The 221184-nt window shown below is 40.9% G+C and overlaps 2 protein-coding genes and 1 pseudogene across 7 annotated transcripts; 2 read left to right on the plus strand and 1 right to left on the minus strand.

The window, feature by feature from the left end:
- Positions 1 to 1735: 1735 nt before the first annotated feature.
- Positions 1736 to 123665, minus strand: DROSHA (drosha ribonuclease III). Of its 5 annotated transcripts, XM_055422232.2 has the most exons (35): positions 123519 to 123659; positions 122323 to 122450; positions 118679 to 118744; positions 116602 to 117438; positions 112576 to 112668; positions 106990 to 107100; positions 106531 to 106762; positions 103333 to 103474; positions 101071 to 101225; positions 97665 to 97745; positions 89692 to 89778; positions 86462 to 86548; positions 79355 to 79426; positions 77672 to 77753; positions 76633 to 76707; positions 66699 to 66868; positions 61614 to 61738; positions 59908 to 60007; positions 58016 to 58123; positions 51356 to 51463; positions 50670 to 50808; positions 50263 to 50323; positions 38382 to 38441; positions 37000 to 37099; positions 33154 to 33256; positions 31123 to 31193; positions 25384 to 25428; positions 23625 to 23782; positions 22147 to 22252; positions 10236 to 10377; positions 8713 to 8795; positions 8515 to 8618; positions 6320 to 6412; positions 5465 to 5511; positions 1736 to 2139 (listed from the first exon to the last, which is right to left on the minus strand). In XM_055422232.2, the coding sequence occupies exons 3-35, from the start codon at positions 118693 to 118695 to the stop codon at positions 2009 to 2011; spliced, it is 4125 nt and encodes a 1374-aa protein (XP_055278207.2). In that variant the 5' UTR covers positions 118696 to 118744; positions 122323 to 122450; positions 123519 to 123659; the 3' UTR covers positions 1736 to 2008. The 5 variants fall into 5 exon arrangements, with proteins under 5 accessions (XP_055278207.2, XP_088683767.1, XP_055278206.2 ...); XM_088827641.1 differs by lacking the exon at positions 122323 to 122450 and having other exon boundaries at positions 61638 to 61738; positions 123519 to 123665; XM_055422231.2 differs by lacking the exon at positions 122323 to 122450 and having other exon boundaries at positions 123519 to 123665.
- A 159-nt stretch (positions 123666 to 123824) lies between these two features.
- C18H5orf22 (chromosome 18 C5orf22 homolog) lies at positions 123825 to 147619 on the plus strand. 2 transcript variants are annotated; one of them, XR_016035230.1, is made up of 10 exons: positions 123825 to 123992; positions 126322 to 126467; positions 129207 to 129356; positions 132066 to 132495; positions 134592 to 134654; positions 135106 to 135227; positions 136587 to 136653; positions 138597 to 138736; positions 142522 to 142948; positions 143069 to 147619. XR_016035230.1 is itself a non-coding variant. In XM_055422230.2 (9 exons), the coding sequence occupies exons 1-9, from the start codon at positions 123912 to 123914 to the stop codon at positions 142652 to 142654; spliced, it is 1332 nt and encodes a 443-aa protein (XP_055278205.1). In that variant the 5' UTR covers positions 123825 to 123911; the 3' UTR covers positions 142655 to 147617. The 2 variants fall into 2 exon arrangements, 1 of the variants encoding a protein (XP_055278205.1); XM_055422230.2 differs by having other exon boundaries at positions 142522 to 147617.
- A 34719-nt stretch (positions 147620 to 182338) lies between these two features.
- Positions 182339 to 182739, plus strand: LOC129553102 (Golgi phosphoprotein 3 pseudogene; annotated as a pseudogene).
- Positions 182740 to 221184: the final 38445 nt, after the last annotated feature.

Below are 221184 nucleotides of genomic sequence, written 5' to 3' on the forward strand. Positions count from 1 at the left end.
GTGTGACAGTAGTGTGTATGCATGCGTGTGACAGTAGTATGTGCGTGTGACAGTACTCTGTATGTGCGTGTCACAGTAGTATGTGTGTGACAGTAGTGTGTATGCATGCGTGTGACAGTAGTGTATGTGCATGTGACAGTAGTGTGTATGTGCGTGTGTGATAGCAGTGTATGTGCGTGTGACAGTAGTGTGTATGTCCATGTGTGACAGTAGTATTTATGTGTGTATGTGACAGTAGTTTGACAGCAACAAATTACCCACAACCTACACATTTTTTTTCAATAGATTAGCCAATAAATGTATAACCTGGCATACAATATCCACATTAATACGTAGCCATGAATATAAATGTGTATTCAGCACTGAGAGATGATTTATTAGTTAATAAAAAAGGAAGGATGTGGAAATCACATACAGGGTATCCTATCGTGAAGGTGCACTTGAGCACATGTGCATGCATGTGTGTATACATAGAAGATCTGACAATATAAAAATCTCTGGATGACAGATTCATACATGACTTATTTTTTCAGCTTATGATTTCTACTTTCTCCACAATATTTCCAAAGTAACCTTTGTTTCTTTCTCCTGCTAGTAAAAGAAACACATAATCTATTCTCCAAATTTTCAACAACGAATATGTACCATTTGATAGTTACATAAAAAGAAACCCTCCATCCCTTCTCAGCCTTTTGGCTAAGATCAAGTGTCAAAAGAAACCCTCCAGATAGCTAATGGGTCCCTGTCCTTCCCATCTTAATTCATATGATGCCCTTCTGGGGAGCTTCCCCAACCACCTGATTGAAAGCGGCACCATGTTACTCCCTACTTTATCCTGGCCATCATCTATGTCACCTTGTGACATAACACATTTTGTTTCCTGTCATTGTGTGTCTTCCTTCACTAGCATACTCCCCCAAGGGCAGGGAATTTTATTTTTTTCACTGCTATAGCCTCAGGGCCTATAACAATGCCGGACACATAGCAGACACTCACTAGGTATCTGTTAAGAGTAATGAATAAAAACACATTTGTTAAAAAAAAAAAAGTTTTGTGTTTATTAATAAGAAGCCAGTGAGGTTCAGTTTAAAATTAACATTAAAAAGATGGTACATCTTTTAATGCAATGCCCTTTATTACAGGGACCTAATGGCGTGCTGTGATTCATGGGGTCGCGGAGAGTCGGACACGACTGAGCTACTGAACTGAACTGAACTGAACTGAATAAAGGAGCTGCTTGGAGCTGCCAAAAGCTGTGAACCCTCCTCTTCCTTCTGCCCACTCCCTCCCCAAATCCAACATAATTTCAAGATATTCTGAGACATTCCTGAAGTCTGTCTATAAATTTCTAAAAGGGTCCACTGACCCCAGGGTAAGAGCACCTGATTTAAAGTGTCATCTGGCTTGGAATCATGATTTCTCCTGATTCTAGTGATTCAAGGAACATATGTGACTCAAATATCAGTCTTTCCCCCTGCCATTAGCCAGTTAAATGTTAAAGGGATTCCTTCTACAAAGGACTCACTGGTTAGTGAGGGTAAGCATAATGTTTGCAGCTGAGAACCTGATAAACACCAAGATGAAAGCTGAAAATGGAGATTAATCCAGAGATTTCAGGCAGTATGGGTGTTTAGAGAGTATAACCTAAATACCTGGGAAAGTGATTTTTTTGCTAATCCACTGAAAGTCTGGAGTCACAATCTCAGAAAGATAGAAAGAATAGGATCTATTCCGCACAGAATACACATTTTTAATTTTATTGTTTAAAAGCAAAATAAACGGGAATACACACATTTACCCAAGTGAAGTTTTACATTAAATAGAAAGCAAATACTTTGTAATAAAAACAAATATGAGATCAGTAAAAGGAGAATGATGTGACTTTGTGTTTTATTTCAATGGGCAGCCTTCATTCAGTCTCTCCACAAAAACTAGGCGAGGTCTCAACGGGCAGCAGTCACGGTTACGAGGCAAGCAGATACACCACCACTTCCGTCCGTGCCGTCCTTTATTTCTTTATGTCCTCGGTCTCGTCTGGCTCTTTCTCTTGATGCTCTCTTTCCCACCTCATTTCTTTTAACTCTTGTCTGTATTTCCGCTCAATGAACCGCTTCTGATGGGCCATCTGGGGAAAGTTATCTGACACAAGGAGATATATTTTACACTTAATAAAGGAGAGCCACCAGTGTACAGAATGATGCAAACTAAACGCAACACACAAGCAAACGTGTATTTCACAGAAATATAGAGTTGCATTTTGTAAGGCAAGAGAAAAAAAAAATTGCTCATTTTCCTCTCTTTTTCTTTTATCATTCAGGAACACAGTGGAAGTCTAAATCGGCACCTGGTTCTGGATTTCAATATCGGATGTGAACTCAAGCATAAAAGGCACCGGAATACACAGTTGTTAAAACATAGCGTGTGACTTCAGCAAGTTTCCAGCTAGGTGTTTTAACAGTTCTCCTAGCAACAAGTGATTTTTAGGGAGAGATTAAAGGCTGTAGCAAAAATGAGTTGTATATTTTTACAAAGCTTAAACCCAAAACTTCAAACAAATAACAATATTATCACATCATTATTTACAAACAATTTTCCTCTTTCGGAAAAGAGGAAAAAGATCAGATGGCCAAAAGGAAGGCGGTCACATCTTAAGTCACCATTTCTGATAATTCAATTTGTGAAGTTTACTCAAGAGACCCAAGCTAATGAGTAATAGCAGCCCAAGTACAGCACTTTCATTTGGTGAAAGGGAAACATGTCACTCAGTAGCACAGTTGAAGCTATATTTAGTTTGATATTTGACCCTGTTCAAATATCAAAGGGTAGAAATCTTGATTAAGATGTAAAAATTTTACAATTCAGTTGTTATTTGTGGTATGTGATGAGTGTAGCAATGGAGTAAGAAACCAAATATGGAACACAAAAGAGTCATCTTACACACTTATTCGGCACACACACACTTCAACAACACACATCACAGAGGGATGCGTGAACAAATGAGGGTGACACGCGCTATCTGGTAACTGGGTACAGGTCTGTTAAACACAAGAGGTACTACTTCATATTTAAAAATAAGGAGGGGGCACATGTATTCCCATGGCTGATTCATGTTGAGTATGCCAGAAACCAACACAAGATTGTAAAGCAACTGTTCTCCAATTAAAAACAGATAAATTTTTAAGAAAAGTGAAACAGGGAGAATCAGAAAGCAGGGCATATTTGAGAGAGTGCTTGATTTTGTTACGGATGAAGCCTAATAAACATACACAGTATATTCCCAAACCCTCCTTCCTTTTAACACTGTGTCCCATCTTCGCTCCTGTTGGGAGGAAGACAGGAAGCGACAGGGTGGTGGGAAAATAATATGAAGGGCGAGTAAGTCACTTAAAATCAGTGACTGACTTTAAGCAAAAAAGAAACATAATGGCATCTGAATTTTAGAAATAAAATAGCAGTCAGATCCTGTTCTCCAAGTACATTAAATTGATTCCTTACGTACTGTATGAAACACAGGTTTCAGGTATTAAGAGCATAACCCCAACAACTCAGATATAACCATAGATAAGCTTTTAGAATACATCCTTATACTAAGCCCTTTTCCTATGAAGTAAATTTATACCTGACACACATATACACAATGTAAATGTGTACATATATGAATTAGACACACAAACAGTTAAAAATTCCCTGAGCCCAACTTACACTGGGAGAGTAGAGCTATAAGCACACTTTGATGGATACACTTTTTTCACTTATTCTAGTAGTATAAGCATTTTCCCGTATCATTACTCTTCAAAGATATTTTTATATTACAACATTTGGACAAAGCTAAGGTTGGCAAACTACTGTCTATAGGACAAATCTAATCCTCTACCTGTTTTGGTAAACACGGTTTTACTGGAACACAGACACTAGCCATCTGTATTCTACCTGAGTCTATGGCCACAAAATCAGAGCTGTGTAATTGTGATAAGAGTATTTACTATCTGCTCCTTAACAGAAAATGTTCATCAACCTCTGGGATAATTTATCTATGTTCAAACACACAGCTTGAAGGACTGATTGATTTTTTTAATTATTATAAATCAACTTGTCACAATCATCATGGTTTTGGAAACTTTCACTCATAATGCCAATTGTTTTCTTAGATTTGACTTCTAGAAAGGAAATCTCTAGATCAAAGGGTACAGACATCGTTCAGGAGCTGATGCATACTGTCAAACGGCTTTCCAGCACTTTAAACTTTTCTCTCCCACCAGTTCAGAAGTGCAGGCCAGTCTTAGGATCAGCCATCTCTCCAAATACTGTTTTATGGCTGAAAGCAAACAAATGAAAACTCCAAAGATCACCTTTAACAATCTTACAGGTGGAAAAATGGAGTCTCATTTTTAATACAATATGTGACTGTAATAAAATAAATAATAAAATCCATATATATAATGGATTTTTAAAAGCTCCTCAACAGAGTCAACAAAACTCTCAGTGAAGATTCCATGGACTTGGGAGCTTGGGAACACCAGCTTCTATCCCCAGGACTCCCCTCCCCTTGGCCCCCAAGCTCTCATCTGCAGTTTTCCGCATGGCTACTTGGCCCTCCTGCCTGTCTTGGAATTTCTCCCAGGCTGAGCATCCAGGGCCTGTTCACTTTCTGCTTTCCACACTTTGCTCTCGCCCACGCTGAGCTGGCAGTTGAAGCCTGATGGAATTGCACTGTCAGGTTCTGCCCACAGGTTTTGCTGGGCAGCACGATATACCTCAGAAGAAAACTTCCTTGCGCTTAAGCCTTCAATTTACAGAAGACTCTGCAGTTCCCTACAGGGTCAATTATGTAATTTAAGTGTCTTCAACCCAGCTATCCTACCCTTGGGAATCCATCCCCCAGAACTAAAAGCACCAATATAGAGACTTTTAGTATCAACAGTGATAAAAACACAAAAACAATATCCACCAAAAATTTTAAAAGCTGAACAAAGGCATATCCACAGCATGAAATATGATGCAGCCCTTAAGAAAGAATGCATTGGACCCACGATGACCTGGAGGGCTGCCCATGATGTATTATCTAGCAAGAAAAGATGGATGCAGAGAAGTACATAAATATCCCACTTTAATTAAACAGCGGCCAAACGCCAAAAAGAAAAAACCTTCACAGGTTTTAGAACTATAGAGAAATATATAGAATGAAATATACTAAGTCACTCACATGGGTTACCTGTGCTGAGAGTGGGACTCTATGCAAAATAGGAAAATGAAAATCAAAAAGCATTTGGGAATACTTTTTTAAAAATTATAAGCCTATTTTATACATATCTTACATTACACTACACTCTGTGCAGAGAATAATTATGAAGAAAAGATGATCACATTTTATCAGTACTTACCATTTTTCTACTTTCCCATTTTCTATCCATAAAATACTCATTACATTATGAACATATAATTATAGAAAAAGAGATAGGCTTACATTTTTCAAGTGCATCCATTGCTGCTCCCATTTCTGCTTGCTGAATACTATTAAAGAAAATGAAGACAAGGTACACTTTAAAGATTTTTTTTCCCAAAAACACAAAATATGGCTCCAATTTATTCAGGCTAGTTTTCATGTTTGGTGCATACAATTTTATCTGATTACTTCTACTGTCACATACTGAATTGCACAGATAGGAATATACACAAGGGCATGGAGAAATGTCATTTATCTGTACAAAGCCTGTTTAAGTTATTCGTTCCACACTTTCAACAGTGCAATAAAACGCCTTCCACTTATATTAGGTCTGAAGTATTTCTTACTTAAATTTGAACATCCTCAGTGTAAAGTTTAAGAGGCAAAGAGTAAAAAAATACACATATAGACAGACTTCAAATCACTTCTCAGTTTAAGATCTAAATTGGAAGGTTCAAAGAAAGGTGATAACATATGAAATTCTTTTTACCTGAAGATGTGAGCATTCCCACAAAGCTCAAGTGAATAGTAATAAGAGATCAAGTGTCTAACGGCTGTGTCACGCACGGCATGTTTCATAAAATGCTTGCAACAGAGAACAGACCTTACCTGTGTGTGCACCTGCTGATGTGCTTTCTCAAGGCAGCCAAAGCCCTTATGCAATGGCATTTCCACTGCTCAAGGCCGACTCTCGAGCCTGGGGCTGAGTTTGGTGGGGATATTAAGCCTTGAGATTCACTTTGCTACTACCCTTGAACACTCTATACTCTAAGTTCAAAAAGACAGGCTGCAGAGTTTGGAAATACCAAGCAGGTATTAATTCTCGGACACACAGGATGTTCATTTGAAGAAACCTAAAGTATCGTCCTCTCATACCTTGGTCCTTTCCCACAGCCAATCCTTTCTCCCTTGAAGTAGACAGCCACAGTGTAGGTCCTCGCATGGGATGGCCCCACTGTCTGCAGAGTCCTGAAAGGAAAAGGAAAGAGCAGTAATTATGTAAAGTGCTACTTAATTGTTACTGCTCATACATAACTCCACGAAAAACCATGTGACTTACTGCTGAGAGAGAGGAAGGCAAAAATAACAAGAAAACTAAAGGAGTACAGTTTTGATTTGCTAATATGACAAATATAGACAGCTTTGAAGTAGGAAATTTTTCAAATTCTATAGTGAATTTTGTGTGTGTGTGTGTGTATATATCCTTAAACCATTATGAACAGTATCTGAAGGCAAACAGTAAAGTATAAAATATTTTTAAACAATTTCAAAGTGTTATTCCAAGTATTATAAAATTTAAGTTAGCCATTTCAGTCTGTTCATTGTATTTCAATGCTAATCACAGCTAAAAATCACAAATATTTGGGTAATACACTGCAAGCCCCGTCTGAAGAGCATCACATCCTTTATGGATTCTTTCTAATGAAAAATCAGAGATCATTTCAAAGGTATGTTATAATCGGAGTACACAACTCAACTGCCAAAAAACAAAACACAGGGTACTCTGGATATTAATGACAGGGTGCAGATTTCAAGTGTGATAAAACTGATAACTTCATGGAAAAGGGAAATTAAAAGTAGCTAGCAAAGATAATGGGATGAACACAGTAATCTTGAAAAAAAAACTATGTAAAACAACCCCATCATCTTGATAAAAAAGAACAAGCTCGTCACACGCTTTCATGGGGGGATTTATGAGAAGGGGGCAGTCATTTCCTTTGTCTGTACTCACTGGGATGAAAGTACACGGATGGCTTCTTAAAGGTAGCACTTATTATAGTAATCATGCCTGCACTATGAGAAGTTTATCACCCTCATTTTATTTATTGAACTTTAATTATCACTTTGATGAGGAGATACTTTGAGCCTTTCACGTAATACAGTCTGGATGTTCATTATGCTTATTAGACACATATTAAAGTGCTATTTCTAAACATTTGGGTTTTTCTCCCAATAAATAAAGCAAACATTGTTCAGCAGTGACAGCTTCTTGGGACAATTTATAGCAGCCTGCTGTGGGGTGACTCAACCTTTTCTTGGCCTCAGTTTTTCTTTTAGTGAAAAAGCCTATAACGTGTTGTGACTATTAAATAAAAACATAAAAAAGGATTTAAAATTCCCGGCTGCCACTCTGGGGTTTTCCCTTGAGTACTGTGAAGTCTGAGAAAGTCCACAGGAGTGGGGGGGCGGGGGGTGAGGCTTTTGTTTCATATGAGACAAACAAATGTGTATACTTGTACGCATGTGTGAACAGAGACGGGGGAACCGTCTAAAGCTAGATATTTAAACATCCTTAAAAACACATATCCAGACCATACCTTGGGAGGCAACCCACTTATTTTGATAATCCCTCCCTTTTATAATTCCTCTTTGAAACCAGCTTCTGAAACCACCTTCTGAGTGTCTCGAGCTAATTACTCAACTTCAGAGTCAAGCCTCCCGTTTTCATCAAAACCGGTGTTATGTGTGTAGCAACCTGCGTTTCCTTTGAATGACTTCTGGCTACTCCTCAAAGGATAAAGATGTGTCACTAAAGATATTCAAATGTTCACACAGCTTTTGGGACACATCCTGGAAAGAAAAGTTCCAAATATTTGAATAACACAGCCGTGGTGATGAACGGCCTGGCTTCCCACAGTGACTGCCTGTCAGGCGATCGGGACAGATGCCAGCAGGGCTTCAGAAAGAGAGACACCCAAGTACACTTACAAATAAACAAGCACAGGCCGTCTAGTCTAGGTGTGCAGGTATCAGGGGTTGTGAGAAATAAGAAGACAAACAGAAGAATGTATATGAAAACAATTTAACCCAAATTTCTCTTGTCTTGATCTCCTCATCATTCTCCCAGGGAGCAGTTCACCATATTTTAGAGATGGAGAAAGCATAGATAATCAAATGTGACCTACTTATTTAGCACAAAAAGACTGACAGGCCCAGAGAGTGACAGTGCTGGCATCTCCCCCCAGGGCTATCATCACCACTGCGGCACAGCAATTAGCTCTTCCTCCTGGCACACGGAGGGTTATTCGAGGCTTCCCGGGTCCGACAGCCTGCGGGCAGCACGTACTTACTTGTACAGGGGAATGTCTGGTTCTTTTCCTTCTGTCCTAAGAGTCAGGCAACACTGCTGAAGCTGGGACTTGGGGTCGTTCCAATCCTGATTCAGAATGAATTCCTGTAGCAAGTCCCCCAAACAGTACTTTTAGTAAAGGATTCTAGAATCACCAAGCATAGAGCAAACAACTAATTTAAATTTTACATGAACTTACTTTTAATCGTGGAAAGAAACAAACATTCATGAAGGTATGAACATATTCCAAGTCTTTATCAATGTACAGCGCTGCAATAAATGCTAAAAAAGAGAAAGGGTAACATAAGCCCCGATGCACTGCCATTTACCAGAAAGAGTATGAGACTGAGCCTTTTAAGAAACATTTTAATAAGGTTTTCAACTTCCAAGCCCTCTTTATTTTTTAGCATTACCATTTCATCTTGCTTCAAACAAGAACTACTCTTTATCACTAACATTAGAAACAGCAAAAGAGATGTCTGATTAAGATGCAAAAACCACAAAGACCAAATTACATTTGTCTGAGGGCTAAATGAACAATTAGTTAAAACGATACACAAAATGCTGCTGTATATAGAAGGGAAAGAATGACATCAGGGAATGCAACCATGTTAACATCAAATAAATCAAAATAAAACTTGAAGATCAGATACAAGGCCAGAACAAGCACATCCGAAGGCCTGCTATTCTTAACACCAACCTTGAGATCACCCATTGACAGGGTCTGTGTCACATTTCATGAACAGAAATGGGACCATCTATGGATTCAATCTGCCGCAAGGGAGGAAAAATAAATACTGGGCTTAATGACAACATAACCAAATGTGCATTAACAAATGGTGACCCCAAAGACAACTTCATTATAAAGGTTATCTTAACCATGTAAACAAATGGCACAGGCCACCTAGTCTGAGTTTTTTAAAGAAGGCGTTAAAAATAGCTTCTGTTGAGCAAAAACAAAGGCCACTGAGACTGATCACTCAACTTAATTTTTTTGTACTTTTCATGTTAAGTTACTTTTCTTTAATTGAAAAAGAGATTCTTTTAAGTTCCTTAGTAGACTGCCTTTACACTTTGTAAATCAGCTGATTTTCATGGCAGACTTTAATATCTGTGTATAACTGCAGTTGTCAAAAATACCATAATATTAAATTTTAAAAAAAGGTTCCAAGGCCCAGGGAATGGCCCACTTACTTTAAAGTAGTATCAGAAACAATAAAATCGTGCCTATAATCCTTTAATTAGCTTAACAGGATTACTTATAATGCTACAAGACCATATCAGAAACTGTAAAAGATGACAACGTTGTCCATAGAGCTTTGAGTTCATTCACGGAAATAGATAATAATTCTAGTATTCAGTGAATAAATCACCTTCTTTCCTCTATGCCCATATCTAAAGGTTGCTGGTGGCAAAAAAACAGCTATGATTCACTATTACCGGTCTTCACATTCTGCTACTGTTTCACACAAAGAGATTTGATAGCTAAGCTTCAGGACGGAGGGGTGTGGGGGCAGGGGCACCAGTGAACACAGATGGAACATAAATCCATTATTCACATGTTTTAATTCCAAATTATTCTCTTTCAAACAAGCTTTGGAGAGAAGCATAAATAACAATTAAAATAGAAAAGATGTTTATTTAGCCAGAATATCATAATAATGAGAAGTGGCAAACTTTGAATCTGCAGGTTAAGAGAAAAGCTTTCTCTGTAGGACTCACATTCCAAAAGGTCGGCCAAGGTCTTGGTTCTCAGGGCGACAGGTCTTTTGGTCTTGTCATTGGTGATGGCGTATTCCTGCATGCCCAGTTCCTCCGCCACCTTGGCCTGAGTTCTGTTATTCACCAAAGAGCTTCGCAACAGCTGGCCAAACAGAATTGAGATACACTTAGAAACCATTTCACTTCTGGTCTCTCTCTTGTTCCTGTGTCGGGTCCAATCAGCCTAGACCATCTCACTGACAGGGACATCTAGGCAAGCAATGGCTTATGTTTTCAACCACCACCCTCAGGCAGCAGTGACAAACTCGACAGGCTTCCAGCTTCTTAATAACTTCCTCTGCTCCTGAATTTTACCTAACTGACCTTTAAATAGTTCATTTAGTTGTTTAGTAGCAGTGAGCAGTCTTAAGGGAGAGGCTGTACTATGGTAAAGGTCAAAGATTCCATTAAGTTTAATGTTACTAAAAGAAGAAACATTAAAACTAGTAAAAATCAACTTATTGAAGTATAATTTACATCCAGCAAAATACACCCATTTTCAGTTCAGTTCAGTTCAGTCGCTCAGTCGTGTCCAACTCTCCACAACCCCATGAATCACAGCACGCCAGGCCTCCCTGTCCATCACCAACTCCCGGAGTTCACTCAAACTCATGTCCACAGAGTCGGTGACGCCATCCAGCCATCTCATTCTCTGTCGTCCCCTTCTCCTCCCGCCCCCAACCTTTCCCAGTATCAGAGTGTTTTCCAGTGAGTCAACTCGTCGCATGAGGTGGCCAAAGTATTGCAGTTTCAGCTTTAGCATCAGTCCTTCCAATGAACACCCAGGATTGATCTCCTTCAGAATGGACTGGTTGGATCTCCTTGCAGTACAAGGGACTCTCAAGAGTCTTCTCCCACACCACAGTTCAAAAGCATCAATTCTTCGGTGCTCAGCTTTCTTCACAGTGCAACTCTCACATCTATACACGACCACGGGAAAAACCATAGCCTTGACTAGACGGACCTTTGTTGGCAAAGTAATGTCTCTGCTTTTTAATATACTGTCAAGGTTGGTCATAACTTTCCTTCCAAGGAGTAAGTATAGTTAAATGAGTTCTGACAAGCTTCTACATTTCCATTACCCAAACAAGTACCCTGGCCCCTTGGTGATCAATCAATCCAATCCATCTACCACCAGGCAAACTTGACCAGCTTTCTGTCACTGCACACTAGTTTTAAAGGAACACTCTTTAAAAGTCAAAAATAAACTTCATGTTGTACGGCACTGATGCTAATTTTGATAATACAGGATTTGTGGAAGTGATGCTTTGGTATTAATTAAAATATTTAAATTATTAATTTACATTGTTACTTTTGTTCTTTTAAAGATTTATACCATATATCCTGACTCACAGTTTTTCAAGCTGAGATCCTTTATTTTTAATCAAATTAATATATAATTTTCATATTTCAACTTCAGGAATGCCATACGAAAATTTCTACTAGGAATTTCATTCAGCTAGGAATCCTCTAAGGACTGTCTAAGCAGTAGCATTAAACAGTGCGTGAAAACTGTACAACCAGTCCATAGTAGAGATGCCCATAAAACAAGCATGCCGTAGGAATTTAACAGTCACTGATCACTCACTAGGGGAAGGTGGGGAGGGATGCCGGGGAAAGTAGATAGACACAGAGATGAGAACTCACCAAACAAAAGCTGAAAGTAACTATCCCCAGTCTGTACGATCTGGGGAAATAATGGACCTAAAACTTGAAATTTTTCTTACAAAGATAAAACAAACCCTTGGTCTAGTACAATTCCTGCTAAGGAATCCCTGATGCCAGGGCCAAGGCGCAGGAAACAGCTGCAAGTGATGCTGGTATTATACCCCCTGCTGTTCCACATCGCACTTTGCTTATTAGATGCAAGTTTTATGCTCTGTGGCTCCAGAGTGTCAACTGAGCTTATGAAAATCAAGATTTATTCTCAATGCCTGAGATTGCATCTTTGACAACAGATAAATAAGAAACAATATGTTCTTAATTTGTCTGACAATGATTCATGAAGCAGAAACACAACTTGATCTTCATAAGCCATGCTTGCTGTTGAGTTACAGACTATTATTATTCTTTGCTTGTCTCTGCTCCTTTCCTCCAATCTCCCCCTAACTCTACCTTTTCTTCAACACAGTGTTTCATTAAAATTAATACCCACAGAGAAGTTCAAAATTAAAAAGGCCTAGCAATATAACATTCAAAGAAGACAGGATCAGGGAATTCCCTGGTGGTCCAGTAGTTAAGACTCAGCGCGTTCACTGTGGTGGCCCCAAGTTCAATCCCTGGTCAGGGAACTAAGAAACCACAAGGTGCACGGTGCGGCCAAAAACAAAAACACAACCAACAGGGTTATGTGCCCACTAGTCTAAAACCTGAGCTGGAAAGGAGACATCTTTTTTAGTTTGGATTTATAGTGGGGGGAAGTTCACACTGTATAGGCTGTTGGAGAACAGGAGGGTTATTTTGAGAATATAGCTATGCTCAGCGAGCTGGGTTCTCAGTATATGCTTTTGGTGAGAGGAGAAAACTCTAATATGGGCTGTGTGTATGGAGACTTCATGCCTTAGAATCAACAAGCCTGATGTTCACACATATGAGCACACAAACCGTAACACATCACTGGTTACTGGGCCCCAGCTGCTGCCTTCCAGGGTCAGGGCTCCCTGTTCAGTGCTGCGCAGTGATGCTGTCCGACAGGGACAGAGGACAGCAGTGAGGATGGAAACAGAAATGCTACCGGTTAGAAACACTACCTTTTATTTAAGATACGCCCGATGGGTCTTAAAGCACCAACCGGTGGCCAGCAGAAAGTGAGATCTTTCAGTTCTTGCCAAAACGTAAAGCTGGAACCAAAAGTCAGGGGTGGGGAGAAGGAAGATATAAATCATCCACACTTTTAGAGTCAGTTTATATTTAGAAGAAGAGATGAAAAGAGGTAAGGTCTTGCTCTTTACTCAAACACGAAAGTCTGAAGAAAGGCAGTTCTTTAAATGACAACCTCCATTCCTGGCATTTGCTGAACTGTATTTCAGAATAAATCACGCTGTTTGCCAATAGCTACTGAAATATGGTAGTTCAGAGCAACAGTTGTGGAGGCTGATGCTAGGCTAGGCCCCGCACTGCCAGCTGAAGATCCTGAGATGACCAGCATCCCGTGGCTGCCCTCTGAGAGCTGCCCGTCTCCAAGGGAAGCTGCACACAAGGTGGCCAAGGTGACAGCACAGGCCACAGCACACACACGCACTCCTCTCCAACCAGGTCTTCCAAAGGAGGGGACCTGACCTGGAGCAACATTTCAGAGGCTTGTTGATCTGGTTGTTATATCAGAACTATTAGGTAGTTCTGACACACTGGTACTTAGGCCTCTTTCCAAGAACCAAGGAATTAGAATTTCAGTACATGTACATTTTTTAAAAATTCAGGTAAGTGGACTCTGATGATTATAGACTCAGAACTGAAAAGAATGAATCTGCCAGTGGCAGAAGAATGGGTGCTATGGTCTGAATGTTTGAGTTGCCCTGAAATTCAAATGCTAAAATCCTAAAGATGATGATATCAGGAGGTGATTAAGTCATGAGGGTGGACCCCTCATTAATGGAATCTGTGACCTTATAAAAGAAGCCCCATACTGATCTCTAGCCCCTTCCCCACTGTGAGGAGGGTACAGTGAGAAGTCTGTGAGCCAGAAGAGAGCTTTCACCTGACCATGCTGACACTCTGACCTCAGATTCTAGATCTCCAGAACTGTGAGCAATAAATTTCTGCTGTTCATAAGCCATCCTGTCTGTGGTACTTTGCTATAGCAGCCAGAACCGACTAAGACAGTATGAAAGGGTTTTCCAGGAAGAGGAAACAGCTCTGTCAAGAGCAAGGAGCCATGACAAAGAAAGATGATTACTGAGTGGAACTGGAAGAGAAATCTCAGCCTGGTGGGGAGAAGCTGATGCAGGTGAGTGAGGCTGGCTAACCTCTGGGCAGAGAAAGCTGGCTGACCTCTGGGCAGAGAGAGTCTTGTAGATGATGTAAAGACGTCTGTCTTTCCTGTAAGGGAAGAGGAATCCCAAAAGGTGTCAAATGGGAGCAGTGGCAAGGTAGTCTTCTGATTTTAGAAAGAATATTTTGGTAGATGGGTTTGGATGGGCTAAGATACAAGGTTTACAGATGCTGATGCTATAAACTATTATTTTACAAAGAAGAAAAATTTTTAGTAGAAATCTAGAAAACCAACATTAAGCACCCAAGTGAGCATGAGATACTTATTAGGATGTTTTGCAAACAGTGCCTTGAGTTAGATGTACTGGGTTGGCCAAAGAATTTGTTCAGGCTTTTCTGTAACATCTTACAGAAAAATACAAAAGAACTTTTTAGCCAACCCAGTACTTGTAAAAAAGCAAATGATTTGGCGCCAAGCTGCCTAGGTGCAAACTATGGCTCTACCACTTCTTTGCTAAGTGATCCTGTATAAGTTACTAAATCTCTCTGAGGCTCAGTTTCACATCCATTAAACAGAGAAAACAGTACCTACCTCACAGGGATGTAAGGAGAATTAAAGTGAATGTGTTACAGTCTAAGCACAATGACTGACACATAACAAACACACTGAAACATTAGCTCCTGTTGTTCGGCACTGCCATTATCAGCTAAGACATGCTTAATATGGAGAGAAGACTAGAAAGTTCCAGGAACTCCTCTGGATTTGTTTTCAATGCAAATATTCTGGATACCTGTTCACTGTCTTCAAAGCTCTCAATTTTACTAAGTCTAACCTGCCCTTACCAACATTTTTTTTAAAACACCACACTATCCCCACTCACAAAAAAAAAAAATGTAAAATTTAATTTTCAATCACCGGAAAAAGCAAGGAAAGCTGTACTAAGGGCTCACTATAAAGCTGAGAGGAAGACTGCTGAGTTCCTGAAGCAATGGCAAGGATCGACAAATTGCAAATTGTGATTTTGAGGATCCAGGATGTTTCCTATTATCTCAACAAGGCAGTCTTTCCAAATTCAAATTTTACTAAGAAAAAGGTTTACTAGTTTGAAAGAAGCCAAGAAACACTCTGGCACTCTTCCTTCAACTTCTACTTACTCTTGATTCTAAAGAGAAAAACCACAGCTGTTGGACATGAGCTACCGAAGAGGGCCCCCTAGTGTAAACAGGAGAGTCTCACTAATTTTCCTGAGGACTTTAATGTAAGAGCATGGGGTGAAAGACAAACGTATTATTAAAAACGTCAGTGATGTGCCTCACAGGTCTCTCATACCAAGAGTGGTGGCCAGATGGCCTCCACTTCCCGAGAGAACTGAAGCAAAGGTAGGCAAATGCTAGCAGCCAGAGTGCAAGTCAGGGCCACACAGCCAGTTTACGACAGTGATGGAGAAGTTCTCAAATAGGAGCTGTGGAATCTGCCCTCTCAGAGATCTGTCAGCTCAGGCACCTGTTAATCTGATTCATGCTTTGCGCTGTCTGGAGGCAGCAGGGAAGGATTAGATCAAGGCTTCCCAAAGTTTATCTGTAACCCTCACTTTCTCATTGTCCCAATCATTCCTCTGTTCGTTTTGTTTTTCTTCTTTTTCTTTCTTTAATCTTTTGGCCACACCACAAGGCACGGGGGAGAATCTTAGTTACCCGACCAGGGATCGAACCTGTACGCCCCTACTCTGGAAGCACGGAGTCTTAACCACTGGGCTACCGGAGTGGTTCCCTCCAAATCATTCCTCTAAAAATAAAAATTTCAAGATACAAATTAACTTACCTACAAAACAGAAAACGACTCACAGACTTAGAGAATGAACTTATGAGTGCTGGGGAGCAGGATGGGAGAAGGAATAGTTAGGGAGTTTGGGATGGACATGTACACAATGCTGTATTTAAAATGGGTAACCGATGGACCTACTGTAAGACCTACTGTACAGCCCAGGGAACTCTGCTCAATGTTACGTGGCAGCCTGGATGGGAGGGGAGTTTGAGGGAGAATGGATACATGTTTAGGTATGCCTGAGTCCCCTCAGTGTTCACCTGAAATTACCACAACATTGTTAGTCAGTTATACCTTAATACAAAATAAAAAGTTAAAAAAAATTTAAAAATAAATAAAAACAAAAATGTCTGCAAGTTCATCTTGCTTGTGGATACCAACACTGGGCACAGTGCACACTGGAGGCACGAGACCGACAAGTATCTTTAGCTCTGTAGTTTGTAGTAAAGGCCAAGACAAAAGAATGAGATAGACACAAAAACTCATATGCAAGTGTTAAAAAGCTGAAAGTGTGACAAGACAGGCGTTCTTGTCTGAGTAAGTGCTCTTTGAGACCTCCTCACTATTTACCTCTTTACTATTTACCCTAACTCTTCTGAGAAGGTTCTACCCTCAAAAGCCAAAAGTTCTATGAAATCGAACTCCATCATCCCCAGACAACTGCATAAGCCTGACATTCCTTCCCAAACAGGCCTGCTTGAACACCCAACTTACAGAACACTCTGTTTTCCCCCATCAGCATTCAAAATTTGAAAACCGCAATTTCATTTGCTCAACTGTCCTTAGTCTCTATGAAATAAGTGTGCAAGGGAATAGCTCTGGGCTAACTAACGCCTCCCTGAGTTGTGTGCTCTTTAATCACAATAACGATTTTTAGCCATCCTTTCCCGGCTTCCCACCCAGCCAAATGCAACTGCAATAAGCAATCCTTCACAAATTTTAAATTACTTTTAACCCTTAGACATTCATAAATTAAGTTTTCGGCTTCTTTCCTTACACATAAAACATGCTATTTCTCTCCAATGCCACTTCCACTTCCCTCTCTATATGAGTTATCCATCCATAAACCTCTCATTCTTCTACTTATCAAATATGTATTGAGAGCTCACATATGCCAGACACTGTCAGGCATACAGTGATGAATAAAAATATGCTCTCACATAACTTTCAGGCTTGTGGGACAGGCAAACTCAAAAAATAAGTGTCAAGAAGGAGAAGAGCATGGAGATTTGACTAGAGGGTTCCCCTTGCACGCAGCAGTCACGCTGGAACTGACATCTCATGCAGAGGAGGAGCTAGCAGGCAGCTGAGAGGGAGGGCTTGAAGTAGAATGGTCTCCAGGTAGGACAAACCCCATGGCAAGAGGGGCCTGGAGGAACACGAAGCAGGTCAGGTGAAAAGGTGCAGAGTGAGAAGACAAAAATGCAACATGAGGTCAGGCAGGTGGACAGGCTTGTTCTTTAGTTCCTCTCCAAAGAGCAAATGAAGAGCGTTAGAGTGGACTATGGTGATCATTCACTCAGCCTATTTGCTGAGCATAGACACGCCAGGAGTGTTCAAACACCCAGGGAATCAGGGATGAAGAAGAGAGACAAAATACCTACCCTCATGGAATTTACACTCTCATGAGAGAGCACAGACGGTGAGCAAGTAAACTATATAGTCTGTACTAAGGCATCACCAATTTGATGGACGTGAGTTTGAGTGAACTCGGGAGTTGGTGATGGACAGGGAGGCCTGGCGTGCTGTGATTCATGGGGTCGCAAGAAGTCAGACACGACTGAGCGACTGAACTGAACTGAAGGAGGAGAAGGAAGGAGAAAATGGGAGGTGAGATTCTAGACAGGAGGAGGGGAGCTAGGGATGAGGAAGAGGTCACTATTCAAGCAGAGTGAGGGAAAGAAGGCCTCACTGGTGAGGACATGTGAGCAGAGGGGAGGGATCTGGCCATAGCATGTGCAAAGACCCCGAGGCAAAGGCCGGCTCAGTGTCCTGCAGGAATCTCACAGAGGCTAAAGTCAAGTGTCTAGGAGAAAAAGTTAGAGAGGGTAACGGGAAGGTTGGTCATGCAGGGTCTTGTAGGTAACAACACTATCTTGTACCGCTGAGATGAGGTATCTTCAAAAAGTTTTGCCCAGAGGAGATTGTAATCTGACATCTCTTTAAAAACGATCCCTTGAGATGATGTGCTGAACACAGACAGAGGGGTGGGGAAAGATGGACCAGTTGGGAGGCTATGGCTGTAATTTAAGGTAAAGATAATCATGGTCCAAACCAAGGTGGTTTCACAGTGAAGCTGGTGAAAAGTAGTCATGTTTGAGACAAACTTTTAAGGTAAAATCAACAAGCTATGCTAATGGGTAGGAGGTGTCAGCATGAAACAGAGAAGAGTTAAGGACAACTCCACGGTTTCTAACCTGAGCAAGTAGAATCCTTACTGATAGGGAAAACACCAAGGTTTGGGGGTAGAAATCAGTTTTGTTTTGGCCATGATAGGTTTGAGCTGCCTGATAGAAACTGACCTAGAGATCGCTGTGGATCTATATAACCAAGTACATCTACAGATATGTAGACATATGAGTTTGGAGTTAGAGGGACAAGTAAGGGCTCAAGACATGAAACAGGAAGTAATGTATAGACATACTCAGAGGAAGTCAACAGAAAAGAGATGAGGCCTGAGAACGGGGGCACTCCAATAGTGAGAGGTCAGGGAAGTAAAGAGGAACAACTAAAATGGACTAAAGATGAACGGCCACTGTGGACACAACAGATGTATTGTGAAGATGCCACAGGCCGCAGCAGGTAACCTGGCCTGTGTGGAGAAAGAGCTGATTCAGCAAAGTCAGTGCAGGAAGCCATAACCTGTGATGCAGTCCAACAGGCCTGAAACCTGAGACAATGTCCCCCATGGGAGAGTACAAAAATGCCCAGAGGAATGGCGAGGCCAGCTTTTCCAATAGTAACACACATCTCAGGAAGAAATCTGAACCGGCTGCCTTGCCTACTGCTTTGGATAAGCACAACCCTAAGATTCCTTTCCTTTGCAATGTACAGTAAATGCCACCCTCTCTCACTGGATCTCTCTGTCAATCATATTCCTGTAACACTGTGACAGCTGTGCAGAAACTACTGCCATGGTCCAGGTGATGGTAGAAGATCTGGGTGATGAAGATGAGGCGGCTACTCCAGCAGTAATGTGGTCAAATATGTGAATGGTCTATGCTGGAGGGAAGGGAGGAAGCAGAGATGACTCCTACGCTGCTGACTTGCCACACTGGATGGGTGATGGTGCCCTTCAGTTACTCAAGGAATGCTGGAAGAGGACCCAGATTTCAAGTTCAGCCTTGGGATACACGGAGATGATGAACAGGCAGCTGGCGCTGAAGCTCAGAAACGAGATGGGGTCGAAGAAATCCATTCAGAAGTCTGCCTACAGCGTGAAACTAATGTTATTTTTATAAAGAATGCCTATAATAGACTTGAGTAAGAAAAGGAAATGCCTAGGAGCGAGCTTTGTGCATCCTGGAATATTCACCAGCTCTACAGAATAGGATGAGCCTGCAAAGGAGCTGAGAAAGAGTAGCTCAAGAGCTGAGAGGGAAACCAGGAATCTGAAGCACCACAGAAGCCCACGGGAGACAGTGGCTCAAGAAGGAGGGAGGGACCACCTGCGTCAGTGAGACGTTAATGAGACGCAGTATCTTTTAAAATCTGTATTTCACTGATTTTAGATCATCTTTGTTTTGCCAGTAGATTTGTTGGTCCTGATGATTTCTACCAAAGCCTTCTGTGAATACAGTTCAAAAAGCTCTCCATAACAGAATTTTGTCATTTGTTAACATCTTTCTAATAAGGTATCCAAAAACTCTCTAATTTCAAGAGAGCAAGGTCGATGATAAACATATTTTGGATCAAATTAGTTATGGCACTGAAGTCACTTAGGAAAGAACACAAAACTAGAGTCTCCAACATAGTTGTGCTTTTACCCTTACCCAGACCTGGGCAGGGCTCATGCCTTTCTGAGTCCTGGTTTCAGTATCTGTTCAGTGTTGGGGAAGGGGTTAGGACATGTGTGCAGTGCCAAGAAGGGAAGCAGTACATCTGTCAATCCATACCTTCCACTTCCACAAACTTCTGGAGTTCACAATTAATTTGTGGGAATACAGGGGTAAATGGGTATATCGAAGTCACATATTTTCAGCAGTGGCCTCTATATGCCCATAAAATGAATGACTGCTTCAAGCCATTTGCTTTAGTCTGGCCATTTCTCAGACCAACCAGATACTCTGACAGCTATGAAGTTATTCCCTAATGGCAGATACAGAACCGAGCATTTATTGATTCTTGGATGCAGAGAAAGACACTAGATACTAGTTTATTTCTGGCAAACCCTCATATGTTCTTAAGAATTTAATACTAATTCAAAAGGAATTTCTTGTCAATCCAAAAGCAGTTAATTATAAATGGTCATTAAACTGCTAATTTTAAACTAATTTTAAAAGTAAGAGTACTCCTGATTTCCCACAAAATGATACATGGGGCTTAGTAGAAACATAATAAATACTCATTTAATGAATGAATGAAATGACCATATTTTGTTGGGTTTAGAAATTCTGCTGAAAAATTACATCTCAACATAGTCAAATAATCATATTCTCCCTAAATTCAATATCTGTGTCTCTCACATAAACTATTTCCAGGGTTCAGAGTTGCAAAGATAATATCAAATTCTATTCAAAGCAAAACATGCACAGAACTTGTAAAGATGCAAAGTATGAAAGACTTACTATTTACCTCAAGCATAATGAAGAATGTCTGTACTCACAAGATGTCTTATGGTGTCTATTATTTTCTTTGCCCAATAAAGTATTTGCTTTCTCAATGCCCAGTCCTAGAGGGACTTCTCAAAGGTTATTCCTTGTGCCGGGAGATCATCATCACTGACTTCCAGATAGGTTTTGTTCTCCATTCCAGTTTTATTATTGATTGGTTTCACAGAGTAAAAACCGTAGGCAGCAAATAAAAAAACTCGATAAAGTTTTATAAAATGAAACAAAAGTGAGAGGAATGGGAACCATTTCACTTTGTTCATAAATCAAACATTTTCTCTCAATGTCCCTTTCAACTCCACATGGTCCAGCCAAACTATGCTTCTGATCTTTCATGCTGTGCCCTGTTTCAGCAGTCCTGATGCGTGTAATGTCTTTGCATAGAAATTTCTTCCCATTAATTCCCAACGGCCAAATCCTACTCATCCTTTAAGGCTCAAACATCATAATAACCATGAAGCCTTCTAGAAACTCCACAGCTAGAAGAAATCTTACTTTTCCTAAACAGCACACTTTCCTTGTATAATATTTAACGTAGTTCTCCCTTGTATTTATAGCTACTTTTTTATACTTTTTATAGTGTACATGTATGTGCATATACACACACCTTAAACTATACATATATATACACACACATATACATCTGTGTATATATACAGAAAGAGAATTCGTCATTGTTAACTTGCATTTTTAATTTCTTCTAGTAGTTTTTAAACTTCTAATGGACAGCTGCTGCTGCTGCTGCTGCTAAGTCACTTCAGTCGTGTCCGACTCTGTGTGACCCCATAGACGGAAGCCCACCAGGCTCCCCCATCCCTGGGATTCTCCAGGCAAGAACACTGGAGTGGGTTGCCATTTCCTTCTCCAATGTGTGAAAGTGAAAAGGGAAACTGAAGTCGCTCAGTCGTGTCTGACCCTTAGCGACCCCACGGACTGCAGCCTACCAGGCTCCTCCATCCATGGGATTTTTTAGGCAAGAGTACTAGAGTGGCTTGCCATTGCCTTCTCCGTCTAATGGACAGACTAGGCATCAAGTAATATTTGCTCCCCCCATGAAGCCTAACTCAGTATCTTGCACTGAGTAGGCAATCACTAAATAAAGGAGTATAAAATAAGCTCTCATCATATATTGTTTTTGCATACAATTTACATAATGAAACAAAACCATATATGCTAAATCACCAAGAACTAAGTCACCAGTTACATTAAGTATGTATCTAGTTCTTCAAATCTTCACTTTCTATTACGCAGCAAACTTGTTGGAGGAAACGGTTTTACACAAACTCACAGTTAAGTGTCCTTCATGATGATCTGGAAAATGAATGAATAAATACTCCGTGGCTACCAGCTGCATTATGGAGTCACCGAGGAATTCCATCCTCTGATTGTGGCCTCTGGGGGAAAAACACATCAATGTAAAGAGATCAATAAGCATTTGTAGATTCAAAAAATTTTTTAAAAATTTTAAGGTATGACTTTAAAAGGCAATGTGTTCATCTTGCTTAAAGCACAAAACTAAATACAACTCCCCAAAGCCCCTCAACTGAGAAGAGATCTGAGTCAATATAGGTTCGGTTTCAAAGGAGAGTAAAGTGAGTACTATCTAAGGATTAAACAACTGCTGAAAGAAAGACTGATAAATAGCACCTGGGCAGAAGCTGGGGAGAATCAATAGAAAAATAAAATACAGTTGAATCCTTGAACAACCTGGGGGTTAGGGGCAGTGACCTCCCAGGCAGTCAAAAATCCAGTTTAACTTTACAGCCAGCCCTCTGTACCATGGTTTGCACCTGCAGATTCAACCAAATGACACCACGCAGCACTGTGGCACATACTTACTGAAAAATATCCACGTGTAAGGGGACCCGTGTGGTTCAGATCGACGTGATTTAAGGGTCAGCTGTATAGTACAGACAACAACCCTGCACAATCTACACAGACAAAATACAGCAAAAAGATCCAAGAATTTTCTATGCTAAATCTTTACCTTTTCATTGAAAAATAGACTCCAGTTTTCAAATTCCAGGATAAGGACTAAAAAAAAAATCTATGACAAGATTCTTTCATTTTTACAGTGTAAAGACAACTGTGAATATCTAATTTGGGGGAAGAAAACCTGATGAGTGTGTGTTAGTTGCTCAGTCATGTCCTACTCTTTGTGACCCTACGGACTGTAGCCTGCCAGGTTCCTCTGTCTACAGGATTCTCTAGACAAGAATACTGGAGTGGACTGTTGGGGAAGAAACCCAAAACCTGAATTAAAAACGTAAAAAAAAAACAATTTTGGTTATTTTATCAGTTATTTCATTAGGTCAAGTTCAAATCACTCACTTACAGCAGGAACTGGAGGGTCAAATTCATGCTATGGCCTGTTTCAGTAAATCAGGTTTAATTGGGACACGTTCATTCATTTATACTTTTCCTGTGGCTGCTTGTATATTACTTTTGTGTTACTTATGTTGCTTTTATGACAGAGTTGAATTATCATGACTGTGACCACCTGGCCTGTCTCTTCATAGGAAAAAACTTTACTTCCTTCATGCTTATAATTTATAAAGAAATAAGATTCATGACAATGAGACCAAAAATACTGAATTAGAGCATATGCCCTGGTCTACATCAGTGTCTGGCTGCTCATCCATCTGATGATGTGACTTCCATGGAAATATGTTTGAAACCCCAATTCCTTGAAAGGGCACCCGGCAAAGGTTTGGGACTGTGTATCCAAATGGTCATGTTAGAACTACAAGAGTATTTCTAACTCACAGGGTCAGATGGTTAAATCCCACAGTTCTCAATGTGAATGCTCTTGCCAAAAGTCGAACATGCGTAAAAATTACTCCAATTGCATCTTCAAATTCAGTAAGTTTCTGTAGAACTGGAGAAGTCTCAATAAGTTGTCGATCAGTATTTGGCTCTTGAAGCTACAAGAACGAACAAATAAATATCACAGGCAGTTTTTGGTTACAAATGTAATTATCAATTCTAAGTGTTTTGTAAACTTCTTGTTCCCACAGGCAGAAATTTCTGAAATGCCAATAAAACATGAAAGCTTCTTTCTCATCCCTTAGAATGGCAAACAAACCTAATATTTAAAGAAGGCTCAAATAATATTTTCCAACCTTCTATCAGATTTCAAGGCCAAATACTATACACAGATAGTTCAAAATCCTAAGTATTATACTAGCTCTCCAAGGAAGAGGCAAGCTGAAGAACCCCTCCTAGGGAATATATCTATCTACCTGGTAACTCAGCAGTTTTCAAACTTTAGCACTCTTCAAACTCTTGCAGTACTTGTTAAAAGCAGACCGCAAGGCCCTGCACCCAGAGTTTCTCACTCAGCGTGACTGGAACAAGGACCAGGAATCTGCCTTTCTGGTAAGTTCCCAAGTAACACAGATGCTGCAGGTATGGTGATCAGCTTTTAAGAATCACTGCATTGAATAACTTGACCGCTGTGTATCTTCAAGGGGCTAACCTATTTTGGCAAATGATCATCATTACACTGGATTCAGCTTACACTGGAGATTATTATATTAATACCACTAGGCAGGTGCTCCGCGTAACAATGAGCCTTTAACCACTAGCAGAGAGCAAGTATAAAACATGTGAAATGAATACTTTCAGGAACTTTGGGCTAGTTCATGTTCATAAAATACTTCTAAAATACTCTGAATTAATGTCACGTGTTATTGTGAAGCCTCTCATAAGAGAGTTCAGCTACTAGTGATGATTATTATATACACATAATATATATATACAAAAATGTATGAGTATACATTTACATGTATGTATGTATAGATGTCTCCAAGGTAAAATGGTAATAAAAGCAGAGTGAGAATTTTTAAAACAATTGGGAAAGAGTGTCACCATATATAGATCTTTTAAATTTCAAAATCCTGAATAAAGTCATTGTTTACAATGTTTTATCCAACTGAAGTCAAATCTCTGAATTTCTAAGATACAAATTAGGTTACAATTTAGCAATGTTAATTTAGTATTTGTTCTACTTTGTAATAAGCCCAGACCTGCTTCCATATTATTTGCCCTATAATAGCAGGCATGTAATGGCAACCCACTCCAGTGTTCTTGCCTGGAGAATCCCAGGGATGGGGGAGCCTGGTGGGCTGCCGTCTATGGGGTCGCACAGAGTCGGACACGACTGAAGTGACTTAGCAGCAGCAGCAGGCATGTAGACACACTGGAGACAACACACTATGTCTTGAGTATCACTATTCTGGGGAAGAGAGGGGACCAAACCACAGCCACACAAGTAGCTCTTCCTGCCTTCCGAGCAATGGCAACTCCCAGTGTTTCGCCCACCTCACCCCAGACCACAAAAACACAATGCATGGCCTCATTTTAGTATTTGTTCCAAAGTTCTCCACTCTGATACCCCAGCTTAAAGTCATAATGCCACTGAAGGGAATCAAAGGATAAAAGTAGAAGGGGACAAAAGGCAAACTGAAGCATCGTGAGTACCTGGAGTTACAAAGCTCACTGCAGACAGGAAGGTCACACTTACCTGGAGTGGGTGGAGAGGATAATTGAGCCAGACTTCGCGCAGGTCCTAGAAAATGGAGCGATGCCTTTAATGCTCGAGGGAGTCACTTAACACACTCTAGAGTACTAAATAAAATGCCATTATGTGAAATACTGAACTATTTCAGATGCTGACTCCACTTATTGCAAATTCGATAGTGCTGGCAAACGAATTTTTTAAAAGTGTTTTCACCACTCCAACTGCCTGTAGTGACTCTAATTAGCCTATTAAGCTGGGGAGGAAAAGAGCCACCCCCGCCCCCAGGAGTCAACGACACCTTTTAAAACTGAGTTACACATTCGTTTAACCTAATACAGTGGATTAAGCTCCTGTTTTAATTATATTTTTTAGTTTACCATTCCTCAGAAATGTTCATCGGCTGTGCCTTTTGGAATTAAAACTCATCTCGAATGATCCTTCACTTGAGCACTAATTCATTATCATTGAGTAATACGGAAGTGGAAAACACCCATATCTAGTTCCTAAACTCTTAGATTTGTGAGACCACACTTTTACTGTGGGTCACTACAAATGTATACTTGAAATAAGAGAATAAATAAAAGCATTAACTTTGTAGAAAATCCTAATATGCTATTTTATCCACTGAGTTAAATCCAGAGGCATTTATAATAGACTTTCCTCAGGATTAAAGTGTTTTTCCTTCAGTTTTAGACTCTAGGGAGCCTCTAACTGAATCTCCTTTCGGGCCTCGACAACTGGTTTTTGAGATAAATGACAAAATTTTTTAAAGAAAAGAAAATTTTTTTTAATTTTTGGAGAAGAAAAGTATAGTAAAATGTATTATGATGTGATACAGATGATGACAAAGGGAAATAAAAATACCTGATAATTTTGTACATCTTGCATATTAAACTACGTCTAGCTTTTGTTTCTGATATTTTATTTTTGTGATTTTTTTTTAAGTTTAAATATCAAACTGTTCTTTCAAAGCTTTTAAAGAACTTCTCTTAACCAATTCAATAACCTTTCCCTAGAATTCTCTGTAGCATAAATTACACGGAATGTCACTCCCTTCCTGTGACTTTCTCAAGTTCTCTCACTGCTTTTTCTCCCCCAGCTATACCTGAAACGGACATGTACTCAGCTTCCACCAAGAGCCACTACCCGTTCCTCTGGAGTGCCCGCCGCCCCACTGCTTTAGCTGCTGCCTGTTTAAACCATTTGTTCACCTCTGCTGCAGTTCTGACCTCTCATCCAAGCTGCTGCTGCTGCTAAGTCACTTCAGTTGTGTCTGACTCTGTGTGACCCCATAGATGGCAGCCCACCAGGCTCCACTGTCCCTGGGATTCTCCAGGCAAGAACACTGGAGTGGGTTGCCATTTCCTTCTTCAATGCATGAAAGTGAAACGTGAAAGTGAAGTCGCTCAGTTGTATCTGACCCTCAGCGACCCCATGGACTGCAGCCCACCCGGCTCCTCCGCCCGTGGGATTTTCCAGGCAAGAGTACTGGGGTGGGGTGCCAGTGCCTTCTCCACTCATCCAAGCTACGCATCCGTAACTCTAAGCACCTTAATTGGCGTCTTTTACCTCATTTCCCGGAGAAGGCAATGGCACGCCACTCCAGTACTCTTGCCTAGAAAATCCCATGGATGGAGGAGCCTGGTGGGCTGCAGTCCGTGGGGTTGCTAAGGGTCAGACACGACTGAGCGACTTCAGTTTCCCTTTTCACTTTCACACATTGGAGAAGGAAATGGCAACCCACTCCAGTGTTCTTGCCTGGAGAATCCCAGGGATGGGGGAGCCTGGTGGGCTTCCGTCTATGGGGTCACACAGAGTCGGACACGACTGAAGTGACTTAGCAGCAGCAGCAGCAGCAGCAGCAGCACCTCATATCCAAATGACCAAATCATCACTTTTTACCTTCAGCTAGGGCTGATGGAGAAGGAAATGGCAACCCACTCCAGTGTTCTTGCCTGGAGAATCCCAGGAATGGGGGAGCCTGGTGGGCTGCCGTCTATGGGGTCGCACAGAGTCGGACACGACTGGAGCGACTTAGCAGCAGCAGCAGGGATGATGGTGTTAGGAAAAGCTGTAGGCTGAGGAGACAGGCTGCCTGATTCAACCCTGATTCCCTGTTGGCCAGTTTCTTCACCTCCCTTAAGCCGACCTTTCCTCAAGCGTTCGACAAAGATAATCACAGTACCTACTTCAGAGTGTTCCCTGATGCCTCAGTGAGCGACGTACTGAAAGCACTGAACCCAGTGTGGCACACAGGGAATGCCAATATTAACAACAAGGACATCAACAATGACGATAAACAAGTATCTCTTTGGACCAACTCCAGTCTCCAAAGCAGAAGATTCTCAAGGACTTCGAGAGTCATCTTTCTCCTTTCTCCTATGTCTTTTTCACTCAAAAACACTGATTTGTCCTTTGATGTCTGCTGCCACCCATCTTGTTGTAATAGCTTTAAAACCTCACAACTAGCCAGTTTCAATGGCATCCTTTTCCCTGATTGCACCCTGTACTGAGATACAGCTCTGCTGCACCCTGGTGTCAGAGAAACGGAACAGACCTTGTTGGGTTCCCAGCTCTGCTTTCTGTTAGCCCAGGGACCTCGGAGAAAGCCTCTACCTTCAGTTTGCTCTTCTGGAAAATGTTCATCGACTGTTGGGACATTAGTTCATGCAGCATGTTTTTACTGAACATCTCTTAGGTATCAGCTAAGTAAGACACTGAATAAGACACTAGCTCTGTCCTCAGAGGAGTCTACTACGGAAGAATAAGGGTAAATGAGTACAATTTAATAAACTATGACAAGTTCTATACTGGTGATGTATATGTTGACTCTGCCTAGGGTGTCAGATCAAGTTTCCAAGAGGAGGGGACTCTTCAGCTAAATTCTGAAGAACACAAGGAATTCCGTACAGCAGAGGGAAATGATCAAAAGCAGGGCATGGGACATACTCAAATAAAAGGTCTCAAAGTGCACACACACAAAAGCATAGTTCTTAATAAGCAGAACATCGAGAATCTTAGGGCAGCAAAAAACATGACGCCGTAATAATGGCTATCTGTCATTATATACATATATATGTCTGAACCCGCAGCACGTACAAAACCAAGAGTAAACCCTCATGTAAACTATGAACTTGGGGTGACTACGATGTGTCAATGTAGATTCATCTATTGTACCAAATGTATCACTCTGGTTGGGGCTATTGATAGTGGAGGAGGCTGGGCATGTGTTGGGGGAGGGAATATATGGGAAATTTCAGGACCTTCCTCTCAATTTTTCCATAAATCTAAAAAAGCTTTTTAACTTAAAAAAAATTTTAAAGTGATTTCTAGAATGGCACACAGAGGGAGTGGAAAGAAAGGAGACTGGAAAAGTAGGTGGGAGTCAGATTATGGGAACTATGAAATGCTCCGTTGTGTAATACAGGCTGTGGCAGGCAATAAAGAAACCAAAGATTTTAAGCCACAAAGACCATAATCGAATCTGTGCATGAAGAAGAAGACACTGCATGAACGATGCACTAGAGCAGTGGGGAACGACAACAGCTTGATTATCTCAGGCGAGAGACGAGGAGGACAGTGTTCAAGCAGCAGGACGGTCAAGACTAGGGGCCGGAATGCCAGGGGTCTGTGACTGAACGAAAAGAAGACCCTGAGGTTTCCAGTTTACACCATAAACTGAGAGAAGGAGAAGTGTACTGGGGGCTTAGGTGACAAATTCAAACACTAAACCTGTTGTGATGAGGTGTCTGTGGAACATCCACATGAAGCTGCCCGAAGTCAGTCTGAAAAGACACTTTTTCCAGCTTCCGGCGCTCTGAAGAAAGGCCAGGGTCAGAGAAACTGGGACCCACATGCAAAGACCAAAGGGGGTGTGCGAGGGGCAGTGGAAGACTAGGAAAGTTTATATAGGAATCGCTGTCTAAGAGGGTCATTGGATAGCTGAATGGAAATGACAGCTCTGAATGTACCAGGTAAGCTGGGTCACACAGACCTGAAACCAGAACTGGCAGAATCCGCCTGGGGCTGAAGGAGTAAAAAGCAGTCCAGGCTGATAAAGAAAGACGACAAAGAGAAAGCCAGCTTCCAAATCAACAGGACACAGTGCTTCCTCAAGGTCTTACAGAATCGGGAAAACCGTGGACGACCCTCTCTAGGAGGGAGGACCTCTTTCCCACCAGGGCTGCCCTCTGACCTGCTTTGCTTTGGTGTGTCTGAGCCCTGTTCAATTTCACAAAAGAAAAGACAGGCTAAAACTAAGCTGACTGTCAGCTGTCCCACCGGTAAGGTAATGTTCAGACTCTGCTTTTTCATTTGGTCATTTATTCAATTCATCCCTTTAACAAATATTTATTAAACACTGCACATGCCAGCATTGAACCTGGTACTAGAAATTTAAGATAAGCCTGCTAAGTAGACAAGTGGGAGAGAAGCGGTTTAAAGAGAGAAAAGAATCTAAACAAAACTGAGGCTGTTAAGAACACCGGGTGAAAGCTGCGTACACATACAGGAACACAGAGTGGATGGGGGATAGGGGCAGGAGTAGCTGGAGGTGGGACAGGCTGAAGGGAGTAGGGGCTCACAGGGGCAAGACTGGAAGAGGAAATAAGGAAACGAGGTTGCTGAAACTGCCCACAAAAGATAAAAGGCCAGAACAAAGTTATTTTAAGATTTGAGAAAAAGACTTGAAATACATCTCTTACAGGTATAAATCAACATGCAGACTTGTTTATAGGTTGTAAGACAAAAATGGGGGACATGGAACACCTGTGGATAATGTTCCCATCAGGAGGAAATTTACACATATAAAATCATCACCTATCTCTATAAAAACAGGTAGAAGAAAATCAAATCCTCAGATATGAACATCATCCAGGTCCCATTTTTCAAAACTATTGATTCTTTTTTTTTTTAACTATCCTAAGGAATACAGTAATAACATCGGACAGCCACTTAAGTTGAAGGTTTCACAAACGCTTAAAACACTGGCTTGCCATGTTCTTTATTGCTCCGTGAGGGCTATTTCATTCAATTATAATGACATTTCAATTTGGAATACAGAGTTGCCTCTCCCTTTAAATGTTAAATTGACTTGTTTTGGTACAAAAAGAATTTATTACATGCAGGATTAAAAAGGTAGCCCTGGCAATATTAATAGCTTAATACTTTAGTAACAACAGAAACTATTTTAGAATCTATCATTTTTTCTTAAACTATAATTTGCTTTTAAAAGAAGTACTTCCATACTCTTATTCATAGCTCTATCAGAAACTCCCTATGAACTGACTTTCTAAAATTAATATACATTGATCTAGTCTACATAATTTACATAAAAACAAATCATAAACAGAAAAGTCAAAAGACTATAGCTTCAACTAAGCCTGCATGGGGTAGGTACCCAATGATTATAAAATATAAAATCATAATTAATTTTAACATACTTTAAAATAAAGCAAGGTCCTACCATATTTGTATTCACATTTAACTTACAAGTGATCATGACAAAAGATGGGGTTTTGGATAGGGGATAAAGTCCTAGTGTAAATGTCCACAGATCCCACAGATCTTAACCATCTGTACAGAGTTGAATAAGCTATTTTTGAAATGCTTGAAATCTTACCATCTAGGGTAGATTTGGGGTTTTTGTTTCTCTTACATGCTCTTTAAAATACAAAGACTAATTGATATAAAATCCTCTAATGATATATAACTGAGAAAAATCAAATGAGTCGAAATAAATACCGGATCATTAAAGAGTAAGCGTCCAAATAACTGCTTGGCTTCCTCCAGGCTTCCCTCCAAGTAAACAGCTCCTAGATAAAAGAAGAGGACGCCGAAAGGAAGGCTGCATTAATATTCAGAGAAAATTACATATAGCTATAAAAAGCAAAAAGGCAAACCAAAACCCACTCATGGAAAAAATCAACCAGATCAGAAGCAATTGTTTTAAAGGTAGTATTTTCCCTCTTTTAACCATGCTTTGTGTTATAAGTTAGAATGAAATACAAAATTCAATTTACCAAAATATAAACCTAATTTTGTAAGAAAAACAGGCCAACTATGATCTATCATAAAGGATATGGGTATGAACCATTACTGAGGGAACTATATACAAATACTTGACTTTATGAAAATAGTGTTTCATTTTCTATATCTATAGTTTATATTTCAGGCCACAGACAAAATATGAGTACAGATAAATTAAGGCTTCTGCCAAAAAAATAGTAGGATAACCTTTACCTTTAATTTAAAATATTCTTAAAAATTTTTTGAAATAATTTTGCACTGTACACATATTTACCACTAATCATAACCAGTAAGTACTATAGTAACGTTTTAACTGGGAATCAAATAACTCTGGAGTAGGGTGGTTCTTAAAATCATACCTTTTACATCTGTCTTCAGAAAGGCTATCTTCCATGTAAAACAGAAACTTAGTCACCTGGGCTTTTGATGACTAAATACATTTATTATTTATCAATAGCGGTAATAATAATAACAGTGATGATGAAGATGATAATATTAGTAATAGCAGGGGTTTGAGGGACCACTTATGCCCTAGGCCCTATGCAAAGCATTTTCACATTTTTATCTTCACCTTTAAGGACACCTCAGTAAGAGGATATTAGAAAAGATTTATAGGTTTGGGGCTCACAGTAGGTGAACTGGGGGAGGGGTAATGGAAATGGAAATTGGCCCTGGATTTGCTGCATTTAGGATCAAATATTAAGGTTGTTACAACTCTGTGAGGTAAGTGATACTATCTCCATGTCATAGATGGGGAAACTGGGGTTCAAAGAGATTCAGTAACCTGGCAAAGACACAGAACTGATAAATAATGTGAGAGGGAACTGAACCATGTGTGCCGGGCTATGGGGCTAACTGTAACATTAACTGTCAAAAATATTATGTGAAAAAAAATTACAGAGCAGTCATTCCACATGACAAACCCTCTGAAAATAGACATATTTGTACAAAACAGACATAGCTGTGAAAAGACTGTGGATAATTATTAAACATTCTCTTGCTACCATCATCAGCATAAAACTATAATGGGAAGCTTTTATATTCATTTTCAAAGGAAGAGGGCAAAATTGATAAGAAAGTACAGAGGCCTTTGAAAAATAAAATGTACTAAATCATCTACCTAAAAAAATCAAGGAATTGTCAATCTATTGTAACATTTCACTGTAAAGCATCCTTGCAATCACCTGCTAATTAACTCTTCATAACTTTCCTGTACAAACAGCTAATTATACTCTGGTTATAGTAAGAAAGAAACTGAAGAAGAAAAGAGCCTGCATGTTTGCACTAGTCATGCTTCAAATGAATAAACAATAGTTGTAGAGACTCAAGCCCTAGGATTTTTAATATGCAGTGTCTTCAAGAAATTTAAAGCAGAAAATCCTGTAAAATAGCTTCAAATTTTATTAAAAAAAAAAAAAAAAGTGTTAGGGCCTAACCAGCAACTTATTTATGTATGTGATCCTGAATCAAATCTGGCAAGTAATCCATCCTCATATTAACTCACTTCAATTCAGTTCAGTATATACTAAGCATGTACATGACATGATACAAGAAATTCAAGAAAAGAAAGCACGACTGCTGCTCTGGAAGAACCACAATAACTACAATACAAGGAGGCGGGTATCATACTGGGGACCCCACATGCTTTGGGAACAAGTAATTTTGTCCCAAGGCTTCACACTGAATTTTATGTGCTCTCCAGACATTTCAGACATGCAAGATACTAGACTATAAAAGAGAAATTACCTATTAATGCTTCAAAACAATTAGCCATTGCATGCCGAAGGTCTGATTCTCTACAAAGGTCAGGTCCATGAGCATAAAGCATAAACCGATCCAGTTCAAGTTTCTACAAAATTCAGAATGACAAAAGTAAGAGCATATCAGCAAAATCATAACTGTTATAACTCAGCATCTCCTAGAGGGTACAGTTACAAATTAACTGGCCTTAGGTGAAAGTTTAATCTACCATTCTTTACAAGTCCATACGGTCGCGGAGAGTCAGACACGACTGAGTGACTGAACTGAACTGAACTGAACACACAGTTCAGCGCTGACCAACCTCGCCTTTCCCCCAAGCAAGCTTCTATGAACTTTGATGATTCAAGTAGGTTCAGAACGGACCAGATCTGATATGCACAACTCCAAGTTCAGAAAAAGCACTAGCCTAAGTTTGGAATAAGACTCTATTACAAGGCCATGCCTTTGAGTTTACCCAATATGTCTAGAGATACAAACTCAACCCGAAGTTAACCTCTTGGATTCCAAAGTTATATGGTACTGATGGTCTTTGTACTGTATGAAAAATCAAGAGATTTTTATGTGGTGGAGTAGATGGGGACTCTCAGAAGACTTAAAAATGCCTTATTTCTCTAAATCTTTTTTTTCTTATTTAATAAGGGTTTGGATTTGGGGAGCCATATATTTTTGTGCTTGTGTCCCTTTGTGAGGTTTCCACACTCATCCTTCTGAAGGCTCAGTGAAAATCTGAGTAATGGGTCAGAAGTACCTTAAGGGCTCTGGGAATATTGTTTGTAATGAATTATATACTCTTTTTCTATTTGACCTCAGACAAGCTTAGAGACAGAGTTATGGCTCCATTCTGGAAATTGTATAGGACTGATGAACATATCTGAGCACAATAACTTTACCTCTGGCTTTATTTTACTGTCACCCATATTTTCTCTTTGTTTTGAGTTCAGTCCCTGCTTATTTCTTTTCCTATTGTCTCATAAAGGACAAATCAAGTCCTTTTAGAACCAGACACAGTATAAATGGTTTTTACAAAACTCTTGAGATTGAATAAATGGAAATCATAATTCGTTCCATAAAAGGAAAAGGATATAAACATTGCTTAAGCACACAATAAATCTGTTTCTATTACCATATATTCGATCCATAACATGCCACATAATATGGAACAAGTCACAAGTCAATGAACAGCCTAGGACAACATGAATCTCATCAGCTCTCAGATAAAAGAGACTCAGATGTTGTGTGTCTTGGTATGTATGTTAAAAATAACCATATTCATTTACATTGAAAAAGAGACAATAAAATAAAAATAGGGTATACATGCTATCAGTATTTTGGATTGCTAGGAATTCATGAGTGTATTATAAACTCAAATGAGAGTTTTGACTACCACAAATACAAGAGCAGAAAGCACCTTTTTTCAAAAACTGATCCCCAAGTGCAAGAGTTTATACTAGAATATGTAAATTTTACTTGTTTCACAACTTCACTGGGAAAATCCAATTGTTTGCTATCTCTGGAGCCCTGCTTTGAGAGTAGACTGCAAGCCATTTTTCTATTACAAACAACTATTCTGGAATGTTATGAATTTTCTAACTTCTCATAATCCCGGCTCTATATCCTTATTTTTTTCATGAAGGCATTAGTGGAACTTTTGAAAAGGAGAGTGATGTTCCACTGTGCATGTGTTAAATGTTCACTATCTGGAGTGCTGACCTAAAGCTTTTATTACCTTCTCAGAGTCAGCATTCTTCCCCCATCAAGTCTCTCCTCTCAAATGGTTAAGAACCACTGGTCTAGAGAGCAGGGCAAGGTTTACCACTGCCTTCTGCTGGAGCAGATGGGTGCTGAGTGCTATGGGTACATCAGGGTTTGGCATGGAGGAGTATTGCATAGACATCCCTGAAGGGAAGAAATGGCCAATGGCCACCCCCATTGTAACTCATGGCGCTATACAGCACCCACTGTGTCATGGAACAGCTTCTATTTTCATTTCCCACATTTTGAAAATATCCTTCCTACAACTGTTTGAAAAATAATCATGAAATTCCATTATAAAACAATGGCAGGGAGAGGTGGGGGAGAGTGTGCCGACAATCTGCTTATTAAAGGTATTTCCAACAGACATTTACGTGAGCTCTCAGGAAGCATCTTGACAATTAAGTCAACGAACATTGAAGCACTTGTTGAATTTCATTCATTATCAGCCTAAAAACCAAGTTGGTTTTTCCTGAACATCACTATTTAAATTCTCAAATGCCACTGAAGCTGGGTCAAAGCCTACCACCACAGTTAACGATGAGGATGTTCTATAAAATACAGCAATACACTCCTGCTAACACAAAACCACGGAATAAAATTAACCACATATTAAATGTAATTAATGCCTTGGCAAGATCAAATTAAGAAGTCAGTTGTAAAACTAGAAGGGGTTTTATCTAGTCTTTTCTACCAAATTCCAATGTTTATATCAAAAATGAAGAAAAACTAGAAATTACTTAAAAACCAAGGAAAACTCACAAAAGCTTTTACAACAGATCACTAGTGTTCGGGAATTTAACAGCCACCATTGTCCCTGCTGCTGCTGCTGCTGCTGCTAAGTCACTTCAGTCGTGTCCGACTCTGTGTGACCCCATAGACAGAAGCCCACCAGGCTCCCCCGTCCCTGGGATTCTCCAGGCAAGAACACTGGAGTGGGTTGCCATTTCCTTCTCCAATGTGTGAAAGTGAAGTCGCTCAGTCGTGTCTGACCCTTAGCGACCCCATGAACTGCAGCCTACCAGGCTCCTCCATCCATGGGATTTTCTAGGCAATAGTACTGGAGTGGCTTGCCATTGCCTTCTCCGACCGTTGTCCCTACTGAATAAACCCACAGGCCTGTAAAATGTAATTGATTGATAAACGTAATTTATAAGTGGCAGCAGAAATAAAAACAACTAACTCCTACTAATTTATTCAAATGTTTATGTGATTACTATGAACAGGCACTGCACCAAGCACTTTATAAACGAATCATTAAAACTCAAATGGTAATCTTAAATTCTCACAACCCCCCTATGTGGTAGATGCTAACAGATCTCCATTCTACAGATGAGAAAGCTATGGCTTGGCAAAGAGAATATCAATTTGTCCATGGTCCCCCTGCTAGTATCCTGAATTCCCAAACAAGCGCCAGGGTCCTATCCGTTAGGATTTATGATAACAAGACACTGCAGAGAGACAGGAAGATCAAATAAGACAACATAAGCAACATGCCTAATACGAATCTAAATCAAGGAAAGGTTCTGTCAGTCACTCGGCAAAGTCAACGTGGCTGGCTAAACAGCCTAAAAGCAAAATCCTAATTAATAGGATTTGTGATTTGGGGGGATTCTCAACGATCTGTAAAGTATCCCCCATGGATAAAAATGGCCTGGAGTATTCTATTCAAAGCTATAATTCTGTCTGTTAAAGTAAATTAAAAACAAATGTAATTCAGAAATATTACACAAAGGGAAAATATGAAATCTTTCATTTCTTTTGCTCTGTTCTCATGTTCCTTTTCCCCAAATGTTTAACTCTGTTCATGCACGTCTGTCAATTTTTTCCTCTTCTGTTACTGAGACACCTTGCTGTGGAGTTCATTAGCTGCTGGTGAAACTCACTAAGGTAACAGGACTGATAAGGCTGAGTCCTTAAAACCCAAACAAACAAACAAACAAAAAATCCTTCCTCGTCAATAAAATATTAAGCCCTTAATACACCCTAAAGGGTTACTGATTCAAATGCAAAGTTATGCACAGACTGATGAAGAGAATGTAGACTTCACTGCAAATAAAGTGCAGACACTTCACATACCTTTGCTAGCATGGCAAGGTGCTGGTTCTGAACGATGGCAGTCCGATAGGTTGCTAATCCCCCCTCTTCCAGACTGGGAAACAAATAGTACAAATGGACACTGCCAAAAAAAAGCACATAGATAAGTATGTATCACAATATTCTGTATGTGGTTCTGGGTCTAAAACAACAGGCCTGACACATAATATCTGCACAGTGTACACCAACTGGGTTGAACTACACTGAAAGGCCTCTGAAGGGTTAAACAATAAACATAGTATATCTGAACGTGCTAAAACCCAAACACCATCCACTCATCTCTTCACAATGACTTCTGTAAAAAGAGCTCTCTGAAATACGATGACAATGAAGACCTGAACAATCATTCATCCTGCCGAGAACAGTCCTATCTAACACTTGAAGAGTGAGCCTGGAGACAGAGAGCTCTGCCTGGGTTGGGTTATAAGGGCCCCTGAGGAAAGCCCTGAGCAGGGCAGCCAGGTGGCACATTCGTCACAAGTACAGATGGGGACAGGAACAGAACTAGGAGTGGCAAACAGAGCCAGGGCTGTTGATCAGGGAAGTACAGGAATTAGGAAGAAGGCTGATAGAAAACCAGGCCGGACCACAAGGGTAACTGCACTCCTAACTCTCAAACTAGTTCCGAAGACCCACTGTTGACTGAGGCAGCTAAGCTAGTTTGGTCCTATTGTGTCCAGTGAGAACACACTGAGAAAACTGTTCTTTTGCCTCACTTTGCCCTTCGTGGGAAAAGAAATGATTGAAAGAGAATAAAAATTGCTTGAGACAGTTCCAAAAGCAACATGTGTTATCTCCCTTTAAGAGAGAAATTTTATGAGTATTGAAAAACCAAAATGTACTTTCCTACCTCTACCTCCAAACGAAGGATCTAAAAACATTTCCGGGGAGAAAACACACAAACACACAGACACACATACACTAGACACACCCAAAAAAATCTAGTTATTGAAATTCTCGTGAGCTTTCCTTCCTTTGAGTTCAGAAAGAGTGAGAAAGGGATCAAAGACAAATCCCAGAAAATGAAATGACATTTTAAAATATCATCCCTTTCTTTACAAATTGAATATAAGCTCTGAAGCATCTAGACCAAGACAAGCTGATCTCTCGTGGCTGTAGCAACTTGAACATAAACTTGACAGGACAGAGATGCTAGCCTTTCATCTTGTAATCCTGCTCATTACGGCATCAGTGAGCGCAAGTTATCAGGGCAAGAGCCACAGACATGGAGCTTTTAAGCTCTACAGGAGAGACCAAAACCACTGTGTTTCAAGGCTTTATTGGGCTAATTACAAAGAAGGTAATGTATTAAGTATGTTGCCTGTAAAATGCAATTACTGGGGACAGCAGAAAAGCCTACTTACCTGGTCAGAAATTCAACGACAGCATCACCCAGGAACTCCAACCGTTCGTTATGATTAATCCTACAGGAGAATTAAAAAGATCTCTTAAAATAGCCCACATTTACATTTCCTCCCTCTCTTCTCAAAGGAAAGGATGCTGAGGGTTAACTCCTTTAGTAATCAAAGCACCCTAACTGACTCCTCATAATCAAGGGCTCTGATGGCCATCCCGCCAGGGGGCTGCCTAGTAGGGAAGGGAGGAGGGAGAACTGCCCCCTACTAAGGGGTTCAGGCTTTCTACCCTGGTGCCTCCATCCCCTGGGAATCAGACTTAAGGCAATGAGACATCAGCCTAACAACTGTGAATCTTTCTACATTGCTCTCAGGTAGACGAGAGAAGGGAGAATGCATTCTCAGAGTAAGAGTAGTGGAAAATCAGCACTGGTACCACATTCTAGCTTCCCAAGGTCCAAACTCTGAATTTGACCTCATGTCTAAAGTCTCTTAAAATGGGCCTAACCTACCTTTTCAGTCTGCTATCCTCTTCCACCAATGCTGCTGCTGCTGCTGCTGCTAAGTCACTTCAGTCGTGTCCGACTCTGTGTGACCCCATAGACGGAAGCCCACCAGGCTCCCCCTTCCCTGGGATTCTCCAGGCAAGAACACTGGAGTGGGTTGCCATTTCCTTCTCCAATGTGTGAAAGTGAAAAGTGAAAGTGAAGTCGCTCAGTCGTGTCCGACCCTTAGCAACCCCACGGACTGCAGCCTACCAGGCTCCTCCATCCATGGGATTTTCCAGGCAAGGGTACTGGAGTGGCTTGCCATTGCCTTCTCCGTCCACTGGGTCCTTTTCCAAAACCGCCCGGTCCTCTCTGAAAAGTGCGTGTGTGTATGCTAAGTTGCTTCAGTCGTGTGTGACTCTTTGCCGCCCTATGGACTGTAGCCTGCCAGGCTCCTCTGTCCATGGGACTCTCTAGGCAAGAATACTGGAGTGGACTGCTGTGTCCTCCTCCAGGGAATCTTCCCAACCCAGGGATGAACTACTATCTCTTAGGTCTCCTGCATTGGCAGGTGGGTTCTTTACCACTGCTATTCTCTCCCATCAATGCACTGGATCCTTTTCCAGAATGCCTGATCCTCTCTGAAGAGAGCATCCCCTAAAATACTCAGTGCCTCTGTGCAGGCCAAGCTCTGTGCTGCCCTGGAGCTTTCAGGTCTCCCCTGTACAGCAAGATTCCCTGAAAACCGACTCATCCCTCGCGGTCTAGCATAATGTGAGCTCCAGATGAATCCCCACCTGAATCCCTAATCAAAATGAGTACACTCCCTCGGTGCAGAGACTGCATTTTATTTATATGTCAATTATTTTGAGGAAGGTGCATCTTACAAGCTGAGTTTCTCATGTCGGAGTACAAGGCTGAACCGAGCAGGAAGGTGGCTCACGGAAGCCTCCTTCCACCTGCGAGTCTCTCAGTGCAAGCAGGTCACCATCTCCCCGTTTAGCAGAGATGTGACCTGATCTAACTGAAGCTTTTAAAGGCCGCTCTGGCTGCCTTTAGCAGAGATTGAGCGCAGGAAAGACAAGCACTGCGGCGGATACTGCTGTGGTCCTGATGTGACACGATGGAGGCTCAGGCCGAAGAGGTGACAGAGGAGGGGCAGAGATGCCGTCAGATTTGGGAGACATTTGAAAGATGGAGCAGAAAAGAGGCGCTGATAGTTGGGACTAGGAAGCTAACCTACAAGAAAAGGATGAAGGGCAGTGCCAGACTCTGGCTCACGTGGCTGGGTGAAAAGTGCTGCCATTTACTGCAACGGGAAGACCAAGATGGGGAACAGGTTTGGGAAGAAGCAAGAGTTGCCTTGTAGATATGCTAACTTTGAAATGTGCGTAAAATATCCAAATGGAGAGATCCAGCAAAATGCTAGACATATTAACCTACTGTTCACAGGCAAGAACAAAGTTAGTAATAAATCTATGTGTGTGTGTTAGTCACTCAGTCATTTCCAACTCTTCAGGACTGTAGCCTGCCAAGCTCCTCTGTCCAGGGAATTCTCCAGGCAAGAATACTATAGGAGTGGTCTATACGTCAACAGGATTTCAGATGCTGAAACTGGATGGCACTAGTGAGGCAGAGAAGGCAGCCAGGCAAGGGGTCCCAGGACTGAGCCTAGGAAAGGGTCATGGCTGTGGCCCAGCAGAAAGGAAGCCAGCTAGGGCAACCGGCAAGGTGGTGGGAGGAAGAGGAGGCCAGTGTTATCCTCCAGCCAAACAGAAGAGCATGTTTCAATAAAGAAACAGACTCAGCAAGACGAGAAGAGAGCACTGACTCATACCAGGAGATGGCTGAAGCCACGGAAGGGCAAGCTCTGTGAAGTGGTGGAGACAAGCCAGCCTGCGACTCGAGCAGGCTGGGAACTCGCGTGTTGTCTGAATCCATGCAGAAGATCCTAAAATAAGCTACTGCCTGAGAGATGATAGGAACTAAGAAAGAATAAATTTTTTAAAAAGACAGACATTAACATTACCCTATTTTTTCCTACAAGCCAGTAAAATAAACATGCATTTTCTGTGCTAAAGACTATCATCTTCCCAACAGTTCAAAGTACAATATAGGAAAATCTAGTTAAGGTGGAAAGCAAGAAACCCTGGCCAGGGTCCAGAGTGAAGACGAACCATACTTTGGACTGTCTCATGCTTAATTGAAGAATAACAAGACAACCAGTCAGAGAATAATAGCGGCTTTGAGTCATATACTATTTTGAATTAAGTCATATTGGTATAAATTTTATTTAATTTCATTTATAAACTTTCAGGGAGACAGAAACTACATTGAGAATTTTAATAACCTTGAAGGTAGACTATTATTCAGTGTGTTAAAATACAAGGTCACAGTGCTAAACAAGTTTATTCAATAGTAAGTCTGCCATCCATTAAATAATTTGTCCCCTATCCAGCATATGTTTTTTTGTATCCTCACTGTGACTAAACTCTGGCAGTAGGCCACAAACGAAAATGGGGGTTAAATACCACTTTAGTTTATTATTATATCGGACAATTTCTAACCCAGTGGTTTATCTGCAAAAATGGACAGAGTGAGTTGCTGGTCCTTGCTGTCTACAGCGGCAAGTCTTTTGTTCCTTCTTCCGTTGTTTATACTTCCTTTAATCACCCCTGTTTAAATACTAGCAAGCTCCAAGATGAGATGTTTACAGAGCAGTAAACATTCCATTTGCTTTTGAGAACTGAATCAACAGAGGCATTATGAAATTTAGATTAACTGTAACAGTTAGATAGCACATTTGGTCTGTGGAAATCAAAACACTTCATAAAACAGAACAGTCTCCCTGTAATAGTAATTACTCTAAGGTGTCATCTACTCCATAGAAAACCATCCTGGGATGGGCCAAGTCCAAGGGTAACTGCTGGAGGGAGGGGACGAACGACATTTTCTTACCTTTGCATTCCAAGCCTCAAGGGGCAACTGGTAGGGCAGAGCTAGAATGGGCCTTGCAGGTTGACTGAAACTTCCACCCAACCCAGGAATTCCTTCTGTCCATTACATCTATTTGTGGCTCAGCTGGTAAAGAATCCGCCTGCAATGTGGGAGTCCTGGGTTCCTGGGTAGGCAAGATTCCCCTGGAGAAGGGAAAAGCTACCCACTCCAGTATTCTGGCCTGCAGAATTCCACGGACTGTATAGACCATGGAGTCGCAAAGAGTCGGACACGACAGAGAGTCAGATATGACTGAGCGATTTTCACACTATGGTAATTATATAAAAATATTATTATAGAGACTACAGGCATACCTCATTTGGGGCTTTCCTCATAGCTCAGTTGGTAAAGAATCTGCCTGCAATGCAGGAGACCTCAGTTCGATTCCTGGGTTGGGAAGATCCACTAGAGAAGGGAAAGGCTACAAAATCCAGTATTCTGGCTTGGAGAAGACCATGGACTGTACAGTCCATGAGGCTGCAAAGAGTTAGACACGACTGAGTGACTTTCACTATTACATCTAACTGAACACTTGCGGGGAGAAGCCCTACTAGATCTCAGATCCAACTGGACCCATGGATCCCAGATTAAGCATCTATTCACGTATATTCAATGCACTGTTACTGTTTTTAATGATAAATACTTAATATAACTGATTGGAGAAGAAAATGGCAACCCACTTCAGTATTCTTGCCTGGAGAATCCCATGGACAAAGGAGCCTGGCAGCTATAGTCCAAAGGGTTGCAAGGAGTCGAACATGACTGAAGCAACTTAGCATGATTGAAACGGTACTCTGCAACTACCATTTCCTTAAATAGACCTTAATAAACAGTCTATACATGTTTCCCCATTGATCCCATATATCCTCACACATTATGTCCAGCAGTGACTCTACCAAGCAAAACAAAACACAACAAAGGAAGGCTGCTTGAGTTTCTTACTTTTCCATTACAGTCTTCTGGCCCCTCATCCCCAAAGGTCCTACTGATAACATGGATCCCCTGAATGCGACCAAATGCCTTCAGAGACCTTTGCTGTGGTAACATTTCGCTATGATTTGCATTAGTTAAATATAACTGTACAGCTGAGATTTTTGTGGTTCAACAGTGACACTTCAAAAAATGACAGGTTAACATGTAACCATAAAAGTTAATTATTTTGTAGTTTTGATAGGCAGGCAGATTTTTACCTGTTAACTTTAATAAGTCTTTGTGTCTTTTGTAAATGCTCAGTCAGTTCAGTTCAGTTCAGTCGCTCAGTCGTGTCCAACTCTTTGCGACCCCATGAATGACAGCACACCAGGCCTCCCTGTCCATCACCAACTCCCGGAGTTCACTCAAACTCACGTCCATCGAGTCAGTGATGCCATCCAGCCATCTCATTCTCTGTCATCCCCGTCTCCTCCCACCCCCAATCCTTCCCAGCATCAGTCTTTTCCAGTGAGTCAACTCGTCGCATGAGGTGGCCAAAGTATTGGAATTTCAGCTTCAACATCAGTCCTTCCAATGAACACCCAGGATTGATCTCCTTTAGAATGGACTAGTTGGATCTCCTTGCAGTACAAGGGCTGCTGCTGCTGCTGCGTCACTTCAGTCGAGTCCAACTCTGTGCGACCCCAAGACTCACCAGCCGTTAAACTTCTGAAGGCTCTGACCATGACCTTTCCTAACACTCCCATTTCCCTGTTTTTAATCAACAAGTAAAAAACCTGGAATAAAAGTAATATCATGAATGGCCTTCTTTCCTTTAAGACTTATTTACTGAGCCCCTGCTTTTTGAAAGGCACTAATTGGAAAAGAAAAAGAATTTGAAAAAAAGAAAAGAGAGTAGGATCAAAGACCTTCCAAATGCTCACAGTATTAAAAAAAAATCAAACTATGACACAAAATATTAATAATACCTGGGAGAACTGAAACTTGCACCATAAAAGAAATGCTGGCAAAATGTGAGCATGGCTACAATGACTGCTGGCATTCAGGGAAGGGAGAGGGCATGCTCGACTGCACAGGAATTATTTCAGTCTTCAGTTCAGTTCAGTTCAGTTCAGTCGCTCAGTCGTGTCCGACTCTCTGCAACCCCATGAATCACAGTATGCCAGGCCTCCCTGTCCATCACCAACTCCCGGAGTTCACTCAAACTCATGTCCATAGAGTCGGTGATGCCATCCAGCCATCTCATTCCCTGTCGTCCCCTTCTCCCACCCCCAACCTTTCCCAGCATCAGAGTCTTTTCCAGTGAGTCAACTCGTCGCATGAGGTGGCCAAAGTATTGCAGTTTCAGCTTTAGCATCAGTCCTTCCAATGAACACCCAGGACTGATCTTTAGAATGGACTGGAATCTCCTTGCAGTACAAGGGACTCTCAAGAGTCTTCTCCAACACCACAGTTCAAAAGCATCAATTCTTTGGCGATCAGCTTTCTTCACAGTCCAACTCTCACATCCATACATGACCACGGGAAAAACCATAGCCTTGACTAGACGGACCTTGGTTGACAAAGTAATGTCTCTGCTTTTTAATATACTATCTAGGTTGGTCATAACTTTCCTTCCAAGGAGTAAGCGTCTTTTAATTTCATGGATGTAATCAGCATAAGCATTTCAGTCTTCAGTTCAGTTCAGTTCAGTTGCTCAGTGGTGTCCGACTCTCTGTGACCCCATGAATCACAGCACGCCAGGCCTCCCTGTCCATCACCAACTCCCGGAGTTCACTCAAACTCATGTCCACAGAGTCGGTGATGCCATCCAGCCATCTCATTCTCTGTCGTCCCCTTCTCCTCCCGCCCCCAACCAAAGGCCACGGGGAAGACAGCAATGTGCCTGGAAGAGTAGCCTGAGTCACCGGGTGCTGGGATTGTCAGGCGAGGAGGTTCAGACTTATTCAGCAGGTGATGCGATGTCAGAAAAAGCCTTCAAGCAGTTTACAGCTACAAACTAGAATGGAGGCTCTAGAAATAGCAAGATGACACCTAGAGAGGCTGTCTGGAGGGAGACCTGGCAGAAGGTGGCACTAACTGCATGGCAGGATGGGCAGGGGTGGGAGGAGTGGCTTTCAGTGGGGCGGGGGAAGCTCCCCAACCAAGCTCCACCAAGCTCCCCAAACTGCCCTGTTCTTCCACCTGCAGTGCTGGACAGGGATGCCCAAATAACCTACTAGCCTACTGGCTGTCTTGTTCCTTTCTCAAGTCTAAAATTCTGAGTAGGCTTGCTTGGGAGGAAATAAAACCACTGATGCTTAAAACGAAGTAGTGTGTGTTTTAAACATGTACAAATGCTTCCAAAGAGCAGACTACCGCACCCACTTTATAAAAGCAACCTAAGAAACAAACAGGGAAGAGGGCACATTGTTTCAAGTGAACTCAATTATTCAAGTGCCTGGTATATAACGGAGCCATAATCCCTGAACAACCACCAGAGCTCTCCTTGGCCCCACAGCAGTCTGGTAAGGCTGTTGGGTTTTTGACCTCCACTGAAGCGCTTAGCAGAGTCTTCCTTTTATTATGCATGTTTATCGAACTCTTACCCCACCCCAGGTAGTCACACCTCCTGGTGAGTGGGGGCTATGTCTTACTTGCCTTTGAAAGAAGTGAAAATGTTAGCTGCACAGTCGTGTCCAAGTCTTTGCGACCCCATGGACCGTAGCACGCTAGACTCCTCCGTCCACGGAATTCTCTAGGCAAGAATACTGGAGTGGGTTGCCGCTCCCTTCTCCAGGGGATCTTCCTGGCCCAGGGATCGAACCCAGGTCTCCTGCATTGCAGGCAGATTTTTTACCAGCTGAGCCACGACCACTAAGGGTATGGTCGTGCTGAGGAGGTTGGTAGGTGGCAAGCAGAGAGGAAGAAGACAGGCTTCCCTGACCAGGAACTGAACCTGGGGCCCGGCAGTGATGGTGCCAAATCCTAACCGAAATCACCTGTGAGCTGCCTCAAACTCAAAAGGCACTGGACAAATGTCTGTTGGATTAAATCTGTCTGTGTATCTTCAGTACAGCTCCCAGGGCCACGCACAGCTGGGGCTACTACACAGCCACAGTCAAGCAGCCGCCAGACTGGCTGCCGAGGCAAGGAGGCTCTTTCTCAATAGAAAGCTGGGGTCAATTCTGCATCAGCAAAAAGATCGGACAGAAGGCAAGAGAGTCTCAGCACAAGAGCCACAAAGGCCAGAACAGAAGTCAAAGGACAAGAGAGAGCATGTCTATTTTCTATCAATGGTATAATTTCCAAAATGTAAATTCAGAAAGAACATAGTCTCTCCGCCATCATTCCCTTTGCCAGGGTAAGAAAACATAAACCATGAGGTTTAAACAGTGCTATCAAAAGACATAATTTATATGCCAACAGCTGTGGGTGGGGTGGATGAGACAAAGATCACTTAAACCTGTGCTTTCATCACTGTAAAACAATGGGTCGATGGCATGTGCAGCCCTGCTGAAGGGGGCTGCAGGGGACCCAGGGTTCTACTTATTAAACTACAGAACTGGCCATCTGGAGACTTCACAGTATAGCAGGGTAAAGGGAAACCAGGACCACGCTATCCCTGAGGGTGTGATTAAGGGCTCCTCTAATTAGACGGTTCTTTTCTGATCTTAGACTCGCACCAAACACAGTAGTGAGACGTGTGATCATCTTCAAACTGGAATTTTAAAGTTTCGGCCTGCCTTTCTTTTTACCTCTTGATTGAAGAGGAAAAGACGGTTTGGTTCATGATAACCTCAAAAGAGAGCAACCTCAAGGCAAGCCTATTTGAAAAGAAAAGGTATACATGGAGAAAAAGGTAGAGGAGGAAGCTGAGCCAGCGCGACTGGGCACTCACCTGGCTGAAGAGGCCATTACCGGCCGCAGCAGTGTCTCACTTCTAACCCTGCTCTCTCCAACTTTCATCCATCTAAGTCTGCTTCCTAAGAGGGACAGGCCTGACTAGTCAAATTTTCAGTGCCCTAGGTTAAAAAGCAAGCCTCTCTCAAACAGTCTCCTGTACTGGCTTTCAAAATAGAACCTGCTGTGCTTCACACACAAAGATAAGCCTCCTGAGAGCAACATTAGAGCCTCAGCAGCCATCAGGCATTTGCTTCCATTCCGTTTTCCAGGATGTTAATGAGTTTATTTGGACCCCGCCTACTTCCTTCCCAGATTCTTCAGGGGCTCAAAGCCACACAAAAGTGAAAATATTAATGTATGAAGGTAGCTTTTAAAATCAAGAAGATAGGGAAAATTAACACATAAAACTTCCCAACCCATTATATGAGGCCAGTATTATCCTAATAATGAAATCAGACAAAAACATCAAAGGAAAGGAAAACTACAGGACTGAAATCCTCAGCACAATACCAACAGACTAAACTCTACCTAAATACACCGTATAAGGACTATATACCATGACCAAGTGTAATGTATCCCAGGAAGGCAAGGTTGGTTTAACACCCCCAAATCAATTAATATAAGACACAATGTGAATAAAATAAAAATTTAAAAAGCCTGGTTATCTTAATAGATGCAGAAAAAGCATTTGACAAAACTCAACATGCTCTCATGACAAAAATATTACTCAAAGTAGGAACAGAAGGGAACTTCCTCAATATGATAAAAGGCACCTATGAAAAACCCATACACAATGGTAAAGAATGTTTTCCTTTTAAGATTAAGAAGAAGGCAAGAAGCCTTTCTCACCACTTCTACAGGATATTGTACTAGAGGCGCTAGCTAGGGCAACCAGGTTAAGAAAATGAAATAAAAGGCATCCAGTCTGAAAAGGATGGATGTGAGTTGGCTAGATGGATGTGAAAAGGATGTGAAAAGGATGGATGTGAGACCATAAAGAAAGAATTGATGCTTTTAAACTGTGGTGCTGGAGAAGACTCTTGAGAGTCCCTTGGACTGCAAGGAGATCAAATCAGTCAATCCTAAAGAAAATCAGTCCTGAATATTCACTGGGAGGACTGATGCTGAAGCTACAACACTTTGGAAACCTGATGCGAAGAACTGACTCACTGGAAAAGACCCTGATGCTGGGAAAGATTGAAAGCAAAAGGAGAAGGAGACAACAGAGAATGAGATGGTTGGATAGTGTCACCTACTCAATGGACATCAGTTTGAACAAGCTTCTGGAGTTAGTGATGGACGGGGAAGCCTGAGTTATTGCAGTCCAATACAATACAAAGGGGTTGTAAAGAGTCGGACATGACTGAGCAACTGAACTGAACTGAACTGAGTCTGGAAAGGAAAAAGTAAAACTATCTCTATTTACAGGTGAAATGATCATCTACATAGAAAATGTTAAAGTGAAGTGAAAGTCGCTCAGTCATTCTGACTCTTTGCGACCCTATGGACTGTACAGTCCATGCAATTCTCCAGGCCAGAATACTGGAGTGGGCAGCTTTTCCCTTCTCCAGGGGATCTTCCCAACCCAGGGATCAAACCTGTCTCTCACACTGCCGGCAGATTCTTTACCAATTGAGCTATCAGGTAATCCCAGAAAATCTTAAGGAATCAACTAAAAAACTATTGGAGCTAACAAATGAGCTCATCAAGGATGCAAGATCAAAATAAAAAATTAACTGTATTCCTATATGCTTGCAATGAACAATCCCAAAATAAAAATTATAAAAATAATTTCATTTAGAATAGCACTGTAAAGAATAAAATCCTTAGGAATAAATTCAACAAAAGACATACAAAATGTGTACTCTGGAACCTAAAAAACATTACTAAGAAATTGAAGACAACAAATGAGAAACAAAGACATTTAATATTCAGGGAACAGATGAGGTATTAAGCAGGAGACTTAAGATAGTAATCATTCACAAACTCACCCATAGATTCACCACAATCCCTATTAAAATTCCAGCTAACTTCTTTGCAAAAGTTAATAAGCTAGTTAAAAAATTCATGTGGAAAGTTAATAGGCCTAGAATAGCCAAAATAATCTTAAAAAGAAAGCTAGAAAAGGGACCTTGCATTTCTAGGTTGCAAAACTTATTACAAAGCTACAGTAATCAAGACAATGCAGTACTGGCTTAAGGTCAGGCATACAGATCAATGGAATGAACGAAGAATCAAAAATACACCCTCATATATACCATCAATTGATTTTCAACAAGGGTGATTTCAACCAAGCTGATTTAGTGGGGAAAGATTAGCCTTTTCAAGAGTGGTGGTGCTGGGATAAGTGGATATCTTCAAGCCAAAGAAAGTAGCTGGACCTCTACGTCACACCAGTTCTAACTCAGAACAGACCAAAAATCTAAATGTGAGCAAAAAAGCCATAAAGCTCTTAGAAGAAAAAGATGTATATCTCTGTGACTTTAGATTAGGCAATGGTTTCTTAGACACGACACCAAAAGCAAAAGGAACGAAAGTAACACAATTTATCTATTATTTGGAATTAATCAAAACTTCTGTACTTCATTAAAACAGTAAAAAGATGATCCACAGAATGAGAAAAAATTTTTTTACAAATCATGTATCTGTTAAAGGATTTGTATCTGGAATACATTAAAAAAAATGATTGTAACTCAATAACAAAAAGTAACTTGATTAAAAAATAGAAAAAGGATCCAAATAGATATTTCTCCAGGGGAGATAGATGATGGCCCCAAAGCACATGAAAAGATGCTCAACATCATTAGTTATCAGAGAAATACAACAAAAATCACAATGAGATAATATTTCATATCCGCTAGGAAGCCCAGGTTCAAAAAGACAGATAATAACACGGGTTGGGAAAGATGCAAAGAAACCAGAACCTTCATATATTGCTACTAGGAATATAAAATGGTACAGACTCTTTGGAAACAGTCTGGCAGTTCCTTAAGGGAAAGGTGAAACAGAGTTACTATATAATCCAGAAATTCCACTTCAGTTATACACCCAAGAAAAATCAAAACATGTCCACACAAAAACCTGCACACAAATATTCATAGCAACATCATTCAAAATAACCAAAAAGGAAAAAGAAGAAATGACCATCAATCTGATGACCAGATAAACAAAATGTGGTCTACCTATACCATGGAATATTACTTGGCAATAAAAAGAAATGAAGAATATATACTACAACATGGATAAACCTTCTAAGCACTACATAAAGTAAAATAAACCAGTCACAAAAGACCACATATTGTATGCTACCATTTATACAAAATGTTCAGAATAGGCAAATTCATAAAAATTAAAAGTGGATTAAAAGAAGATTGCCGGTTGCCTAGGGCTGGGCAACCTGAGGGAAATATGGAGTATGGGGTTTCCTTTGGGCATGACAAAAATGCCCTAAAATTAAACAATGATCACAGGTACACCATTTTGTGATGATACCAAAAACCACTGAATTGTATGCACTTTACATGGATGAACTGTATGGTATGTGAATTCTATCTCAATAAAACTATTATTAAAAAAGTCTACTTTACCTTGAGGGAGTTGGGTCATCTTGGCCAAGGCGTGACATAATATTTATTAAGGTGTTAATTCCTATTTAAAAAAAAAAAATCACAGGTCAATATTGTTAGAAGCATTCTAGAACCCTCACATGACATCCAGAAAGAAAATTATTCATCTCACTCCAATGTGACTTGCATGTGGACAAGTGTGATCAACTTAGTTACTTTAAACACTATTTGATAGGAGAAATTAAATCTTCTCAAAAACGCATTGACTCTTATTATAATGCTGTGCTCAAAGTAAATGTCATTACATATGAGACAAGAAGCAGTAAAGAATGACAGAATGAAACGGTTACCAGGGAACCATTTCTGGTGGGGATTTCTCTTACAACAGGGGACACAGAACAAAAGAGGAGAGTGCAATCCAAACGGACCTTTTTTTCGCATGTGCATGTGATGAACTTTTCTATCTCCATATTTGGGCTGCCGAATTCCACAGTTAGACAGAGAATTCCTGGCATGATCAGGATTCATTCCAAAATTTAAGTGATGACTTGGGTGGGTCATGGCCAGCTAAAATTCCAAAGACATAAGTTCAGTTTTAAAAACTCAGCATGAAAAATATGTAATAAAAACCAAACAACAACAACAAAAAAGCATAGAAGCACCATCACAAATGAAACCAGAAAGAGACTTATTTATCCAATTAAATTTTAAGCCCCAAACTTTCCATTTTCTCCAGTGTCAAATTTCCAGAGTTTTGGTCCAAGCCCTCTTCTGCAAACAAACCTAAAAATCCACATCTTTCAGAGAAGAACTAGAATACACAGTGCCTGGAAAGAAGAGTCACAAAAGAGGAAAAGATGAAAGAAGAGGTCAGGTTTGAAGGTTTGACAGGCAAATCTGGAAGCTTTGGTCTATTTCTTTACGGACAGTCTAAAAAAAAAAAGTGAGAAAAGGGGTTTGAAAGTGGCAATCAGAGTAGAGTAATGGAGAAGGCTATGTTTCTAGACATCCTCATCCTCTCCAGAATAGAGATTCTCCATACTCCTCTTGTAACCTGCAAGATGAATTACTCCTATCTTGTTATTATATAAACGTACAAGAGAGTAACTCTCACCTGTAACAGACAACGATCTTGGAAAGTATATCCTATCAACTTGTCCAGATGCATTAGGCACTGGTGGTAGCGAATATGATGGGTCAGAACCGGCAGCATCATGGCATGCTAGGAAAAAGCACATTTCAATATGTTTAATTCTCTAAAAATGTATTTTATAACATTTTGTTTATTTTACAGCAAACAAAAAGCATTTTTACATCCCAAATCCCATCTCCCAAAGTCTTAAAACAGTGTACTGGCAGCATGGCACCCTGGCATACCCTCTATGAGGGGCAGTGGACTAAGTCATTAGAGATACAGTCTCTGGAACCAGAGTGCCTGGGTCCAAATTCTGCTCTGTCATTCATTCATCCTGGGACTTATGGTAAGTTACTTAACCTCTCTGTTTCTGTTTCCTCACCTGTCAACTAGGACAACTGGTATAGCTACCTTTTGAGGACAACTGGTATAGCTACCTTTAAGGACAGTTAAAAGGATCAAATGAGTAAATACAAAAGGCTGCTTAGAACAGGGCTTGTGTGGCCCTCACTGAAGTAGGAAGAGCCCAGGTTCATCAGCAGCCAACAGTGTAGCCTTGAGGAAGCCATGGGAATTTCTGTACCTCCTCGTTTCTTTAATTCTAAGGGAATGGATTAAGACTCACAAATTCAGAAACTTTGTCAGGGTCAAGGCACTGCTGAGATCTAAGGAAAATGAGTCTTTCCCCAGAAAAAGGCCTGTGTGCACAAACACGCAAAAATTTTATGGAATTTTAATGAGTTCACAGATCTCTAAAGCCCATCATTAGCCTCTGGGTAAGAACTTCTCAGCCAGATGATCTCGAAGGGCCATTCCAGGTTTAACACTCAATCTAACACTATGAGGATAACTTTTATAAAAACCATCAATATAGTTAAATCACCTGAGGACACAGAACTTTTATTTCAATCACTTTTCATTTGGCTACAGACTCCTTATTGGGAGACAATTTCATGGAAAGAGTATCTTTTTCCTTTTTTTTAATAACGTTTCCCTAGAAATCAAGAGAATGAAGAAGTCATTCTTATTCATCAGAACCTGGAGGATGGGCACAGCCCACAGAATGACTGACATGTGCTTTCTATCATTTTAGTCTTTGAAGTATTTTAAGCTGACATTATTTAAAAATACATGATAATGGACTTGCTTGATATTACAGAAATCAGTTCCCGGTATTAACTTATAAAGAAAGATTAGTTCTCCCAAAAAGGATCTTTAATCAACAGAAAGTCTTTCTTTCCAGTTTAATTCAGTAAATATGTATTGAGCACCTCCACGCTTATAATAGTTGTGGAAAAGAAAAAAGATGAAGACACTCTTTTCGCCCCCAGGGGCTTCCCAGAGATATGCCATTCTGATTCGAATTACTGGCATTTTGTCCACTATGTTTTGATCCATGCTGTATTAAAAAACATAGCAATAAGGAAACAAAGTATGTGGTCAAAGTATAATACAGTTTCCCAGGCATTTCAACTGCATGGGACTCATGGGTATTGAGGCTGAGCACTCAAGGAGGATGGGTCGTGAAGACTATGCAGTGTAACTATCCTTCTGAAGTATGAATTCAAACTGGTGAGTTGTTTTCATACCCCCAGCAAGAGAAGAATCATTACCTGTTAAGAAAATAGCTATCTTCAGAGTATGCTGATTATTAGAAAATAGTCTACCCCAGAAAAGAACAAAATACATTAAATGACAACGTTCCCACATCTTCTCTTCACCAAACTCTTATTTTCTTTACCCTTTACTCACATGAAACAGCTGTCAGTCCCTTCATCACTTCCTCTAAACTTGCTCCAAATAGAGCCAGGTTCTCTTTCCAAGTAAGTATGGTTCTTGTGAACACCACGGAAAGGCAGGTATGACCAACGTCCATTTTGTATCCCTGACAAATAAGTCTCGAGGTTCTCTGTAAGACTCTGGCTCAGTTTGTTAAATGATCAGTCTTAGGAATGTTGAGACCACACACAATCACTAAGCATCTCCCCTCATTCTATGCATTTCTAGAAACTGCTTTCACTTTATTTATTTTTATTTGGCTGTGCTGGGTCTCAGTTGTGGCACGTGGGATCTTTGATCTTCAATGTGGCATGCGGGATCATTTTTTTTAGTTGCAGCAGGTAAGATCTAGTTTCCTGACCAGGGATCAAGCCCGGGGCTCCCTGCTGACCCTGCATCCACACCCTGTGCAGTTTCTCCATCTCCTCCGTCACTTGTCCAGGCTCATCCAATGTCACCATCGACAGCACTGGCAGCAGCGGAACATCATCGTCGCATGTTCCATCATCTTCTCCTTGTACTCTAGAATCGTCTGCTGGCTGAACAATTCATGTTGTAAGAACGAGTGACGGCTGCCACCTTTTCGCCTCACTCCACCCTCTCAGTCATTTTCACTTTTGTTTCCATCATGATTGCATGGCGCTTCTTAGCAGTACCAGCTACATCGCTGCTACTTTTATGCTGCTCCCAGATATCCTGGGCTTGAAATAAAGATACTATACCACTGTACTCTCTACAATACTATATAGTAAAGTACACAAAGGGCTTCCCTGGTGGCTCAGAGGTTAAAGCGTCTGCCTCCAATGCGGGAGACCTGGGTTCGATCCCTGGGTCGGGAAGATCCCCTGGAGAAGGAAATGGTAACCCACTCCAGTATTCTTGCCTGGAGAATCCCATGGACGGAGAAGCCTGGTGGGCTACAGTCCATGGGGTCGCAAGAGTCGGACACAACTGAGCGACTGAACGGAATGGAAAGTACACAAAACACAACTACCCATAGAGGATGCATACATGTGACGATGTACATCAGACACAGGAACTAACTTACCTGGATGAACATTCAAACACATGTTTGCATCTTTCAAAGTTCACAACTTGAAGGTTCATATGTAGTGGACTCACTGGAGCCCAAACGCAACTCCCTGTCTCCTCAGCACTCACCAGCACTCTGATCTTCTTTTCAATTTTCTTCAGGCACCCTGCCTTCCAGTTTTCTCCAGTTTTACATGGGCCTCATACCGGTTATCTGTTAAGCTGACATAGTTTCTTTGCTCCTTTTCTGACGTCTCTGTGTGTCACATTTAGTCATCCTCCATTCCCAGGATTCAGTTTGTTGATTTCCACAGACCTCCCGCTTGGTAGCACAGAGCACAGGTACCTACTCTTCTAAGTCACCAAGTCAACTTTGGTGTGCAAAACCCTGTTCTTAAAGTACAGACACCATAGGGAGATGATACTTCTCCTCTTCTGAGTCATAATGATGAATTTCTCAGCCTCAGGATCAGGTTCTGATTCCTGCTTTTTCTTCTGCATTACCCGGAATTCATTCTAACAAGCAGTTACACTGAGAAAATCTTTCAACAGTTTCTCTCTAAACATGGTTCAAGTCTGCGTTTAGTTGACATGTAATTCCAGGTTACAGGACCACCTCTACGTTTTCATTCCTCCTAACACTGGTTGGGGTATATCAGGTAGAATTTTCTAATTTCGTAACAACCCTTGGTAACTGCTCTGGTTGGGAAATTATGCTTCCAGAATGAGAAGGTGGGACTCAGGTTGCTCTGCCTTAGATTCAACACAATAGTTTTATTGCCAGTAGCAGCCAGACAGCATCACAAGGCTTTTGCCAGCAACCCACCAGCAATTATTATTACCCCGCCTGGCCCCCACCCCAGGACTTCAGAGATGCACTCGGCCATTTTCTCTTAAAACTAAGTATGAGTCCATTTTTCCATAGGCTTCAAGGTTACTCAGAATATTCCATGTATAAATTTCATTTAATTGTTATTTCGCAGTCAGATTCTTATTCTTCATTACCAACAATACTAGCCACATTTACTTTGCATTACATGCCACCTGAGCAAACTCCGGGAGGTGGTGAAGGACAGGAAAGCACGGTGTGCTGCAGTCCACAGGGTCACAAAAAGAGTCGGACACAACTGAGCAACCGAACAGCAACACATGTCTCCTGCCATCTTATTTGATGAACACACATGAAAATGAAAACATTTATTCTGAGGTAAGAAACGACAGTTAAGAGGCAATACAACTTGTAAAAAAAATAGGACTGGAGGATGGAAGCCTGGTTTCCACCAGTTGGTTATCTTTGGAACAGCAGGAGTCCTCCACGTGGAGGAACCATCATTACACAAGAAGTATTCACCTTTGCCGAAGTCCTACTCAGGAACCTTGTCTCCAACCAGTTAAACACAGGAACCGACTGTTCTCGGCTATGTGCATGCTCAGTCACTCAGTCGTGTCCAATTCTTTGAGACCCCATGGACTGCAGCCCGCCAGGCTCCTCTGTCCATGGGATTTTCCTATCAACCTCAAAACAGAATGTAAAATGTAATACATGCAGAGAGCGAGAGAAGATAACCTAGTCGTCCGGCTGCTCCCAATCCAGCTGGGAAGCCAGAGTGAGATTCTTGTGACACAGCTGAAGGACATAAAACTACAGGGTTCATTCAGGACCCCTAATTGTTTTACCAAAAGAAAGGGTAGAAAGAGCTCAATGTTTCTAAAAAAATTGTGTTCAGTGGAACTAAACTGATCTAGAAATTGCCCCACGGACAATGGGACACTCCCTCCACACCCACTAGTCACCAATCAGTTTTTTTTTTTTTTATCTTTTTACAAATTAGGGTTTCACAGGGTTTTGTTTAATTAAAAAAAAAAAAAACTTCACAGTTAAATCTAAAACATAAGTTTAAAAACTACTGAACTAGAAGAACTCTAAGATCCTTTCCAGTTCTCAAAGTTCCATAATTTCAGGATCTCTTAAACAATCAACTTTGACATCACTGAGATCAGCAGATGGCTGGACATTCCACTCACTGTTACTAAAATGTCTTAAGCAGCTATGTTGGGGTTACGGTGCTGTGCTGGTTTTGGAGAAACACTAGCAAGCTGAAAAACTGGGTGATATTACAGCTCCAAGTGGCCCTAAGAAACAATCAATGGAAGTAAGATATCCACTTCTGAAAGCATTTACAATTGAAACAATTGGTCAATGGGTAATATAACTGAGGACTTTTTAGACAGACTGGCATCCACTACAGATGATTATTTTCAAACTACTTAGTAATATTGCATCAATAGCAGTTCATCTCAGCAAAAAAACATTTAGCTTCACATGGTAAATGAATTACATAGCAATTCCTTTAATGATAGGATTAAATTCCACTGTTCAATACAATAATTAAATGCCAGCATTGATTTAAAAAAAAAAACAAACCCTCATTACAATGAAATGAATACCTAAGAGTGTCTGGACTCTTTACAATCCGTGCTACCATCACAAGAGATAAGTGGCAGCTTGGTATAGTCTTCCAAAAGGCTAAACACAGCAAACCGCACTGACCCCAGTCTGTGTAATCATTTCCTTTACTTAATTCCCAGGGAGTGCAACCAATATCAATCATAACAAAAGAATCAAGTGAAGAGTCAAAGAATATGCTGGATTTGAAGGATGTCTAATTTGGTAAAAATTCACATTCAAGGAGATCCAACCAGTCCATTCTAAAGGAGATCAATTCTGGGTGTTCATTGAAGGACTGATGCTAAAGCTGGAACTCCAATACTTTGGCCACCTCATGCGAAGAGTTGACTCACTGGAAAAGAGTCTGATGCTGGGAAGGATTGGGGGGGGGAGGAGAAGGGGACGACAGAGAATGAGATGGCTGGATGGCATCACCAACTCTATGGACATGAGTTTGAGTGAACTCCAGGAGTTGGTGATGGACAGGGAGGCCTGGAGTGCTGTGATTCATGGGGTCACAAAGAGTCGGACACGACTGAGCAACTGAACTGAACTGAACTAAAGGAAAAATATGCCTCTCAGTGAGCCAGTTATATACTGCTGAAAAGTTCCTCTATTAAGTCTATCCCCCATCCCCGCAAAAATGGGCTGGGCTTCCTTGGTGGCTCAGTTGGTAAAGAATCTGCTTGCAGTGCAGGAGACTCAGGTTCAGTCCTTGGGTTGGGAAGGTCCCCTGGAGAAGGGAATGACAACTCCCTCCAGCATTCTTGCCTGGAGAATTATATGGATAGAGGAATCACGAAGATACAGCAAAGACTGTAGACTGGCGGGCTACAGTCCATGAGCTCACAGAGTCAGACACAACTGAGCGACTAACACGTCACAAAGAAAAAATACTACCCTTTGGCTCAAACATGTATACTGTTTCTGCTCATTTAATACTTTCAGCCCTCTGCAGTACAAGTCTGGGTTCTCAGTCTGGATTGTTTGTACACACCACCTTCAGGAATCTGCCTGTAGAGCTGCCGGAGTATCTCTTTTGACAGGCACTTAGCCACATGCTCAAACAGGCAGACACGTCTGAAGAACAGACCTGCCTTCCGTCAATGTGCAGACAGAATTGAGCAATACTAAGTCAGCGCCTCCCACGCCCCCGCCATGCACATGAGCGTGCACCGCACACAACTAAACAAGACAACATGAAAACTGACACAAAAACAGAACCCAAATGATAGAAAACAGTGTACTGTTGATGTTCCATTTAGCTACAAGGTAATACATTCTGCAGAAACTTCTCAGAATTAGGAAGACTTCAGTGCCAGATGCCTTTTAAAGGAAGAGATGTTTGGGTATAATTGTGTTCTCAGAAGCATCATCACCTGACAGACATCAGAACGGATGCCAGTTTTCCAGAAGCCTTGGCTACTCAGCTCCACTGTTACTTCTCGCCTCATGGTATTCTTCTGGCGTATTTTTTGGAGTGCTTCCTAGAAAAGAACTCATTATGATGAGTAACCTGACAGTTCTAAAGCAATATTAAGCCAAACATCAAGCATTAGTAAATTAGCTGGATTCATTCACCCTTACACTCAGGTAGTCAAAATTCTTCATGCCAAATTATATTTTAAAAAAATAAAGAAAGGCCTTGGGAATAAGCCAGCTTTAATGGAGAAGGAAAAAACTAAACTAAAGAAGCTAGTCTGGCAAGTTCAAATAAAAAATGTCCTTTTGGGGACTTTTTGGTGGTCCAGTAGCCTCCCAATGTGGGGGTTCAAGTTCAATCCCTGGTTGGGGAGATAGGACTCTACATGCCTCACAGCCAAAAAATCAAAACATAAAACAGAAGAAAAATTGTAACAAATTCAATAAAGACTTTAAAAATGATCCTTGTCAAAAAAGAAGAAAAATCGTGAAAAAAAAATGCCCTTTAACTGAAAAAGAAACAAAATGTGGTATTTGGAATCTGAAATCTGCATGTAAAAAATTATATTTAAATCAAGCCTTATGTTAAGCATTTACATATAAGAAAGACAATCAGTAAATTAACCAGAAACCCATGTAATTCTCAAAGACGCCTTCTAATTTGCAAACCCTGCAGCAAGGGTATATTTTATTACAACAAGACAATGATTCAAAACTGCTGCAAGACGTAAACAGGAATTGACTCTTCCCTTTTACCGCCACCCTTCAAATAATTAAAGATAAAAAATAATTTTATACTTGTATGTTTATTCAATTAAAAAAAAATCTCATAGGAATTCATAATAACAACAGGAACCACCACCACCTCCATCACTGATTAAGTTCCTAATACAGGCCAGGTAGCTCAGACAGTAAAGTTGCCTGCAATGCAGAGACCAGGGTCCTATCCCTGGGTTGGGAAGATACCCTGGAGAGGAGAATGACAACCCACTCCAGTATTCTTGCCTGGAGAATTCCATGAACAAAGGAGCCTGGCAGGTTACAGTCCATGGGGTCGCAAAGAGTCTGATATGACTGAATGACTAACACTTTAACAGGCCAAACACCACTGGAAGAAAGTTAAATGGAGTGTCTCCAAGTCCACACCATCACCCTTTTCCTTGGGTGCACTGACAGAAGGACATTTCAGTCAGCCTCTTTCGGCCTTGGTTCCATCTTTCATAATGAAGCTGATGGGCTCAAGTCACAAAAAGCGATGATATCAGAATTCAAACACTTTTCTCAGCTTCAAAACCTTGCTTTTACACTGTGGCAGCAGAATAAACCCTCAATGAGACAAAATCTATGTTGATATTAAATCCATTTATTTTTTATTCTTAAATATAAAACACAAGGGATCCTGGAATATAGATAATACTACCCCATTAGTAAAGAAATATGGAATTTGGGATATAAAGTCTCACAAAATCAGTTCACCATACTAAACTAACAGATATATAGAAGATAATCTTTTACAAACTAAGACCAAAAAACTTGAATATGTGGTCCTATGTACAGTTTAATTAATGATAAAAGGCTAATCTGGGAAGTTTAAAAATTAACTTCTTAAAGAAGCTATATTCATTCCCAACATCTATTAAAAAACTGGCCTTTTTAAGGAGAAAACATGGTCCCTAGCTACTAAAAGATGAATCAATCAGCATACTAACATGAGGAGGGGAGTGAAGTGTGATTTTTTTTTTTTTAAGGTATCTTTCCATCTTATTCTAAAAGTGTGGTGTAACAACAATCTCAGATAAACCGGAAGTACATCATCATTAGTCATAGTTGAAGAGGGTCCAATACCAACCTCCCTCTGTGCCAGCTTCTGCTTGTCAGTCTGTTTGACTTTTGGACTATTTGCTAGGAGGTGGCGAAGCTTAACATAACTCTTCCACAGTTTCTGGTACCTGAGGAAAAGGACAGATGGACAACTCAGACGAAAAGAAGGCAAATCTAAAGTGCCATAAAGCCAGGTGTTCTCATAGGCCTGCTCGATCATAAATGCATTCCTGTGAACATCCTTAATGGCTGCAGACCTTCATTCTAAGGAAGGATGTGGTCTGGAGGAATGAAGCAGCTGGATGACCAAGAGTCATCCAGAATCTATGAATAAAGCTGATAATTGCCTACGTAGGTTGAAAATGCGCTGTCACTATACAGATGAATCTCTCTGGAGGCAATTCCAAGAGAGACGCACAAAATCTGATAGAAACATGTATGACTTCTCATTGTTACCTCTTTGAAACTAACACATTTAAATACATGCTTTCTGATGTTTGTTGAAAGAAAGACCCCTTACTCAGCAGACACTGTCAGTGTCTGAAACGCTTTCACTGAAAGTAAAAGTTGGAGAATATGAGATAAGAGAACCCTCCTCATAATAATACCCAAGATACATAGCTACTCACATCCATTGTTCCACTGGGAAGGGAAAGATAAATGGTGTATAGCAATTTGTATATACCATGGCAAAAATAACCATCTTTGAGGCCAAACATGTTATAACCTGGATCAGCCTAATGAATAAGTTAAAGTATCCTGAGAAGGAAGAGAATATACAGTTTTTTATCAATTCACACTCCTGCCAGCTGAGAGTCCACATGAGCCTAATCACATTCTACTAACACTTTTCTGGCAAGAAGGGACTTTCCAAAGATTTTCTGTTATATTGAAACTGCTCCTTTCTTGGCCTTTGCTGGGTCTCTCCTTTCTGATAACATTTTTATAGACAATGGAGGAAAGAAAGAAGTACTTACACAGTGCCTGGTTCATTGCTTCATACTTTTATCCAAAGGGAGGGAAAAAAAGAACAAAACCCTTTAGCCTCTTCTAATATATCAGCCAGAATTGGATTTATGAATTGAAAATCTCCCATGCCCTTTTCTCCCATTATGAATCCTTTAAAAAAATTAAATCAGGAAATGGTTTGTTTGACAAAGTAGGGAATCTAAACACTCCTGAAGACTCTAATGGTGCTATTTCCCTTCCCACACATCCTCATTTTCTCCCAGCAAAACACTAATGTGCCAGTTGGAAAGTAACATCAATTCTAAGAGCCAGAAGTCATGGCTTGTCCTTCCAATACAATGCCTGACTTTGCATGGGGATTTTGAGCTCTTACTAAGATGCCTCCCCAAAATCAGAACTCTACATCAATGCAGCAGTGCTAGGAACCAACATGGTGCTACTTTCCTCCACAGTGCACCGAAAAAAATAAATAAAAATAGTAAGTTCTATAATGATGGATAAAGGAAAATTCCTTAAAGGTTAAAAACATACAGGACTCATACTGACCAAGACTGCCAAGGATAATCTATCGAATAATATGTAGAGAAAATAATTCTTCAGGAGCTACCATAACTTGTTTCATTTGGTAACCTAAATTTGGAAACATGGCTCGTTTCAGATCTTAATTTTTAAAAAGAAAAAAATCCACTAAAGGGGATTCCCTGCTAATTTCAGCTGTTAGTAGAAGGTGAAATTGGCTAAGACAAACACCGAGAAATATCTTACTGTGGGTCTCCAGCATAACTCAACTGTGCAGGGCGTATCCCAAAGTGAACGATAATCGGAAAAGTAATCACATCAGGGTTGAACTGTTCACGATCCAGTTGATCAATGCGGACAGAGCTTGGTTTCTAGAGAGAGAGAAATCAAAGCCATTTATTCCCTTAAGAAGTCTTTAAGTATTGACTTTAATCTAAATAGGGAAGAAATTAATCGGATTTTTCCCTAGGAAAGCCTCATCCCCAAAGGGAAAAAAATGTCATTAAAAACCTTTAATCATAGCAACTACACTATATAAAAACTATAATGTCATCCCTGTAAATGAGTCTGTGCCATTCGGCATAATGAACGATGATTCTGTCCTTTTCTGCCATCCACGTAGAAACCTTTAAAAATTAAACTTTTGAAAGGACACCTGGTCAGATATAACTTTTCCTTAACCTCTCCAGAGGCACAGAGGGAGTATTCCACATGACCAAAAGAGACACGCTGGCTTATTCTGCTTTAACTGCACATTTCAAATGGAAAGCTTATTTCTATTCAGCAGGCACAGACAGATGCCTCTATATAATTTTTTTCCCCATTAGCTCTCTGTGTACCTTGTGTATTCCTTTAATTCTGTACCTTTAAATGAAAAGGTATGGTGGTACAAAGACCAAATAGTTAAGCTTCTCTTATTATGTCCACAGAGGCCATTCTTAAATTTTAATAGAGAAGACTCAATTTTCATAAGTTTCTTTTCCAAGTCTAATTAAAGAAAAAGAAAAAAAAAGAAGTGAACAGCTTGGTTCCTTCTTAAGTTACTAAAGTATGAGGATCCATTTGTAAAACAGCTTTCATCCTGAATGCTTAAGTTTGTGAAAAAATGGTAAAATCGTGGAGAGTATGTTTTAGCAACTCCTTGCTTATACTGAACACTCAGGGCAGTCCCTAATTAGAAGCTAAATTCTGACTAGAAGATTGTGGGGGTGTTTGGCCCAATTGCTTTAGAGCTAGAGGCTACAGAATTGATCCCCATGGAGGCTAATAAGCTTCACTGTATTGCCCAGTAATGCCCAACAACTGTGACTCAACAGTCTGGCCTGGTTTGTCCAAGACACAGGGGTTTCAATGCTAAAACTGGGAAAGCCCTCAGCAAGTGGGACAAGCTGGCTGACCTACCCACAACTGTAGTCCAAGTAGGTGACAAACTATTCAATAAAAAGATTTATGCAAATTCATCCACATTAGTGGAAAAAAAAACAACACCTTAGACTTCAAAGAATATTTCAATGTCATTTAACAATCAAAATTTTACTAGCATCTTGAAAAGTTGAACTTTGCTCTCAAAATTAATAACTAGGTCAAAAAAGCCAGGTTCTCTCCTCTGACTCAAAACCCTTTGATGTTCTTTAATGCTCTTCTGCCTACCAGGACCACAATTAAAGTTCCTTCCTGCCTCTGCAGTCACCACAGACCAGATTATGCTGGGCTTCTCTTTGGCTCCATGCTATAGTATCAGGGTTTCCCAGGTGGCACTAGTGGTAAAGAACTCGCCTGTCAATGCAGGAGATGCAAGAGACACAGGTTTGATCCCTGTGTCGGGAAAATCCCCTGAAGGAAGGCACAGCAATCCACGCCAGTACTCTTGCCTGGAGAATCTCATGGATAGAGGAGCCTGGTGGGCTGCAGTTCAGAGGGTCACAAAGAATCGTACACACCTGAAGTGACTTAGCATGCATAGTATCAACAGAGGAAATAGTGATTTATTTAAAATATTTGTGTGTGTGTGTATGTGTGCGTGTGTGCATGCAGTGCACTCAAGTCACTCAGTCATGTCCAACTCTTTCCAACCTCATGGGCTGTAGCCTGCCAGGCTCCTCTGCCCATGGAATTCTCCAGGAAAGAATACTGGAGTGAGTAGCCATTCCCTTCTCCAGGGGATCCTCCCGACCCCAGGATCTGCATTGCAGGAAGATTCTTAACCATCTGAGTCACCAGGGAAGCCCTTTAAAATATCTGTACTATTTCTTATTTATAGGGGGACAGGGGATGAAATAAGTTCTAGACTTGGCCACACCCTACAGTATCCATCATACCATTTTTATATTAGAATAAAATACATTCTCGCCAATCACCAAAGTGTTCCCTAGCAGAGGCAAAGTACCTGGGGAGGGAGATTAATTTTAAATTCTGCAGCAATAAAGTACTTAATGGGACCATAATGATTTGAAATTTTTAATAAATTCCCCAATATCCTTTTCACTGGGCAATCTTTCAAAGCAAGTACTTCATAGGACAAAATATAGTGCCATGTCTATTCTGTCCTGTTCTCAACAGGATATAATGAAAGAATGTTTCATGATACTGAGTTTTCAGGACACTAATCTCCTCTGCACTAAGACTAAATAGCAAATACTAAAAACAAACAAACAAAAGCTACCTTAAACATATCCCAAAGCTTGGCACCCAAACCTAACTTTCTTATTTCCAGTTACTTTCCAGCATAAACCTTTCACCCTGACTAACCTGTGCTTTCCTCATTATCTTCAAAACTGGCCATACACCAACTCAAGAATGTTCATTCAAATGTGCCAATGATTTATACAATTCCTTGATTCTTTAAAGACCACAGTAGTGTTTATGAAGCATCCCTGGGAGCCTGGCCCAGTGATCTCACCAAACACTACAAGCTTTCCTGACTGGCTTTTTCAGAGATTGGTCCATTGAGTCAATAATTCATCACAGACTCCTTTCATATGGATATGCTGTAAGTCTGCAGCTGGACAAGCATCATATATAATCTATATACTTCAGTAGCACCTGGCTCACGTAGTGGTTCCTCAACAACTGAGTTGAATGATGATCATGGCAATGGAGTAAATATTCTCTATGCCACTGGCTCGAAAATGAGCAAGGAGCGAACCAGAAGCAACTGGGGAATTTTCTGACTACAGGTCATTGAGCCCCGTTACCTGCAGTACATGGGATCGGGTCCATCAGGGCATTCTTGTATTTTCCAAAGCTCTCCTAGGAGTTCAGGAAATTTTAACCAGGCCATAGAAGGGAGTCCCAGGGTAAAAGTGCTTCCACAGTAAATCATGAGATTCTTCAAGCCGACCCACCAAGGTAAAAAGGATGTCTCCCACCACCATCACCCCACTCATCCTCTGACCCAACTATAAAACTAACAGAGAAATGTAAATTCATGCAACTGTTTAAAAGAAGAAAGATTAAATCCACAGTCACACTCTCATAGTGCTATGATTTTGTATATTTCTTTTACTCTAACAATTATCTGTGAGGCTTAGCAATATAATAGTAGAAATTGTATAACGTTTTTAGTGTTAAACAAGTTTCACGTTTAAAGACATTTTTATTAAACACGTTCACTTTCTAGATCTGTTTAAAATAATCAGCATTAGCTGGGATGTTTGATTTGCAAATAGCAATATTTTGTTTGTGCAGATGTTACTGTCATGCTACAAAAAGTTGATTTAGAGTTTTTATTTTTATGAATCAAGGCTATTAAGCAATTTGGCAGCCTTTCTAAAACAACAGCTTTGTTTAAATAGATTACTATGTTTTTTTACATAGCAGTATTTTAATTCTCCACTTTTGGAAAACTTTATACAGATAAGATACAAATATATAACTATTTTATGAAACGATAACATATTTTAGAGGAAAAAATTTAATAATAGAACAGCATGCTCTTTTTCAGAAAAAAAAAAAAACAAGCTATCTATTAATTCTCTGCTTTTGATTTTTATATTTTAACTTTAAAAATGGACATTAGAAGCAAAATTTAAAGCAATAACTTTCAAAAACATTAATAAAAATTAGACAAATGATGTTGATAAGCCATTATCAGAAGAAAAACTTTAAAGGTCGATCAACATTTAAAATATCAAGTTTTGCTAGAAACCAAAATAAAAAGAAAACTTAGCTAAATAGTATCTATTTTTTCCCTACCAAATTGAAAAATTTTTGTTAAACTAGTATAAGCAGTATGAAGGAAAGGTCAGAGTGTGAATTTTACAACCCTCTGGAAGGTAATTTATAAAGTATCAAAAGCCTTAAAAATGTGCAGACTTCAAGGAATTAAATGGACACATTCAAACAGAAATACATACATACGGAAAACATGTTTAGTCACACATATCCAAATTCAATACAGCATTATTTGCTATAGCAAAAATCTGGAAGCAACTTAGGTGCCTGATAATAGGGGGTTAATTAAGTAACAGTGGCTTTTTTTTAAATTACATGCCTAAAGAAATGTAAAACAAAGGAAAAATAATAACTTTGTGCTTGTTGTTTCTGGAAGAAGATAAGAAGGAAAAAGTCTGAATATTAATATTTAATAGTATGATGCCAATTTTGTTTAAAAACAATATGAAATATGTCTTACTAGAAAAGTGAATAGTATCATCTCTGAAGAATGGAATTATGGGCAATTTTTCTCTTCTTTGGGCTGTTTTTCTCTTTTTGTAGTTATCTATAGAGAAGATCTATTACTTTTATACTCAGAATAAAATTAGAGCTGAACATAATCTAAAAGCTTAAAAATTCTCCATAATAAGCAGAATAAATCTACTAAGCAGATGAATGGGGCTTCCCTGGTGGCTCAGAGGTTAAAGCATCTGCCTGCAATGCGGGAGACCTGGGTTCGATCCCTGGGTCGGGAAGATCCCCTGGAGAAGGAAATGGCAACCCACTCCAGTATTCTTGCCTGGAGAATCCCATGGATGGAGGAGCCTGGTGGGCTACAGTTCACGGGGTCACAAAGAGTCGGACACGACTTGAGCGACTTCACTTTCACGCCTTCAATTAAGTTCAGTTGCTCAGTCATGTCCGACTCTGAGACCCAATGGACTGCAGCACGCCAGGCTTCCCTGCCCATCACCAACTCTTATGGCTATATATACGCCTATAAATATGCCTAGAATATTTTTCTTATTTACTAAATATTTAAAGGAAAAAAATTACTCAAAGCACAAGAAGCAATAAGTACTTAAATCTTTAAAAACATTCTGTTAGCATTTTTACGAAACACTCAAACCTGAAAGGAAGGTGACTCAGTCTCTGACCGTCAACACCAGCACATACCGCTCCAGGGTTGGTGACGATCATGCCTTTGCATTCTTCTGCGTATTTCTGCCACTCAAGTTCTTCCCACTGAAGCATGTTGGCAATCTCCTCTTCGGGAACAAGGGCTTTGCTACACCGTAGTAAGTAGAGGAGGATCTGGTGCATGGACAGCACTTCTTTTCCTCCATCTTAATTGACAGCGGAGAGAAAGGGAAAAATAAGAGTACTCAATTAACAGCCAGTCATCTACCCAATCAGGAAAAACAAGACAATGAGAGAAGAGCATTTGTAAAAAGGTAGCTTACAATTTACATCGTTAAACCATTGTTTAACCAGGTGCCAAATAATAGGCAAGCCATTTGTTTCACTGATGAACAGGGCTCATAAACCATCTCATTTACAAAAATGGCAACAACAACATTATAAATGATAAAAGGCTCCATTTCTGAGGTAGGAATACAAAAAAGGTGCCTACCTAAATAAATTTTAAACTACCTAGTGTAAAGGACCACCGTTTAGAACATACAGAACCATGTTATATTTTAAATATTTTGTCTGTCTTTATAGAGTAACAGGTGAAAGTGATGTTACTGATTTAAAGAAATTCTAGGCTTTCATGAGATACTTATGGATGTTTTCAATAAGCTATTGTTGCATTATGGTCTAATTTTTTGGTGCTAATGTGCTGTACCTGCCATGAGGAACAGAACTAAACAGCTTATACCAATATCATGAAGATCATTATGGAGTTAGTACATGGAAAAAATACCAAGTATTCTGAGACTTACAGAAGCATATATTACCAAGTACAGAGGCTAAAAACAACAAAGAACATAAAAAAAGTACCTTGGAAAAACTCAATTAATCTGGTACTTCGTGAAGCAAAGCCATTTATCTAATATGCACATTAATTTCAAGTTCACAGGCTTCTGCCTTCTCTTTAGGTTTAGCTTTTGTTTTTTTTTTTGGCCACACTGCATAACACACGGGCTCTTAGTCCCCCAACCAGGGACTGAACTCACACCCTCCTCACTGGAATCACAGAGTTTTAACTACTAGACTGCCAAGGAAGTCCCTGGGTTTATTAGCTTCTTGACCAGTATGTACAACCAACTTTTCTCTGCCTAGTCCCACCTAAAGGAAGGACAAGAGCCCTGATGGTTTAGAGAACAATAACTACTCTCCCCAAGGTCTTAAGACATGCAAGAAACAGTAGTATAGGGCCAAACACTTCATGGAGAAACAAGGGGACCAAGATGCTGGAGACAGGCAGCAGGAATAAATGAGAGGGTCCTATTTGTGCTGGAAGAGTTTATGACACCCAAGGAATCTAGGATACTAGAAAATGGAAGAAGATTTTAATTTGAGTTGCTATGGGCTAAGATCTTAGGCCTACACTTCTAAGACAGAAGACAGTAAGGATCAAAATTTCTTTTTGATTTGTGTTTTTCTATCTCAGATGCTGCTCTGGAATTAAATGGCATTGCTGCTATAGGGCGACTATATATGTAGGAATGCATTCATTTATTAATCTAAATATACATTCATTCATTCAATAATTACCAGCACCTATTATGTAGCTGGCCCAGGAAACACAGTGCTAAACAGCTGAAACTCTTACATTCCAGAGGGGAGAAAGAGACAATAAAAAACAACTACTTAATAACAGATCAGAGATGAGGGCTCTGAAAATGGACCAAACTGGGCAACTACACATAAAAGGGTGGTCAGGAAAGATGTCTTTGAAAAGCTGCCATCTGACAGACTTGAAAGAAGCAGAGGAGCTCCATGTGGCTACCTGGGAGAGGAGTGTCTCTGGTAGAAAAAAATAGCCAAAACCCGAAGGGACTGATGCGTTCCAAGAACTGCAAAGAGGCCAGCATGGATAGAGCAAATCGAGGAGGAGAATGTGAGAGAGGCAGCAGGGAAATCAGATCTTGCAAAGCTTTACAGAGCACAGTAAGATCTCTGGAAGTGGCTCTCAGATGGGAGCATGGTTTTCACCATTATGTGCCTGGCACTGTGAGTGGTCCCATGTAACAATTATGGAAAAAAACAAATAAACAAAAACATAAGCTCCAGGCCTTCAAGAAGCAAGTTGGCTAATGATGATTAATCACAACATTTCATAGAGGAATCTTTGCAGGTAACATTCTGAAAAGAGTTCTCTTAACTAAAGACACTGAGTCTCTTAAAAAAAAAAAAAAGAAGTAACTAAAGAAGAAAATACAATCAACTTACATGAGGACATGTTCTGTCTACTCTTCTTACCGTTATTCACAGCAGTAAAAAAAAAAAAAAATGGTATGCCTCATTGCAAAACATCTGCCTTAAAACTACAAGTCACCTTTGATTAACAAACTTCTATGGTTAAGGACATATTTCTCAGACTCTGTCTCAACAGACATTTTAATCTGCCTGCATGTGACATGACTTTCTCAATCAATGATGTTTCCCCCTTTGTTAAGGAGCCCAGCAAATCATAATGCCTCTCGATCAGTCTGAGTCCATGGTAATCTCTGCTTCTGAGGGGGGGCCTGAAGTGAGCAGGTGGACAAGAGACCTCTGAAGCCAGAGCAAGTTGACTGACACTTGCATGTGTTAACGTAAAGAGCAGCAGGGATAAAAGAAACCGAGCCCTCAGAAGAACTGCCATACTGAGCAGATTCTAGGAATCAAGGAAAGGGTAAAACACAGTAAGATTACTAAAGAGCACTGTGAGCTTATAAGGATACATCAGAGGAGCAGAGTGTTGTTTTGCTATAAGGATTAGAGAAGTACATTCAGATTTTATTTGGGAAGGTTGGAAGGAGAAAAGATATGCAACTCTAGCTATACACATTGGTGCTGGAAGGCACCCCACGGTTACAAGTGGCCAACTTCAGGACACTTCAAATAAATGGGAAAAGGACTAGGGGCACTGAATTTAAAAGGAAAAGAATCAAAGAGCTATTGAGAGGGAGGAACAGTTAATCCTGCAAACCAAGGGTACTGCCCAATTTAGGAGAGGAATACCTGCAAGATAAAGAAGGAAGGCCACCAAGTGCTCTGAGAACGCTTCTACCTAGTTTGGGTGCAAAGGTGCTGATGAGGGAGGAGAGTTTTATAGCTGCATGGAACTAGAAAGAGTTTTTTAAAAACATACACACATCAGGCACAAGGTAATGCTAAAGGAGAAACTATAAACCCATGCTGAAAACTGCTAAATATTTTAAAAAACAGCTAAACTCTAAAAAGATAGATATTTACCGGTGTGAAAAAGTAGAAACTCAGGACAGATAACATAAGGTGAAACCCTTACAGGAATATAAGGAAAGATAGACAGAACTAGAGAGTCCCACGGAGCCCATGGGGCAAGAGCTCCATCCCTCACACTCAGCCTGGCAAAAAGGACACTGCAGAAATATTTGTGGGATGACTTTCTGAAGCAGATAAATCATGTGGCCACTAGCTCGCAGACTGCCGTGAATTTACTAATGTTAATGAATTGGCTCTTTTGGTTTGTCTGCTTTGCTACATGTTTATGTTGGGGATTTATGGAACTATGTCACTGAGGGCTAGGAAGTAATCTTTATCTCGTTGGCTAAGATAAATAGGACCCGATATAAATGAGAAATTAGAGCGGGTAAGCTAAGGTTAGCAGGAATTCTGCCAGCGCTGGGACTGGAACCGTGACAACGGCTCATTATTCGGGAAGAACTGGAGTTTGTGTTTCAGGGAATGAATCTGGACAGTCATTAATGAACTGACAGACTTTATAAACTGTTTCTTAGAGACTTAATTCTCTCAGTTTATATTGCTTGATTATTTATATGGCTATTGGGAGGACGGGCAATTTGCTAGGGAATTTGTGTTAAGAATATACTGGTTAAATGAGTAGTTCTCCAGAGTATAATACTCAGCTTTAAGAAACATACAATACTGTCTTTCCCTACACTGAGAATAACTATATAACTGCATTACCTATAGGCAGACATATAATTATGTCTCCCAAATATTCCTACAGGACACCTTTATAGAATCTTAAGTTTTGCAAACTTTTATTAACGGAATTTTCTCAACTCTCCAAAAACAAAGCTACATTACGACACTGTATCAGTTTCTTTCTGTTTCCAGACGACACTGCCCTCCTGGGAATTCTGATAGGCTCCCTTCCTCTCTGGCCCCCTGTGAGCCACAGCTAAAGAACTACATCTCCAAAATGAGACAATTTCCAAAAATCAATCTGCTGGATAGTTGATTCGCAAAATTGATTTGGGATTCTCAAAGTTTTACTACAGCAATGATATAAGCAATCAACAGGCTTTCCCGTAAGTGCAGCCCTTCTATCTTGAATTATGCCCTGCCCTAGCCCTGGCTACAGTCAAGATAAAACCTTAAACTGGCTCTAGGAGAGCTCATATCAACTGTCTGACTACTAAAGGTGGAGGCAGGGATAAGGAAAGAAACAAAACTTTGAGAAAACTCTTATGATATCAATAAACTGGTTGTTCTGTGATTTGACTTCTGATAAACTGACCTGCACTGAAGAATCCTTGGTATAATCTAAGACTGAACTGAACTGAACTGAAACTTTGGGTAAATTTGTATAAAGCAACTGAGACAGCTGACTTCAAAGCAGGTCCACTGAGGAACTAGAGAAAAATTGTGATGACTGATAAACTTTCAATCTATGTCTTATAATAAACTGTTACGAACAAAAAGCCGATGAAAATAAGAGGACCATGAAATACCTGAAACACTATATAAAAGCTGTTCATTCTCACAGGAGTTCAAGAGGCAAATATTAATAATAACAATGAGATAACTCTTTATGTATCAGATGCTAGTAAAACCCAGTGTTGGCAGATGTATCGGAAAAGGGTGGTGTCAAAAATGCTGGTTAGAACTACAAAATATGTCCTTTCTAGAGAAAACCTGGCCAGCTCTTTCCAAATTTAAAATGTGCATACTGACTTAACAAATAATTACTTCTAGAACTCCACCTTATAAAAACACACATATGCATAAAAGAATAGGTGCATAAGACTATACCTGAAGTATTTACATGTAATGGGGCGGGTGGGGGGGAACTGAGGAATAGACTTCCAAAATACTCCTGACTACAGGAACTGTAAAAAAAGACACCCAATGTCTGTTCATCTGTAGAATGCCACACAGGTGTTAAAAATTAAGGCAATGTATTTATATGTGTGTGTGTATGTTAGTCACGCAGTCGTGTCCAACTCTCTGTGACCCCATGGACTGCAGCCCACCAGGCTCCTCTGCCCATGGAATTTTCCAGACAAGAATACTGGAGTGGGTTGCCGTTTCCTTCTCCAATGCGAATTTTAGTAGTAGTAGTTTAGTCGCTAAGTCATGTCCAAGTCTTGTGACCCCACAGACTGTCAGGTTCTTCTGTCCATGGGATTTTACAGGCAAGAATACTGGAGTGGGTGGGTTGCCATTTCCTTCTCCAATGTATTTATATAGAGGATGTCTGAAACAGCTGGGTAAAAAGGTCAAGTTGTGTAACGTGTTTAGTGTTATCTCACTTAAAGAAAAAAGTATAATCCTCTATATATAGGTTAAAACAAACACAAATCAAACCACTTATAGCACCTATGTATCCTCACACATCTAGAAGCTGCTGCTGCTGCTGCTACTAAGTCACTTCAGTCGTGTCCGACTCTGTGTGACCCCATAGATGGCAGCCCACCAGGCTCCCCCATCCCTGGGATTCTCTAGGCAATAACACTGGAGTGGGTTACCATTTCCTTCTCTAATGCATGAAAGTGAAAAGTGAAAATGAAGTCGCTCAGTCATGTCCAACTCCTAGCGACCCCATGGACTGCAGCCTACCAGGCTCCTCCGTCCATGGGATTTTCCAGGCAAGAGTCCTGGAGTGGGGTGCCATTGCCTTCTCCGGTCTAGAAGCTGGTGTTCACTTTTTTACTTCATACACTTTTGTACTGTTTATATGTGTGTGCAAACACACACATACAGTGGACACAATTAAGGGCAAAGGTAACACTTCAATTTTGTGAAGAAAGAATGGTCTTTTCAATAAATGGTGCTAGTCAACTGGATGTCACATTGAAAATAATGAATCTTGACCCATATCTTATGTTATTTATAAAAACAAATTTAAGACAGATTATAGGACTAAATTTGTAGAAAACATAGGAGAGTATCTTGATGACCTAGAGGTAGGCAAAGTTTTCACAAACAAGATACAAAAAGCTCTAAGCAAAAAAGGAAAAATAAGAGTTAAAATTAAGAATTTCTGTTAATAAAAAAAAAAAATCACCATTAAGATGGTGAAAAAGCAATCACAGAGAAGGTATTGGCAAAACATATATTGGCCAAAAGACTCATATAATAAGTATATATAAAAATACCTACAAATAAATAAGAAAAAGGCAAATAAAGCAACAGAAAAATAAACTAAAGGCTTGAATAGGCACTTCAAAAGTCAACAAGGAAAAAACAAAAGTCAACAAGGAAATGGTCTATGCATGAAATGGTGTTCCATTTCATTAGTCATTAGGGAAATGAAAATTAAAACCATACTGTGATACCTCTGATGCTCATCAGACTAGCTAACTTGAAAAAGAAAGAAAAACGCCAAGTGTTGGTGCAAATGTGGAATAACTTGAACTCTTATCTATACTGCACATGGGACAGTGAAAAGGTACCATCATTTTGGAAAACTGTTTGAAAGTATCTACAAAGCAAAATTTTAAAACATCGAGAATTTCCACTCCTAGGTATATATCCACTACAGGAAAGCATAAATATGATCATCAAAAGGCACGTACAAGAGTTTGGTGAACATATGTGTGATATCTGAAAGAGTCAAGAACTAAAAATACACAAATGTCCATTGATCACAGAAAGGTTAAATACATTTTAATTTAGTCACACTGTGTAATACTATACAGCAATGAGAATGTGCCAACTGCAGATAACTATAACAGGTATTCCAAAAACAAAATAAAGAAGATAGAAACAAAAAGTATATACAATTCTGATTTTTATAATTCAAAAACAGGTAAAACTAATACATGGCATTTTCAAGACAGAATAGAGGTTGCCTTAAGGAGTCAGGTGGTGACCAGAAAGGGGCTCTTAGATGCTGGTCACCTTGAGTGAGGGGCTGAGTACACAGTCATATTCACTTGGTGAAAATTCACTGAGTCCTATGACATGTGCACTTTTCGGTGTTTGTGTTCTACTTCGATCAAAGGTTTGTTTTTCAAAAATGAGAGACAATACCAAAGAATGAGTGAAAACCACATTCACTCTCATTAATAACAAAATACATGAATATTTAACTAAGGTACTCTTATGACCGATTAAATAAAGTCTGTAAACAAGTATTTACTGAGCCCCTGCTATGTGCCAAGGAATATGTTAGTACTGATACAAGACAGACAGTTAATGCCTCCTAATGTAATGGAGCTACAGTTGGAAGGAAGGAAGCAAAGAACAAAGTCCAAAATGTGAAGAAGACTAATAATTCATTTTTTACAGCAGCATAAACTGATGGGATTCTTCTGATAAGAAATTTGGTACTATATATCATGATCTTTAAAAAATATCCATCTACTGGATGAATTACTAAAACTTAGGATGCAAAACATGTATCAGTATGATGACTAGCATGTAAAAAAGTTATGAAGGGAAAAAAATGAAAATATACATCAAAATGGACACACCATTTTGAACTCACCATTTTCTAAAGATTTTTAGTGAAGTCATATTGTGAAAAACGAATCAACCATCATTTGCCATCCAATAACAAACTGCATTTTATACAGAAAAAGGCATTTTTCTGTATCCTTCTGAGTTTTTAAGTAAGTATATTTTCAAAAGACAGTCTAACGAAAAAGTCAATTCTGTTTAAAAATAAGCCAAGAGATCTTTTTCTTTACAACAACCAGAGTGTCATCCCTGCATAGTTACGAGAAACATTTTGTGAGAGCTGAAATCCCACAAAGTAAATACCTGACACAGGATTTTTCTTTAAGATGATTTTAAAATAAGTGTCCACATTCTCTTAGAGATTTGTTTGGTCATAAAATTCCTACAGGCAGATAGACACAGAAAGGGAAGGCTTTTCAACAAACTCACTCTAATACCATTTTCTCATAAGTTTACCATTAAAGGTCCATTACAAAATCATAGATTCATTCACTTGAAAAGAAAAAGGACCTCTCAATAAAATGAAACCAGGGGACTTCCCTGGCGGTACAGCAGTTAAGACTCCATACTTCCACTACAAGGGGTTGGGGGAGTGGTGGTGGCAAGGGGGCCATAGGTTCCATTCCTGGTCAGGGAACTAGGATCCCACATGCTATGTGGCACGGCCATAAAACAAAATAAAAAAATAAAGACAAAAAGAAATAAAATATGCAGATATACAAAAGAAAATGTTTTGAATGCATTTTCCAAACAAATTAAATATTAACAGTAATACTAAAAGTATGATTAATGCTATGTTAAAATAAGCCACCTTGACTGACTGGACTGAGGAGAGGGTACCAAGGACAAAAGCTGGAGGAAAATCTACACGAGAATGAATAGATGTGATAAAAGCCACAAAGGACGAATCAGAGAGCCAGAAGGCGAGTAAGCAGCGCGCAGTAGGCAGAACACACTAAAAGCCCAGGTATCGTATCAGGGAGGAGATGCAACTGAAGAGCGTCCACTGGATTTGGTCTGACAGCAGCAGCTACAGCGGGGTGAGGACATGTAAGGGGGAGTGGGATGCCACACTAAAGCCAGGCTGTGAACAGCCCAGAATCCAACAGGCTCCGGGATGGCTCTGAGGCATGCAGGAGGCAAGCACTTCCCCATGTTCATGAGGAGGAGAGCAAGGAAATGAGGCTGAACTTGTGAACTACTGATATGTAAATGTGGGCAGAAAGCTGACACGCTGAAAAGCTCCCCAGCTGAAATCATAAACCACAGATTTATTGCAGCAGTCATTTTTTTTTTTCTCCTGTATCACCGAGAGGCCCAAATATCAGAGAAGAAAAGGCAAATGGTTGAACTGACATTTCCACAGAAGGTGGTGGTTATTAGCACAAGGGGCTGAGGCCACTAGAGCTGAGACAAAAGTCAGAGGATAGGACTGAAGCAGGAAAGCAAAGAAAGGTGGCTGCACACATTGAGAAAAAAGAAGATCCAAGCAGAAGCAAAGGGAACAAGAAGAAGAGAAACTGGAAGTATAAGTGGATGTCACCAGAAAGTGAGACACGAGAAAGATTCCAGGGAGGAATTCACTTAGGATGGTGAAGATTTTACAAACAAAAAGGCATCCAAATACCTCATTAAAAGCCCAACCATTAAAAAAGAATTCTAAATACAATGCCATATCTCACAGCTAGCCTCTTGACAAAAATTTTAAAAAGTTAAAATATTGCTTTAAAAAACATAGCAGTCATATATTTACTTGTATATATGTAATATATTATATTAATTAAATATATATTTAATTTCATGAGAATAAATTGTTCTTCACTATAAAATGAATAAAAGTATATGTCAAAAAAGAAAAAAACTCCCATAATACCACCATCTTACTAGAATTATTACTGCAGTTATTTTTAGTATAGTTATAATCATATTGTTTATAAAATTTCATAAATTGTTTTCTAATTAACTATATGCATTTTTTAAAGCCACACACATTTTTCCACTTTAATTTTAATACTTGCATGATATTTTATCAAGTAGACTCTCAAAATTTTGAAATCAATTCTCCCACTGCTTATCTAATTTGGGGTTATCATAAATTATGCAGGGGTACAAATCAGCATGTATAATATTACATTTTCATGCCTCACCTGAGAAGTAGACAATTAAGTGTCTGAGGTGGGAAAGCTGTCCCTAAAGATTGAAAGAAGAATGGCTTATTTTCAGATGTACTATCTCACCAGGTCACTGACAAGCCAAAAAGATTTACCTGGGAGAAATCTTACAAAACGTGGCATGAAATGAAATCTTGGACAGCAGGGAGGACTGTCTTCAAACAAAGGACCTAGGGCAAACAAGTGAAAGGGAGAGAAAAAATAAATAAAACTGCCTTGAGAAACAAACACTGAAACTTAATTCCCAAGATTTATGATAACTAAAAAACAAAACCACCAACACCAACAGGAGTAGGGACAAAACAAACACTGCCCCCGCTTTCACTCAACAGCTAAATCAATCATGTGGTTACTGCCACAAACGTCCCAGGAAGACTGCAATGAAGAGACCCCCAAAGAAAGGGAAGAATGAAAGTCCCAAGGATGTATGCAGTACATGGCAAATACAGTTAAAACTAGTTTTAGAAATTCGAAGATGCAAAGATTTTTGTTATAACTGAACTATTGCGTGATACAATATGCTTGTGTTTTCACTGTGTCCCATTTTAATTAATACAACTGGGGAAAAAAACAGAGAAATATTATTCAAAATTTGTTTTGAAAAGCCGTTCATCAACACACTGTTTTAAATAAATAAATGTCTGATGGAATAAAGGCATTTCCAAGAGTGAATTATTATCCAAGAACCAAGTATCAAGTTTTGAACTGATGTAGCAGACAAGTGTGTGTGTGTTTTAAGAGTTAACTAAAGTTCTGTTTTAATGAACTGTCATTTTGGAAGAAGTTTATTACAGTAAAGTCCAAGAGACTTAAGATATTAACTAATGAGATTTCCCTAATGCAGATAAATCAAGGTAGTTACTCAACATAACTGATACCATCTTCCTAGGTACCAGTTACTTAACAATTAATGGTAATCCTCCATAATGGACATGGTCCATCCGTAGTTAAATGAGACCCATAACAACTCATTTATGTCAAATGATAAGAAGCATGCCAATCATAATAAACTTTTCCCTGCAGTTCAAAAGTGAGAGGAATTTCAACTATGTACCCCCACTTTTTTATAAAAGTTTTCACATAAACCACAACATTCTCCCACAAGCACTACACTTTTCTTTAAATCCTATTTACCTTTGAGATTCCAGTCATACAATTCCAAAATATCTCTGAACAGGAATAATGAAAAGAGTTCAAGTCCTTTCACACAAAAATTCTGAAAAATAAACCAGAAACCCAAATTACTGTAGTACTGCAACTACATATTAACTGATGCTTCAGCTTGTTTTAGTCAAGTGTTTTAAAAAGTGTCTACTGCGACTGTACTAAAACAGTTTAATTTCCTAAAAAACTTGGCCACTGTCCTATAGTAGCTCAGTCTCTTAAAACATTAATGAAGTAAGCAATAATGTCATTAGAATTCCTAAGAAGATGTGGGCTTGGCCCTTCTCAATGTACAAATAAAGTGATGTGAAATTTAAAAATCAAAGTCTCTTTTTTGTCATATTTTTCTAACCCAATTATAAAACATACCAGAATCTCTTAGGGACTTTCTGTTAATTCAAATTATACACTGAGCAGCCAGTTCTGTTAAAATTTGTCCCCAGCACCACCCGCCTCCCCACCTCTGCTCACCTCCACCCCTCAAACACACCCAGAATCACTATTGCCAAGTGACCATAAATTAGAGGTCTCTATGCCAAAAAAGTTCCAGCTCTTAATGAAGGCAAATAAAGGGCTACGAAAAATGACAGAACTTTGTACCAAAATTTCTGCTGTAAACAAGCTTAACAGATGATATATCTGCGAGTGAGACTTGTCTCATAATTCTTCCTCCTACTTGTTTTGCTCGGGGTTCATAAATCACCCTGCATGAGATCACGCCAGAAGTCATCAACTTTTACAATAGCAAATGAAGGCTTATGACCTTAAAAATCAAAAGGAAGCAAAAAATCCCTTCCAAGCTGAAGAATGAAGGGGCGGCCCTTTCTCCTTAATTCTTTTTGAAAGACAGGACTTGCCCAGAATGAAATAGGTGCAAACTAAGCATGCGTGTCATGCTCATCAATCCCCATGGGTGCTCCACTGCCCTCGACAGAGCCGCACTGTTAAACAAGGTTTGCAAGAGGAGCCAGGGGCTCAGGAAATCGACCCCGACTCCAACACAATGTTAAGTGCACAAGCTTGTTTGCTGTCTAGTTGTTATTTCTTAGTGTGATTTGTTGACACCACTAAAGTCAAGATCAGGCAATGAATCATTCTGAGATTCACATTAATCTTGCTTTGGAATTTTAAACCTCTTGCATATATTTAGATAAATCTGTTGCTGAGCATCCGCAGTGAAAAACAATTAGGAAAAATATGCAAATATATGGGAAGAAAAATGAACCAAGCATTGATCTTGTCACTGGAGATAATGAATAAGATTATTCCAACAGCTATCAGATTCAGTTTCACTTTTCTAATTTCCTCTCTGATAACGACCAGTAACCAAAAGCCGTCCCTTGTCCAAAACAAACTAGAAACAGATGTAAAGTTACCATCACGTAACTTTCAGTAGCTGTAACACAGAGGAGAAACGGGTTCAAAAATAGGTCAAGAAGTTGGAAAATGACCTGAATTTTAACCTCGTTCCTAAAGCTACATCTGACTACAGTTACGTCTGACTGGTCTTTTTCAACAGTGAACACAATACTTTAAGAGTATCCTTATGGCAAAAAGCCAGAGCTGGTCAAATTCAGTGATTTAAAGATATATAACTATGGAATAAACAAAAGAGCAAACTGCATCAAGCTGTTAAATAATCCTCTCTCTTACCTCAGGCATCATCTCTTCAATGAAATGAATCGTGTAGTCTATGTTGAATCTAATTACTTTACACAGTGGAATCTGTAATAATAAGAAGGAGAGGGTCAGTTTCAAAATCCCTTCCTGTGCTCACCACTGTACACATGTTGGCTACCTGACCCAGAAGGCCATGAAGCAAATGAGCAAGTTTCACCTTAATCTAAGCTGCTAACAATACTGCACATGAAGCTTGACCACAACTGCTGGATTTTAATGCAAGAACCCAGCTGACCTGGTCTCTACAGGAAACCTGCATAATGTTGGTATTTAATTAACTGTATTAGCAACAGCAACACAAACATGACAAGAACTCATTAAATCCAAATATACTGCCTCTAAAGAATTAATAAAACCACGAATACTTCTTTCTCTCAGGTTTTTAAAACCTTTCAGAATCTTCAGCTCTTCAGGCAGATCCGGGATAGCAGGCTGACAATTCATCAGTTACAGATTCCTAAGTCACTGAAGTACACACAACTCATGCTGCCTTTCTGGCTCTGGAGCAAAAGCAATCATGGCAATAAAAATAATAATAGCTAACACTTAATAGCTAGGTAGGCCCTGTTCTACTGTTTCATATACTGTCACTCATGTAGCCATCCTGTGAGATAGGTACAATTATTCTCCCTAGTGTACAGTGGTGGCACCCCACTCCAGTACTCTTGCCTGGAAAATCCCATGGACGGAGGAGCCTGGTAGGATGCAGTCCCTGGGGTCGCTAAGAGTCAGACACGACTGAGCGACTTCACTTTCACTTTTCACTTTCATGCATTGGAGAAGGAAACGGCAACCCACTCCAGTGTTCTTGCCTGGAGAATCCCAGGGACGGGGGAGCCTCGTGGGCTGCCGTCTATGGGGTCGCACAGAGTTGGACACGACTGAAGCGACTTAGCAGCAGCATCAGCAGTGTACAGTGGAAGAAACAAAAAACAGAGAATCAGATACTTTGCCTAAGGTAATATGTGTGTGTGTGTGTGTTAGTCGCTCAGTCGTGTCCGACTCTTTGTGACCCTATAGACCACAGCCCACCAGGCTCCTCTGTCCATGGGATTCTCGAGGCAAGAGTACTAGAGTAGGTTGCCATGGCCTCCTCCAGGGGATCTTCCTGACCCAGGGATCAAACATGTGTCTCTTATATCTCCTGCATTGGCAGGTTGGTTCTTTACCACTAGTGCCACCTGATAACAGGTATCTGGTGAATTTGAAACCCTTGCTCCTGACCCCCAGTTCTAAGCCACGAGGGTATCCATCTCTCATTACGTGTCCTAATACTGTCCTAATAATATCTGTCCTAACACTCAGGATATGTGTGAAGATGAAGGAAAGCTCAGATGAAATAAATCCACATCTGTCTTGCTTTACAAATGTATCATCAGATACCAGCCTAGTGCCCAGATTTAAGTTTTTCTCTAGGCCTATTTTTGAATGAACGGAGGACTGAGAAAGGGAGGGGTGTGAGGTTAGAGCAGTGGTTTGGCTGAGTAGCTGGGGAAAATAATAGACTCAGAAGCTCTAGAGATGTGTTAAGCAGGCTTTTCTGGCCACTCGATCTGTCCATAAGACGATTTTATATAAATGTCATCGTTTTTACAAACCACAGCAATTAGAAAGAAACAAATTTTAATTCCACCAGCAAAAGGAGCGGTAAGAATAACAGTCTTACAATGCCATCTACTGGAAATCTTTTTCTCAGAAATGAAGTTTAGCTCTTAGGTGCCTTTTTTTTTTTGAAGGACAGTGGCTAATTTAAGTGAAATTCATAATTAACTTCAATAAGAGATCCATTTTCAACTTTCTCGTGGCAATGGGTTCTAAACCAGCTGAAGCGACATGCTACGGCCACTATAATTTTTAAGTTCTTCTTTCTTCCTACAAGCATTTAAAAATATCTGAGCATAGTTTATGAATAATTTGTGCAATTATTCATTGTTTTAAAATACATTACTAACAACCGATAGATTCATAGATAGTCTAAAATACGCCACACCCTGTATCTTTTAAAAAGGCGGGGATCTAAGAGAAAAGCACGGAAACAAGCGTAAATAAGAGTATGATACAGTGTAACCTGTCAGTGCCATTAAAAAAACAAACAAAATATTGATATAAAGTACAAAAGAATCAAAGAGGAGGTAACATTTGAGTTGACTCTTTAAAGATGAGAAGGAATTTTCCAGATCATTCAGAAAATTAATTGGGAAAGAAAACGGTGTTTGTTTATTCTTTTAAATTAATTTTTATTGGAGTATAGTTGCTTTATAATGCTGTGTTAGTTTCTACCATACAGCAAAGTCAATCAGTCACAGATACACATGTATCTCCTCCCTTTTTGATTTCCTTCCCATTCAGGTCACCACAGTGCATTAAAGAACAGGAATTTAGTTTCTAGCAAGACAGAGAAAAAGGAGCTGGGGCCAAAACAGGTCATTTAGCTCTTCAGGAGTGAAATGCATGGAGACAGAGACACAAGCAAATTCTAGAAAGTATGAACCATATTCTGCAGATCTTATAAACCAGGTTAAGGATTCAGAGCTACCCTTATGGCAACAAGAAGTCATTCAAGTGCTTTAAGGGAGAGACCAACACAGTTTCACATGGATGGGTTGCTGTGTAAACAGGGTGGGAAGGGTGTACAGAGGAGCAAGGCAAGAGACCAGGAGTCTAATGGGACAGCCCAGGAGCCGAATGAAGAGAAGCCCAAACGAGGAAAGGAAAGAAGTTTAGACACAGGAGATGGGACGGAAATACACAGCGACCATTCTGACCTGGAAATGAGAGAGGAGAGAGAACAGAGGATAATTTCCAGGTTTCTAGCCCAAGGGAATAGATAGGTCAGAATGACATCAATACAAGGAAATTCAGTGTGTAACCCTAAGTCCCTCAAACTCAGTATGTAGAGAAGATGACCAGTTCAGTTTCACACAAGTTGAGGGGGAGGTACCCGAGGGGACATCAAGGTGGGTGTGTCCAATGCGCAATCTGAAATGTAGCGTGAAGCACAGAGCCATGTGTCACAGCTATAAATAGTAATGTCAGAACACGCATGAGAGGAAAAAACATGGGTGACACCGCATTACGTGGGGAGTGCATTCAGGAGAGAAAAGGACCAGAGCCCTTGGGAAGAGTCAAGAGGCAGAGAAAGAGCAGAAGTGTAAACTTTACTCCTTCCGCTCTGTGCAACAGCAGCTCTGCTGATTAATGCAACTACAGTCCCTTCCTCAATGACTTCAACTAAAATCACTTTGGGGGACTTCTTCTTTAACCTCTCCTCTTACACATGCTGTATTTTCCTTGGGGCAGTCGCCCATACCACTAGAGCCCTTCTCAGGCACACAAATTTGGGAAGGCAGAGTCTCCCTTTCTACTCAAACTTTCATCTCAAAGACTCAAAGAGAACTTGTCCTTTTCCTATATATTGGGAACTCAGTTGATCAAGAGCTCAGTCGGCCAATCAAACAATATAAACACCCTTGATCTTTTCTTAAAACAAGTCTGAGTAGTGACTGACACTAACTCCCATCTCAACCTACCAGAAACAAACCAAAAAACCATTCCTAAACTTCTATCTTCTAACTCTACTACTTCCAGGCACTAAATGACTACAATCCAGGACAGCGAGGCCACTGGAAATGGAAAGCCAATTAAGGAAGCGGGGAAAAGATCATGGCGTTTCTTTGTGCTTTTGAGGGTGGGATAAAATATTATGTATGTACTACACAAATCTAGATAACCATAGTTATGTTATCGAAGTCCTTAAAAACACCAGGTATTATAAGTAATAACAAATGTACTACATAAATAGATAAAATTCTCCTGGAATGCTCTATACTTAGCCAACAAGGCTTTCAATCCACTTTAATTCAAGAAGACCTTAAGACAACCTGTCAAAACTAAACTGGGTTGAGATTCTAACATTACCATCATTTACATGCCCTTCATGCTGATGTGTTCTCTCTGGCAAGAAAATGAATCAGAACAGTAAAGCGATTTAATAATTCTTTTTCTTGGGAGGCTATTTCAAATTCAAGAGGCCTTTGATGGATCTAATTCCTATGAACTGTACAACACTTAGCTTAAAACTCGATTTATTTTATCAACATCTCTAACATAAATGATGGGGCTTATCTTCTCATTACAGAGTTAAGTTCTCAAGTTCTGAGAGCTTGAATATTTATAAATATATATATACATATATATACGCTGAAGCCAGGAATTTTTCAGTCCTATCTTTTATTTTATAGCAACAGTAACAACTGCAATTAATTTCACACTAGCAGCTTCTCCGGAGAAGGTAATGGCAACCCACTCCAGTACTCTTGCCTGGAAAATCCCATGGACGGAGGAGCCTGGTAGGCTGCAGTCCATTGGGTCGCTAAGAGTCGGACACGACTGAGCGACTTCACTTTCACTTTTCACTTTCATGCACTGGAGAAGGAAATGGCAACCCACTAAAGTGTTCTTGCCTGGAGAATCCCAGGGACGGGGAGGCCTGGTGGGCTGCCGTCTATGGGGTCGTACAGAGTCGGACACAACTGAAGCAACTTAGCAGCAGCAGCAGAAGCAGCAGCCTCTCAGTGCCGAAACCTTGTGCTGAGAAACTTTAATAAAGCTCAAAGAATCACTCCCAGGTCACATAAGTACCAAGAATCAGTTGAAAAAAGAAGAATTAGAAGAAAAATTCAAATGTCTGTCTGACATCTTATCCAAAATAATAAGTGCCAAATGTACTGTATATTAAACATCACAATAAACACTTTTCATATGTCATCTCATTTATTTTTTTATAAAAGCCAGTAAGAGTACCAAAACTAATAACCTCTATTTTACAGATGAGAAAAGTCAAGGTTTATAAAAATTGAAACGTCAAATCATACAGCTAGTAAATAGAATCACTAAGGTTTAAACCCTCTCTGAAGCCATACAGCTTTCCTTCTTTAAAGTGACCCTAAAAGTTAAAATGAGATCCATATTACTCAAAGGGGATTAACAGATAAGATAGATAATTTTCAAGTATTTTCATGGTAACTAACTTTATTGTATTTGCAAATCCTCTGAGGGAAAAAAGACAGAAATGTATCATGTAGAGGCAAGTTGGACTAAATGACTTCTACAGGCCTTTGCAACTCTAAGACTGAGATTTAGTGTAACAAAGGGTTTGAGGGCCTAATTGAGACATTTAAAAAGTAATAAAATAAAATTTAAAAAACTTCTAGTTCCTTTTCATAAAAATTGCTTAAAAATTGTCTAAACAACCTAAACATCCATTGACAGATGAATGGATAAAGATGTGGTACACATATACCATGGAATACTACTCAGCAATAAGAAAGAACAAAATGGGGAGGGAGGGAACACATGTATACCTATGGCTGATTCATGTTGATATTTGACAGAAAACAACAAAATTCTATAAAGCAATTCTTCTTCAATTAAAAAAGACGGAAACGTCATCTGAAGCAACAAGGATGCAATTAGAGGTTATCATACTAAGTGAAGTAAGTCAGAAAGAGAAAGACAAATGCCATACCGTGTCACTTATATGTGGAATCTAAAATATAGCACAAATTAACCTATCTACAAAACAGAAACAATACACAAACATAGAGAGTAGATTTGTGGTTGCCAAAGGGGAGGGGAAGAAGAGGGATATACTAAGAGATTGCAAACTATTACACTTAGAATGGATAAACAACAAGGTCCTACTGTGCAGCACAGGGAACTGAATCCTGGGATAAACCATAATGGAAAAGAATATAAAAAAGAATGTGTATGTGTGTATAACTGAGTCACTTTGCTATACAGCAGAGATTAGCACATCATGTAAATCAACTTTATTTCAATTAAAAAAAAATACAGTCCAATTTAAAATTTTGTAAGGATGGATGGTGATGGATGTAGACTTATCATGGTCATCACAATATATACAAATACTGAATCATTATGCTGTATATCTGAAACTAGTAACATTATATGTCAATTATACCTCAATAAAAAATATAGTTCAATATTACACAATTTTCTATATTATGGTTCACCCTAGAGAGATGTGATATGTATTATCAAGTGATTTTATTTTTACATTTATAATGTAATCATCTTCTCAAAAAAAGTTCTCTGAGATAAAATATACTGTGGCATAAAGAAAATCTCATTGAGAAACAATTTGTTTTAAATTAGTATCACTACTATGGAATCCTATCTACTAAAAAAGAATAGAAAGTGGAAAGATTAGACAAAGATTTTATTCTTTACTCTCCAATGGAACAGAATTTCACATTTCAAATAAACTAAGATAACTTTTCAAACTGCAAATATAATTTCTTTTAACTAAACCAGAAAGAATTAAAGAACATTCTACTTCAATGTATATATACCATAGCTGTAAATTCAGTAAGTTCTATAGCAGTGTCTTGACTGACTCATGGATACCTCTACATTCCCTTCCAGAGTCACCAGTGAATTCCACTCTACATCCAACTAGAATACACAATAAGTAAGACAACCCCTAAGACAGCCAGCTTCAAAACAGAAAGATTTTGACTTACAGGACTTCCATCTGAACCGATTACCAACAGATCGGCCTTAATACCTGTATAAGAATATCATGGATCTGTATGTCAAAGTCTCTTAAAAAGGACGTCTTCCTGGGATGCAAAAGCAGAAAACTATGAAGTTAACTCAGGCTCCAGATGTCCTGAACAAGCTCCATTTCTTTACCTATGACTCACAGACAAAGTAATAGCTTCTCCTTAAAACTTTCCAACTCTCTTTTGAAGGACACCCACCCCAAAATAGTTTTGACACATTGCTCCACAGTTTATCCTTCTTTCTCAATCTTTCACACTCTCAAATGTTATTCTGATACATGTTTACTTACACCATCTAATGTGGACCAAACCTGTGACTCATTAGCACAGATGTCACACTCCCACCTGACACACACTGCCAGTGACTTCCTGTAGCTTAGGCAAAGGGATGTAAAGTAGTTGTTACTTAAAAGTCAGAGGAAAAGAAATTTCCTCTTTTAGAAAGAAAGGGGGCACAGGGAAGGAGAAAGTTGGCCAATTAGCACATACTTACATTGGTCAGGGGGGCGTGTGCAAACATAGAAAATCCTTCAAAGATATACTCGTGATCATCATATTCGATAACAGTTGGCCTGTCAGTCTAAAAGCAAACAGAAACACGAAGCATGAACAAATGATATGACTTGCATGCACAGTATCTATCAGGACAAAAGCAACCAACCAAAGCAAGCAGGTACGGACTCCTGCTCACGTTCTCCCAAACACCAGGGAGAAACTTTACAAAGAAGTTTAATTCTAGCTTGGTAGGATTCTCCGACTTCAGTTATATATTAGACAATCAAGGAGGTTTATTATGGCTGCCATAAAGGAAAAAAGGCTACATGACTTCATTTTCTAGGAACTTATTTTATTTAATCTCATAATACTACCAGTCTTGTTCTTACTAAACTATATTTCTGTACTAACAGAAGTCCTAACAAGAAAAAGATAATAACACAGCCAAATCAAAGCACAAAGTAGAGAAGACTAAGCATCACAACAGTCAAGACAAGCAGTAGCCTGGAAGTCTCTGAAAGGCCCCAGGGTGCCAGTGGCTCCTTCCCTCACAACTCCATCCCCAGACCCTCCAAGGAAAAGCCCAGCCAGCAAACACTGTAACAAACCAATTCTTGCATAATGTTAAAGATTTTAATTACCTGTAAATAGAATCTAATTAAAATATACAAATGCTGATCTAAGTATAAGAGATTCTCTTCATTATGCCATTCTGATGGTCTGCCATTTTTAATCCTAAACACTAAACATGGAGCAAATGATCAAGATTAGAAACCTAAAAAACATGTTTTTTCTATGTAGATATTGAACATTATTCTTTTAAACATTTCAGTTCAGTTCAGTTCAGTTCAGTCGCTCAGTCGTGTCCGACTCTCCGCGACCCCATGAATCACAGCACGCCAGGCCTCCCTGTCCATCACCAACTCCCGGAGTACACTCAAACTCATGTCCACAGAGTCGGTGATGCCATCCAGCCATCTCATTCTCCGTCGTCCCCTTCTCCTCCCGCCCCCAACCTTTCCCAGCATCAGAGTCTTTTCCAGTGAGTCAGCTCGTCTCATGAGGTGGCCAAAGTATTGGAGTTTCAGCTTTAGCATCAGTCCCTCCAATGAACATCCAGGATTGATCTCATTTAGAATGGACTGGTTGGATCTCCTTGCAGTATAAGGGACTCTCAAGAGTCTTCTCCAACACCACAGTTCAAAAGCATCGATTCTTCGGCGATCAGCTTTCTTCACAGTCCATACATATATATAAACATTTATACATACACCCCCACACACCTATATATATGAAGAGCTCAGGTGGGCAGGGGGAACTAAAGAATATCCTGATGCACATTATTTGTTTTTCTAATATTACTGTTACTTCCCATCTGAATAACTCAACAAAGTTGTCCTAAATTAAATATAATGAGAGAACTTCAAATGAAATAATAATGGTACAGCCTTTTGGAAAATAGTTTGGTAGTTCCTCAAAATACTAAACAGATTTACCACACAATCCAACAACTCTAGTCCTAGAGTCATACTCAAAGGAAAGGAAAACATACATCCACACAAAACCTTGTAAATAAACATTCATAGCAACATTATTCATAATAGCCCAAAAGTGGATACCACCCAAATGTTCTCTGAACATTTGGATGAATGGATAAATCAAATATAGTATATCCATACAGCAGAATATTATTTGGCAGTAAAAAGGAATGAAGTTACATATTATACCATGGATGAATCTTGAAAACATTTTGCTAAGCAGAAGAAACCAAAATGATCACACATTGTATGATTCTATTCATATGAAATATCAAGAATAGACAAATGATAAAGACAAAATATGTTAGTCATTGCTGAAGGCTGAGGAGTAGGAAAGAACTGACTGCTAATAAGTATAGGGTTTCTTTTGGAAATGATGAAAATGTTCTAAAATTAGATTGTAGTGTTAGTTTCACAATTCTAAATTTCATAAAATATATATTTTAAATGGGTGAGTTATGGGATATTAATCATATTTAATAAAGTTGTTAAAATAAATAATTATTAATAATCTAATTCTGAAGGACTTCCCTGTGGTCCAATGGCTAAGACTCTGAGCTCCCAATGCAGGGGACCAGGGTTTGATCCCTGGTTGGAGAACTGGATCCCACATGCCGCAACTAAGAGTTGGTATGCTGCAGTGAAGATCCCGAGCACCCCAATAAGTCCTGGAACAACCAAGTAGTGTGTCCAGTCATGTCCAACTCTTTGCGACCCCATGGACTGTAGCCTGCCAGGTTCTGCTGTCCATGGGATTTCCCAGGCAAGAATACTGGAGCAGGTTGCCATTTCCTTCTCCAGGGGATCTTTCCAACCCAGGGATAGAAACTGGGCCTCTTCTATCTCATGCATTGGCAGAAGGATTCTTTACCACTGTGCCACCTGGGAAGCTCCTATACTACACCTGATCTTAGCCCAAAAGCTGAGAAGCGATCAAAATAAATAATAAATATTTAATATTCCTTCAAACAGGAAAGTAACTTTTATACAGAAAAACATCAAAAAAATCTAATTTTGAAATTGAAGTCTCTTAATAAAAAATGTAACCAAAATTAATTAATTATACTGCTGTCAACAGCAGTATAGCACAGTAAAATAGCATACAGCCGTGTACTACAGAATCAGTCTGCCCAGGTTCAAGTCCCTGCTGTGCCACATGCTGCCTGAATAATCTTCAGCAAGTTACTTAACCTTATTTGTAAAACATGGACAACTGTCCCATCTGTATACTGGGGAAAATAATGCCTACTTCATCAACTTTCTGTGGGAAATAAGTGAATACATTTCAAACACAGAATGGTGAACCACAGTCAAAAAATATTAGGCATTTACTGTCATAAATGCAATAGTTACGGGTCACTAGATAATATATGCTATTTGCCAATTTTTAAGAGATGCACAAGTATTCTATGCATTCCTCCAACTCCATAGCTCCAACAGGCCTATCCATAATCCACTGGCTCTTATGAGGTGTACCAACAATATAAGAGAAAAATAACACAGAAATTAGTATAATGAGAGGAAGCCAAGTTAAAGTCACTATGATAAAGGCCAGTTTTATCAGCATAAAAATAAAATATTGTTTTAAGAACTGAGTCCACACTCAGCCTATTCACATTTCAACCTATTAACACACATAGATCCTATTTATATCTTTTAACAAATGAAATAGATTTTGGTAGGAACTTACTAAAAAGTTTGTGGGAGGTGAGACTGTAATTCGATAGTGGAAAAGCCTGCCAGCATTGTTGGTCATAGGACGACAGGGCTTGATGGCCTGAGGGGAAAAACAAAAGTAAGTGTCAGAGTAAAGTGGCAAAATACTGTTACTCAAAACTAGACTGTATTTTCTACATTTGCATCTGACAAAAGAGGTTTTATGTGTGTTCCTTCACAAACTGGTAGGAAAAGAACAGTGTTCACTTTACCGCTAAATGAATGATAAGCACGGGCTGACTGGTCACTGGTATTCAACCTACCTATTCACATACAATACAAGGGGTTTGAACAACACAGAGATCTTTCTAGAACTAAATTTCCATGCCGATCTTCCTTTTCATTTGTAAAATAAGACAATACTTGACCTTGCTAACCTCCCAATAAATGAAAAGGCAAAAAGAACAATCTCAGAAGTAATAGCAGTAGGCTATAACAGGAAGGGGAACAAAGTGATATGGTTAAATATGCTGAGTAAAAATAGAAGGAAACAGAAATGCAGGAAGCACAAGAAATGGTGGGACAGAAAATGCACGGAGCTTAGGACAAGAAAAGGAAAGCAGCATCAGCAGAATCACTGGGCACTCTGACAGACACAGCGATGTGTGATCCGGACCACCCTTCAGGGAAGGACTTGCTGCCCTCTGTTAAACAGTGCTGACAGCAGCCTCCAGCTGCCGGCTCCTTCAGGATCTGCGTCACGAGCAGAGCCCCCTCACCTGGTGTCAGGTGTATACAGAGCAAGACAGAGGTACGAAGGCCCAGCCCCTACGGCCCACCCTAAACGGGCAGTACTCATCCCTTGGGTCATCACCAGGTTGACCGCGGCTTTGTTGGGGCTGACTCACAGTTCAGCCAATCCCTCTGTCCAATCTGCTCATACCCTCTTCCGCTCACAGGTGAAGAACCCTGAGAAACACCATGTGCCCCAGACTTCACCTAAGCATCTGCTTCCGGAGAATCCAGTGTGACAGTAGGTACCAGAGGTGATCCAAGAAAGCAGGAGGTAAGATGAGCTTTTGGAGCTGAATCACCTGCCATCCGACTGGCAAAGAGGAACGCATCACAGTGCCTGGTGGCGCACACAGGCCCTGGCACCAGATAACACGCCAGCTGACACTTTCAATGATGCTCAGTGGGAGACTGTACCAGCGGGAAGCAGGTGCAATGCACCAGGTGTTGAAGACTTGGAGTGACCAGAAGCTGTACGGATAACAGGATGGATGACTACTGCTGCGCACCACTGATGTTCTATCTTGTTCCTCAAACCTTAGGGTGATCTCAGACTGCTTGCTCCTCACGCCCGAAAGTTTCTGATTCAGCAGCTGAGGCAGGCTGGAGAATCTGCACATCTAATAAGGTCTGAGGTGATGCTGACATTAGTCAGAAGGCCTGAGAGAACCACTGCTCTGCAGAAATGCAGCAGGAGAGGAGGAGGAGGAAAGGCAGCCGAAAACCAGACATGAAATCAGAGGACCTGCTGAAAGCCCACTAAGAGGTTCCCATCACCAGCAGTGGGAGGTCAAGGAGCGCGCCAGGACCATGCCTGGGGCTCACCTGTCAGAGTCGGTGGGCCTTAAAGACTAATTAACAACCATCCACTGTAGGTCTGTTATTCCAACGTCAGGGCTATGGAACCTGGGATGAGGACATACAGGTTTTGACGCCTTGTTGTAGTTTAGTCACTCAGTCGTGTCCAACTCTTTGTGACCCCAAGGACTGTAGTCCGCCAGGCTCCTCTGTCCATCGGATTTCACAGGGAAGATTTCCCACTGAGTGAGTTACCATTTCCTTCTCCAGTTTGACTCCTTAGACTCCTCTAAACCTTCTGAATCTTCAGAGACAACCTAGCCTTGTCTATGAAGAGCAAGCATTGCCCTGTCTGAAGAGAAGGAAAATCCCTGAAGGTGACACTATCCTCACCTCCCCCACTCCATCAAATCTCCCTACCTGACAAGAGACGTATAATTAGTGTCATTCCACAGCATAACTGCCAGGCTGGATGAAGCACAAGCTGGAATCAACACAGCCAGGAGAAACATCAATAACCTCAGATATGCAGATGACACCATCCTTTTGGCAGAAAGTGAAGAGGAATTTAAAAGCCACTTGATGAAAGTGAAAAAGGAGAGTGAAAAAGCTGGCTTAAAACTCAACATTCAAAAAACTAAGATCATGGGGCATCCAGTCCCATCACTTCATGGGAAATAGATAGGGAAACAATGGAAACAATGACAGATTTTATTTTCTTGGGCTCCAAAATCACTGCAGATAGTGACTGCAGCCATGAAATTAAAAGATGCTTGCCCCTTGGAAGAAAAGCTATGAAAAACCTAGACAGCATATTAAAAAGCAGAGACATTACATTGCTGACAAAGGTCTGTCTAGTTAAAGCTACGGTTTTTCCAGTAATCATGTATGGAGGTGAAAGTTGGACCATAAAGAAAGTTGAGTGCCAAAGAATTGATGCTTTTGAACTGTGGAGTTGGAAAAGACTCTTGAGAGTCCCTTGGACTTCAAGGAGACCAAACCAGTCAAACCTAAAGGGAATCAGTCCTGAATATTCATTGGAAGGACTGATGTTGGAACTGAAGCTCCAATACTTTGGACACCTAATGGGAAGAACTGACTCATTGGAATAAAGACCCTGATGCTGGGAAAGATTGAAGACAGGAGGAGAAGGGGACAACAGTGGATGAGATGGTTGGATGGCATCACTGACTCAATGGACATGAGTTTGAGCAGGCTCTCGGGGTTGATGGTGGACAGGGAAGGCTGGCGCGCTGCAGTCCATGGGGTTGCAAAGAGTCAGACATGACTGAGCAACTAAACTGAACAGCATAACTGGTTTCACATTTCACAGCTGGGAAGTACTGAGAGGAGACATAATATCCCACAGAAACTATAAGAACTAGCCAGCGCCAGCACATGCCAGCAGCAGGAATTCACACGGGACCGGCAGTGCATGATAAAGAGGACCAGAAAACAGAGTTGGTTAGGGAAGAGCTGACTAGGTTGGGAGCGTTCAGGATCCAAAGCCATCAGGAGATGCTGGGAACTCCCTACTAAGATGTCTCGCGGTCATGTCTGAGTCTTTGTGACCCCATGGACTATAGCTCCTCGGTCCATGGGATTCTCCAGGCAAGAATACTGGAGTGGGTTGCCATTCTTTTCTGGAGGGGATCTTCCTGACCCAGGGATTGAATCAGGGTCTCCTGCACTGAAGGCAGGTTCTTCACCGTCTGAGCCACCAGGGAAGTCCCACTCAGATGTCTTAGTAGCGTGAAAAAGCAATGGCCCATTCTGACTAAAGTGAAAATACCAAAACTGCAGGACAGATAGAAGAAGAAGGAATTCAAAGATTCAAGGAAATGGTCACATTGGGATGGATATAATATCTATGCCTGAAAAATATACCAGATAATCATCTTTCACGGCCCAGAGGACATGCCACTGGCCAAGGCCAAAAGGAACATGGTGGCAAAGGGGCAGCAACATCAGTAGGATCATCAGTGGTGGCATCCTCTGCAGGCCAGGACTGAGCATAAGAGGGGCTAACACAGTACACAGCTTGCTGACCACAGCAGGGATGACAAGACTCTGAAACCAGAGGCAAGACCATGGAGCTCATTTTAAGAAGCCAGGTTACACAATTATCACCATGACCAAAAGGACCGAAGTGGCAGCCAAAGGCATCTAACCCAAAAGGGTCACAGAAAACGCTTTCACAGCCTGGTGTCCTTGGGTACAAAATAAATGGGTAGCTGACAAGCATACCACCTTACTTTGTGCCAACGGAAGAAATCAAGACTGGACAAACAAGAGGCTTAAGGTAGGTTGCTCCAATACACAGTCATAATCCCTTGCCCAGTTCCAGACCTGATCAAGTTACTGGACTGAAATCCACTGACTGAAAAGGTTGCCCAAGAGGCTAGAGGCCAGGCCCTGTGACACAATCACAAGGAAAAAGGGTCAAGACAGCCCTGTCCTTCCCCAAAGGGGTCTATGGCCATTGTGCTCAGGGAATTGTACACTGGGGAAGGAAGAAGCCACATAGTTCAAGGAGTGCTGGACACAGCATCTGAATCAACTGATACTCAAAGGCTGGACGTATCATCCTTATATCCCTGTCAGAGTGGGGGAGACGAGGCCAAGGTAGTACAGATCTTGGTCAAGGTCTGGCTTGTAGGAGGTCCACTGAGTCTACAGATCGACCTAGTGGTCATTTCCTTGGTCTCAAGATGTACCACTGGAATTGACAAAATGGGCAGACGGTGCCACCCCTCCCTGGGTCCTTGATCTGTGGAGTAAGAGCCATCATAATGGGAAAGGCCAAGCAGAACCCAACCTGGACATCAAAAACAGTATGACTCTGGGGGAATGGTGGAGATTAGTGCCACCCTTAAGGATCCAAATGACACAAGGATTACTGCCCCTATCATGGTCTGTTTAATTCACCAGTTTGGTGAATTAAAAATATCAAATGAATCCTGGCAGATGACTATAGACCACAAGAAGCTCAACCAAGTAGCTCTGACTGCACCTGCCATGCCAGGTGTTATAGCGCACTTTCAGCAGATAAACGTGATCTCAGGTACAAAGTGTGCAGCAACTGACCTGCTGAATGTATTCTTTCGTATCCCGACAGAATGAGAACCAGTTCTGATGAGACTAGGTCCACGTTAACGGTTTTGCCACCAGCTTGTGTGAATTCTTCTACTCACTGACATAATACAGTCCAAGGCGCTCCTGACTTTCTAGAATACTGCGGCACATTATACTGCTCCATTGTACCTTTGACATTATGTCAATAGAGCGAAAAGTCTTGGTAAATTGTACATGCTCCAAAGGGTGGGAGAGAAACCCTACCAAGATTCAGGGCCTCCCACAGCCACACCATTTTTAGGAGTCAGTGGTTCCAAGATAGCCATCCAAAGTAAAACACAAAACTACTGCCTCTTCCCTTCCCACAGTGAAGAAGGAAGCAAAATACCAGGTGGCCTCTTCGAGTTCAGGTGGCAGTGTCATCCTCAGAGATGAATATTACTACAGCCCATTTATAAAATGGCACAAAAGGACACCAGCTATGAGAACGACTCAAGTGAGAAAGGCTTTGGCAGTTTCAAACCACAGCTCAAGTTGCCCTGCAATGGGGGCCACATGATTCAGCAAATCCAAGACTGCTGGTAGGAAAAAGATGCTGAGAGGGGCTTGCGGACACACTGGGAGAATCACCATGCTGGTCTCCGAGGTACTGAAGCCAAGCCATGCTGTCTATCATGAAAAATTATGTGCCTTTGCAAAGCAATTTCGTGTATGCTGCTGGGCCCTGGCAGACATGGAAGGCACGGCCAAGGGACAGCAAACAGATGTGGGGCTGGAACTGCCCGACGAGAGCTGGGTTCTGCCAGTCCCCTCTGGGCACAAGTTTGGGTGGGGCCATCACAAGAAGGAGGGTGCCTATAACCAGAACTAGGCACACACAGAGTAGAGGGCATGAACAAACTGGGCATCCACCACTGTCACATCAGCACACTCCCTCAGCTGATGACTAAAGCCGGGGGGATGAAAGCAGAAGGAAAAGTCCAAGCTCAGTTTGCAAACGGGTCAGCCAGAAAGGAGGCACGGGGACTTCCCTGGTGGCCCGAGGGTGAGGACTTGGAGGCCTGGGTCCAATCCCTGGTCAGGGAATTAGACCTTGCGTGCCATAACTAAGATTCCCACATGCCACAACTAAGGATCCTGCATGTCGTAACTAAGACCCGGCACAGCCAAATAAATAAAACAGCATTCTTCAAAAGACAAAGAAAAGAAAGGAGGCGCAAGCCAAAAACAGGCTGTGCTGCAGCCTTCTTCATGGATGGCTCTGCAGACAGGGATGAGGGAGACCACCCAGTGGGCGGGGTTTCAGGTGGCGTACCTGGTCATCTACTTTGTGCGGAAAGAGAAGTAGCCTGAGGTTAGAATAAAGATGGACTCATGGCAGAAACGGAGAAGGCAATGGCACCCCACTCCAGTATTCTTGCCTGGAAAATCCCATGGATGGAGGAGCCTGGTGGGCTGCAGTCCATGGGATCGTGAAGAGTCGGACACGACTGAGCGACTTCACTTTCACTTTTCGCTTGCATGCATTAGAGAAGGAAATGGCAACCCACTCCAGTGTTCTTGCCTGGAGAATCGCAGGGACGGCGGAGCCTGGTGGGCTGCCGTCTATGGGGTCGCACAGAGTCGGACACGACTGAAGCGACTTAGTAGCAGCAGCAGCAGCATGGCAGAAAGCAAGTGGCCAGCCAGCTGTTCAGAGGCCTAGAAGGAAAAACCTGGGAAGATCAGAGATAAGACAGTTTTGGGGTGTCCCCAGGGCGGGGGACACCTGCCGTGGAAGAGGTTGTAATCCATCGAGCTGACAAAATGCCCCGGCCAGCCTAGGTCAGCAGTCAGTTCCCCAGAGCCGACAGGATGGGCACGTCAATGAAGTGGATGCAGGAGCAGATGGAGCTCAACAGCTTCCAAGGCTAAGCTGCTAAGCTGACTACCATGCCAGCCACCTACAATGACCACTGCTGGGACCCCTTGGCCCCTTGACGGAATGTGGACCACATAGGCCCCATCCGTGGTGAAAGGGCCACGCCTCTAAGAATGGGTTTGCCTGCCTCAGCTGAACCTCCCTTCACAGAGGGCCCTGCTGCCCAGCTGTGAGAAAAGCAGTCAGCACACAGCCTGCAGCTGTCAGCTCCTTCCAGGTCACCCTCCACTACAAGAACCCCCTCCACCAAGGTCATGCCCTTTCTCGGGCGGCTTGCTCAGGACAGACGGAGATGTGCGTATAAAAACCATCCTGGCCCCACGTGAGACAACTTTGACAAGCCCAGCTCTAAAGGTCCACCCCAGGTGGACTTCCCCCTCTGCGCAGTCCTGAGCCCACACTCCTCTTGCCCGTGAAACGTCTCCACAGCAGCGCCGCCTGCAGAGGCCCCGGCCTGAGGCAGGCACACGGACACTCACAGGCGCAGGCCTTGTCCCACACGCCCTCAATATACTTTGTTGTTGCTGCTGTTGTTCAGTCCAAGTAGTATCCAACTCTTTGCGACCCCATGGCCTGTAGCCCACCAGGCTCCTCTGTCCATGGGATTTCCCAGGCAAGAACACTGGAGCAGGTTGCCATTTCCTTCTCCAGGGGATCTTCCCGACCCAGGGATCAAACCAGCATCTCCTGTGCCTCCTGCAATGGCTGGCAGATTCTTTACCACTAAGTCACCAGGGAAGCCCTAAATACAGTGTGCTGAAGCATAAAGTGACAATCCTGGGATTAATGAAAATACCTTGCAGAAGTAAAACGTCATGGGGAAAAAAAAATGAAGGAAAATAATTGATCAGGAGTAGTTATATATAACTCTTCAAGGTAAAGAGTGTTCAACTCAGCATGCAAACACCTTTGGAGTGTTCCTGACGACACAGGGGTAGGGTGTGACGCAGGTCAAACAAGTCCGTGTGACACTCACAGCTGGGTGGGGACAACAGACAGACTAACAAAGGCAACGGCGTACACTCACATCCCCAAGGAAAGGGGACATGTGCCTTACAGCCCCTCATTAAGAGCATTTCTCCAGGGAGAGTCACCACCGTTTACAACAAAAACATGAAAAACAATTACAATTATGGACCATTTTAGGATACTGAAAATGATTTAAAAAAAAAAAAGGGCAACTCAAATTCACTTTGCCTACTTTAAATAATGAACCTCCAGAAGTGTCCTTGATAACGTTCCCATTCCACCCCCAAAACCCAAGTATGTCTCTTCTCCAATGATTAGTAACAGAGACTATCAGGGAACCTGAGAAGACTATTTCCAGGGTATTATTTCATTTATGGGGAGAAGAATAGCAGCAGCATCTGTCTACTTCTGGCTGCTCAGCGCTGACAAATACAATAACCCAAACCAGTTACCTCTTCTCCGGGATAAATGCTGTGCCTGATGCCTGTGCGTCTCGCTTTTGCGCTGCATTTGCAGAGTGGGCCATCATTCATCTGTCAGAAAGAGAATGTAATTCGTTTTTATTGGGGGGAAAATCCACTCCATGCACGACGATGCCGCGGAAACTGTGTGGGTTTTAATGTCATGAGTACCAAAGCTCTGAAAAGGCTGTCAAGGTTTGAAGATTAAACGGATGTTCCAAAACCAATAAAGCTGCAAACTGTCTATATTGTCTGATAAAGGGAAACGCTATGACAACGCTGGATTCCCGACTTATTTGTGCAGCCGAGCAGAAAATATCAATGTCAGCGCCCTGCTTGCCCCCATCTTCTCCTACTGCTTTCCAGCATGTTCCTGCTATTTCTTATTTCAGGAAAAATGACTCTTTCACAAAAGAAAAGCCTAGTTTATATTCTGAGGGAACATGTAGAGTGCTTTGAAGGTGACCTGCAGATTAAATGTTTTCAAAGAAGAGACCAAAAGGTATCTCAAGCAGAAGGAAGAAAATGACTCCTAGAACCAGAAAAACTTCTAGCACTAATCAGGTGACTCTGTATCTGTTTTTTCACCTGAAAATTCATTTTCCGGCCATGAACTCCACTCACACAATTCGATAAGTGAATAATCCTGGGTGCCTCTTGGATAGAAAGCTGCTGGTTAAGCGCTACAAGGGGGAAGGTGGGTGATACCTAGCTCAGGGTCCACGTGATCAAGGAACCCTTATTCTAATTTTAGTGTGTGTACTGCTGAAGCAAGCACTAGGAAATAACACACATATGCTTAGTAATTTGGATAAAACAGGCTTCAAGAAGCCAAAATGTGAAAAGAAGATGGTTGTTCTACACGAGGAACCAGGACAAGAGAAAAAAGAGAAAGAAGGAATTCAACGTTATGCTCCAAGAACATGGAAGTGAAAAACAAAGTGCTCAGTCGTGTCCGACTCTCTGCAACCATGGACTGTAGCCCACCAGGCTCCTCTGTCCGTGGAATTCTCCTGGTAGGAATACTGGAGTGGGTAGCCATTCCCTTCTCCATGACATCTTCGCCAGCCAGAGATTAAACCCAAGTCTCTCATGTTGCAGGCAGATTCTTTACTGTCTGAACCCAGGAACATGAGACCCATCTAAATGGAATGGATCACATGAGTGAGTGAGAAGACCAAAAAGGCAGAACTGAGGTCAAAACCTTAAAGGGCCTTAAAAGCCAGTTTGTGAATTTATTCAATATATATGGTTAATATGGAATCAAAAAGGAGATCAGAGCATCAGTCTGGAGAATGGAGAAGTGGAGTTCCATTTCTCCCTTTTCTGGTATTAATTAAAATATAGATATTTATATATATGATATATTATGAGACATATACTTTATATACATACACATATTTCTTTAGAATTCTAGGGATTTATAAACTCATTTTGTCACAAATATCTCAATAAAACTTTGAAAAGAAATATTAAAAAAACTATAAGTCTCTTTATCCCTTTGAGAAATCTAAAGCTCCAGGTGGTACAAGAGAGGAATAATATGGCTACCTAAAAAAAAAAAAAAATCACATTAAGATATTATCCAAAATAACAGCTGGCAAACAGAGATGTGATTGAATTCCCACCAAAGTCACAACACATTCCTAATGCTGGGCACAACCTGTGATGAAAAATGTGGAAAAATCATTTAGTGCTCACTTACTTCCAGGGAAGCAAATAGATGTCTTACATGCCTGTCTTTTACCAGGGCCTGGTCTTCGATACAGATCAGCCCTTTATAAGGCTCAACCGTCCAGAAGATACAAAACCAAATACAGTCAACACAACACTGTATTTGCTTCTTGATATGAGAACAACAGTCCATTAAAAGACCCCACACCGGGTAAGGGGAGTGACCAATGGAGAAAGGATTTTTCTCGGGGGACACACGAATGTTCTAAAATTAAACTGCAATGACTGTACAATTCTGTGAATATACAAAAAAGAAAACTGAACTGTACACTTTAATTGTGAAAATTGTATATGTGAATTATAACTTGCTAAAGCTGTTTAAAAAAATCATATCCATGATCAATATACCAAAGTGAAGATTCCAAATGTATTGACAATTTGTAAACATTTCTGCTCAATTCTCAAGAGCAAAAAGGACCACAAGGTACATTTCTGTCAGGCATTCTAACTATATTAATTCTATTAAAAAAAAATTAGATAGCTATAATCTAATATGAACCAGGAGAACAATATCAAAATAATGTAGAATGGTATGAATTTATTTACAAAATATAAATTTTAAACAATCTTTTTCTAGGGATATGTTTTATTATGCTTGATAAGTTGACATGTATTAAAGATATTATTTTTGTATTATACATTTATAAAAATACAACTTTTTTATAAAGATACTATTTTGCATTATGTATTGTGTGTGCATGCTCATTTGCTCAATAGTGTCTTACTCTTTGCGACCCCATGGACTAGAGCCCCCCAGGCTCCTCTGTCCATGGAATTTTCCAGGCAAGAATACTGGAGTGGGTTGCCACTTCCTACTCCAGTGGTATCCCTCCAACCCTGGGATTGAACTCATCTCTTGCATCTCCTACATTGGCAGGCAGATTCTTTACCACTGTTCCACCAGTATAACTTCATAATAAAACAGTACGTGAAAATAAAAATAATTATGCCCAGCTATGATGTCACTGGCTTCCCAGGTGGCACAGTGGTAAAGGAATCTGCCTGCCAATACAGGGACACAACAAATGCGGGTTCGATCCCTGGGTTGGGAAGATCCCCTGGAGGAGGGCATGACAACCCACTCCAGTATTCTTCCCTGGAGAATCCCGTGGACAAAGGAGCCTGGTGAGCTACAGTCCAAAGGGTGGAAAAGAGTCAGCCACGACTGAGCAACTGAGCACAAACACACACGATGTCATTAGCTCAAACACGCTTAATAACAAGAAGAGGTTACAAGGAATTGTGACTTCTACCAACTGGCAAATACGAAGTCTTGTAGGGCCGGGGACATTGTTTACTGTATGGCTGCAAGATAACTTCCAGATGAACTGCTTTTAAAAAGAGCTACAAGTGCTCTCTCCCTCATCCTACCATTCGTCTCCTTCCGTTTACTGCAAGTTTAATGAGGCAGCACCATCATCCTGCTCCCTCACACAGGATTTACAAACATCGTCAAATATGATTCAAGGAACACTTGCTCTGGTGCTTACGCTTTGGAGCTGAACACTGAAGCTGAAAAGAAATAAGCTGTGAAGGATGATGCCCAGCCCTGAGAGTAAAATTCAGTTTCAATACCAGCTACCATGCATCTTCTGAGCCAGCAGTCATAAATGTGATGTGTGGGTGTGCAACCTTCACAGCAAGAGCATAAAAGCCTGCGCACCTGGCCTGGGTCGTTGTACCAAAGTTCATCATGGAGTCGGTCAGGATGGGCCTTTTTACGTTTGATTTCTGCAATGACGTCGAAAACTTCAGAGTCTGAGCTGCTAGAGCAGGTGCTGTCCTCATCAGACTCACATTCGGATTCACTGGAACTCTCTAGAGGTGAGGGGTAAAAGATGGAGAGAAGCTGAAGCAGTCTGCAAGCTGGTTTTACATGAAGATTGTACATGAAGGTTTTACATGAAGATTTACATTTTACATGAAGGTTTTACATGAAGATTTACTTCCAAATGACCGAAATGTAAGGATGTATGTTTAGAAACGTAAGGACAGCTGTTTATCTTCCAGCAAACACTCCAGTGCCGACTCCACACTAGAACTCTTCTAAGCAACCCATGAAATCTAATAGAGCCCATGATGCTACGTCACAATCTAGAGGGGGAAACAAAGGATCAAAGATTTTTAGAGAAAGAGTTGGTGAACAAGACCAGAGAAAATGCAAACCGCCAGAGCTATTTGAGGTTTCACCTCCTAAAAGGTGCAGTGAGTCCACCCTGATCCAGAAAGGTCACTGGGGTTTCCTAGAAGGGGTGCACGTGACCCAGGCACAGGGATGGGGGCGGGTTAAGCTGATGAGAAGAAAAGGAACACAGATGGGGCGCTGCAGGCAAAAGCATGGAGCAAGACTATGGGTGGACTCTGGCTGGAGCAAAGGCCTCACAGGAAAAAATCCAGAAGTGAGGGGATAAAAGGTCATGAATGCCAGGCTCTAAACATCAGACTGAATCAGATTCTAAATTTTTTTCTCTAAATAGTAACAATAGGAGACTCTAGTTCTTCAAAATGACTAGATAAAAACAGACCAAGAATTATTGTAACGAAACGATCCAGTCACAAAAAAGACAAATATGGTGTGACTCTACTTATATGAGGTACCACAGCTGGATGGCATCACCGACTCTGTGGACATGAGTTTGAGTGAACTCAGGGAGTTCGTGATGGACAGGGAGGCCTGGCGTGCTATGATTCATGGGGTCGCGGAGAGTCGGACACGACTGAGCGACTGAACTGAACTGAACTGAACAGTAGTGAGATTCATAGAGACAGAAAGTAGAAGGATGGTTGCCAGAGGCAAAGGGAGACAGGAATGAAGAGTTGGTCTTTAATCTGGTTAGAGTTTTCAGTTTAGCAAGATGAAAAGAGTTCCAAAGGTTGTTTACAGAATATGAATACACGTAACACACTACAGAGTCGGACACGACTGAAGCAACTTAGCAGCAGCAGCAACACACTACAGAGCCATACGTTCAAAAATGGCTAAGCAGTGTATCTTATGTGTATTATGCACATGTTCTTTGTAGTTTACTACAATCAAAAAAGAAAAAAAAAAAAAAGACCTAGAACTTGGAGTGATCCTACAAGAGATTAATGCAGTTCAGCGTAGTAAGAAGGCGCTCTTACACTGTTGTATTTTTTAGTGTACTCCATGAAATGGGTACTGTCATTCCTCTTTTAAGACGAGAAAATCGAGACACAGAGAAATTACATCACTTGCCCGAGACCACATTTCAAGTGGTGGAACAAGGATTCAAACCCAGGCCAGCCGGTTCTGTCATGCTTTTCCCCACCACGGACACTGCCTCTCAGCGAGGAAGACATAACAAAGGTGGGCAGACAAGAGCCAGATGACACGCAGGAAAAGGCACACTGAATGTCTCCTCTGCGTACAGCGTTGTGTTAGGGGCTAAGGACACAATGTGGTGAGAAACAGTGATCTCGGCATCTCCTTGGAGCCTCAGAATACGTACGTGAAAAGATGTAAGAAAGTGATGGAGACTTTGTGAATAGAGAGGGCTTCAAACAGAGCTGGACTCTGGCTGGAGTTTCCACACCCTGGCAGTGGACAGAGCCACAGGAGATACCTGCCCATTAGATCACGAGGCACGGGAACAGGCTCCTGCTTTTGACAGGAGGCTGGACTGTGGTCCCTTCTGATTTTAAGAAAGAAGGATTCTAGGGGGACACAGTGGCCAGCATGCCTTGCAAATGAAATCTCTTATGTATTTTACTGAATATAACTAAGGGAAAAGAAAATCAAAAACAAGAAAGTTACATTGCTATGTATCTGCTGATTGGAATTAAGGAAAATAAAATGGACATGAGGAAATTTTACTATGGGACTCTCAAGAACACATCCCAAAAGTCTGGTATTAAACAATAAAAAAAAGAGCACAGGATCTCGGTCTAGTAACTTCTGACTCACCTAAATCTTCATCTAGCTTCGTCTTAGGAGGCTCCCATGGGGGTCTAGCAGCTTTGGCCTTCTCTTGCCTGCTCCCCAACTCTTCCTCAAATTTGTCGTATAAGTCACGGAGCCTACTTGTTCCAACTACAGTAGAATCTCCCTTTGAAAAATAAAGGCTCAATATTAGGAACTATATTAATAATAGTCATACCAAAGAAACATAAGAACTCACCGATAACCAAAGATTTGTAACAGCAAGATAACATTTTTCAACCCTCAATTTAACAAATATTTTAAACACAAAATGCCCAGAGTGCTGGCAATGATAACTGAATTGCACACACATTTATGGTTGACACAGTCCTCAGGTAAATGCACTTTGCCAACCCTTAGAAATGTTAGAAATCTTCATCTATGCCCTTTTGATACAACAACCAAAAAATCATAAACCCCTCAGAATTCACGACATCTGACACCCTCCTAGAGAACATATACCCCTCCCCTACTGAAATTCACTGATGGTGTATATTCCACATTAATCCAGTGACCCACAAACCACATGTGCACCCCAAAGACACAGGGTCTCACACACACACACACACACACACACACACTCTCTCTCTCTCTCTCTCTCTCTTTACAAACACAGGGTTCTGCAATACATTCCTGGAGGAAGTTCCCCACTTTCCCTTACTCTCCTCCCAGGTTGAAAATCACTTTAAACAATCACCGGAAATGCACATTTGACATTTTCAAATGGCACCTTTCCAACATAAAATGAATATTCCATCATGAAATCTGCAGTTATTCCCCAAAGAGGGTGCCTGCTTTCCTCAGTGCCACCTCATTACTGACACTGGTGATGCTGGAGTGGCTCTGACACTCAGGCCCTCTCTGCACCAGCAGGGCACAAACAGAAGCCAATGTTGGCCTTCTGGTTTACCAGCCTTCCTTCTACACTGGAGTTTTAACACACCCACAAAAAAGGTGAGGAAAAGCAAAAGCTCTGCGTGTTTAAATGCTCTGAACCTCAATGCCTTCAACTTTATTTCAAGAATAATGATACCCACCGGGAGCCATTCTCCCCTTCTTCCTTGCTAACAGAACTGTGATTCCCTTCAGGTTTGGGGCAGAGAACTCGGGATCTCAGAAGCCAGTCCCCCTACGCCACAGATGTCTCTGTCCTAATCCCTGGAAAGTGAACATGCCACCTTTCAGTGCAGAGAGAACTCTGCAGATGCGATTAAGGCTACAGAATTTGAGGTGGGATTATCTGGGTGGACCCAACTGAATACGAGTCTTTAAAAGTGGAGAGGCTCTCACAACAGCAGTCAGAGGTGCAACAGAAGAAGAGGCAAGAGATTTTTAAAGCACAAGAGGGACTCGATCCATGCTGCTGGCTCTGAAGACGAAGGAAAGGGTCCATGGGGCAAGGAATGCACACGGGCTCCAGAAGCTGGGAACAGCACACCTGCCAGACAGCAAGGAGACAAGGGCCTCCATCCCACAGCCATAAGGAACTGAACTCTGCCAACAACCTGATTGAGCAAGAAAACAGGTTATCTCCAGAAAGGAGAGCAGTCCTGCCAATACCTCGATTTAGCCAGTGAGACCCAAGTTTGACTTCCGATCTACAGAACTGTGAGCTAAAAATGTGCAGTATTTTAAGCCATGAATGAAGTCTGTGGAGATGGGTTATGGCAGAGATGGAAAATTAATCCATTAAACACAATTCTGGGCGAAGAGATGGAAGAAGCGATCCCCGGGCACCCTGGGCTCCACCCACTACTGCCCTCTGCATCTGTATCTGGGCAGAGGTGTGTACGGACACGATGCCTGGGGCTCCCAGGGGCATCCTGCAACCGTGGTGGACCCTCTGGAAGACAGCGATACACACCTACAGCCCTGCCATCACTAAGGCACTAAATACACACCAGCCACCACCTCCCTCCAGATGGCTTGTCGAGGAAAACAAACCCAGCAAGCTTAAACCACGATCAGTTAAGTATTCTCATTTACAACAACATTCTGAAGTAACAGATGCCTTCTATCCAGGGATGTTTTAAGGATTCAGGGAGGTAATCTGAGACGCACAGAGCAGTTTCACAAACAGGGCTCCACGTGTGAGCGTCTCCTTGCTTGTGTCACCTGAACTCTGACTTAAAACCCTGCTTTTCTTTATCAAGTAAAATATCATGGCACCAAGAGAGACCTCACAAACCTTTTTGCCAGAGACGACAGTCTCCTCTCAATCTCACCATAGGTAAGGGCCCAGTCCAAGTTGAAGCTGTTTTACAAAATTCCAAACAACAAGATGCTCTCTTATCTACCCTACCCACTAAATCTAACATCTTTGGGCTCTTCTGTCCTAAATCTGCAGGTATCCCTTCCTTCACTCATTCATTTCATCAGTGAACATGACTGTGTGTCCATCCCCATAGCAAATACACCTAACTTAATGGGGATGGAGGCATAGTGCCCGTTAGGGGAGAGAGAGAGAGGGAAAAATAAAAAAAGAAAGGGAGAGTGATGGAAAATAAAATGGAGATGGAAGAAAGAGAAGGAGAAGCGAGCACACAGAGGGGGTGGGGCCCCCATGGCAAGGAGCCACGGCTGCTGAGCCCCAGGAGCCCCATCGTGAGCAGCACGTGTGCTGATTCTCCTGAGAGCCCATCCAAGGTGACGACACTGCGACTCCACAAAATTAGCAACCAGCACGGGAAACCTGCTGTGGGTACCTTTGGTCACGGGCAGACTCAATTCTCCCTCGTTTCTCATTTTGAGGGAAAAACACACACACGCATACAGACGTATACCACAGAATGCATATCATAGCTTTGAGTGAGAGCTCTTACAAGACCACCAGCATCAAGACTAGCAGTGTCATCAAAACATCAGAACGAAGAGATCTTTTCATACACCTGCGGCACTCCTGCCTTTTGTAAAGCAGCTTTTGTCTACAGCAGTGATTCTCAACCAGGGGGAGGGGCGTTCTCTCACCCCCCAGGGGACCCTGGGCAACGCCAGAAGACAGCTTCGGTTATCACAGCCATAAGGGTGCTGCTGGCATCCAGTGCAGAGAGCCCAGAGACGCTGCTCAACATCCAACCATGCACCGGGCAGGCCCCGCGCACAAGGAACTATCCAGCCCAAGACGCCAACAGCGCCAAGCTTGAGAAGCTCTGATCCATAGCTTCTCTCCTACCACAGACCTACCACCTGATCCATGGGGTCACTGGAGTAGTAGTTTTCTGAGTGGGTGCACCGAATCCACACAGGCTTAAGGAGTTCTTCTTCCTCCTCCTCATTTTTGTCAGGCAGCGCCTCCTCTGGCTCCTTTTCCTTGATTGAGGTATAATTCTTCTCTTTGCCAGAGCCCTGGATGTCACTCCGTCTGTCTTTTTCTTCCTCCCAGCGAGCTCTCTTCTTCTCCCTGCTTGGGGAGCGACTTCAAAAGGGAGCGAAGGGAGGCTATTAAAAATGTTCTTTCCTTGTAAAACTGTTCTATTTTACCTGTTTAGTTCGTCACCTAAAAGAAAAACGTCATGCCAAACCACCATATTCATTTGTATGAAAAACCAGTGACCCCCTGACACCAGTCTGCTGACATCAGAATCACCTGAAGTTATTTGTTTAAAAATACAAATTCCCAGGCCCTACCCCAGATCTACTTACTGACTCACAGTCTCCAGGGGTGGGGCCCAAGATTCTGTATATTTAATAATCTCCCCAGGTGATTCTGGTGTGCATCCGGCAGGTTCAGGAGCAACCAGCAAACCGTAACTCCTAGAATAGAAAGATCTCTGGGAAATATGTGGACATCTCCAACTACAGACAATCTCAGCATTGAGCACACTAGTTTTGAATTCTCCACATCTTGATTTGCCAAGAGAAAAAAAAAGTCTTCACAAAACATGGTCTCCACTTAGCCATAAATTTAGCCTGAGGACCAAAATCCAAGAGTGAACCAGTTATACCATCCCTCACCATTTCTCTGGAAGCCCCTACTTGGGTATTACTGCTTAATGAACCACCAATTCGCCTAATTCTGATCCCCACAAATACTAATAGTAACTCAATTAAAAAGAAAAAAGCAATTCAATCTCCTTGAATCGCTGGAGCATGAAATTCGCAAAGGCTCAGCGTATGGATGTGCTTGGAGGGAAAAACCCAGAGGGTAGATTTTTAAATTAAGCCCAGGACATTTCAGTGGAACCCTACAGACTTAGAGAATCCAGCCAAGGAGAAAGACTGCTTTATTAGTGATGTACTGCCAGCTTGGCAGCTCTACTAACAAAGTCACTCTTATACAAGAAAGTTTACATCTGGGTCAAAGTCACAAGTAAGTTTTTCCATCAACTCTATCATTCATTTCTAATTTTATAGCAGGGAAAATCTAAGTGTAAGTGTGTATACATCAGGGGGAAAACAGTGTGTGATTACAAGGATTATATATATAACTTATTGATGCAACTTCTAAATATTACAGTGTACATCAAGAGGTTTGTTACCAGAAAAAAAAATTTACTGTGAAGTAAAATGTATATATGTTCACTGTAGAAAAATAAAACAAAAATCACCTGTAACACCACTCAGAGATAATTCTATTTCACAAATATGTTAGAAGATATAGATATATAAACATACAAGTTTCTAAAAACAGGAACTCTGTAGCCTGTTCTCCTCAACAAAGTGGTAAATCAGGGTCATCATTCTACTTCAATACGTTTACATCTGAACCAGTTTTAATAATGCATATCATTCTTTTATATGTATATACCGTAATCTGACAAAACTGATTATTGTCATTTAGGATGTTACCTTTCTTCCCCCATTGTAAACAATGCTACTGTAAATACAATTGTATTCTTTGCAGACTTGTCATATTATTTCACACACAAAGAGTGTGTACTTTTTTAAAGGGTTCTCTACAGATAAGAATTACCAGTTAAATTACCATCAAAACCGTATGTGATTTCCCATTTCCACACATCCTGTCAACATGATTGTTTTTAATCTTTTCTATCCTTACAAAGAGAGCATCTCATTTAATTTGTCACTACTGAAATAACACGTTTCACATTCACTTCTTTTATTAATATGAACATGAATCAATACACCATGCCGATATTTTTAAACTTAGCACTAGTCTTTTGACAGTTTTTTATTTAAATTATCACCGATCTTCTGTCATATGTAATGTAACCTTTTTCAGTTTATTTTCGTTTTAGTTCTATCTATAGCTACATCGGAGAAGGCAATAGCAACCCACTCCAGTACTCTTGCCTGGAAAATCCCATGGACGGAGGAGCCTGGTAGGCTGCAGTCCATGGGGTCGCGAAGAGTCAGACGCGACTGAAGCGACTTAGCAGCAGCAGCAGCATAGCTACATACAATCTTTGCATGGCCAAATGCAAAGATTGTTTTTCTTTCTATTTCCAGTCTTAGTGTTACGGCTGTAATCTTTTCCCATAGCAAGGTTAAATAAATATTTTATATTTTTCAGTTACTTTTAACATTAATTTTTTTTTACTCTATCTGTCCAAGATCTAAGGCAGAAATCTGAACTCAATTCTTTTCCATACAGTCTGGATTGTTTCCGTATCAGTTTTCCTCTGATTTGAAAAAACAACTTTATGATAAATGTAAACCTTTATATATACTTGAATATTGTTCTAGATTGGTCTCACTGACCTATTTATACCCATACCAAACTATGTATTATTTTTCATTATACTCACTTCTATTTCCAAGCAAAATTTGAGTTCTAGTAAAGTTCTAAAAACAGTACCTCTACTGAACTTACATTAAAATTACAGATTTTTTTGAAGGCAGATATACTCACCACTATACCACCAACACCGCTAAAAACTACAAGTATTCTGGAAGAACACTGGTATGTTTTTTAACCCTATCTTCCACTCCCACTACAGGAATTTAACAAGCTCTCCATTCATTTACATCACCTTCCTTGTCATCTACTATACTTAATAGCTTCCTATTGATCAATATATTTTTAAGTTTATTAAGAAATTTAACTTTTATTCATTTAAAGTTTCTATTAGTAACTAGGTATTCCTGGTATTCAGGGAAGGCTCTTAATTATGATATGCTTATTGTGTAACTGTCAACTTCAATGAGTTAATTCTAACATTTCTTGACTGATTCTCTTGAACTGTCCTGGTAATATCATTAGCTAATAATAGCAAATCCTGGCTCCCTGTGGTATGGTTTTATTTGTTTTTGTTTGTAGTCCTTCCTGAGAGCCTGACACTCTTGTAAGCACTCTGATACACCAAGTCCTGACAAGAATCCTGAGGCAGATATAAATATCCCCTAGACAGGAAACAGAATTAGAAATTATATCATTTGCCCACTCTCACACAGCTAGTAAGTAATAGTTAAATGCCAATATGATTATTTGACACAGACATTTTGACATGTACTAAAAATCCCACCGAATATTTTATTATTATTACCATCGAGAAACACAGGCAGAAGACACCCTATTCCACCCACTTTAGGCAGGTGTCTTAAATAATGGATGATCAGGGTTGTCTATTGTGAACAACAATTAGTATTCTTTTTTTCTTTTTTCCTTTTTTTAACACTTTGAGAGGGACATTTCAAAATAGGAGTAAAACATCATTTTAGGTAGGTGTCTCAGCCATTTCAAATTTCAAAATCTGAACTCAAAACTGTTGTTTAATAATATGCTATATTACGAACTATGATAACTTTTCCTCCTTTACAGTATTTACATCTATAACTTTTATTTTCTCATCTACTGCATTAGTTAGAACTGAAAGAATCCAAGTCTCTGCCTTCTCCACAAGTTACTGGGCATTGGAGAAGAAACAACTAAACCAAGAGATTTCCAGCACTCCACATTAAAAACCAACCTCAGATGGGCCCTCAACGAGTTCCACACACACAGCATCTTAGCTTTTTTCCTATCCTTATCTCCTCTTCTTCCTCAGGCCCTTTCGCACTGAACAGACTCTGCCTAATTGACCTCATCTAACTCATGGCATTTAGCATTTCTAGCTAAGATCTCTTTCCTGAACCTTATACTTCTGTGTCCCATTAGGTACCACACAGTTCCACCGAGCTGTCTCACAGATTTTCAAATTCCACTTGCCCAAAAGTGAACTCATTCTTTCTCCTGTTTCTTAGTGTTTCCAGCCCTCCAAGGGGAACATCAGATCTCAGGTGATGACCAAGTCCTACTGACTCTCCCACATCGATCTCTCTCAATTACCTCCAACTTCCCCACCGTCATTGCCACACCGGGTCAGTCTAGCCACAATCATTTCTTTCCTGGATTACTAACAAAAGCCTAAACTCATTTCCCAACCTCCAGGTTTGACCCTCTGAGAACACTTCTTCAATGCAGCCTTCACACCTGCTCTTTCTCTCCCCCTACCATTTGCCTTTCCTTAGGCATTCCTCCCCATACTCCAGGGAATCAGTACATTGTCAGCTTCTCTATGACTACCCAAAACTGAGTTACTAACTACTGTGTCCCAGAAGCAGTAGGTATTTGCTCTATCAAAAGCACTTCTCGCAGCACTTAACTTTCTTATTCCTGGAAAGCAGGGACTCTTGTTAAAGACTATCATCGTACCGTACAATACCTGGGACACACAAGAACACAATGCTTGTCATTTGCTTGTTAGGATGTACAACAGGTGACAGTGGTAGGAAATGGGGTCTCCTTGTCATTTTTTCTAACGTGTATGGGAAGGCCTATAAGGTTTCGGCATTAAATCTGGCTCTTCTCAGATGGTATCAATCATGTTCATCACGAGATAATGTTCTCTATCAAGTTACAGAAGTCTGCTCATACTCCTACTTTACCAGTTTCTACTATAATTGAATGCGACTTTAAATAGCTAATACGCAAGTACTGAGATAACTCTATAGAGATTCTGACACAAAGAATTAGTTATAGATCTCCTAATACTAACCTATCTACCCATGCTACCTTGGAATAAACCCTCAACTATTATAACACACAACTGAAAACAACCTGCTAATATACTAATCAGTATTTTCATATCCATATTCATAAAAGAAATTGTTTCGTGGTTTTCTTTTCATTGATAGTTTTGCCATTTGGATTTTCCTGATATCACAGCTGAGCTTTCCTTTCATTTTCTTCAGTGTTCTAAAAAGTTTCAAACTTTTTTGGAAGTGACACAAAGTCAACTTTTCCCCATAGTTATTGGCCTATCAAAATTTTCTGCTCTAAGTATGAGGTTTATAATTTTAGTTTTCATAGAAACAACCCATCACATCCAAGTTTTTAAATTTCTCAAACAAAACATCAGTACTTATACCAACGTACTATAATTTTTAAATCCCCTTCTTTCCTATAATAATACATTCCTTCTTATATCTAATGGATATGTGCTTTTCTTTTCTTGATTTGCCACTTTTTAAATTGTATGGCCTTTCAAAGAAATCTTGCATTTATTTACAAATATTATTATGGTGCTATAGTTCTACTTTCTAGTTTATTAATTTATTTTACCTTTAATACTTTTTTCTGCCTTTTTAGAGTCAAGTGATTAGATAGTAATTATATATATAGTTACCATTTATTTGGCACTACTGGGCCAATGCTAAGTGTTTTATGTGTGTTATCTCAATGACCCCTAGTCACTCAATCAGGCAAATATAACTGTCCTTATTTTAGACAAAGACACTGAGGCTTAAAAAAGTTCCTTTGCTGAACAACAAAGTTGGGAAAATGAATAATTGACCCAAAATCTGTCAGATTATCGAGAATACTATTAATTACCATTTATTAAGACATGAATTTTTAGCTCTTGATATAGAATTGGTTGCGTCCTATAAATTTTTATTTGCAACAATTTCAATGTCACATTCCAAATAAGGTGTTACTGTTGCTTTTCTTTTTTTTTTCTGAAACAAGTAAACTTAAGAGCATAATTATGAATTTTCAAGGTCTTTTAAAAAAAAAAAACAAACCCTGAATTACTAATATAGAGTTTTACAGCAACTGAGGTCACCAAGTGGCCTAATTTGGGGGACTTATCAAGATTTTCCTTGTGCATCCTATATACATCTTGAAATAAAAGGTTTTTCAGTAACTGGCTACTTTAGCTTTTCACAGTGTTCTTTGGACAGATGCTCAGGCTATTCTGAAGACCTGGCTGACACCCTGCAAAAGCACAAAATCTCAACTTCAGGAGATAATCCTATGACTTCTTCCAGAGTCAACTCCTTGCTTACCTTCCAGATCTCTTAAACTCTTTTTTGTAGGACCTTTCCAGAGATGGTGATCTTCGGCTGTCCCGGTGCCTGTGTCTCTCCCGTTCCCGCTCTCTTAAAGGAATTGATACACAAAGCTGTTTTCAACAGAAAGACTCAAAAATACCATCTCTTTTCACTGAATTCATCTAAATAAAAGGACCTCACCTCAACTAAGTATTTTGCAGCACTATTCACTATGGGACATTTTTATTCACCCTTCATTTATTAGAGGTTAAAGGAGCATTTCACTTTACGCAAGTTAACTACCTTAGACATTTCTTGCTCTTTTCTTTTAAAAAAAAAAGAAGTCATACTTAATACTGAGCAACGAAGGGAATTTTATCATAATCTTCTCTTGAGACCTTCCAACCAGCCAATCATTCTACAGGGAAAACTTCAAAGGATTCAACTGCCTATTGATTTCTGGAACACTCTTAATTTCATCCAACAAAGAAATGCATACAGCAAAGATTAGGACAAGGGTCTATAATGAAGAGTTCTAAACTCTTACAGGTTATACACCTGAGGTATAGTTCTTAGTCATCACTAACTGCCATGAGACTCTAAGTCACTTTAGATTTAAGTGCTGTTTTCATCAGGGGGGAAAAAACTCTAAATAGAGACACTGAGTTTACTCCGTGTAAAACTAGAATGCAGGATTTTAAACCTTCCAATATAAAGCTGGAACTTAGTAATAATGACAGTAATAACTTATGAGCCTAATCAATAAGTACGAGATCGGAAACAAAAATTGGAATCCCAGTGTGTTTATATCAGAACTAAATCTAAAGGAAATAAATACTAGGTCTTAGAGTAGGGCAAAAAAATGCTGTATTAGCCTGAGTCCAGCAAGAAGATACAAAAATGTCTAAACTCAAAAATAGCCACCCCCACCACCGCCACCCCCTCGTCCCCCTACCTCCCCCGCCACCACTTTCACTGCTGGGGCACAGATTCGATCCCTGGTAAGGGAACTAAAATCCCATATGCCTGTCACACGGTGTGGACAAAAAAGAAATAATAATCCCCCACCTATAGCCAAATAGAAGAAATGTAAATTCACTGAAATCAACTTACAAAATTAATGAGATCTTAGATATTAACACAAAATTGTTTTTCCACTTAAAAATCACCCCTTCCTCAAGAAAGACTTCTTTGAATAACACTTTTAACATATACTTAAGGCTCATGTACACACCAGCTGTCCAAAGCAAGGTAGCCAGTGCTTGGGATTCCACATTCTTTATCTGATACACTTCTAAAATGACAGCTTACTTTTAGACAGCAAATCCCACCTAGAGAGTGGTATCACATGACAACGATATAATGTAATTTGTGATGGCATGGAGGCTGAAAAAAAACTGCCTCTATTTCCAAATAAAAACTCTATTTAAAGGATATTCCTAATTTTTCATTTGTTTTTGTAACATCTAGGGGATAGGATTTTGCATTCAAGAGTGGCACCTCTCATGATGACTGCTACCTCTGAGTGGCTATGAACTGGAAAGACCAATATAAATCACTGTAATACTATATGATGAACCCATTTAAAGCAAGAAAAACAATGCTTCAGTTATTTTTCCAAAAATTCTTCCCAGTTTGGAAACATGAAGTTTATTCCTTAGATATATAATACTAGCTCTCCAATGGCTCAACGCAGTACTCAACAGGACAGGTATGGGGTTACTGTGCTGTAACACTGCTCAAGTGTGGGAAGCCACTGCCCTGTTCCTTACTGGCTGCCCCTGCAGCTCTTCCTTTTCCCATTCCCTGGAAGAAACTGGATCTTTCATGACAGCAAATGCATGCATCTACTTCTTCACAAATCTTCTCCGGAAATAGCCTGCCCTGAAACAATCTTGTAATCACTATTCACCCAGATTTCGGAGGAGGAAAAGAAGAAAAGGAAAAATGAAATTTGAAAAAGCGTGGATGCACTTACCCCAAGAACCCAGGGCAGAAGCAGCCAGAGGACACACTAAAGAATTTGCATAAACTTCATCTAATCTAATGCACAACTTTGTGAACGTCTGGTTTTCTCCAGTGTACTTTCAGAAGTTATATACTAGCACTTCACAGGCTCCATGTTTGGTTCACAGAAGCATTCTATATAAGACAGAGGACTGACACTCTACTAAGACCCCCAGAGGGAACTGATTGTACTGCGGCTGTAATATTAAGGCTGCTCCAGAGCAAACACACGCAAGGACATCATAAAACAACTCCAGGGTAAATAAAGGCCATGTAGAAAGATAAGCTAACTGCCTAGGATCCCCCACAGTAAAGGGGTTGTGGTTTAGGCTAACGGGGATTAAAGGTCATTTTTTTCAGCATTTGATTTCACTGAGTGACAGGGATCCTCAGTTTACAGGACATCAGTGTTTCTTCAAGCTTAAGCCTGGATGGGAGAACTCAGGAACAGCAGAACCCTAAAAACCACAGTACTCTCAAAAAAAAAAAAAAAGTCATCTAGAATGTTGAAGTTTGCAGCAAAATGTTTCCCCAAAGACAGGTTTATTAACAATCACTTTAAGTCTGAAGAAAACTATCAAACTCTTTCAAGTTTAGATTTTCACCATAAAGTTGTAAAATAAACCCTCACAGGCCTCTGCCAACTAATCCATCACAAAGTTAAGAACAAAACTGACAAGGAACAGTAAGTCAAGCTGAAAAGACTTTTCTAAGTCTACCGACTCTAGTCAGATTTAGCCCACCAGAATCGGTCACCCCTGCAGGAAACATGTCACTTCTGCCTTCGACTAGGCATCAGGGAGAAGCAATAGTGCAATTTCCTTCCAAAACTTCTAAGGCCTGGAAGGCTTCCTTCCAAACCTTTAGGACTGAGAACGACTATTACCATTTACTGGCAAAATGTTCCGTCAGAATCAAACAGACAGCCATAAGAACAACATGGAAACCAAGAAGCACATTAATTCCACGGGAGTCAAGACTCACTCTCTGCAAATCAAAGTAACAAGGTTACCTGGTTTGGGCACCTCAAACTTTTCAGCACAGAAGTTCCACAAGACAATGAAAGTGAGTGAACACCCCACAGCAGCCAGAAAGAGAAATACCATTACCAGCTTGACAAATGGAAAACCAAAAATCTTCATTGATACAAACAGTTCACTGAAGGTACAAATAAATATTAGTAGAATGGATATGTGCACATTTTTATTTTTCCATCTAAACCAATGGTTCTTAGGTTGAGGGTAACAGACTCACACAATCTCTTAAGAATCTCCTCTAAGCCACTGATTTACTTATAGAAAAAGATATATAGACATAAAATTTTACATATAACTTCAGAGAATTTCTAGACACCCATCAAAGAATGTCTGCTGGAAACCTTTGTAAATATAGATTTTTGGTCTTCTGGGTGGGGAAAAAAAAGAAATTTAATATGGAGTGGATTAGTATGTTCTAAATGCAATTTTATTTAGAATGCATACATTTCAATGCAACAGAATCAAATTAAAAGCTATTCTGAAAACTGTATTATTTCATTTTATGAAGAAACAGAGCAAGAAAGCAAAAACATAAGATAAACTTCCATTTATCCTAAAAATCAGGAGGCAAGTTCAGCTTGTTAACTAGCTGGACTCCTGACTGATAACAGCGGCCTGCAGACCACTGATTCCAAAAGAACTCACAGTGCAATAACCTGACAAGATGGTCATACCGAACCTAATTAAATACAACATCCACACAAACAACTACAAGATCTTTTATTGCTCATCATTAAAATGCCAGCTGTACTCTGTACGGTAATTGGCTTACATTCATTGAAATGAACCCGTGTTGCTAATTTGGGGATGCTTTCCAAAGTGGCTTTCTCCTGAGGTCAACTTCTTTCCTCATCAGTTGCCGTTCCCTCTAAACAGCCCTTTCTTTTTATACACAGAAATGCACGGCTGGACCTTTTTGGCCTGGTTTGCTGAGCCGCAGAAATGGCCTGAGTCAGGATCTCCGCAACGTCTCTGATAAACCACAGGTGTGCTTTACCTGCTCCGCTCGTAGCTCCGGTGGCGGGAGGGCGTGCGCCCTCGCTCGTGATCGGACCGGTAGCGGCTGTCCTGCCTTCTCCGGTCGGGGCTCCGGCCTCGCTCCCGCCGCTCCAGGGACCGATGCCGCTCGCCCCTCCCGTGACTGTGGTCCCGGTGCCTGTGGCCGTCGTAGGGCTTCAGCCTTTCTGGGGACCGCCTCTCACTGGGAGCCTTGGGGAGCGGGTACGGAGGGAGGTGCCTGAAGTGAGGGCTGCTGCTGCTACTAGCACTGGGCGGGAAGGAGCTGGGGCTGTTCTGGAAGCTGCTGAAGTTGGGAGGTGGGAAACTGTGGTGCGAGTACCCCGGCGGGTACTGGTAATTGACCTGCTGCGGAACAACGGGAGGCGGCGGCGGATGCGGCAGGGACGGCGGTGGCATCATGAAGGGGAAGGCGCCCTGGCCCGGAGGCGCTCCTGGGACTGGGGGGTTATTGGGACAGGGTAGCGGAGGCGGCATGGGCGGGAAACAGGGGGGCACGGGGAAGGGGGGCCTCATCTGGTGGTTGGGGAACGGGGGCCGGATCGGGCAGGGGGGTAGGGGGCCTTGCGCTGAAGGAGGCATGGGCGGAGGGAAGGGTACAAAGTCTGGTCTCGGAGGCAGAAAATTGGGGGCCGGAGAGTTGGAGAAGGTGGTGGAAGGGGCGCTGGGAGGTTCGTATTGGTATTGCACAGGAGGCTGCTGAGGGTGAAGCAGTCTCAGATTTTGGGGCCTGAAGGCTGGTGCGGAGGGTCTGGCTCCATGTCCCCCTCGCCCTCGGGGACACCTGGGTCCTCCTGGGTGGAACGACATTCTGTGACTTTGGTGGAGGAAAGAAAAAGAAAAGAGAAAAACTCACTATGTAAACAGCTTTCACCAATACCCGACCACCCCTCAGGCTGCTGGACTATTCCACCCATCTAATACTGAGTTCTCTGTACTATCTGAAACTCCTCAGGGCCAATAAACTCCTCTTCCCAGGTCTCAGCCACTCAACCAAAGCCATGGTCAGTCCCTGGACCCTGTCGCTTCCTAAGAGGCTCCACTTCCAGCATGAGGAGGTCACATCCCAGTGTTAACCATCTGCTGTGGTGTACTTCTCCAAATTCCCCCCAACCTTGACCTTACTATGTCATCCTGTCCACACACAGCATGTTTCTACACATACGCTGAATATTCTCCTGCCACACCTTCCTCCCCACTCAGCACAGACTCACAAATTCAACTCAACATGTCCTAAAAGGAGTCAATAACCTTGCCCTCCAAGAGAATACCACCTGCTCCTTTTTTAGTGTTTCCTATCTCAATGCATGCATGCATGCATTAAACCCTTTGTAACCCTCTGGACTGTAGCCCACCAGGCTCCTCTGTCCATGGGATTTTCCAGGCAAGATTACTGTGATGGGTTTCCGTTCCCTCCTTCAGGGGATCGTCCCAACCCAAGGATCAAACCCATGTTTCTCATGTCTCCTGAACTGGCAGGAGGGTTCTTTACCACTCGTGTCACCTGAGAAGCCCCTTTCTGTCTCAACAGATGAGACCATTCGTTGGTCTCCAAGTCATACACCAGGGAATTACCTGACAACTTCTCCTCCCTTAACCCTTCTAGTTAAACATTTATGCTCAAACGCCTGTATCATTTCAGCTTCATAGATACTTGAGTCCATCCATTCCACACCGTCCTCTCCTGCCTCACTACTACAGTAATAGCCTTGCAGGCCTTTCTACAACCAATGTCACCACCCCCGGGGTCTTGTTAGGTACCCTGCTCTCGCATGCTCTGTGGTTCTTTTTGGCAGGTCCTACAATGATTACAGGTCACCAGCTCATTACCTCATTTCACCTTTGATGTCTACCTGACTTCAGAACTGCCAGGGCCATCAGGGCAGGGCTCCAGGATGGCTCCTTAACTGCTCTGGTCTGGGTTCCCAGCCATGGATACGGCCTATGTTAACACACACCCTCCTCCTCAGAGATCTTAACCCTCCCCACCCCAGATGGCCAGTGTTTGCTCCTCCCTGGTTGCCCAAAATGATTGCCGTTACTATCAGACCACTCACCATGCACTGCCTTGCATCGTGATGTACTATTTGAATATGTCACATTTTCCACAGAGAATATAAACTCTAGAGAACAGAGAGAACAAATAGATATAAAAATGTTTCCCAAACTGCTCATGCTAGAAAATATTTCTGTGATTATCTTAACACTGATTTTGCATGCTCCAATGCAGTTAGCATACTAATAAAATTAAGAGCATGATGAACTAAATTAATGTTCACAACTAATTTTTAACTTTGCCAACAAAGGTCCATCTAGTCAAAGCTGAAGTTTTTCCAGTAGTCATGTAGGGATATGAGAGCTGGACTACAAAGAAAACTGAGCACAGAAGAATTGATTATTTTGAACTGTGGTATTGAAGAAGACTCGAGAATCCTTTGGACTGCAAGGAGATCCAACTAGTCAATCCTAAAGGAAATCAGTCCTGAATATTCATTGGACGGACTGATGCTGAAGCCAAAACTCCAATACTTTGGACACCTGATGTGAAGCACTAACTCATGGGAAAATGCCCTGATGCTGGGAAAGACTGAAGATGGGAGGAGAAGGGGTGACAGAGGATGAGATGGTTAGATGGCATCACTGACTCGATGGACATGAGTTTGAGCAAGCTCCAGGAGCTGGTGATAGACAAGGAAGCCTGGTGTGCTACAGTCCATGGGGTCATAAAGAGTCGGACACGACTGTGCAACTGAACTGAACTGAAGTACCTGTCTTTCTGATTCAAACAATCAGTACCTTAAAAGACTGGAAACTTAGGCATATTCCATCTCTAATCAGCTAAAAGACTAGGGAGGGAAAAATCATTTCTGCTCTCCCACTCCACATTCTTTCTCCCTCAGTGAGACTAGAATTTAGATTCAAACTTAACTATAATCTGGTCAACATAACAGTTTTCCTTGATTCTTATTCTCAGTCCTTCCCATTGAAGAATGTTATGAAGAGGAACAGCTTTCCAAATATTTGGGCTTCAGCAAAATGTTCTAAAAACCCAAACAAACATTAACTCAGAAAGTTTCAATTTAGAAGCATCTTTCTAAAGTCTTTCTAACCAAAAGTTTTACCAACAGGCTTAAGGCAGATTTTCAAATGGCTCATGAAAATAGTTTCAGATTATTTAGCCTTATCAAGCACTGAGCTTAATAGAAAGTAAACACCAAATAATATCTCATTAATGATTACCAAGGGAACATTTCATGCAAAGATGGGCACAATAAAGGACAGAAATAGTATGGACCTAACAGAAGCAGAAGAGATTAAGAAAAGGTGGCAAGAATACACAGAAGAACTATACAAAAAAGATCTTCATGACCCAGATAACCATGATGGTATGATCACTCACCTAGAGCCAGACATCCTGGAATATGAAGTCAAATGGGCCTTAGGAAACATCACTATGAACAAAGCTAGTGGAGGTGACAGAATTCCAGCTGAGCTATCTCAAATCCTGAAAGATGATGTTGTTAAAGTGCTACACTCAATATGCCAGCAAATTTGGAAAACACACCAGCGGCCATAGGGCTGGAAAAGGTCAGTTTTCATTCCAATCCCAAAGAAAGGCAATGCCTAAGAATGTTCAAACTACCGCACAATTGCATTCACCTCACATGGTAGCAAAGTAATGCTCAAAATTCTCCAAGCCAGGCTTCAACAGTATGTGAACCGAGAACTTCCAAATGTTCAAACTGGATTTAGAAAAGGCAGAGGAACCAGAGATCAAATTTCCAGCATCCGCTGTATCACAGAAAAAGCAAGAGAATTCCAGAAAAACATCTACTTCTGCTTTATTGACTATGCCAAAGCCTTGACTGTGTGGATCACAACAAACTGTGGAAAAATCTTCGAAAGGGGAATATCAGACCACCTGACCTGACTCCTGAGAAATCTGTAGGCAGAGCAAGATGCAACAGTCAGAACCAGACATGGAACAACAGACTGGTTCCAAATTGTGAAAGGAGTACATCGATGCTGTATATTGTTGCCCTGCTTATTTAACTTCTATGCAGAGTACATCATGCGAAATGCCGGGCTGGATGAAGCACAAGCGGAAATCAAGACTGCCGGGAGAAATATCAATAACCTCAGATATGCAGATGACACCACCCTTATGGCAGAAAGCGGAGAGGAACTAGAGCCTCTTGATGAAAGTGAAAGAGGAGAGTGAAAAAGCTGGCTTAAAACTCAACATTCAAAAAATGAAGATCATGGCATCCGGTCTCATCACTTCATGGCAAATAGATAGGCAAACAATGGAAACAGTGACAGACTTTACTTTCTTGGGCTCCAAAATCACTGCAGATGGTGACTGCAGCCAGGAAATCAAAAGACATTTGCTCCCTGGAAGAAAAGCTATGACCAACCTAGACAGCATATTAGAAAGCAGAGACATTACTTTGCTGACAAACGTCTGTCTAGTCAAAGCTATGGTTTTTCCAGTAGTCATATATGGATGTGAGAGTTGGACCATAAAGCTGAGCACCGAAGAACTGATGCTTTTGAACTGTGGTGTTGGAGAAGACTCTTGAGAGTCCCTTGGACTGCAAGGAGATCCAACTAGTCCATCCTAAAGGAAATCCATCCTGAATATTCATTGGAAGGACTGATACTGAAGCTAAAACTCCAATACTTTGGCCACCTGATGGGAAGAACTGACTCACTGGAAAAGATCCTGATGCTGGGAAAGATTGAAGGTGGGAGGAGAAGGGGACGATAGAGAATGAGATGGTTGGATGGCATCACACAGTCAATGGACATGAGATTTTGAGCAAGTTCCCGGAATTGATGATGGACAGAGAAGCCTGGCATGTTGCAGTCCACGGGGTCGCAAAGAGTTGTACACAACTGAGCGACTGAACTGAATGATTATCATTCAGTTCAAGACCCTCATGATAAACCTGGGACCTAGACAGCCCATCCTGTCACCACAAATTACTTGGGGCCAAAAGAATCAAGCTCAAACTCCATGCTTGGCATTTAAGGCCCTCTGCAATCTGGACCCAACTTCTTCCAGGATGCTGCTGCTAAGTCACTTCAGTCGTGTCTGACTCTGTGCGACCCCTTAGACGGCAGCCCACCAGGCTCCCCCGTCCCTGGGATTCTCTAGGCAAGAGTACTGGAGTGGGGTGCCATTGCCTTCTCCGTCTTCCAGGCTAATCCTCCATTAAGTGCCTATCATCCTGTGTGCGTGCTAAGTCGTTTCAGTCATGTCCACTCTTTGCGACCCTATGGATTATGGCCCACCAGGCTCCCCTGTCCATCGGATTCTCCAGGCGAAGAATACTGGAGTGGGTTGCCAGGCCCTCCTCCAGGGGTCCTTCCCAACCCAGAAATCAAACCCTCCTCTCATTATGTCTCCTGCACTGGCAGGCAAGTTCTTTACCACTAGGGCCACCTGGGAAGCTCTCCTATCTCCCTAAGTGTTCCCAGTTCCTAACATATGAAGTACCATCATCCAGCTTATTCTTTACTCCTGGTCTTCTAAAAACCCTCCCTGTGACTTTGCCCATTTAATTTGTAACCCATCTACCCATGATAAATGTCACATCTTCTGTGCTGCCTATCTTGGTTCCCTTTAGGAAGTAATCCCATTCCCTCAAGAGTTCTGTTGCTCTTAGTCTGTACTTACTTCTTTTATAGCACTTACCAAAGACTGCCTCATATAATAATCATGTGTGTACATGTCTTAATTCCTCCACTAGGTTATTAGCTCCCTGATGAATTGGGTTGACTCATAACCATTCCTGTATCCTTCACAGCACCTGGCAGAACATCCTGCACACAGTAAGTGATCAGTAAGTGTTTACTGGCTCACCAGTGATAAATGTTTCTATGTTGCTACTGGACATTTCCCTATTGAATATATCCACAACAGGTTTGCATTACCAAAACCAGACAAAAAGCAGGCCTTTTCACTGATTTATGCAACATTTAATGAGCCTAGACAGGTGGGGTATAGTCACAGGCCTGATCAAAGAGGAGTAAGGCACATAGTAAGCAGGGCTCCCGAAGCCCAGAATCCATATGCAGATACATTTTTTTTAAATTACATAATGTGATAAACACAAGAAAAGAGTCCAGGGGAAACACAAAGGAGTGTACTGAATCTAGAGGTGGACAAGAGTTAGAATCACCAATACTCCTGTATAGCGTTCACTGTTGTTGAACATTCACTATTAGATCCTCATGGATACTTCTAGAAATAGAATATCTGAAAGCACTGATTATGAAACTGACCTATTAAAGGCACAGTCAGGCTGTGTTGTGGCTGTGAACTTCAATTCAAAAGTCAAGGAACTCACTGCAACTGGAAAAGTAATTATTTTCGGAGTCTGCCTCCTCCTAAGTTGCTGTTTGGAAGCAGGGAAACTGAGGGAGTCGTTTTGCACAGTTAACATGTGCAGGAACATCAGTCTTTGTAGAAAGAGTTGCAAAGTGTGACTCCATTTCTATTAACGCGCTCTTCCACCACCTGAATTCCCAGTCCGGTCACTTATGTCTGGCTGATCCGTAATTGCGTGTTTCCCTGTTTACATCTCCCGCCAGATAGTGAGCCCCACGATGTAAACTTACAGTCTCACGCCCCGCCCGAGATCCCGGCGGCCCCAGGCCTGGACCACCACATGCGCGCCACAATGAATGAAAGGTCTCATTTTTCACTGCTATTTATTTACAGGGTCCGGGCCTAGGGTCCCTTTTCTCTGCCCTTCGCTGCAGATCTGAAAAGGAGCTGCCGGATCCTAACTCCCAGGCGCCTCTCGCCCCAGCCCGACGCCAGCCCCGTTGAAATTCGGATAGTTGGAAACACTCCCTCTTCCAACACCCACAAGCTGACCCTTTTACCTAGAAAAAGCTCTCGGGCTGCGAGGTCGCCGTTAGAGTAAAGCCAGACTTATAATGTAGCCTCCAAGACCGTAGCACCGCCCGCGGCTCCGGAACAGGAAAGCAAGAGAATTAAAAAGCAAACCCGAGAAAGCCGGACCGCAAGAGGGAAAGCTCTCGGGCTCGCCGCAGCGCCTTCTGCACGGTGATTGGTGCTTCAATAAGAACGATGGACATCTAAGCCAATCGCTCTCCTCGAGTCTCTGGCGCCCGCCTCCTGCCCCTCACCTCCTCCAATCCGAAACCACAACCGGGTGAGCGCGCGTTTACTCCCGGGAGAGGAGGCGGGCAGCAGCTCCGGCTCCTGAGGGAACCTCGGCTCCGGCTTTTTGGGACTCTCAGGCGCACGAAAACATGTGTGAATCCGGGGGACAGCGCGCCCGGCTCCGGCGCTATCCTGAGCTCCCGGTGTGGGTGGTGGAGGATCATCAGGAGGTGAGCGGGCGGCTGACGGGTGCTGGGGCAGGGTCGCGCGAGGACTGAGGAGGCGGCGGAGCCTGGAGGCCAGAGAGAGAACCAGAATCCGAGCGAGTTGCATTGCTTTGGGGAAAACACCAGGACGGCGAGCTTGGAGGAACAGGCGCCGAAGTTTACGCGGCGCTTACTACGAGTCCGGCAACTCACTGAACGCTCGCGGTTTGCCCAAAATCCCACGGCCAAAACTAGTGGCTTCGGGATTCGAACGCGGGCAGTCGTAACTGCAGTAACTCGAGTCCTTAACCTGCTCATAACTAAGGCTTCCTGCTGTCTCCCGGCCTCCCCTTCACATTTCTGTGGTGTCGGTGGGCGGCTTCTGTTGAGAATATGCATTGTCATCTGTGAAATGGGTACAGAGTAGCTCTCAGAGCCGTTAGTATTATTGTGAGTAGTGTGTGCATGAATCTTTTAACACGGCGCTATAAAGACATTTTTCTGTTTTTGTAAAATGGTGCCCACCTCTAGATTTCTGGAAGCCTGCGAGAGTCCCGTGATCGAAGGCTTTCTGTTTTTGATAGCTTTAATAATCCTTAGGAATTCTGTGGATGTTAAAGAGGAACAGGCCGATTCCACATGTGCGGATGAATAAAGATAACAGGAAGGAAATTTGGTTTCTCAGGACCAGGAAGGAAATTTGGTTTCTCAGGACCTAGAGATAGTGTGCATGGGTCTGAGAGCAAGCATGGGGTAGGTAGTGCTTTCAGATTCAATCTTAACTTAGAACTTTAGAGACTGTAACGGAACAAAGAGCCTTACGGAGGACCTAGCCCAGCAACCACCATCCAAAAGGTGTGAGAAAGACGCGGAGACCCAGGGTAGCTTGAACACATCTTTTACACTAGAGTGTGTATTAACCAGCACTTGTTTTTTCTTTTCTTTCCTGAGTACCAGAGCTTGTCTGTTTCCTCAGATTGTTTTTGAGTTTATGATGGGGGCAACATGCCAACAAGAGATGCCGATTAAAGCTTTCAGAGATGTAAATTGGAAGTTTTGAAGAAAAAAATAAATCTTGAGCTGATTCTCTAAACCATTTGCAATAACAAATTTCATATTTTCCTACTTCTTCACAACTTCAGTTCAGTCGCTCAGCCCTGTTTGACTCTTTGCAACACCATGCAGCGCACCAGGCTTCTCTGTCCATCACCAACTCCTGGAGCTTACTCAGATTCATGTCCATGGAGTTGGTGATGCCATCCAGCCATCTCATCCTCAATCGTCCCCTTCTCCCACCTTCAATCTTTCCCAGCATCAAGGTCTTTTCCAGTGAGTCAGTTCTTCCCATCAGGTGGAGTTTCGGCTTCAGCATCAGTCCTTCCAATGAATATTCAGGACACATTTCCTTTAGGATGGACTAGTTGAATCTCCTTGCAGTCCAAGGGACTCTCAAGAGTCTTCTCCAACACCACAGTTCAAAAAGCATCAGTTCTTCAGTGCCCAGCTTTATGGTCCAACTCTCACATCCATATATGACTACTGGAAAAACCATAGACAGACCATTGTCAGCTAAGTAATGTCTCTGCTTTTTACTATACTGTCTAGGTGGTCATAGCTTTTCTTCCAGGGAGCAAGCATCTTTTAATTTCATGGCTGCCGTCACCATCTGCAGTGATTTTGGAGCCCAAGAAAATAGTGTGTCACTGTTTCCATTGTTTGCCCATCTATTTGCCATGAAGTGATGGGACCAGATGCCATGATCTTCGTTTTTTGAATGTTGAGTTTTAAGCCAGCTTTTTCACTCTCCTCTTTCACTTTCATCAAGAGGCTCTTTAGTTCCTCTCCATTTTCTGCCATAAGGGAGGTGTCATCTGCATATCTGAGGTTATTGATATTTCTCCCAGCAGTCTTGATTCCAGCTTGTGCTTCATCCAGCCCAGCATTTCACATGATACTCTGCATTTCATATGATACGCTGCATAGAAGTTAAATAAGCAGGTGACAATATACAGCCTTAACATTCTCCTTTCCCACCAGTCTGTTGTTCCATGTCCAGTTCTAACTGTTGCTTCTTGACCTGCCTAGATTTCTTAGGAGGCAGGTAAGGTGGTCTGATATTCCGGTCTCTTGAAGAATTTTCCACAGCGTGTTGTGATCCACACAGTCAAAGGCTTTGGCATAGTCAATAACGCAGAAGTAGATATTTTTCTGGAACTCTCTTGCTTTTTTTCTTCACAACTTGATGTGCTTCAAATTTTTTGAAGTTATGTTTACCATTGTTTTTCAGCCTGCAGTTGAGTATATACTCATGATTTCAGTGCCAGTTCTGAATGTGTACATGTATCTTTTACAGGTTCTGCCCTTTATATATCGGGCCATTGGCTCAAAGCATCTTCCTGCAAGTAATATAAGTTTTGTGCATTTCGATTCACATCCAGACCTCCTTATTCCTGTGGATATGCCAGCTGACACTGTATTTGATAAGGAAACACTTTTCAGGTAATATGTGATTTTGTTAATGACCTTTTTGTGTGTCTGAAATACACTTTGCAGTATATGATAAGCAGTTAAGAGAAATAGTTTTTGCTAAGCTTGTGAGTTTTGCTTTCGTTTTGTTTGCCTTTTTTATTTTATTTAGAGCAAGTATGGATAAACTTTCTCAACAATCCAGATAGTAAATATTTTTTAATTTATTTTTTAATTGAAGGATAATTGCTTTACAGAATTTTGTTGATTTCTGCCAAACATCAGCATGAATCACCCATAGGTATGCATATGTCCCCTCCCTCTTGCTCTGTCCCATCTCCCTCCCCATCCCACCCTTCTAGATTATCACAGAGCTACTGTTTGAGTTCCGTGAGTCATACAGCAAATTCCTATTGGCTCTCTATTTTACGTATGGTAATGTAAGTTTCCATGCTACTGTCTCTATACATTTCACCTTCTCCTTCCTCCCCAGAAAGTAAATATTTTAGGCTTGCTGACCATATGGTTTCTGTTGTAGCTATGTATTTTTCCCCTTGTGGTGTGAACACAACTGTAAACACTATGTAAACAAGTGTCAGTGGCTGTGTTCCAATAAAACTTTATTTGGAAAAACAGGTGCCCCCAACCAGTGTTTGCCAATCTTTGCCTTAGAATATAGAATTTTAAAAGTAGGAGACTTTGGAAATTATCTGAGCCAATTCTCTCTTCTCCCCTTTAAAAGACTGATATGGAGGCCTACGAAAATGTGTCTTGAACTCATAGTTCAATAATCGTATATGCAATGCATCTTTAATTTGTGTATCCTTTCTTCCGTATTAAATCCCTCCAATCTCCCAATTTATTTTATTTTCAGGTCACAAGTCCTATTGACTTTTGGTTATATAAAACCATAGTCACTGAATGGTGACTTACTAAGCACTCTTCAATGATAAAGTTCCCCGAAATGCTGTCATTGTCTTTTTACTGATGTATTTATTACAGTGTAGCCTGCTCCTACAAAGTAAAAAATTACGAAGCAGTTAATCTCTTGTTATAAAACTAAAATATAGATGCTTGTGTGAATTAATTTTAACCTACTACGTTTCTTTTAGTTGACTCTAAAACTGGCTCAGAACATTCATCTCTAAAGAAATGTAGTAGCCCCACCATTGTCCCTACTTTCTTCTATATTTAGAAGTTTTACATTTTATAAATTGAAAAAAATTATGAAGCAGTTATGATGACTGTACAGTTAGTCATAGAATAATAGTTTTAAAACTTTAATGTTGGGATTTCTGTATACCCTTAAAAATTCTTGAGTTTTTTTTAATGTGGGTTATATTTTGTGATATTTACCATATTTGAAATTAAAACTGAGACATCTAAAATATTCATTCCATGGGGCCTCCCTGGTGATCCTGTGGCTAAGACTCTGAACTAACTCCCAATGCAAGAGGCCAAGTTTGATCCTTAGTCAGGGAACTAGATCCTACATGCTGTAACTAAATAAATAATAAATAAATAAATAAATAATTTTTTAAAATGTTAATTCATTTCTATATAATAGACCTTTATATGTTAGCATAAATATTTTTGTGAAAGACAAACATATTTTCTAAAGCAAAAAAATATCAGGGTAACTAAATTTTTGCAAATCTTTTTTTTTATAATTTTTAAAATTTATTTCTTTTTTAATTGAAGGATAATTGCATTACAGAATTTTGTTGTTTTCTGTCACACCTCAACATTAATCAGCCGTAGTTTGCAGATATTTTTAATACTTGCCTTTATAGAAAACAGCTAAATATTCAAGATTCTCCATTCAGTCTGTTACCATGTATTGTTTTGTTGGAAGTGAATGAATAAAATTCGCAAGTATTTTGATAGCCTTTCCAGCTACTGTGTGTGTTTAGTTGCTCAGGTGTGTCCGACTCTTTACAACCCCGTGGACTGTTGCCTGCCGAGCTCTCTGTCCATGGGGATTCTCCAGGCAAGAATACTGTAGTGGGCTGCCATGCCCTCCTCCAAGGGATCTTCCCAACCCAGGGATCGAACCCAGGTCTCCCGAGTTGCAGGCAGATTCTTTACCATCTGAGCCACCAGGGAAGCCCAGCTAATTGTGAATATTCTTTAATACTGTGCCAAAACTTCACAAATGTTCATTCCTTAAAGCTTAGTTGAAGTGTAGAATCCAGCAATTCACATTCAAGCCTGATCAACTGTGGTTTTATCAGTCAGTCTTCCTTGCAAGAAAAATGGTGTTCAGCTTGCAATTCACTTACAAGTGCTTTCCCTTGAGACAACCATGCTACTTCAAAGTATATTGCAGAAGTGCTTTCAGTGTTCTTCCTGTTTTGCCACACAGATTATTTTAAAATGTATACTCAGGATCAAGATTTAATAAAATCATGAAAGACATTCTCAGGCAAAACTGGATGGGAATGCGGGGCACTGGTGCTTGGTATTGATAAGTTCAGTGACAGCTAGTAGAGTTTGGTGCCTTTGCCTGGATTAATCTTAGAACATCAACCGCCATTGTTTTGTACTGTCAGCATATATGTCAATACAGTGAAAAAGGGAAGTAATGCCTTGGTGTTATTAGGAAAACAGTTTGGTCTAGTGGTCACACTGAGAAGGTCCAGGAAACCCTTCAAGGGCCCTTGGACCCCACTTGGAAACCTGCTGTCTTAAAATATCCTTATGAATGAATTTACATTTGGAAAAACCCACTCACTAACAGTTTTTATGCTTCCTCTCTGTTTTCTCTTCCAGAGAATTAAGTATTGAGAATTGGATTATGCCTGCAGTTTATGCTGGCCATTTTTCTCATGTAGTATGGCTTCATCCCACATGGGCTCAGCAAATCAGAGAGGGCAGGCATCACTTTTTAGTAGGCAAAGACACTTCTACCACAACAATCAGGTAATTTCCTCATATTCATGTGTATGAAAGGGAGTGGATACTTCTATCTTGTTTTGGAATCCCTGTAATAACTTATAAGTATCTCTACATACAATTGGGGTCAGATTAGCCCTCAACTTTTACAAAAGAGTTTTTGAAACACCAGGAACAAGTTTTCCAGTCTCTTAACCTTTTTCATGCACCGTTTGTATTTTGTTGCTGGTCAAGTTGATTTTTTAATAAAATGATCTTCATCCTCTGGAACCTTGGCTCTGTTGATAACTAACTCCATTAAATCATCGATGTACCTTATAGAAATGTATTTAGAAATATATTTTATTATTTCCTTCCAATGTAAATGTTGTTGGTTGAATTTAACAATTAGCATTGAAAAAGCAAAATTATCTCACTTTGATTTTTTAAATAAATTCAAGGGCTTAAAAGTCAATTCAGCATTTTAATTTTACCAATATGATTAGCTTTTGATAATTATTTAAATTAAATAACAGCATCCTTTGACTTGAGTTACATGCACAACTATTTCTGTTGTGTAAGCTGTTTAACCAGTGTTTTGTGTATCTCCTGATACTCTAATATCTTTAGAAATACCAGAATGTTCTTGACTTTCTAAATTCTCTTGTTATGGAGTGAATATTTTAAGCAGTGGAATCATAACTTCTAGAACCTGGAGGATAGTAGGACGAAATGGTAATACATTGAAAATGAAATGCAGTCTTTCTTAATGAAAATGATACTTTTTATTTGATTTATTTATCTGATTTATTCTTAATGATATTGATAATAAAAGTTATACATAATACTGGCTTATATGAAATAGTGTTAGGGTTTTTATTGAGTACTTCAGTGAGTAGGCCTTATTTAACCTGTAACAGGTTTCTGCAAAGTCAGATCTCAGCAATCTGAAACAGACATGAAACTCAATGTGTAATAATAATATTAGAATGATGTTGATTATCATGATTTTAGTTAATCCTGCAAGTAAAAATTTATGAAAGAGACACATATATAGATATGCAGCTTGAGATGTATGTGTGTGTGTATACAGATATGAACAAAGTAAGATATTCCTTGCTGCTGCTGCTAAGTTGCTTCAGTTGTGTCCAACTCTGTGCGACCCCATAGACGGCAGCCCACCAGGCTCTCCCATCCCTGGGATTCTCCAGGCAAGAATACTGGAGTGGGTTGCCATTTCCTTCTCCAGTGCATAAAAGTGAAAGTGAAGTCGCTCAGTCATGTCCTACTCTTAGCGACCCCATGGACTACAGCCCACCAGCCTCCTCCGTCCCTGGCATTTTCCTTATTAAAGAAAAATACCCATTTAGGTTGGTGGATATAGCATTTGTCTTTCTTAGGGTGGTACATGCATGCTAAATCACCTTAGTCGTGTCCAACTCATTGCAGCCCTATGGACTATAGTCCACCAGGCTCCTCTGTCCAAGGGATTCTCCAGACAAGAATACTGGAGTGGGTTGCCATACCCGTCTCCAGGGGATTCTTCCAACTCACGGATAGAACCCATGTGTCTTATGGCTCCTGCATTGGCAGGCATGTTATTTACTACTAGCCCCACCTGGGAATCTTAGGGTGGTACAGTTATTAATAAGCTTGGATATTGGTTTTATTATATCATTAATTTTTTTTAGAAAGTTATATCTTTTAAATATAAGGCAGTATATGCTGAAGAGGGGTGGATGAGAAATAAATATTAATACCATCATTTTAAATTGGATAGGTCCTACCCCTGGAAGAACCATTTGGTGTCATTGTTCAAAGTACTTACCAAGGCATAATACAGTTGAAAAGCTAAGAACATGCTGATATGTCTAAAATCAAAAATCTGTAACTTGTGAAATGCTGCACAAGATTGTTTTAAGTTGCTTTACATATTAAAATATAGTTATATGAAATTTATTAAAGCTTTGAAATATGTCAGAGGGAGTTTCTACCAAGAGATATTATTTCCAGGTATAATTTTTCTCTCAAGTGATTTTTTTGGACGCAGTTCCACTTGGTATGACAGAGATCTAAAGCACTGGCTAAACAGGATCTTTCATTTCTCTTCTCCAGTTAGAGTTGACCATGTGCAGTCCAGGGCCAATATGGCAGCCCTACAGTTAAACCCCAGATAATTTCTTTTTGCTCCACCTTCTCTACAGTGTGGCCTCTGAACTCAGAGTCCAAGCGGGGTTTGCTGCTAGCATGTTCACATGCCAGTCAGTGGGGAGCGGAGAGCAAGGCTCTCTACGCTTCTCTTCCACTCACGGCTTTTAGGCAGAACTGAGTCAGCTGGTCACACCTAGCTGAACGATGCGTGAGCACGTGCTCAGTCGCTTCAGTTGTGCCCAACCCTTTGCGACCCCATGGATTATACTGTCCATGGAATTTTCCAAGCAGGAATACTGGAGTGGGTTGCCATTTCCTAATCCAGGGGATCAAACCCTGACCCAGGGATCGAACCCAGGTCTCCCACATTGCAGGCAGATTCTTTACCATCTGAGCCACCTAGCTGCACAATAGGCTACAAAATATGGTCTTTGGGCAGTTGTGTGCCTAGCTGGAAATTTGAGAACCCTGTTTCCAGAAATTGCAAATATTAGAGACAGCTTTCAGTTTTTGTCAAATATGTCCATTTTTGTATTTCTGAAATTCTATATGTTGCCGGCTAATTTGTCCACTTGTCTTGAAAGTAATTTTTTTCCTCTAATCCAGGGTTACAAGTACAGATCATTACTTCCTAAGTGATGGTCTTTATGTAACTGAAGACCTGCTGGAGAACCCAAAACCTTTACAGTTGGATGTAATTATGGTAAAACCTTATAAACTCTGTCATAGTCAAGGAGAAAATGATGCAGTGTCTTCTGCTAAGAAGCCAAAGCTAGCCCTGGAGGACTCAGAGAACACTGCCTCTACTAATGGTGACTCTTGTTCAGAAGGACTGGAAAAGGACACAGTGATACAGAGAAGGGACCACACTTGTCTACAACCATCATGTTCCTGTTCTTCTGAAAGCCAGGAATGCCAGACTGCAGTTAGCACTGGAGAGATTCTGGAAATTTTAGAGAAAAGGGATGCATTTGTTTTAGATATTGACTTAGATTTTTTTTCAGTCAAGAATCCCTTCAAAGAAATGTTCACTCAGGTAAATGTGGTGTTTTAAAAATGTGCAATCAAAATCCAGATATAACTTTGGATTTCCCCGAAATATAACTGATAGCTTGCTGATGATCAGAGCCTTACTGATAATGTAAACAGTAAATTAACACATATTTTGTGTATTATATGTATCATATACTGTGTTCTTATAATAAGGTAGAAAAACATTGAGAAAATCATAAGGAAAATACATTTACAGTACTGTACTGTATTTATCAATACTATACATTTATGTCGTGTTTAAAGATGAACCTATATCAATATGTCTTATATGATATAAAACACTGCTACATATATTGCTAACACCAGATGTCAAAGATGAAAAGATGTGATAAAGTCATTTATTTACAGTTATAGTGATTCATACATTGATAACGAGGAAGCAGCAATGTGATTGCTTTAGGTAGCCTAATATAATCAATACAATTACTTCACAGTAGCCTAGCCTGTACACTAATGAATGAATCGTTAAAAAATTTTATAGCATATTATAGTCATAATACAGTATTGGAAATGTTGTTATATATTTTTCAGTACCACTTACCTACGATAAGTTGATATGCAATTTCTCCAGTTAGAGAGGCATGTATTCTTTAAAATATAATTCTTTGAAAGCAAAGTTATAAACAATAGGAAAACTAACATATTATTAATTTTATATTAAATATCATTCATCTTATGCCTTTGTAAGGATAGGTTAGTATCTATATACATTTTATTCACTCATGACATGCCTAACTTTTTAATTGTTTCAGTATTTCTGGGCTGTACAGTTGGTCTGCAGGTTTTTTTTTTTAAATTGTTGTGAAGCTCCAAAATCTTTTCCTCTATACTGAAAAATATCCATGTATAAATGGTCCTGTGTAGTTCAAACCCATGTTGTTCAGAGGGCAACTGTAGAGTAATCTGGAGCAAGAGTATGGGGACCTTGAGTGCCCTCCCAACTTGCAAATAAGAGAGAAATTTTGCCCTCTGTTTCTTTTCCTACTGTTCTGAATGTACCAGTAACTATAAATTCCAGCGTTCAGAATTATAAAATGACTTTAGAGATATTTAGAAAACGTGAGAATGGGCATACCTGGAAGCTAAAAAACCTGACTTTATGAGTTTATCCTACAAGTATACTCACCAAATATTTGTAATGGGAATTTCTAGACGGTTACATAAGTGACTTAATGGCAGTTACTTCTTTTCCAGGGCTATAAGGAAACCTGGGAAAGTGGGAATTTTGTGTCCTTTATACCCTTTGGTGCTGTTGAACTTTCTGAAGAGCATGTATTATACTTTATAATGTAATAACTGTTTTTTTAAAAAGAACATGTTTGGTGGTCAGAAAGATTTAAATTCTGTTTGTTACTTGTACTGCTTATTAGCTGCATGATCTTGGAAAAGTTACTTAACCTTTCAGATCCATGGTTACTTCAAGTATAAAATCAAAATAATAATCATACCCAATCAAAGAATAGTTATATGAGGATAGTGCACAGCACTGTGCTTAAGGAATTTTAGATCTTGCCTATAGACCCTTCCTGACAATGTTCCTAAGTAGAGCCAGGTAGAAGACCTACCTCTAATGGGGCTGCCTGGCTGTGCTAAATGAGGACAAACATTCTCCTGCAAAATCCTCCCATTGTATCTCTGTACTCTGGCATTCTCCCCTGTGGAAAGTTTTGTTTTGTTGTTAACAAAGATACATATATTTCCTGAACACTTGATCTTAGCCAAAAGGCTGAGAAGTGATTATATTTCCTATACATAGCTAAAATCTGTTTAGATGCTAGTATGTATCCATTTATAGAGTAGAACAGTATTAGAAATATTTTCATTCATTACCTATTAGCCATTAAGTCTTCTTCCATAATTAATTTTTATGCATTGTTGTCATGCCCAGATGAATAGTTACCCTAAAGAAGGGATAATATTTACAGTGAAATAATGAATTACATTATTCCCTGATTTCCTAGACTTACCTTTAAATGATTATCTAAGATATTCTTGTATAAGTGTCATTTTTTACTTAAAGTGTATCATTGAAAAATGAATCTTTTTTCTACTATATGGATTCTTTGTTTTGTTTTCCAGGAGGAATACAAAATCTTACAAGAGCTGTACCAATTTAAAAAGCCTGGAAGCAACCTGACAGAGGTATCCTTTGTTTCTTTTGGGTTTGTCTAAAGGGCTTCCCTTTAGCTGTAAAGAATCTGCCTGCCAGTGCAGGAGACGCAGGTTCTATCCCTGGGTCCACAAGATCCCCTGGAGAAGGGAATGGCAACCCACTCCAGTTATTCTTGCCTGGGAAATCCCATGGACAGAGGAACCTGGCTTGCTACAGTCCAGGGCATTGCAAAAGAGCTGGACGCAACTTGGTGACTAAACAACAGCAACAACCTATCACATAGCTAATAATATCTTACATGATATTAGAGTATTCTTAAACAACGGCCCCAAATCTTGATCTGTGTTTCTTGGGGAAACCCATGGTTAGTACTTGAAAATCATGTGTTAGCTGATTGAATTGAAATTTTCATTGTAATGGGATTTCACTTATTTTTTGAAAGAGTAACTGTATAACCTCAGCTTTTCAATGTGCTTAAAGGAAGATTTGGTAGATTGTGTTGATAATCGAATTCATCAATTAGAAGATTTAGAAGCTGCTTTTGCTGATTTGTGTGATGGCGATGATGAAGAAACTGTACAGAAATGGGCTTCAAACCCTGGGTAAGACTCTCAAATATTTTTTTTCTTCAACTCTACTGTATTTTAGTCCTAGATAAATTGCTAAATTTGCTAGATAAATTGCTTTTTAAAAATTCGTATCTTTTGATATGTGTATTACCTATTAAAAATATTCAGTGCAATTTTCACTTTAAAATAAAATGTTCAGAAACATCCCTGAAATATAAATATCATGGAAATTTATTGTCATTAAGAAAAGCAGTGGTATGGAAGAATAAACCAGCATAATATTAATCATATCAGTAACTACTAATTAGGCACTTTAACATGTTAGTTTTTTCTCTTTAGTAGAGGGAACTATATCTAAAAATGATTCCCCCCTCTGAAATTATGTTGGAAGAGGGAGAGATAGAAATAAGTCTCAGAACATGATTCTCCCCGGAAATATTTTGTGTACCTACTATTTTGTGATTTTGTGAAGTCTCAAGCCAAACTTAAGCTTAAATCAAACAAAACAGACAACTTTAGAATCTAGCCCACAGATGGAGCCACCTTCCACTGAAACCCACCCATCTGCTGAGCACACTTAGCTCTTCACCACCTGCAGGCAGTTCTGTCACAGACCTGAAGAAAAAACAAGCAAAGGAAAAGTAAGACAGCAAGAAGAGTCTCCCCAAACTTAGCATGCCCCCCAAAGGATCATACCCTCAGCATGAACAAGTCTTCACTGTTCCTAAGGAAGTAGAAGAGGTGAGTGACTAGGGTCCAGAACTCCAGAAAGTGTCATTAATAAGGAGGAAGTAACAGGATCAGTGGGTAGACAGGCCTCCATACCTCCATTTTTGTTTACTTTTTCCCTCCCAGCAGATGAGTGGGTATTGGTAGAGGAGGCATTAAAATACTCAAAACATTAATTAATAAAGGCTTCCAAAGAGTTCCACCTATATTAAATAACTTAAAAGCACCATTGTTATTATATCAAATGGAATAGAACTTTACCGGTTATAATTGTATATGTCAATAAATATGTCCTGAATTTTTTTCTCAACTTTTGGGAAATTATCTTTTTTCATCATGGTATGCTAAAGGCACTTAGTTTCACTGCTGATCAAAATAATTTTTAAAGTCATAGTAGAATTTTCATTCTTAAAGAGGAAAATGTCAGTTTCCTGAGTGCTAATTTTCAATCTTTAATACAATCTGTAATCTTTTAAGTAAGAAAACAGCAAGGAACATTTATTTCTTAATATCTTAAGACGATATTTGAACAACTCTTATCTTTCATTTCCAAAACATCATATAAAACATTGTTAATGGTAAATTTTAAGGGTAATGTATCATTTACTACTGTCATTTTAGTTGAGGTGGTGTAATGTTTAATTGAGAGGTGCTTTTTTCCAGAATGGAATTACTAGTCCCACTGGTACAGAGTTTGAAAAAACGGATGGAAGCACCGGACTATGAAATGGTAAATGTTTATATTGAAGGATAAACTGACCCTTTAGGAAAGGCATTTTGTGGCTAGAAAAATGTGCCCTCTGTTACAGTGATTCACTTTTATTTGTATTCCTGGAAAGTATGAATTTACGTTTTTTTGGTGTGGAAAAAAATATATACTTTTTCAAAGCCAGAATACTGGAAAAGCTTTCCAGGAAAAACGTGCTTTTGCTAATTTTATGTATGAAGCAAAAGTGCTGTTGACTTTTTACACTTGATCTTAGCCAAAAGGCTGAAAAGTGATGCTGTGGACTTTTTAATTTTGTCTGTGATCAGCTATCCCCTTGCCAGAGAAAAGGAAGTATACAATTTCTAAATTTGCTCATTCTTTATTCATTCGTTTTTATACTCCTTTCACACTTCTTTCTTTCCTCTCTGAAAACTTTTCTGGTTAAAAAACCAAACAGACAAAAGAAGGCATTGTGGCCAGCACATCTTAACTATATTAGCTGTATAACTTTGTTTGCACAGCAAATCTGAATACTATTTTAAAAGAAGATGCCCTTGATGGTAATTTCTTTATTTTTATATAATTTTTGCAATATCTGAATATAAATTTTCTCATTTGAAATTCAGGTCCCCTTCTCTCAATTTTTGCGCCAGAACTGAGACCACAAGTTCTTCTTCTTTTACCTGTAGTGTTTATTTAATAAATTGTGGTTTTACTTCAGTGTTTTATTTAGTTGTGGTATATAATCAAACCACCTTATTTGAACTGAAGTTTATGTATTGATTTAATGCTAGTTTTGTAAGAACAGAAAATACTAGCAAAAGACTATTTGGTTAAATCAGAGCTAACTCAAAGTTCATCCTTTTTATTTAATGACAAATTTTAAAAATGATAGAAGACTCTTAGGGTTTAAAAGTGCTTTGAGCTCATATGATATTATTGAAAGTATCTTCATGCAGGTCTACTTTAGTCATTACTTTGCATCTGAGTTTTCTGGTGAGGGGGCAAGAGTTTTGTACATTGTTGAGAAAAAAGATGGCATAGCCTGGTAGCAGATTATGTAGCCAGATGCAATGTACCCATAGCTGCAGGATTAAAACACTAAGTGTTTTGATCATTTTAGTAGAAAAGAACATGCAGAATCTCTCTTTTTAGTGTATTGACCAATCATTGCCAGTTAAATCTTTAATGTGTATCCAGAGCCTCCAGTAATATAGTAAATTAGTGGCTTTTTTCCATGCTTTGCACTTATGTACCCTAGGCAAAACTATAATATATTTGAATTCCAGTTTTTAAAACCTTTAAGCAGGGGCTGCAAAATGTCAGTTTGTGGGCCATTTCTTGCTCTCAGGCATATTTAGTTTAGTGCTAAGACTGAAACACCAGTCATTTACATTTAAAACACATGTATATCAATATATATGGTTATACATAAAGCATACACAAGAAACTCAAAACAGTAGGTTCAGTAAGGTAGGAGAAAGACTTTCAAAAAAAAAAAAATTAAAAAAAAAAAGACTTTCATCTTGTATCCTCTTGAAGCTTTAAATGTAGTAATGTTGCATGTATTTAAAAAGTAAAATAATTTCCTGAAAGAAAGGAGATGTGAGAATAGTATGTATAGACTTAAACCAGTTTTTAGAATCTAAGTAAAATGAATAACCTGATAGAAAATGTAAATTGTCAAAACAGACTCAAGTAAAGACAGAAGCAGAGTGAATCTACAATCATAAAATAAATTTTAAAATTGTTCCTAGAAAAGGCATCAGACCCAAACAGGTGTACAGGCCAGTTCTTCCAAAACATCAGAGAATAGATAACTTCTGTGGCATGGGAACTGTTAAGGAAAAAGCAATCCTAATCCACAAAAATATTAAAAATTTAGTCAGCAAGGCCATTATTGGTTAATGAGTCTTCTAAAGACAGCAACATTACCATGTAATTTTTAATTGTCTTATTTTCAGGTTCACCAGGCTGGTCTAACCTGTGATTATTCAGAACTCCCTCACCATATCAGCACAGAACAAGAAATTGAACATCTTGTTCAGTCTTTGCATACTGTTCTACAAAATTTACCAAAACCTACTCTAGTGACAATTGCAAGGTAAGTGTAGTAACTTGAATAATGACCCACCAAATATGTCCACGACTGAGCGACTTCACTTTCACTTTTCACTTTCACACATTGGAGAAGGAAATGGCAACCCACTCCAGTGTTTTTGCCTGGAGAATCCCAGGGACGGGGGACCCTGGTGGGCTTCTGTCTATGGGGTCACACAGAGTCAGACACGACTGAAGTGACGCAGCAGCAGCAGCAAATATGTCCACGTCCTAATCTCCAGAACTTACGAGTATGGTGCCTTAAATGGCAAAAGAGACTTTGCAGATATGACTAACTTAAGGATCTTGAGAATGAAAAGACTATCCTGGATTACCTGGGTGAACCCAGTGTAATCACAAAGGTTTTAATAGGAAAAAGACAGGAAGGTCAGAATGAGAGACTGGAGGATGTTAGACTGTGGACTTTGAAGATGGGGTTTGAACTGAAGAGTGTGGGCAGCCTCTGGAAGCTGGAGAGGCAGGGAAGCAGATTTTGTCCCTAGAGCCTAGAGAAGAAATACAGCCCTGCCAGCACCTTTGTTTTAGGACTTCTGACCTCTAACAGAACTATAAGATGATAAATTTGTTTTACTCTAAGCCACTAAGTTTGTGGTGATTTGTTACAGTGGCAGTAGGAAATTAAGTCTCCATAGATGAATCTAATGATTACTAATATAATAGTTCTTACCAACTTTTTACCTACTCAGCTCAAAATTCAAGTGTTATATTTTCTCTTTTCTATTGGTGGTGACTGGCAAACAGCATACAATTCCTGTTATCTTGTCTTTGAAGTTGGTGGTATTCAGTTGAACATAAGAAATTCCAATATCTGTGTCCTACAGATAAATATTTAGCTGCTGCCATGTTTTACGTTTGAATGTATAAATGTGCTGAATAGTTACAGCAGATTAATAAAAATTTCTGTGTTAATCTTTGGACTCATTCTGCATGGAACTGTTTCTAAAATAATACTTTAATGTTCAGGCAAGTTATATTTACATATTTTATGACAAGTTTTTTGTGACTCTCTTTACCATTCTGAATGAATTCATAAATAATCTAATCTGCATACACATAGGGCTTCCCTGATAGCTCTCAGTTGGTAAATAATCTGCCTGCAGTGCAGGAGACCCCAGTTTGATTCCTGGGTCAGGAAGATCTACTGGAGAAGGGATAGGCTACCCACTCCAGTATTCTTGGGCCTCCCTTGTAGCTCAGCTGGTAAAGAATCCGCCTGCAATGCCAGAGACCTGGGTACAGTCCCTAGATTGGAAAGATTGGAGAAGGGAAAGGCTATTCCAATATTCTGGCCTAGAGAATTCCATTTACCATACAGTCCATGGGGTTGCAAAGAGTCAGACACAACTGAGCGACTTTCACTTTCTTTCACATACACATGTAATTTGGCAATGGCAACCTACTCCAGTACTCTTGCCTGGAAAATCCCATGGACAGAGGAGCCTGGGAGGCTGCAGTCCACGGGGTCGCTAAGAGTCAGACACGACTGAGCGACTTCACTTTCACTTTTCACTTTCATGGATTGGAGAAGGAAACGGCAACCCACTCCAGTATTCTTGCCTGGAGAATCCCAGGGATGGGGGAGCCTGGTGGGCTGCTGTCTATGGGGTCGCACAGAGTCGGACACGACTGAAGTGACTTAACAGCAGCAGCAGTAGATAGCATATACAATGTGTAGATGATGTAATTGTCTTAGTCCGTTCTGGCTGCAATAACAAAAATACCTTAGACCAAGTAGCTTATAAACAACGGATATTTCTCACAGTCCTGTAGACTAGGAAGTCCAAGATGAGAGTACCAGCAGAATCGCTGTCTGGTGAGAACCTGCTTCCTGATTCATAGACAGCCATCTTCTCTCTGTAACCTCACATAGAAGGAAGGGGTGAAGATGCTCTCTGGAGTCTGAATAATAAAGGTATTAATCTCATTCGTGAGGATTCCACCCTCTGACCTGATCACCGTCCAAAGACCCCCCACCTCCAAATATCACATTGGAATTAGATTTCAACACAGGAATTTGGGGGGCACATAAACATTTAGCTTATAGCAATAACCTACCTACACATATAACTTAAATATACATATATTAAATATATACACACAAATAATAGCATAAAGGAGAAAAGAGAGTAATTGATGATAAAATAATACATATTAAAATGCCACACCAAACTGGAATCTTTACAAAGAGTCACTTGTTAAAAATGCAGACAGATCCAGCCAGTTGTGTTGCCCAAATACCGTGAATAGCACTGCTATAGTAACACGGTTATTCTAGTCACAGCAAGCTCTTGATAAAGTTCTGAACTTAAAGTCTATAATCTTTCCTCAGTTCACAGAGTATCTGCATTCCTGGAAAATTTAGTTTAATCCATTTCAAAAATACAGCAGACTATTTGTAGAAGACTATTAAAAATAGGCTCAAAAAATTAAAACCAAATTTTTCTCTTATTTAAGTGCTCCATGGACTTTGGAAACTGCAGGACACAGGAAAATTCATATTGCAGTAGTATCCTACATATTGCAAACACTCACAGTATGCAGACCCTCTCTCCTAATTGTTATTGTGACAAAAATTTACCTGCAGATTTCCAAAACTCCCTCCTGGGGGTTGCTCCCATCAAGAGTTACTCTAGTACTGTTTTCAAGAAGCCAGAAATCTGTGTGAAAGTATCAAAGTGTCCCTTATTTGTTAAGGCTAATAAATTAAGCTTTTACATATCATGCTTTCTTCAATCTCTTTATCCATATGTATGTGTTAATATTTAATAATTTAAAATTGCTCTGTATCATTTATCATGTGTCATATGTTTACATCAAGCCTCAGATATAGCCTAATCACCATAGAATGAAATGAGCTCATCAGAAGTCTTACAGATTATTTCTTTAGGTCTAAAATACTGAATAAGGAGTAGGCTAGATAACTAATTTCATTTCCTTCTGTAAACATTCCCATGCCATTTTCCAATCTAGTGGAATTTCCAATGGCTTTCCTCTCCCTAGTCCAGAACCAGGAGGCACTGATGAAATCATTTTAGATATTAACCCAGCTAAAATTGTCAGCAACATTGTTACTGGCTGGTATCACCCAAATTGTAGTCAGTGATTCTAGAAAGACTCAAAATAACAGATTCCTGCCCCATACCTCTTTGCTCTTTCCTCCTTAATACTACCTAGGAGAGTAATCCCAACACCAGCACATCCACACATTTCATTTTGGATGATCTTGTACACTTGTGTGTTGAGCAGATTATTTATAGAGGCAGAACCCTTTTATCAGTTGGAAAGCCTCTACCCTCATAATTTCTATCTTGTTTGTACACATAATAAAAGAACATGAAACATGATGCCTAGTCACATATAATTAGCACCAGTGTTCCCAAGCAACATCTCCCTCTCATGGAAACAAGGGCCTAGTATTAAGCACTGGGGCTTTGGAAATGTGCTTGTTGAATCCCATCACCAGCATATACCAGTGTGTGACCCGTGCAGGTTAATCCTTCTCTGTTTGACTCCTTTAAAGGGATGGTAAACGTATCTATTTCATAGAGTTGCTGAGAAGGTTAAAGAACATAATACATGTAATGCACCTGACATATCGTAAAGGTTTAGTGGCTTTCAACTATTATTATTCCAGAATTCAATACAGCTTCATTTTTACTTTACATTGAATTCAACACACACAGGCTTTTCCTCACTTCCCAGTATGATCTCATTCTACTTATGGATATTTTTCTTTTCTTTCCTTTCTGTTTCTCTTCTTGGTTCCAGGTCAAGTCTGGATGATTACTGTCCTTCTGAGCAAGTTGAAACCATTCAAGAAAAAGTCCTCAGTGTGCTTCGCTCCCTCTATGGGACTCTAGACATTCACCTGGTGTATTCAACAGAGTCTACTGCATCTTGAAGCATCACAGCACTAGGCTACTGTTACAGCTTGATGTAGTAACGGGGTTTTCGTTAACTTATTTTCACATGAGTCTTCCAGAGAATACCTTAATATTACTGAATAACTTTCCATTTAAAAATTTTCAGGTATTTTGAATCTCCAAACAGATATCACCAGTTGTTGAATGGTGGCAATTTTTTTGGCATCAGGCTTCCCCCAAGTGATGGATCTGATGTTCATCTTTCTTCCTGTCCATCACTGTCATCTTCACTTTTGTGATGGGTTTTTCCTCTTTTCCCCTCTTCGCTTTAGGTTGGTTGGACTATATGAGATTCATTCGTTCAGCCAACTGACATTTTTTGAACTCATACATGTGCCGGTCATAATTTACTGCTAATTATATGGTTTCCTCTTTTCCCCTCTTCGCTTTAGGTCGGTTGGACTATATGAGATTCATTCGTTCAGCCAACTGACATTTTTTGAACTCATACATGTGCCGGTCATAATTTACTGCTAATTATATGGTTACAAACAGAATAGACAAGGCCCCTGCCCTCCTGGTGGAAAGCTAAGAAACATATTCAGGATTGTGAGACATGTTATGAAGGAGAACCACAAACATGTTTAAGTGTACTATTAGTACTCAGGGCATCCTGGCCTTACAGGAAGGTAACATTCTCAAAAGCTACTACCAAAAAAAAGTAAATTTGCCAGTCCATAAATATTTCCAGGATTTAGGATTCTGGCCCAGCTCTTACGGAATGCTTTCAACATTGTTGGTATTAAGGAGGCCTATTTAAGTAAATTCAATCAAACAAAAAGTAACTTTCCTTTGCTAATCAATAAAATCCCCCAGGGTTTTTATTCTTCCAGATGGTAAGTATGGGAGTCAAATATCCTTATAGTTCCTAAGTGCCACTTTATTGGCAGTCTTGGTTGATAATTTTTTCAAATAAACCAGCTTTTTATGTAAATAGTAGAGAAAAACTTAAGTCCTTGATTCTGATATCATAAATACCCAAGGATGTAACTGCCTTCCACCAGCCTATCCATGAGTAAGAGAGCCTACCTAAACTACTCTTGATCATGAAACTTTTCATTTACATAATTTGCCAACATCTTCCTCTCTTCAGTATTCCCCATGTTCAGTAATCATTTTTTAACTGCCTACTCGGTTTCCTTTAAAAAGTAGGATGTCACTTACAGAAAAAAACCCATCCAGTCCTCACTTTTAGCACAGCAGTCATTTTCATTTTTGTACGTATCTTTCAGGACTTCACAGCTGTTTCTGTTGAGTTGCATGTAGCTGAAATTGCAGTGTTTCCTAACTTAATACCCAAGGTCATGTTGCCATTGCCACTCAGTAGATGGCACCAGATCCCCTTTTTCCAATAATTGTATTTTACAGCGAACCTTTCTTGTCCCTAAGTTGATTTCCCAAGACTGATAAGTATAAGTGTTTATTTCTGTTGTGAAAAGCAAAGCAAAGTGATTTAGCCTTCCATTTTGATAGAACATTGTATGCCAGAAAGTGTAATTTCCCTGTAAAATCAGAATTGCAAAAAGTGCTATTTATTTTTCAGTGTTGAAAACATTTTATTACAGTTCTGTAAGTGAGGTTGCTTTTATAAGTAAATTATTTTGCCTGCTCAAATAAAAAGTGTGTTAAAATTTTAAAGATTTAAAACCAAACTATAGAACTAATTAATCATATTTGGTCTTGGGGTTTTCGTAGCATTGATCTTGTAAGTCTGGCTTAGTAGTCATTTATTATGGGTCCCATGAACTCAGATGATGTTCATCATTGTTTTTAACTCAGGTAGAATGAAAGGGCATCAGTTTCCTTTTTAAGAACATTCACATTGTTCTCATGCTCTGTAATTCTCTTTGAAGAATAAAATTCAGTTCCTACTTGTTAAGTGGAACCAACTTAGTAAATTATGTCTCTGCACATTTCAGATAGGAAGGTACTTAGTTTATCAAGACATCCATCATTTCTATTCTAAGTACCAATGAGGAATACCACAATACAGTGCTTTGAATTATGTACGAATATCACTCAAGCATGGAATTTTCAGCAGCTTTTTGAAAAATGTGACTTAAATGTTAGATTAGGCCATAACTTTGGTAACTGACATGTATATATTTCCCAGTATCTAGGGGGACAGTTTTTTGTAGACGTCTTATCTTTGTCTTCTAGGTTCCCAGGAAACTTAGTCAAAGGCCTTCACTCTTTATATGATGTTCTCTCCAGATCTTCATTTTAGTAGTAGTGGCCCCAGATAGCTGACAGTAATGCATCACACTGAAAATAGTTTATAGTATATTTCTTAGTATAAGATTTCTCATTTACCAAACTTAATAGAAAGCACTTTCATAAAACTTAGGAAATTTTTGTTAGACATCTTTCAGAAATGCTCAAGATACCTGAGGATCATGTGTGAAAATACTCACTATGGGACTGACTGTACTGCACCACCTGATCGTCCTGCATTGCAGCACTCTCTTGAAATGCTTGTTTGTGAACTAACTCCTGGTCACCATCATCTGTGGTTTTATAGATCTAGCTGCCCTCATGGAATTCGAAACGTCAGTGCCTTCTTTTCCTTTATTCTCGTTTGAGTTCAACAAATGAAGTTAGAGTGACTACAAACGTTTCTGTGGACTGTGATTCTTAGGAGAGAATTCTCTGAACAGTGAACACTCGGGGCACTCACTGGAAGTGTGTAGCTTGTCATTACAGAGTAGTAAGCTGGCATTCTGTACATTAGTATCTTGTGAGTTCAGTTCCTGTGATTCAGAAGCAAGAGCACGTTTCAGAGGCTGAGGCTGTACAGTTTCACTTCCGTCAAAGACCTTCCCTTTTGACTGGGCAGCCAGCCTCCAGCTCCAGCGTTCCTACCATGTCTGTAACTTCAGACGGCCTTCACCAGCAAGCAGATCTCTGAAGCTGACTGATCAGGCACCAGCACTGTTTAGAAGCCTTCCCACCCTAGTTGATGTGAATCATGCCAAGGTCAAGACAAGAGGTATCATGACTGAAACACAGCACCGTGGTAGGAGTGTCAGCTTCTGAGGGGGTCTGCCTGGCTCCAGTGCCCCCTTCTTCCAGCTGTGTGACCTCAGCCTCAGCTTCCCCTTTACACTGATATCGTGAGAAATAACAGGTATAAAGCCCTTAGCACAAGGGCCATTCAGCAAACATTGGCTTTTATTTGCAAATCCAGTCCTACTTGGAGTATTCTGTGAGGGCTATTCCAGGTCTCAACTCTTCTCATGCTTCCTAAACCCTGGTCTTTTTAAACCCCACCTTAGATTCCACTATATTCCTGTGAATAGTGGAATTTCACTTTGTTTATTCAAAGAAGGCAGGTCCTTGCCCATAGGGAAAAAAGCCCTTAAAGAGGGCTTTAAGCAGAGATACTTAAAACTCTTGTCTTGAATTGGTACAAGCATCCATTTATTCACAGTTGTAAAACTTGTGCAGTTAAGAGGGCCTGGGATATAAAAGCCTGCTGCAGTCTCCCTCTACCCTACGCCTCCTGCTGATGGTAGATAAAGCTAGAATCTGTGGGGCGAAAACTGTGATGGAGACAATGGAAGTTGCTACCCCCAGCCACTTACAAGTTACCTTCATAGAGCCACTTTTGACATTGCTTATTTATTTATAGGTGATGTCCAACGACAAAGCCCCTCATGAACCAACCAGCGCATGACAGGGAGGTGGGAGTAGAGTATCTCCAAGCAGTTCACTGTCGTCTCTAAACCATCCACAAGCATTCCCTTCCTCTGGGCCTCAGCCTTTTGACAGAGCAGCCTCCACTTGTGGAAGGTTAAGGGAAGTGGAATCATTAGAGAAAGGAGGAACGCCTCATATCAGCTTGTAAGCATGCTGTCTTTGAGAGCAAATTGAACAAATGCAGGTATTGATACAGGAACAAATTACTAAGGATTGGGTGTGTTAAACACCTGGGCCCAAAAGAACTACAAGATAATACCCGTAGTCTATAATGATTGTGTCCATAGAATAGCAGTCATAAGCAAAGGAAAGGCAGTCATGTCAGTTTTCCAGCTTCTTTGTGATAAGTTCTTTTATAGATAAACCTGATAACCATGTTCCACAATGCTGGTGTCAACATGACCTAAAAATCCATGTAGTTCGTTACAGGCCATTATCACTGATGAACATAAATGTAAAAATCCTCAACAAAATTCTAACAAACAGAATTGAACAACACATTAAAAAGCTCATACACCATATTCAAGTCAGGTTTATCCCAGGGATGCAAGGATTCTTCAATATACACAAATCAATCATCATGATACACCATATTAATAAATGGAAAGATAAAAACCATATGATCATCTCAATAGATGCAGAAAAAGCATTCAACAAAGTTCATCCATTTATGATAAAAAATGCTTCAAAATGGGCATAGAAGAAATCTACCTCAACTAATAAAGTGGAAGTGAAAGTGAAGTCGTTAATTCGTGTCTGACTGCGACCCCATGGACTGTAGCCTGCCAGGCTCCTCTGTCCATGGGATTTTCCAGGCAATAGTACTGGAGTGGATTGCCATTTCTTTCTCCAGGGGATCTTCCTGACCCAGGGATCGAACCCGGATCTCCCACATTGTGGACAGACGCTTTACCATCTGAGCCACCAGAGAAGTCCTAATAAACTATAGGCTATAAGATATAAGCATTTGAATGCAGAGTTCCAAAGAATAGCAAGGAGAGATAAGAAAGACTTCCTCAGCAATCAATGCAAAGAAATAGAGGAAAACAACAGAATAGGAAAAACAAGAGACCTCTTCAAGAAAATTAGAGATTCCAAGGGAATATTTCATGCAAAGATGGGCTCGATAAAGGACAGAAATTGTATGGACCTAACAGAAGCAGAAGATATTAAGAAGAGGTGGCAGGAATACACAGAAGAACTGTACAAAAAAGATCTTCACGACCAAGATAGTCACGATAATGTGGTCACTGACCTAGAGCCAGACATCTTGGAATGTGAAGTCAAGTGGGCCTTAGAAAGCATCACTACGAACAAAGCTAGTGGAGGTGATGGAATTCCAGTTGAGCTATTTCAAATCTTGAAAGATGACGCTGTGAAAGTGCTGACTCAATATGCCAGCAGATTTGGAAAACTCAGCGCTGGCCACAGGACTGGAAGAGGTCAGTCTTCATTCCAATCCCAAAGAAAGGCAATGCCAAAGAATGCTCAAACTACCGCACAATTGCACTCATCTCACACGCTAGTAAAGTCATGCTCAAAATTCTCCAAGCCAGGCTTCAGCAATATGTGAACCGTGAACTCCCAGATGTTCAAGCAGGTTTTAGAAAAGGTAGAGGCACCAGAGATCCAATTGCCAACATCCGCTGGATCATGGAGAAAGCAAGAGAGTTCCAGAAAAACATCTATTTCTGCTTCATTGACTATGCCAAAGCCTTTGACGGTGTGGATCACAATAAACTGTGGAACATTCTGAAAGAGATGGGAATCCCAGACCACCTGACCTGCCTCTTGAGAAACCTGTATGCAGGTCAGGAAGCAACAGTTAGAACTGGACATGGAACAACAGACTGGTTCCAAATAGGAAAAGGTGTACGTCAAGATTGTATATTGTCACCTTGCTTATTTAACTTATATGCAGAGTACATCATGAGGAATGCTGGGCTGGAAGAAGCACAGGCTGGAATCAAGATTGCTGGGAGAAATATCAATAACCTCAGATATGCAGATGACACTACCCTTATGGCAGAAAGTGAAGAGGAACTCAAAAGCCTCTTGCTGAAAGTGAAAGAGGAGAGTGAAAAGGTTGGCTTGAAGCTCAACATTCAGAAGACAAAGATCATGGCATCTGGTCCCATCACTTCATGGGAAATAGATGGAAAAACAGTAGAAACAGTGTCAGACTTTATTTTTTGGGGCTCCAAAATCACTGCAGATGCTGATTGCAGCCATGAAATTAAAAGACGCTTGCTCCTTGGAAGGAAAGTTATGACTAACCTTGATAGTTTATTAAAGAGCAGAGACATTACTTTGCCAACCAAGGTCCGTCTAGTCAAGGCAATGGTTTTTCCCATGGTCATGTATGGATGTGAGAGTTGGACTGTGAAGAAAGCTGATCGCCGAAGAATCGATGCTTTTGAACTGTGGTGTTGGAGAAGACTCTTGAGAGTCCCTTATACTGCAAGGAGATCCAACCAGTCCATTCTAAAGGAGATCAATCCTGGATGTTCATTGGAGGGACTGATGCTAAAGCTGAAACTGCAATACTTTGGCCACCTCATGCGACGAGTTGACTCACTGGAAAAGACTCTGATGCTGGGAAAGGTTGGGGGCGGGAGGAGAAGGGGACGACGGAGAATGAGATGGCTGGATGGCATCACCGACTCTGTGGACATGAGTTTGAGTGAACTGCGGGAGTTGGTGATGGACAGGGAGGCCTGGCGTGCTGTGATTCATGGGGTCGCAGAGAGTCAGACACGACTGAGTGACTGAACTGAACTGACTGATGAAAAGCTAATAAAGGCTGTATATGAAAAGCCCACTGCACAATTGCACTCATCTCACACGCTAGTAAAGTCATGCTCAAAATTCTCCAAGCCAGGCTTCAGCAATATGTGAACCGTGAACTTCCAGATGTTCAAGCAGATTTTAGAAAAGACAGAGGCACCAGAGATCAAATTGCCAACATCCGCTGGATCATGGAGAAAGCAAGAGAGTTCCAGAAAAGCATATATTTCTGCTTCATTGACTATGCCAAAGCTTTTGACTGTGAAAAGCCCATGGCAAACATTATTCTCAATGGTGTAAAACTGAAAGAATTCCCTCTAAAATCAGGAACAAGACAAGGGTGTCTGCTCTCACGACTATTATTCAACATAGTTTTGGAAGTCCTAGAGCCATTAGAGAAGAAAAAGAAATAAAAGGAATCCAGATCAGAAAAAAAGTAAAACTCTCACTGTTTACAGATGACATGATACTATACATAGAAAACCCAAAAGAAACTAACTGAAAATTACTAGAGCTAATCAGTGAATTCAGTATTCATGGGATACAAAGTCAATACACAGAAATCACATTCATTCCTATATATTAAAAATGAAAAATCAGAAAAATTAAGGAATCAATCCCATTCACCATTGCAACAAAAAGAATAAAATATCTAGGAATAAGCCTACCTAAGGAGACAAACGGAGAAGGCAATGGCAAGCCACTCCAGTACTCTTGCCTGGAAAATCCCATGGATGGAGGAGCCTGGTAGGCTGCAGTCCGTGAGGTCGTTAAGGGTTGGACATGACTGAGCGACTTCACTTTCACTTTTCACTTTCACACATTGGAGAAGGAAATGGCAACCCACTCCAGTGTTCTTACCTGGAGAATCCCAGGGACGGGGGAGCCTGGTGGGCTTCCGTCTATGGGGTCACACAGAGTCGGACACGACTGAACTGACTTAGCAACAGCAGCAGCAGCAAGGAGACAAAAGACCTGTATACAGAAAATTATAAGACACTGATTATAAGAATTCAAAGATGACATAAGCAGATGGAGAGATATTCCATGTTCCTGGGTAGGAAAAATCAATAATGTGAAAATGACTATACTACCAGATTCAATGTGATCCCTATCAAATTAGCAATGGCATTTTTCACAGAACTAGAACAAAAAATTTAATAATTCATACGGAAACACAAAAGACCCTGAATAGCCAAAGCATTCTTTGAAAAAGAAGAATGGAGCTGAAGGAATCAACCTTCCTGACTTCAGACTACACTACAAAGCTACAGTCATCAAGACAGTATGGTACTGGCACAAAAACAGAAATATAGACCAGTGAAACAAGATAGAGAAACCAGAGATAAACCCATGCACCTATGGGTACCTTCTTTTTCACAAAGGAGCCAGGAATATACAGTGGGGCAAAAATAGCCTCTTCAATAAGTGATACTGGGAAAACTGGACAACTTCGTGCAAAAGAATGAAATTAGAACACTACCTAATGTCATACACAAAGATTAACTCAAAATGGATTAAAGACCTATATGTAAGACCAGAAGCTATAAAACTTTTAAAAGAATACATGGGCAGAACACTCGACATAAAGCAAGATCTTTTATGACCCACTTTCTAGAGTAATGGAAATAATAATAAACAAGTGAGACCTAATTAAACTTAAAAGCTTTTGCTCAGCAGAGGAAACTACAAACAAAGAGAAAAGACAACTCTCAGAATGGGAGAAAATAGCAAAGGAAAAAACTGTCAAAGAATTATTTTCCAAAATATACAAGCAGCTCATACAACTCAATACCAAAAAAGCAAACAACCCAATCAAAAAGTGGGAAAGGGACCTGAAGATACATTTCTTCAAAGAAGACACACAGATGGCTAACAAGCACATGAAAAGATGCTCAACATCACTCATTACTCGAGAAATGCAAATCAAAACTACAATGAGATACCACCTCATACCAGTCAGAATGGTCATCATCAAAAAGTCTACAAACAAAATATGCTAGAAAGGGTGTGGAGAAAAGGGAAACTCTTGCATTGCTGGTGGGAATGTAAACTGATACAGCCATTATGGAAAATGGTATGGAGATTCCTTAAAAAGCTAGGAATAAAACCACCATGTGACCCAGCAATCCCACTCTTAGGCATATACTGTGAGGAAACCAAAATTGAAAAAGACACATGTACCCCAATGTTCATTGCAGCACTATTTACAATAGCTAGAACATGGAAGCAACCTAGATGGTAATTGACAGATGAATGGATAAAGAAGCTGTGGTACATATATACAATGGAATACTGCTGCTGCTGCTGCTGCTAAGTCACTTCAGTCGTGTCCAACTCTGTGTGACCCCATAGATGGAAGTCCACCAGGCTCCCCCATCCCTGGGATTCTCCAGGCAAGAACATTGGAGTGGGTTGCCATTTCCTTCTCCAATGTGTGAAAGTGAAAAGTGAAAGTGAAGTCGCTCAGTCATGTCCAACCCTTAGCGACCCCACGGACTGCAGCCTACCAGGCTCCTCCATCCATGGGATTTTCTAGGCAAGAGTAGTGGAGTGGCTTGCCATTGCCTTCTCTGACAATGGAATACTACTCAACCATAAAAAGGAACACATTTGAGTCAGTTCGAATGAGGTGGATGAACCTAGAGCCTATTATACAGTGAAGTAAGAAAAAGAAATATAAGTATATACTGATGCATATATATGGAATCTAAAAAGATGGCACTGATGAATTTATATTGAGGTCAGCAATGGATAAGCAGAACAGACCTATGGACATAGCGGGAGGGAAGGAGGGAGAAGGATAGATGTATGGAGAGAGTAAGTAACGTGGAAATTTACAATACCGTATGTAAAATAGATAGCCAATGGGAATTTTCTGTATGACTCCAGTTCAGTTCAGTCACTCAGTCGTGTCCGACTCTTTGCGACCCCATGAATCACAGCATGCCAGGCCTCCTTGTCCATCACCAACTCCCAGAGTTTACTTAAACTCACCTCCATTGAGTCGGTGATGCCATCCAGCCAGTCATCCCCTTCTCCTTCTGCCCCCAATTCCTCCCAGCATCAGAGTCTTTACCAGTGAGTCAACTCTTTGCATGAGGTGGCCAAAGTATTGGAGCTTCAGCTTTACATCAGTCCTTCCAATGAACACCCAGGACTGATCTCCTTTGGAATGGACTGGTTGGATCTCCTTGCAGTCCAAGGGACTCTCAAGAGTCTTCTCCAGCACCACAGTTCAAAAGCATCAGTTCTTCGGCGATCAGCTTTCTTCACAGTCCAACTCTCACATCCATTCATGACCACGGGAAAAACCATAGCCTTGACTAGACGGACCTTGGTTGGCAAAGTAATGTCTCTGCTTTTTAATATGCTATCTAGGTTTGGAACTCAAATGGGCTCTGTGACAGGCTGAAGGGTGGAATGGGGAGGGAGGTTTGGGAGGGAGGGGACATGGTGTAACTATGCCTGATTCTTGTTGACGTGTGACAGAAAACCACAAAATTGCTGTAAAACAATTACCCTTCAATTAAAAATTGTTTTTAAAAATCCATGTAGTTTGATTTTCTGCCTAAAATTGAAATCTAACATTTGACATACTCTTCAGAAGCCGTGGATATGAATTTTTGGTCTCTAAAACGAATATTACTCTCAGTATATCTTTGCTGACTCTTGGAGTAGCAGCACTATCCTTTCCTTCTGATTTTCTTTCTACATGGAGTCACCATCCAATACGGTTCTGGCCTTGCTCTGTCCTTTCGTTCACTCCTTCCCAGGTTAGGAAGAGTGAAAGGAGGGAATCACAGGATGCCTTTTTATAGAAGGTTGTTGTGCCTTGCCTTCCATGCCAGGCATTTGTAAGAACAAGCAGAGTAGTCCAGTGGTGCCAGTTAATGGCAGTCTCTGTATTTCTGGGGTGTGGTGTAGGAGACAAGTTGTTACTCCAGATTTAAGCCATGTTCTCCAATATCAGTTTTATCAGTAATGATGACATTTTTATCTCCAATCTGCTTGAATGTCTGTACCTGTTTCCAAGTTTTTTGGAGCTTATTGGAGAATGGTGATGTTATTGACCTTCCTCAAACCCCAGCTTGACAATGCTTACTTGTTACATACCGTGGAATATTTATAAATGCAGGTAGCTCTTGGAATTCCAATCCAAAAGAAGGGACATTCTCTGACCATTCTGAATAAACCCACAACATACCTTCCTTTTATACAGTCTGTTTTTCTGCTATGAAGTATAGACATTTGAAATTTCTTTTAAGATATATTTTGCATAAAAACTTAAAGGTTTATTTTGCTTTTAAGTGCTTTTCTTGGATGGCAGACTGGTGTTTTATTTTTATTTGACATCATGCTAAGACCAACAGCAGAGCATCCTAGTAGACTTCCTACATAAGCAATGACCAATTATAAAATATAACAGAAGAAAAGATCTTACTTATAATAACATAACTTCACCAGAAAAAGATACCTATGAATAAACTACATGAAAAATTACCAAGTAAACAAAAACTTTACAAAAGTGTTGAAGAATATAAATGAAGGCCTGAATATTTATGGGAAGATATATTTATCTGAAATGTTTAGCTGTGTTTATCTATAATATGTTTAGCCATGAAATTAAAAGATGCTTGCTCCTTGGAAGGAAAGCTATGACCAACCTAGATAGCATATTAAAAAGCAAAGACATTACTTTGCCAACAAAGGTCCATCTAGTCAAAGCTATGGTTTTTCCAGTAGGCATGTATGGATGTGAGAGTTGGACTATAAGGAAGCTTAGCACCGAAGAACTGATGCTTTTGAACTGTGGTGTTGGAGAAGACTCTTGAGAGTCCTTTGGACTGCAAGAAGATCCAACCAGTCAATTCTAAAGAAAATCAGTCCCAAATATTCATTGGAAGGACTGATGCTGAAGCTGAAACTCTTAATACTTTGGCCACCTGATGCGAAGAACTGACTCATTTGAAAAGACCCTGATCCTGGGAAAGATTGAAGGCAGGAGGAGAAAGGGACGACAGGATGAGATGGTTGGATGGCATCACCAACGCGATGGACGTGAGTTTGAGTAAACTCCGGGAGTTGGTGGTGGACAGGGAGGCCTGGCGTGCTGCAGTCTGTGGGGTTGCAAAGAGCCGGACATGACTGAGTGACTGAACTGAACTGAATGTTTATCTAAGAAGAGTCAACATTATAAAGATATCAATGCTTCCCATATCAAACTCTACCTATAATGCAGTTTCAATAAGCATACCAAGGAGATTTAACTAGTAGCACTAGTTCTAAAGTTCATATAGAAAAATGAGGGAAACCAGGGGAAAAAATGTAAAGTAAAACTTAATGAAGGGATTGGCTCAAGAATTTGCCTACAATGCAGGAAACACAGGAGACTAAGTTTGATCCCTGGGTCGGGAAGATCCCCTGGAGGAGGAAATGGCAACCCATGCCAGTATTCTTGCATGGAGAATCCCATGGACAGAGGAACCTGGGAGCTACAGTCCAAACAGTCAGACATGATGGAGTGACTAAGCACAATGTACCAAAGCACATTATAAAATTACATGAATTAAAAGAGTGCATTACTTCCATGTGAGCAGGCAGACAGGTGAATGGGATAGAATAGAGTCCAGATGTAGACCTATACTAGATAAAGTAAGGAAATCTGGTTTAATGAAGGGGGGGAAATGAATGACTCATATAACATGAAATATTATTTTCATAATGTCCAGAAACAGGTGCTCCTACTTGGCAGGCTCTCCTCCAGATGAGGACTTTAGAGCTCATGCTCCTTCCATGTTTAGTTCTGCCACCCTCAACATGTGGCTTCCCAAGTTTATCTAGAGGATATCTTTTCTCCACCTGGCAGAAGAAAAAGAGGATGGAGGATAGTGTATGGGAGGCTGTAACAGGCCAGGCCCATCATTTCCTACCTGCAACTGAAACTGGGAAATTAACCTGTTTGCACCCAGAGAGATGAAGGAAGAGCTTTAATGAATACGTAGCATTCTGTCCACATGACTCCAATACACATGAAATTTAGTATATCACCAGGGTGGTGGTCAGTATCAATGGTGAAATATGAATTATGCAATTGATGATGCTGAAGAACTGGATAGCTATCTCAAAAAGTGTTGGATTCCCAATTCACTCCTTATAACAAATTACAGTTAAATTTAAGAGAAAAAAAGGGAAACTATTAGAAAACAGGAGAAAAGGGAAGACCTTTTTTATAAAAGAAGCATGCCTGTGTGGACTGATGCTGAAGCTGAAGCTCCAATAATTTGGCCACTTGGTGCCAAGAGCCAACTCATAGGAAAAGACCCTGATGCTGGGAAAGATTGAGGGCAGGAGGAGAAGGGGACAATAGAGGATGAGATGTTTATAGTATCACCAACTTAATGGACACGAATCTGAGCAAACTGGGAGATAGTGGAGGACAGAGAAGCCTGACGTGCTGCAGTCCCTGGGATCACAAAAAGAGTCAGACACAACTTAGCGACTGAATGACAACAAAATGCCTGTGTAGAAGACTCAAGAAGTGTGGGGTTAAGATTGTGTAGTTCATTCACCCAAACACGACTATCCCAAGTTTCACAATTGTACTTCTTGCTTTTCAGGTCCCTTACATTAACAAGGAACATCTGCTTTGGCTAGCATTCGGCATTGTAGCTTTGAGATTTTTATTATCAAACTCTGAGGCTAATATTCAGCAGGTCTGTCCTCCTGCTGCAAGAGGTAAGCATCTAATTAAAATCACCATGAAAGCCTTCTGGCTTTCATGACATGCCCCAAGTTGAGAGTTTGCTGCCCTGGTGTGTCAGGGTCTTTCTTCAGAGCTTCCAGGAGAGTTAACGACAGTCAGCCACCTCTACAATCCTTGTAAAACCGTTGCCCCATACCTTTCAAAAGCTACTCTGTACTCCCGAGCCTGGTCCCTCCTAACCATTTCTTCATTCCTAAACAATCAGAGGTGTTAGCCTACTCCATGGCTCCAGCATGCTGTGGGTTATCACTACCCCTCCTTAGGCCTGGAAGGAAAGTTATGACCAACCTTGACAGCATATTAAAAAGCAGAGACATTACTTTGCCAACCAAGGTCCGTCTAGTCAAGGCTTTGGTTTTTCCAGTAGTCATGTATGGATGTGAGTTGGACTGTGAAGAAAGCTGATTGCCGAAGAATTGATGCTTTTGAACTGTGGTGTTGGAGAAGACTCTTGAGAGTGCCTTGGACTGCAAGGAGATCCAACCAGTCCATCCTAAAGGAAATCAGTCCTGAATATTCATTGGAAGGACCGATGCTGAAGCTGAAACTCCAATACTTTGGCCACCTGGTGCACTGAAGATTTGACGCATTTGAAAAGACCATGATGCTGGGAAAGATTGAGGGCAGGAGGAGAAGGGGACGACAGAGGATGAGATGGTTGGATGGCATCACTGACTTAATGGATGTGGGTTTGGGTAGACTCCAGCAGTTGGTGATGGACAGGGAGGCCTGATGTGCTGCGGCTCATGAGGTCACAGAGTCAGACACGACTGAGCGACTGAACTGAACTGAACTCCTCAGGCCAGCAGTGAGGCTCTCGAGGCCTCCTGGCATCGAGAGGGAGCAAATTCTCTAGTTCCATTCTTGAAGGTCAACTTTCCTTAGCCATCTCTTTCGGTTCAGTTCCCACAAAAGCAGACCTGGAAGCAAGGATTACAGAGCATGTAGTTTATTGGGGAGGTGATGTCAGGAAGAGAGGGCGTGGGGAAAATGAGATAAGAAAAGTCAGTAAAAAAAATACATCAAAGAAAGGATTACTGCTACAATCAACAAGAGCTGAATTCACTCTGAGGTGCTGCCAAGAATTGCCCACTGAGAGATGGAGAAGCTTACATATTTCTCCACTGATTTCCTCTTCTTTATTGGCTGGAGGTTGCCTCTGAGAACCTGACATGCTGCTTCTTCCCAGCCACCCTTGGAAGCCCACGCTTGCATAGTGGAGCATGTGCCATGGATAACCGCTGGATGACTCAGGAGGAGAAGCAGAAAGATCGAGACGTAGTTGGATGCTGTCAGAATGCACAGGAACTGTTTCTTGTGACTGCAGGCAAAGTTACTGGTTAGACACCAACAGCATCTGCTATAGCAAGAATAAGGTACCAATTCTGTCTACATTCCTTTCAAGCAATTTTAAACAGCATCTGCTGTATTGCTGAAGGTGTGGGGAAACAGCACATTAATGTATGGTTATTGAGAATGTGTGTTGATACAGCTTCTGTGAAGGGCAATTGGATGGTAGCTGTCCATATTGAAGATGTATATAATTTTTCGTCCAGGTTTAGAACTTTCACTTCTAGGAATTGATCCTGCAGATATTGGTGCAAAGTCTTTCATACAAGTATTTTCATTGTACTTGTAGAGGATTGGGCAGAGGGGTCCTCCACAGGACACTGGGTAAATTATTGTACATTCATACGTTAAGTTTAAGTGGCACCCTTAAACAGAATGGGATCCCCTCTGTGAATTGACATTGAACACTTAGCGGGAGGTAGCAGAAAATATAAAATGATTAACAGTGTATTCAGTATACTGTGGTATGAATAAGTGCTAAAAGAAAGTGTTTGTATATCTACAAACTATCTCTAGGAGATTTTTACGTGCTATGTACTTTATTCTTCTTGTAACTTTTCTGTTATACCCAGGGAATTGGGATAAGAGGTGGTGGCTCCAGGGTAATAGTCTACCAAATGATAGACTGTGAAAACATGTATGATGAAAACTGACAAATAATAACAGAGTACAGGGAAGTGACTAGATAGCAAGTAGTCATCCACAGTTGGTAGTTTTCCTATTCACCAGTAATAGATAAAAAATGTAATCGAAAGTAATTTCCAACAGAAACCTAAGTATAAAACCTAAGAATAAACATAATAAATATCTAAGATCTTTACAAGGGAAAAAGTAAACTATAGGACATAGATGAAGACCTAAATAAATGGAGAATATTAATGGTCTCAATATTTTATGATGCCAGTGCTCTCCAAATTGTTCCATAAAGACAATGTAATCCCCTAAAATCCTAATGACGTTTAGTATATGGTTTAACAAGCTTATTTAAGAATTCATAAGGAAGGCTATAAGTAGCTTAGACAATTATGGAGGAGGGGGAACTTAAATGATCAGTAAACATAAAAAGCAATATTATTCTTCCTAGTCATTACAGACACCTAAATTAAATAAGATGTAACTTTTCACCACTTAATTGGCAAAAAAAATCAAAAATGTTGATACTATCAATCGAGAGTGTGAGGAAATGGTACTCTCTCACTTGGCTGATAGAAATCATTTATTTCTATTTAAGTTTCTCTGAAAAGCAACTTTGCAGTAACTATGATAATGGTAATTATTCATTCTCGATGGCCCAGCAATTCCATTTCTCAATATCTATCCTATATGCATCAATCATACATTTTAAGAGGCATGCACAAAGATATTCTTATCTATAGTTCACAGTTGCAAAGAAAAGAAAGAAAGGACAACAACTTAAATACCCATCAATACACTCATGGATGGCTGCACAAGCCATGGTAAATCCGTACTGTGAAATATTATGTTGTAATTTAAAAGAATGATGTAAATCAATATCTACTGACATGAAAAGAATAAAAAGCAAGGTTTGGAATACTGAGCATCCCCCCCACCCACTTATGAAAAATATGTAACAACACAAAACAGTGTTAAACACTTGTACAGGTACAAATGTGTGGTTACACATTAATTTTTAAAAAGATATTCACTGCCAAGGAGAGTCATCACAAGCCACATGGGACTATGTAAAGTTACATTTAAGTTAATGTAAAATTAATTTTAAAATTCAGTTGTTTGGTCTCACCAGCCACAATTCAAGTGCTCATTAGCCACGTGTAGCCTGTGGCTACTGAACTGTGGGCGCAGGTACAGAGCACCTCTGTTATTGCAGAGGACTCTACCAAACACTGCCAAGAGTCTTAATATCTAGTATACAACGGTCCTTTTAAAGGAGTGGTCCCTAAACCAGCATCTGCAGCTAGGAGCTTGTGAGAAATGCAGAATCCTGGGTTTCCGCCCCCCATGACTTACCAAACCAAAATCTACATTTCAACAAAGTCCTTGGATAATTGTATGATTAGTAAGATTTAAAAGCTCTTCTCTAGTCTGCAGTGATATTAGCACCATCATCACCAACACTGAGAAGTCACTTCAGCTGTTCTTCCCTCAGTGCCTGGTAAAAGACTTTCCTTTCATAAAAGCTGGGCCATTACCCACTGGTTATCAAGCAGTAGCATTTTGGTTTGAATTTCCTTAATTAAATGAGTTTTTAAATTTTGGAGTGCTTATAGGATGGAACCTATTTTTTTAAAGAGGTAAAGAAATATACACATTTACTTATTATTCCTAAAGGATGCTTCACAGTTGCAACATATCATTATCAACAAGAGATTTGAAAAGAAATACGGTTAGTGATTCTGCAGATAACAAACAGTATATGGGTGCTTGGCTCAGAATAAAATTTGCTGTAACAGCATCACTTACAAAATCAAAATTGCACTCTCTTGAGAATATAGATAGAATTGAAGATAATGTCCTCTTGAAATGTGTTAGAAGACTCAAAAAGCAATGATGAATCCACTGATACAGGCATTTCTGTTACTGAACAATTTTTTGAAAAAGCCATATTTTCTTCTGAAAACTTGCACACTAAAAATAACAGCATTTATAGGCCAGGAGGTTGGTTTGGAGGGGAGTGTTGAAGCAGACCACTCAAAGCAATGCATTATGTAACAAGAGAACTTTAAAAATCATTTGTTTTTATTGAAGTCTAGTTGATTTATGATGTTTCAGGAGTACAGCAAAGTGTTTCATATATGTGAATGCATAGATTCTTTTTCAGATTCTTTTCCATTATAGGTTATTTTAAGATATTGAATATAGTTACTTGTGCTATATAGTAGTTTGTTATTTATTATTTATTATTATATATTTATTTTAAATATAGTAGCCTGTAACTCCAATACTTTGGCCACCTGATGCAAAGAACTGACCCGTTGGAAAAGACCCTGGTGCTGGGAAAGATTGAAGGCGGGAGGAGAAGGGGACGACAGAGGATGAGATGGTTGGATGGCATCACTGACTCTATGAACATGAGTTTGAGTAAAATCTAGGAGATAGTGAAGGACAGGGAAGCCTGGCGTGCTGCAGTCCATGGGGTTGCAAAGAGTAGGACACAACTGAGCAACTGAACTGACTGACTGACTGATCTGTTAATCCCAAATTTCAAATTTATCCCTCCCCCTACTTTCCCCTTTAGTAACCATAAGTTCATTATCTATGTTTGTGAGTCTATTTCTGTTTTGCATATAAGTTCATTTGTATCACTTTTTAAATTCCAAATATAAATGATATCATATGATATTTGTCTTTCTCTGTCTGACATGCTTTACTTATATGATTATCTCTAGGTCCATCCATGTTGCTGCAAATGGCCTTATTTCATTCTTTTTATAGCTGAGTAAAGATGGGCTCGATAAAGGACAGAAATGGTATGGACCTAACAGAAGCAGAAGATATTAAGAAGAGGTGGAAAGAATACACAGAAGAACTGTACAAAAAAGATCTTCACGAACAAGATAGTCATGATAACATGATCACTGACCTACAGCCAGACATCTTGGAATGTGAAGTCAAGTGGGCCTTAGAAAGCATCACTACAATCAAAGCTAGAGGAGGTGATGGAATTCCAGTTGAGCTATTTCAAATCTTGAAAGATGATGCTGCACTCAATATGCCAGCAAATTTGGAAAACTCAGCAGTGGCCACAGGACTGGAAAAGGTCAATCTTCATTCCAATCCCAAAGGCAATGCCAAAGAATGCTCAAACTACCACACAATTGCACTCATCTCACACGCTAGTAAAGTCATGCTCAAAATTCTCCAAGCCAGGCTTAAGCAATATGTGAACCGTGAACTTCCAGATGTTCAAGCAAGTTTTAGAAAAGGCAGATGCACCAGAGGTCAAATTGCCAACATCCGCTGGATCATGGAGAAAGCAAGAGAGTTCCAGAAAAACATCTATTTCTGCTTCATTGACTATGCCAAAGCCTTTGACTGTGTCGATCACAATAAACTGTGGAACATTCTGAAAGAGATGGGAATACCAGACCACCTGACCTGCCTCTTGAGAAACCTGTATGCAGGTCAGGAAGCAACAGTCAGAACTGTACATGGAACAACAGACTGGTTCCAAATAGGAAAAGGAGTACGTCAAGGCTGTATATTGTCACCTTGCTTATTTAACTTATATGCAGAGTACATCATGAGGAACGCTGGGTTGGAAGAAGCACAAGCTGGAATCAAGATTGCCGGGAGAAATATCAATAACCTCAGATATGCAGATGACACTACCCTTATGGCAGAAAGTGAAGAGGAACTCAAAAGCCTCTTGCTGAAAGTGAAAGAGGAGAGTGAAAAGGTTGGCTTGAAGCTCAACATTCAGAAAACAAAGATCATGGCATCTGGTCCCATCACTTCACGGGAAATAGATGGGGAAACAGTGGAAACAGTGTCAGACTTTATTTTTGGGGGCTCCAAAATCACTGCAGATGTTGATTGCAGCCATGAAATTAAAAGACGCTTACTCCTTGGAAGGAAAGTTATGACCAACCTTGATAGCATATTAAAACCAGAGACATTACTTTGCCAACCAAGGTCCGTCTAGTCAAGGCTATGGTTTTTTCCATGGTCATGTATGGATGTGAGAGTTGGACTGTGAAGAAAGCTGATCGCCGAAGAATTGATGCTTTTGAACTGTGGTGTTGGAGAAGACTCTTGAGAGTCCCTTGGACTGCAAGGAGATCCAACCAGTCCATTCTAAAGGAGATCAGTCCTGTGTATTCATTGGAAGGACTGATGCTAAAGCTGAAACTGCAATACTTTGGCCACCTCATGCAACGAGTTGACTCACTGGAAAAGACTCTGATGCTGGGAAAGGTTGGGGGCGGGAGGAGAATGGGACGACAGAGAATGAGATGGCTGGATGGCATCACCGACTCTGTGGACATGAGTTTGAGTGAACTCCGGGAGTTGGTGATGGACAGGGAGGCCTGGTGTGCTGTGATTCATGGGGTCGCAGAGAGTCGGACATGACTGAGCGACTGAACTGAACTGAACTGAATGTGGTGCTGGAGAAGACTCTTGAGAGTCCCTTGTACTGCAAGGAGATCAATCCTGGGTATTCATTGGAAGGACTGATGCTAAAGCTGAAGCTCCAATATTTTGGCTACCTCATGCAACAAGTTGACTCACTGGAAAAGACTCTGATGCTGGGAGGGATTGGGGGTGGAAGGAGACGGGGACGACAGAGAATGAGATGGCTGGATGGCATCACCGAATCGATGGACATGAGTTTGAGTAAACTCCGGGAGTTGGTGATGGACAGGGAGGCCTGGCATGCTGTGATTCATTGGTCGCAGAGTTGGACACGACTGAGCGACTGAACTGAACTGAATATTCCATTGTGTGTGTGTATATATATACACCACAACTTCTTTATCCTTTCATCTGTTGATGGACATTTAGGTTGCTTCTATGTCTTGGCTATGGTAAATACTGCTGCTATGAACACTGTGGTGTTCTTTTCCAGTTGGAGTTTTCTCTGGATATATGCCCAAGAGTGGGATTGCTGGATCATATGGTAACTCTATTTTTAGTGTTTTTAAGGAACCTCAATACTGTTCACCATAGTGACTGTGTACCACCAACTGTGTAAGAGGGTTCACTTTTCTCCATACCTTCTCCAGCATTTATTATTTCTAGACTTCTTGATGATAGCCATTCTGACTAGTATGAGGATACCTCGTTGTAATTTTTATTTTCATTTCTCTAATAATTAGTGATGCTGAGGCTCTTTTCATGTGCCCGTTTGCCACCTGTATGTCTTCTTTGGAGAAAGGTCTACTTAGGTCTTCTGCCAGTTTTTTCATTGTTTTTTTTTTTTTAATTGAGCTGTATGAGCTGTTTATATACTTTGGAAATTAATCCCTTGTGATTCACATCATTTGCAAATATTTTATTCATCTATTGAGATGAACATATGGTTTTTATCCTTCAATTTGCTAATTGGTTTATCACATTGATTGATTTGCAGATAATGAAAAATCCTTTCATCCCAGGGATAAATCCCACTTGATCATCATGCATGATCCTTTTAATGTATTGTTAGATTTGGTTGTCTAGTATTTTGTAGAGGGTTTTTGCATGAATGTTCATCAGTGATACTGGCCAGTAATATTCTTTTTTTGTGATGTCTTTGTCTGTTTCTTGCATCAGGATTATGGTGGCTAGAATGAGTTTAGAAGCGTTCCCTTCTCTGCAATGTTTTGGAATAGTTTCAGAAGGATGAATGTTAACTCTGTAAATGTTTGGTAGAATTCACCTATAAAGCCATCTTGTTCTGGACTTTGTTGGGAGTTTTTAGGTTATTGATTTAATCAGTACTGGGAATTGATCTGTTCATATTTTCTATTTCTTCTAGGTTAAGTTTTGGGTGATTCCCCATTTGTTCTGGCTCACCCCTTTTAGTGGTTCCTATGATCCTTTGTATTTTTGTGGCATAGTTTATAACTTCTTTTTCACTTCTGACTTTACTGATTTGGGTCATTTCCCTTTTCATCTTGATGAGTCTGGTTAAAGGTTTATCAGTTTTGTTTATCTTTTCAAAGAACCAGCTTTTGGTTTCATTGATCCTTTCTATTGTTTATTTTAACTCTGTTTCACTTATTTCTGCTCTGATCTTTATGATTTCTTTCCTTCCATTAACTTTGAGTTTTGTTTGTTTTTCTTTCTCTAGTTGCATTAGAGGTAAGTTTAGGATATTTATTTGCAGTTTTTCTTGTTTCCTAAGGTAGGCTTGTATCACTATAAACTTGCTGCTGTGCTGTGTCCAGTAAGCTTTGGATTGTCATGTTCTCGTTTTCTTTTGTCTCTAGGTATTTTTTTATTTCCTCTTCGATTTCTTCAGTGATCTACTGCTTGTCTAATAGTATATTGTTTAGCCTCTACATTGTGTGCTTTTTGCAGTTTATTTTCTTGTCATTGATTTCTAGTCTCACAGCATTGTGGTCAGAGAATTTTTCTTAAAAGAAGTATCCAGTGAGAAATGCTGGTATAGTAACAAGTGACAAGTTAAACTCTTAATAAAAAAAAAAAAATACTACAGTAAGATTAGAGTCTTACCCTTGAAGAAAACAAAAAAGCTGAAAGTAGCTTGATGAAAGGAGGTACAAAAAATATTTGGGGCTTCTGGGGTACGGCAACAATCAAAATGCACAAAGATGGTGAAAACGAAGTACTCTGCCCTTCCATGACAAAACATGTAACGGAACTGAGCCAAAAGGAGGAAGACGTTGGGGAGATGGGGGTGGGTGGAGAAGAAACAAAGTACAAAAGAATATCTAAAGAGTCTTTGGTGTATTACTCTTCACATAGCAAGAAGGATATATAAGAAAATACACATGTATCTTCTTTGTGAAAGATATACAGGTTTCCTGTGATTTACAATGGAGTTACATCCCAATAAAACTATCTTAAAGTTGAAAATGCATTTGATACACCTAAATTACTGAATCGGAGAAGGCAATGGCAAGCCACTCCAGTACTCTTGCCTAGAAAATCCCATGGGCGGAGGAGCCTGGTGGGCTGCAGTCCATGGGGTCGCTACGAGTCGGACACAACTGAGCGACTTCATTTTCACTTTCACACATTGGAGAAGGAAATGGCAACCCACTCCAGTGCTCTTGCCTGGAGAATCCCAGGGACGGGGGAGCCTGGTGGGCTGCCGTCTATGGGGTCGCACAGAGTCGGACACGACTGAAGTGACTTAGCAGCAGCAGCAGCAGCAAATTACTGAATATCATAGCTTAGCCTAGCCTACCTTAAATGTATTCAGAATACTAACATTAGCCTACAGCTGAACAAAATCATCTAACTCAAAACCAATTTTATAAGAAAGTGTTGAGTAGCTCACAGAGTACTGAATACTATTCTATACTAAAAGTGAAAGACTGGGTACAGAATAGTTGTGAGTATATGGGTTGTTTACCTTTGGAATTACATGGCTGATGGAGTGGCAGCTTGCTGTTCCCACCCAGCATCCCAAGAGTATCTACCGCATATTGCTAGCCTGGAAAAGATCAAAATTTGAAATAGGAATGTGTATAACTTTTATACCATCATGATGTCAGGAAGTCATAAGTCAAAAAATCGTAAAGCGGGGATCATCTGTACAGGAAAGATAAACGAGAAACTAAAGCAGCGGCTTACTACAGGGTATGGATAACAAAGGGGTGGAAAGATGGGGAAACTAGATGTGAGTGACAGGGGTGAGGAGGGAATGATGCTTTTCTAAGTACAGCCTGTGTACTTTGAAAACCTTACTAATGTCTCAGGTAACCAAAAAATGAATTATTAAAATCAACCAGGATGGGAGAAGAACTGGCAAATAGAGTATAAATAGTTACAAATTAGGAAGTTAAATATATTGCAAATGACTAACATAACCATACTGAAGGAGATGAGGAAGAAAAAAACTAACCAAACTAACTTTGGAAAACAGTATATTAACTGGATACTAAAAGCCTAGAGAAAAAGAGCAGTTTATAATTACTATACTCTAGCTAGGAAGTTTGTTTCTCATAGGAGTGTAGATTGGCAATTCAGTATCTACGTTGTGTGTATACTAGTACTGAACAAGTAAGTGAATACACTGTACATGAGGGTCAGGATTCTTAGTCTCAGAGAAATGTTACAAGAATGGAGGAGGGCATGGCTAGAAGGAACCCTGGTGATTAACTGGAATCAGAGGTATCAGCATTGAAATCATTATTTTTAATACATATCTAATATGCACACCATACACACACAAGACACACCCATCCATACATTTAGATGAGTGTGTATTATGTGTGGGTTCGATCCTTGGGTCAGGAAGATCCCCTGGAGAAGGAAATGGAAACCCACTCCAACGTTCTTTTCTGCAAAATTCCATGAACAGAGGAGCCTGGAGGGTTACAGTCCATGGGTTCTTAAAGACTTGGACACAACTTAGCAACTAAAACACAACAATGTGTGGGTCAGTACATATACATATATCTCCTAGCTCCATCTGCTAAGAAGGCCAAGAAGCAATGATACTCTTATGACAATAAGCATACCTACTACCTAGATCTTGGATTCAAAATACCATTCCTCAATGAAAGGAATGAGACCTTTGGAAAATACAAGATAAACATGGAATGGTCTGTTGTACCAGAAAATAAGGAGGTACTTAAGGTACTTGAAAAAAAGATGGGAACATGTCAAAAAGACACAGGAACCAATGTGAAGAAGTTCCCAATGGACAAAGTTGGAACAGTTTGAGCAACAAAATTAAAAATAATAGTATTGGATTTGAGCTCAGAATAAATTTTTATGAATCCATACCAATATAAAAAAAGGAATTGAATAAGTACATGAATGGGGAAACTATATCTCTTCTTATAAAAATGCTGTAATAGAAGAAATGAGAGAAATTAAAAAATTACCACCAGACAGATACCACCATAATAAGTATTGCAGGCCTGGTCAATTTGATGGATGTTAAAATCAGCTATGAGTGTTTGGGAAGAAATAAGATATTTCATAGTCTCAAATTATTTCTCTAAGATATTTGTCAATTACATAGGGAAAACACTAACTTTACGTGGAAAAGCTCTGTAGACACCTTAGCTAAGTGATCACCAGCAATAAATCACATAGAAATGAATGTCTCATTATGAATGAGAGGGACACAATATCACTTCTGGAAGTTCAGTTCAGTCTCAGTCATGTCCGACAGCACACCAGGCCTCCCTGTCCATCACCAACTCCTAGAGCTTACTCAAACTCATGTCCATTGAGTTGGTGATGCCATCCAAACATCTCGTCCTCTGTCATCCCCTTCTCCCGCCTTCAATCTTTCCCAGCATCAGGGTCTTTTCCAGTGAGTCAGTTCTTCGCATCAGGTGGCCAAAGTATTGGAGTTTCAGCTTCAGCATCAGTCCTTCCAATGAATATTCAGGACGCATTTCCTTTAGGATGGACTAGTTGGATCTCCTTGCAGTCCAAGGGACTCTCAAGAGTCTTCTCCAACACCACAGTTCAAAAGCATCAATTCTTTGGTGGTCAGCTTTTTTTATAGTCCGACTCTGACATCCATATATGACTAGTGGAAAAATCGTAGCTTTGGCTAGACGGACATTTGTTGGCAAAGTAAAGTCTCTGCTTTTTAATATGCTGCCTAGACTAGTCATAGCTTTTCTTTGAAGGAGCAAGCGTCTTTTGATTTCATAGCTGCAGTCACCATCTGCAGTGATTTTGGAGCCCCCAAAAGTAAAGTTTCTCACTGTTTCCATTGTTTTCCCATCTATTTGACATGAAGTGATGGGACCATTTGCCATGATCTTAGTTTCCTGAATGTTGAGTTAAGCCAGCTTTTTCACTCTCCTCTTTCACTTTCATCAAGGGGCTCTTTAGTTCTTCTTTGCTTTCTGCCATAAGTGGAGTGTCATCTGCGTTACTGATATTTCTCCTGACAATCTTGAAAATACAACACCTAATCTAATCACCACAGTTCTCCAACCAGTCCATTCTAAGGGAGATCGATCCTGGGTGTTCATTAGAACGACTGATGCTAAAGCTGAAACTGCAATACTTTGGCCACCTCATGTGACGAGTTGACTCACTGGAAAAGACTCTGATGCTGGGAAAGGTTGGGGGCGGGAGGAGAGGGGGACAACAGAGAATGAGATGGCTGGATGGCATCACCGACTCTGTGGACATGAGTTTGAGTGAACTCCGGGAGTTGGTGATGGACAGGGAGGCCTGGCATGATGTGATTCATGGGGTCACGGAGAGTCGGACACGACTGAGCGACTGAACTGAACGGAACTGAACTGAATCTAATCACAAGAAAACATCAGACAAACCCAAGTTAAAAGACATTCTGCAAATTATCAAGGTCATGAAACACAAGGAAAGGCTGAGAAACCATCACAGATTGCAGGAAACCAAAGGGAGTGCTATTTGGATCCTGAAGTAGAAAAAGAACATTAATGGGAAAATGAGTGAAACTTAAATAAAATCTGTATTTGGTTAGCAGTATTTACCAGTGCTGTTTTTCTGGTTTGGTATTAATAATTGTATAAAGGTTATGGAATTGTAAAAGTTATGGGAAGCTGGGAGAAAGGCATATGTAAACTATTTGTGCTATTTTTGCAACTTTCCTCCAAGTGGAAAATTATTTCAAAAGAATAAGAGAATAGAAAGAGCACTGTGCTCAATACTCAACTCCTTTGTAGTTGCTGTATTCAACCCTGCCAATGCTCTTGCATCTCCCTGCTCTACTTGATGGCACAAAATATTACATGCTGGGAAGTTCTGCAGATGCACCAGTATAGTTTCCATGGCATACTGCCCTCATTTCCCTATTCTCCAATCTCATAGGAGTGAATTCACTTTAAAGAATCATAGCAGAATAGACTGTATTGACTCTGCTATTCCTTGGACTGTGTAGCCCGCCATACTCCTCCCTCAGTCCATGGAATTCTCCAGGCAAGAATACTGGAGTGGGTTGCCATCCCTTCTCCAGGGGATCTTCCCAACCCAGCGAACGAACCCAGGTCTCCTGCAATGCAGACAGATTCTTTACCATCTGAGCTACTAGGGAAGCCCCAGACTATAGTTGCATGTGAAGTCTTTGATTACAATGAAATCATGAAGTATAAGTGGGGGTAAAAATCAGTATTTAAAAATCAATACAAGCTTACAATAGCCAAAACAATGTTTCTGATTTCAAAACTTATTCTATACCTTCAGTTATCTAAACAGTGTGATACTGGCATAAGGACAGGCATATCAACCAAAGGAATAGATTAGAGAATCCTCAAATAAATGCAAAGAATCGGACACGACTGAGCGACTTCACTTTCACTTTCAAATAAACCCAAGCACATCTAGTCAATTGATTTTTCAATAGGAGTGCCAAGACCATGGGGAAAGGACAAACTTTTAACCAGTGATACTGAGAAAACTGAATGCTGCTGCTGCATCACTTCAGTCGTGTCTGACTCTGTGTGACCCCATAGACGGCAGCCCACCAGGCTCCCCCATCCCTGGGATTCTCCAGGCAAGAACACTGGAGTGGGTTGCCATTTCCTTCTCCAATGCATGAAAGTGAAAAGTGAAAGTGAAGTCACTCAGTCCTGTCCGACTCTTAGCGACCCCATAGACTGCAGCCTACCAGGCTCCTCTGTCCATGGGATTTTCCAGGCAAGAGTACTAGAGTTGGTTTCCTTTGCCTTCTCCAGAGAAAACTAAATATTCACATGCAAAAGAGTGAAACAGGATCTTTACCTTATACCACATACAAAAACTAGCCTAAAATAGGTCAAAGGCCTAAGCTTAAGAGCTAAAACTATAGAACTCTAAAATGAAAACATAGAGGAAAATCTTTTTTGGCTATGACACCAAAAGCATAGGCAACAAAGGAAAAGCAGAAGAACTGGACTTCATTTAAGTCAGAAACATTTGGGACTTCCCTGGTGGTCCAGTGGTTAAGACTCCAGGCTTCCAGTTCAGGGGCATGGGTTCAATCCCTGGTCAGGGAACTAAGATCCCACAAGCTGCGAGGCACAGGCGAAAAACAAACTAAAACCCCCAAATCAAAGGCATCTGTACACTAAAGAATATTAGCAAGAAGGTAAAAAGACAGCTTACAGAATAGGAGAAAATATTTGCAAACCATCTATCTTATAAAAGATGTTAATCCAGAATATATAAATAATTCCAACAATGTAACAGAAAAAAAAAACAAACAAACCCTCAATTAGAAAATAGGAAAAGGTCTTGATAGGCATTTCTCCAAAGAAGATATTATAACTAGAAAATAAGCACATGAAAAGATGTTCAACATCATTAATCATTAGGAAAATGCAAATGAAAACCACAATGAGATACCACTCTATGCCCATTAAGATGGCTATTATTCAAAAGATAAACAAATGAAAAAGGAAAATAAGTATTGGCAAGGCTTTGGAGAAACTGGAATTTCCAGGTATTGCTGTAAAAGTGTAAAGTGGTTCAGCCTCTGTAGAAAATAGTAGTTCCTCAAAAAGTTAAATATAGAATTACCATGTGACCCACAATTTCACTCCAATCTGTATGCCCCAAAAAACTGAAAGCAGGGACTCAGACACTTGTACACGAATATTCATACCAGCATTATTTACAGTAGTCAAAAGGTGGATACAACCCAAATGTCCATCAGCAGGTGAATGCATAAACAAGATGTGGTATATACACACAATGGGATGTTATCCAACCATAAGAAGGAATGAAATTCTGCTACATGCTACGACATGGATGAACCTTGAAAACATTTTGCTAAGTGAAACAAGCCAGACACAAAAGGACAACCATTGTGTGATTCTACTTATATGAGGTACCTGGGACTGAACCTGGTTCTCCTGCATCGCAGGCAGATTCTTTACTTATTTGAGCCACCAGGGAAGCTATGGGGTGCCTAGAAAAGTCAAATTCAGAGACAGCAAGTAGAATAGAGATTGCCAGGGCCTGGGAGGAGGCGGCAATGTTGAATTGTTTAATGGGCACAGAGTTTCTGTTTAGGATGATTTTAAAAGCTCTGGAAATGGATAGTAGTGTGGGTCGTACAATATTGTGAACGCACTTAATGCATTCACAAAATGGTTAAATTTTATGATACATATGTATTTTTTCTTTAAGTTTTATTGAGATATAATGCACATATAATAAATGGCACATATTTAAATGTTCAGTTTTTATATGCGACGAGTTGACTCATTGGAAAAGACTCTGATGCTGGGAGGGATTGCGGGCAGGAGGTGAAGGGGACAACAGAGAATGAGATGGCTGGATGGCATCACCGACTCGATGGACATGAGTTTGAGTGAACTCCGGGAGTTGGTGATGGACAGGGAGGCCTGGCGTGCTGTGATTCATGGGGTCGCAAAGAGTCGGACACGACTGAGCAACTGAACTGAACTGAACATATATTTTAACACAAAAGCTCAATACTATACATGAAATTCATATGATATCGTATGTCAAATATACTCAATTAAAAAAATCAAATTACATCCCAAAAAACTCAATAAAGCATCTGATTTGAAATACGGATATATAATCATAGTAATTAACCATTAGAGACATTTAAAAATTTTGTTTACATCCCCCAAAGTTTATATGTTCTAGTTGTCCAAAGAACATTTTGAGGAACTTATTAGGATAATGAGGATCTCATAGTCTGCCTTATCAATAAGTATATATGTTCGTGTATGTATGTTGTGTTGTACGATGAGTAATAGAAAAAGAAGAGGGTGCTACCTCTTCATTTTGAGGAAAGATCATCCTTTTTGCTTGTCCTGGGAAAAAGGAAATTGATATGACATACTTTTGGGAATGCTGCAGATGATCAAGAAGAAAAGGAGGGAAAGCACGTGTTACCCTCATTAAAAATGAAGGAAGGGATATCACCACAGACTCTATATACATTAAAAGGCAAATAAAGGAATGAAGTGAATAACTTTATGCCAATAAACTTGACAAGTTTGTTAAAAGAAAGAGTTCTTTGAAAAAGACGACTTACCAAACTAATACAAAAAGAAACAGAAATTTTGTGTAACTATTTTTAAAGTTGAATTGATGATCTTTGCCTTCCTGCAAAGAAACTACAGGTCCAGATGGTTTTCTTCGGGAATTCTATCAAACGTTTAAGGAAGAAATTATACTAATCTTACACAAACTCCTTTAGAAAATAGAAAGTGTTCCCAACTCATTTTATGAAGCCAAGATAACACTGCCAAAAACTTGACAGAAACACTATAAGAAAATTGGAGACCAATTTCTAAATTGCAAAAATCTTTCCGGAAGATATTAGCAAGTCAAGCAGCAATGATTAAGTAGGTGTATTCTAGGAATGCAAGGTGGCTTTAAAATTTGAAAATCAATTGGTGTTATCTGACAACTTAATATAAAAAAGGAGAAAAACTGTAAGATCATACCAATAAATGCAAAGCTGCCTCATAAAATTCAATAGTCATCATGATTTTAAGATAAAAACCTCTTTGCAAAGTAGGACATAAAAGAGAAATTTTTGTTGAATTTAAAAGGTATATTCTTCCCTCAAGATTATGACCAAAGTTAAGATGTTTACTCTTACCACTTTTTTATCAGTATTATACTGGAGGCCCTAGTCAACATAAAATGGTAAGAAAAAGATATAAAAGTCATACATATTACAAAGGAAGAAATAAAATCATTACCATTGAAACAAGCATTATAATTCACAAAATACTTAGAAACAAATTTAACAAAAGATATGTAAAACCTCTGCAGTGAAAACTGTAATACATTACTGCGAAGACTTGAGCTGCGATTTAATGACTGCTATCTATTAAAATGCTTTGTAAGGAAATTCTGTTCCAGGCATTTTAATGTTTTGAGGAAGTCTTCCTCAAGCTGAACAAAAAGCGATATCCCTGGAAAGATTTGCAGGCCCCTGGAAAGATTTGCATTACTATTACTCAGTCCAACTAATTGTTGGTTAAGATTTTTATAACAGAATTTAAAAAGTTTGCAGTTATTATGTTTTCTCCTCTTCCCACCTGAATAATATTTATGTGCCCTTCTCACAGCACACTATACACGGCATTCCAAGGGAAGCACTACTGAAAACCCAAGCATTGGATCTTGTTGCTTTTCCTTCAGTGTTTGATTAGTATACCCTGCCTACATCATCCTCAACTCTCCATCATCCAGCAACTCTGAAAGCCACTCCAGGGGCAGCCCATTGAAACCTGGTGGGTGCAGAGCAGTCTCTCTAGCCCTTGCTGGAAAACGACTCATAACAAGTAGTGTGCTCACCTGCTCCTGTAACAGAGGTAGGTACATGCAAAGAACCACAATCTACCTCTGGTTTCCATTTTTGAGTTTTTGTGAGTTTAATTCTGACCAGTCTTCTAACAAGACCATTTACCCTGTTAACAAACAAAAGAAACTGTACTTGAATACTTTGTGTAGTATTAAGCAATATTTGGACTTCTCTTTGTCAACTCAAAATTATTTAAAGTTAATTTAAGAATTTTTTCTATTTAGTTTGGGTTTTCCTAGCTTAGATTAGTAAAGGTAATTAGTAAAAAATTCACTGGGGGTGGTTTCTAAATGCTTGGTTTATATTATAGAAATTAGCAAAAGGTTTTTTTCTATTCTTCAATTCCAAGTTATAAATAAGGGGAAAAGAACAGTTTAATTTAATATCTTTACCATTCAATTGAAACATTAAAAAGTAGCATATTTGCCCACAGAAACAAACAGACTTTGTGGTAGGCAGAATAATACCCCCTCCCAAAGAGGTGCTCATCATAATCCCCAAAATTTGTGAATGTATGTGGCAAGGGAGAAGTAAGGTAGCAGAAGGAATTAAGTTTGCTAGTTAACTGATTTTGAGATGGGGCGATTAGCCTGGATTATTCAAAGAGGCCTGTGTAGTAACAAAGGTTCTTATAAGTGAAAGAGGAGAGGCGGTGTCAGAATGATTCACCAAGAGAAGGCTCAGCTAGACCTTACTGACTCCGAGGACACCAGTAGCTAAGGAATTCAGATAGCCACTGGGAGCTGAAAAGGTTAGAAAACATATTCTTCTCTAGGAGGTTAAAGAAATGCAGCCCTGCTGACCCCTTGATGTCAGCCATTGAGATCCACACAGTTATGACCTATAGGATTATAAAATGACAAATTTGTGTTGCTTTAAAGCCCCTAAATTTGTGGCAATTAGTTACAGCTGCAATAGGAAGAAATAGGAAACGAATACAGACTCTTCACTATTAAATCACATTGTAATTGAGTAGTTTGAACACAAGGTGGCAGTAGAGTACCAGATTTATCAAAGACGCCTCTCATTTTTGTGGTACTGATGGCATCACCGACGTGGTGGACAGGAGTTTGAGTGAACTCGTGGGTTTGATCCCTAGATCGGAAAGATTCCCTGGAGAAAGGCATGGCAATCCACTCCAGTGTTCTTGCCTGGAAATCCCATGGACAGAGGAGCCTGGTGGGCTACAGTCCATGGGGTCAAAAAGTTGCTAACACAAGTTAGCAACTAAGCAGCATATACATATATATATATATATACACACACACACATATGTATATATACACATACATATATATATTCTTTTTTATTCTTTTCCATTATAGATAGGTTTCTACAAGATGTTGAATATAGTTCCCTGTGCTATATAATTAATCCCTGCTGTTTTTGATTAATTTCTAATTTGATTTCTGGCAATGATTTTTTTAATCCAGAAATATAAACTATAAATGAATTGAAGTGACTATAATGTGTCACAAATGTGAGGACTTTTTTGTTCTTGGTGCCTTGAACACTGACAGCAGCCCATAGCAGGCACCCAATAGATATTTGTTAAACGAAAGAATATCTCATGTCCAATTTGCATATATAAATTGTTTGTCAAGTCTTTTCTCACATTAACCTGAATCATCTGGAACTTGAAGAAAATCCTTTTGTCCAAGAATTTTAAATTTAGCACTATTCATAGAGTCTTCATTTATTCAAATGCACTTACCATGCATCTTTGTGCTAGAAATGGAACAGCCATGGCTTGTTCTATGGAGCCTGCCCTGCCCTTCATCCAGGTGGATCCAATTCTAACGAAACTCTCTAGGTGCCTCTCCTCCTTCCAGTGTGTGTGGGTGACTTTAAGGGACTGCATGGTCTGGGTACAGGCTTCCCCTATATTCAGCAGTACAGAATCTGCCTGCAATCCAGGAGATGCAAGAGATGTGGGTTCAAGCCCTGGGTAGGAAAGAATCCCCGGAGAAGGAAATTCAAGCCACTCCAGTATTCTTGCCTGGAGAATCCCACGGACAGAAGAGCCTGGCGGGTTACAGTCCAAGGATAGCAAAGAGTCAGACACGATTGAAGCGACGAGTATGCACACGCGCATGGTCAGGGTAACTGGGGACCACAGGCAACCACTTTGGGAGGCAGGGTTTCCAGGTAGTCTGTTTCTCTGCATTTGCGTGGCCCTGAATGCTTTGTGCTTGCTGCTCCTTCTGCCCCAGGGCATTGGGCCTCTCCCTTGGCTTGTCCAGTTCCTCAAGTCAAAGAGAGAAAGTGTCCTTTTTTGGAGAGTTTCCTTCAGTACATTCTGTCTGTCCCCAGACACCCTGTAAATTCTGGCTCCTCTCTATGCTTGTAGAACTTTGTTCCTGTCACTCTTTTCATGTTGGTTTATGGTCAGTTGTATAAAGTGGCACTGGCCTGTAACTTCCCTGTGGAAAGATCGTATTCTGTTCTTTTTTTGTATCCTCAACCCCTAGCCAATACTAGGAACAAAGTAAATGTTTCCGAAAGGTGGGGAAGCAGAAGACTGTCTCATCACTGGACTCTCACTGCAGATGAGCAAAATAACTGCTGCTGATTTCTTAATATTTTTTATTAATTAATATGTTAAAATTAATTTTTATTGGCCTCTAGTTGATTTAAAATGTTGTGTTAGTTTCTGCTTCATAGCAAAGTGAACCAGTTATATATATACATATATCTACTCTGTTTTAGATTCTTTTCCCATATAGTCCATTACAGAGTACTGAGTAGAGTTTCCTGTGCTATACAGTAGGTCCTTATTAGTTATCTATTTTAGGATTCCTTAGTATTTAAGTATAGTATAAAGCAATGGCACCCCACTCCAGAATCCCGTGGATGGAGGAGACTGGTGGGCTGCAGTCCATGGGGTCACTGAGAGTCAGACACGACTGAGCGACTTCACTTTCACTTTTCACTTTCATGCATTGGAGAAGGAAATGGCAACCCACTCCAGTGTTCTTGCCTGGAGAATCCCAGGGACGGGGGAGACAGACAGATGGGGCTGCTGTCTATGGGGTCGCACAGAGTCAGACAAGACTGAAGTGACTTAGCAGCAGCAGCAGCAGTATTTAAGTATAGGTGTGTGAACTTGTGTTTAACCCAAAAGAAAGAAATAGTCAGGATTACATTCATCATTTGGGTATAATTTCCATTTACAAAGTCTTAGGATAATAAATATTGTGAGGCCCAAAATAAATGCTGGCTTTCCTCTTTTAAAAAGATAAGAAATTTGAATGCAGATTGTAATTTTTTCTTCAAAGAGGAGTGATTTGCCATTCTCTAATCTGATAAAGCTCTTTATACTTCAAATACAGGCTCAGGCTTTAAATATTAATAACTTCAGAAAGCAGGAATCAAATCCTCAACTTTTCATGAATTAATTATCACAATTTTCAAACTCCAATTTTATAAAGCAAATCATAAAGCGCAAAATGGCTTTTCCAAGTAGGGTATTCTTTTTGGTATAATTCATATGATCAAATAAAATTTTATGTATATTAAATTGAGTATTAATACCATAACTGAAAGTTTCCTGTTTCTTGTTATTGAATAATTTTAACTATACATAGTCAGTAAAATGACTATAAGTATCATTTTTAATCAACTTTCATTTTTATCAAAGTGCTGTTTGCATAGTATAAAAGATCAAATATTGCTAAAAGTAATTTTTATAAAACAGCAGTCTCTTTTCTTTACCTTTGTATCCCAATCACCTGCCAAGTTATCAATTTCAATGTTTTAAGCTATTTTCTCTAATTTTACTTTCTTATTTCATTTTTTTAAAAATTATTTATTTTTGGTTGCGCTGGGTGTTCATGGTTTGTGGGGGCTTCTCATTGCGGTGGCTTCCGTTGTTGCAGAGCACAGGCTCTAGGCATGCAGGCTTCAGCAGTTGCAGCTAATGGGCTCAGTGGTGGTGACTCCTGGGTTTAAGAGTGTGGGCTCAGAATTTGTGGTGCATGGGCTTAGTTGCTCCTTGGCATGTGGAATCTTCTCAGCCCAGAGATTGAACCCGGGTCCCCTACTTTAGCAGGCAGATTCTTATCTACCGCACCACCAGGGAAGTTCTCTTATTTCTAAATAATATGTATATACTGCTATCCTTGACTCATCTGAATAGACTCACCTATTGATTTCCTATTGCAGATGACAAGGCTTTCAGCTCATTTATAGCCCCTCTTTCTTTTCCACCATCTTCTCAATAAAATTATGTCCTAAATATCTGTTAAATTGGTGTTCAGTGTTTTCACAATTTTGACTGCATATATATAGCATGTAGTGTATTTTTGCATCAAGTAGCATGATTATATATCCTTTCTTATAGAACTTGTTTTTTTTCCTGTAATTAGTAATTGCCTCATTTAAAGACATTTTCTTAATTTTCTTTGAATACCTGACTAAATATTCCCACATCCTCAACAGCTCTGTAAAATGTGTGTCACTGGATTTTAAATAACTATTTAAACATGTTAAATAACTGAAGAGCTACATCCCAGGCCCTCAGCCCCTTGTGTCTCCACCCTCCTGTTACGATCTGGATGCCCCCACCGTGGGTCTGTTGCTCTTGTTTTGTTGGAGTTTCCGCTCACCAGCACCCTGCGGATTCCATCTGCCTCTCTTAGATCTCGTTTCCTCAGTCTCTTGTGTCCCAGTGTCCTCCTTCTAAAGTGAGTCCTTTCGTTTGAATGTGTTGTGTGTATAATGTATGTACTTAGTCGCTCAGTCATGTCTGAAGCTTTGCAACCTTATAGACACAGCCTGCCAGGCTCCTCTGTCCATGGGGATGCTCTAGGCAAAAATACCGGAATGGGTTGCCATGCCCTCCTTCAGGTGATTTCCCCAACCCAGGGATCAAACCCAGGTCTCTGGCATTGTAGGCAGATTCTTTACGGTCTGAAACATCCAGAAACAGCTTCCTAAGAAAGCTGGTTGGAAAGGACATGTCTGGAGGTCCTTCCTGTCTAAACTGTCTCTTTTCTACCCTCTCACTTGATGGAGAGTAAAATTTTCCCTTGGAAATGTGAAGGTCTATCTTCGTTATCTTCTTCCTTCCATTTGAGAAACATGATGCCATTCTTGTTTTTTGTTTAAGTTTTGGCTGCAACACAGAGCATGCAGGATCTTAGTTCCCTGACCACCGATGGAACCCTCGCCCCCTGCAGTGGAAGCACAGAGTCTTAACCACTGGACCACCAGGGAAGTCGCGGTTTGATGGCATTCTTACTCACACTTTTCTGCTCATTACCACCTCCCCCAACCTCCACCTCCACCCCCAACAGGACTTTTAGAATCTTCTGGTTTTCACTAGTGTTTGGAATTTTTATGATGATGAGTCTTTTGGTTTTTTTTAAATTGTTCAATGGTTTTTAATTTGTTTTTTGTCTTTTATTCAGTGGGCTCGTATATTCAAAGGACCTTTTATGAAAAAAAAAAAAAAGGCTCATATTCTTCAGCTTTGGAAAATTCTCTTTTATTTTATTAACAGTTTTCTTCATCATTCTTTTCTGTTCTCTCTTTCTGGAGCTCCTATTATTTAGTTGTGGGGCCTCCTGGATTGGTCAACTAATTTCTTAAGTTTTTTCTCTTACTGTCCAATTATTTGCCATTTTGCCCTAAGTTTTGGATTCCCTAGCTATATCCTCTGCTTTTCTACTAGATTTTACATTTCTGCCATCTAATTTTTATTTTCCTAGTATTTTTGTTTTTGTCATTCTCTGAATGTTATTCTTGTCAAAACTACACTTTTGTTCCTGTCTTATGAATACAATATTTTCCCTTATTTCCCTGAGAACTGTAATGCCTTTTGCCCCCATTTTTGTTCTCCCTCCATAGTTTCAGTGTCCTTTTTCTTTTTTTACTATACAGGTTGATCAGAGGTGTAATTTGTATGCCAAAAAATTCACCCACTGTGTCTAATTCACTGATGTTTAGCATAGTTCTTGAGTCAGTCAACCATCACTTCAGTCTAATTTCAGAACATTTCCATCACCCCACGAAGGTCTCTGGTGCCTGCTTGCATCTCCATTCCTAACCCTCGTCCCAATCAACCAGTACTCTGGTTTCTGTCTCTATACGTTTCCCTTTTCTAGGCATTCCGTATAAATAGAACCACAGTGTATGCCCTTCTGTGTCTGCTTTTTCATGTTACGTGCTGTTTTTGAAGGCATTCTTGTTGCAGCATCAGGAGTTCATTCCTCTTTATTGTTGCAGATGGATCACATTTTGTTTGGACAATCAGCAGTTGACTAGACATTTGGGTTGTTTCCACTTTGGAGGAATTAGAAACATCTTTTTGTCATTTTAATATTTTATTTTGAACTCTGCATTTCACATTAGAGGATTTTTCCCCCAAATGTATGACATTCTCTAGCAGTCTGCTCATACTTAGAAAGGAAGGCCAAAAAAGTTACTTGGAAGCTGTCTGTGTACATGGTGGGAGGTGGTAAAGGGCTTTGTTATAATTCTTTGGGGAAATCCTCATATCAGTGGTTTTCATCCTTTTCTCTTGGGCTGGTGGAATTTTCCAGAAAAGGCTCTGCCAATGTCTTGGCTGGAGGGTACAATTCTAGCTTCCAGTATTCTGAGAGTTGAAAGGAGGGAGAAGGCTGAGATGTCCCAAATTCTAGGACATAACTATTACTTGAGCCCTCTATTATCAGTGGGAGAGTCTTGCCTCTTTCAAATTGTGCCTTGTGTCCCTGAGTCCAGAGACCCTCTGTTTTAGTATCTTTTACTGGGACAGCTCCCAGAGTAGAGAAGGAGATCTGGAGATGCTTTTTAAATAGACTTTCAAATAGTCTCTCTATTTTTAGCCCTACCATTATCTGTGCCCCCCCCAATTCCCACAGCTATCTGGTGCCAGTTTCTGAGCCTCCAGGGTTCTGTTGTATAAAGCAGGATACCTCCCAGCTTCACCTACTGCAAGTTTAGGATTAACTTTCTTGGACCTACTAATCCATCTGCCACTTTTCCATCTTCTTTGCAGTATCCAGCATTTTACTGCTATTGTGTTCTTTCCTGTTTTCATTATGGGTTTGTGCTTCTATAAAAATCCTTTTACTCTCATTTTCATAACATTTTCATTGGGAAGAGAGTATTTATTCAACCAGCCATCTTTAATGAGAATCACAATTTAATTCTTTAATGAAAAATGCAGCTTCCAATTCCAAATAGTTTATGAAAATACCTCACCCTCAAGGAAGTGCTGCATAAGCTTCCACTCCATAACTGTGTGCTGCACAAAGCAACTTCTGTCCAAGAGCACAGAGCAGGAAGGAGTGGTGAGGGAGGAAGGGCTTTATAGCGGAGATACCTGATAAACCCTCCCACAGCGAAGGGATCAAGGTCTACATCAACAGTGATGAGTCATGCAGATAGTGTGCACCCTTCGTGGTCCCACTCCCCCAAACCTGTAACCTCAGTCTAATCCTGAGAACACCAGATAAATCCCAATCAAGGGACAATCTACAAAGTACCTGACCACTACTTCTCAAGGGGCTTCCCCAGTGGCTCAGCGGTAAAGAATCCGCCTGCAGTGCAGGAACTGCAGGAGTCGAAGGTTTGATCCCTGGGTGGAGAAGATCCCCTGGAGGAGGGCACGCTAACCCACTCTAGTATTCTTGCCTGGAGAATCCCATGGACAGAGAAACCTGGCAGGTTATGGTCTGTGGGGTCGTAGAGAGTTGGACCGACACAACTGAGCATGTACGCACTACTTTTCAAAACTGTCAAAGTCATCAAAAGCAAGGGAAGACTGGAGAACTGTCATTACTAGGAGGAACCTAAGAAAATATGACAAATAAAGGTAATATAGTAACTTAGGTAGGATCCTGGAACAACAAAAAAGTGCATTGGGCAAAATCCAAGGAAATCTGACTTTGTGTGTGTTAGTCGCTCCGTCGTGTCTGACTCTTTGAGACTCCATGGACTGTAGCCCACCAGGGTCTTCTGTCCATAGAATTCTCCAAGCAGAAATACTGGAGTGGGTTGCCGTTTCCTTCTCCAGAGGATCTTCCTGAACCAGGGATCGAACCTGGGTGTAACTTTGCATTGCAGGTGGATTCTTTACCATCTGAGCCACCAGGGAAACCACTTTAGGTAGTGTAGAAAAAAGTAGAAAGTGTTAGTTGCTCAATATTTATGTAGCAATGTTCATTAATTGTGACAAATGTACTAACTATATTAATGGGGAATAGCAGTGGGACATGTGGAAATTCTTTACTATCTTTGCAACTTTTCTATAGATGTTAAAAGTATTCCTTTTAAAAATTTATTAAATTTATTAGCGGACTTCCCTGGTGGTCCATTGGTTAAGAATCTGCCTTCCAATGCAGGGGACATGGGTTTGATCCCTGGTCAGGGAACTAAGATCCCACATGCTATGAGGCAACTAAGCTTTCATGCTACAACTACTGAGCCTGCATGCCGCAACTATAGAGAAGCCGGAGCGCTGCACTTAGAGAAGCCCATGTGCCACAGTGAAGACGCATAACAGCCAAAATTCTTCTAAATTAAAAATAAATGGATCTCTCATTTTGGGTATTTATTGACACCTTTATGCTAACAGAACGGTACCAGAAATTATCATTTTACAATTTGACTCATATGGACCATACTAGCAATCTGTTCCAATTAATGTATTTGAATACTTCATTCATTCTCTTTTTCAAATATTTCTTGAGCAAGTACTATGTTCCAGGAAATAAACCTGGTGCCAAGCCACAGAGATTAATAAAATAGTCCTATCCCACAGGAAATTTGCTTTCTGGAAACACAGACTGTCCTAGAACACTTCTTATCTTCTACTTCTCTGAAAGCAAACCAGCTACAATGAACACATTTTGCTATCCCTATGGCAACCCACTCCAGTATTCTTTCTGGGATAATCCCATGGATAGAGGAGCCTGGTGGGCTACAGTCCATGGGCTCGCAGAGAGTCGGATATAACTGAGACTGAGCACATGCACGCCTTACAAGTACAAAGAAAATAATAGCTGAAATTCTTCTCTAGCTTTTGAACCCTTTTGCTTATGTGAGATGTGGAATTCATTAAAATTGCATTATCAGTTAAGAAACGTGGGGGACCGATAAGCTAAAAACCTGGTAGAAAAGGGCGTACTGACAACAGAGAAACAAAACTTCCTCCTCTTTGACATGACGACGCACCCCCTCACCAACAACATTAAGCAGTGCCTCATCAAGAAGGTGCAGGAAGCCGTTCTCCACAAGTGGGTGAACGACCCTCACCTCATGGACAAGCGCCTGCTGGCCCTCATCTACCTGGCCCACGCTTCGTACGTCCTGGAGAACGCGTTCGCGCCCCTGCTGGACGAGCAGTACGATGTAGCCACCAAGCGGGTGCGGCAGCTGCTGGACTTGGACCCTGAGGTGGAGTGTCTGAAGGCTGGGATCAACGAGGTGCTGTGGGCGGTGGTGGCGGCCTTCACCAAGTGACCCTGCCCCGAACCACGCGTCCTCCTTCCTCTCACGGGAGACAGTCGTTTTTCTCCTATGGACTTCTGGTTTTCCGCAGTTTGTACTTCCCACACTGTAATTGGCTTTTTATTCATGAAATGGTGGGTGGCTTTTTCTTTTGTGGTTGTGTGCATGCAAGAAGCTGCTGCTATGAGAGACCTTTCTGTTAGGTTTAGAGAACAGAAAGTTTTACTGACTTTTGGCATTTCATTCCTTCTTGAGTTCAAGAGAGTTGCCATTCTTACTGTAACAAGTTTTGGATTTTTGTTGTGTTTACTTTCAAACTACCTCCAACTTTTTGTTGTTGCTTTTTGGGTTTTTTGTTTTTTGTACAAATTTTAAAATATTAAAGTACAGTTGACTTACAGTGTTGTGTTTCAGGTGTACAACAAAGTGATTTGGTTGTACATATATATCTATTATTTTCAGATTCTTTTTCCTTATATGTTATTGTAAAATATTAAGTATAGTTCCCTGTGCTATACAGTAGGTCCTGGTTGATTGTTTTATATATAGCAGTGTGTATACGTTAATAAAGGAAGTGAAAGTTGATCAGTGTGGTCTGACTTTTTGCGACCCCATGGACTATACAGTCCATGGAATTCTCCAGGCCAGAATACTGGAGTGGGTAGCCTATCTCTTCCCAGGGATCGAACCCTGGTCTCCTGCATTGGAGGCAGATTCTTTACCAGCTGAGCCACCAGGGAAGCCCAAGAATACGGGAGTGGCTAGCCTATCCTTTCTTCAGTGGATCTTCCAGACCCAGGAATCGAACCAGGGTCTCCTGCATTGCAGGTGGATTCTTCACCAACTGAACTACCAGAGAAGTCCCCATATGTTAATACCAACCTCCTAATTTACCTCTCACTATGCCTTGGAAGGAAAGTTATGACCAACCTTGATAGTATATTAAAAAGCAGAGACATTACTTTGCCAACCAAGGTCCGTCTAGTCAAGGCAATGGTTTTTCCCGTGGTCATGTATGGATGTGAGAGTTGGACTGTGAAGAAGGCTGATCTCCAAAGAATCGATGCTTTTGAACTGTGGTGTTGGAGAAGACTCTTGAGAGTCCCTTATACTGCAAGGAGATCCAACTAGTCCATTTTAGAGGAGATCAATCCTGGATGTTCATTGGAGGGACTGATGCTAAAGCTGAAGCTGCAATACTTTGGCCACCTCATGCGACGAGTTGACTCATTGGAAAAGACTCTGATGCTGGGAAAGGTTGGGGGCAGGAGAAGAAGGGGACGACGGAGAATGAGATGGCTGGATGGCATCACCGACTCTGTGGACATGAGTTTGAGTGAGCTCCGGGAGTTGGTGATGGACAGGGAGGCCTGGCGTGCTGTGATTCATGGGGTCGCGGAGAGTCGGACACGACTGAGCGACTGATCTGATCTGATCTGATGCCTTTGGTAACCAAAGTTTGTTTTCTGTGTTTGCAGGTCTATTTCTGTTTTGTGAAGTAAGTTCATTTGTGTCATTTTTTTTTAGAGTCCACGATAAGCAATGTAATATATTTATCTTTCTCTGTCTGACTTACTTCACTTAGTATGATCATCTCTAGGTCCACCCATGTTGCTGAAATGGGTTTTTTATTTTTTATGGCTAAGTAATATTCCACTGTATATATGTACCACATCTTCTTTATCCGCTCTTTTGTCAGTGGACCTTTAAGGTTGCTTCCATGTCTTGGCTATTGTAAATAGCGCTGATATGAATCTTGGGGTGCATATATCTTTTCTTTAAACTACCTCCAGCTTCAAAAGCACATCATTAGCATCTCTTGAGTTTAAGTTTATCCACAAGTACAAGTTCTTCTATATTTTTAACTCACCAAAAGTAAAAAGCTGTATGTATTAGGGTATATTTTGGTAAAGTTCAGTCAAAATACCCACCTTAACAATTTTTTTTAATTTTTTATTTTAATTGGAGGCTAATTACTTTATAATATTGTGGTGGTTTTGCCATGCATTCACATGAATCAGCCATGGTTGTATGTGTGTTCCCCTTAACAATATTTTTGTTGTTGTTAAGCTAAGTGAAATGAGTCAGAGGAAGACACATATTGTATGATATCACTTATATATAGAATCTAAAAAAGCCAAACTCGTGGGAACAGTGAATAGGTTACCAGGGGCTGAGAGTAGGGGAGATGGGGAGATGTTGGTCAGAAATTTCAAACTTCCAGCTATAAGATGAATGAGTTCTGGAGATCTAATGTACAGCTTGGTGATTATAGTTAATAATATTGTATTATTTACTTGAAAGTTTCTAAGAGAGGAGGTCTTAAATGTTCTCACCACAAAACAGAAATGGGGTAACCATGTGATGGAGGTATTATCTAAGGCTATGGTGGTCATCAGGGCTTCCCAGGTGGTGCTAGTGGTAAAGAACCCGCTTGCCAATGCAGGAGATGTTAGAGACGCGGGTTCAATCCCTGCCTCAGGAAGATCCCCTGGCGAAAGGGATGGCAAAACACTCCAGTATCCTTGCCTGGAGAAACCCCATGGACAGAGGAGGCTGGTAGGCTACAGTCCATAGGGTCACAAAGAGTCAGATAGGACTGAAGCGACTTAGCACACACGCATGGTGGTCATCACTTTGCAGTACTTAAGTATATCAAATCAATATGTTGCACACCTTAAATCTCCATACTGTTGTATGTCAGTGACGTTTCAATGAAGTGAGAAAATTTTTGCTTTCTATAATCTTATCATCTTATATTTGTATATTTTCACTATTAAATCATAAAAGTGAATTGCTCCATAATGTTAATTGGATTATGAACATCTATTGGTGTTGTGTATAGTGTGGACTTCACCTGAATCACTCCTGGAATTGCTGTACCAATACATAGCTGTTACCATAGCTCCATAGCTTTATAATAAATCCCAATATCTGGGAGGACCTGTCCTTCCATAAAATTGCATTGGTTATTCTGAGCCCTTTACTTTTCCATATAATTTTAGGAACATCTTATCAAGTTTCTCGATTCATCCTATTGGGATTTTGATTGGTATGACATTGACCGTACAGATTTATTAGAAGGAACTGACATCTTTATGACATTGAGTCTGTCTAGGGACATAGCATAACTTTCTGTGGTAAATTAAATACGACTCCACATTATTTGCAGCTCCTTCTATTAAGAGGTAGAGTCTATTCTGCCACCTCTTGAATCTGGGCTGAATTTGCTTTCCACTCTTATCCAATAGAATGTCGCAGAAGTGACATCTTGCAAGTTTCAGAGCTTGGGACAAATAAAATGATATGGTGGTATCTGCCTTCATCTTCTTGGAATCCTGCCTTGAGACCACCATACCATAAAGAAGCCTGGGACAAAAGGGCCTATGGAAGAGAACCTCAGCTGTCCCAGCTAAGTTCAGCAGCCCAGCAGATGACCTGCCAGCTGAAGGCAACTGTGCATATGAGCCTCAAAGAAAGCAGCAGAGAACTGCTCAGCTAACCGAGAGAATTATGTGAGATGACATTGATTTAAGCTGTTAAGTTTTGGGCTGTTTTATTCAACAACAAAGACTAGTCAGGGCTTCCCAGGTGGCACTAGTGGTAAACAACCTACCTGCCAATGCAGGAGACAAAAGAGACGCAGGTTCAATCCCTGAGTCATGCAGATCCCCTAGAGGAGGGAATGGCAACTCACTCCAGTATTCTTATCTGGAGAATCCCATGGACAGAGGAGCCTTACAGTCTATGGTCTATAGGGTTGCAAAGAGTTGGACACGACTGAAGCAACTTGGCACACACACATGCAAAGGCTAGTTGAAAGAGAAACTGGTACCTAAAAATGAGGCGCAGTTATGATAAAAACCTAACACGTGTCATGGTCTTAACACTGGGTAGTAGATAGAAGCTGGAAGGGTAGCAAGGAGACTATTAATAGAAGCTGGAAAATCAGTGAGGAAGCTAGTATTTTTTATTTTATTTTATTTATTTATTTATTGGGTGTGCTGAATCTTTGTTGCTGCACTCAGGCTTTCTCAAGTTGCGGTGAGTGGGGGCTACCCTCTAGGTGTAGTACAGGGGCTTCTTACTGCAGTGGCTTCTCTTGTGGAGCACGGCCTCTAGGTGCAAACAGGCTTCAGTCGTTGAGGCACTTGGGCTTAGCTGCCCTGTGGTCTGTGGGATCTTCCTGGACCAGGGATCGAACTCGTGTCCTCTGTGTTGGCAGGTGGATTCTTAACCACTGGACCACCAGGGAAGTCCAGGAAACTACTATTGAAGTCTGGAAGGATGGTAAACCATGTCTTGTGCTAGTGAAAAACTGACAAGATTATTACAAACGAACACCACATAAAGTAGAAGAACCACCTGGTCAACCTGTATAATCATGAGAAATATTGAATTATTGTTTGGTTAAGACAATAAATTTGGGAGTGGTTTATACAATAAATAGTTGAAGGGCAAACTCGTGAATCTGGTTGTCTTGAACTGAATTGTGTCCCCTCAGAAATTATATATTTTAGAATGGGACACAGAAAGGCTTTATTTGTGAACAGGTTTGTCAATTTGGCTGCAGAGTGATCAGGTGGGAACAATAAGATCACATCAGGGAACCCACAAAGGCCAAAATGTGGTGATCTTTTCTCTAGGGCTGTTCAAATTTCTCCAGGGAGAGACTTCTGATTTCTCGGCCACGTGGTGGCTGTCTTGCTGCAGGTATTCTCAGAGAGAATGACTGGTGGTGGAGGTAGAAGGAATGATGATCATCCTTCTTCTGGCTCATCCTGCACAAAGAAGACAAAATGATAAATCCTGGTAACAGACTCAGATTCCCCAATTATCTTTTCAGTGCCTTACTGGAAAATATAAACACAACAAGGATCCCCAGACATCTGTTTCTCCATCAGTTCTGTTTTCAGTCCTACATCTCATTTTTGCCTACCAACATACGTCTGAGTTTTGATCTCAAAGTTCTCTAGGGTTCTAGCAGTCAAATCTTCCTTCTTGCCCCAGTCTTCCTGTCAGCCAGTTCAGTCACTCAGTCGTGTCTGACTCTGCAACCACATGGACTGCAGCACACCAGGCTTACTTGTCCATCACCAACTCCTGGAGCTTGCTCAAACTCATGTCCATCGAGTCAGTGATGCCATCCAACCATCTCGTCCTCTGTCGTCCCCTTCACCTGCTGCCTTCAATCTTTCCCAGCATCAGGGCCTGTTCCAATGAGTCAGTTCTTCACATCAGGTGGTCAAAGTATTAGAGTTTCAGCTTCAGCATTAGTCCTGCCAATGAATATTCAGTATTGATTTCCTTCAGGATTGACTGGTTGGATCTCCTTGCAGTCCAAGGGACTCTCAAGAGTCTTCTCCAACACCACAGTTAAAAAGCATCAGTTCTTAGTCGCTCAGCTTTCTTTATAGTCCAACTCTCACATCCATACATGACTACTGGAAAAAACCATCTTCCTTTGGAGCCCTTTAAAGATATGCCTTTCTCTGCCTTTTGAAATCTCATCAACTGATGGACTGTTTACCTTTTATTTCATTATTTGGGTTTATATATTTTTTCATTCATTAATTGTAACTATAGAGAAGTCTCAAGAGAGATTAAAAATAAACAAGTGTGATCAACTCTTTAATGAAAAATGTGTAGGCACAATTAGATCTTTTTGCAGAGAGTCAAAAGCATCTTAAGATTATGATCAAATTAAAGAGAAATACTTTGCAATAATATAAAAATGCAAGGTTCTCTATCAAATCATATATGCTCAGTTATTAATGCTGGCTTTGCCACCTGCTAGTCAGTCATATTGCGGAGAAGGCAATGGCAAGCCACTCCAGTACTCTTGCCTAGAAAATCCCATGGATGGAGGAGCCGGGTAGGCTGCAGTCCGTGGGGTCGCTAAGGGTCGGACACGACTGAGCGACTTCACTTTCACTTTTCACTTTCACACATTGGAGAAGGAAATGGCAACCCACTCCAGTGTTCTTGCCTGGAGAATCCCAGGGACGGGGGACCCTGGTGGGCTTCTGTCTATGGGGTCACACAGAGTCGGACACGACTGAAGTGACGCAGCAGCAGCAGCAGCAGCAGCAGCAGCAGTCAGTCATATTATCTGGGGCAAATTACTGGATCTCTCAGAATCTCAATTGCCTCTTCTCTAAATGGGATTAATAATACCTAAATTATTTTTAAGCATTATAAGCACATACAATGTGCTTAATAAATCTGTTCCACTTTTGCTTTGAAATGAATAAATTGGAAATTAGTGAAATGTGCATCAAGATTGGTCAAGCAAATTTGAAGAGTACATTAGTGATCCTTTTGCTTACCAACATTGTATTAGGAAATCTATTGTAAAGAAAAGAACATTTTTGTTTTGAGGCTTTTAGTCTATTTTCCAGAGAAGGCAATGGCACCCCACTCCAGTACTCTTGCCTGGAAAATCCCATGGGCAGAGGAGCCTGGTAGGCTGCAGTCCATGAGGTCGCTAAGAGTCAGACACGACTGAGCGACTTCACTTTCACTTTTCACTTTCATGCATTGGAGAAGGAAATGGCAACCCACTCCAGTGTTCTTGCCTGGAGAATCCCAGGGATGGGGGAGCTTGGTGGGCTGCCGTCTATGGGGTCGCACAGAGTCGGACACGACTGAAGTGACTTAGCAGCAGCAGCAGCAGTCTCTTATCCAGTTAAGTCTTGTCTTTAAAAATCATACTGCTTGATCTCTTCCTTAAGAATTTTCCCCATCTCTTCTTTCTGTCTCATAAGTCTTACCTGTTGGAAAAGAAGATGGATGAAGTGTGTCACCCATGGTCCCAGCAGGAAGCTGACTTCACCCCAAATAGTTCCAAAGAAGGGACTTTAACAAGGGGACTCCTTCAGGACACAAGCACAGGATATTGAGGCACCCAGAGGCTGGCAGTCACACTGGGTAGCCATTACCACATCAAGGACAAGAGGACCAAAGGGGAGGAATAGAAAGACTGGACCCCCGGGGGAGTTGAGATAGGGAAGAGGAACCACCCAACAGAATCCCAGCAAATGGAGGAATGCAGCAAATATCTGAGGCTTAGCAAAACAGGAAGGAAGAGAGGAAGAAATAACCCGGCACGCCTTTCTTCTCCCGTCTTCAGTTCCCCTTGGCTGCTGGAGGCCAGTTGTCAAGGGAGCCTGAGCCATGCCATCTACACGGGTCAGCTTCCTGGGCCGCAGAGCAAGGTGGGGAGTGCAGCCCCGGGATCAAAAGGAGAATAATCAGCATGTGAAGATTTTAAGAAATACTTGTTGCATTTATTGTTGTTCAGTCACTGTCATGACCAATGCTTCGCAACCCCATTGCCGGGCCTCCCTGTCCCTCATTATTTCCCAGAGTTTGCCCAAGTTCGTCCATTGAGTTGGTGATGCTATCCAACCATCTCATCCTCTGCCACCCTCTTCTCCTTTTGCCTTCAATCTTTCCCAGGGTCTTTTCCAATGAGTTGGCTTGTTGCATTACTTTGGGGAAAATCAATACGTGTGAAAAGTCTAAACATTCTCAATAAGTGGCTAAAACAGGAAACTGCAAGCCATCTTGTAAAAAAATTTTTTTCTTTACATTTGATGCCTGTCATATGTAGAAATAGATGAGGATAGAAATGCAGGCCTTCCCAGTTAGAAAGCAGGACTGTTTCATATTGTATGTTTTGTGCCTTATTAAGGTGTCTCCTAGTTTATCACTTTGATGATGGAGCCAACTGCCACTCAGAGGAAAGAGGTGGCAAAATAGCTCTGAACTAGTGGAACCCACCAAGCTAAAGTAACAAGGACAGTTTTCAATGTGTGCAAGAGTGCAATTTCAGAAAATGTCTCAGCCTTGTCATGGATGTCTCTAAGGATTTGTTTAAAAAATTCAAATGCCGCAGATTTATTTATTTTATGCTGGGAAATCCACTGTGCCTTCAGTTATAAGCTCTAGATGACACTTAGTTTAATATGATCCTCAGAGTGAGAATATATATTCCTTGCCTTTTACTTAAACCTAATGGTATGCCAGGGAGCTTTCCTTTTTATTAATAATAAAGACTGATCTTAGTATATGATTCAAAATTATGTCCCACTCAGCAAAGCTGTGCTTGACATTTTGGTGCTCTGTGTCAGTATAAATACTTATCAAGTCATGTGTCTTTTTTCAGGTTGATGACTTTTTCTACTAGGAATCAGTGGATAGGATTCAGGGGCCTGTGAAACCCTTAAAATTGATTGCAAAGTGTTTGGCACACATACATTTTTCTAGGAAGAAAAATCTATGGTTTCACAGATTCTCCAAAGCTGTGCCTTCCTTTGCCTTCTTAAATTAATTAGTATTCCTTGTCTAGTTTTCATTAACTAATGGCCCATCTACCTTTTATCTCCTCGTTTGGGTTTACATATTTTCATTTATTAACTATCATTATAGAGGATTCTCAAGAGAGAGAAAAGATGCACATGTGTGATCAACTGCTTTTAAGAACCATGGCTGAATACAAATCTACTAAAAGGGAAACTGGGTGAAAGATGAGAGAGCTCTAAAAAAATTTTTTTTCAAAGAGATAGGATTTACAACAAAGACACCCTCTCTGACAGTCTTGTTGGCTGGTTTTACAGTGCATAGGTAAAGAGTTTGGGATGTAAAAAATAAAAAGTAAGATAATCTTTCCCTGATTCTAATGATGTGTCCCTGAATAGAATTGGTCTAATGATCCTGGATCCATTCTCTTTTTGAGACTTTCATCCTATATATTTCCAAATAAATACAAGATGGTAGGACAATGTTTGTGAGCCTGCCAAAATGACTACTGCTGCTGCTGCTGCTGCTAAGTCACTTCAGTCATGTCCAACTCTGTGTGACCCCATAGACGGCAGCCCACCAGGCTCCCCCGTCCCTGGGATTCTCCAGGCAAGAACACTGGAGTGGGTTGCCATTTCCTTCTCCAATGTGTGAAAGTGAAAAGTGAAAGTGAAGTAGCTCATGTCTCACTCAGGCATGGATAAAATAACAGGTAGTCCATGCTAGGGATGGTGCGTTGATATAAAGGAATTGTTGTCTGTTTGGGAAAGTGTTACACAGATGGGGGTAAGGAAGGGGTCTCAAACTCAAATGCCTATTGGGACCTGGGCTTTTATGAGATGGGCAAATAATGCTGAACCAAAGAAATTATGCTCTCTATCCAAAGGGGGCAGTCTTTAGTCAACTCCACTTTTTTGTATGAAAAAAAAAAAAATAGGATTTGTAGAAGTTGGCAACTAATTCAAAACATTTTAAAACACTGTGTGGGATGAACATATGTTTCGAGGGTGTATTTGGCCCAAGGGGTACTGGTTTGGGATCTCTGGTGTAAAATCCTTGTTCCCAAGCCTGGCTGCAGATCAGAATCATCTGTGGAGCTTAAAAAACACAGATGCCTGGTCCCCTCCCCAAACTGGCTGAATCACATCTCTGGGGGTGATGCTGATGTCCAGCCAAGTTTAAGAACCACAAGAGCAAAGAATGGTTGATGCAACAGCATTTACCATATTTAAAACTACGAAATTAAAAATCAATCACAATAAAGGGAGTCAGAAGAGAAATGAACAAACTGTCCCCATGGAAAGCAAACATAGTGAAGACTTACAGGAATACCTTTTTTTAAACAAGTCTCCCATGTTTCAAATTTTGTCTTCCTGATCTTTTTAGAGAGCTCTGCATTCTAATATAGTAACCACTAGCCATGTGCAGCTACTTAAATTCAAAGTAAAATCTTGAAAAATGTAAAACTCAGTTCATCCTTAGAGGCACTAACCGCATTTCAAGTGTTAAGTAGCCACATGTGGCTTGTGACTCCTCGGATAGTACAGATAGAAGAAATTCTCAACATTGCAGGAACTTCTATTGGACAGCCCAGGTAGAGAGAGTATATACAAAAATCAAGAGAGCTTTGTAGACTTTTTAAGCCATTAATGTGGAATTCTGATATTTCTAGGGGGTAGAAATTGTTAGTACAGAAAAAATTTTCTAAATTGTCCACATAGATCTACACCCTGAAAAAGAGCGATGCTTAACCTAATGCAAATTAATTAGTAGATATGGAGATATTTTTAAGTGCAAAAATATTCAATGCAATCATTGGACAAATATTTATTCAGTGCCTTCTACCTGCCAAGCACTCTGCTTTGTGTTTTTAAATTATTCATGGAATGGAGTAAGGTTAAAAAATTGGCTTGGGCAGCTTCCAAGAGCTCTATTCTCAGGTATAAATATCACCTTTAGTTTTCAGCCTACTTTCCCCTTTTAATTCTTGGTGCTCCCCTTTCGAATGCAATAGCTTTCATTAGGTTGAGACATGTTTTTTGGAATATGTAATGGAGCTTAATGATTTAAAAAGAAGACGATGAAGGCAGCGATGGCTAACAGCAGAGCAGTTTCTCTTTGCTGAAAATTGTCGATGTCTGGTGGTGGGTTTTGATCTGACTGTACTGGTGAAGATGTGACACTCTGCCCAGTGGTGTGACGTCAGAACAGCATTCCACACAGGCACTCACCACAGTCAGTGCATGCTTCTCACTCCTATGCAAGTGGCATGCAGTAGGATAAAAATCCAGAGGGACAGACAAGAGAGACAGAACCCTAAAGTCAAGGGCTTTGGAGTTAAATACAAACTGTTAAATTTGTACAGAAACCCTAAAGTCAAGGGCTTTGGAGTTAAATACAAACTGTTAAATTTGTACAGAAACTGGAACTCTTGAGGATCAGAACATCCTAAATAAAGAAGTATCTGTTTAGGTACAAAAATCATAAAATAAGCTAGAGAAAGCATTGTTGGATAATGTTAAGGTATGGTCAAGCTTGAAAGTGAAAAGTGAAAGTGTTGGTTGCTCAGTCATGTCCGACTCTTTGCGACCCTATGGACTGTAGCTTGCCAGGCTCCTCTGTCCACGGAATTCTCCAGGTAAGAATACAGGAATGGATTGCTATTCCCTTCCCCAGGGGATCTTCCTGACCCAGGGATCGAGCCCAGGTCTCCTGTATTGCAGGCAGACTCTTTACCATCTAAGCCACCAGGGAAGCCCAAGCTTAGTGATAAATAATTACTGGATGCAAGATGGGAGTAAATGTGGCCATTCAGAGGGTAGGATGGCTTGCTGCCTAGAAGTCTCTAATCATGAACAGTTAATGAATCCCTCAGGGACATATGGGTTGGATTTTAAAATGGCCCAACAAGTTAACTTATTTTTTGTCTGTAGCATAAATCTGATTGGGTATTTTATAGTCTCCGCATGGCTCTTAGTATAATGACAATAAAGGCTGGAGCTGCTTCTGGAATGCAGTAAATACTTGAGTCCTTATCTTGGTAACAGTTCCATATCTCTGATAGTGTTAAGGAGTCAGGACTAAGGGACTTAATTCTGGGAATTTTGTTGCTGGTCCTCCTTTCAGGACTGCAAACCCTGGTTATCTAATCTTGCCTCATAGCGTGAACCACCTCCTTTATGAAAATGGCAGCCAGGCCTATTGGTTCAGCATCACTGAATGACTTGCACACAATAAATGCCACAGTGGCCTGAGTCACTTTCTCTCTCTCACACACACGTCTATATTTATAATCCATATGAAAGACATGCCAGGCTGGGTTAGGTGGTAGGGACAAAATATCGATAAAACACAGAACTTACCCTTGAGGAACTCATATTCTAGAAGGGAAATCCTATGAGTAAACAAATAATCATGTGATATTGTTGTGTTCAGTCACTCAGTGTTGTCCAACTCTTTGCGACCCCATGGACTACAGCATTCCAGGCTTCCCTGTCCTTCACCATCTCCCAGAGGTTGCTCAAATTCACATACATTGAGTCAGTGATGCCATCCAACCATCTCGTCCTCTGTCATCCCCTTCTCCTCATGCCTTCAATCTTTCCCAGCATCAGGGTCTTTTCAAATGAGTCGGCTCTTCTAATCAGGTGGCCCAAGTATTGGAGCTTCAGCTTCAACATCAGTCCTTCCAGTGAAAATTCAGGATTGATTTCCTTTAGGATTGACTGGTTTAATCTCCTTGCAGTCCAGAGTCTTCTCCAACAGTTCAGTTCAGCTCAGTTCAGTCGCTCAGTCGTGTCCGACTCTCTGCGACCCCATGAATCACAGCACGCCAGGCCTCCCTGTCTATCACCAACTCCCGGAGTACACTCAAACTCATGTCCACAGAGTCGGTGATGCCATCCAGCCATCTCATTCTCCGTCGTCCCCTTCTCCTCCCGCCCCCAACCTTTCCCAGCACAGAGTCTTTTCCAGTGAGTCAACTCGCCGCATGAGGTGGCCAAAGTTTTGCAGTTTCAGCTTCAGCATCAGTCCCTCCAATGAACATCCAGGATTGATCTCCTTTAGAATGGACTGGTTGGATCTCCTTGCAGTATAAGGGACTCTCAAGAGTCTTCTCCAACACCACAGTTCAAAAGCATCGATTCTTCGGCGATCAGCTTTCTTCACAGTCCAACTCTCACATCCATACATGACCACGGGAAAAACCATTGCCTTGACTAGACGGACTTGGTTGGCAAAGTAATGTCTCTGCTTTTTAATATACTATCAAGGTTGGTCATAACTTTCCTTCCAAGGAGCAAGCGTCTTTTAATTTCATGGCTGCAATCAGCATCTGCAGTGATTTTGGAGCCCAAAAAAATAAAGTCTGACACTGTTTCTACTGTTTTTCCATCTATTTCCCATGAAGTGATGGGACCAGATGCCATGATCTTTGTCTTCTGAATGTTGAGCTTCAAGCCAACCTTTTCACTCTCCTCTTTCACTTTCATCAAGAGGCTTTTGAGTTCCTCTTCACTTTCTGCCATAAGGGTAGTGTCATCTGCATATCTGAGGTTATTGATATTTCTCCCGGCAATCTTGATTCCAGCTTGTGCTTCTTCCAGCCCAGCATTCCTCATGATGTACTCTGCATATAAGTTAAATAAGCAAGGTGACAATATACAACCTTGACGTACACCTTTTCCTATTTGGAACCAGCCTGTTGTTCCATGTCCAGTTCTAACTGTTGCTTCCTGACCTGCATACAGGTTTCTCAAGAGGCAGGTCAGGTGGTCTGGGATTCCCATCTCTTTCAGAATGTTCCACAGTTTATTGTGATCGACACAGTCAAAGGCTTTGGCATAGTCAATGAAGCAGAAATAGATGTTTTTCTGCTCCAACACCACTGTTTAAAAGCATTAATTCTTGGGCACTAAGCCTTCTTTGTGGTCCAACTCTCACATCCATACATAATTACTGGAAAAACCACAGCTTTGACTATACAGACCTTTGTTGGCAAATTAAAGTCTCTGCTTTTTAATATGCTGTCTAGGTATGTCATAACTTTTCTTCCAAGGAGCAAGCATCGTTTAATTTCATGACTGCAGTTACCATCTGAAGTGATTTTGGAATCCAAGAAAATAAAGTCTGTCACGTTTTCCATTGTTTCTCCATCTATTTGCCATGAAGCAATGGGATCATATGCCATGATCTTAGTTTTTTGAATGTTGAGTTTTAAACCAGCTTTTTCACTCTCCCTTTTCACTTTAATCAAGAGGCTCTTTAGTTCCTCTTTGCTTTCTGCCATAAGGATGGTATCATCTGCATATCTGAGGTGATTGGTATTTATCCTGACAATCTTGATTCCAGCTTGTGCCTCATCCAGCCTAGAATTTTGCATGATATACTCTGCATATAAGTTAAATAAACAAAGTGACAATATACAGCCTTGATGTACTCCGTTCCCAACTGGAACCAGTCTGTCATTCCATGTCCAGTTCTAATGGTTGCTTCTTAACCTGCATACAGGTTTCTCAGAAGGCAGGTAAGGTGGTATGGTATTCCCATCTCTTGAAGGATTTTCACAGTTTGTTGTGATCCACACAGTCAAAGGCTTTAACATAGTCAATGAAGCAGAAGTAGATGTTTTTCTGGAATTCTCTTGACTTTTCTATGATCCAACAGATGTTGGAAATTTGATCTCTGGCTCCTCTGCCTTTTCTAAATCCAGCTTGAACATCTGGAAGTTCTCGGTTCACGTATGTTGAAGCCTGGCTTGGAGAATTTTGAGCATTACTTTGCTAGCATGTGAAATGAGTGTAATTGTGTGGTAGTTTGAACATTCTCTGGCATTGCCCTTCTTTGGGGTTGGAATGAAAACTCACCTTTTCCAGTCCTGTGGCCACTGCTGACTTTTCGAAATTTGTTGGCATATTGAGTGCAGCTCTTTAACAGCATCATCTTTTAGGATTTGAAATAGCTCAACTGGAATTCTATCACCTCCACTAGCTTTGTTGGTAGTGATGCTTCCTAAGGCCCACTTGACTTTGCACTCCAGGATGTCTGGCTCTAGGTGAGTAATCACATCATCATGATTATCTTGGTCATGAAGATCTTTTTTGTACAGTTCTTCTGTGTATTCTTGCCACCTCTTCTTAATATCTTCTGCTTCTGTTAGGTCCACACCACTCCTGTCCTTTATTGTGCCCATTTTTGCATGAAGTTTTGCCTTGGCATCTCTAATTTTCTTGAAGAGATCTCTAGTCTTTCCCATTCTATTGTTTTCCTCTCTTTCTTTCCAGTGATCACTGAGGAAGGCTTTCTTATCTCTCCTTGCTATTCTTTGGAATTCTGCATTCAAATGGGTGTATCTTTCCTTTTCTCCTTTGCCTTTAGCTTCTGTTCTTTTCTCAGCTGTTTGTAAGGCCTCCTCAGACAATCATTTTGCATTTCATTTTCTTGTGGATGGTCTTGATCACTGAGTCCTATACAATGTCACGAACCTCCATCCATAGTTCTTCAGACACTCTATGTATCAGATCTAATCCCTTGAATCTATTTGTCACTTTCACTATATAATCATAAGGGATTTGATTTAGGTCATACCATTCAGGTATGAATGAAAACCACTAGGCTTTCCTACTTTCCCTACTTTCTTCAATTTAGTGGTTTTCCCTACTTTCTTCAACTTAGCAGTTTTCCCTACTTTCTTCAATTTAAGTCTGAATTTGGCAATAAGGAGTTCATGATCCGAGCCACAATCAGCTCCCAGTCTTGTTTTTGCTGACTGTATAGAGCTTCTCCATATTTGGCTGCAAAGAATATAATCGATCTTGTGATGTCCACGTGTAGAGTCTTCTCTTGTATTGTTGGAAGAGGGTGTTTGCTGTGACCAGTGCGTTCTCTCCGCAAAACTCTATTAGTCTTTGCTCTGCTTCATTCCGTGCTCCAAGGCCAAATTTGCCTGTTATTCCAGGTGTTTCTTGACTTCCTGCTTTTGCATTCCAGTGCCCTATAATGAAAAGGACATCTTTGGGGGTTTTAGTTCTGAAAGGTCTTTTAGGTCTTCATAGAACTGTTCAGCTCCAGCTTCTTTGGCATTAGTGGTTAGGACATATATTTAGATCACTGTGATATTGAATGGTTGACCTTGAAAATGAACAGAGATCATTCTGTCGTTTTTTGAGATTGCACCCAAGTACTGAATTATTGACTATGAGGGCTACTGCATTTCTTCTAAGGAATTCTGGCCCACAGTAGTAGATATTCTTCTAAGGGATTCTTGCCCACAGTAGTAGATATAATAGTCATCTGAATTAAATTTGCCTGTTTTGGTCCATTTTAGTTCACTGAGTCCTAGAATGCAATAACAGAAATATAAAATTGGGGGAATGACATATATACATATAAAAGGAGATTGTTTAGGGACTGTGGATAATAAGTCCTTTCTTACTTGGTATTGACTTTATAAAAAAGATGCAGAACAATAAGGATAAAGAAAATGTTGGTGTGCTACTAGATCCAAGGCTATAATATTATTGTTTTAATCTTGGTCATCATCCTGTGTTGAAATAGCCCCTAAACTTCCTACTCCCAGACTGAAACCACCTGAGGAAAAGACCTGAAATGAAGATGAGAAAGAACTAAGTAGTGGATGGGAAATCAATCTTAATACCTAGATATGTCTGAATATGGAACACTGAAGAGGTGGGTCTGTTATTTAGACTGGTTGCATTAGGCTATGTGGAGTAGCACATGGCAAAGGAGTGCCTCAGCTCAGTGTTAGGAACAGTTCACAGACTAGCCTTTCAAAATAGCAAGAGTGGAGCTAACTGGTTAATTGTGAGGAGCTGTGATCCAGAACAGCACAAAATGCAATAGACCCATCAAATGAAGTTTACACAAATACTTCAAGAAATTACTTTGCCAACCAAGGTCCGTCTAGTCAAGGCTATGGTTTTTCCGGTGGTCGTGTATGGATGTGAGAGTTGGACTGTGAAGAAAGCTGAGCACCGAAGAATTGATGCTTTTGAACTGTGGTGTTGGAGAAGACTCTTGAGAGTCCCTTGGACTGCAAGGAGATCCAACCAGTCCATTCTAAAGGAGATCAGTCCTGGGTATTCATTGGAAGGACTAATGCTAAAGCTGAAACTCCAATTCTTTGGCCACCTCATGCGACGAGTTGACTCACTGGAAAAGAGTCTGATGCTGGGAGGGATTGGGGCAGGAGGAGAAGGGTACGACAGAGAATGAGATGGCTGGATGGCATCAATGACTCGATGGAGGTGAGTTTGAGTGAACTTCGGGAGTTAGTGATGGACAGGGAGGCCTGGTGTGCTGTGATTCATGGGATTGCAAAGAGTCGGACATGACTGAGCGACTTAATTGAACTAAACTGAGCATCATCTGGCACTGCCTTTAGGCTGGGTCTGTTCTGATTGGCTGGTGCAGTGACTATACCAATTGGAATATTTGGGGTATTTACCTTGCTGCATTACCAAAAGATAGAGATTTGCCTGAGGTGGAAGTATAAAACAAGGCAGTGGATTTTAACAGGCACACTCAAATTTATACTTTTAAACTGGCCAACTCAAACTTGAAAATAGTCTTCTTGGATGATTCCTCTTCAGAACATGTTAAAAACAACATTAAATTTTTTCCTTCAGATTTCGTAGAATATTCATTCAATATCCATACATTCTGAAAGAGATGGGAATCCCAGACCACCTGAACTGCCTCTTGAGAAACCTGTATGCAGGTCAGGAAGCAACAGTTAGAACTGGACATGGAACAACAGACTGGTTCCAAATAGGAAAAGGTGTACGTCAAGGTTGTATATTGTCACCTTGCTTATTTAACTTATATGCAGAGTACATCATGAGGAACGCTGGGCTGGAAGAAGCACAAGCTGGAATCAAGATTGCTGGGAGAAATATCAATAACCTCAGATATGCAGATGACACCACCCTTATGGCAGAAAGTGAAGAGGAACTCAAAAGCCTCTTGATGAAAGTGAAAGAGGAGAGTGAAAAGGTTGGCTTGAAGCTCAACATTCAGAAAACAAAGATCATGGCATCTGGTCCCATCACTTCATGGGAAATAGATGGAAAAACAGTGGAAACAGTGTCAGACTTTATTTTTTTGGGCTCCAAAATCACTGCAGATGCTGATTGCAGCCATGAAATTAAAAGACGCTTGCTCCTTGGAAGGAAAGTTATGACCAACCTTGATAGTATATTAAAAAGCAGAGACATTACTTTGCCAACCAAGGTCCGTCTAGTCAAGGCAATGGTTTTTCCCGTGGTCATGTATGGATGTGAGAGTTGGACTGTGAAGAAAGCTGATCGCCGAAGAATCGATGCTTTTGAACTGTGGTGTTGGAGAAGACTCTTGAGAGTCCCTTATACTGCAAGGAGATCCAACCAGTCCATTCTAAAGGAGATCAATCCTGGATGTTCATTGGAGGGACTGATGCTGAAGCTGAAACTGCAATACTTTGGCCACCTCATGCGACGAGTTGACTCACTGGAAAAGACTCTGATGCTGGGAAAGGTTGGGGGCGGGAGGAGAAGGGGACGACGGAGAATGAGATGGCTGGATGGCATCACCGACTCTGTGGACATGAGTTTGAGTGTACTCCGGGAGTTGGTGATAGACAGGGAGGCCTGGCGTGCTGTGATTCATGGGGTCGCGGAGAGTCGGACACGACTGAGCGACTGAACTGAACCGAACTGAACTGATCCATACATTCATTTGGATGCATAAATGATGGCCTGATTGCTAAGAAATCACTCATGCTGTCTGCAGTTGTGCTTGCATATTAGATCTCATAGAAGATTGTGGTCAGTTTGTTTTATTTAATAATAAATTACCTTTCTTTTGAGCTATGTCCCTCCCCCCTTGTCACATTATGTAACAGTGTTAAGTTGCACCTAAATACAAGCAGTAAAACCAAACAAGATAAAACACTGGAAGAGCTGAAAACATGTAATTTTATGTCTTTGGGCTGGGGCCCCCATATTTGTGGCTAATAAAAAGAAATGTAAGAAGCTGTACTAATTCATTCCATAATGTCAGATCTCTGCTAGTCAGGCAAAAATGAACACGAAGATCTGTACTCTCCTTGCTATCTGTGACAGACAGTGTGACCCCATTTAGGTTAAGAGAGGGGCAAGTAGAAGAATATTCAAAATCTTTGTAACTACCCTGAGAAAACCATACTTCAAAAAGACACACGCACCCCAATGTTCATTGCAGCACTATTTACAATAGCCAGGACATGGAAGCAATCTGGATGTCTATCGACAGATGAATAGGTAAAGATGTGGCATATATTACAAAGGACTATTACGCCACCATAGGAAAGAACAAAATTGGGCCATTTGTATAGACGTGGATGGACTCAGAGATTGTCATACTGAGTAAACTAAGTCAGAAAGAGAAAAACAAATACTTTATATTAACACATATATATGGAATCTAGAAAAATGGTACCTATTTGCAGGACAGAAATAGAGACGCAGATGTAGAGAACAGACTTGTGGACACAGTTGGGGAAGGAGAGGGTGGAATGAACGGACAGAATAGCATTGACATAAATACACTACCATGTGTAAACTAGATAGCTAGTGGGAAGCTGCTGTATAGCACAAGGAGCTCAGGTCGGTGCTCTGTGATGACCGAGAGGGGCGGGATGGAGTGGGTGGGAGGGAGACTGAAGAGGAAGGGAATATATGTATATCTGTAGCTGATTCACACTGCTGTACAGCAGAAACTAATAAAGCCATTATCCTCCAATTTAAAAACAAAAACTAGCAAATAAATAAAAAACCTTTATAACGAGTCTCCCTCTGTTCTTGGTATTTCTCTTTTTGGAAATGTAATGAAAAGCCCTTGTCAGGGACCAGATATGTATTAAAGGACAGGATCTATTCAAGTGATGAGTCCAGATTTACTTAATCTGTATAGTCATACATCCTTGCTCAGTTGCTTCAGTCATGTCCAACTCTTTGAGACCCCATGGATGTAGCCTGCTGGGCTCCTCTGTCCATGGGATTCTCCAGGCTGAGTACTGGGTTGGGTTGCCATTTCTTCCTCCAGGGGATCTTCCTGACCCACAGAGTTTACAGTTTTAAAAACATTTTTTTCACACACTGTCCCAGTATGGGACTCAGGATAGTTTTTACCCTCTTTTTATAGATGAAGAACCCATGACTCAGGGAGGTTGAGGGGTTTGCCCATGACCACACAGTCAGTGAGGGGCTGAGGACACACCCAGATCCCTCAGCTCTCAGGAGTTCTACCTTGTTCTACAGTTGTCAGCAAAGACTTCGTGGTGGGCCCGTCAGATGACATGACTGGCTGTATACTTGGTCTGTGGCCGCCTTGGCAACCAACAGGGCCACCCTTTGGTAAGGAAGAGTCCCACTTGTGCTATGAGGCTATTCCCTATCCTGTTGCAGAATCAGAACTGAGGGTCTTCTTAGTATGCCCCCTAGTTAGAGCCCCCTAGTATGCCTAGTTAGGCACCCTACAGATATTTGGCTGAAGACCCTGAAATGTCACCGGGGGAAAAAAGAGAGAACTGGCCCAGATACTCGGCTCATCTACTGGTGCAGGTGACAACTTCCATCTTCAGCTGGTAACACTCTGTTGATTGGCCTGCTTTTGCCAGCTCAGGAGGCTCATTTCTCGCAAAACTGGGCAGGAAAGAGAGTTGTTTTCCGATTTTACTGGAGAGTAATTTCAGCTTCTCTAATCACTGCCCAAGTACTGCCAGCCATGTGGAAAATGAAGGCCATCCACTGAGTAAGTTTTTATTCATTCAGAAGTTTGGCTTTGTTTAGTCAGTCCCAAGGGTCTCATTGCAAATATGAGATGTGAGAGCTCAGCCTCGCCAAGAAGTTACTTGATTTACAGTGACGTGTGTGTGTGTGTGTGTGAGAGAGAGAGAGAGGCCCTGGGAGAGAGAGAGACAGGGCCTGGGAGTTAGACCTTACTCTGTCTTATGGGAGAACTCACGCCCGGGGCTGGGACAGTGTCTATAGTACCCATTAAGCCAGCTTGGCTCATCAGGGAATGTCTCCTTCAGAAAAAGAACCATGGCATCAGGAAGACTGTCCCATCCTCCATCACACCAGATTTCTCTTTCATTTCTGGCTGTGCCACCTGGCATGCAGGATCTTAGTTCCCTGACCAGGGTTAGAACCCATGCCCCCTGCAGTGGAAGTGCAGAGTCTCAACCACTGGACTCCCAGGGAAGTCTCAGACTTTTCTCTCTTTAACTCACTGCTCTGCATGTTACCTAGTAACTGTTACCTAGATCAGTAACTGTCAAGTCCACTTGATACAACATGCCTGTACCAATGGCCAGCTTCCCTCTGTGTAAGTAGGAAATTACCGTGGAAGAAAAGTTGAAACCCAGACCACATTCCAAGTTGCCGGGAGAGCACTGACAAGTCTTTCTCTAGCTTCAAGATGATATTCCCTCCCCACTATTATGCAGCATAGATACTCCTTTTTAAATATTATTTTAGGGGACTTTCCTGCCAATCCAGAGGTTAGAACTTCACTTTCCAGTGCAGGGGTTTGATCCCCGGTCAGGTAGCTAAGATCTCACATGCCTCAGGGCCAAAAAAAAAACCCCACACAGAACATAAAACAGAAGCAATACTATGATAAATTCAATAAAGATTTTAAAAATTATTTTAGTTATTGAGATATCCCCACTTGTATCTTCAGGTTGCAACAAGTCTTAGCAGTTACTACTGGTGGCTCAGATAGTAAAGCATCTGCCTACAATGTGGGAGACCTGGGTTTGATCCCTGGGTCGGGAAGATCCCCTGGAGAAAGAAATGGTATCCCACTCCAGTACTCTTGCCTGGAAAATCCCATGGACAGAGGAGCCTGGCAGGCTACAGTCCATGGGTTGCAAAGAGTCGGACACGACTGAGTGACTTCACTTCACTGGCATAATTGACTTGGACATTTCCACACTGGTTCCCTTCCTTTAAAAAAAAATTTTTTTTAACTCCTCAACAGAACTCTCTCATGGAAAGCTCTTGGAAAGACTGTGAGGAAATGGACAAGTGGAGAGAGAAATTATGGTTTTTAAAAAAATTTCTCACTGTGCTCATTGTAATTTCTGTGTCAGCAGTTTTCCTGAAGGGAGCCTTGATTTTTAATTACTAGAAAAAGCGTAAGCTGCAGCCCACACCTTTGGCGCATGTATGATCCATCGTGGGAATAGCTCATGAAAAGCAGTGTCACTGCACGGTGCAAAGCCCACAGCTCCAAGAACAGACAGACCACCCAGGGCATCGTGACGTCGCCAAGTGAGACACGGCTTCAACCCTTGGCCGCTACAACTTTAGCCCCAGCAGCTGTTGTTGCCTACTTGTGTAACCGCTCTAGGAGGCCACGAGCCTAGGGACATCCAACATCTCTCTCTTTCTCTTGGAAGCTCTCCTAAAACTCAGGCGCACGGAAGCTCAAAGGTTATCTCTTAAAGGGACCAAGTGTAAACCACCATAGGGCTGCACACTTGGGTCTTGACAGGAGTTGCTGTGGGGAAGGTTCCCATGGCCATGCTCTATGGAGGCATGGGGACACCCCAGGTGCTAGAATCATCCTTGGTAATCTTTTTTTTAATTTAGTTATTTACTTATTTAGCTGAACCAGGTTCCAGTTGCAGCATGTGTGATATTTAGCCATGGTATGAGAACTCTCAGCTTCAGCATGAAGGACCCAGCTCCCTGACCTGGGATCGAACCCAGGCCCCCTGCATTGGGAGTGCAGAGTCCTAGCTACTGGCCTGCCAGGTAAGTCCCTCGTCCTTGTGTATCTACCTCACAGGAAAGATACACTGCTCCCCAGTCTCCTGAGCAGTATGAGAGGCCCCTGTTTCCAGCAGTGAGAATCAAGTGTCAGGGCAAGGGCCTCGTGTTTGGGACAGTCAAAACCTCCCACAGTCGGGTGCCGCGCCGGCTGGCACCTTGGCCAAGGCTGTTCATAACAAGCCCTTGTTCTGAGTTTGGAAGGTCTGTGGAGTTCTTTGTTTTTAGGGGGCCTCTGAGGAGTTGCCCACACCTAGCAGAATTCCTCAGAGGCTCCAACAAAGAAGGAGAAACTCTGTTGTGTGCCCAGAGTTTGTGGTTTTGGTTTGCTGAACCACCTGGCCTGGCCCAGGTCTTATCTTGCTCCCACCTTCTAGTGCGCGCTCCCCTGGGCCATTCACCTCAGGCACTCTCTTCCCTTCTTCTCTGCCCTCACCTGCTCTCTCTGCCCAGTGGCAGTCCAGCCTCTCCTGGTTTTGAACTCAACTCTCCTCCCACCATGCTCCCTCTGACCCTCTGACTGCAGAACTTTCACACCTGAGGAGTCTCTGAACACACCTCCCTCCCTGGCCCGGCTTGCTCTTCTAGTCTCATCAGAGTTGATCCTCACGAAGGCAGCCCCTCAGTTCTCTGATGCCTCCCCAGGTGCTGGCAGCTGCCACATGCAGGCCGGAAAAGAGGACTCACGGCTCTTGGTTTGCTGTGCTCACCCGTCACCGCTGCCCAGGTAAGCAGGAAAGCATCTTGGCCAAAGATAGACAGTGGAAGCTTCCTAAGAATGCCCGTCACCTTGGGCCCAGAGAAGACTGATGTCAGGATCGCCCGCCTTCTAGTAACTGGGAGTCCCTGGCTGGGCTAAACCACTAAAGAGATGGAGGCTCACATTGACGCTACCCCTTCCCAACCCCCACCTGGTTCTAACAGTCCCCAGGTTGGGTGGAGGAGGGATGGATATGTGTGGTGACAGCAGGCCAGATCTTTCTTCCTTTTGGCAGAAGGAGGTGGCTAATCATGCACAGAGGAAGGGGGACTGTTCCCTGGAAATTGGGGACCAAAGTGACCAAGGACCCAGGGTCAGCGAGGCTGGGAAGTCAATGTCAAGAACAGATTCCAAGAGGGACGGTCATCAGCTGACGAGGGATGACAGCTGAGTGCTGTCGCTGAAGGGGGTGGTCATAGCAAGCAGGGCATGGGAGTGTCCCCTGCACTGTGCAATTGGAGGAATCACACGCAGGAAAAGGAAACCTCTGAAAGGTCAGTAAACAACTAACAAAAGCTACAAGGCTGGTGGGGCTAGACCAAGAAAAGTCCGTAGTTACCCTCCCCGATCCTGTCCCACATCCCTTCTTGTTCTTATGGCACTATCACTGTGGTTGGGAGGGGAGTGGCCCGACCTGGATTTCAGCCCACCTGAGGCCAACAGGAAGTGACGCAACTCTTCCTGCAGAAAAAAAGAAGAGATTGGACCACAAAGAAGTGTTTGACCTCACAATACACTGATACTGGAAGCCACTCCCCTCTGCCCAGCTTTCTGACTTTGGCTTGGCCCCACTGTGCCATCTTTCCCACTGCTGGCACAATAGGTTTCTAGAAGACTGTCCAATTTTCAATTGTTTTAAAGATTATTTCAGAATAAAGATAAATCCGGGGAGTTTCAGGGTGTCCAGTGGCAAAAGCTCCACACTGCCAATGCAGGGAGCCCGAGTTCAATCCCCGGTCAGGGAACTAGATCCCACCTGCAGCAACTAAGAGTTCACATGCCTCATCTGAAGACCCTGCATGCCGCAACTAAGACCCCTGCACAGCCAAATAAGAAAACTAAAATTAAAAAGATGAATCTGAACGAACCGGTGTACCCACAGGTGCACCCAGAGAAAGCAAGCATGCCCTGTTTAATGCCCCTGTTTTAAGCTTCTCTCTCAAGCAAACCTTCCAGTCTCAGCTGTCATCAGGGCCAGGGTTGGACTGGTAACTTAGCATATTGCATCTTAATAATGGCTACATCAATATCATCAGAGTTTCAGTCTTGTGTGTGTGTGTGTGTGTGTGTGTATCACTCTAAAGCAATGCTTTGCTCCAGGATATGAGGAGCCCTTCCGAGAATGTTTTCTTACTCAATCTCTTTCACCCACTCTGCTCTTGCATCTGCTCGCTGTAAAGTATTAGTCTTCTGTCCATATCATTTGTTACTGATAGTTTCAAATGTTGGAAGATCCTTTCTGATGGTCATATCTCCTTTCTTCAGTCTTCCATTTTTAAACATCACAGTTCATCATTTTGAACACTAAGCATTTTGAATGACCTTATTACCTATAAGTTTGATTTCTGAGTTAGGGTGCAGTAAACATATTTAAAAGTGAGTGTCATCTTTAACAGGTTTGATGAGTCTTAGAGATCAAGGGTGGCCTGATGCCACACAGACATGGCTGATGATGTTCATGTGTTCATTCATGTCCATTTCTTCCTCGTCTCCCATTGATTTACATAGTTGCTCATCCTCAACAAATTCATATAGAGTGGTAGAAAACATTCTAGAGTAACTTGTCCTCACAAAGAGCATGGAACTGGTTTTGAATGACTTAGAGGAAATTTGATCAGGTAATGGGGTGGCTTAGATGATAAAGAATCTACCGGCAGTGCAGGAGACCTGGGTTTGATCCCTGGGCTGGGAAGATCTTCTGGAGAAGGGAATGGCAACCCACTCTAATACTCTTTCTTGCCTGGAGAATTCCATAGACAGCGGAGCCTGGCAGGCTATAGTCCATGGGATTGCAAAGAGTCGGACATGACTGAGCAACTAACCCTTTCAATACTTTCAATGGAAACAAAGATAAGCCCTTCTCCTTGGGATTTGCGCACAGTACAGAGTGCATGTGCTCATTGCATGAGACTGGAGCACGGACCATGGAGCATGGACCAGATGGCCAATGACTTGGGTTCAAGTCCTGAATCTCTCACTGATAGGAAGTGTGCATGATCCAAGGATAATTGAGACTGGAATAGACCAAAGTCAAGTCATTTAAAATGAATTAAATTTTTAAGCAAGGCTTCTTTTTAATATAAAAAATGAAGATACAAGTTATAAAAATAAAATTTTATCATATCCAATAGAACATAGATTATAGTTGCAACTATATGTTCATTCTTAGGATGAACGCAAATAAATCTCATGTGGACCTTTTGGCATAATTTCAAACTAAAATGATATGTGGCATGATACAACAGCCTTCACTTCATGTGTAATTTAATAGCAAAATTTTTTTTGCAAACATGTTAGAAAGTTTCATTCATTTTTCCAAGGCTCTCTCATAATTCCTTGACATTTAAATTATTGTTTTTCGAACCCCACATCCTGTTACAATCCCTGCTGATTTCTCTTCTCCAAATGTTAGCTGGTTTACCTAGTTCATCAGTGATTCTTCACGCATTTTCAGCAATACTTCTCTCTTCCATCAACTTTATAGACTCTTGTATCTTTTGAAATAATTGCAATTGTTTTCAATTGGCATTCTTATGTTGCACTACATCCTTTCATTTTTTTTTATTTTGAAATTTTAGGCTTACAGAAAAATTGCAGACACAGTACAGAGCTCCCGTGTACCCATTACCCAGTTTCCCTCTAATGTTAGCAACTTACATAGCTAGGGTGAATGATCAAAGCCAGAACATCAACATTGGCACATGATTGTTAACTAAACTGTAACCCTTATTCTTTGGAACTCTGCATTCAGATGCTTATATCTTTCCTTTTCTCCTTTGCTTTTCGCCTCTCTTCTTTTCACAGCTATTTGTAAGGCCTCCTCAGACAGCCATTTTGCTTTTTTGCATTTCTTTTCCATGGGGATGGTCTTGGTCCCTGTCTCCTGTACAATGTCACGAACCTCCGTCCAGAGTTCATCAGGCACTCTATCCATCAGATCTAGTCCCTTAAATCTATTCCTCACTTCCACTGTATAATCATAAGGGATTTGATTTAGGTCATACCTGAATGGTCTAGTGGTTTTCCCTACTTTCTTCAATTTAAGTCTGAATTTGGCAATAAGGAGTTCATGATCTGAGCCACAGTCAGCTCCTGGTCTTGTTTTTGCTAACTGTATACAGCTTCTCCATCTTTGGCTGCAAAGAATATAATCAATCTGATTTCGGTGTTGACCATCTGGTGATGTCCACGTGTAGAGTCTTCTCTTGTGTTGTTGGAAGAGGGTGTTTGCTATGACCAGTGCGTTCTCTTGACAAAACTCTATTAGCCTTTTCCCTGCTTCATTCCGTGCTCCAAGGCCAAATTTGCCTGTTACTCCAAGTGTTTCTTGACTTCCTACTTTTGCATTCCAGTCCTCTAGAATGAAAAGGACATCTTTTTTGGGTATTAGTTCTAAAAGGTCTTGTAGGTCTTCATAGAACTGTTCAACTTCAAGATTGCTGGGAGAAATATCAATAATATCAGATATGCAGATGACACTACCCTTATGGCAGAAAGTTAAGAGGAACTCAAAAGCCTCTTGATGAAAGTAAAAGAGGAGAGTGAAAAGGTTGGCTTGAAGCTCAACATTCAGAAAACAAAGATCATGGCATCTGGTCCCATCACTTCATGGGAAATAGATGGAAAAACAGTGGAAACAGTGTCAGACTTTGTTTTTTTGGGCTCCAAAATCACTGCAGATGCTGATTGCAGCCATGAAATTAAAAGACGCTTACTCCTTGGAAGGAAAGTTATGATCAACCTTGATAATATATTAAAAAGCATAGACATTACTTTGCCAACAAAGGTCCGTCTAGTCAAGGCTTTGGTTTTTCCCGTGGTCATGTATGGATGTGAGAGTTGGACTGTGAAGAAAGCTGATCGCCGAAGAATCGATGCTTTTGAACTGTGGTGTTGGAGAAGACTCTTGAGAGTCCCTTGTACCGCAAGGAGATCCAACCAGTCCATTCTAAGGGAGATCGATCCTGGGTGTTCATTGGAAGGACTGATGCTAAAGCTGAAACTGCAATACTTTGGCCCCCTCATGCGACGGGTTGACTCACTGGAAAAGACTCTGATGCTGGGAAGGGTTGGGGGCGGGAGGAGAAGGGGACGACGGAGAATGAGATGGCTGGATGGCATCACCGACTCTGTGGACATGAGTTTGAGTGAACTCCAGGAGTTGGTGAAGGACAGGGAGACCTGGCGTGCTGTGATTCATGGGGTCGCAGAGAGTCAGACACGACTGAGCGACTGAACTGAACTGAACCCTTATTCAAACTACACCGGTTTCTCCGCGCATGTTCTGTTTTCTGTGTCAGCATCCAGTCCAGGGGCTCCCACTGCATTTAGTGGTTAGGTCTACTCAGTGCCCCCAATCTGTGAGCTTTCTTAGTCTTGCCTTGTCATTCATGACCTTGACGTTTTGGAACAGTACTAACCCTTTATTTTGTATACAGTCTCTCCATTTGGTGTGTTTTTGATGTTTTCTCAGGATTCAGCTGAGGTTATAGATTTTTGGTGAGATCTCAGGAGTCTATGCATCCTGCCTGGGGCTACAAGATATTGATGTGTGCTCTTCCTGATGATGTTAACTCTGTTTGTTTGTTAAGATGGTGCTACAGGGTTTCTCCACTGTAGAGTCACAGTTTCTCCTTAATTAACCAGAATCTTGAGCGAGAGAGAGATGCAGAGCCTGGACTTTTCCTATTTTTCTTCAAATGTTCATTCTCTAATTTTAGCATCCATAGATGTATCTTGCATGCAAGAATTATTACTTGGCAAGTAGGAATTTTCCTATTTCCCTCATTCTTTCTACATTTATTAATTGGAATTTGGATTTTGCAGATTCAAAAAAAGACTATGAAATATCTCATTAACTTTTATATTGATTATTGAAATGTCAATTTTAAGATATATTGAGTTAAACAAAACATATTATTAAAATTACCTTCCCTTGTTTCTTTTTCTTTTTTTGACCACATGATGCAGCTTGCAGGATCTTAGTTCTGACCAGGGATTGAAGTCGAACCCCTAGAAGTGGAAGCTCAGAGTCCTAATTACTTCTTTTTTTTTTTTGATTATATAAAAATGTTTAATAAAAACATTTGCTGTCTTTATTTTTTTTAATTTTATTTAATAAATGGTACAAAGCACAATGCCAAAAACATTAACAGTTAAAATTTCACCAAATGAAAAAATACTATAGAATACACAGTTGTAAAAAGCTACATTAAGTCATTTTACAACTGCCTCAAGCTTCAAAATGAAAAAAAACCCAATGCCATACCTAAGTTATCCCTCTCTCAAAATATTGTCATTTATGTTATAAACCATGAGCACCCCATCAAAAGATGGGAACTGCTTTTGTTAATTCATATATATCTATATGACTGTATCACTTTGCTATACACCTGAAACAAACACAACACTGTAAATAAAATATAGTACAATATAAAATAAAAATAAGTAACAGACCTTTGGGGCTTTACACCGAGTTAGAGTTCCTATCAGAGGGATAACAGCACCACAGCCATACTGAATCCTCATGAAGGAGGCACACAAATGACTGGATTACAAGAGTTACAGGAATGAGAGCTGCTCACTTCCCAGAAACTACAGCTCACAGAAAACCAACAAAGGCACGAGATTGCTTTTTATGATGTGGCTGCTATTAACAGAAAAACTCAAAATGATATATGTGGATACACCTGTGGCTCATATTACTTTTTTATAGGACAGCGCTGCCCTCGGGACTCAGATGGTGAACACTGTGCCTATCTCCTAGGATGACTGTGAGAATCAAATGTGAATGTTAGTTATACAAACTGTTTGGCATAGTGCCCAGCATAAAGTAAGAACTCAATAAAAATTGGCTATTATTACTGAGTTAGGAAAGAATGGTCACTCTTATAAACTCTCGACTTCTCGGGGGAACACAAATGTTTTCCTTAAGAACTTCATTCACTCAGGACTTCCCTAAGAGGAGGATAGCCTGCTGCAGACACTGAGCTCTCCTCAGACCTGGAGAGTATGTGTTTTAGTTGAGAGCCAGTAGAGAAAACCAGGGTTTGCTTTTGGAAAACTGGGTTGGTCTCTGATTTCTCATAGGAAATCAAAGAAGGTGAGAGGAGAGGGAAGAAACCATACTAAGTCAGCCTCTGAGGTGTATCTGCCCTGTGGGACTGATGCCTAAATGGAAAGACTTTGGTGAGTGACGGACTCATATCAGGGCTTTAGTCATCAGGGATGGACAGTCTGTTTACAAGGCATCCCTTACTTCTCCATTCTCCATCAGTCCCGCAGGTAAGGCCACTTGGTGCTCCCCCTTATTCTTGGGGCATAACTGACAAAGGTGCCAGGCTGACTCTGTGTACCAAAACAGGCTTTTCCATTTATTAGCCTCCCAGGTATAGTCTCTTCCTGATGGCAGTTAGGACACAAGCCAAATTCCCTTCATCTAATGACTGGCAGTGCTGGCAAAGATTCTCTGGATCTGTTATTTCAGCCTAGAAGTTATTTGGCCTACAGGCAAAAAAAAACAAACAAACAAATTATGAGAAATCATGAGATGATGAGTATTCTACATATGTCTCTGTAAAGATACATGGGTAATTACTGAAACCACTTTATTCAACCACCTTATGTAAGTAGTCTTTACCACATCTTAGGCATCATTCAGTCTTTCCTCATAATAAGTTAATCTTCATGTCAACCCTGTGAGGTAGATACTGTCATTATCCCTACTTTACAGACAAGGAACAGAGGCTCAGAGAGGTTAAGTTCCTTTCCCAAGATCACACAGCTAGTTAGTGGCTAGAACTGGGATTTTAACCTAGGTATTCTGGCTCCAGAGTCTGTGCTCTCAACTATGACTCACATTGCCTCCTGCCCCCAAAAGGAAAAAAATCAATAGTAGGTTTGTATTTGAGGTTTTAAAATTAAGGCCTATGGAGATGTTTGCTCACCTTAATGGGCAATTGCTCCCCTTTTCACAAACTGGCAGGACTCCATTTTCCAGAGGAGGAAACTGAGAGGATAGGATGAAGGGTTGTCTGTGCTTTCCCCAAGGCCAGGGGCAGTTGTTTTTAAGGACAGTTATTCACAAAGACAAGAGAAAGCCTTCTAACTGGTTGTCCCTTAAAGAGTGAATTAGTTCAGCTGGGTGGATATGTCTGTGTCTAGTCCTCTGGCTTTCTATATTTTGTGTGCTATCATTTGCTAAAGATATGACAGCGTGCTCTTTGCTTGGGTTTGCAGCTAGGAGACCTATATGTGTTTTCCCACCTCCCCCAGGAATGCAGCCAGAAAAAGTCATGGCATCCAGGAGCCATCTGGGAACGCTTCCCAGCCCTGCTCCACACTGGGGCCCCGAGCCAGCTGCACACACCCACCAGCTCCAGCCTTCACCTGGATTAGACTCACCCCAAAAAGCGCTGTCGCCAAGGATGATTCATCTGGGATCCCGGCTGTCCGGATCCTGGCAGGTGGTCCTCTGGGAGGAGAGAGGCCAAGATAAAGCTCCACATTCAGTGTGTAGGGTTCAGAGCTGACCTGCAGCTTTGATTCAGCCACCACCAGGCTCTGGAAGTGTGAATGCATTCCTAACTTTGATTGCTTCCAAACTCCTTTGTCTTACCTGAGAGATGAAGGTAATGGCATCTTAGTTCATATCAGCCAAGCTGGCAGACCTGCTTAGAGGTAGGTGAGAGATCTAGAGAGGCGCAGAAGACCCTCTTGACGTGTTTTCATTACATTTACTTAGGCAGTGGAATCGTAGGAGTTGCGGTCTTATCAGAAAACAGGCAGCACACTCAAACAAGAATAACTGGGATTTTAATGGACAAAGGCATGGACAAGTTAAGGGAATCCAAAAGGCATAATGAAACATGCCAAGGCCATCAACAGCAGGGAGCTGTAACTATCCCAGGGCAGAGGAAGCATGAGGAAGCTGTATTTAGAGAGAGGCCTGTGATTATATGATGGACTAGAGAACTCCTCTGGTCGGAAGTAAGACCGTAGATAGAGCACAGAGTCACTGGCAGCCTAGAGCCCAAAGGAGAAGCCGGAGGGATTAAAGGCTCCTCCGTGTTGTCCTGCCTCCGGTCTCTGGCTGGTAGAACCCACTGTCAAACCCAACCACAAGGCAGGAGGCAAGGAGCACAACAGGAGGTCAGCCTCCAGAGGCAAGAAGGAAGGTAGTGAATAGTGGGACGCGGATCTGGAAGGCAGGCAGGACTACCCAGTGTGGAAAATACACATTAGTATCGCTTTTGGCTTCCAGGGTTGGATGCGTTTGTTTTTTAGAGGTCTTGCACTGTGAGAAGTCAGATATGATTGTTATAGACAACCAAACAGAAGAATGATTGAAGAATCATGCTACATGTTACAAAAACAGTATGCTTCTTAGGTACTTTTCTTGGCCAAATCAAGAAGTCCAGCAGCGAGTCAAACTAAGAACGTAAGAATGCTAAAATATTATCTAACGTTGCCCAGTATCAGGCAGTTAACTAAATGGTCTGTGTATATTACCTCCCAATATCACCAGCGCCACCTTACTGTGCTATTGCTACTCGTTCATTTATTCAACAAATATTTTCTGAGTACCTGTCTTGTGCCAGGCACTGTGTCAGTAACCGAAGATTACATTTCCAAACAAGATAGATGGATTTTCCACTATGACGCTTGCAGTCTATCTTAAAAAGCAGACATTAAACAATTTCACAAAGAATTAAAAGCACCTGAGATGAGTACTTTAAAAGTATATAGTGCCGTGACAGATGAAACCATCTGCAGGGCAGGAATAGAGACGCAGATGCAGGGGACAGATGTGTGGACATGGAGGGTAGGGGAGGGTGCGGGGGGGCAGACGTGGAGACTAGGACTGATGTGCGTGCACTGCCATGTGTAAAACGGATACCTAGCAGGAAGCTGCTGTACAGCACAGGGAGCTCAGCTCGGCGCTCGATGGTGACCTAGATGGGTGGGAAGTGGGGGAGGTGGTGGGAGGGATGTCCAAGAGGGAGGGGACATATGTATACACCTAGCTGATTCAGTCTGTTGTGCAGCAGAAATTCACACAGCATTGCAAAGCAGCTATGCCCCAGTTTCTAAAAAGGTAAATAGTATTGTGAAATGACACCTAACCCAATCTGAGAGAAAGGAAAGGCTTCCTGGAGGAGGGGAGGTCTAAGCAGAGTTATGAAGAATAAGTAGGAATTGGATGAGGGGCAAATTGAGGTAGAGAAAAGAGCTGCCGAGGCAAAGGAAGCAACATTTTCTGAATTCCATGGAATGAAAGAGAATGGGTGGAAAGGTACAAGGTGAGGGGAAGGAGTAGACAGGGGCCATGTCGGCAGGCCAAGGGTGCGGCTTGTTATCCCAAGTATGGTCTTCATGCTCTGAAGGGTTCCAAGCATGGTGGTATAAGCTTTTAGAAAAATGATCAGCTTTCCTGTGGAGTATGAGCCTGAGAATAGAGAGCCAATCTTGGTGCTGGGTTCATTTAGGCAGTTTTCCAATAGAGAACCTCCTAAATCAAGGGTTGAATTGAAAAACTTTCTCTGTGAAGGACCAGAAAGTAAATATTTTCTGCTTTGTGGGCCATATGATTTTTGTGGCAACTACTCTACTCTTGCAATACAAGCAGCCAGAGGTAATCCATAAAAGCTGACTGTGGTTGTGTTCCAGTAAAACTTGATTGCCAACCCCTGGTGGTAGACAAAAGATGAAGGTAGAGCCTACAGGTACTTGAGAAAGATTGATCGGATATACTTTTTGGAGATGAGGGATGAGACTTTTGGTTTGAGCAAGTGGACAAGCTCTGATACTAGAGCCTTGTTTACTGGGATAGCTAAAGAACACATGAGAAATCTGGAGGAAAAGAACATAAATTCACTTTGTACTTACATTGTATGAGGTATCTCATTGTATGAGATACACAAGTGGAGAGAGCTAACGCCGAGAAGGAAGAGGAAGGGGGTGTTAATTTTAGGAAAGATCTATTAATCTGGAGGTAGGAAGTTAAAGGAGCTCCTGTCTCATAACTTTTATGTTATCTGAGAATTAGAAAGCAAGATCACCTCAAATAAAAAGAGAGTAGGACAAGGATAAGACAAGAGGAATCAGAAATTTGAACATAGTGGAGAAGGTTTGAGATACTGTGTAGGTGGGAGAGTCAGTTGACTAATGAAATGGTTATGGAACACTGTTTAGAACCAGTTGAGATGGGCCACCAGGAACTTACCATCTACTTGGGGTATATTTTTTTCCCATCAATGATTTGACTGTCAGGTATAGGCTCAGGGAGTCCCTTGGACAGTGAGGAGATCAAACCAGTCAATCCTAAAGGAAACCAGTCCTGAATATTCATGTGAAGGACTGATGCTAAAGCTGAAGCTCCAATACTCTGGCCACCTGATGAGAAGAGAAAACTTATTGGAAAAGATCCTGATGCTGGGAAAGATTGAAGACAAGAGAAGGGGACAGCTGAGGATGAGATGGTTGGATGGCATCACCGACTTGATGGACATGAGTTTGAGCAAGCTCCAGGAGATGGTGAAGGACAGGCAAGTCTGGTGTGTGCAGACCATGGCATCGCCAAGATTCAGACATGACTGAGTGACTGAATATAGGCTCAGGGAACAGCCAGTTTCATCCTGGATTGGGGCTTTCCAGGTAGGTGCAACCAAGGCATAAGACAGTTTGATTAGAAAGTAATGGAAATGGGGACTTCCTTGGTGGTCCAATGGCTAAGACTCCAAACTTCCAATGCAGGGCACCAGTGTTCCATCCCTGGTCAGGGAACTAGATCCCACATGCCACAAGGGAGGTTGAAGATCCTGTGGGCTGCTACAAAGACCCAGCACAACCAAATAAATATTTAAAAAGGGGGATGATGGAAATGATAGGCTGTAAAATAAAAGCATGGGGATCCCTCACCTTGCTCCTGACCTTGGGTTATAGGTGATGCTTGTTATGACCAAACAAACTGACTTTTCTAGAGAGAGTTGTGGAGGGAAGTTGCATCTTCAGCAAAAGTGAGAGTCTAGGGTTGGGAAAAGCATCTAGAGAAGAAATGGGGCAGTGTTGAAGAAATAGGGATACTTGTTGATGAGGGAGTGTGGGTGCGGATTGGCAGTGCAGGGGACAGGGTGGGAAAGGAGACTGCATTGAGCCTGCAGTAGAATATCATGGGGATGAGAGCGTGGCAAACAGCAGAAAACCAAAGACGACTTAGTGCAGACGGCACTGCGTTTGCCAAGTCTCCAGTGTCTCTTGCAGGCTGTGGAGCACTCAAGCCGCCCAGGACTCAGCTGAGATGTAGAAAATAGAAAGGGGCCACGGTAGTGCCAAGCTTGCTTCCACTAATCGCCTGCGAAGTGCTGACAGTTGTGCTTGGCGGCATGTGTGTGGTCATCTAGGAGGCGGAGGGCAAGCAGCATTGCATCACAGGGCACGGCGTCTGGGCCAGCTTGCCCAAGGTCACCCTGTGGGCGTTGGCAAAGACTAACTGGTCATCAGCACTTGTGCTATTAATTAGGATTGCTCTACTTCTTCTGGCTGAATCAGGGTCCAGATTTTTCTGGTGTCCTCTGCATTCTGTGTGCTGTCAGAGATACAGGGCCAGGGCTAGGATGAGGCAAGAGAGGAGCTTCGGGCACAAATCAGGAGGCCTTTCTTCACTCTGAGCACCAGGCACCACGCTGCATTTGCATGCCTCCTACAATTCTGAACCTCACCCTGGTTCCTAGCCCAGTAGAAACCTCATATAAATTGTTATCTATGGAAACATTCACTTTGATTTTAGATAAAGGTTTGCCATTGGCGATTCTAAGGGGAAAACTTAGTTTTGGAATAAACTCTGAGCCCTTCTTAGAAAAAAAAAAAAAAGCCTGCGCAAAGAAGCAAACTTTGGACAACTTGGCTATGTGACGCTCTGCATTACTATATTTTCTGTGAATTTTTTTTGATCTCAAGAAAAGCCCTTTCTTGCAGATTCATGCTAGAGATACAATATTGATAAACCCCATGACATTCTGACTGATGGTAGGTACCTCAAAAGACTTTAATAAGAAAAACATCATTCTTTAAGGAGCATTTGGAATTTATCATAAGGAATTAATTTATAAGTCTGCTGCCTTCATTGGAGAATATTTCCTCTGCTCTGGCCTGAGACAAAGATATGTTTGCTCTCTTCAATGACAAGGAAACATGGGTACTCAAGTCCTAAAGTCAGTTTTCCTATCCTCAGAGACCAGAGTCCTGTGACACAATGTCTTGATTGTGAAAAACATGTGTTCTATATTATGCAATAGAATTAGCATTTCTTAAATGATGGGCAGAAAAACAGCCACCCCACCAAGCCTACGGGATCTTTTTCCACTGCCTTTCCAAAGCACGCTGTTCATCCCCACTGCAAGCACTTCTAGGAGAGTCAAGTGGGCAAGTTGATGCCTATGAGTCTCCTTTGGGCTCTAGAATTCTGAGATTTTGTCATCTTGTGTTTGGCCTTCATTCATACATGGGTTTCTTATTTCTTTTCCTCTCTTTATTTCCAGGTGGTCTGATTGTCTATGTTACAAAAGCAAATTATTTAACAGAATTTTACGTTATTTGCTTTGTTGACAAGTACACAGTGAAGTGGAAAAGATGATTCACTTCTCCCTGGATTCATGAGAAATTTTAACAAATTGAGAAAATGGGCATTTAATGTTATTTTTAACAATGTTCTATTAATCAGAAATGAGAAGGCATCATGACTTAAATAGAAGCCAACCAAGACTATGATCCCTGGGGCTCTTTTCAAGCAACAGCCCTACAAGGAACGTGCTCAGATGGGCCATTAGAAGGAAGGAGTCACTCAACATTTGCTAAAACCAAACAAAATGAAGATGTTTTTCGTATTTTCCAATATGGCGATAGTGGTAAAGGACCCCCCTGCTGATGCAAGAGTCTTAAGAGACACGGTTCAGTCTCTGAGTCGGGAAGATCCCCCAGAGAAGGGCACAGCATCCCTCTCCAGTATTCTTGCCTGGGGAATTCCATGGACAGAGGAGCATGGTGGGTGATGGTCCATGGGGTTGCAAAGAGTGGATCACGACTCAAGTGACTCAGCACAAGGTCATGTTTGGAATATGGGGTGTTTTCACTGGATCTGACTTTCTCAGGTTCATTATATCCTGTCTTCAAAGGCGCTACTTTTGGGGAACTTCACTGACTGGTTCATTGCTCTTGAACACAGCAGACACACAAAATGTATTTCTTAGGTCTGGCCCACTAATTCATACATCAAGAAAATAAGTCATTAATGATGATTTATTGACAGCCTTATCAACCACCGTTGGTGATCCTTGCTGTACAATGAGATGAAACGTAAAGCATCTTATTCATGGACATTCAACTACAGACCGAACTCACCATCCAAAGAGCTATTGCTCTCACCTTCTCCTATTTGAAAAGATCTTTAAGTTTTTTCAAAGTACTTTTGCACCTATGATCTCACTGGGAACTCAAGATCCTGATGAGACCTTTAGAGGCAAGTGTTATTATTCCCATTTTAGAGAAGCTTGTGGGAGGTTACTCCGCACCTCATTGTGTTACTGTGATTGGTCACAGAACATGGTGCTGGCTCTCTGTTGCTTTCTTAGGCTGGGTATCATTGTGTGTGTGTGTGCTTAGTCACTCAGGTGTGTCCAGCTCTTTGCGACCCCATGAACTGGAGCCCACCAGGCTCCTCAGTCCAAGGGGATTTGCCAGGCAAGAGTACTGGAGTGAGTTGCTATGCCACCTGCCTTTTATTTCCGTGTCCATTTTAGCTGTTCCAGTCAAGACAGGTGCTAAGATTGGCAAAAGAGACAGTGAGGCGTAAAGACGTAAAATTAGAAAAATAAACCAAGAAAACAGAAGAGATAGACTAGCAATATATTTATTTTTATAATTGCTTTTTTGGGCAATTATTAAGTGAAGATATCTGGAAGCAGAAGTATCTGAGGAAGGAGTAAAAATAGCATTTGATTGACTTAGAACGATGCTTTTTCATAAGTAAGCAGAGCAGTACAGAACAAGGGAGGCAATCAGCAGGGGAGTTAGGAGTTCGGAATGAGAATGTGTTGTATACAAAATGAGAAGCGGGGAAATATCTTACCTAAATAGTTTACAAATTTAGATACAGAGTAACTTGACTGAATTGCAACAAGGTGGGAACAGAGAAGGGGGAACACAAGCTCCCAACTTCTGGGGGGAAAGTATCTTTTACATCTGTGCCAAGGAGGCAGACACCCTAAGCCCCAAGAAGAACCTCACATCCTGTCTCTTGTGGGACTCAAAATAAAATCATTATAAAACAAAAACCTATGTATATATGGAACTAAAATAGCTTCTCCTTAGATATGCTGATTGCAAAATAGTGGTGACGTTCATCAAAGCCTTACCTCTCTCCCTTCCTCTCTTTATTTTAGTAGTCTTGTTTCCCTGGTGCCCTAAACACGTGACAGAATTCAGCACTGGACAGAATTATTGAATCATCTGTAGAAATTGTAAAAGTAACAAGGATATCTGGTCTATATTTGCTAGTGTATAAATTATTTTTTTCCTGCCAAAAACTGTAAAAAAATTACCTTGGCAACCAACACTTACTTAGTATAAATGGAAGGCTGAATCAAAGATATAAAATAACGGATCATTTAACCACCTAAATAAATAGGAGAGATAATATATTCTGTCTTTTCTCCTCCAGGAGAAAATAATAAATTCTACCCATGCGGTATGATTATTACAACACTGAAAACAACAAAAGACAATTGCATAAGTTCTAATGCCATGTTCATGGATACAGTTAAACACCTGATTTTCAATATGCATGGCATGGGATGATAGATAGTGAAACCTTTCCCCAGAACAAGTATTTTAAAATAGGATGCATCAAACATAGGCCCATTCTGTGTATTAACTAATCAAACATTTGGGCTGAGACAGAATAAATATTGCAAATTTTTCATCTAGGCTAAAAATAAAATCTATCACTACTATAACCAAATACTAGAATGTGGTCTAACTTGGCCTCCCTTTCTTTTTTAAAGTCTCTCTATATCAGTGTTTAGTGTCTTCTGGAAGCCACCCAAGTCACAGTCACTGGCGTGCTGGTTAAAATGCAGGACCCAGAGCCCCTTCACAGACTCAGCGTACATGGTCTGGGGCTGGGGATGGGGGCGGGAAGAGTCCAGATTCAAATTTTCAAATCTCTTGGGGTGCCTTAAACATATTCCAGATTAAGATCTGCTGAACTAATGTTTTACTATCATGGTTTTTTAAATTTAAGCCCTTCCTTGGCCTTGGGATGGCTCATTCCAAGGTGAGTTCAGAGATGAAAGATTTAGTAGCCACGAATTTGCAGAAGAAAGGTAAACAGGAAGCTAGACTCTGTTCTGGAGATCAAATGAACCCACAGAGGCTGGGAGGAAACAGGGAATTAAGCCAGT

The sequence above is a fragment of the Moschus berezovskii genome, chromosome 18 (genome assembly GCF_049115385.1).
Source record: "Moschus berezovskii isolate FMDL1 chromosome 18, NW_MosBer_1.0, whole genome shotgun sequence".
NCBI lineage: Eukaryota > Metazoa > Chordata > Mammalia > Artiodactyla > Moschidae > Moschus > Moschus berezovskii.

Bases quoted from the DNA above. Each gene is read 5' to 3' on its own strand.
- C18H5orf22 (XM_055422230.2), top strand. From the start codon at position 123,912: ATGTGTGAATCCGGGGGACAGCGCGCCCGGCTCCGGCGCTATCCTGAG. The intron at 123,993-126,321 runs GTGAGCGGGCGG...TATCTTTTACAG, and splicing joins TGGTGGAGGATCATCAGGAG to GTTCTGCCCTTTATATATCG. The intron at 134,655-135,105 runs GTATCCTTTGTT...ATGTGCTTAAAG, and splicing joins CTGGAAGCAACCTGACAGAG to GAAGATTTGGTAGATTGTGT.
- DROSHA (XM_055422231.2), bottom strand. The intron at 107,101-112,575 runs GTAAGCAAGGAG...TTTCTATTCTAG, and splicing joins GAGTTTAAGAGATCTGGAAG to GAGTTACGGTTTGCTGGTTG. The intron at 37,100-38,381 runs GTAAGTAGGCTT...TTTTTTTGGCAG, and splicing joins GTCGTTGAATTTCTGACCAG to TGTCCATTTGTACTATTTGT.